Below are 288358 nucleotides of genomic sequence, written 5' to 3'. Positions count from 1 at the left end.
ATCAAGAAGCTGCATGCTTTATTCAGTGTTCGTCTGTTTAAAACGTCGCAGCAGTGCTCCCCATTCACGTATGTTTGAATTTTGAAATATTGCCACTGTACAGATCTATCTTCAAGAGAGTAGTTTGCAAACCATTCTCTTCTTAATGCGGCCTGCTTCTAATAATTACTGCTGTTAATGTCAATAATTATTACTGTTAATGTTAATAATTATTGGTGTTAATGAAAAAGCGTCATCACCACTAAAACCGCACCTTATAGCATGCTGAGTGTTCTCGATTGTAATGCACGTAATGTGATACGTAGATTAGATTAGATTAGTACTTCTTCCATAGATCATGAATACGACATTTCGTAATTATGTGAAACGTGTCAGATTAATTTAAGGTGTCTATACAAGATATTACATTACACAAAATATTACATGACACTTAATTTTTTTTTAATTTGGTGAGAGTTGCGGAAATTACGCACTTACTATATCAAAAAATTCATCTAATGAGTAGAAGGAGTTGCCATTAAGAAATTCTTTTAATTTCCTTTTAAATGCTGTATAGCTATCCATCAGACTTTTGATGCTATTAGGTAAGTGACCAAAGACTTTTGTGGCAGCTTAATTTACCCCCTTCTGAGCTAAAGTTAGATTTAACTTTGAGTAGTGAAGATCATCCTTTCTCCAAATGTTGTAATTTCAGTTTTGGCGACAGTGCTTTATGCGTTACGTATCTTTGTTCCTTATCGCATAATTAACTCTATTTAGATTAGATTAATTATTCATTCCATAGACCCACAAAAGAGGGGATCCTCCTGGGTGTGGAATATGTCAGATAAACACATTACAAAAATGTAATTAGAAAAACTTGAGTTTCATTAATTTTAATGATCCTCAGTCAATAAACAGTAAAATTATGTACATGAATTAAAATTAAACTTATAATATTTACAGGTTTAATACTTACATCCGCTTTCATTAATCCACCAAACACACAGTAGCTAGTTACTTGGCTATTACGACCAAGTATTGTCAAAAATTAAAGTATAATAAATTTTCATTAAAATGGCCTACTGCACTTGTTGATAAATTCATGGATGGAATAGAAGAAATTGCCCACCAAAAATTTTTTTAAAATTATGTTTAAATTGTGCTTTGTCTGAAACTAAACTCTTAATGGTTGCTGGTAACTTATTGAAGATATGCGTTGCTGACTACTGGGCTCCTTTCTGGGCAAGAGTGAGTGATTTTAAATCTTTATGTATATTGTTCTTATTCCTAGTACTGATACTGTGCACTAAGCAGTTAGTTGGAAAAAGAGATGTATTATTTACAACAAACTTCATTAAGGAATAAATATACTGAGGAGCAGTGGTTAGTATGCCCAATTCTTTGAATAGGTTTCGACATGATGTTCTTGGATTTACACTACACATTACTCTTATTATACAATTCTGTACTCAAAAATTTTCTTTCTCAGTTTGTGGAGTTACCCCAAAATATGATACCATACGACATAATGGAGTGAAAGTAAGCAAAATATGCCAGATTTTTTATATTTATACCTCCTATATCTGGCACCATTCGCACTGCAAACACAGACTTGTTTAGGCACTTTAGCAGTTTGTTAGTATGTCGCTCCCAACTGAATTTATTATCAAATTGTAATCCCAAGAATTTTACACTCTCAACTTCTTCTATTTCCATGACATTATATTTTATACACACACTAGAAGCAAATCTCTTGGAAGTTCTGAACTGCATATAGTGGGTTTTTACAAAGTTTAATGACAGTGAATTGGCTATGAACCTCTTATTAATGTCAGCAAAAATTTGATTAGCTGCCCTTTCTAAATTTGTATTTGATTTACTATTTATTGCAATGTTTGCATCATCTGCAAATAAGACAAGCTTGGCATCTGGTAATGTAACAGATGACAGGTCATTAATATACACAAGAAAAAGTAGTCGACCTAGTATGGAACCTTGGGTAACACCACATGTAATTTATTCCCAGTCATATGATGTCCGATTGCCTTCTGCTGAAGTGTTACGTAGTGACACCCTTTGTTTTCTATTAGTAAGATATGACTGAAACCACTTTGTAGCACTACCAGTGATGCCATAATATTTTAATTTACTTAAAAGAATGCTGTGGTTCACATAGTCAAAAGCCTTTGACAAGTCACAGAACATGCCAGTTGCCCCTAATTTGTTCTATAGTGAATTAAGGACATTTTCACTGCAAGTGTAAATAGCCTTCTCAATATCAGAACCCTTAAGAAACCCAAACTGTGACTTTGACAGTATGTTATTTTCAGTAAAGTGCTTAGGTAGATGCTTGAACGTAACCTTTTCAAAGATTTTTGAAAAAACTGTCAAAAGTGAGATCGGTCGATAATTTCACAGCATTTCTTTGTCCCCTTTCTTGTGGAGAGGTATAACTTCAGCATATTTAAGCCAGTATGGGAATGTTCATGTGATAAGTGATTGATTACATAAATAACTTAAGATATGAGTAAGCTCACATGAACACTCTTTTATTAACTTTATGATATCATAAACACTAGAATGCTTTGATTTCAATGACTTTATGATGGATTCTGTTTCTTTGGGTGAGGGTTAGTGTCAATTTCATTTTACTGAGATTGCTTGTGTGCACTGGTCTCAGATACTCCATTGCATTATTTACTGATCCTGACAACCCCATGCTATCATTACCAGAGACAAAATACTTGTTTAAATGGTTTGCAACACAATATGCGTTTGTTACCAGGGTTTCAATTATTTTTAGAGCTATTTGTTCCTCCTCATTTCTGGTCCTATCTGTCTCTGACTTAACTACATCCCATACTGTTTTTATTTTATTGCTGGATGTATTTATCTTCTTCTCATAAAGCAGATGTTTAGATTTCTGGATAACCTTCAATATTTTGCAGTGGTTTTGTAATAATCTATAATGCTAGTATCAAAGGAGACCCTAAATATCAGATAGAGTTTCCGTTTTGTCTCTCATGATATCTTAGAAGAAATGTGAACAGTTCTTGTGACATTCTAAGATAATTAAAATAACATCTTGGGACTTCCATTATAAATTATTTCAGCAAGGATGCTGAGCAACCGGGCTGACGTCTTTTCTTCATCCAGTCACGAATCGAAACAAGTTCCTTATTTTTTTTTCCCTTATGCAGCGATTCCACGCAACAAACCTTAACTCCATCATAACTCGTGCGACGTGCAGTTGCCAAAACTTTCATTTCAGGCACGACTCAGGAACCCACAACCCGACGAAACTGAATTGTATACTGGTTTCGACGTGTCTACCGTCAAATATGAAACCATCTGCTCGCTTCTGTCGTCAAGATATCCTCTTGAATGCCGCAGCCATTCTAGCTGGCGATTTAAAGCAGAAACTATTTATATATTCAGCTGATTCATTCATTGGAAGTCTGGAAAGTATTACTGTGTTTCCTTTTTCTGTAACTGACAACCTGTCCGCTTTATATACATTAGTTATATAGTGGTATACAATTTGAAAAGTACTTAAGAAGCTCCCCCAACGCTACAAAAGTGTGCTGGTTATGTGAAGTTTGTACTAATTTGTGCGAAAAAATACAATTTACAGCCAGGAAAGTAAACATCTTCCTTTTCTCTTGAAAATAACTGAAACAGCAGCAGAAATAGGCCTGTGCCGGTACCTGAATATATTCTGTCTGCATGTGTGCTTAATACGAAGATGTTCTTGTTTGGAGAAGAAGTCTCCTAAAATAACTAGCTTATAAATGTTATATTATACCTCATAGATGGCTGACAATAAGACTAAGTCTTAATACTTTCTCACATGTGTCAGTTTTTTCCACGTTTTTTGTTCTAATGGCGAATGGTAGTTTGTTTCTAACAGATGATCAACATGTTTTGAATATTCACTCACATTTCCATGTTTTTGTTCGAGTCCTGCCGTCTGCAAAAATTTTATGATTCACCTTCACAGTTCTTCTGGGACAGAGCTTCTGGGACTTGTCATTGTCAGCCTGCTTCCCCACGAAAGTGAGCAACTCCAATTCTGTAATTAGTCCTGTGTCATATGAAACCCTTAAACGCCGATAACTCATTGTTTGAGATTTGATACAAAAAACTACCTTTTCAAGAAATTCTCAATGTACTCCTTTTTTGGAATAGCACTTATTTATAGAACATAGGCTGCAATGTGGATATAATATAAAACACACCAAATACGAGCTTGGCGAATTCCAATAAGGCCTAACACATATGCTTCAGGCAAAGTCACAAAGTCATCTTTGAAAGGAGTGCAGTCACAGTAACTCTCAAAACGTATATGCATATAAAGGCATGTCTGCCTGCAACGATTTAACCGCACAATGGTTTGCGCACAACACATTTGCAGAATATGTGACATCTAATCACTGAGCACAACCCTGGAACTTGGAGTTGGCGGTTTAATCCAAACTGCTCAAATCTGTGGGCAACACCACGACAATAACTATGACAAATCGCAGTGTGTGGAAAAGAGATCGCCGCAAATCTGACGCACAAAACGTTTTCCAGACAGCTATTTCATCAGTGTAGTATTTCTCAACTGTCTATGCATAGTGGATTTTAAAATGATATATATATATATATATATATATATATATATATATATACTTACTGTAACGTATAGAAGTCAGATACGTTTGTGGGAAATTAAGAGCTAGTAATACACCAATGAAGCTAAGAAGGCATCTGCTTACTATTCTGTAACAGAGAAAATACGAGCGGTTGAACTTACAGCAAACAGGGAAACGGTTATAAAAAAAAATTCGATGCAGACTATATAAAGCAAAGAGTTAAGCAAAATAACAAAATCTTAAAATAATGTGTGGTTCATAACAATAGTAAAGTAGAGATAAACATGTAGAATTCGCTACCAGTACCCGATCCTCTGCAGAGGGTGCGAAATGTACCAATGTGTGATCGTTAGGATCTACATCTACATCTACATCAATACTCTGCAAGCCACCTGACGGTGTGTGGCGGAGGGTACCTTGAGTACCTCTATAGGTTCTCCCTTCTATTCCAGTCTCGTATTGTTCGTGGAAAGAAGGATTGCCGGTATGCTCTGTGTGGGCTCTAATCTCTCTGATTTTATCCTCATGGTCTTTTCGCGAGCTATATACTGCTTGACTCCTCGGTGAAGCTATGTTCTCAAAACTTCAACAAAAGCCCGTACCGAGCTACTGAGCGTCTCTCCTGCAGAGTCTTCCACTGGAGTTTATCTATCATCTCCATAACACTTTCGCAATAACTAAATGATCCTGTAACGAAGTGCGCTTCTCTCCATTGGATCTTCTCTATCTCTTCTATCAACCCTATCTGGTACAGATCCCACACTGCTGAGCAGTATTCAAGCAGTAGGCGAGGATAAGTATAACATGAAGTGTAGACCTTAGGAAACAGGTTGCCATAGTTACTGACTTACATAAACTCAGTAACATTTAAAATTTCATTTATCTGGTCATTTTAAAAATTAGTTTATTAAATGCTTCATATTTAATCATTAATTTCATTTCAGTTTTATCAAGCGCAAAAACGTCTCTGTGTTCGACTGCGACTAATCGATACTTCATATATCATAAAAAAATTTCATTTTATAATTCTAGAATAATTTCACAAGAACTGAAACTAGTTTTTCGTTTACATTTGTGTAAAGAAGTCATATACTAGTTAGGAATGTTTTCCAGCTGATAATTTTCATTATATAATTGATTTTGTAAAAACGTGTTGTTTGTGAACATATTGTGTAAATTCGGCACCAAAATCAAAAGAAAAGGATTCTACTATCAGTTTGTGAATGTCAACATGATTTTGATCGTAATCGTGAAACTTCCTGTCTGTAATAATGGATGGCATCACCTGTAATTCTAGAAACGATATGTAAGTAGTGACAAATCAGCCATTGGAGAGCCGAGAGCCAGTTTTTTAACAGTTTTTGTACATGAAACTTGTACTAGTCGAGGCAATAATGAGTAATTATAAAATCGAAGCTTAATGTCAATCTGATTACTGAAAGTATGTATTGGCATAAACAGTCTTTAGCTACGCCGTGAAGAGCTCGGGAAGGTGCAGCGAATTTGGTGAAGCAGATATTCTCAATTCTTTTACCGCCACTACAGCATCAGAGTTCACCAAATAATGATTATTTCCTGCTAAAGGTTACACCCACCAATCAGTGGTTTAACTTAAGATAAATCTGGATCGTCCCCCTTTGGCCCTGTTTATTTCAACTGTGGTTGAGGAACTGGGACTACAACTACCTTGTTAATGATGTTATGCTATCAGAATTTTGAGTTTCAGGTTGATTTGTGTAGTAATGGACGCTAGTGTAACGGAAAATTTAAAGGAACACACTGGCATAGAAATCTGAAATGCACGATATACTAATGCAAGAACATGAATAAGGAGACGATAACTAAAAATGTTCACCCTTTGAGCACTGCAGACGTGATATGCCACTGCACTCCACCTTGCCACAGGGCCTGCGGACTTTGTTTGCAGCTGAAGTGGACTTTCCCGTGGACCCTTCAGACAGCATTCGTGGCGCGGCCTGGCCGGTACTTGAGTCCTAATGACGGCTTATACCGCAGCCGGTTCCACTGCCTGTGGACCTGCGGACGTCAATAGCCGCTCACGGCTGCATGCCGGCTCGTCGCAAGTTCTTTTGTCCCGTGCACTCCCTGGGATGGATGTACCCTATTTATTATTCTGTTCCGCTGTCCCTTCTATCTGGGAAACACTCTGCTAGCGATTTCGCAGTTGCTGTTCGACATTCGTGCTAACTGGTTCATGTGATCTTCTGCTTCTGTGGTGTCGTTTAGCTCTCTGCTGTTTCATCAGGATTTTTCGAGTGCTGTCACTTTTGAGTTCCACAGACAAATGTCACATCGGCGTCGTTGCACTGACGAAGAGATACTGGAGATACTGACAAGGAGTGACAGTGAGTGTGGCATCTTCAATGAATGTGGTGATGATGAAGGTTCATCAGAATAATCTCTTAGTAATAGACTTTTGCTCGCCAGGACAGTTCTTCAGATTCTGAAAGTGAAGACGAATCAATCCATAAAAGCCACGCCACAGTGAGAATGAGAAATTTGATTGGTAAAAACGTGATTTCAGTCCAGCACTTCATGCATTTGATGACTCATCTTCAGGACATAATTGCCAATTAGCGCCTGATTCAAACATTCTATCCTTTTTCATGCTATTTCTATCAGAAGATCTGTTGAAATTTATAGCACTTGAAACGAACCGATTTTTCACTTTTAGCTTCGCAAATACGTCGGAATCAGTTCGTTCCCAAGTATCCACCTGGAAAGATTCAGGTTTTGAGGAAATCTATAGCTTCATTGGTATTTGGCTCCTCATGGCTCATGTTAAAAAGTTGAGAATAAAGAAAGATGTACTTCTGAGTACTCCAATTTTTGACGAAGTTATGTCCCGCGACCGATTTATGTTACTTTTGAGAATGTTGCATTTTAGTGACAACTCGGCCAATCCTGGAGATGACAGTTTGTTTAAAATTAGGAAAATAATTGATACAGCTCGTGTGGCGTTCCGCAGTGCATTTAATCCATACAGAAAACTCTGTTGTTGAAAGCCTATTATTGTTCAAACGTCGATTATCTTTTAAACAATACGTTCCTTCGAAATGAAGTAGATTTGGAATCAAAACATTTGTGTTGTGCGACTGTAATACTGGATACGTCTTGGATTTCATTGTATACACAGGCACAACAACAGAAATTGAAGTCCATAATTTGGGGAAATCTGGTGATTTTGTGGCAACACTAATGAAGCCATACCTTGAATGTGGACATACTCAGTATGTCGACAATTGGTATACAAGTCCAGCCTTGTTCCTGTGGCTTCACAACCAGAGAACAGTAGCATGCGGTACTGTACGTAGGAACAGGCGCAACTTTCCGAAGCTACAAAAGAAACTAATTGCAAATGAAAGAAAGTGTTTGATGAGGAGTTACATGTTAGCAGCATAGGCAGTTTCAGTGAACATTAGGTCTGTCGAGCAATTCATCCCCAGATTCAAAGATATGGAATAAGTAACCAGATATCCTGCGTTTATTTGTAACGTCGTCGATCACACTAACTGTGAGACTGTCACGACCGCCGTAGTTCCAGAAATGCTCAGGCCAGGGCGAGGACGGCCGAGCGGAGAGCTCAGGCAAATAGAGTAGAACGCGGAGGTGGCTGCCAGCGCAGGCACACGGATTAGGCGGCCCCAAGAGCAGGCTTGACACGGCCAGCCGTACGCGTCGGTGCAGCACTCAAAGGGTTAACAGAGTGGACAAAAAATTTATGTAGCGGTCATGGAATTACGTCATCTCGCACAATGAGATAAGTATTTTGAAGTTTATTCATTTTCTATGTGGTAGAAATTTCGTGTGAAGACTAGAACTTCAAGTAGTTCCTTGTGAAGACTGAAATTTTCATTCAGATATTTAGAACCGAGTTTGTTTATCAATATGGTAAGAAGTAGTAACCAAGACAGTGTACCAGTAGAAAATCACGAAAAAGTAGTAGAAAATGATGCGAGTTTAAACAGCAGCATTGCTGGTAATGAAGGTGAAACCAACGTAAATAGTGAGATTTGTGTCTAGGGACAGTAAATCTTGGGACTTATCTTGTGAGCCAATCGATTGCGCTCGACTGGTTTCGGGTCTGCAGCTTGTAGTGCTGTCTGGTAGCAGAGAGCAAAAGCTTACAGTAGTTTCCTGTGTTCTGTTCACGTGTTTTGGTTATTGTGCATTCATCTGAAAGTAGAAAAACGTAGTCGCAATTTGTGCTCTGCACATAGGGCAGTAATAAAAGCTTATATGGCCACATTGTCAAAAGCAGGATAATCAAAATTTTCGTAAAAATTAAAAATACTTCCAACTTTTTTCTTTACTTTAGGAGAGAGAAAGTCATTTGAGAAGCTGAGAAATACAGATTTGTCATTAACCCTTATACAAATTACATTTCAAGATCATTCTCCCTGAGTTGTAATCTTGAATGCCTGAAATCTTGCTATCCCAGAAAATTATGGAAAGTACGATACTGAGACATCATTCTTCTTCCCACATACCAAATATTAGGCTTTCAGGTGTGTAATTTATACAAAATTTCATCAAAATCGAAAGTAATGAGAAAAAATACTTATTTGAAGAATCTGATATAGATTGTCTCATTTGCCTTATGTGCAATTTCAATATTTCGTTTCTGAGACCTTTTTAAGTTTGCATGTCGTATCAAAGAAAGATCCTGTCATCTATTTTATCATGATTCTCCCCATTAAAATCGGTTTTGACAATTCACTTTACTTTTTTAACGCACTGTCATCAGCAGTGACAACTTTCATTTGCCATTGATTTATCAGCAATTCATTAATGGCAATCAGACACCATAGACAGTTTTTATTCTAAACCCATATAGTTGTACTAAAGTAGTCTTAATATCAATAATCCTGAATTCCCGCAACAAAGTGCAACTTACAGACGATTCCTTCATGTGGAACATCTTTGTAAAGAAAATTTTCTATGTCACTAGTACTGAGACTATGCACTATAGAAGCAGTTTGCCTAATTTTCTAAATATTTCAAACACTGATAAAAAGTACATAAACACTGGTATTGTGTGGATCTTACTCCAATAATACACTCATTAAGCTAACTACTTGCATATACCACAAAACCTGTCAGCTGTTTCTGATTCTCCATACCAGTTCAGTACATTAACAAATACTTCTCCATCTCCAGGATTGTGAAATAGGATTACAATAGTATTTATCCTATTAGCAAATGTAATGAACCAAAGTGAATGTTATGGTACATAAAAGCATATACCTAATCGTAAATTGCTGTAGTTGGATGCGAACTTCTCTAGAGAAGTACATAAAGCTGCGCTTTTTGAAGATCAAATTCAGCTACAGGTTAATGAAGGAAACTAGTGTCCATAACGTTTGTGCAGACATCAACGATAAACACAGGATTCTGATTAATTTAGCTGCATACTTGTCCACACCCAGAAACGTATAGAATTAATCGGTCAAGATAATAAAAACTGCAACACTCCTCTCATGAAAAATTACTTGTTGTTTTGCTATTATTACGTTTTTAGTTATGGGGTATATTTTTGAGGACTTTCTTTTGTAAACTGTAGGTCCTAAAGACTGGAATTTCGCATGGAATGAATCAAACAGTTCCTTGGCCCAAATGCGAATGTAAGTTTTCGCTGTCTGCCACCAAGAAGGGCTATGGGCTGCAGACCCAAGGCCTGCGGAGCACAGCCGATCGACTCATCCAATCGGCACCGAGACTTGTTGTCCCTTGACACAAGTTAGAGTGAGCTAGCATAGAACCAGATTTATGGTAATAAAACTGTAGGAAGCTTTAATGGTGGTACTCGTTCACCATTTCTTGCTTTTGACATAATTGTAACAGCAGGCTCGAAGAGAGAAATTGTAGAACTATTGTTGAAGTTATTAACAGAAACCAAAAATATAACTGAAACGTTACGTGGCAGAATTACCGAAACAGCTAATACTTTAACTAGTACCTCAGATGGGCGGGGCAGGTTCGGTTAACTACATGCTCCATGGATCGTTTTGCATAATAGATTTTTACTCCCTCATGCTTCCCTCCAGTACTACATTGGTGATCACTTGATGCCTCAGACAGTGTCCTACCAACCGATCCTTTCATCTAGTCAGGTTACAACACAAATTTCTCTTCTCCACAATTACACTCAGTGCTTCCTCATTAATTATGTAATCTACCTGTCTAATCTTCAGCATTCTTGTGTAGCAAAACCTTCTATCCTCTTCTTGTCTAAACTGTTTATCATCCATGTTTCACTTCCATCCATGGCTACACTCCATACAAATACTTACAGAAAGGACTTCTTGTCACTCAATTCTATGCTTGATGTTAACGAATTTCTCTTTTTCAGAAAAGAGGAGGGATTATGAGGAGATACAGGGGAGTCTATCTATCTTTGTTAAAACTGAATAACTGGGTAATGAACTGTTTGGTAGACACTAAGAAATTGAGGGACAATATAAATAAAATAAGAACTTTACTGAATTACCTGTTAGGATGTCAAGATTTAGGGAGCTAACAGAATGCACAGAAAAACAGTAAAGTTTCAAGTAAGGCTAGAGTTTGAAATTCATGATGTACCCTTTACACAATGCTGTCTTACTATTCCTGTGGTTAATGAGGAATTAATTTTGCGAATTGATTGGATTGTTAAAACAAAGGCATGTTTTAATTGGGAAACTGGGAACTGGAAACAGAGCCAAAGAGTGGGATTACTGGAAAAACGTAATTGTTAATGTTTAAAAGAGATTGTTTCTAATGAAGACAAGTGGCTATGTATTTGTTGATTAATACACTAGAGAAGAGTAACAAGAGAAGGAAGAATATATGAATTGGTAAATTCAAATGTAATTAAACTTGATCATGATCAGAAAAAGGAATTGAAAGAATTTTGTTTGAATGTGAAGAGTGAGGAACTATCAGTGTAAATTACACTTGTAACCTCATGAGCCATTTTTTATAAAACTGTACTCTATTCCAGTTTCAAAACGAGGAGCTTTTAAGTGTGAACTCCAAAAAAGGAAGAGCTGAGGGGCCATAGAAAGGTACTGTAATGGATGCAATAATCTGTTACTCATTGTGGCAAAAAGCTATCTGGGGGTGAGGACTGTACTTTATTCTTGGCAGTTAAATAAATATTTGGAAAGAGAGATTAAGAGCATATAGAGAATACAGAGCTTCTAAATTCTTTTGAACACCTTTCCTTTGTGTCAAGTCTTGATCTAACCTTTAGTTTTCAACAAATTTCACTTGAACCTTATTTTAGGAAATAAACAGCTTTTTTGTGTGGTGGAGATGTTTAGAATGTTCTGTAGTACCTTTAATGTTAAATGTGTCTGTGGTTGAATTCTTTAGGGTTTTGGATTATGTGTTGGGGAAGGAATTGTTAACTAAACGGGCTCTATGTGTTGATGACATACTTGTAACTGGGAAAATCTGGAAGCACAGACACCAAAGAAAGGGGGAATGAATTTAAAATTAAAAATCTGTAAGTTAACTGTTACTAAATTGAAACCTCATGCGTCACAGCATAATGGAGAAGGGGGTTCTGCCTGATGAAGAGAAAATCTTTGCCACACCGAAATTTCCTGCCCCTAAAAATACAAAAGGGTTAAAGTCATTTTTGGATTAACAAATTTACAACCATTTAATTACACCATTAGACATATTGAAGGTAAAGAAAATGTCTATGTCGAAGCATTGTCTAAATTACTGTTTTCGAGGACGTGAGAATGAGAATGAGTGGGAATGGGAAAAAATTTCAAAATCATGTTTGTGAGGGGAGTTGAAGATGTGAAGCAGATACCTAAGGTTTGTAAGGACCATAGGAGGAATCAAAATCATGATACAAACTAGAAACTGTTGAAAACCATTAGTGTGAAGGGAACTGAAAAGTGGGACTGTACTTTAAAGTTTTCATAGGGACTCTTTTTTATGAAATCTATTGATGTTGTGGTGGATATGAAAGCTATGACCGTTGTGGTGCACTGAAATGTGTACAGAAATTTCAGGAAAATTGATGTTTTTACAACATGACAAGAATGATTAGAAATCCCTTACCAACTTTTGATAGATAGCACAGAAAAAATGAAATATATAGAGGCTATATGCAAAATGTTCTGTCAAAAACACAAATGGAATTAGTAGGGGTGGATTTTTTGGCCAGTTACAAAAATATTAAGTTGGTTACAGCTACATATTTTTAATGGTTGATCTATTTTCAAAATTCATCAAACATTACCTGTTAAAAAAGCTACAAGCAGAAGGTAGTGGGACCCAAAGCAATAGTGTCATATAATGTTTCATATCATGTTTCATAGAAAACTTTTTGGGGGATGACAGTATAAAACTCATGATGTTAATTTCTGTATATTTTCAGTTCAGTAGTCCAACAGAGAGATTTATGAGGGAGATAGGCAGATTGTTTGTGTAAATCATGAAATTCTGCTAGACAAGCTCAAGTATTGTGGCATGAGTGGGACAGTGCACAAATGGTTTAATTCATACCTAACTGGAAGAGTGCAGAAAGTTGAAATAAGTAGTTCTCATAACATGCAAAGATCAGCTCATTCCTCAAACTGGGGAACAATAAAGAATGGGGTTCCACAAGGGTCAATCTTGGGTCCTTTGTTGTTCTTATTATATATTAATGACTTACCATTCTATATTCATGAAGAGGCAAAGTTAGTTCTCTTTGCTGATGATACAATATGTTCTAAACAGATTAGATTAGATTTAGATTAGATTAGATTAGATTAGATTAATACTAGTTCACCTGACAAACAAGAATTAACTGATGAAATTGTCAATACTGTCTTTCAGAAAATTACTAAGTGGTTCCTTGTAAACAGACTCTCACTGAATTTTGATAAGACACAGTACATACAGTTCCGTACAGTGAATGGTATGACACCATTAATAAATATAGACCTTAATCAGAAGCATAAAGCTAAGGTAGAGTATTCCAAATTTTTAGGTGTGTCCATTGATGAGAGATTAAATTGGAAGAAACACATTGATGATCTGCTAAAACGTTTGAGTTCAGCTACTTATGCAATAAGGGTCATTGCAAATTTTAGTGATAAACATCTTAGTAAAGTAGCTTACTACGCCTATTTTCACTCATTGCTTTCATATGGCATCATATTTTGGGGTAATTCATCACTGAGGAATAAATTATTTATTGCACAAAAGCGTGTAATCAGAATAATAGCTGGAGTCCACCCAAGATCATCCTGCAGACATTTATTTAAGGATCTAGGGATATTCACAGTAGCTTCTCAGTATATATACTCTCTTATGAAATTTGTTATTAACAACCAAACCCAATTCAAAAGTAATAGCAGTGTGCATAACTACAATACTAGGAGAAAGGATGATCTTCACTATTCAAGATTAAATCTAACTTTGGCACAGAAAGGGGTGAATTATACTGGCACTAAAGTCTTTGGTCACTTACCAAATAGTATCAAAAGTCTGACAGATAACCAACAAGTATTTAAGAAGAAATTAAAAGAATTTCTGAATGACAACTCCTTCTACTCCATAGAGGAATTTTTAGATATAAATTAAGAAAAAAAAGAAAAAAGAAACAAAACAAAAATAATTTAAAAAATAAATAAAAAAATAAAAATAAAAATAAAAATAAAGAAAAACAAAAAACACAAAAAAATAAAGTTGTTATATTAACTTAAGTATGTTGTTAAATAAACCTAATTATGTCATGTATTGGAAAATTCGACTCGTTCCACATCATTACGAAATATCGTATTCATGATCCATGGAACTAGTATTAATCTAATCTAATCTAATCTAAATCTAATCTAATCTGTTTAGAACATATTGCAGTAAAAATCATTGTGGATAGACAGACTATGTGTGGGATTTTGTAGACATTTTAAATATTTTACAGCACACTACAAAAAACTGAAAAAATTTTCAACGACCAATAAGGGAACCAAGATTGAATCCTGTGGGACGCCATTCTAGATACCTCCCCAGTTAGAGGACTCTGCTATTTTCACACACTATATGTACTGTTAATTTCAATTTTCTGCATTTGCCCAGTTAAATACGAATTAAACCATTTGTACAATGTTCCAATCATATCACAGTACATAAACTTATCTAGAAGAATTTCATGATTCACACAGTTAAAAGCCTTTGAGAGATCACAAAATATTCCAATGGGTGATGTTCGTTTATTCAAAGCATTTGATATTTGATCAGAGAAAGCATATATAGCATTATCTGTTGGGAAGTCTTTCCGAAAACCAAACTGACATTCTTTTAGTACTTAATTTTTACTAATATGTGAAGCTACTTCTAAATAAATTAATTTTTCAAGAATTTTGGATAAAGCAGTCAGAAGTGAGACTGGGTGGTTTTTATGCAATGGTTTAACAATATCGTATTGCAGTGTTTGTGGACAAATGCCCTGTCTCAGTAAGCTACTACATATGTGGCTGAGAATACCATGTATCTATTGTTTAGTACTCTATTGGAAATGCCATTAATTCCACATGAGACTTTACTTTTGAGTGAATTTATTGTATTCCTAATTTGAGTATGAGAGGTGTGTTGAATTTCAATTTTATCAAATTGTGTAGGTATTACTCCTTCCATACACTGCCTTGTGTTTTATAGCAAATAGCTGCAGCAAATTTTTCTACAATGCTTAAAAAATTATTCCAAATTGCTTTAATTTCATTATAGGATGTGCTAATCTCACACATAATGCACATACTTCTGGACTTTTTAACAACTTTTCTTAATACAGTACAGTCATTTTTATAATGTTTCACAGTTTCTAGATCATTACTCCTTCTAGTTATAAGATACATTTCGCTTTTCTGTTCACAAAATATTTTTGTCCCTTTAGTAAACCATGGCTTTTTAGATGGTTCTTACAATTATATTTCACTGATTTCTTCGGGAAACTGTCTTCAGATACTCACAGAGGTATCACGAAATAGGTTAAATTTTAAATTAGCATAATGTTCTCTGTACACTTCATCCCAGTCTAGCTGTTCCCTAAAATTTCCTATTGTTAAATTGTAAATTGAAGGCACTATTTTGGAGGACTATTTTTAATTACTGTGTGGAGTTGTGTCACATACTGTAGCTAGCTGTGCATTATGATCAAATGTACCATTCTTAACAGGAAAACTTTTTTTATTTGACTAAATTTATCTTGGTCCATAAAAACAATATCTATCAATGTACTGTTTACCTGTACCACCTCACTTGGAAAATCAATAACTGATGTCAAATTGAAAGACTCAAGTAATACTTCAAGTTCAAGCTTTTTATCAGACTCTTTCAGAAAATCTACATTGAAATCCACACAAATAATAGTTTTCTTCTCTCTGTCTGACAGACAGCACAACAAAGAATCCAAGTTTTTTCAAAAATAGCTGAAAATTTTCCAATGGCGACCTATTTATGGCTACAATTATGAAAGTACCATTATATAGTTTAAGCTCACATGCACTTGCTTCCGTATGTTTCTCTGCTCAAAAATTCTTAGTTTCTAAATTTATCACACTATGATAGATTGTAACATACACTCCTGGAAATGGAAAAAAGAACACATTGACACCGGTGTGTCAGACCCACCATACTTGCTCCGGACACTGCGAGAGGGCTGTACAAGCAATGATCACACGCATGGCACAGCGGATACACCAGGAACCGCGGTGTTGGCCGTCGAATGGCGCTAGCTGCGCAGCATTTGTGCACCACCGCCGTCAGTGTCAGCCAGTTTGCCGTGGCATACGGAGCTCCATTGCAGTCTTTAACACTGGTAGCATGCCGCGACAGCGTGGACGTGAACCGTATGTGCAGTTGACGGACTTTGAGCGAGGGCATATAGTGGGCATGCGGGAGGCCGGGTGGACGTACCGCCGAATTGCTCAACACGTGGGGCGTGAGGTCTCCACAGTACATCGATGTTGTCGCCAGTCGTCGGCGGAAGGTGCACGTGCCCGTCGACCTGGGACCGGACCGCAGCGACGCACGGATGCACGCCAAGACCGTAGGATCCTACGCAGTGCCGTAGGGGACCGCACCGCCACTTCCCAGCAAATTAGGGACACTGTTGCTCCTGGGGTATCGGCGAGGACCATTCGCAACCGTCTCCATGAAGCTGGGCTACGGTCCCGCACACCGTTAGGCCGTCTTCCGCTCACGCCCCAACATCGTGCAGCCCGCCTCCAGTGGTGTCGCGACAGGCGTGAATGGAGGGACGAATGGAGACGTGTCGTCTTCAACGATGAGAGTCGCTTCTGCCTTGGTGCCAATGATGGTCGTATGCGTGTTTGGCGCCGTGCAGGTGAGCGCCACAATCAGGACTGCATACGACCGAGGCACACAGGGCCAACACCCGGCATCATGGTGTGGGGAGCGATCTCCTACACTGGCCGTACACCACTGGTGATCGTCGAGGGGACACTGAATAGTGCACGGTACATCCAAACCGTCATCGAACCCATCGTTCTACCATTCCTAGACCGGCAAGGGAACTTGCTGTTCCAACAGGACAATGCACGTCCGCATGTATCCCGTGCCACCCAACGTGCTCTAGAAGGTATCCTGGCCAGCAAGATCTCCGGATCTGTCCCCCATTGAGCATGTTTGGGACTGGATGAAGCGTCGTCTCACGCGGTCTGCACGTCCAGCACGAACGCTGGTCCAACTGAGGCGCCAGGTGGAAATGGCATGGCAAGCCGTTCCACAGGACTACATCCAGCATCTCTACGATCGTCTCCATGGGAGAATAGCAGCCTGCATTGCTGCGAAAGGTGGATATACACTGTACTAGTGCCGACTTTGTGCATGCTCTGTTGCCTGTGTCTATGTGCCTGTGGTTCTGTCAGTGTGATCATGTGATGTATCTGACCCCAGGAATGTGTCAATAAAGTTTCCCCTTCCTGGGACAATGAATTCACGGTGTTCTTATTTCAATTTCCAGGAGTGTATATGGCAATCCTCCTCTCCTCATGGTGTCTCTACTTACATGTGGTGAAAGCTTGTATCAACCTACATTTACCTTTTCCATATCTGTGGCTATATGATGTTCAGACAGTCATAGTCCATCCATTCCATCCTCAGTTTCTAAAACTTGTAAGCAAACAAGACGCTCATCTGCTTTGTTTTTTAATCACCTGATATTCTGATGCAATATACTAACATTATTTTTCACTGTGCTTTTATGAGAATTTTGTGATACTTTAACATCTCTAGTACCAGCCTGTCTGACGTTCTCATTGAGCATAATTTCATTCATGTTGAATCATTGGGCACTTGTCTTAGCTTAAGCAGGTACTCCCATGAGTTTCAGTGCCCCCCTTAAAGATTTTTCTATCCTCCCAGACAATATACCCTTCCCTTTCCTACTGAAATGCAGGCCATGTGTTCTGAAGTCCCACCTACCAATACATCAACAGGAACCAAATGTATGCCTGACATAGTAGCTGTCCAAAGCAGCTGATCTATCTCCATATTTACCCTCCTGACAGACTATTCACATGAGGCTGATCATACCACATGAAAGCAGGAACCAAGCCAACATTTCTATGGTTCGTTGGAGATGCTATTTTTACCAGGTCTCACTGAATATTGTGGTCCTGATCCCTATCAGGTTCTTATGAAGACCAATGAAAAATCTAGAGAAATTAGTAAAGAGCTCAAAAAGTATTTCAACTTATACATTCGGCCATTTGAAGTGATATCAAACTCTCATCTAAATATTTAGAGATTAGTTTATCCTAAAATAAGAAAGATACTTGGGTTAAGGAATGTAGTACAACTAAAAGTGTAAATACAAGAAAAGAGAAAGTAAATTATTGTCATGTGATGTGGAGTGGAAAGGTTAGAAATCTTTTCTGTACCATGTTCCAAATACACAAAGTGTGATATGATTTTTATTTTACAACAGTTTCATTATTTCCTCAGTGATATGTTTTTTCTTTTTTTTTATTTTCACATTAAAAGTGTGGCAACACCCTGGGACTCAACCTGTAACTTTTGCTTATGTAATTTAGCATACTGATTGTACAGTTATTCTCTAACTGTCTTTTGCTCTATCCTTACTTCTGGTGTCTGACTTGTGAATATCAAGTTTCTTTTAATACTTTGGAATTACAATCACTTTTCATACTTAGAATAATAAGACAGAATGATGTAGAAAAGTTACTCAGTTATGAAAGATGAGATGTTAATCTTACAAGGAATCTCAGCCTGTGTACTTAAACTTTATTTTTCTTTTTTGTAGAAATTTAATGTTATTTGTATTGTATGAGTTCCTCAACTACATAACCATATGGTGAAAGTTATGTCACCAGTAACATTAGACATGGGAGACACATTTCGTTTGAAATTAGAAGAGTTTGTTGAAGCAGTGGATTGCACACAGTAAGTAACCCATAGATATCCATATGTGTACATATAGACAGACATATTTCTTCAGTATATTAAGAGATGATGAGAGAGAGCTACTTTATTTGAATATTACTATGTGAGGATTATTTTGAAATAAAGCACTATATTATAATGAGACTATTACTGCAAATTCATGTTACATACTTTATATACTCATTGTGGATAATTTTGTGGTTTGGTTGCAATTAGTGGGCAGGAGATGGATACTGTTTTGAACAGATGCACACATATTTTATTTGAAGCTACTTCATAGATACACATTTTCTTTGTATGCTGTTTCACGTGATTTCAACGTTACTGGAAAGTGAAAATGGAGCTATTGCTACACAATTAGCGTGATAAATATTACTTTGCACTATTGTTCTTTCCATCAAGCTGCTGAGTGTCTTGCAGATCATTAGGAAGAAGTTGTTGTGGCTTATGAATGGAATGTCTCAAACATACATACTGGAAAGAGTTCTATAGTGTGTGTTACACACACTACTAAAAGTGATTTTAACTGAACTGAATGTACATACCCAATATTATTTATAAAAGATGTAAATTATCTGTGTTTTATGGTACAGAAACTACTGTATGTACAAAGGGCATTCAAAACGTTTTGCACAGTCGTCTCTAATTTTTTTATTTTTTGCAGAGGAGAATGAAATGTTATTTGAACATACTTGGAATATTTAGCTATACATCGATCCTACTCAGTGTAGCCTGCATCAGCTGTGACGCATCTGGCCTAACGATCATTCCATGATGTAAATTCACTCTGGTAAAATTCTAGGGATTGATTTTTACACCATCACTTGACACAGGAAATAAGTTCTTTCCCATTTTCAAATGTTTTACCGGTGTTCCTTCAGACGACGAAAGAGGTAAAAATCAGACGGAGCCAAGTCCAGACTGTAGGGAGGATGAGGAACAATTTTCCAACCCATTTTCCTGATTTTCTCCTGCTCATTCTGTAAGCGATAAAAGTCGGACAGTACATCTGGAGATTGTGGCGAAGCCATGACACAATGAAATCAGGGCAGTATAGATAAGAACACTGTTTTGACTCGTCGCCAATGTAGGGTTGGCAGAAGAACCAACACCGTGTTACTAGAGGAGGTCGAAATGCACGCGTTTTAGCTCACGCAGGCTGGCGTGAGGAGGGAAGAACTATACTGACGTGAGGTCTGGAACATGACAAGGAATTAGAATTCAGAAAGCGGACGTACTAGTTTCATACTTAACTTTAATCCATTAATGATGAACGCCGCTCTTGACGGTACATGATTCACAATATTATCTGTAGTAACTGAATATGACGCCTTGCTAGGTCGTAGCAAATGACATAGCTGAAGGCTATGCTAAACTGTCGTCTCTGCAAATGAGAGAGTATGTAGTCATTGAACCATCGCTAGCAAAGTCGGCTGTACTACTGTGGCGAGTGCTAGTGAGTCTCTTTAGACTAGACCTGCCGTGTGGCGGCTCTCGGTCTGCAATCACTGATAGTGGCGACATGCGGGTCCGACGTATACTAACGGACCGCGGCCGATTTAAAGGCTACCACCTAGCAAGTGTGGTGTCTGGCGGTGACACCACAGAGAGGTGTGTAATCGCAAAATTCGTATGAGTGTTGAAATGCAAGTTTATTATTGAGCCATGATGTGCAAATCTTCAGCATATTATCTGAAAAGAATAATTATATTGCAAACACAATGGATGCTATTTATTGAAGGAATCTGAAATGAGGGTTGCTTTGGCTAAGCTATTTCTGAAATTGCTGATAGTAAGTGATGAGGTAGATAGGTGAAGGATGTTTGTTATCTAACTGTAATGTAATTTTGTCAGAGCAGAAAAGGAGTTCATAGAACATAAGTTGCATGTACGTTATCACTTGTAGAGACACATCTCACTAGGTTAATAATAGTAATTCGTGTAATTAGAACACTGAATATAACAATTTGTCATTTATGAAGATTTATTACATATCAATGTGAGGGATACTTGCACGAGAGCCTGTGCCTGCAGAGTGTTACCTACCTTAGGTGATCACAATTCTACAGTACTAAGAAACTGAAGGAAGGAATTTATTAGTTACTAATGTTATAACTTTACAGATATAAGTATCACCTTGCTGACATGACAAGAACAATAGCTCAGAAGGATGTACCTGCACATTGATTTGTGTCACTGAATAATAGATTTTATTTCTTATCATTTTGATGATTCATGAGTTTGCAGAGTGAGCAATTTTAATATGAGAATGAATATACAAACACGAAAGGAACTTGAAAGTATTTTGTGTCAATAAACACACGAAGTAGTGATCATGCCTTCTACACACTATTTTAAATTCTACACTGTCCTGGGAGTGATATTTGTGAATGTACATGTTACCCACAAATGCCATATAGGGATATGTATTCAGCTGTATTGGTAGAAGTGACTAAACGTATCTTACTAGAAAGCTACTGATTATGAAACCAAATATGTGTAATAACAATAAAATTAAAGAGTATTTAACATTAACTCTATGCTTTCATTCTTGTCACTTTGATCATCAACTGCCTGTAATTGTTTCCTGTTCTGTATTTGGAGAAAATATTGAACCCAGAGACTGTGGATCTGGGACCACCACAGGCATATAAAGAGAATGGAAGGAGGTGTTACCACAAATTTACTGGGATCTTCTGAAGCAGTGAGACAAGTGTAAGTTATTCTTTTATTTCTTTCTCAAATAATGTGCAAATGGACCATGTTAAAAATTTAGATTATTTCCTATTTGAATCTATTGTTAAGCTATGCTTTGCACAGGTTCTTAAAATTTTTGCATATTTGATCTGCTACACACACTTTTACCTTTTATCTTCACTGAATACTGATATGAACTTCATGTTGTCCTAAATGATAAGTTTTGGGGAATCATTTATTTATAATATGTTTCTGACAACTGGCTAAATTTTAATTTTGTCAGTGTTTTATCTGATTCTCATCTACAATAATCTGCGAGAGTGTTGAAATGTACCAATATATTATCATTAGGATAAGTATAACATGAAGTGTAGACCTCAGGAGTCAGGCTGCCACATTTAACAACTTACATAAATTTCGTAACATTCGAAACTTCATTTATCTGTTCATTCCAGAGTTTTGTTTTGCTTCATATTTTATCAGTAATTACACATCAATTTTATCAAGTGAAGAAAACAATAAACATAATGTCTCTGTTCTGGTTCGACTTCTTCTAATCGATATTTATAAATAAATCATAAACAATTCTCATTTTGTAATCCTACGAGGGCGTTTGAAGAGTCCATGCAAAGTCCGAGAGATAGCACCACTTCATATCCAGGTAATGTTTAGTAGCATCTTTGGAAAGAACGCACACCAATTTTCAGTCATATTGGTCTATTTCTTTGTGTTTGGCATTCGTGTGAATCAAGGAAGTCAAGTGATTGTCAAAAAATGGACAAAAAAGAATTTCATGTGGTGATTAAACATTTCTTTATGAAAGGCAAAACGCCTCAGGAGACTAAAGAGAGGCTTGATAAACATTACAGTGACTCTGCACCTTCGATTAGAACAGTTTATAAGTGGTTTCAAAATTTTCGGAGTGACCACATGGGCATAAGTTATGCTGAACGTTCTGGACGCCCTTTGGAGGTTAGGACTCCAGAAATCATTGATAAAATCCGTGATATGGTGATGGATGATACAAGAGTTAAAGTGCATGAGATTGCTAGTGCTGTGGGCATCTCGAATGAAAGGGTACATAATATTTTGCATAAACATTTGGAAGTGAGAAAGCTATCCACAAGATGGGTTCCACGATTGCTCACACTTGACCAAAAACGGAATCGTGTGAAGTGTTGCAAGAATGGTTTGCAGCTGTTCAGGAAGAATCAGCAGGACTTCAAGCATCGTTTCGTCACTGTGGATGTAACATGGATACATTACTATACGCCTGAGACAAAAGAACGATCTAAACAATGGGTTACCAATGGAGAATCTGCACCAAAAAGGCGAAGGCCATTCCTTCGGCCAGAAAGGTTATGGCGACTGTCTTTTGGGATTCGCAAGGGATAATCCTCATCGACTATCTGGAAAAGTGTAAAACTATTACAGGTGCATATTATTTGTTACTGGACCGTTTGAAAACCGACCTGCAAGAAAAACGCCGGCGATTGGACCGCAAAAAAGTCCTTTTCCATCATGACAATGCACTAGCACACACCTCAGCAGTAGTGGTCGCAAAAATTAATGGAAATAGGATTCCAACTCGTTTCACAGCCCCCTGTTCTCCAGACTTGGCTCCCTCAGAGTACTAATTGTTCCCCCAATTTGAAGAAATGGCTGGCAGGACAAAGATTTTATTCACACAAGGAGGTGATTGCAGCAACTAATAGCTGTTTTGCAGACTTTGACAATTCCTATTATTTGGTGGGGATCAACAAATTAGAACAGCATTGGACGAAGTGTAAGAGTCTAAATGGAGACTATATTGAAAAATAAAAAAGGTTTACCCCAAACACGTTACCTGTTTTTATTTTTGCATGGACTTTTCCAATGCCCCTTGTAGAATACTATTCACAAGAAGTGTAACTAGCTTTTCGTTTGCAGTTATGTAAAGGAGTTATGTACAAGTTAGGAACATTTTCCAGTCAATAACTTTCATGATAAAATTGATTTTGTAAAACGTATTGTTGCGAAAGTATTGTATAAATTTAGATACTAAAAAACAAAGAACCAGCCAATACTTATTAATCTAACATAAAAGGAACAAACTAATGTTTAATACTCTGCTATCAGTCTGTGGATGCCAACATGATTTTTGATTGTAATCTTCAAATTTTCTGCCTGTAATAACGGATGACATCACCTGTAATTACCGAAACGATATGCAAGCAGTGATGAATCAACCATGGGAGAACCAGTTCTGTAGTAGTTTTTGTGCATCAAATGTGCACCAGTCAAAGCAACAAATATTTAATTGTAAAAGCCAAACTTCATGTCAATCTTATTGCTTAAAATATCTCTTAACAAAACCAATCGTTAGCTATGCTGTGAAGAGCTCAGGAAGTTGCAGATTTTTGTGGGGGAGATACTCTCAATTATTTTACAACCAGTGCAGTGTAGGCGTTCAACAAAAAACGAAGATGAGTATTTTCTATTAACTGTTTGTTGTAACTGCAACCAGGACGGTCGCAGGGTAGCACTGACAGAAGGCACGGCGGGACCCGCGGAGAGGCCCGCAAACAACAACACAACAGAAAAGGAGGGACACGACCAATGTAGGACAGAATGAATACGACAAGACTGAACAACAGAGTCACAAGGAAAAAAACTCGTACATGAACCAGGAAGAAAGCAATCTAGCGCACGCGAGGTGTAAACCGACGTAAGCGAGATTAGACTGAATGGATGAGCGAGTGGCCGGCGCTCAAGTACGCTATCTGGGGCGCCGCTATTTGCCGCTGGGACCACGTGTTCCACTGTGGCGCCCCCACACTAAAAGCGGGCCAAGAGGCGCGCGCCGCCACAGCTTACGGTGCAGAGACCTCTATGGGTCTTCGACGTCCATGACGTCTGGCGCGGATTCAAATTCTGCAGCGCATGGTACCAGATCCCTCCACCCTGAAACTTGCACGTAGGGGCGGAAACGCCCCGGACGGTGGCGAGGTGGGCGGCAGTGGGAAGAGGAACTAGGGGATATCAACCGCTAGCGGCGGGGAGTAAGGGACGCCCGAGGTATCCATGACAGCCAAACCAGAGTCCAGGGCGGGGGAGGGAGCCACCGATCCTCCCGGAGGTGGAGAGGGCCGGCTGCAGGCCCGCGGGGTGACGGCAATTGGGGGCTGGGACGGTGACTCAAGGACCGCGTCTGTACCCGAAGGATGTAGGAAAGGAGGAGTCGGCGCGAGTCCCGTGTCAGCACTAGGGCGGAGGTGATTATGATGGCAGCGCTCTAAACCTTTCGACGTCTGCTCCGAAGTAACACGCCGCCCAAGGGCCGCGACGACCATGGTGGGTGTCCAACCCACCTTGCGCCAGTACTCGCGGGCCCACTCGGCCGTGCCAGGGGCATACCGCTGCAAGGGTCGGGAGTGGGGGGCGGGAGGAAGACGTCATCAGCAAATGGAGCAGGGTCCGCGGCTGTCGCCCATGAAGGAGCTGTGCCGGAGTGCGACTGTCAATTGGCGTAGTGCGATAGGTGCTCAAAAACAGGTTGAGGGCCGACTTGGTTGGAGATGTGGCTACTGCCTTAGTCAGTTGGTGTTTAAAAGTGTGGACAAGCCTCTCCGCCACGCCATTGTACGAAGGGTGGAAAGGGTGTGGGGCTACGGATATGCTTGATACTGTTGGCCTGACAGAAGTTGTGGAAGGAGGATGCTGTGAATTGGGGACCATTATCGGGGACCAACGTGTGGGGACAGGCCCTCAATGGCGAGGACCTGGGCCGTGAGTGTAGCCTCCATGGTGGTGGATGCCATTCGGATAACATATGGGTATTTGGAGTAGGCATCAACGATGAGTAACCACATAGACCCCAAAAACGGGCTCGCAAAATCGACATGGATGCGATCCCAGGGCCGGCGAGGCATAGGCCAGGGTGCAAGCGACTAAGGGGGGCCTTGCCTGGTGATGCACACAGACAGTACAGCCACGGACCAGGCGCTCAATATCGCCATCGATGCCGGACCAATACACATGCGGGCGAGCCAAAACTTTAATACGGGACATACCCCAGTGCCTGTGGTGTAACAAACTGAGCTCCCAAAGCCACAATTCTGGAGGGATGACTACCCGGTGGGCATCTGACTCCATGGCCAACAGAATGACTTCATCAACCACGGAGAGCCTGTGGGACAGGTGGCGCCAGGAGCTGAAATTGGACTGCATCTGACGAGTAACATAGGACGACCATCCATGGACCACGAGATTGAGAACCTGCCACAAGACAGGGTCGCGGAGTGTAGCCGCAGCAACATCAGCAGCCATAAGCGGAAGACCGTCCAGCGCATCCCGGCGGGCGGAATCAATGTGAAAGCAGAGGACTTCCTATTGGTCAAAGGCAGGATCGGGGCCCACTGGGAGACGTGACAAAGCGTCTGCATTAGCATGGTGGGCGGTGGGCTTATACCGGATGGTGTAAGCGTAATTACGTAAAAACACTGCCCAGCGCTGGAGATGTTGATCCGTCCGCTCAGGAAGGTGAGAGTGGGGTCCAAAAAGTGTAACGAAGGGTTTATGGTCCGTCAGGAGGGTGAACTTTGTCCCAAAGAGATAGGAATGAAATTTTTGGACGGCGAACACTATCGCCAGGGCCTCCTTTTCAATCTGGAAGTAGTTCCATTGCGCCGGGGCCAACGCCTTAGACGCATAAGCGATGGGTGTATCCCTACGCATCAGCTGCCACAACCAAGGCGTGGTCCGGCGAGAAGGGAGTAAGGCATGGGGGCGGATTTCAGCATCGCCTTTAAATAGAGAAAAGCGTGGTCAGAGACAGGAGTCCAAACAAATGGTACCCCTTTGCGACGCAAGTGATTGAGGAGTTGAGGAACGGAGGCAGCCTGGGGCAAGAACTTTAAGTAATAAGTAACCTTGCCCAGAAACACCTGCAGTTCCGATAAGTCCTTGGGACGAGGAAGGGCCTCAATGGCCGTGACATTACGACCCGAGGGGCGAATGCCATCTTTAATAAGCCAGTGGCCCAAGTATTCCACTTCTGGTTGAAAAAAAAACACAACACTTTTCCAGGCAACAGCGGAGACCGGCAGACTGCAGAGCGTGAAAAAAGGTGCTGAGGTTTTGCAAATGTTCCTGGTGGGAACGCCCAGTGACCAAGATGTCATCCAGATAATTCACACATGCAGGGATAGGCTGGGTAAGCTGCTCCAGGAATCACTGGAAAATGGCCGGCGCCGAAGAGACACCAAAGGGAAGGCACTTGTACTTATACAATCTGAAAGGCGTGTTGATAACCAAGATGTTCTGGCATTTGGCATCCCAGGGCAACTGGTGGTATGCCTCAACCAGGTTGATCTTGGAAAAATACTCTCCCCTGGCAAGCTTGACAAGAATGTCTTCCTGTCGGGGAATGGGGTAAGTGTCAACGAGGGACTGAGCATTGACTGTAGCGCCGAAGTCCCCACACAGCCGAAGGGACCCATTGGGTTTCCGTATGACCACCAGCGGTGTCGCCCATGCACTACAGGTTACAGGTTCCAGCACGCCAGCGGCCTGGAGCCGATCAAGTTCCTGCTTGACCGCTGGCCATAAGGCCACCGGAAGGGGCTGGGCCCGGAAAAAGCGAGGCTGTGCATCCGGCCGGAGGGTGACGTGCGTCTGAAAGCCGCAAGCACATCCGAGATCCAGTGCAAACAAAGACGCAAAAGCGGAGCACAGATCGTCCAAGTCCTGAAAGGGAACAGCCGTGGAAACGACCTTAACTTCGTCGGAAATTGAAAACCCAAACAGTTGAAACACATCCAGGCCAAAAATACTCAAAGCTGACGGATGGTCGACGACAAGGAGGGTAAGGAGCCGCGGAACATGCTTGTATGTCGCCTGGACGAATAACTGCCCACGAAGGGGAATGGAACCGTCTCCGTAGGCGATCAAATGACGAGAGGGAGGCGACAACACAGGAGAGCTCAGCCATGTATATGTCGCCATAATCAGGGAGACGGTGGCCCCAATGTCGACCTGAAAACTAACATCCTCAGTGAAAATACGGAGCGTGAGAAAAAGCTTCCGCGCTGATGGGTCATCCTGTGGGACGACCGACTGCACAGCGTGGACAGTATCTTGAGGCCCAGGAGGGGCAGGACTGGATTGAGTCAAGCGACTACGACAAACCAATCGGATGTGGCCCTCCTTGTTACACAGAGTGCACGTTTTCCAGCGGTGGGGACAATCAGCCCGCGAATGGGAAGTAGAACACTGTGGGCAAGGCGGAAGTTGGCCACGCGACCGGCGGCGAGGTGCGACCGAAGGCGCCGATGCCATAGAGACGTCGGAACACGAAGAGTCCCGACGGCGCTGGCCCCTGTCGGCCGGGCCACGTCGACGTCGCGAGGGCGGAACCCGCCAGGACACCGTGATCGCTGCCACCTGCGGTCGCGCCATAAGACGCTCGTTAGCCGCTTGAGCAATTTCAAAGGAGTGAGCAATGCAGAGAATGTCTTCCAAGGAGGGGTTGTCGAGTTTCAATGCTGCAGTACAGACCTCAGGGTCAAGAGCCAGCTGAACACCTCATCCCGGATCAGGGAGTCCGCATACGAAGCCTTACACTGCTGATTGGTGCACGTAAAATCGCATCGACGGCTGAGACCCTGCAAGACTGTGACCTAGGAATGATACGATTAACCAGGCTGTTTATGGCACTGGTGGAACTCCAGCCGAGAGGCGGCTACATGGTAGCGTTGGGAATAATAGTTTGTCAACAAAAGGCAGATCTCCTGGAAAGAGAGATCCACAGGATTGGACAACGGTGCCAACTTGTGGAGAAGACAGAATGTGTCCGGAGAGGCCCAAGACAAAAACAACGACCGCTGCAAGGAGTCGTCCGTGACTTGAAAAGCCGTGAAATGTTTCAGTCTATGTAAGTAGGTTTCCCAGTCCTCTTTAGCGTCATTAAAGGGTGGAAACGACGGCGGACGCGGGAAAGTATCGGACACCCGAACCCTGAAGCTGGTGCGGTAACGCGTCACGGGCATCGACATTGTCCGTTAGCAACTGCAGCGACTTTTGTAAGATGTCTAACTGGAGCTGCTGCTGCTGCTGCTGCATGAGCTGCTGCTGTTGCTCCAGCAGACAGACCAACTTCGCCTCCATACCAAGAACGACCACCGTTTACCTCGTCGCCAAAATGATATAACTGCGACCAGGACGGTCGCGGGGTAGCAGTGACGGAAGGCGCGGCGGGACCCGCGGAGATGCCCGCGAACAACAACACAACGGAGAAGGACGGACACGACCAACGAAGGACAGAACGAATACGACAAGACCGAACAACAGTCACAAGGAAACAAACTCGTACACGAACCAGGAAGAAAGCAATCTAGCGCACGCGAGGTGTAAACCGACGTAAGCGAGATTACACTGAATGGATGAGCGAGTGGCCGGCGCTTAAGTACGCTATCGGGGTCGCCGCTATTGGCCGCTGGGACCACGTGTTCCACTGTGGGGCCCCCACACTAAAAGCGGGCCAGGAGGCGCGCGCCGCCACCGCTTACAGTGCAGAGACCTCTATGGGTCTTCGACGTCCATGACGTCTGGCGCGGATTCAAATTCCACGGCACGCGGTACCAGACTGTTAACCTATAAACACAGTGCATTAACTTGAAATAAATCTGGATTGCACTCCATTGGCCTAGTTTATGACAGGTGATGCGAGCTATCTACATGCAAATGTAGGTCAGTGTGCGTATTCTTCCAATACACACCGTGGCCTGGGATGCCATCAGCTCTTCTCCTGATCATGATGTCCAGGAATGGAAGTCTTCCTTCTTCTTTGGTCTCTACAGCGAATTTGATGTTGCGTTGTATGTAGTTAAGATGTACAAGAAAGTCGAGGAGTTTGTCCCCTTCTTGGGGCCAGAGACTACCCTATCATCCACATAATTGGAAAAGCAGGTGGGTTTTCATCTGGATGACGTCAGGGCCTCTTTCTCGAAGTACTCCATATACATGTGGAAAATGGGGTACTGGCATTGTGAATGCAGAATAGTGACATAGCATAGAGATACAATTCCCACACTATTTATTAGGAAGCACATATGCGTAACGTGTTTAAGTGTTACAAGCATACAAAGCATACTAACTCCCACTGCCTCACAGGGAAGCGATCTTCATTTGCCCCCCTCCCTACCTCCCTTAGTGCAGAGCACATGAGGAGGGGTTACAGCAGGGTGTCGTCTGTTTGAAGCGATGTAAGCAGATGTATGATGGTGGATGCGATGACAGACACCTCATAGTTAGTAAGGTATGCCAGGGTCGCAGGTCATGCCCAAAGTGTGACGTCAGCGGATAGACTAACGGGTTGCCGCCATCAGCGTTCACAGATAAGTGAGTTTCTCAGCGACCTCTTTAATTGTTGCTGGCTTGGTGGTAGCATGTTTAAGGCATTACCTTGCATTGTTGCATCCCCAGGAGACGTTGTGGGGTCAGCGGTGGGGTAAGGTGGGATGGTGATGGTGAGTGTACTGTCTGGTAAAAGACGGGTGGTGAGTCCTGATGTGTCAGCTTCTGATGGGACAGGACTGGTGCGCAGGAAACTGTGTGTGACAGTGCTTGCACCTGACCGCCTGTCTGTGTAGATAGCGGTAATTATGTGGTCAATATCACATAACATAACAGATATGTTGTCAGGCAGAAAATTGTGGAGATTCACCTGCACTTGGAAATTGACTAACCGGTACATAGGAGGCAGTGGGGCCAGGAGTGTCTGTGGTGACAGATCCGCTAAAGTCCACGCCAGTTTAAGCCAGTTCAATGACACTGTTGTTTGTTTTCCAGCAATTTTCATATCGAAAGTGTTTGTATCGAGTTTCAACAGTATGTTCCTATAAATGGCGGTTATATGGCGGGTTTCATTGTGTCTCCACTTAGCATCTCATTAGACCACGTGGCCAGGTTTTTATAAATAAACTTTCGTTGTGTTGTGTGATGGGAAGGAGGTGCCAAATGGATGTTTTATATATGTGTGCAATTGCGCGAGACTAAGTCTGGTAAGTCCTATTCTGCGGAGACCATTTCACGTACTATCAATTCAGTGAGTAGAGTGAGGATTTCAGTACATAGTATTTCGGCGAGAGACGTGTGAAGGTCATCTTTAAGTGCCATGCGAATGCCCAGGAGAACCTATAGAAGGGCCTCCACCCACGAATCTGTGTGGTACATGAGAGTAGCTTTAATTGTCTGATGCACTGCTCTATGACGCACTGGACTGGAGGTGGTAGGCGGTTTTGTGGAAGCAGTGACATCTGCATAGGTGGCATCTCTCATTGAAAGTTGGGATTCACACTGAAGACCCTGGTCCGTAGTTAAGGAGGCCAGGCAGCAGAATCTGTCAATCCAACTATTGACGATAGTTTTTGCTACTGTCTCTGCTGATGCATTCAAAATGGGCGTGGATTCCACCCACCATGTCACACTCTCTTTCATTGATAGAATGTACGATGTCAATGTGGATGTGCTGGAACCGACCCTTTGGAATTGGGTGTGAGTGGCGGTCGGATTTTGCCTGCCAGCACGGAATGTAAGACATGGTCATGTGGCACAATCCTTTTTAATGTTAGGACAGACAAATCATTTTGTGGTGAGGCATACGGTAGGGCCCACGCCTGGATACGCAAGGTTGTGGAGAAGGTCAAATATTGACCTGCAATATGGCTCTGGAAGACTGATCGGACCCCTTCGTTCGAAACTTTGCACCAAACTTGTTTGGTCGCGTAGCGTGCGTTGTTGTAATTGGAGTCCTGTGTCTGATATGTTACACAATCGGTGGAGATCAGCATCTTTCACTTGTGCATCTACGATTCTATCGAAGTCCAGCTGGGCAGAGGTAGCTGCGATATTGGAAAGATAGTTCACCACAATATTATCAGTTTTGCATGTCGGTAGTGAACAGTACTACGAAATCTAGATGGCAGAATCCGCTGGGTGCAGAATCATCTGACAGGTTGCGGAACGCGTCTGTCAATGGGTGATGGTCTATACATATGGTAAGGGATCTCCCTTCAGCATCATCTTGAAAGCGACTAATTGTTTCATATATAGCTAGATTTTTCTGGGTGTCGGTCAATTTGAGGGAGAAGAACATGACTGGCTGAGTGATTCCACCATTCTGTTGCTGTAAAGCAGCCCTGATCGCGTGATCACTAGCATCAGACGTGAGAATTAGATGTTCTTCAGGCGATGAGTGGGCGAGGGTCGTGGCGTGTGACAGGTGTTCTTTTATTCTGTCAAAGACTGCCTACATTCGCAGGGTGCAATCAAGGCATCGTTTACCATATGTAATGTTGGCGTGCAATGCTTGGTTGAGTGGTAGCAAAGTTCAGCAGCATGTGGCAGTTCCTGTACAAATTTATGACCCCCAGAAACATTCACAACTCCTGGAGTTGGGAGGTAGGAGGAGGCAAATCTGGACAGTTTTCTCAAGAGTAGGACGCACCCCAGATGCGTCGACGTGGCGTCCAACTAAGTCTGGTAAGTCCTGGTCGGTGGGGACCACTTCACATACTATCAATTCAGTGATTAGAGTGAGGGGCTCAGTACATAGTATTTCGGCCAAAGTTAACACTTTTCGTTGTTTATCACGACCGCATGAGAGGCCAGCTTATCAAGGAAGATATGCAGGTGGTCGTCGAAGTCTTGCTCGTTTTGCGAAAAGTTTATGACGTTATTTAGTTAGGTGTAACAAAAAGGCAAATTGAACAGTACGCTACAAATAAATCCTTGCCGTGTCTGTGCCCCTTATTTTAGTCTGTACAGCATGCAGAGGAGCTCAAAGAGGCCGAATGGCGCGATTATCGCAGTGTTTGGGACGTCTTCGTCTGTCATCGAGTTTGCAGGTATGCTGTTTTGCAATCGACAACGCTGAAAATTTTTACCCTGGCCTAGACGTGGAAAAAATCGTGTAAGTTCGGAATAGGGTAGCTATCAATTACTGTACAGATATTGAGGTAGTAGTAGTCACCTCATAGCTGCCAAGTGCCATTCTTTTTAGGAACTAGTTTAATTGCAGAGGCTCAAGCACTGTCTGAGTGCCTGACTGCTCACCATAGCTTTGGCCACTTCAAGTTTTGGGGAGATGGTCAGCGAGGGTGACGACTGACAGGAGGACCTAGAGTGGTTGTAATGTGGTGGACTGTACTATCCTGTACGGCACAGATTGTGTCTGGTCTAATGGGGCAGCATGGACGAAGTGCAGGAAGTGGGGTGCAACATGTGCGCCATCAGTGTTAACATCACATGGCATTGTCTCAGAAGCACAATCGAGTCGGGGTTGTGACCCTTCACTAACATGAAAAGTGTCTGTAACAGTGGCACCATGGTAGTGATTGTGTTGAGATGACGAAGGTCATTGAGATGCTGTTGAGCTGCATGTAGTGATGTGGTGGCATCCAAGATTCGTCTCTGTAGTTGTTCAGTGGTGAGGCGCATGACCTCATTGTCATGATTAATGATGAGTACTCAGCTGCCTTTTAGCACAGTTGGTTGAAAAGTCCTTCGGTTTGTAGCTTCCAGTCGAATGGTGTGTCGAGCTGTGGCAATATGACTGAGGACGTTCCAGTGGTGGCAGGTAGTGTACCACTGACCACACCAAGGATCGACTGCTGGCCGTCCTGTCATAATAGGAGGGCGCGATTTAAATTTAGCAGTAGTTGGTAGTACCAGAGGAAGTCGTCTCCCAGGACTGCATCAACTGCCTCTATCACTAGGAATGTCCAAGATATTTGCATATCTGTGCCAAGGTCGAGCGTGATGTGTGCAGTTCCAGCAACTAAAATTGTGGTGCCATTGGCCACATACAGTTGCAGCTGTGATGGCGAGATTGTAGCAGGCATGAGAGCAGGCAGAAAGGTGCTCGCATCAGCCCTAGCATCAACAAGGAAATACATATGCAGACACCTATCACGGACGAATAGTTGAGGACCACCTGCCCATTGAAATGCTCATCCAGTGCTGTTTTATTGTGGTGTGCAGAGGCGTCTTGTTAGTGAAGAATGGTCTGGTGCACCTACATCAGGTCGCTGTACTAGTTTGGGTAGGCTCAGGGCGCTTTGCTTCCTACCCAAATCTGTTGTGAACCCAGTAGGAGCGCTGTTGAGTGTTGGGCACGGAAGCAGGTGATGCACTTGGTCGGCACGGCTTTTGTTTATACAGAGTCTGTCAGTAGCCAGCTGGAAACGCGACAACCTCAGCTGTCGCTGGAGGCGACTGTTGTCTGCCGGAGCCGTGAAAGGCGCTCTGGGTTGTAGAGACGGGGGCACAGCCTGGTTCAGGTAGGTGTACTGTCGTCGGGCGGCCTACTGCCGAGCAGAATGTCGGGGCAGCTCAGCTGGGATCGTGCAAAATCAGTTCCGGTGAAGGCGTACTGGGCATCGACTGCAGCGTAGCGCTGTTGGTTGTTGATTAGAATGCAGTGTTGTGATAGTGCCTGTCTTCTGTCAGCGAGTCGAAGTTTTAATCTCCAGCAGTGCCTCTCCAAGTGCTAGCTTCGTTGTTTGGATGTTCTCTAGCAGTTTTAGGAGCCAAAGTGTCCTTAGTGCGCGATCAGGGAGGAGGGTTGACTCAATTAGAACTCGCATTCGGCGCCAGAGCGGAGATGGTGTGCTGTTGCCCAAAATGTCTCGTCGATGACGATATGTAGCTGTTGCTCAGGTGTGCGTGTTAGTCACTGTAACAGTAGCGTCTTGGCAGTTTCGTATTAGTGAGAAGCCGGAAATGTCCAAAAGCAAGTCGCTAATAACGTCAGTGCTGTCTCCGAGGTGGTTAAGAAGAGTAGCAAACTTCTCGTCGTCCCCAGTTATACCACTGGCTGAAATCAAACGCTCGCTGAAGGCAAACCACATCGCGGAAGAATTCGCATGGAACAACGGTAGTTGCGGACGGTGGAGGCGGTGTAATGTCCATCAGTGGTTTGATTGTAAGGCAATATCGCGAGGCGGGCGTGGCACGGCGCGGGAGACGGTGGCGTCGGCGTGCGTGTTGGGGAGGAAGTGCTGCTCGACGCAGGGCGGCGCGTGATGAGGCGGGTAATGTCGAGGCGCAGATGGCGTCGGCGTCACTCGGCGATCTTCGTAGAACTCGGGTGGCTTTCGAAGAACGGTCGCGTGTGTGAATGAATTTCTGAGGCCGACGCGGTAGGTACGTCTTTCCCTGTCAGACGCCTGAGACGGCGGAAAATGCATGTGAGATTGCGCGTGACGTCCTGGTACCGTCTAGAAGAAAGGCGTAGTCCAATTATTATCCAGTTGCACTGTCTGTGTTTCATGAAGTTCATGCGGACGTGCAGTTGTTCGCGGCGTGGCTGACGCGGATGTGACGTCACTCGAACCGGGAGGCAGCAGTAACTGACACTGCCGAGGCGAGGACGTGGGAAACGCGTTCTCAGAATCCATAGGTCCATGGTGCTGGGTGCAGGTGATACAAATGCGTTCTCAGAATCCATAGGTCCATGGTGCTGGGTGCAGGTGATACAAATGCGAAGCACAGTGCTGGACCGGATCGGTTGTGATGCCTAGCGCAGCTGGGATACGAATGACGCCATAGTTTGTCTCGTGGAACTCGCGTTTGGTCGCAACAGTTGGAACAGGATTTGAAAAATCGGAATGCACAGGTACTGAAAGGCGACGTAAACGTCAATCTCGCGGTCCGTTGACAGACGGATGACGAAACGGAGCGAGGAAGTGGTATGGCGAAGGCCATTGTTGTTCAGCTGTTAACGACACTACCGGAGGCGTCCGTATGGTTCACGTCGTCAATGCGAGTGTCACAACGCTCATAATCACTAGCCCTGGAACACGCGTTGTTTTGTCCTGTGTGAAAGTCAAAGGTACTCAAATTAACATTTGTTAGGAGGCGGGCGGCCATTGCTTATTGTGACTCTCTGCTTCACTTTCGTCTGAAATACCGGGAATAGATTCTCTTGCTGTCAACTCTGGAATGTTTATTGTGAAGCCACTCGACAAAATTCGACAGTCGTCGTGCACAGTTTGCTGCTTGGCATCGCTGACGATGTGAAGTTGGTCCGAAGATGTGGCGAATAATGAAGGCATTGTTGCTATGTCGTTCGGCACTGTAGTATCGCCCAAGCCTTGGCGAATGTTTAGCAATTTCGCACACGGGATGTTCGTGGAATTCACGAACACCTATTGAGAGATGTGGTCGAAGTTACTGAAGAAACGGTGAGGTTGTACTGTTTGCAACGGCGTCTTCCTCGATGGCGTAACTGGCGCGGCAGATTTTCGGCTTAACAGCAAAATCGTGGGGCGACGCGGAAATTTGGTGTCACCATTGTGGGAAATGGGATACCGGCTGTGTGATAGCAGAGCAGTGACACAGCAAAGAGATAAGATTTCCACACTATTTATTAGTAAGCACATGTACATAACAAGTGTAAGCATTTCGAGTGTAAAGAGCATACTAACTCCTACTGTCTCCTGGGACAGCACTCCTCATTTACAGAGTCAGAGATGTTACGTCGCCACATACAAATTCGCAGTCACTGGCGAGTGTGGGCTACAAACTGCGACTCCCTCCGTTTGCTTCTGGTATTCTCCATAAAACAGAAAATACAGGGAGGGTAGGGCATGCCTATAAAGGTCGGTGGTCTTCGTGTCAAATTTCCGACCAATGAGTTCTAGTGATGCACTTAGAGGCACCCTGGTGAATAAGGAAATAAAGTCGAAGAAAGCCATGATGTCTGTATCCCTCACCCTGAAGTTGTTGAGGCATTCCACAAAATTCACAGAATTGCGGATGTGACGCAGGCATTTGCCCACATAAAGACTTATTATCTTTGTTAGATATTTTGCCAGCAATTATGTAGGAGAACTTATGTTGTTGACAGTGGGGCATAACGGTACACCATCTTTGTGGTCCTAGGGTCGTCCATAAGGTCTTGGCAATAGGGGAAGGGTGAGCAAAGTGGCCATGCTAAGGATTACTTTTTTATCTTGAAGAAAATACTCATAAATAAGAAATAAACTATACAGGGTGGTCCATTGATTGTGACCGGGCCAAATATCTCACGAAATAAGCGTCAAACGAAAAAACTACAAAGAACGAAACTTGTCTAGCTCGAAGGGGGAAACCAGATGGCGCTATGGTTGGCCCGCTAGATGGCGCTGCCATACGTGAAACGGATATCAACTGCGTTTTTTTAAATAGGAACCCTCATTTTTTATTAATATTCGCGTAGTACGTAAAGAAATATGAATGTTTTAATGGACCACTTTTTTCGCTTTGTGATAGATGGCGCAGTAATAGTCACAAACATATGGCTCACAATTTTAGATGAACAGTTGGTAACAGGTAGGTTTTTTAAATTAAAATAAAGAACGTAGGTACGTTTGAACATTTTATTTCGGTTGTTCCAATGTGATACATGTACCTTTGTGATCTTATCATTTCTGAGAATGTATGTTGTTACAGCGTGATTACCTGTAAATACTACATTAATGTAATAAATGCTCAAAATGATGTCCGTCAACCTCAATGCATTTGGCAATACGTGTAACGACATTCCTCTCAACAGCGAGTAGTTCGCCTTCCGTAATGTTCGCACATGCATTGACAATGCGCTGACGCATGTTGTCAGGCGTTTTCGGTGGATCACGATAGCAAAATATCCTCCAACTTTCCCCACAGAAAGAAATCCGGGCACGTCAGATCCGGTGAACGTGCGGGCCATGGTATGGTGCTTCGACGACCAATCCACCAGTCATGAAATACGCTATTCAATACCGCTTCAACCGCACACGAGCTATGTGCCGGACATCCATCATGTTGGAAGTACATTGCCATTCTGTCATGCAGTGAAACATCTTGTAGTAACATCGGTAGAACAATACTTAGGAAATCAGCATTCACTGCACCATTTAGATTTCCATCGATAAAATGGGGGCCAATTATCCTTCCTCCCATAATGCCGCACCATACATTAACCCGCCAAGGTCGCTGATGTTCCACTTGTCGCAGTCATCGTGGGTTTTCCGTTGCCCAGTAGTGCACATTATGCCGGTTTACGTTACCGTTGTTGGTGAATGACGCTTCGTCGTCAAATAGAAAGCGTGCAAAAAATCTGTCATCATCCTGTAACTTCTCTTGTGCCCAGTGGCAGAACTGTACACGACGTTCAAAGTCGTCGCCATGCAATTCCTGGTGCATAGAAATATGGTACAGGTGCAATCGATGTTGCTGTAGCATTCTCAACACCGACGTTTTTGAGATTCCCGATTCACGCGCAATTTGTCTGCTACTGATGTGCGGATTAGCCGCGATAGCAGCTAAAACACCTACTTGGGCATCATCATTTGTTGCAGGTCGTGACTGACGTTTCTCATGTGGCTGAACACTTCCTGTTTCCTTAAATAACGTAACTATCCGGCGAACGGTCCGGACACTTGGATGACGTCGCCCAGGATACCGAACAGCGGCGGACGCGTCAACTATTCCATTGGTATGCCATCTTAGATGTGTTGAAGGTGGAAGCTGTTCTGATCACTTGTTTAAAAGTTATTGAATATTTTCGTATTTTTCAACGTCCTGATGTAAGGTAAGTGCCCGTTGGGCATTTTGATCACTATAGCAATACATCAACACGATATCGACCTATTCCGCAATTGGTAAACGTTCCATTTTAACACGGGTAATGTATCACGAAGCAAATATCGTCCGCACTGGCGGAATGTTACGTGTTACCACGTACTTATACGTTTGTGACCATTACAGCGCCATCTATCACAAAGCGAAAAAAGTGGTCAAACTAAAACATTCACATATCTTTACGTACTACACGAATATGTAATAAAAATGGGGTTTCCTATTTTAAAAAAACGCAGTTGATATCCGTTTGACCTATGGCAGCGCCATCTAGCGGGCCAACCCTAGCGCCATCTAGCGGGCCAACCCTAGTGCCATCTGGTTTCCCCCTTCAAGCTAAACGAGTTTCGTTCTTTGTAGTTTTTTCGTTAGTTGCTTATTTCGTGAGATATTTGGCCCAGTTACTATCAATGAACCACCCTGTATATTAACATACATATCCTACATAGTTTGCCACATAAGGCAATTTTTATTTTGACTTTATCTCAGTAAATTTTTTATATTTATTTATTTTTTACTCTAACTCTACCAAATGGCCACTTTGCCCTTCGGGGTGGGGCAAAGTGGCCATGAGGTGGCCACTTTGGCCGATACGAAATACAAAATTTAAACTGAATTTGTATACTAAATGAAAGTGTTCTTTCAAAATAAAAATATTATTACCATCGTAGAAAAAGAAAGTTTCACAGTGAGTTTATTTACAAACGTTACAAATAAAGTCATAGTCTTCTTCCTCACAAGCCTCATGTGCCCATCGTAAACAGCCCGAACACCTTATCCATCCTTCATTTTCCCTTGACTTGAATGTAAGTCCCCACAGAAAAGGCAATAAGTATCACTCACGACTCTGTCCCAGTCATTAAACAAAGCATGGTTCGCTTATTTTGATTTCGTTTTCTGCTTTTCTTTAACTTTTTATTTGCTTCCTTCATTCATCTTCTTACTCTGTTTTTCTTTTTTCAGTTCCAGCTTTATTTTCGTAAGTCTTTCCTTTTCTTGTTTTTCTGCTTTTGCGGCTACTAGTTCCATTTTGAAAGGACTTGAGGTCAAAACTGCAGCTGCTCCTTTTTTTTCGTTTATTTTCACGTTTGATAATATTTGCTTTAGGGATTGGAACAATACCCTGTGAGCTTACAGCAAAAGTATGGGGCCTATTGGTCTTGGAGATGCTGGTTAAATCACATAAAGTACTGCAATGTGCAGTGGGCTGGGTGGGCATTTTGAAGTAGTCCCACTTGGCTTTGATGAGTCTTTAGAGATTAAAAAAAAAATGTAGAGTTTGGATCTCCGGATCCTACAGTGACATTTTGTCTGTGGTCATTGGAAAACGTAGGAACTGCAGCGTTGGATGCAGAGGTTGCTGTTCGGAAATCTATCTCTCCAGAAGGCGGGTTCTCTTTACTTACAGGTGGTGTCTCTTGACGTCGAGCAATCTTGTGTTGCGAATCTGCAAACTCTTTTCCTGGCACCACAGTAGAAGTTTCCTGTTGGTCTTCAACCCCTGCTTCTGGATTTTTCACCTTCTTGAAGAGAGATACAAGCTTGCACAGAGGTTTCTGTGGTCATGGCTCCAGCAAAATCCGCGTCAGTAAACTTCTGTCTGTTTATTGGAACTATGCCCCATTTTCCAAACCCCTTTATCGCAATAGTTGGAGTAGCTGCAAGGGGAAATGCCTCTCCAAGAAGTTTAGACACCTGATACTGTGTCACTAGTCTACCAGGATTATTACACAAGAATCTTTCAATCGCTTGGACGAAAGGTTCCATGAAAGAAATGTCGAGTGGCTGCAGCTTATGACTGCAGTGGGGGGGAATGCAAACTACAGTTGTGTGATTTTCTGTAACCTTTTCAATTAAATCTAGATTTTTTGTATGGGTGGAATGTCCATCAAGTATGAGCAAGACTGGGTCGTCTTCGGATGGCTTCGCAAACTTCAAGAAATGGTCAAACTATTGTGTGAAAATCTCAGTTTGCATGCACCCTGAAGGATGACAAACAAAAGCCATTTCAGGTGGAGCGCCATCATGAAGATACACTTTCATCCGCTGCCTATGGAAGACGATAAAAGAAGGAATAAAAACTCCCCCAGCTGACATAGAAATTACAAATGTGGAGAGAACACCTCTCTCTGCAGATGTAAGACAGCCGACATGCAGTCGCCCTTTTAGAGCAAAAACCTTTGAAGACTTTGACTGGACAGTCATAAGTCCAGTTTCATCAACACTGTAAACCCTTTTAGGAGGATACAAGTGATGTTTTTGAACATCCTCCAAAATGTAAAAAGATTTGGTTGCATTTGTTTTGGTTAATTGCTTGCGACTTGCTGCTGAAACCTCAGGTTTTCGTAACACAAGGTCAGGATAGTGCTTTCTGAATCTGGTTAACCAATTTTTGCCTGTTAATTTCGTTTTTCTATTGAAATCGTGCGGGATGTTATTCCGTTCAGCCGGTTGGTAAGCAAGGCTGCGCAAGTCAGCTACAGTAATTCCAAAAAAAGTAGCTCCATATCCAAGAGATAATTTACCAACTGCTGTTCTTGGTCTTCATTGAAAACATCTCGAAAATGGCCTAATACTTTTTTATTGTCTGTGGCGTCTTGATTTTTATTTAGTACACGATGTTTTATGTGTTCCTAGGCACGTTGTAAGTTTTAGCAGCTGTTTGATAAGGCATTCCGTCTTCCTTCACGGCTTCGATTGGTCTTTGCATCGCTGCGGGCTCCCATGACTGCTGCTGACTCTTCCTCTGATATTTTGACACCATCAGTACACATGGGAAAAAACAACGTTTTTAGTATTACATCTTTAATAGCATTAAAATATCAAAGTAACACAGCGTTTGCACCTTCAATAAAGCTGGAATAGTCTTATAAAGTGATGTTAATTTATTGTATAATCTAAATACATAGTACAATAATGGATCTTGGAATATAATTACTAGTCTACATTACTTGCTAAAATAGCTTTGTTGCAGGTGAAAACCGCTACACAAGGATTTAATCCGTATGAATTCAAATAAAACACACGTTATTATGTTGTTTCAAACCCTCAGTAGTTTTGTAAACAACATACAATACTATTATTTTTCAATTAAAATACATTTTACTTTATGTCGGGCAAAGTGGCCAAGGTCGGGCATAGTGGCCACAGACATAGCTACTTTGCCCTCTTCATCGTCATTACATAAATGCCACACTACTGGCTAAACGAATTGAGCAACGCGTTACACGGACACATCATTTTGTAGCTTAAATACATCTCTTTTAAGACGTTACTCTCAGTTTCCTGTATTATGAATGAAAGTTTGGTTACAATAGTTAATTAAATACACTTACCTTACATCAGGATGTTGAAAAATACGAAAATATCAATAACTTTTAAACAAGTGATCAGAACAGCTTCCACCTTCAACACATCTAAGATGGCGTACCAATGGAATAGTTGACGCGTCCACCGCTGTGTAGCAGCACCATACAGTGCAGTAACAGCTAGTGGCCATTAGGCCCACAGTGACCACTATGCCCAACCTTACCCTACAGGTCCTTGTAGTAACAACTTGACCCCCTCCAGTAATATCGATTCCTTGAGAAACATGCTTGAAACTGTTTTAAAATTCTATATAAAAATAAAAAAAATGAATTACAGATTACCTTGATCATTGTACATATTATATGAAAAAGGGAAAATGCGTATGCATTATGTTCTGAGATTATCATTTAGGTGACTGCTGTCATCTGGTGGTGCTCCATAATAGTATACTAATAGTAATAGTAATAGAAATAGTAAAGTAATAGTATATTGCTTGGCAGTGTGTCGTGAGCTGACAACATTGAAAGAGCAAGTAATACCTTACTTACGAAATACACTTTATCAGTAACTTTTGTGAGGGGTTACCACAATTATATTTTTATTATTTGCTGTATGGTGCTACACTACTGGTTGGTGCATTTGATCCAGTGAAGTATGCGCACATCTGATGTGTTATATGAGTGGCGTTCAGTAAACAATGCAACACGTTTTTCTTCTGAGAACAGGTTGGCTTTATTCAAGATTCCAATATGCCATATTAGTTTCCACTCTTTAGGCTACAGAAACCTATTTTTCAACATAATCTCAGTTCAATGTGATGGCCTTACGCCATCTTACTGGGAGAGAATGTGTGCCTGCATGGTACCACTCTACTGGCGGTGCCGGGTTAGACACGTAACTGGAGTTAACAAATACCACTGGCCTGGGGCGTTGGAGGGGGGGGGGGAGGGGAGGGGAGGGGGGGTCTGGGCGCGAAAACGCTTGTCAAGTTAGAGTTTTTTTGACAGTCATTTCAAGTGCAGCATTTATTTGTTGCAAGTAGACTAGTGAAAAAGGTGAATTATATCACCATTTGGTTAAGTTCGCAATATTCTGCCAACTGATTAATAATGTTTCTGGCGTCACGATCAAGAACAGGGTAATCGGGATGTCGTAGCCATCCTCGATGGCCAGCAATAGCTTCTTAGTGACTTTTAGTTCATACAACAAAACCCTTGCATGCAACCAGCGTGACACAGCACTACAATTAGAAATGTAAAAGTGCGGGAGTGTTGACATTGGCAATGGTGATTCAAAAAGGGCAATCGACACAAGTCCCGAGAGGTACAGACATCTAACAATCGGTGCTTGGAGGCCAATCGTCAACTTCTTTTATGAAGTAAAAGATTATTAAGTGGGTGACATCGATTTTATATAATGACTGAAAAGAGGGAACCACTGAAGCATAAGGTAAGGTCCCTGTTTGTTCATAAACGTTTAAACAATAAAAAAATGTACTGTAATCTCGTATGATTTTAGAAAACACGCCTTCTCGCGACATCCGTCAGCATTCCTTATCTATAAAATGACTTGTCTACTAAAATATGATCCCCGTAAAACAAACTTTGTTCATCTCGTGCCTCCAGTTTGCACATCGCTTCTTTTAAAAGTAGCAACAGTGGCGACAGCAAGTGTCGATCTGCAGATACTGTTGGCATGTTGTGTAGCTTTATATAGTATTACTGACGTACAGCTTGCGCGAGTGTGCGTCTTTCGCCCCTTTTTTGATAGGAGGACGACCAGTACGTGATTTATAAAATGAAAATACACCTACACATATTATATACCGAGCGAGGTGGCGCAGTGGTTAGTCACTGGACTCGCATTCGGAAGGACGACGGTTCAATCCCGCGTCCGACCATCCTGATTTAGGTTTTCCGTGATTTCCCTAAATCGCTCCAGGCAAATTCCGTGATGGTTCCTGTCAAAGGGCACGCCCGACTTCCTTCCCCATCCTTCCCTAATCTGATGAGACCGATGACCTCGCTGTCCGGTCTCCTTCCCCAAAACAACCAACCAACCAACATATTATATTATGTCTATCGAACACTCACATAGGCATAGTAGCTAGGGTGTTGTTGAAAAATCCTTCACACACAGTAAATATGATTGTTTCTGATTCTCACAAAAGTAAAGTAAAAAATAATGTTACCGTTTTTCACCAAAATATTCCAGGATTGAAGAATAAAGTAGATGAGCTCCTGGTATGTTTAGATGACATTGAATTGATAATGTAATAGATATACTATGCCTGTCCAAGCATCACATTGTGTCTGATATGGAAAAGGTACATATCAGTGGTTATAAACTAGCTGCACATATAAGTAGAGAGAATATGGTGAGAGGAGGAGTTGCCATATATGTCAAAAGTTATCACTGTGTAAAAAGCTTAGATACAAAAAAGTTTTGTCTAGAGCAACATATAGAAGCGTGTGCCTGTCTACTTAAACTGAAGGAGGGCTCTTTTATAATTGTAACAGTTTATCAGTCCCCTTCAGGAAACTTTCATTCATTCCTGGAAAACTTGGATGTCGTGTTGTGCTATTTGTCAGATAGGGGAAAGCAAATTATTATTTGTGGGGACTTCAATGTTGATTCACTGAAAGAGTGTAATAGGAAGAATGATCTGGAAGTCTTGCTTGGTTCTTTCAATTTGACATCTGTCATTAATTTTCCTACTTGGGTAGTAAAGGACAGCAGCACATTGATAGACAACACTTTTATAGACCAAGATAAGTTTAAAAACATTCATTCTTGTCCTGTTGAGAATGGCCTTTCTGATCATGGTGCTCAGCTAGTTACATTATATGACATAGCTCCATTCAGTAATTCAAAACTACCCTCCAAAGTGGTGTGTTCAGTTAATGATTCAACAATTAGAAATTTCAGAGAAAATCTTCTGCAGTTGGACTGGGATGAAGTGTATAAGGAACCCGAAGCTAATTTAAAATATAACTTATTTCGTGATACACTTGTAAGAGAATTTGAAAACTGTTTCCTCAAGAAAGTAGTTAAATATAATTATAAGAAACCATGCAAAAAACCTTGGCTTACTAAAGGAATAAAAATATCTTGTAACCACAATAGGGAACTGTATCTAACAACAAGAAAGGGTAATGACCCAGAAACAGCCAAATATTATAAAAACTACTGTGCTACATTAAGAAAGGCTATTAAAAAGTCCAGAAGCATGTACATCATGTCTGAGGTTAATACCACTGATAACAAAATCCAAACAATTTGGAATATTATTACAAGGGAGATAGGGCAACCAAGAGTATAGGATGATGGCATTACCATCAAAGCCAATGGAAACTTGACAGACAACAAGCCGGAAGTCGAAAACATTTTGAATAATCATTTTTTAAATGTTGTAGAGAAAATAAGATCTAAATGTTCATTAGAAGAAGGAAGACAGTTAATGGAAGAGGCCTTACCCACACCATTTGATACTATTGAAATTCCACCCACCTCTCCTTCTGAAATTAGGAAGATAATAAACTCTCTCAAGAATAAAAACTCACATGGAATTGATGGTATTTCCAACAGGAAAATAAAAGCTTGATGGAAATACCATCAATTTCTTGTGAGGTTTTATTCTTGATGGTATTTCCAGCAGGATAATGAAAGCTTCCCCCCACCATGAACCATAGACCTTGCCATTGGTGGGGAGGCTTGCGTGCCTCAGCGATACAGATAGCCATACCGTAGGTGCAACCACAACAGAGTGGTATCTGTTGAGAGGCCAGACAAACGTATGGTTCCTGAAAGGGGCAGCAGCCTTTTCAGTAGTTGCAGGGGCAACAGTCTGGATGATTGACTGATCTGGCCTTGTAACACTAACCAAAACGGCCTTGCTGTGCTGGTACTGCGAACAGCTGAAAGCAAGGGGAAACTAAGGCCGTAATTTTTCCCGAGGGCATGCAGCTTTACTGTATGGATAAATGATGATGGCGTCCTCTTGGGTAAAATATTCCGGAGGTAAAATAGTCCCCCATTCGGATATCTGGGCGGGGACTACTCAAGAGGACGTCGTTATCAGGAGAAAGAAAACTGTCGAGAAATTTATCCATCTAATTATTGCATCATCCATACTGAATATTATTTGCGAAATGAAGAGATTCAAATACTATTCAGTCTCACTGGATTCTACTCCTGATATATCTCATGTAGATCAATTGACCCTGCTTGTGCGCTATGTCCTACCACAAAGATGAGTGGAAAGATTTGTGAAGTTTTTGGATATGGAAGGACATATTGCTGAACAACTCTCCCAAAACTTACTATCTTTTTTAACAGAGAATGGCATTAATATCAAAGACTGTCGTGGGCAAAGCTATGAGAATGTCAGTAACATGTGTGACAGGTACACCGGCTTAGAAGCACTAATTAAAGATATTAATAAGTATGCTGAATATATTCCCTGTTTTTCACATTCGCTAAATTTGGTCGCCAAGTGTGCTGCAGAACCTTGTACAGAAGCAACCATTTTCTTTGACTTCCTTGAAAGCCTCTAAACATTTTTTCCGCTCCTGTCTATCGATGGCGCTTTCTTTTGAAAGCACTGAAAAATGATAGCACTAAAATTCCGATTTTAAATAGGATACCGGATACTAAGTGGTCGGTCAGAGCGGATGCTACAAAGGCGCTTTTATTTGGTTTTCATACGATGAAACAAGGTTTGAATGACATATGTACTAATATGCATCAAAAGATAGATGCCACAATCGGGCTTATGGACTGGTTTTGAAAATGGGTAAGTTGGAAACAGGAATAATGTGTGCCGTATGTTACACAATCCTAGAACGCTTGCAAGCGACTAGCGTTTTGCTGCAGTCGTCTGATCAAGATCTGAGCACCGGATATGCATTTTATAAATTCTTACATCTATGTATCCAGGCAATGAGGTTTAAATTTTCATAAATTGAGGCAAAAGCCAAATCCATGACTAGCTGTGAAGAATATCAGCAACAAACTTCGAGACGACACAAGTGAAATACAAAGTACGACCATTTTAGTGGTCAACTACACTCAATGAAGTTGCAGAAAATTAAACACCTGGAGAACATTTTGAATTTCAGGTGTTCATTGTGATAATTGACAATGTACTGGCTGCATTAGCTAAACGCATGGAAAAATAGCATCACCTGACTGATGCTTTTGGATTATTATGGGACTTTGAATCTCTTACAGCAGAAGAGATCTTGAAAAGAACTCCCAATATCACGAATGCTTACCCAGATGATTTAGAAGAGTCGCTAGGCAACGAGCTGCTGAAAATGAATATCGCTGCCATTGACAAAAAATTAGATCGAAGCTTTGGAACCACAAATTTATAAATTTTTCTTGGAAAATTCGTTAAGATAGTGTTTTCCAAATGTAGAAATGGCGTTGCGCATTTACTTATCTTTAACGATCACCAACTGCAGTGGAGAACGATCTTTTTCAACGATAAAGCGCAGTAAAAATGAGTTAAGAAATATGATGGGTCAGGGACGTCTAAATGACCTCAGTATAATGAACACTGAATACAATTTGCTCAGACATTGATCTATCTTGTATTATTTCTAAATTTGTCGAAATTAAATCGAGAAAAGTTTATTTGCCACAATCTCGTTTTATTTTATATTCTAAATAATATAACCTAAACAAACCAGAATGTGCTTCAGACCCCGCATTTGCTTAATCAGCACTGTCTACTGGTCGACATCAGAGCCAGCGTCGTGCTGAATCAATAATCTCTCCATCATCCACATACTGCTTCCTGTACAGTGCATACTTCATTGGGCCAAACAGACAGACAGAAATCCGAAGGCACAAGATCCGGGCTACAGACTGGAGGAGGAGGAGGAATGATCCAATGAAGTTCTGTGAGCTTCTCTCGAGTGTGCAGACTTGTTTGAGGCCTTGAATTGTCATGGAGGAGGAGGAGTTCGTTTGCATTTTTGTGGCAGTGAACATGCTGAAGTCGTTTCTTCAGTTTCCTAAAAGTAGCACAATACACTCAAGAGTTGATAGTTGCGCCATGAGAAAGGACATCAAACAGAATAACCTCTTTGGAGTCCCATAAGACCGTCGCCATGACTTTACCGGCTGAGTGTGCAGCTTTGAACTTTTTCTTCAGAGGAGGGACAGTGTGTCACCATTCCAGATTCACGCCACCTTGTTGCGGTTACGACAGACGGCTCGCCCAACGACTCCCCGTGCTTTTGGTCACTGCCAGGTCTCTGAAGACATTCGGCAAGCGCCTATAAATATCTATGCTTCTCTGGTTTCACGTCAAATGATACTCAATGACAGCTCTCCGCTTGGAAAGCAACTTAGTTATAGACGCTATTTTGAAGGCTACATATAGCGCTGCCACCTATTGAAACTTCACAGAACTATAGAGGCTGAAATGAGAACATTCCATGATGCCTCAGAACAAATTCCTCATTTTTCAACCGAAACTGGACGAGAAAAAAAGTGTTGCATTGATGAAGTAGCTAGAAGCTGAAGCCCACAGGCTTAGGAAATTAGGGAAATATAGGCAAGCAAAATAGAATTTGGTTGAACCAATAGTTGGGCTTATACAGTAACACAGTGAAAATGTCATTTCCCGACAACTTCCAAAGCTTTGCATAAGCGTCAACTTGACACACTTGGAGCTCACAGCACGTCAGCAGGACGTGGCAGTGTGTTTTGTGAGACGTGTCGGCCACTGATCAGAAGTCATACACTTTATTGTTAGATGAGGAGCCATAGGCCAATGTCTTTTTATTCCATTTTATTTTGTGAATGCAATTGTCTTGGTAGACATTTTAGCATTTTAGACTCATAAGTGAAGTTTTACAACCTGATGATACGAACGTTGTCTCTTTAAATCCGTTTTGAGTTGTGCATAGGCCAAAAATTTCGGTTGAGTGCTAACAATTATTACTGTATATGTTTGTCACATACCACATTCCGAGGATTTGCTGTCTAAGTCAGCTGACAGTCAATATTTTTCAAACCAGACCTCAGAGATAGTTATTTGCTGTTGCCATTGGATGTTGAGTCTCGATAGAGTTTGGTATGAAATATTCCTTTTGGGATGTACCAGTTTAGTAGTGTGCTCTTTGAGATAGCTTCAGCTCCAGCAATATTCCATTGTTTCCTTGAGCAACTTATCAAAGACGTTCCGAGCTTCATTAATTATTTGAATGATGTTTGGGCAATTGGTTCCACAACACAACATTTACAAAATTTGTAGGCAGTTTTTCGACGACTGACAGACAATCGGCTACATTGGAACTTTGAGAAAAGCAATTTTTTGCTCCCAGAATGCAGTACTTAGCGTAAGTGTTAAGTAAGGATAGTATCATATGAACAAAAATAGAAAATTTGCTTGTTTCTAAAAACATTAGGGAGTTACAATCGTTTTTGGAGAAGGTAAATTACCATGCTAAATTCATTCCAAGGGCTGCTCATCTTTGTCATCCATTAAATCGTCCTCGCAGGAAAGTAGTGAAGTTTGTGTAGTTGGAGGCATCATACTCCCAGAAACTGAAGCGAGATCTCTGCTCCACTCCATGTTTGGCCGTGTTCACACCCAGTAAGCCTTTGATTCTGGCCATTGAGGTGTCCCAATACAGCACTACCGTCATGCTCTCTCATAGAAATCTGGAAGGCTTGGAACAACCTATTGTGTTCACCTCTAACACCTTGTTAGCAGTACAGACAAGTTACTCGCACAAAGTTACTCTCACATTGAGGAGGCGGCACTCAGGATCATAAATGGAGTAAACAAATTCGTGTTTTCTTTTATGGCACTAATTCTCACGTCCTTATGCAGCATAATCCGCTCATCTCACTGTTTGTTTCCCTGTCAAAGCTCCTGGACAGAACAGCATAGTATTTACAGCACTGTGGCTTCTTTTTGAGTAATTATTTCTGACATTCACTAAAGACCCACCTCACAGCACACGAATGTGGACATCATGTCACAGTTTGATTTCGATAAACAAAAGGAAACCTGTTTTGTGCTGGACTAGAACCTTCAGGATAAACTCAACGAATTTCCTTTGACAGCATGGGAAGTTGACGGAGCTATGAGTGAGGATCTACTCTCATATTAATTATAGTAATTACAGTTTTTCAGTAAGGATGGGCAGAACATTAACCTGAGATGTCAGACCCAGTGCTCCGGACGTATTTCAAACTTCACTATAGGCTGAACAATCTAGAAAATGTCCTACTGCTAGCTACAGAAGATCAAAATTGTCCCGTACTTATTTCCACCATCACTGCGACAATGCATTCTGCAGAATCCATATGCATCCCATTTGTGGATGTCATGCATGAAAGTGTTCTTCCAGTGACACCTCTATTGACAGCAATTAATTGCACCATTGCACCATCAAGTACACAATGCATGCCTGTTTAGTAAGTACTCGTAATCAGGCAGTACTACTGTGAAAAGCTTGTCCATAGCACATGTCACACCACCAACTCGATCAGGTACAAGTGAACTTTGTCAATCTCTTTTTAAGGGTCATGTAGCTATTAGTGAGAGCTGCCTTGTTTAATGCCCGAAATTTTGCTAGCTTCTCCTTCACGACACTGCATGCTAAATTAGAGGCCTTAACTGACACTTCTGCAGTAATGGGTTGGTAGCATGCCCTGGTCTCAGACAATGTTGGCCAGGTTGTGTCTGAGGAATTGGAAGTGTTTTGCCACTGAAATGTAATTCAGCACCTGACCACCACTTCGTTCCATCTGACGTCAAATGCAGAGGTTGAGTGATTAGTCAGGACATGCAAATTACTACTAAAGACAAAGAGTACCAGGTGAGGATGCTCCATCCAGTGTCTTGGCGTTTTACCAAACAACTCTAATCAATAGTTGCAGTCTGGCTGCGATGCTGAAGGGCCATCAGGCATGTGGTCTCTTTGCCCTATTGTATATGGTGTTGTGCACACCTGGCCTGAGGGTTGAGTCACAGTATCGGCAAGGTTCTGGGCATTCTCATTTGGGTTGATACCAGGGTGGATGCAAGACATTGTTGTGGGACGTTAGGGGGCGCCAACATTAAGTAGTTGTAGTAGGTCGGTATACCTAATACGCCACACTAACTAGCCATGTCTGTGACAAATAGAGCAATAGATGCTACAAATCAGACAGACTGGAGACATTTGCAAATGTGTAAGGGATCAATTATCCCTTGCTTCAAGCACTGAATGTCACCTACAGCTGTTCCCACTGTCTGTGCACTGCTCGCCATATAATTTATGCTCTTACTTGGAAAAATCACCATCAAGGAGAAGGGAGGGGGGGGGATCTAATGGAGGTGGTGTTTCTCACTCCATCGTCGCCGCTACAGCCAGCAGAACTCCACCCCGCTAGCTGTTCTTGGTTTTTGATTACCAGAGGTGTAGGCCAACTTCTGCAGGAGGAATTAGGACCAGAATACCAGGTCACAAATTTTTTCAAACCAAGTGCTAGTCTGGATCAGGTGACAGAGGATTTAGGTTCACTCTGTAAAGGATTTACCAGGGAAGACACCGTGGTTATTGTGGGAGGGCCAGGGAACAGCATTGACAGAGATCCTGGGTACAGTATAGAGTGTGACCTGGTAAAGATTGCGTCGGCATCGAGACACACCAATGTTGAATTTGTATCTGTCCTGAGACGTCATGACCGGCCTCATTTGGACTCTTCTGTTGGGAGAGTTAATTTGGAGTTGGAACGGCTGCTTGGGTCGGGTGCGGGGGCTCATATTGGTGTGGTTCCTGTTGATTATCTCAGTAGGTGGGACTATACCAGGCACGGCCTACATCTCAACAGGAAAGGGAAGGGGAAACTGGCTGGGGTAATAGCAGGAAATTTAAGGGGGGGAGGCACTGCCATGAATGGTAAAATACCAGTGGTTACAGGTGTTGGAGCAGCACCTTTTTTAGGATAGGTAAGACAGAAAGATGTCAAGTTCTACGAGAGGTCAGGATTGAAACAAATCTTCAGTTTAGGAAAGAAATTAAACAGCACAATTCTAGCACATTGGATCACCAATCACAGCTATCAATTATAAATTTTCACCAATCACCAGAAATTTTATTTCCACCAAGTTGTAGCTCAGTCCTAGGTAATTGCATTGATGAATTAAAGTCACCCAACCCAGTTGACATAATCTGCCTCTCTGAACACCGTGTGACCACTGGTATAGGAACTAGGCCTAAGCACAATGAGAAACTCAGACAGGAGAGTACTGCAAATGTTAGAATAAGGAAAGGTTCTCATAAAGGTATAATTAAAAATAATGTAAGTATATTTCATCAAAATATTGGGAGTTTAAAGAATAAAGTAGATGAGCTTCTGGTTTGTTTAGAAGATTAGAAGCTGAGAATGAAATAGATATACTATGCCTGTCTGAGCATCACATTGTTACTGATATGGATAAGGTAAATGTAAGTGGATATAAGCTCTCTGCACATGTAATGAGAGAAAATATGGAGAAAGGAGGAGTTGCCATATATGTCAAAAGTTATCATTGTGCAAAAAGTATAGAAACAAAAAAGTTTTGTGTAGAGAAACATATAGAAGCATGTGCCTGTGAGCTTAAATTAAATAAAGGCACATTTATAATTGTAACTGTATATAGGTCCCCATCAGGAAATTTTCATCTATTTCTGAAAAATTTGGACTCCTTGTTGTGCTATCTGTCAGACAGGGGGAAGCAAATTATTATTTGTGGGGACTTCAATGTAGATTCTCTGAAAGAGGGTAATAGGAAAAATGACCTTGAAGTATTACTCGGTTCTTTCAATTTGACACCCGTTATTGATTTTCCTACTCGGGTGGTAAAGGATAGCAGCTCACTGATAGATAACTTCTTTATAGACCAAGATAAGTTTAACCAGATAAATGCTCAGCCTGTTGAGAATGGTCTTTCTGATCATGGTGCACAGCTAGTTACAATATATGACATAGCTCCATTCAGCAATACTAAACAGTCCTCCAAAGTGGTACGTTCAGTCAACGATTTAACAATTGCAAATTTCAGGGAAAGCCTACAGCAGTTAGACTGGGATGAGGTGTACCGTGAACCTGATGCCAATTTAAAATATAATTTATTTCATGACATTTTTGTAAATGCATTTGAAAACTGCTTCCCCAAGAAAATAGTTAAATATACTCGTAAGAAACCTTGTAAGAAACTATGGCTTACTAAGGGTATAAAAATATCTTGTAACCGCAAAAGGGAAATGTATCTGACAGCAAGAAAGAGTAGTGACCCAGAAACTATCAAAAATTATAAAAACTACTGTGTTATATTAAGAAAAGTTATTAAAAAATCCAGGAGTATGTGTATCATGTCTGAAATCAGCAACTCTGATAATAAAATTAAAACAATTTGGAATATTATTAAAAGAGAAACAGGTCAACCAAGAGCAGAGGAAGACAGTATTACCATCAAATTGAATGAAAACTTTACGAACAAAAAGTCAGAAGTTGAAAATATTTTTAATAATCATTTTCTAAATGTTGTGGATATAGTAGGATCCAGGTGTTCATTAGAAGATGCTAGGCTGTTAATGGAAGAGGCCATACCTATGCAATTTGATACAATTGAAATCTCACCCACTTCTCCCTTTGAAATTAGGAAAATAATAAACTTGCTTAAAAGCAAAAACTCACATGGAATTGATGGCATTTCCAGCAAAATACTAAAAGCTTGTTCTCAACAGATAAGTAAGATTCTCAGCCACCTGTGTAATAGCTCTCTGGAACAGGGCATTTTCCCTGATAGACTGAAATATGCTATTGTTATACCTTTGCATAAAAAGGGGGATAGATCTGATGTCAACAATTACCGTCCAATCTCCCTTCTAACAGCTTTATCCAAAATTTTTGAGAAAGTAATGTATTCAAGAGTAGCTTCACATATCTGTAAAAATGAAGTACTAACAAAATGTCAGTTTGGTTTTCAGAAAGGTTTTTCAACAGAAAATGCCATATATGCTTTCACCAGTAAAATTTTGAATGATCTGAATAACCGAACACCACCCATTGGGATTTTTTGTGATCTCTCAAAGGCTTTTGATTGTGTAAATCATGAAATTCTGCTAGACAAGCTCAAGTATTGTGGCATGAGTGGGACAGTGCACAAATGGTTTAATTCGTACCTAACTGGAAGAGTGCAGAAAGTTGAAATAAGTAGTTCTCGTAACATGCAAAGATCAGCACATTCCTCAAACTGGGGAACTATCAAGAATGGGGTTCCACAAGGGTCAGTCTTGGGTCCTTTGTTGTTCTTATTATATATTAATGACTTGCCATTCTATATTCATGAAGAGGCAAAGTTAGTTCTCTTTGCTGATGATACAAGTATAGTAATCACACCCGACAAACAAGAATTAACTGATGAAATTGTCAATACTGTCTTTCAGAAAATTACTAAGTGGTTCCTTGTAAACAGACTCTCACTGAATTTTGATAAGACACAGTACATACAGTTCCGTACAGTGAATGGTATGACGCCATTAATAAATATAGACCTTAATCAGAAGCATATAGCTAAGGTAGAATATTCCAAATTTTTAGGTGTGTCCATTGATGAGAGATTAAATTGGAAGAAACACATTGATGATCTGCTGAAACGTTTGAGTTCAGCTACTTATGCAATAAGGGTCATTGCAAATTTTGGTGATAAACATCTTAGTAAATTAGCTTACTACGCCTATTTTCACTCATTGCTTTCATATGGCATCATATTTTGGGGTAATTCATCACTGAGGAACAAAGTATTTATTGCACAAAAGCGTGTAATCAGAATAATAGCTGGAGTCCACCCAAGATCATCCTGCAGACATTTATTTAAGGATCTAGGGATATTCACAGTAGCTTCTCAGTATATATACTCTCTTATGAAATTTGTTATTAACAACCAAACCCAATTCAAAAGTAATAGCAGTGTGCATAACTACAATACTAGGAGAAAGGATGATCTTCACTATTCAAGATTAAATCTAACTTTGGCACAGAAAGGGGTGAATTATACTGGCACTAAAGTCTTTGATCACTTACCAAATAGTATCAAAAGTCTGACAGATAACCAACAAGTATTTAAGAAGAAATTAAAAGAATTTCTGAATGACAACTCCTTCTACTCCATAGAGGAATTTTTAGATATAAATTGAGAAAAAAAAGAAAAAATATTAAAAAAAACAAAAATAAAAAAATAAAGAAAAACAAAAAACACAAAAAAATAAAGTTGTTATATTACCTTAAGTATGTTGTTAAATTAACCTAATTATGTCATTATTGGAAAATTCGACTCGTTCCACATCATTACGAAATATCGTATTCATGATCCATGGAACTAGTATTAATCTAATCTAATCTAATCTAATCTAATCAGTCTCCGATGGACCATCAGCCTGCGACCACCACACCCGTTGCCCATAATGCCCTGGTGGAGAGTGCCTAGGCAGCGAGATTGCTGTCACCCCTTATCCATTGATCAGTGACTCCAGCACAGATTTGCACAAATTATCAGGCCTATATGTCTCTTAAGGTGGAAGGGATTTGGTACACCTGCCAGACTCAAGTAAGTCACATGAACTGCTATTCATAATCGAGAGTCGGAGCTGTCTGCAATCCACTGTAAGTAACGTGAGTGTTGCGGTGCCTCAGGAGTTATAGATTTCTTTATTCAACCACACAAACTCCGAAATTAGTCACACATTACAGCAAGCCCCTATCTTGCTTACTTGGTATATGCTCGCCTTGTGTACACACTAAATTTTTTGCACTGTCACATGCTTACAGTTTCTGTGCTTGCCCTAACAGTGCCTTCAGACTCTCTGCTAGCTGGTTATGTTGACACCTGGTGTCAGTCATAAGCACCATGCGTCATTGTACTCTACATTCATTCCAACGATTTTTCTGCATCATCTCACTATGCAAGATATAATCAATATTTATATACATAAACCATTTGCATAATTATGTATATGCTGATGATGGAATATATAACACACAGTTGTGTGTAAATCGATTTGAATTTGGAGAATAATGTAGTGAAGTGTCTTCTGGATCCTAAAATGCATTTGAAATGGCAGTATTTGCACAGAACATCGCGGGATCGGAATGGAACGTCGTCATGAAGACTTCTGAGCAGGAAAGAGTAGATGTTGACAAATTAACCTATTCTCGTGACACACATTAATGTTACAGTAACTGATTTTTGTGATTTTGGATCTTTTTAAACTTTATTTTATTGTTCGTATCGTATTCATGATACACAGCAAAGTTTCTAAGAGAACTTTGATAAGTTCCCTATAACTGTTATTCCAGGAAAGAGGGACAAAGAAAGTTCTAGGAAAAGAAAGACCTAAGTCCACTTTTTCATTTTTTTGAGTTTTCGTCCGTATATGAAAGTGTGGAACAGACCCAATATTTCCTACTATAGCAAATGGGTACAAACGCCGAGTCATACTGTAAATGAGCATTGAAAAGAGGCTGTAGAAGGAAAGAAAGAGAGCAGTCCGTATGAAACAGGGAAACAGAAAGCTTAGTCCTTTAAGTGCTGAATTATATTTGCATTCACTTTTGATTTTGTGAGAAAAAGACTTTCAGCATTCTCATTGCATGAACCAGACTAGATTGTAATACCAAGTGATTACCAAGCGACCACTCATGTTCAGAACTGAAGTCTTGTTTGAGAAATTACTTGTAACTTCACTAACCATTAACCCTAGCATTACCAACGGGGGGGGGCCTCGTAGGCCCACTGACTCAGTTTTTCTATGTTGTATCCACACCCTTTGATATATGAACTTGAAAGCAAAGGTAATTGTTCGTTATTGAATGTACTATTGAGTCATTACAGAATTTCGGAATAAAAATGTAATTAAAATTCATTTACTTGATTTAATTCTCTGTGGGCCTTACCCGTTGGTAATAGCAAGGAAAGATTTACGAGGTTGAGTCTCTCGTTTCAAATTCTTACCATGAAACGAATTTTGGCATTGTTGCCTTCAGACATATTATTATGAAGCGGACCATTGTTATTTTCAGTGTTTCTGCTGCTGTTGAACCAGCAACATGAGTAGACATCGTTTACGTGATAGTTCCATTGAAAGAGTGCTAGAAGAAGTTTTGAACGAATCAGATTTAGAGGAAAGTGAAGTGGATGATGATGTGGAAGAAATTAGAACTGATTCATCGTCTGAGAATGAAGATGAGGTTGAAGCCAATCCACCAGATGATAATGATACGGAATGTGATAAATTCATTGCAAAAAGTGGACGAGAGTATATTACGAAGCCATCTCGACAATATCGGCGTTCTGTACAAAATATAGTGCGAGAAAGAATGGGGCTAGGACAACAAGGAAGAATTGCGTCTCCGAAAGAGGCTATAGAGCTCTTTTTTACACCTCAAATTATGAATCTAATAAAACTACACTCAAATGAAGAGGCTTCTCGACTAGGTATTCAGCACACAGATGAAGATGAGTTATTTTGTTATATAGGACTCTTGCTAATCATGGGTTCAAATCATGACAATAAGATACCTGTCCAAGATTTATGGTCTTTGCTTCAGGGCCGACAAGTGTACTATGGATCAATGCGTCGGACCCGATTTTTCGAATTGACTAAAATATTGAGGTTTGATGATAAGAACACAAGAGAAATTCGTCGCCAGACTGACAAGTTTGCTCCAATGAGGGAAATTTTTGAAAGCTTCAATTCTTCACTTCCATTGTATTTCATTCCTGGTCTACATACAACAATGGATGAGATGTTGTCTTTGTTCCGTGGTCGCTGTCCATTCAAGGTGTTTCTAAAAGAAAAACCTGGAAAATACGGCATTCTAATTCGAATGCTGTCTGATTCTGAGACTAGATATGTGATCAGCATGGACATCTATACAGGCAAGTCAGGAAATACACAGCATTCAAATGGACCGATGGAAATTGTAAAGAGACTAATAAAACCTATTGAAAAATCAGGCCGTAATGTTACCACAGATCGGTACTATACTTCAGTGGAGCTTGCTGAGACTCTATGGAATGATTTTCACCTCACACTTGTTGGCACCCTACAGTCTAACAGACGACACATACCTGAAGAGCTGAAGACTACAACTGGCCGCAGTTTACACTCTTCCATCTTTGCTTATACTGACCCTCAGACACAGAGGCCACCAGTTACTCTTGCATCAACGCTAGTCCGCGAGAAGCCAAAACGACTGCTGTTGATGCTATCAACTTATCACTCAGAAGGGGTGTTGAATGAAGACTCAAAAAAGACTAACATAAATCTTTTTTATAATTCTACAAAGGGAGGCGTGGACACCATAGACCAGATGGCAAGACACTACAGCACAAAGAGAGGAACAAGAAGATGGCCTTTGTCCCTCTTCTACACACTCATTGACATAGCAGCAATAAATGCATATTCACTCTTCCTCCTCAACTTTCCGAATTGGAAAAAGAATTTGCTAAACCGCAGAAGAGTTTTTATCACTAACTTAGGTCTCGAACTAATAAGATCTCAAGTAGATAAACGGGCACAAAATTTGTATGGACTTCAGAAGCCAGTAATAATGGCAATGGAAAGCATCACACAACGGAAGCTCAGCTGCTCTGTAGAACCATCATCCTCAACAGCAGAACCAGGAACACGTGGACGGTGCCACCTATGCTGCCAAGAAGCTGCATCTAAAAAGATCAAGTACAACAAGCTGGGAAAGTCAACTGTTACCTGCTCTCAGTGCCACAAACACGTCTGTGGGAAACACTGCAGGAAGACAGTGTTGTGTGAAAAATGCATTGCAGAATGAGACAGTAAATTTTGTTTGCTTCATGTAGTGTATCGAATTAAAAAAGTCGTTTTTATAAGAAAACACTATTTTGAAACATTATTCCAAAAAATATATAAACTGAATCTCGTGATTTGTTCATTTTATTCCTATTATAATAACATCTTTTATTATCCAGTATACAAAAACAATGTCTAAGCATTTTGAATTGTTATTAGAGGTATCAGAAGTAAATAAACTTGATTTATGATCAAATAAATTGTGGTATTCTTTATGGGCCTTTGAGGCCCCCCCGTTGGTATTACATGTAACAAAAAATACGTTGGTAATGCTAGGGTTAAATGAACTGAAATCTGTGGATATACATATTGCATCACTTGGAAAACCAGGAGTCCCACCTTTATACCACTTAACTGTTCTGGGATGTTGTCATGACAGCTCTTCTTTTTTGGCTACAGTGGATACACTCTTAAGCACGAAAATACACTTCATTTATAAAGTTCTTCTTCTGCAAGGTCCTTATCACATGATTCAGATAACTATTTCACTGCTTGAGGCGATTTATTTCTTATTTTGTATGTTTACCTCACACACAGTATACAACTTTCTCCTGCTATGAAGGACTGTCGTGAGGTGATGTGTCTGGACTAAGGGTAATATCTTTTGGCAACAATAGAAAATAAACAGATGTGTTAAATTACGATTACATTTCAAAACTTTTGATGCCCATATATTGTTATCACTTGTACAGCAGCAGTTCCCAAAATAAAGAAAACTCTCAAAATAGCAATTATCTCAGAGCGAAATAATCATATATGCACAAAAGAGGATTAACATGTTCAAAATTTTAATGAATAATTTGCTGCCTATATTTGAGATACTGTAAGCAGATCCCTCACAGTTGCAGTGGAGGGTATGTGGTAGCTTCATGGGCCTACCACTAGCAGCAACATAATGCCATCTTGTAAACATCTCTATGGCAACATCTCATTGTTGTCACAGCTCAATCGACGGCTATTGTTTGCGCCAGCAACGAAGTTTGTTGTTGATGGCTACCAAGAGCGCTACAAGTTGTCAGGGATAGCTGAACACAGTCTCAGCTGTAGTCACAACATTCACTCACTGAATTAACTGAAACGTAAAAATTTAAATAAAATAGACAATGCACAGATAAGTGCTGGGACACTACCTGTCAACAGGAAGGGAAAACAAATGTAGCATCAAATAAATATGTGGATACTCCAGTACTATGTTGCAGAAGAAAGTACTAAAGACACACTTTTCAATTACATACACTTTATTAACAGGTCGTTTACACAAAGCTTGCAGCGAATAATAACAATAACATTCAAAACAAGGCATACAAAAAAAAAAAAAAAACACAGCAAGACAAGTCAAAGTAGTTCATCCTCACATAGGTGGTGATCGATTCGTACTGAGTCGACTGCCACCCCAGAGACCGTCCACCCCCCTGGTAGTGTGGAGTAATGAGCAATTAAGGAAGTATGTCCCTAAAAATTATTGGGAAAGCAAGAACAAATACCATTTATTGTTATGAAATTCTCTTCCTACATTTAATAATGGAAATTGCACTTCAATTACATCCTTTAAGTAAAGTGAAAATATTGTGATGTTAGGAATTATTATTATGAGATCGTGTACGTATTTTACTGCTACAAAAAATTGTCTCTGGAGTGGATATTAAATATTTTTCTTTCTGACTCAAAATAAATTGAAAATTCTTTTAATTCTGAAATATTACTTTGTCAGGTTCAAACCAAAGTTAATGCAAGCTTTGGTTAGTGTGGTTTTACGTAAATATAAAATTTCAGCAATCAAAGATAACTGTGCTCTGTTAACTCAAAACTGGATGTCGTAAATAACTTTGAAATGCAGGTTGTTCAGACTGTAGAGTGTGTGAAATGAAAGAAAACTAATTTTAAGCTACTTTTTGGTATTAAAAAACCACACGAGTTTCCGCCCTTACAAACCAGTGACCGCATTTACGTAAATGGGAAGTAGAGGAAAAAGTTTCTATTTTACAGTAAGAACAAATTTTTAAAATTCAACACTGATAATTATTATTTAATGGTAATAAAACTTACATGAATAGCAACAAGCTTCTATACACAGAAAGGCATACAGAGCCATGAGCGCAAGACAAGACAAGACCTAAGCAACAAGATCAAAAAGACAAGCCATAAGAAAAAGACCACATGTCGTCTTCCCTTTATATAGTAGTGCATGGTATCTTTTTACATGTCACCAAGAAATCTAAAGTTTCAATACACTATTTGTGATAAATATTTTTTGCTAAGCATATATCACTATAATTACTTTTACCACTAATTGGAGGCATCACAGGAGCTTGGCAGAGGTTATATGGTGGAGGTGCTTCCGAAGTGCTGAGAGATGGTGTAACCAGCCATGTCGTAGCTGCCATGAGGGGAATGTGAGGCTGGACTGTTGTCCTGCAAGAGAGAAGGAGGTGAGGAAAACATGTAATCTTGGTGCCAAAAAGGAGGGTGGAGGGGACGAACTGCACAGGGTAAGGGAATGTAAAGGGTGTGAGAGGGGAGTAGGTTGAGGACATGGAGAGAAGAGGGATGTTAATGATAAGGGAATCAGTGGAGGCAGTAATACTGGCCTTGTCTGTGGAAGAAGGCAAAGGGTAATGTTTCAGAAGGGTAATGTTGGCAGTGTTGCGGTCCTCAAAGGAGTGGGGAGGGGTACAGAGAAGGAGAAGGTTTCGTCACAGATCTGAATTGAAAGATCTTTAGGGGTGGATGGTGAGACATCAACAGAGAACGTCGTGACACTCAGTGGTGCTGGTTAGAGTGAATCGTCAGATTGAGCACACAAGGATCACTTGTTCCAAGCACAACACTGCGGTAATCATCGTAGGATGGGAAGGAGAAAGGTCAGAAGAGTGAGAAAAGGTGAGTTATGACCTAACAGTGAGTCGTCACACTGGGTGGGAGGTCATGCATTGTGGTGTCTTCAATTGTGCAAGCTGGTTTTAACCTGTGCAAGGATACAGTTTGCTGTTTACCATTGAGGAGAATAACAAAGGTGTTGTTAGAGCCTGATAGTACCTTGTGAGGGCCTGAATAAGGGGTCTGCAAAGCCGCATGACATGTGGAGTTGAGTATGTGTGAGGAGGGGGTACACGAATGTGTGAGCTGTGTGAGTGAGTGGACACACTCAACTAATATGGGTAGAAAGGAGGGGGAAAGAGGATCAGAGTCCTTGACGAACTCTTGGGGAAGTGCCAAAGGTTCGCCTTACAGTACTTTGGCTAAAGAAGATTGAAGATCCTCTCTGAAGGTGGTATGTATGCCCAAGAGGACACACAGCAAAGCTTCTGCCTAGGCACTGGTGTATGATGCACGAGCGCTGTTTTCAGAGTGCAGTGCCAGCACTCCACAAGTCTATTACTTTGTGGATGGTAGGTGGTGGCACAGAACTTTGCAAACTGCGTAGACTGCAGAACTTAGCGAAAAGGAGCGATTCGAATTGCCAACCTTGATCTGTAGTGACTGATTATGAGCAGCTGGATCAGGCCAGACAGATGTAAATGAAAGCACAGGCTACCAGATCGGCTGAAATATCGGCGAAGGGGACAGCCTCCGCCCACCTATTAGTCTGATCAGTCATAGAAATAATGTATTTGAAACTTTCTGAAGGAGGGAGGTGACGAATCAGGTCGAGATGTACAGGACAAAAACGTCCCTTTGGGATGTCGAAGCGTTCGAGAGGACATAGCACATATCGACCGATCATGCTACGTTGACTATGGTACCGGGCACAGCAATCACTTTCGATGCCCGGTCAAGTAAAATGCTCAGTAAGAAGACGCTTTTTGGCTTTCATGCCCGGGTCAGGTCAGGTCGTGAAAAATGTGCATCACAGAGCAGAAGGAACTATGGGATGCGTTGTGCTGGTAGAAGTGTTACACAATACTGGAGTAGCTGATCTACATAAGAGATAGGATTCCACTATAAGGGACATAGATGAGTTTTGTAACACATTCTATAAATCAGTTGTTGCAGTAAGTGAAAGAACTTGTCCATGTCAAATGGCGAAATAATGGGATTAATTTTCGACATGTAGTCCACGACAATATTGTCAGCACCTTCGTTCTAACAGACATCCATAGTGGACTGAGAAATGAGATCCATATGGCAAAGACAACGAAGGGGAAGGTCAGCATCAGGATAACGTAACGTTTTCATGAGGGGGAGTGGTTCATAAAAGTGGTAACCTCGTGAACTTCAATGTCTTCGCAGAAGTATTTCACTGCTCATAAATACCGTATAGCTCCGTGTCAAAGTCAAACTATTTGCACTAAGAGGAGGACAATTTCTTTGATAAGAAGCGAAGAGGCTGAGAAATGTCGCCTGTTTGTTGCTGAAGCACAGCACAGACAGAGAAATTGCTAGCGTTCGTGGTAATAGAGATACACAAACCGGTGATGGGGTGTGCAGGTGTGGCAGCAGAGGAGGGCGCGACCTTGAGATTTTCAAAAATTTGTAACGTAGTGTCTGATCACTCCTCTGTACGTGATCTGGAAGTGTTCTTGTCTGTTAAAGCGTCTGTAAGAGGAGCTTGAAGTGAGGTGGCATGGGGTATATGGCACCTGAAAAAAATTACCATACCTAGAAACCTGTGAAGATTACAGTAGGTTTCAGGTAGCTGTAGATTGGAGATGAAGGCGTCATGACTGGAAATTGGGTGAATTCCGTCGGCAGTATCTTCACGACCAAGAAAGGTGTTGATGGTGTGACGAAGTTGAGTTTTGTTATGAACAGTTTCGACACCATTGTCCGTGAAAACTCGTAACACAGACGATGTACAATATCGAAAGAGGAAAACATAAAGATGTCGTCCAGATATGCATAGCAGAATGGCAATGCTGCCAGGTTTGGGCAGCATTTTTCAGTCCATAAGGCATGAGACCATATTCGAATAGGCTGGATGGTATAATGATGACCATTTTGGGGATTTCACCAGAAAGCATAGGTATTTGATAGTAAGCCCTGCAGCAGTCTACGATGCTAAATGCATGTGCCATGCAGCTATTGCACGAAATGTTGGATGTGTGGAATGGGATAATTATCAACTATTGTGCGTATGTTCAGTTTGCAGTACCCACTGCACAACCTGTAGAGTCCGTCTTTTTCAGGGACCAGCTGGACAGGCAAAGCACAGTTGCTAAAAGAGGGGCAGGCTATAGTATTGGAACAAGGATGGTTCTAACCTAGAGTACCGTTATGCAAGATGGTGGAGATGACATCATCCAAGATGGCGTCGATGATGTCATTTAAGATGGCGGCAATTTCATCAATCAAGATGGCAGATTTTGGCGGGAAGTTTGAATTTTGATGGAAAAGTGCCACACACCCTTCCCCCAAAAAATGGCGCAAAGTTCAAATTCCAACTGGATAAGGCTCCACACCACTCTTATCTCTTCTAAGCAAAGAAAATGGCGGGAAAAAGTACTTGTCTTTATTATTTTACTAATTTGAAGCACATGTGCTCTCCACTGGGTCTGGACTTCAACTGGCTTAGTTCATATCGTCGCCACCGAGCAGGTCTGTAGGCTATACTATGCGCTATTTGGATAGTTTACGAATACTGAGCAAGTCTTCACATCACTTAGAAGCACTATTTAGGAGCAGTTTGCAGGTCTGTACTGAAATTAGGAGTTGTCTGCGTGTCTACAGACTGCGTATTGTGAACTCAAGCATAATATGGCGTGTGTTTTGCGTCAGTGTGATAAATATACTACATCCCTAATTAAAATGTTCGACAATAAATAGAGTGCACTCCTTCCTTCCTCTCCCCAGCAGCCCAGCGCAGCCTGAGCCATTTTCACGCCATTTCCCCCCTACAGACCACCTTCTGGGATTAGGTCATAGGAGGGATGACAGTACCTTCTGGTGGCAGTAATGTGTACTAGGTCAGTTGGACTCTAGATCTCATGGTGGAGACATTAATTGCAAAATAAAAACTTGTGTTCTGATCTGTTTTCCCGCCATTTCGCTCCACCACCTTTTATTAAGTCATGCACTATGCACATTAGTACACGTTAGTGCACGTTAGCCCAACAACATGAGCTGGTAGGGGGATGTGGCGGTCGGTTGAGGATAGTGGTAGAGAGTTTAACTATTTGATTCCAAGTCCAGGTGGGTGTGGCATTCGCGAAAACTGATTCGTAGTCCTAGGTTCTGTGAAGTGGAATCATGCGACTAATTCAGTAGCCAATAAGAGTGCAGCATTCTAGGGGTGAGGGGGGTGCTAGGTCATGAATGAGCACTGTTCTCAAAGTGCGAAAATGTGGAACTTCTCATTTGATCATTGAATATTGAAATTGTAAATTGAGTTATTGAATATGATTAAAATTGAAATGGAATTTAGTACTTAAGAAATTAATACGTTAGATGAGCGATGTTGGTGTCCCATGTGTTCAGTTAAATTCGTAGCATATTTACAGAAGACTATTTCCAGTGCGAATATAATGGTGTAGGCTGGAGCTGTGACGTCAGCGGCCAGTCGATCGCGGGCTGCTGACGCGGCGCGTGTCCAGTTACAACGCTCAGGATATAGAGAGCAGACGATCTTGTGTCATCACCCGACATCATGGTGGGATTCTCTGGTGGCGACGATATGAACTAAGTCAGTTAGGCTCTGGAGTCAGTGGTGAACACACTGGGTGTGGCCATCTTGAAAACGCTACTTGCGTCATCACCTGACGTCACAGTGGCGTCCTCTGGTGGCGACAATATGAACTAAGCCAGTTGGAGTCCAGACACAGTGGAGAACACATGTGCTTGAAATTGGTTAATTAATAAAGACAAGTACTTTTCTTTGCTTAGTAGAGATAAGAGTGGTGTGGTGCATTATCCTGTTAGAATTTGAACTTCACGCCATTTTTCTGGGGCTGGGGGGTGTGGCACTTTCCCACCACAATACAAACTTCCCGCCAAAATCCGCCATCTTGATTGACGTCATCACCAATTTGGATGACGTTATCTTCGGTATCTTTGATAACACTACTATGGGATCGATTCATCCTTGTTCCAATGCTGACTACAGGGTGGTCCATTGATAGTGACCAGGCCAAATATCTCACGTAATAAGCATCAAACGAATAAGCTACAAAGAACTAAACTCGTCTAGCTTGAAGGGGGAAACCAGATGGCGCTATGGTTGGCCTACTAGATGGCGCTGCCGTAGGTCAAATGGATATCAACTGCGTTTTTTAAAATAGGAACCCCCATTTTTTATTACATATTCATGTAGTATGTAAAGAAATATGAATGTTTTAGTTGGACAACTTTTTATTAAGATGGCGCTGTAATAGTCACAAACGTCTAAGTACGTGGTATCACGTAACATTCCGCCAGTGCGGACTGTATTTGCTTTGTGATATATTACCAGTGTTAAAATGGACCATTTACCAATTGCGGAAAAGGTCGATATCGTGTTGATGTATGATTATTGTGATCAAAATGCGCAACGGGCGTGTGCTATGTATTATGCGCGGTATCCTGGACGAAATCATCCAAGTGTCCGGACCGTTCGCCGGATAGTTACGTTATTTAAGGAAACACGAATTGTTCAGCCACATGTGAAACGTCAATCATGACCTGCAACAAATGATGATGCCCAAGTAGGAGTTTTAGCTGCTGTCGCGGCTAATCCGCACATGAGTAGCAGACAAATTGCGCGAGAATCGGGAATCTCAAGAACGCCGGTGTTGAGAATGTTACATCAGCATCGACTTCACCTGTACCATATTTCTATGCACCAGGAATTGCATGGCGACGACAGTTCTGCCACTGGGCACAAGAGAAATTACAGGATGATGACAGATTTTTTGCGCACATATTATTTAGCGACGAAGCGTCATTCACCAACAGCGGTAACGTAAACCGGCGTAATATGCACTATTGGGCAACGGACAATCCACAATGGCTGCGACAAGTGGAACATCAGCGACCTTGGCGGGTTAATGTATGGTGCGGCATTATGGGAGGAAGGATAATTGGCCCCCATTTTATCGATGGAAATCTAAATGGTGCAATGTATGCTGATTTCCTACGTAATGTTCTACCGATGTTACTACAAGATGTTTCACTGCATGACAAAATGGCGATGTACTTCCAACATGATGGATGTCCGGCACATAGCTCGCGTGCAGTTGAAGTGGTATTGAATAGCATATTTCATGACAGGTGGATTGGTTGTCGAAGCACGTTCACCAGAACTGACGTGCCCGCATTTCTTTCTGTGGTGAAAGTTGAAGGATATTTGCTATCGTGACCCACCGACAATGCCTGACAACATGCGTCAGTGCAATGTCAATGCATGTGCGAACATTACGGAAGGCGAACTACTCGCTGTTGAGAGGAATGTCATTACACGTATTGCCAAATGCATTGAGGTTGACAGACATCATGTTGAGCATTTATTACATTAATGTGGTATTTACATGTAATCACGCTGTAACAGCATGCGTTCTCAGAAATGATAAGTTCACAAAGGTACATGTATCACATTAGAACAACCGAAATAAAATGTTCAAACATACCTACGTTCTGTATTTTAATTTAAAAAACATACCTGTTACCAACTGTTGGTCTAAAATTGTGAGCCATATGTTTGTGACTGTTACAGCGCCATCTATCACAAAGCAAAAAAAGTTGTCCAACTAAAACATTCATATTTCTGTATATGCTACACGAATATTTAATAAAAAATGGAGGTTGCTATTTTAAAAAAAACGCAGTTGATATTCGTTTGACCTATGGCAGCGCCATCTATCGGGCCAACCATAGCACCATCTGGTTTCCCCCTTCAAGATCGACCAGTTTTGTTCTGTGTAGTTTTTTCTTTTGGCGCTTATTTCGTGAGATATTTGGCCCAGTCACGATCAATGGACCACCCTGTATATCTGCCTCTATCAGCTCCCGTACATTGGCCTTAGTTTTTGTGGCATAGTTTGTTAGTTGTCAGGCGCCTTGCCTTGTGACAGATGGGAGGGCGTTCGTTGGTCATTAGCCTATAACAGGAACTGTTTGAAATAGCCATGAGGCGTGAACAGGGGAAGGAGGCATCGCATGCAACACTGATACAGGTAGTGTCACTGACCTGTCGAATCTGAGGAATGGCAGTGTGGATGTTGTCGACCAGTGGTGCAGCAGATGGTATCATGGCAGGAAGAGCGTGGGATGTACGACATGCATGAGTCAGGTTGTCAGAAGCATCCATGACTAACTGATGGAGCAGGTTGTTGCTGTTGCAAAGGGTGTCAATGTCACAACGTTGGAGTAAGAGCTCGGTGAGGGAGTTGGCGAGTTGATCTGTCAGAAATACACAATCGAATAATGATTGGATGAGCGTGTCATAGCGAGAGGTGAGGGCTGTAACCAGTGGAGTGAAGAAACCTCATATGCATGTGCCAGAAGTATGGTTGAAAAGTGCAGCAGACTGGATGGCCAGAGAGAGGTCAAAGTGCTTAAGAAAGTCAATTCCAAGGACAGGACTCTCAACATCTGCCAGATGGAAGGTCCAAAGAACTGCAGATCAGAAGTGAATTGCAAACTGTAGCATGGCTGCACAATGGAGTTTGAGTCTGAATTATTAGGTGCTGGCCAGTGTGGCGGAGTGGTTCTAGATGCTTTAGTCTGGAACCGCGCGACCGCTATGGTCGCAGGTTCGAATCCTACCTTCGGCATGGATGTGTGTGATGTCCTTAAGTTAGTTAGGTTTAAGTAGTTCTAAGTTCTAGGTAACTGATGACCTCAGATGTTAAGTCCCATAGTGCTCAGAGCCATTTGAACCAACCAGTTATTAGCCAGGCAGAGTGTATCAGGTGAGGGTAAGATGTTTATTGGAAAGAGAGATTATGGGATAACGCTTACATCAGCCCCAGTGTCAATCAAGAAATGCATAAGTTCGTGTTGGTTCAACTGTCGAGCATACAGAGGCATCCAGACCCAACGTGATCGATCGATGATGGCTGATTTTGAGGGCAACGCTCTGGAGAAGAGATGTGGGATGTGGTGCCTACTGCGGCCCACGTGGTACACACTGTAGCCCATGTGGTGACTTTTAAATCACACATGGGGGATGGCAATTACAGGCAGCATCACTGAAGTTCACGTTGATCCAACACAGTGGGTAGGTAGGGGGGAGTGCAAACATGAAGTTCTGATGTCTGCCACTAAACTGTGGAGGGAGCCATCGAGTGTAGGAGGTGAGGAGTTGGGTGAGAAAGAAGGGAAGCCATACCTGAAGAAGGACTAACAACGAATGAAGCAGAATCTGTTCTTGCAGAAGTGACGAGCTGGCAGTGTTGCACGACTTGGTATGCACAATCCGCATGCCAAAACCAATGTTTCAGTGGTTCTGTAGACAAATAATAAGAGCTGTAGTCGGATGTCATACAGAAGCTTGACTATGAAAATGGCCCACAAGGCTAGCAGGATGTTAGAATCAAAAAGGGCACGTGAGTGGTGCCAGAGTTGAAGGACATTCTATCATCAATTTTTTCTGCATGAATTACATGATGAAGGGCTTCCTCTGGTGAACTGAGAAATGTGCTTGATGATGATCTGCCTTGTGTTGAAGTATCTCGGGAGCAGGAGGCAGTGTCATTGTTAAATCGCTGAAAAGTTCCAAGACGGTGTGTAAATATCCAGCAAGGCATACAAACCATATGTCATCACTGGTGATGCTGCTAATAACATCCAGAACAAAGCAAAGAACAGGCCAAAGCATGTGAGAGGGCTGTCCGTATTGATGGGAGGCAGCTTATGAAGTGGCCAAGGGGGGGGGGACATGAGCCAGCACTGAAGCACAAAGCCATGTAATAGATGAGGGCAGTATGCTCGACAGAGCGAGGGTGGCATGCAACAGTGGTACAGTGCGTAACATCTTGGTCATAGTTGGGGGGGGGGGGGCGGAGGGGGGCAATTCAGGGGGTAACTCATCACAGCAGATGTGGATGTTGTTTGATAACAAGGGTGCGAATGCAGTGATGTGGAAGACACTACCGGGGTCGTAGCAATGGCTGTAGCTGTTATAACATGAAAGAGTCCAGAATGCTCGATCTGAGTGGATGGGGCGGCACTGCCCAAAGGCCAGAAAAATGACACAAACTGTGATGGGAAGATGCTCACGTGCTGCATAGACTGATGTGGGGACAATTACGCCTGGATCCTGTTTGATCACCATTTGTTCGAGCTGGGCATTCATTGGGCTATAATCTAAAGTGTCCAAGATGGCTGCCATCGACGGTGGAGGGGCGGCATTAGACACCGCTCAAAAGACGTGAAGGGGGCGTGAAACGTGGTATTCGACATACTTTAGACGACACTCTGTACTGCACTGGAATATATTGCTTGGCACACGATGTCTGATGTGTAATACGAAAAGGAGGCACTGGTCCTGGCAAACATTCTTCACAACTAATGGCGGTAACCACTGAGGAAAGTCAGCTTGACACGAAATGCACAGTAAAGGGATCACCACTGTAGTTACTCCAATACTACGTCATAGTAGAAAGTACTAGAGGCACACTTTTCAATTATATACACTTTATTATCAGCGTCTTTACACAAAGATCGTGGCGAATAATAAAAATTACACACAAGACGAGGCAGACAAGAAAACACACAGCAAAACAAGTCAAAGAGTTCATCAAATGGTTCAAATGGCTCTGAGCACTATGGGACTTAACATCTGAGGTCATCAGTCCCCTAGAACTTAGAACTAGTTAAACCTAACTAACCTAAGGACATCACACACATCCATGCCCGAGGCATGATTCGAACCTGCGACCGTAGCAGTCTCGCGGTTCAGGACTGAAGCGCCTAGAACCGCACAGCCACCACGGCCGGCAAAGAGTTCATCTTCACGGAGGTGGCTGTCGACTCATATTGAGTCAACTGCCGCAAAAAAAAAAAAAAAAAAAAAAAAAAAAGTATCATACATCTTGTTTACAGTACCTACAAGCACATTTAAGGAAAGATTACTATGAATTGTGCTTCTGCAAATATCAGTATTTATAGACATAATGAGAATTGTAAAACTACACAACATTAAATTCATACTTTAGGGCTATTAATGTACTATAATTTTAACTTTTAAAATTACTCTATGATCTCAGAACATGAATATTGAGAAGTAAATCATTCAGCACTTCTTGATTATGTGTGATACGTAGACTGAAGTGCCAAAGAAACTGGTATATTTATGTGTATTTAAATACAGAGATATATAAACAGGCAGAATAAGGCGCTGCAATCGGCAATGCCTATATAAGGCAACAAGTGTCTGGCGCAATTGTCAGGTCGGTTACTGCTGCTACAATGGCAGGTTATCTAGAATTAAGGGAGTCTGAACGTGGTGCTCTAGTCGGCGCATGACTGATGGGACACAGAATCTCCGAGGTAACGATGAAGAGGGGATTTTCCCGCACGACCATTTCATGAGTGTACTTGAATATCAGAAATCCGGTAGAACATCATATCTCCGACATCTCTGCGGCCAAAAAAAGATCCTGCAGGAATGGTACCAAAGACGACTGAAGACAACCGTTCAACGTCACAGAAGTGCAGCCCCTTCGCAAACTGCTGCAGATTTCAATGTTGAGCCATCAACAAGCATCATCGATATGTGCTTTCGGAGCTGAAGGTCCACTCTTGCACTCTTGATGACTGAAAGACACAAAGCTTACGCCTCGCCTGGACCTGTCAACACCAACATTAGATGGGTGATGACAGGAGACATGTTGCCTGGTAAGGCGAGTCTCGTTTCAAATCGTATCGAACAGATGGACGTGTTGGGGCGTGGAGACAACCTCATGAATTCATGGACCATGCATGTCAGCAGGGGACTGTTCAAGCTGGTGGAGGCTCTGTAATGGTGTAGGCGTGTGCAGTTGGAGTGATATGGGACGCCAGATACGTCTAGATATGACTCTGACAAGTGACATGCACGTAAGCAGCCTGTCCGATCACCTGCATCCTTTCATATCCATTGTGCATTCCGACGGACTTGGGCAATTCCAGCATGACAATGCGACTCCCCACACGTCCAGAATTGCTATAGAGTGGTTCCAGGAACTCTCTTCTGAGTTTAAATACTTCCGCCGCCCACCAAACTTCCCAGACATGTACATTATTGAGCGTATCTGGGATGCCTTGTCATGTGCTGTTCAGAAGAGATATCCACACCGTCGTACTCTTATGGTTTTATGGACAGCCCTGCAGGATTCATGGTGCAGTTCCCTCCAAAACTACTTCAGACATTAGTCGAGTCCATGCCACATTGTGTTGCGGCACTTCCGTGTGCACACGGGGGCCCTACGTGATATTAGGCAGGTGTACCAGTTTCTTTGTGTCTTCAGTGTATATTTTATACTGTAACATTATCTTGGAATCTATGAATTAACCATTTTGTGGCTGCTGGGTCCGAGTGTCCTGCTTGCCCAGCCAGCTAGAGAGTGAATCTATTGTGCACATTGTCAGCAGGCAGCTGTCTCAGCCCTACGACCCCTCAGGCTACAGCAGCTGTAGACTAATCGAATCAGATGTTCGCAAGTGCACGTTAAACCAGTCTTCAACAATACTCTTTATAACATTGGTATCATACTGTGAGGTCACAGTGGTTGCAATTCTTACAACCACAAAAGAGACTAATCAAGCTTTCTATTATAAGTTTGCTATGTGCTGAGAAAAAGTTATTTTAAAAATATGATATGAATTTCTTATTTGAAATTGAAAAATTGTGTAACCTGAATTATATAATACCAATATATGTGCCTATAACCTATTAAAATCTCATTAACATTGGATAAACAAGTTTCGAGATATTAAGTTTTAAAGTGAACAGTTCCTAGCGAAGATTCCCAAAATCTGGACCATCTTCTGTTCTGTTCATACTATTTCTAATTGAGCATGTTTGTATCATGTGTAGGTATTTTGTCGATTAGAAATTTCGTTTACAGTTACTTGGCCATGCATGTCGTTTTCTGTTCCACGCACTGTGAGTGTTGCTAAGAAAGTGCACATATCTTGTTGCACTATTCGACTTTTACAACATCTGATACATAATTTCTGTAGGATAGCTCATGCCCTTTCACATCATACAGGGTATCTCTCCTAAGAATAGCCAGACTCATCTTCTGTGGTGTTTCAGCAGACATATGCAATTTCCTTTTTGCATTCTGTAGCATGAGTCAGCCCAGACCAATAGTGATCATTACTTCTTTCATGCGATCCCCAATATTGACGGAAACCGCCAGTTTGTTTCCCATTACAAACAAAACAATTTTTGAAACGAAATTTTGCGTCTCCATTCGTTAGAGTGATCCCAGATTAGTCTAGTGCAATGTTTCTTTTATAGATGCGAATTAACAGGGACAGTAAAATATGAAGAAAAACCAGCACTCCATCAGTGACATCAATGCCCTGGCCCTTGCTAGCTGCTGCCTCCAAGCATCGAGTCTTTGCTTGAGTGCTACTAGATTGACTCATAAGCAGAAAGGAACCAGGAGGAAGAGAAAGCTGTAGGGCTTTCCGACATAGGAAAAAGAGCAAATAATGACAGCATTGGCAGGAAAGTTGAAACGCTAGCAACAGCGAGCCGCCATTCTATTGTGCACATTTCACTGCTCCCACAGGTACGTGTATATGAATGTCCTTAAAGCCATTGGCACAGGGACGAGTTAGCTAAGGCGCTCTACGACTTTTGTGACGCCACTTCCTGCTAGTTCACGTTCTGCAGCCACTTCGTCAAGTGAAGCATAAAATAAGTTCTGTGATATTTCGGCGCTGTGTCACGTAAAGTAGAACCTGTATGAAGCAAGAGCGCTTCCTATGTCACAAGCAGAAAGCCTGAGCCCTGCAGAAAGCAAGCCGCCAATATTGTACTTGCCTTGTTAAGTAGAAGCCCATATTCGGTAGGTTTTGTGTTATACCTTACAACCTACGAATATATGCTGATTCTAAGCACCGGCTATTGCATGTCTCGAGAACGAATCGTTATTGTTACGATTTGTTGTAATAAAATTACGAGAAACGTCATAAAGGTTGTTAAAGAATTTTCTTATTTAGTTATTATCGCTTTTTAACACACATGTTATCAGAGTAAGCTGCTTTAGGGCACGGCGCAGAAAAGAATCCTGAAAAAAATGCCGTTATTGTTGGGATTTGTTATAATTGAATATAAATTTATAACATATAGGTGATTAAAGAATACAGAAGATTTCAAGATAAAGTCCGAACCCTCTTATAATATAGCTGCAGTCTAGTGAAGTGTGAAGAGGCACCATGTTACAGTGCAGAGATTAGGCCAGTATAAGGTTCGTGTCATCTAAGTTACTCGAAATTCTCGGGCTCAAAAGTCTCCAAGCATCGGTAGATGTGCCAAACCTAAACTGACGGCTCCAGTATGTAAGAACTTATTTTGTGGAAGTAAGTTACCTCAACAATGAGGTCACTAATTCGCAACAAATAACGGCTAGAGGCATTACACTTCACAGAAAGAAACATGAAGGGAGAAACAAAATTCACTACTAGCCATTAAAATGCTGTACCAAGAAGAAATGCAGATGATAAACGGGTATTCATTGGACAAATATATTATACTAGAACTGACATGTGACTACATTTTCACGCAGTTTGGATGCATAGATCCTGAGAAATCAGTACCCAGAACAACCACCTCTGGCCCTAATAACGGCCTTGATACGCCTGGGCATTGAGTCAAACAGAGCTCGCATGGCGTGTACAAGTACAGCTGCCCATGCACCTTCAACACGATACCACACTTCATGAAGAGTAGTGATGCGTATTGTGACGAATCAGCTGCTCGGCCACCATTGGCTAACCGTTTTCAATTGGTGAGAGATCTGGGGAATGTGCTGGCAGGGCAGCAGTCGAACATTTTCTGTATCCAGAAAGGCCCGTACAGGACCTGCAACATGCGGTCGTGCATTATCCAACTGAAATGTAGGGTTTCGCAGGGATCAAATGAAGGGTGGAGCCACGGGTCATAACACATCTGAAATATAACGTCCACTGTTCAAAGTGCCGTCAATGCGAAGAAGAGGTGACCAAGACGTGTAACCAATGCCACTCCATACCATCACGCTGGGTGATATCCCAGTATGGCGATGATGAAGACACGCTTCCAATGTGCGTTCACCGCGATGTCGCCAAACACAGATATGTCCATCATTATGCTGTAAACAGAACCTGGATTCATCCGAAAAAATGACGTTTTGCCATTGGTGCAACCAGGTTCGTCGTTGAATACACCATCGCAGGCGCTCCTGTCTGTGATGCAGCGTCAAGGGTAACAGCAGCCATGGTCTTCGAGCTGATAGTCCATGCTGCTGCAAATGTCGTCGAACTGTTCGTGCAGATGGTTGTTGTCTTGCAAACGTCCCCATCTGTTGACTCAGGGATCGAGACGTGGCTGCACAATCCGTTAAAGCCATGCGGATAAGATGCCTGTCATCTCGACTACTAGTGATACGAGGCAATTGGGATCCAGCATGGCGTTCCATATTACCCTCCTGGACCCACCGATTCCATAATCTGCTAACAGTCATTGGATCTCGACCAACGCGAGTAGCAATGAAGCGATACGATAAACCGCAATCGCGATAGGCTACAGTCCGACCTTTATCAAAGTCGGCAACGTGATGCTACGCAATTCTCCTCCTTACACGAGGCATCACAACAACGTTCACCAGGCAACGCCGATCAACTGCTGTTTGTGTATGAGAAATCGGTTGGAAATTTTCCTCATGTCAGCACGTTGTAGGTGTCGCCACCGGCGCCAACCTTGTGTGAATGCTCTGAAAAGCTAATCATTTGCATATCAGAGCATCTTCTACCTGTCGGTTAAATTTCGCGTCTGTAGCTAGTCATCTTCGTGGTGTAGCAATTTTAATGGCCAGTAGTGTAGATAGGGACTGTCCAAATATCGAATGAGATGCTGTATGGAAAAATACGTACAGTGATACATACAGCGTTGTATAAAATGGTAAATAATATAATTAGCACAGATGAAAGGCTGAATGAAATAGGGATTAGCCAAACAAACCTGTGTCAGAAATGTTATCTTGAAGACACAGTAGTACATAGATTTACATGTGCTGGCAATATACAAAACTGGAAATGGCTCAGAGATCAACTAGCTTTTCTTATGAGATCTTCAAAAGACCATTTTGTACCAACAGTGCTCTGCAGGCTGCAGGCTCGATATTTTCCGACAAAAAAAAATAGTGGTATTCATTGGTTAATGGAACAGTACATGAGCAATGCCATTAATGATCTGGGAGATGACAATGTAATTGAATCCCACATGAATATGAAGTGCGAATTACATAAAATTTATCAAGTATGCAGACCACGAAAGTAATATGGAAACATGCTTAAAATTGTTTTGAAAAGAATGGGCGCAGGATAACAACAGCGACCTTTAAAAATAAAAAAAATCTTATGTGGTAAGTTATATGGCCTTTTTTAATTTCTGTTCCTTAATTTATGTCTAAAAGTAGTTTAAGCAACACATGCTCTGTAAGAAAATGTTAAAATCGCTTCATTCTGTGGATATGAATATTTTGCGATTTTGCCCTTTATTTTATCATTTGTTTATTTTATTTAAAAAATAATTCTTTCATTAACATACCAATTTGAAGAATGATCTGACAGTGAATGAGTTTTGTATAAACTTTTGTGTAACATTGTAATTCATTGTATTTAAATACAATGCAAGGTTTTTGAAAAAATCCTGCTGTATCTAATTTTTCCCTTCACCTTCATATTTTCCAGAAGTTAGTGGGACTTCCGTACGACATCAATGGAAATAATTTCAGTAAAATTTAATGTTATGAGCATTCTCTGTTATGGGTGAGTTTGCTCATTTTGGTGAACATTTATAAGCTACTGTTCTCACTGACCCTGACATATATCTTTACCTTTTTATTACATGTTCATGGATACTGAATTATCTTATCTGTATATACCACAGCCAGAAGAACACGACTAGCACATGGACAAGGGAGGAAATGGGCATTTTAATAGCATTAACGATGGAATTTTATGCACATCTATTTTAGTGAACAAACTGTATTGTTTGCCAGCCAAAGGAAGCAGACAACTCCACTGGAGAGCGCTGAAAGCCTAAAATCACATTAAATAGTTCCTCCTGTATCCTGACAATGCTGTGTCCCTGACGTTTGACATTCATCTGTGTGCACGTCAACGTTAGCTGCCTTGTCTGGTGTACTGATGCCTTAAAGCCTGTGTTCACTAGCAAGTAAATTCCGCGAGTAACTTCTGCAAATACTTGTTGACACGCTTACATTGGAAGAAAAATTTGTGCAAGTTTTCTTCTGCAAGTCACTTGTGGAAGATACTTGCTGTAAGAAGTTAAGGGAGTGTTTCTGCAAGAGTCACGTTGTGAGAGAGGCAAGTTGAAGTTCACAATGTCGAGCACAGAAACCAGAGCAGCGGCTATGTTATTGCATTATTATTATTGAAGAAAGAAAGGTGATGGATAAAGTTTTAAGAAAACATTAAGTGTTTTGGTTAAGAAGTAGGTGCAGAGACGTACATGTTTAAGTTTTCAAGGAACTTTATGAAATAGACTAAAGTCAGAGAACTCTGGTCAGATTAAAAACTTTCTTGGAATGTCATATGCAAGTTTTGAACGACTTTTGTTTGTTGCAGAATCAAATATTTGGAAACAGGATACAAAAATGCAGCAAACTATTTCACCCAAAGATTGCCTTTTCATCACCCTCCCATTTTTAGTAACAGGTAAGAGAAAAAGCACTTAAATATAAAACATTTGTTTATGGTTACTACACAGCGTACTCATTTATTTATTTTGTATATTTTCAGGAGATTCGTTCCACCCCATCACATATCTTTTTCATGTGCCTTGTGCCTGTGTATATAATTTCACACACTGATCTCAACTGCTGTCAAGCTTTGTATGAATGTTTGAAAAGAGAATATTTAAAAGTTGGTATTTTACTATTTCATAAGCTCACTCAAATAATTCACTTAAGCAAAACATTTGAAAAAATAATTACCTTGTGAATGATCCACTTTGATTAATTCAGATAAAATAACTACTACATCTGATGGAGTGTCCATTGTTGAAACAAAATTATATCATCTGATATCTAAACATTATTTCAAGCATCATTCTCTGCCAAAATTTTTCAGAATTGCTTTTTGAATTCTGCCTTGTAATTTTTTGTGCTTTCTGCATACAACACAACCACCAAACACTTGACTTTCATCAGTGGGTTTCTGCATCATTCCCACGGCATTTTTCTAAATAACATCAGAATCTGACAATGACAATTTCTTCCTTTTGCCAGGAGTCCTTGTGATTTCTGTTTCTGCACAATATTTCTACAAAATAGTAGGCCTATTTGCGTCAAATTCGTTTTCTTTGTTATCTTAGTCTCTTAAGTGAAACAAATACCATAATGTAGTATGTTTCTTACTATTCATTTTCGTAAATTTCAGATATAATTCTAGTTATCTATATTTTTAGGTACCATCAAACTTAGAAGAATGGTTACAGATAGCCAGTGTTTTCAAAACAGATGGGACCGTTCAAGTTGTTGGTGCTATGGGTGGAAAACTTGTAGTCATAAGGGTTCCCAAGGAAGAAAGCGATGTTGTACTTCAATTATAAAGGCATACAAAGTATTGTGCTATTAGCACTGGTTGTATGTGTCTATACAGTTCATTTCTTTGAAATGGGAAGTAATGATGGAATATCTGATGGTGGAATTTTTGATAAGAATGAACTGTTAGACTGTCTTGAGCCTAATAATGGTAATTTACTCGTTCCTCGAATTTTTCCCAACGGAACTGTTCAGACATTATATGTTGTTGATGATACATTTGCTTGAAAAAATTATTATTATGTAGTGTTATATTGTATTATTCTAAAGGTCAACCATAGCAAAAATCGAGTGTTTAATTATCGGCTCTCTAGAGAAAGAAATGTGTCTCAAAACTTTTTTCTTATTTATCTCCATAAACCTCTGATTATTACAAACTCCAGTTCTTCTGAACTCAGAAAAATCAAGGAAAATTGTCAATACAGTTTGTATTCTCCACAACTTTTAAATGATAGGTGAGAGTAGCAATTCTCTTTGTTCAGCACATTTGATGCTCAAGATTCACAAATTCAAGAATAATGGCCTGAAGACAGGTAGATGGAAGCAAATGTACTACTGGATCCCTAAACATGCGAAATGAATTTACAGTTTCACCAGAAAGGAATTTGACTGGCAATAACGACGTCTTTAAATTTTCACTGTGTTTTTCATCTTAGCATATACATGCATTTGTAATGAATGTGGTAAATACTATTTGTAAAATGTAAAATTTGTTTCAGTTACCAAATTGTCCTGTGTATCTTTTGGTGTGTAGGGTTGAAACATAAATTTTATTTTCTCTGCCTCGTGATGACTGGGTGTTGTGTGCTGTCCTTCGGTTAGTTAGGTTTAAGTAGTTCTAAGTTCTAAGGGACTGATGACCATAGATGTTAAGTCCCATAGTGCTCAGAGCCATTTTTGAGCCAAAAATTTTAATGAATCAAAGTGTTCCGACTTGCTTGTGTACAAAACATCTGGACTCCGTCCACTTTTTCATTTGCTCATTTTGATCACTTCTTGGCTATATTCCGCATGCAAATTATGAACTTTTTTTCCTGTTTTGTCGTCTGTTGTACCAAAATCGAGCGCAGTGTTTTCGAGATCTGTTTTTTCATTCTATTTTTGAAGCCCAAGTGATTTGTGTCCCACAGTTTTGGGATGCACTCCGTTTTTGTACTAGTAACTGCGATTTTTCGCAATTCCACACGAATTTTGTCACCGACACTGTTTCCACGTCAAATAGCCTGGATGTAGCTTTTGCAAGCTACTTGCGGAAGTTTACTTACCAGCAGGCACACATTTTTAGCGGTCAGGCCGTCATGCCTGTTGGACGTAAATGAAAATGAATGCCCATAGCCGTCTGAAAGTTTTACCTGTCAGGTGTGCACGTACGCTGTCTGGGCGCTCTAACTGTCTGTCATACATGTATGTTCCTAGCCGCGAAATGGGTAACGTACCTTTTTCAGATGCTTTGAATGAGCAGAAAAATTTGACGACATACCATAAAGTGCGACATTTAGACGCTCGCTGGTTCTTTGTCCTCAGGGTGTTCATTCGCAGAGCTCTCCGATCTTCGTCTTTTGGAAATCTGAAATCGTACAGGAAAAAATATGCTACAGTACAGTAATGAAGTAGCATAGTTATGTTCACAATACAAGTGGCAAGATAACAAGTTAGTGAGACTACTTACACTTGAAATGTTTTTCATTTAGTTTTCTCATCACAATCGGAACTATTTGTGCAACCAAACACTACGCGTGTCACCATTATAGCTCTAAACCTTACCAAAAACTAGAGATAACCCTTTGTACACAAGCTTAGAACAGCGGTATTTTGGTCAGATCAAGAAGCTCACGACTGAATTTCTTGGATTCACAGTTCTGACGTCAGGGCCTCACCTTTTATGTTATACCTCCTGAAACTTTTCTCAATAATTTATTTAATTAAACCGGTCTTGTTATTTGTAAGACATCTCAGTTTCATCCATCGTCCAGTATTACATGGCAAGAGCAGATAATCGGTGACAGCCACGGTTTCTTGAAAGGGAGGCCGCGCCACAGCGCTATATTTGAAAAGACATATCGATTTTCATCGATAGAGCCAGAGGCGACAAAGAATATCAAGCGACGAAACAGAGCTGCCAATAAAACGAAGGGCTTTTGACAAACAGCTGAAACATGAAATTGCTGTGTAGTGCTTGAAGATAACCATTGTTCATATGGTGTTTTGCTGACAGTTGTATTTAATTTAACATACTATTTATTTTCATACGTTTTTGTGATGTCAGTGAACAGAGAAGAAGTTCTAGCCGATTTTCAGGTTAGTTTCGAACAAAATTTGAGTGTCTTACAAATAATACAGTGCCTCTGTTAGTTACTTTGGTTGCTCGTATCCGGATAACAATGAATATGTGTTTAATATGCAATTTTTGTGTTGCAGGCGTGTACAGGAATAGATGATGTTGCAGAAGCAATTCTGCATTTGGAAGAAACTAACTGGGATCTTTTGGTACAATTCTTTACAGGTTAATTGATACGTCATTAGGTATTTTTACTTCATTTATAATTAATCAGTACTGAAATGTGTTTCAGGGTGCTATTAATCGTGTGATGCCCCAAGACACACAGACACTGCCGTCAGAAGTGGATCCTGATGTTCAAATGGTGGAAGAAGTGAAACGTCCACGTTCTGTGTCTACAAGAGTTACTCGTGCAAGCAGTTCTAAACTATCGAGTGGTGCTAACAGTTCTCACCGTTTTCGTATGCCAACGAGTATCAGCGCCGATGTCATATCTCTTCCTTCGACGTCTCATGGTCGTGAAGCCAGATCACTGAATTTTCATGTGTACTTCAGAGAGAGGGATGCTAAACTCACAGTTTCAGATACAGATACTGTTGGTTAGTATGTGACATACACAAAAAGTATGTCAAATGTTGTTTTATGTGTCATGTTATTTATTGGGTGTGTTCTGTTTTCTTAATTAATGTTGGTGCTCATCTGTTCACAAAATGTGGATAATGTCTCAGGTGTGTAGATTCATGGGTTTATTTTTCCTAATCTAATAAGTGTTGGAAACATCAAATGCCTACTTATTGCTTGGTTGCTTCAGGATTTTAATGCACCTTTAACTTTCTTGTCTTTCATGGTACGTATAGTTATCGTTCTATTAAGGATTGTATTATCAGAATATTCGTTGTTCAGAAAGAATTGCAGGTGTGCCTGTATCTCGAGCTTCAGTTTTTTTTATATCTGTTGAGGCATGGAATCATGTCACCAAAATGATTACAGATATTACAATGCCCTCCATCTTAAATACACGGTGACCTTTTTTTTTTCAAATTCGATTTCAGTTCATGATTATGTGTGAACTTCTCAAACTTAAAATTTTACTTGTTTCACTGCTATGAAATGTTTAAGTACGCGTGTTACATACCTCTGCCAATAAGTGGATGTTGTAAAATAGTACACTGTTGTAGAGATGATGCGCAACATGTTCAGTTTGTGTTTGTTTACAATCTCTCTAAACACAAAACCATCCATGAATATAGATGTACACTCTCTCTCCTCTCTCTCTCTCTCTCTCTCTCTCTCTCTCTCTCTAGGGAAGGAACAGTACTTCATTTTGTCCGGGTAAAAAAGATGGCAGACTTGCCCATTTAGGATTCATTGGTGCAGCAAAGCATCTGTGACTTACTGAAGACAATGTCTGACTATTTGTTCGTGGCTTATTTAGGAAAAACTGAATCATAGTTTGAACACTGGTCTTGTGAATGACATATTAAAGACGGGCATTCATGATAAACATTTCAGGCCACTGCCACTGAGCTACAATGATTGTAGATACACAATATGACCAATTTCACACTTATCCTACACACACACATCTATAAGTATGTTTGTGGAATTAATTGTGCCTCTTGGGAATTTCACTGTAACAACAACACTAACCGTACTGTGTTCCATCCTCATGGGATGTGTGTGGTTAACAACACATTTTGACTGTGCTACACAAATGCATTCAAACAGAACTTAGTCTACCATCTGAGTAACACGACGTATATAAGTTTTTGTACACATAGCGAGATGTGTCGTTATACTAAATGAAAATTGCTAGTTTGCATTGTACTACACTATTATTTTTATTGTTAGCTGGTTTTCGGCTTACAAGGCCTTGTAAGCTGAAAATTGTTTAACACAATAAAAGTAATGCTGTAGAACAAAAGCAAACTAGCACTTTTCATTTATAGCGTAATAATGTTGTTCTACCTAGATCTGACGGAAGATTCAGTTAACATGTATCATTACGTTGATTGTTGATGAGAAATAATAGAATTTTGCATATATTCACTCCTTGTTGTCTTACACAAAGCTTAATTAGGGGAAAAAGTGGCATTAGTCAGTGAAACGCGTGCAACAATCTGCCACCAACTGAACATTGCTGTGGTGTATACAAGAATTTTTAAGTTCTTTTACATCTGTACAGTTGTTTACTGTTTTAACATTACTGATGCCTAACAATAATTACAGGTTCTTTCAAATGATAGAGGCAAATCAGATACAAAAATAATCCTTTTTTACACTTCATATTTTTGTAGTGGAAGTAGTCATGCCAGTGATAGTGTATGGACAGTAGCATTGCTAGTTGGGTAAGAAGTGAGGGGTAGGCGTGGTGGTGGTGGTAGCAAAGCTAATAAGACTTAAATTAAGAAAGAATGAATAATCTACTGTCTGGGCTTCACATCGAGCAAGTTGACGGAATGGTTAAGACACCACATAGCAGAATTTGAATTTGAGCATTCTGATTTAGGTTTCACTTCAAAATCATTTGGGACATATGCTAGTTTGATCCTTAAAACAATGCCAAGGCAGAGTCCTTGTACTGTACATTTCAAATTGAGCGTGTATAGGCCCACAATCTGTGAAGATGTTGAACTACAGGGTGTGAACCAAAAACCAATCCTGACCAGGCAACTGCTCATTGTTGCCAGTCTATTGTCACCTACTATTTTGAAGCTGTTGCAATTATGTTTTGCATTGTCAGGATGGTGTGAAAAATCACACTTCATGTGAGTAAATCTCATGAATTTGCCAGACCTAACCACGTGTGCCTTTTGTCCGTGGGACAGTCTAAAAGGGAAAAGTGTGTGAAAATAATCAAATAACTTTAGAGGACTTGAAGGAAATTCGTTGTAATGAAATTTTGGGAATTGATGCATCAGCATTGTGCAGTGCGTGTATTAATGTGTTTGGATGCATGAAAAAGTGTGTTGAAGCACAAGGACCTGATGTATTGTACCCTGGTTTCTTTGTCAGTTGAAGCAAATGCTGGCATGATTGTTTTATGAAAGCCATAGCTTATTTTGTTCTCAGTTCCTGTCCAGTTAAGAAATAGTGTAAAAAACAAATTTTGAGGAATCATTGAATGTGATTTGGAAACTTGTATGGAGAAATGTTAGAGGTAATCTGAAATTGCACGTCCTGTGGTAATAAAGAACAATAAATGCTATTAGCAGATGTCAGAATGAAGATAATTTTTAGTTAAAATTTGTCACTGATTCCTGAAGCAACAGGATAGCTGGCAGGGTAACAGTTTTTGACTAATGTGTTCACTGTGGGTGACAAGGTGAATTACAGAAATAGCTTCTGCCTTTCAGGGCAAAACTGATACTCCGACAGTGTTGTAAGTTAGCTTTTTTCAAGTTCCTTGGATCATTTGCACAATAAATTGTAACTGTGGAATGAGGCATTTTACATTCACATTACAATTAATTTGTAAATATGATTACTGTACATGCTGAACATGTATAATGTTTTATTATTATTATTATTGAATATAAGGATGTGAGTTAGTAATTCTGAACCACCATGTTTTGCACATTACATTAATAGAAATTATTCTGTGTAAAAGGGGCAATTCTCAAGGAGAATTTTTTAGTTTTCAGATTTTACTTTATTGTCTTCAGATATTTTATATCACTGATAAGTTATCAGAAATTTTACTCGCATCATTTTGCACCCATTTTTGTATTAAAGTCAACCTTAGTATGTAGTAATGAATGTCATTTTTCATTCTGGTATTGTAATTGTGTACAGCATCATTCCTTTTGAAAGGCAATGGGTTATTTACAACAAACGTCATGTGGGAATAAATACTGTGAAGCAGCGGTCAGAATGTCCAGCTCTTTAAAAAGATGCCTTCAAGATGATCATGGATGACCACCACATATTATTCTTACAGCACATTTTTGACACTGAAGACTTCCTTTCTTATAGATGAGTTACCCCCGAACATTATGCCGTATGACACTATTGAATGGAAATGTGCAGTATATGTCAACTTACTGATTTGTGTCTTCTCAAGATGGGCAATGATTCTAAATGCAAATGAAGCTGAAATAAGTTGTTTTAGGAGTTCCAAAATGTACTTTTTCTGGTTTAAATCCTCGTCACTATGGACACCTAAGAATTTTGGTTTCAATCCTATTTATTATTTTGTCACCATGTCTTACACTTATCATTGGTGTAGTACCTGTAGATGTGGAGAACTGAATCTGTTGTGTCTTTCTAAAATTGGTGATGAGACCACTCGCAGAAAACCAGTTCATGATGCCTTTAACGACCTTGTTTACTATGTTGCTATACATATGCTTGGATTGATTTAAGAGTGTCATCTGGGAAAAAAAAAAGTAATTCTCCTTGTTGTATATTAGATGGATGGTAAGAACAATAGCAGACCTAAGATTGAGGATTGAGCCTTGGGGAACTCCATACATGACATCTCCCAGGCAGGATGATGACCCCTGATTACATTGGCTGCATTACTAAGTGCAATGTTTTGTCCTTCCATTAGTCCTGATTTAAACCTGATAATCCAATAATTTTAGTGTGTTAACAAAAGCTGTATATACAGCATGTCTTTTGATGTTCTCTGTCAGGCCCAAAATTGAAGGTTTTTTTTTTCCAAATGAGTTTATGGAATGATCTAATAAAAATATCAGATCCATATACTTGTAAATGTCACTTGGGTCGGGAATAGTATTATGGCAGCCATGACGCAAAAATGTGTGAATGTACCATAGTGGGCCACAGCATGCTGAAGTTACCTGGGTGTGATATCCGTTGCTGTGCGTACCTGACGACAGGCAGTATTGCAGCTATGTGTGGTGTGCACGGATGCAGATCAGCAGAAAAAGCAACGGGCAGTGCAGACAGAGTCACTGTACAGTAAAGACGCATTTTTCGAGAGTCTTATGACGTCAATCTACGGACCACTTGAGTCGAACTTGACGCAAGCTCCTCAGAGACTTACGGATGTTCATTTGATGCTCTCTGTTCATTTCAGCTTTTGCTTCATCGCATCTGTGAAATTCACAGCACCCCGCAATAACAAGAAAAAGGTTTTGTTTCATTCCAGACACGCGCCCACTGTTCTCCTGCACTCATGCAATTGGACAATGCACTCCTCACTGCGGCGTGTACACACTCCAGGATTGGTTTTAGAGTTGAACTATTGTGCAAAGACATTTATTGCAATCGACAGTTAATGGACATTACTATCTGATTTCATTTTTGTCACTAGTTCATTTACTCATTTGGCAGAATAAATACATTTTTGGCGAGTGTACTTATCAGTTCCCATTACCCAACTGTCATCATAGCCTGCATCCTGAACAACTGCATAGGTGCTACAGTAAAGTTGGCTCACTGCACGACTGTCATGTATGTGGCCCACATGTTCCTGCTTTGATAGTATATACTACTCGTCAGTTTTAGCCAGTGAAGTAATGTTAATGGCTGCAATGAAATTACCCTTTGGTGCATATTTTCAGTTTGGTTGTTAGTTGACAAAGCCGGTGATTGTGAAAGCACAAAAGACCAGATAGTGGTGATGAACCGAACTGTAGCTTAGTACCCAGCCACGTATGTTTATGACTTCTGTCACATTTCCTGCATCATTCTTCAAAGCCAACGACTAATATTGAATAGTCCTCTTTATTCATGTCACTTTTGTTTGAAGAGGAAGCTTTGTACACAAAAATGTAGTCTTGTCCCAATTTACACAACTCCTGGCTTTGTTTCTAGCTCCAGTAATTAATAAAACTTGTATGTTTATGTATATAATACATAAAATTTTATCAGAGCCCTACTGCTGTTAAATTTAGTTCTGTGGTAATACTTTCTGTATGGTACGTATTTTGTGGTTTCAGTATTGCTTAGCTGGTCTTGTTGAACTTAAAAAAATGTGCTGCAGTAGTTTGTTCATTTTCATTTTTTCAATATACTTTCTTTGGCTCACATTATCGTAACCATCATTGCTGATATTAGCAGTTTCTAAACTAACATGCAACTCGTAATGCTAAGGTGCAGAAAAATTACCTTAGTTTTTTGTTAATCATTTCGCTTCACAACTTAAGTACTGATAACCACCATAGTCTTTTAGCAAGTATACCTTGCTCTTCAAAACAACTGTTAGCAACCAGTGTATGATCACACCATTTCACCTGTAATAAATAACTGTGGAAAGCTTTTATTAATTTTTTTTTAAACATTAGCCTTTTGTATACATACAGTGTTCTTTATTCTTGTCATTGGAAGCTTTATTGTTCTAGTTATGAATTAGTCATGGAAAACATTTTGTGGTGGTAGTGGAAATGTACTAATCTTTGCTTGTTTAATGTTATTACTCTGTGAAAATTGCAGGCGTGAATAAATGAGTAGGCCACCATTTATTTCTGTCATCAATGACAAAACATACGGCCTATGTGTTGCTGACTTTTTAATTTGGTGTGCTGTATAATTGGGTGTTTGTCATGCCTTGCTTCTTCTTAAATAGAGTAAGTGATTACAATAATTATAAGTAATCACTCCCCACAAGCCTGTTAAATGTATTTATTATGATTGCAATTTAAACTTTAGTCATTGTCAACCACTGGAGGGTGTTGAAGTTTATTGTACACCTTTAAGTTGTGACATGCTGGAACACAGTTCAAACTACATAGTTCCTCAAGTGTCACAAGTTGAATTCGCAGAGCGGTCTGGGACATCCCACAGTGCTTGACAGTGACAAAATGTCTAAATTGCAATTGCAGCAATAGTTTTAACAGCCATTTATGGAAAGATAACTATCAATAATTACATTAAAATGGTGGATCCAGTCATCAAAATTCTGGATTACAAAACCCCAGTTGGGTCTTTCCATGTCAAACCATCCAGAAATTTTAGGAAATGACACCTATTGTCATGCAAATCCTTGAAATTTTGGGTAGTGGAAGTTTACCAAGATATATATGCACATTTCCAAAATGTAAATGTTACAGGTCAATTACTGTTTCACTTACGATAAAAAGAAGTTATATAGATTCAGGAATCCAGGCTTTCATAGACGAGCTCCTTTACAATTTAAAAATGCAATAGTTACTACAGTTTTTGCAGTGGAAGCTTGAATTTTGTTAGTTAAAATGGAAGGTTTATATTTTTATAGTCATGCTTCTTGTAGTGAATATTCATCATGTACATCTCAGAAAAAATTTCAAATATTTTGTTTTAAACGAAATCCATAATGGACATCATAATTTTTTAAAGGTATTGCCTCCTCATAGATACCTTTGAAAAATTTACAATATTATTATAAATATTTCATTATGTCACACAAAAAGAATCAGTTTGTAGAAATAATGGGAAGTGTGGAAAACGACAATACTGTAAAAGAAATATTGAAGTTGCTAATTAATGACTACCATGTCACCACTAAATTGCTGAAGTAGTAGTAGTTGTCGTCGTCGTCGTCTTCAGTCTTGAGGCTGGTTTGATGCAGCTTTCCATGCTACTCTATCCTGTGCAAGCTTCTTCATCTCCCAGTACCTACTGCAACCAACATCCTTCTGAATCTGTTCAGTGTATTCATCTCTTGTTCTCCCTCTACAATTTTTACCCTCCACGCTGCCCTCCAATACTAAATTGGTGATTCTTTGACGCCTCAGAATATGCCCTACCAACCGATCCATTCTAGTCAAGTTGTGCCAGAAATTTCTCTTCTCTCCAATTCTATTCAATACCTCCTCATTAGTTATGTGATCTACCCATCTAATGTTCAGCATTATTCTGTAGCACCACATTTCGAAAGCTTCTATTCTTGTCTAAACTATTTATCATCCACATTTCACTTCCATACATGGCTACACTCCATACAAATACTTTCAGAAATGACTTCCTGACACTTAAGTCTATACTCGATGTTAACAAATTTCTCTTCTTCAGAAACGCTTTCCATGCCGTTGCCAGTCTAAATTTTATATCCTCTCTACTTCGACCATCATCAGTTATTTTGCTCCCCAAAACGAAAAACTCCTTTACTACTTTAAGTGTCTCATTTCCTAATCTAATTCCCTCAGCATCACCCGATTTAATTTGACTACATTGCGTTATCCTCGTTTTGCTTTTGTTGATGTTCATCTTATATCCTTCTTTCAAGACACTGTCCATTCTGTTCAGCTGCTCTTCCAGGTCCTTTGCCATCTCTGACAGAATTACGCCATCGGCAAACCTTATTTCCTACTCTGAATTTTTCTTTTGTTTCCTTTTCTGCTTGCTCAATATACAGATTGAATAACATCGGGGATAGGCTATAACCCTGTCTCACTCCTTTCCCAACCACTGCTTCCCTTTCATATCCCTCGACTCTTACAACTGCCATCTGGTTTCTGTAAAAATTGTAAATAGCTTTTCGCTCCCTGTATTTTATCCCTGCCACCTTCAGAATTTCCCCCCTGCGGGTCCGGGGTAAGAATAGGCCCGAGGTATTCCTGCCTGTCGTAAGAGGCGACTAAAAGGAGTTTCAACCGTTTCGGCCTTCCATGTGTTGGTCCCCCTTGGGGTTTGACCCCCATTTTTCAAAATTCTACAGAAGTACGAGCCTTTTGGGGAAGGACGCCTTACGTGGTGTACTACTGGTCCTCAGTGCACTTAAGACCTTGGCACTCAGCATTGTACCGGCGTTGTCACCATACCCACTATTCCTCAGATTGGGCCTAAACGTCTGATGGGTTGTACAAGTTACGCCCATAGTGCGTCCCCATCTGCACCTACGATCATGATGGACTTTCCATGGCACCAGAAATCCAGCATGGTAGCCATCCCGTTGTGGTGGGGTCGTCATGTACCCTCTAGGTTGTAGCCCCCTGACAACACAGGGATCGTACTGCCGATACCTGAGCTGCACCCTCACCAGGTCGGCCAAGGAGTAGATGCCCGTCTCCTTGGGGCATTAGGACTCCCGGCAACGGTCATCCTGCCAGGTGGCCCTTGCTGAGGCTGGGTGGCGCCCGTGGGGAGAGCCCCTGGTCGGAGTGGGTGGTATCGGGGCGGACGTTTCGCAGATGAAACGTGAACACGTATCAGGTCGCTCTGCGGCCGAGTCTTTCAAAAGGAAAGGTACTGTTTCTAGTTCTGGTTCTCCTGCCCTTTCCCCCTTGGCCACTCCCTGGGAGGAGGGACAGGCCCGCCAGCTTGGGGCGAAGTACTTCCCCCGCTATTTGGTCTGTTCTCGAACCGATGGGGGGATGTTCGCCACCTCCAAGCCCATGTTCTTTGTTCAGCACATTGAGGACATCTTCGGGGAAATCAAGGCTCTCAGTAAGATGCGTTCGGGGTCCGTTCTTATAAAGGCCACCTCCGCCACACAGTCAGCGGCGCTCCAAGAAGAAGTCTCTATCCCCCTCTCCACATCCCAGTGTCCATTGTCCCGCATCTGGCACTAAATAGGACGCAGGGGGTTATTTTTCATCGGGACCTGCTGCTGCAATCTGATGAGGAGCTCAGGGCCAACCTGGAGCGCCGAGGCGTGCATTTCGTCCAGCGAGTCCAGCGCGGCCCCAAAGACTGTCGCATCGACACCGGGGCCTTCATCCTCGCCTTCGAGGGGGACGTTCTCCCGTATAAGGTAACGGTGATGTGCTACCAGTGCGACGTGCGACCTTATGTCCCGCCTCCTATGCGCTGTTTTCGGTGTTTGTGCTTTGGGCACATGTCGTCACGGTGTGAGGCTGAGCCCCTTTGTGGCGATTGTGGACGTCCTCTTCGTAAGGAACATACATGCACCCCACCACCTCGGTGCGTTAATTGTCCTGGCATCCACTCGCCTAGATTCTCAGACTGCCCCGCATATCGGAAGGAGAAGAAGATACAAGAACTCAAAACTTTGGATCGTCTCTCTTATCCTGAGGCCAGGAAGAAGTATGACTGCCTCCATCCCGTGCCGTTGACCACTTCGTTTGCCTCAGTTGTGTCCACTCCTTCCGCGGTATCCTCACCCCTATCCTGTCCCCCCTCCGCCTCCTCCCTCTATCCGGGGTCTCTGCCTCCGCCTCCCAAATCCCTCCCTTCCAAATCCTCCTCCCCCATGGCCCCCGCCCCCTCTGCCCCAGGTACCACCCCCCCCTCCCCCGCCGCCTGAGAAGCGATCCTCTTCTCAGGCGTCCATCGGGGAAACGTTCCGGACCCCAGCTTCTGAGGTCCGGCGTTCCAAAACGGACCCTGCGCGTGAGGACCTTCTTCGGGTCCAGCCCACCATCCCTGTGCCTTCTCGGACTTCCAAGAAGGCCTCCAAGAAGAAGTCTCTATCCCCCTCTCCACCCCGGCGCATTTCGTCCCACGCTCCATCCGTGAGTCGCTGCTCCCGGCCATCCTCAGTTTCGCCGGGACGCTCTGCTGCCAGGGGCTCAGCTGGCCTCTTGTCGGCAAATGATGCTGCCCCTCCTACACAACCAGGGACAGCGGCCGCAGCTGGCGACGACTCGATGGAACAGGATCCGCCTCCCGCCAGTTGTAGCGTTGTTCCCTCGAAACCTGGTCCTCCGCGGCCGTCGAGGTGACCAGCTCTTCCCCCGTCTCGTTCCCCCCTTTTTTCTGACTAGCGATGGCCTTGTTACATTGGAACATAAGAGGTATTCGATCTAATTGGGAGGAATTACAACTGCTCCTCCGCCTGCACTGTCCGCTCGTCCTTGGTCTCCAGGAAACCAAGTTGCGCCCGACTGACCATATTGCCTTTACCCACTATACCTCGGAGCGGTATGACCTCACCCCTGTGGATGGTATCCCAGCTCATGGTGGGGTCATGTTGCTCGTTCGGGACGATGTCTATTACCATCCCATCCCATTGACCACCCCACTCCAAGCAATAGCTGTCCGTCTTACTCTTTCTGCTTTTACTTTTTCAGTTTGTACCATCTACACTCCATCGTCATCTGCTGTTAGTCGGGCTGACGTGATGCACCTGATCGTTCAGCTTCCCCCGCCGTTTTTATTGTTTGGCGACTTCAATGCCCATCATCCCCTTTGGGGCTCTCCTGCATCCTGTCAAAGAGGCTCACTCTTGGCGGATGTCTTCAACCATCTCAATCTTGTCTGCCTCAATACTGGCGCCCCGACTTTCCTCTCGGACTCTACTCATACCAACTCTCACTTGGACCTCTCGATCTGTTCTACCACTCTTGCCCGTCGGTTCAAGTGGTATGTCCTTTCTGACACCTATTCGAGCGACCACTTCCCCTGTGTCGTTCGTCTCCTGCACCACACCCCATCCCCACGTCCTTCGAGCTGGAACATACCGAAAGCTGGCTGGGGACTTTACTCCTCCCTGGCGACCTTTCCGGACCACGATTTTCTCAGTTGTGACAGTCAGGTCGAATACCTCACAGCTGTTATCATCAATGCTGCCGAACGTTCCATTCCTCGTACTACCTCTTCTTCACGTCGCATTTCCATCCCCTGGTGGAACGAGGCTTGTAGAGACGCTATCCGTGCTCGACGACATGCTTTACGCACCTTTCGCCGCCATCCTACGTTGGCGAATTGTATTGGATACAAACGACTCCGAGCGCAATGCCTTAGAGTCATCAAAGACAGCAAGAAAGCTTGTTGGGCCTCTTTCACCAGCTCCTTTAACAGTTTTACTCCCTCTTCTGTCGTATGGGGTGGCCTGCGCCGGCTGTCGGGCATTAAGGCCCACTCTTTGGTACCTGGCCTGACCTCAGGTAATGAGGTCCTCGTTGATCCTGTGGCTGTCTCCAACGCCTTCGGCCGGTTTTTCGCGGAGGTTTCAAGCTCCGCCCATTACCACCCTGCCTTCCTTCCCAGGAAAGAGGCAGAAGAGGCTCGGCGACCTTCCTTCCACTCGCTGAATCTGGAAACTTATAATGCCCCCTTTACTATGCGGGAACTCGAACATGCGCTTGCACTGTCCCGGTCCTCTGCTCCGGGGCCAGATGCCATTCACGTTCAGATGCTGGCACACCTTTCTCCGGCGGGCAAAAGCTTCCTTCTTCGTACCTACATTCGCGTCTGGACCGAAGGTCAGGTCCCCATGCGTTGGCGTGATGCCGTCGTTGTTCCTATACCCAAACCCGGGAAGGATAGACACCTTCCTTCTAGTTACCGCCCCATTTCTCTTACAAGCTGTGTCTGTAAGGTGATGGAACGCATGGTTCATGCTCGGTTAGTTTGGATTCTTGAATCTCGACGGCTACTTACCAATGTCCAATGTGGCTTTCGTCGCCGCCGCTCCGCTGTTGACCACCTTGTGACCTTGTCGACATTCATCATGAACAACTTTTTGCGAAGGCGCCAAACGGTAGCCGTGTTCTTCGATTTGGAGAAGGCTTATGATACCTGTTGGAGAGGAGGTATCCTCCGCACTATGCACAGGTGGGGCCTACGCGGTCGCCTGCCCCTTTTTATTGCTTCCTTTTTAACGGATCGAAAGTTTAGGGTACGTGTGGGTTCCGTATTGTCCGACGTCTTCCTCCAGGAGAATGGAGTGCCTCAGGGCTCCGTCTTGAGCGTAGCCCTTTTTGCCATCGCGATCAATCCCATTGTGGATTGCATTCCACCTAATGTCTCAGGCTCTCTCTTTGTCGATGACTTCGCAATCTACTGCAGTGCCCAGAGAACATGCCTCCTGGAGCGCTGCCTTCAGCGTTGTCTAGACAGCCTATACTCATGGAGCGTGGCAAATGGCTTCCGGTTCTCTGAAGAGAAGACGGTTTGTATCAACTTTTGGCGATATAAAGCGTTCCTTCCGCCATCCTTACATCTCAGTCCCGTTGTTCTCCCATTCGTGGAAACAACTAAGTTTCTAGGGCTCACGTTGGACAGGAAACTGTGTTGGTCTCCGCATGTCTCTTATTTGGTGGCCCGTTGTACACGTTCCCTTAATGTCCTCAGAGTTCTTAGTGGTTCATCTTGGGGAGCGGATCGCACTGTCCTGCTTCGCTTGTATCGGTCCATAGTCCAATCGAAGCTGGATTATGGGAGCTTCGTCTACTCGTCTGCTCGGCCATCCCTCTTACGCCGTCTCAACTCCATCCACCATCGGGGGTTACGTCTTGCGACCGGAGCCTTCTACACTAGTCCTGTCGAGAGTCTTTATGCTGAAGCTGCCGAATTACCATTGACCTACCGGCGCGACGTACTGCTGTGTCGGTATGCCTGCCGGCTGTTGTCAGTGCCCGACCACCCCTCTTACCAATCCTTCTTCGCCGATTCTCTCAACCGTCAGTACGGGTTGTATGTGTCTGCCCTGCTGCCCCCCGGAGTCCGCTTCCGTCGCCTGCTTTGACAATTGGATTTTGCCCTCCCTACCACCTTCAGAGAGGGTGAGAGCCCGACACCACCTTGGCTCCGGCTCCGGTTCATATTTATCTCGACCTCAGCTCACTCCCGAAGGAGGGTACTCCGGCTGCAGTGTATTGCTCACAGTTTGTCGAACTTCGTGCTCGACTTGCCGGTCACACCTTTATTTACACCGATGGCTCCAAAACTGCCGATGGTGTCGGCTGTGCCTTTGTCGTCGGGGCCGCCACCTTTAAATACCGGCTCCTCGACCAATGTTCGAGCTTTACGGCCGAGCTTTTTGCTCTCCATCAGGCCGTTCAGTATGCCCGCCGCCACCGCCATTCATCGTATGTACTCTGCTCTGACTCACTCAGTGCTCTTCAGAGCCTTGGAGCTCCCTATCCGGTCCATCCCTTGGTCCAACGGATACAGCAGTCCCTCCATTCTTTCGCTGATAATGGTTCTCCTGTCAGCTTTCTGTGGGTTCCCGGACATGTAGGAGTGCCTGGGAATGAGGCTGCGGATGCTGCAGCCAAGGCTGCAGTCCTCCTGCCTCGGCCAGCCTCCCATTGTGTCCCGTCATCTGACGTTCGTGGGGATGTCTGTAAGAGGCTTGTGTCGTTGTGGTGGGATGCTTGGTCATCCCTTCAAGGAAACAAGCTCCGGGCAGTAAAACCGCTCCCAACTGCTTGGACAACCTCCTCCCGACCATCTCGGCGAGAGGAGGTCCTTCTGACCAGATTGCGGATTGGGCATTGCCAGTTTAGCCACCGCTACCTGCTCTCCGGTGACCCAGCCCCGCAGTGCCCTTGTGGTCAGGCATTAACGGTGCGCCATGTTTTATTGTCGTGTCCCCGCTTTGGTCAATCTCGTGTTGTCCTGTCCCTGCCATCTACTTTACCGGATATTTTAGCTGATGACGCTCGAGCAGCTGCTCGTGTTCTGCGTTTTATAACTTTGACTGGCTTGTCCAAAGACATCTAACCTTTTTACTTATTTTATCTGCATCTTTGTCAGGTCTTTCTGGTGTCACCCCCGCCCCCCATCCTCTTGAGTTTTACTAGATTCCATGTGCTCTAACAACAGTGACTGGGCGCTAATGACCTCAGTAGTTGAGCGCCCTTAAACCCCACAAAAAAAAAAAAAAAAAAAAAAAAAAAAAAAAAAAAAACCTTCAGAATTTGAAAGAGAGTATTCCAGTCAACATTGTCAAAAGCTTTCTCTAAGTCTACAAATGTTAGAAACGTAGGTTTGCCTTTCCTTAATCTAGCTTGTAAGATAAGTCGTAAGGTCAGTATTGCCTCATGTGTTCCAACATTTCTACGGAATTCAAACTGATCTTCACGAGGTTGGCTTCTACCAGTTTTTCCATTTGTCTGTAAAGAATTCGCGTTAGTATTTTGCAGCCGTGGCTTATTAAACTAATAGTTCAGTAATTTTCACATCTGTCAACCCCTGCTTTCTTTGGGATTGGAATTATTATATTCTTTTTGAAGTCTGAGGGTATTTCGCCTGTCTCATACATCTTGTTCACCAGATGGTAGAGTTTTGTCAGGGCTGGCTCTCCCAAGGCTGTCAGTAGTTCTAATGGAATGTTGTCTACTCCCGGGTCCTTGTTTCGACTTTGGTCTTTCAGTGCTCTGTCAAACTCTTCATGCAGTATCATATCTCCCATTTCATCTTCATCTACCTCCTCTTCAATTTCCATAATATTGTCCTCAAGAACATTGCCCTTGTATAGACCCTCTGTATAGACCCTCTGTATACTCCTTCCATCTTTCTGCTTTCCCTTCTTTGCTTAGAACTGGGTTTACATCTGAGCTCTTGATATTCATACAAGTGGTTCTCTTTTCTCCAAAGGTCTCTTTAATTTTCCTGTAGGCAGTATCTATCTTACCCCATGTGGTATGTGCCTCTACATACTTAACATTTGTCCTCTAGCCATCCCTGCTTAGCCATTTTGCGCTTTGTCAATCTCATTTTTGAGACGTTTGTATTCCTTTTTGCCTGCTTCATTTACTGCATTTTTATATTTTCTCCTTTCATCAATTAAATTCAATATTTCTTCTGTTACTGAGGGTTTTCTACTAGCCCTCTTTTTTTTTACCTACTTGATCCTCTGCTGCCCTCACTACTTCATCCCTAAAGCTACCCATTCTTCTTCTACTGTATTTCTTTCCCCTCATTCCTGGCAATTGTTCCTTAATTCTCTCCCTGAAACGCTCTACAACCTCTGGTTCTGTCAGTTTTCCTAGGTCCCATCTCCATAAATTCCCACCTTTTTGCAGTTTCTTCAGTTTTAATCTACAGTTCATAACCAATAGATTGTGGTCAGAGTCCCTATCTGCCCACGGAAATGTCTTACAAATTAGTACCTGGTTCCTGAATCTCTGTCTTACCATTATATAATCTGAGACCTTCCAGTATCTCCAGGCTTCCCCCATGTATACAACCTTCTTTTATTGTTAACTATGATGTATTGTCATCCAATTCCTTTGAGTTGTGTTCACTGAGCATGCAGTTACGAGCTGTTGTACTGAGTTGTACCCATAGTCGGTTATTGGTTAAAAATCAATTGTTGCAGTTTTTAAGTATTCATTCCAAAACAAAAGTAAGTTCCCTAATGTTACAATAATAATGTGAAATACTTTGGTAATGAAACAATGGGATAGAATGACTTTTTATTATTTAGTTACTTTTTAGGTTGCACCAATCATCTTTTGAATTATTTACAACCAATATTGGTTTTATGACTGAAGCAGTATGAAAAGTACAAGAAGGCAGTGTTTTCTTGGACAGTATCTGCAAGATATGTGATGATGCCCTGTCTTGTGTGAATGAACTGACAATTGAAGAACAATAACTTTATTATGGCGAAGTAACAGTCATTCATACTGTGATTTAAGTGTTTCATGCGTGTTTGTTAAACACAAAGACAAGTAGGCCTACCTGTGCAGGTTCTCTCTACATAAGAAAATTTGCTGTGATCCCATTAAGTGCCATAAACGACCTGTTTCATCTGGATTGTGTGAAATTAGTTTAGAAAAGGCGAAGACCTTCAAACTGAGAGGCTTTAGAGTTATTCCTAGGGAGAAAATGTGCCCAACCTGTGTCAAACTTAATGAAAAACAAGCAAGTGATGACTCATCACCAGACTATATAAATGACAGTAATGTGAAGGTGCAGACTCCTGAAAAATCTGTGTCCAATACTAGCTTAGGAGTATCTACGGCAAAGCTGCATTCAGTTGCTCAGCATAGTTGGTATGCAACAGCCAAACGAAAATTGGAATCAGCAGCTGGGGCTCTGAAAACTAAAATTTCGCATACGTATAAAGTTGTGCTGGCTGCTGATGCAAGCACTATCCCTGACAGTGATTTAACAGAACTGGAAGAAAAGGCAAAACATCATGATGAACTCTTGGACAAAATCAAACAGAAAATTGAATATGCAAATAATCGTGAAAAGATTCAGTTATTTACTCTTGTGCCTCCAAATTTAACTCGACAGAAAGTCAGTTCCAATTTTCAGGTTTCTGAATATTTATTATGAGAAGCAAGAGCTCTTTGAATGAAGAAGGGTATTTTATCGATAGCTGAGCAGAAAAGAGGAAAGACGTTGCCACATGATACAGTGCAAAAAGTAAAGAGTTTCTATTTGGATGACGAAAACACGAGAATAATGCTTGGGGAAAAAAGACAAAGTGAGCACTAGCAAAAATACCTGTGAACAAAAGTCTTGTTTTAAGTAATTTAGCTGTATTCTCTCTCTCTCTCTCTCTCTCTCTCTCTAAATAAAAGGGGGGGGGGGAGAGAAAGTAACACAATGAAAAGTAGGAGTCTCAAAATTTGATTCTCTTCAACCAAAAGATTGTATACTTGCAGGATCATCAGGAACACATGCAATATGTGTGTGCATTTACCACCAAAATGTTAAATTGCTTCTAAATTCCATTTCTATTAAAGAAACATACCAAGATTTAATTAAAATAATATGTGATATAAATAACCGAGCCTGTATGCTTTGTCGGTCTGAAAAGTACCCCACCAGTTCACTGCTTCAAACCCACTTGTCCAAAATATATTTTGTAATTCAACAATAAAATTAAATAAAATAATTTACAGAAATTTAATTGAACAATTCTAACATGTTTTCAGAAACTACATGTGTGAAAAGAACTCACGGAAAAACTGTCGGCATACCATTTTTGTTTAAAAACTACAGCCAATTTTCAAATTTTTACAGTTTGCTTTGAAGTAATGCATTGTATCAAACTTTCAGCAATTGCTACCACCAGAATGTGTATGAAGTAATAAAAATTGGCAGAAGTTCATGATATCAGGTGCAAAAGCAGTACACAAAATCTCAGTTCACAACTAGAAATGGGTGTCATGGCCTGGATGACTTGACATGGAATGACCTGTAAGGAGAGCCACTTTTGAAGTTGAAACAAACTATGAAGAAATATCGGTTTTTGATACAAACCATTTTATTCACCCTCGATATTTATACAATTTTGCATGCATCCAAATACTATTGCAAATGAAACTTCCCAGCAGATTAAAACTGTGTGCCGGGCCGAGACTCGAACTTGGAACCTGTGCCATTCGTTGGCTACCCAAGCACAACTTATGACCTGTCCTCACAGCTTCAGTTCTGCCAGTACCTTGTCCCCTACCTTCCAAACTTCACAGAAGCTCTTCTGTGAACCTTTCTTCCAGGAGTGTTAGTTCTGCAAGATTCGCAGAAGAGCTTCTGTGAAGTTTGGAAGGTAGGGGATGAGGTGATGAGGTTCTAGCAGAATTGAAGCTCTGAGGATGGGTGATGAGTTGTGCTTGGGTAGCTTAGTCAGTAGAGGACTTGCCCGCAAAAGGCAAAGGTCCCAAATTTGAGTCTTGGTCTGACACACAATTTTAATCTGCCAGGAAGTTTCATATCAGTGCACACACCTGCTGCAGAGTGAAAATTTCATTCTGTTCTGCAAATATTTTTCCGCTCTGATGTGTCACTCGCCATACAATATTTGCTTGACATTGGAGAACAGAAAGAAGTCATCAGACCATAAATTGGGTGCTGTGTGAGCATTGTCACGGTGACGAATGATACAGTATCTTCGTTTCTTGACACGATTTCATTGATGAATTATCGCAAACAAATTTTGTACCATTCACCATTAACTATTCTGTGATCCTCTAAAGCAGTGGGACAGTGTAAGCAACAAAACAAGCAATCATTTAGTTGGAAGTGCTTCACAGATGAGTCACTTTCACTGGTTTTCAGTTAATTTTTTGACTCTTAATGTTGAAATATCATCTCCTGTTACAGTGTTGTGTACAGATTTTGCATTTCCTTGTCTGAATTTTTTTGAGCATGTCCTTACACAAAAAGACCCACATGTTTTTGAGTTTGTCAAATTGTTCAGAACCAATTAGGTTGTCAGCTAAATGTTCATATAAAATCAAGTGTGCTGCAGTGTTCGATATGTCTGATGATGCTTCCGTCTCATGCTGTCATATGGCAATCCTGATCAATCATCTTGCGCACAGCACAGAATCCATCCATTAATCTCTCCTTCTCTCTCTCTCTCTCTCTCTCTCTCTCTCTCTCTCTCTCTCTCTCTCTGTAACAAACAGCCTTTGTTTATAAATGTTCATCTCACATTATCGGTTTCGGCATACTGCTATCATCAGACCTATTGTGAAATAGAAAATATAAAAAAATGGAAAAAATCAGTAATGTGACAGTAAACCTAGGAATACATAAAAAGATAATGTAATTAGCAGCCATATACACCTGCCAAATGTGCCTTTAAAAGTATTCAGATTCAAATACCATCATCGAATAATGTTACACATGCGAACATGAAGTGCTGATAATGGTCTGGGGGCATGCTATACTTCTCAAACACAGCTAAGTCAGTAGAGGTCACTAGTGGTGTGGTACATGAGTAAATCAGTATCATAAATTTTGTAGTTTAAAATAGAATATGCATGGTAATTAATTAAAATGATTTCATGTTAAAAACTGTGTGTCGAACAATGAAATACAAAATGTAGAAATAAAATGTGTAGTAAAAATATGAATGAAACATTTAAACAGTGAGACTATTGATAGAAACTTACTGGCATGACATTGTGAACAACACAAGATTGTTTGAAAGTTATAATAAAAGGTGTGAAAAGTATTACACAGTAGAACTTTTCAACAGAAAACCTGTCAGGATGACAAGGTGAATAAAACACAACCTTATGAGGAGATGATCAATGAAACAACAATTGTTTAAAAAGTGCTAATAGTTGATATTATATTTGGAGTAGAATCTAGCTAGCACTGCTCATGGTCTCTCTGTGAGATGTTTTGTTTTCCTGTGGAGTCTGGGGCTTCCTTCTGCAAGCAACTTCACAGGGAAACAGAACAGCTTACAGAGAGGCTGTGAGCAGTGCTAGTAGGATTTTTCTCTGTATCTGGACATTTATTAAATAATTTTTGTTTCATTGACCATCTCCATGTAAGGCTGTGTTTTATTCAACTTGCTGCCGGCCGAAGTGGCCGTGCGGTTAAAGGCGCTGCAGTCTGGAACCGCAAGACCGCTACGGTCGCAGGTTCGAATCCTGCCTCGGGCATGGATGTTTGTGATGTCCTTAGGTTAGTTAGGTTTAACTAGTTCTAAGTTCTAGGGGACTAATGACCTCAGCAGTTGAGTCCCATAGTGCTCAGAGCCATTTTTTTTATTCAACTTGCTATCCTGAAAGCTTTTCTGTTGTGTAATACTTTTCACATCTTTTATTTTAACTTTCAAACAATTTTGTACTTTTTATATTGTCCTACTAGTAGGTTTCTGATAACTGCCCTTCACTATCAAGTTTCATTCAAATTTTAAGTATGGATTTTATTTTTATATTTTATGTCTCATTGTTAGAAAGAAAGCTTGCTGTGTTAAATCATTTTAATTAATGACCTTGCATTTTCTATTTTAAATTACTAAATTTATGATAATGACACCTGTGTTCCGCAGTGCTAGTGCATCATACTGGCTTAGTTATGTTTGTTAATGATGACCTCAAACCATTGCCAGCATATTATATGTACCCATGTGTACAGATGATTTGACAATGATATTTGCATGTGAACATTTTCATGGGATGTATAACATGTATATGTGACTGCTAGCTATGTTACTTTTCATGTATTCCCAGGTTTTCTGTCACACTCCTGTTTTTTTTTCAGTTGTTGTATTTGGAACAGATCTGATGATTGCAGTAAGCCAAAACTGATAATGTGAGCTATAGAAAATATGAGATAAAGGTGGACATTTATAAATAAAGTGTCAATCACAATCACAACATAACTTAAATGTCTTAAGCATGTGACAACAACCTATTTCAGCTGATCTTCACAAAATTGATAGCTGGCATGAGCATTATGAAATTCTACAAACGAGTTATAAACAGTCCTTTCTGAAGGTGGTTGATTACCAAAAGGTGAATGGAGACATTTGAGGTATTGTTGATGAGTAAGATCTTTATGGAAATTGTAAAAGTGTCTTACAGCAACCTTCGCATGAAATTCAATTTTTTTGTGACAGCCTTTCTTTAAATGCCCAGTGTAAACAAATTACTTAGACAATTTCTGAGCTGTCATTGTTTTAACAGTAACAAATGGCAAAATTTTAAAACAGTGGTAATGTCACACCTTGGTAATGTCATCTACTGGTGGTTTATAAAATTTTAAGCTTGCTGTTGTAGAATTTCAGTTTGTTTCTGTTTGTGTCTCATGATACTGTTTTGTTACAGGTGAACTAAAAAGCACTATATTTGCACGTTTGGGAGTGCCAGTGTGTCAGCAGACTCTTCAAGGATGGAAGAATAATCCAAAGTCTGATTCAGTAACTTTATCTAGCCTGAATCTACCAAAAGAAAACACACTTTATGTTATTGTTCCAGACCTTGAAGACGGTTGTACTGCTGCAGAAGAGTAAGTGGCGGTCTCTTGGATTGCAGTTAGCCATTAGAACTTTGCTTGTATTATGTTTAATCTTGTAATAATTCACGCATGGGACTTACTTTATGGCTGTTTAACATTGCTCAGCGCTTCATGTTGAGCTCAATAAACTGCAGTATTTGGCTAGTTTTCATTGCATTAAATATAGTTTTATTGGTCGCATACAGTTGTAGCTATTGTTTATAGCTAAACTTTTAAACTTATCGAGAAAAACATTGAGATGTTTTGTTGCACATTTCTTGAGGGCTTAAACATGTGCTTCATGTATCTTCATATCTGAGTCTTCTGTAGCACAGTTTGTTAACACCCTTTCCAGAGATGAGAGAGATAGGTGTGTATATGCTTAAAGAATGAATGGTTTGCTGACTTCATGACAAGCTATACTGTACAACACCCATTCAATTTGTGATCAGCACTTGCTTTGTAACTTGTGTTCAGACTCTTAAACATTGTTCTGTAGCTCCATATTTCAGATATTTCAAGCCTGTTCCATTCAGGTTTTCCCATTGTACAGTTTACTTCAGTGCAATGACATGTCAAAAGTTACAATTACATGATCGTTGTTCCCTGAAATTCCAGAGAGATTCATGATGTAACCTCTGTAATGCGTCTCCAAGGGATGGACAGTCAACATAGGAAAGGTTTCAGGGCTTTTTTCGGTAATTTATTTGATAAGATGTTAATGTGAAGGCCCCACAGGCAGTCAGTTATGATTCATTCCAATACAGTCTCTGCATGTTCAGCAATTTGCTCCTATATCTGTCAGTGGCATAGGTAAGACAAGTTGGTAAAGTCTGTCGAAAGTGATACATTGTTTTTGCTTGTCTTAAGAATACTCGTACCATATTAATTTCCATTATTTTGTATAGATTTGTGTGCAATTCTGATGATATTACTGCCATTGGGGCTTGGGTGAGTGGTAAATACATTCATCTACTCAAGTATCTACAAGGATCCTTCTATGACTATTCTTAAGAATGTATCCCCAGAATAGAGAGACTTGAAAAAATAGTAGTTACATTAATGATCTGCTGTGGGCAGGACAAAGCATGTCATTTCTGCATTACCAGTTCTTTTCATCTGAACCCAAAGGGATATTTTAGCTCAGAAGTGAGAAGAATGCTCTTGAAGAAAACACACTGAAGCATAGTCTGCAGTTTGTTTTTTATGGCATGTAATTTTAGGGATGGTATGATAAATAAGTAGTTTGAACTGAGTTAAAGTAAGCTTTTTCCAGTTGTTCATTCACTTAATTTTTTTGACCCATGTTCTGGTGGAATCAGTTGACCTTCAGTTATATGCTTCTATGAATGAATATGTGGTATACCAATTTTTATGACTTGCATTTTGTGTATTTGCAACGGGATGCTCTTCAGTGTAATGGGAACTTCTGTAGTAGGGACTATTTAATATTAAGAAGGGGACACTTCCCGATATTCTGCAAATATCATCTACTTGGTCACAAATTGGCTTTTTGCTTGTTAGACCACTGTCAGGTTGTAAATGAATGTCAAAACCAAATATGAAATGTCATGCGGGTTACACAAATGTACATTACTAAGCTTGTGTCTTGAAACCCAGTACCAGTTGCAGGTTGTCTGTGTGACAGCTTCCAGGGGCAACAAAATTTTGATTTTCATTATTTCATTTAATTGTTAACTGAATTTGAAAATCTAAAATGCTATCATAATCTAGTCATTAAAGGTATAATTTTATGTCGAAAGTTTACAGTATTACAGTTAGAAACTATGTTTGTCTTGGTGGCCCACAAATACCTCGAGTTTATTCATCCAGTGTTAGAGAATGAGGGCGCTCGGCAACTTCCAACAAGTTTTAAGCACAATTTCAAACACTTTCTAAATTTTTCTCGCTTACACACTTAACGGAAAATATTTAACATGTTAACTCGTTTGTAAAATAATCAGACATATGAAGCTGTTTTATGCATGAATGTCTGATTTTTTTAAAGAATCGAGGATTGACTGGTAGTACTAATAAGAGATACCATTTGTTTACAAAATGAAGAATTACCTTTATTGTTACACAGAAATTATTACGTTTTACCAAAAAAAGCAAATAAAATTGTTAAATTTTAAATAAATATATATTTGACTATAATATTGTAATGGCATTGTTGCTTTGAGTGCCAGAGTTGATAACAATTAAGTGATGAACGATGAGAAACTGAAAATGCCAAATTGGTAGTTGGTTGTCGGTAGCCAGTTAGAATTTTACGACATTGTTGAAATTTTTGGCAGAATCATAAATAATGCATGAATTAGGTTATTGCAATGAAAAACATGTCTCGAACTATGCTACACATCTGTCTATTACGATCGTAATTTCATGTTGAGATTTGAATTGACTTCACTATCAGAAAACAAAACTCATAATTTCCAACCAGACCTAACCCTTGGGCTGTGCTACAGGTCTGTCTATTAGCACATTGGTTATTCTTCCTTTGAAATCGAAGACACATTTAATCAGTTCACATCTTCCACTGAAAGAAGTCATTAGAGTCAACAATTATCTTTGGCTACCATATATCACTACACAATTGGCTATGACCAGTGTCAGTGAACTGCCAACTTCAGCACACTACACAAGAGCTGCAGATACCTTAAGTGCATTGTAATCCAGTGTTTTCTTAACTGATGTTTGGTAACTCATTGTGTTCGTGAGAATCAGTGTTACATGCTATGTAATATCTTGATCTTTTGTGCACTTAAGTTTCCATTAATTTTAACGAGTGATATATTTTGTATTACTTTTCTTTTTTCACGGTGCTTCGCCTGGTACTAACTGTTTCAGTTGGACTTAATAAATGTATCTGACATTTAATTGTGTAGTTGTAGAATTAGTTACCCTAATGGGTGCATGTAGATAATGATGTCATGTTTGTTTTCTTTTCGGTGGTGTGTGGGAAACTCTTCAGTTTTCATGTTGTTATTCTGCATGTTTGGTGTTTCTTTGCATCTGCAATAGACTGTAGTTTGGCAGCTTCATTAGGCACTACTCCTCTATGTTTAAGTTTGAACACACACTTTGAAACCAGCAAACTTGGTTCAGTTTACAATTGTCCAGACTTCCATCAGCTGCATTCAGCTCATACTAATTAAAGATGAACATGAGCAATGTGGTTAGCTGTTGTAGATTTCGTAAATCTGAGAACGACAGAATTCTCGTTACATGCAAAGGTAAAGCACAGAAGTACTGATGATGTAAAATTCTGTTGTGATACTTGGAGCTTCAATAGTAACTCCACATTTTTTACAACGTGAACTGGGAAACTGAATAGGTGATATCAAGTGCCCATTTTGTGGGGAAAACATATTTACCATACTCCCATAAATATGTTGGGTTGAAGGAAACCACTCACTGAAAAGCAGAAGCATTGAACTATTGATAGGCACACACAAAAAAGGGAGAATACTTGCTACCTGCAGAGTACCCTTTTTTATGAGCTAGAGTAACCCCCCCCCCTCCCCCCCCCCCCACACACAGACCTGGCTATGAGTGGTCTCCTTTAATCCCAAAGTATTAATTCTGCCAGAACTCTCTTACAACATTTGTACTTAAATATTAATAAATAAAGAAATGAAGTCACAACTGTTGTGACAGAAACTCAGTTGGACTAGAACAGTGAAATGGATAATTGAAATATTTGAATTCATGTGGTGATGCTCGAGGTAATGAGATTGAAAATAAATATCAACACAGAAATGATAATTGGGACCCTTGGAACAAAAATTTCAAATTGAACTTGAAGACAGTTCATCATACAGAAATGTTGGGTAGTGATAAGATGGACATTTGAGGCTCTAATAAAAAGAAAAGTAAAGAAAGATATTCCACCTGAGAAAGTAACAAATCCCACTGAAGAAACATAGAGTAATGTCATTCACGGGCTTTGAGTGAGTTCAACTGTACAGTTTAAAATAACTTGCTGTGTGATGTAGCTATGGATGTACAGTTGTTTTCATGGGGAAAGATGGAGCCAGCTGATGATGTAGGTATCTGTGAAGCAAAAGAGATTTCTGCTGTAATCTACAAAATTAAGTTTGTGTTCATCATTAAGTTTGTGTTCATAATCATGAATGAAGGACAGTGATAATTGCTTAGGCAGTAGACGGTAAATACTGCTCAGCATCTTCTACACACATATGGTTTTCATGGGTAAATCTACATGGGAGACAAAAAACCGAATAGTAGATGTAGCTATTGATGCAATTGTGACATTTGTGATCAATTTGTATGTATGCCTGAATGTAATATTTTGTAAGGGTATGAAATGGAGCACACTCGAACTCAGTCATAGGTAAGGCATGGGGTAGGCTTTAGTTCATTGGTGGAATATTGGGAAAATGCAGTCATTCCACAAGGGAGACAGCTTATAAAATACTCATGCATCACATCCTTGAGAATTGCTCAATTGTGTGGAACACAAACCAATTAGGACTAACAGGCAGTATTGAATATATGCAAAGAGCACCAGGACAAGTGGTCACAAGTTTGTTAAACTCACTGGAGAGAGTCACGGAAATGCTAAATAATGGCTGATGTGTGAAGACTGATGTCAGCTATCCCCCAAAAGCCTACTTTCACAGTTTCAACAATTAATCTAGAAATATATAGTACCTGGCAACATTATTAGGTGCAGCTTCATTTTTTAACAAAATACAAATTTAGTGGGTGTAGAAAGTTGCAAAGATCATTTTGATCAGTGTAAATGAAATGATTTAACTTCTTTAAACATTACATGTTGTTAATAATAGAAAAATCATGCAGTTTTAATATTAACTGTTGTTAAAAGAAAAGTCCAGTAAGCAGAACTAGACTTAACTTCTTATTACTTCATCATGCCACATTCAGCAGCTATTATTGTTTTGTTTTACCTTGACATACTGTGAATATAGGCTTCTACAGTGTCTTGCATCTGTGGGTGATGATACCAGATTTGATAATCTTTTCAGTGAGACGAATTTTTGTGATGCTTGTTTCCCTTGCCATTTCCCTTGTCACCAGATCTGAGACATTTTCATTGGGTTCATGTCGGGCTAATTTCCTGGCCACAGTAACAAATTGCTGGAAAAAAGTTTTTGTTGATAATGCTGTGTGGCATCTAGCTCTTTACTGTATAAACATAAATGGTTCTCCTCTTCCTTGAAACTTCCTTGTGCTGATCTTGCCTCATTGTTTCCTCAACAGAGTACAGACGTCCAGTGCCCTTGCCACTGATGACAGACCATATCTTGACTTTGGTGGGGTGTTTCACAGTCCGCACAATACAGTTGGAATGGTACTTTTCACCATGGTGCCTTTGTACAAACAGAGATTTATTTTTGTACAAACGGAGATTTATTTACCAAAATTTCAAATGTGGCTTCATCACTAAAGCAAACTTGAAACAAAATGAAAAAGCCATTAAGATTTGCTTTAGGGTTGGTCTAAAACATTTTCCACTACTGTATGAAGGGAAATACTGTCTTAATTTTATGATACCTGCCAATTTCTAGAAGTCTTTAATTTTGATGCTTGTGCTCCTGTGCCCAAGCAAGAACATATTGACAGAATGTCAGCAGTTAATTTTAGCTTTTGGGCAGGCCTACAAGTTGTGAAGTTCATTTGTGAAAATCTTTATTTTTAACAGATTAACTATAGGGTAAAATAATGGTTATGTGGTAAACACCACTATCTTTTACTAATGGTTTGCTAAGTTATTAAATTTGGGAGTGGACTTCATTATTTGCCTTATCATTTGTGAAGAGTGTGTTAATGGTATGAAACGATTCTGTTGCAGGTCGAAATTTGTTGAGAGACTGATTCAGACGTACACTCTTAACATTCATGATCAAACAAATAATAAAACTTACAAGCTAAAGTTCTTGGGCTCTAAAACTATTCTTGAAGTGAAGACTGATGTGTATACTCTCACAGATATACCAGTGAGGCATCAGGTGTGGAAAGGTTGGCCACCAAATGTTGTAAATGACAAAACAACATTAGCATGTTCTGGCATAAATTATCCATCCCATGATTTTGTTTTGGAGCGAGCAGCCTCTACAGCCAACAGTGATAAGAGAGTAAGTCACATTATTCTTGAAAATTGAATATTATTTTCTCTGTTTTAGTTTAAGTGTTTATTCTAGTTGCAGGGGTAGCAGTCTGGACTATTGACAGATCTGGCCTTAAAACATTATCCATCATGGCCGTGCAGTGTTGATACTGTGGCACAGCTGTACGATTTAATGATGATCTATCCTCTTGGCTAAAATATTCCAGAGGTAAAAATAGACCCTCATTTGAATCTTCAGGTGGCGACTAAGCAGAAGAGTGTTGCCATCAGAAAAAAAACAACTTTGACATTGTACATGTTGGGAATTAGATAGCAGAATCCATTAATCAGTTAGTGAGGCTAGGGAATATAAAAACGAAACTGGGTGGTTGATGTTAGATATAGTGGAAATTATTGACGTGTGTTGACAAGGAAAACCAGTATTTTTGGTCAGGTGAGTAGAGGGTTATTAACACACAACCTATAGAGCTAATGCAGGAGGAGGACAAATAATGTGTAAGAAAATGAATTGCTGGTGAACAACACTGTGAGCACATTATCACAACGTGAAGTGAGACATTACATTTTTAGGATGGCATGTCCCACTTCCAAGCTTCCACGACAATGAAAGATGTTCATGACATTTAGTAGTAAGTGTCAGACATTCCACTGTGGGAGTTGTTATTACAGTATATGCAGATGGATGAACTGTTTGAACACATCACTTCTGCAATGTGAGATGGTGAGTGGAATGTCTCCACCTGCTGTGTGGGGTCATGTGTTCCTTGGTGGCAAGCTTTGAGGGTGCTTAGAAGAGAAGGAGAAAAAGAGAGGTCATGGCTACAATGAACACTGTGGTAGAGACTGTCGAATTGGCTTATATAAAAATATACTTCTCAGCTTGGTCTTACACAGGCTACATATGTCAACCCCCTTAGTATAAGAGATTCTGTTGTAAAAGACGGTGATGATGTAAAAAAAGTGGAATACAGAACATTTAAACTTCAATTATTTACATCATTCCAGCAGCTTGGAAGACAATTAATGCTTTCTTACAGCAACCATCCATGCATAAGGGGAGGGGAGGGGGGTGGGGGACTCTGTGAAGGCTGATGTAGCGTGGTTAGGGGGGACTGAATAGCGGATCCACATCAGCAAACATCAAGAAAGGCAACTGAAAGAAATTTTATTAAGTAAATCTACTTATGTCAAACATAAGTAGGTTGCACACAGGTAATGTAACCCAGTGCCATACTGAAAACCATAATGATTCCATTTCAAACCAAAGTACCATTGGTTGCGAAAGCTAGAATTTTGTGTGTATGTATGTGTTTGTTTGTGTTTCTATCGACCTGCCAGCGCTTTCGTATGGTAAGTCACATCATCTTTGTTTTTAAATATATTTTTCCCACGTGGAATGTTTCCCTATTATATTCATATCATTAAAGTAGATACAAAGCCACACAAAGCCAACTTATTCATTGCACTCGTATAAAAACGTTTATGGTTCGTGTATTGACAAGAAGAAAGGCACTACAATTAGATATTTTGTAATTTATATTAATATTTGCATGCAAAATACTTCAAAATAATGCTCGAATAAGTTTTCCATTCACATTCAAGAACGGTATTTTTTTGTCCACTGACAGTATGTTCCGTCTGTTAGTCAAAATTTGACCAGTTTTCAACTGCACACGTTCGACCAGAACAAATATTGCTACAGAACACAACTGCCAGAGAACTAAATAGTAAAGGTTGGGATACTGACACTTTCTTTCCAACCACCATTTTAACGGAAGTTGATGTTCATGTCACAGATCTTTCTATTGTTGCAAACATTTCACAAATTTATTTTAATAGCAGTGTCATGGCGCTGGTTCATTTTAAAACGTGGCACCATGCTGTCTCTGTTACCGGTGTGAAAAGCACGGTTTCCAGTGCCTTCTTTACAGTGCTACTCCACACGAGATGATGAAAAGAGTGAACAAATATATGACGGAATAAAACAACTGGTTGAATTTATTAAAAGGGATAAAAATTTAATTGTGATGAATAACTGGGTAGAATTTTGCATAGAGTATAACATAATCTTTGCAGTCACTTGGTTTAAGAATGAATGTTGTATATGTGAGTGATACCAAGATACACCAGAAGGTTTCATACGGACTATGTAATAGTAAGATCACAGTATAGTCACCAGATTTCAAACTGCAAAAAATTACCAAGAACAGATGTTAACTCTGACCATAAATTATTGTTTATAAACAGCAGATTAAAACAGAGAAAATTACAAAAGGTAGAAAATTAAGGAGATGAGACCTGCATATGTTTAACAAACCAGATGTTGAGAATTTCAGTGGGGGTATTAGGGAATTGCTGATTGCAATAGGGGTAAGAGGTACAGCAGAAGATGAATGGATAGCTTTGAGAAATGAAATAGGGAAGATAGCAAAGGATCAAATGAGCAAAAGGAGAAAGCTTAGTAGAAATCCTTGGATGATACATTAGTATTGAATTTAATTGATCAAAGAAGAAAATATAAAAATGTAGAAAATGAATTGGGCAAAATAGATTACTGATGTCTAAAAATGAGATACAGAGGAGATGGAAATGACAAAATCAGGAGTGGCTAAAGAATAAATACAGAAATGTGGAACCATGCATGACTAAGGGAAATATAGATGTCATTTATAGAAAAATTTGAGAAACGGAAGCGGAAAATGAGAATCATCTGTGTTAGTATTAATAGCTCTAATGGCAAGTCAGTACCAAGCAAAGAAGGGAAGACTGAAAGGTGGAAAAAATATATATAAAGGGAAGAGGAAGTGGGTGCAGATGATCTGGGGAAAACAACACTGAGAATATTTTGACAGAACACTGAAAGACTGAAAGTCCCTAGTTAAAATACAGGCACTTGGAGTAAATGATATCCCCTCAAACTTATTGCGATTCTTGGGAGAGCCATCCATGACAAAACTATTTCACCTCATACACAAAATAAATGATCTGCTGGATGCTCACAACTCATAATTGCATGCATGGCAAGCTTGCGCCCCCCCTCCCCCCCTCTAAGCCATTGTAGTACTTCTTCCTTCACTGCGGTTTTATTCTCTCACTATAACTTTTCTCTGACTTATTCTCTAGGATGGATTTCTTACTGACAACTTGTCACTTTATGGAGTTGATTCTGCCTTCTCCAGCTTTGTTCCTTTAGTTTACACATAATTCTGTTAATATATGTTCTGTTCCCACATCTGGTTGTGACAACCTTTTTCAAAAAAAATTATGAATTTGGTTCAGGGAAGATCACCCACTACCCAGCATGGTAGCCAGTCCTGTATGATGTCCCCTCATCATGTAGGCATCATACTGTCGATGCCTGAGCTGTCACCTCTCGGTGCATTCTGAGGAGTATGTTCCCATCTGTGTGAGAACGCTGGGCACTGTCCATCACATCAGGTGACCTTTGCTCTGGCTGGTACAGTCCATGGTGAGAATCCTCGTTCATGGTAGGCACCATCATGACAGATATTTGGCATCATGAAACAGCCAATGTTATCAGTGAGTGACAACGATGTTCCTGTGTCTTTGCAGACAACCACAATTTAGTGCTGATAGCTACAACATGAAGAACTTTTCCTCCTTGATTAATCATGGGAGGAAACCAAAACCAAGTGACTTGCAGACAGTTATTCCCCTCAGTTCTCGGTTTGCACCAGAATAGATTGCAGGTTCTTTCTCTCTATGCTAGTGTTTCTTTTGAAGAATATTGAAAATGGGTTTGAACTCTCTACTCTTAGCAAATTGCAAAGTGGTTCAACATTAATTAAGGTGGCAAATCCTATCCAGTTGCAGTTGTTACTCCCTTTCAAACAACTTGGTGATAAACCCAAAAGAATATCAACATAGTGTAGGAATTCAGTTTTCAGCTGGATCTTACGTAGTAGACAAAGGACTATATGAATACTTGGAGTGATGGGGGACTCACTGTGTACATTGAGATAGCGTGACAGGAGATGGGGGATTCACTCTGTATGTTGATGCAGCCAGACAGCAAGATAGACACTGGTGCATCCATCTGCTGCAAAGTGAAGCTGTATTTCTCACCACTGATGTGGTGTTTTAAATGCCAGTGCTTTGAGCATGTCTTCCCAGTGTACACACAACCAAATTTGTGGAGACTGTGGCTGGCTACTTCACAAAAATTCACCTTGTGTGCTACCTCTTGTATGTGTCATTTGCTGGAAAACCCAATTTCCCTGATCACCAATGTTTGCTACCTTACTCAAGGAATGCAAAATCCAGGAACTGAAGGTCACAGATCATGTCCCATATTCTCAAGCTCAGAAAAAATATGATTGTTCGTATCCAGTCTCTGTCATACACACCTTTGTCATTGCTGTGGCCAGGTTATCAGTACTACCCAACATATTTACTCACTTGACAGTGACATCCAGTAGTTGCGTAAACAAGCTTGACCGTAGGGGTGATGGACTTCTGCTTTCATGGTTCCTGTGGTGTCATCTGTGGGAACCACTACATGCATCCGGCCAGAGAACCAGTGTACATCTCTGATGTTTAGCAGTGTCAGGGCTTCCTCTTGGCAACCTTTCCCTCAAGAAATCCACAGACAATTGGCCCAACATCAGCCACTGAAGGAACTACAGACTGTGGGTCCCAGGACTGCCCACTCTTCTTCTGTTCGTACACCCACAGTGGATAAGCCCTCAAAGGGATCTCAAGTGCAAAAATTTGTGAAGAAGAAGAAGAAGAAGAAATCTCAGGAGAAGGCGACTCCAGTGGCACCAGAGATGCCAGATCCCCTCCCCCCCAAGGCATTGGACTCAAAACCAATGTTTGTTGATATTCCATCCCACCAGTGACAGACTGTGATCCTGGGGCATGACCTGTCCTCCTGGAATCTTCACACCTAACCAGGACATCGTCAACTTGATAATCCATTGAAATTGCAGTGGCTATTACTGCTGCCTGCTGGAACTACAACAAATAATTTCTTCGTGTTCTGCAGTCTGTTGCTCTCCAAGGAATGAATTTCGGTAATGACATCCCCTAACTCCTTGAGGTTAACATACTTTCTGTTGAAATGGTCCCGAGAAAGCATATGAATGGGTCTGTTCATTGGTTCGTACAGGTGCTGTCAGTGATTGAATTCTACCCCCAGAAATCACCATTTCCCGGCGGGGTCAGGGATTTTCTCTGCCTCGTGATGGCTGGGTGTTGTGTGCTGTCCTTAGGTTAGTTAGGTTTAAGTAGTTCTAAGTTCTAGGGGACTTATGACCACAGCAGTTGAGTCCCATAGTGCTCAGAGCCATCTGAAATCACTATTTCTAATGTTTGTTTGTCTCCAAGCAGGCTGCGTACTTATCTTGAAATGACCACCTTAAACCAACAACTCTCCCCCCTTTTTCTCCTAGTTGGGGATTTCATTGCACACCATCCCTTGTGGGGAGAACATCTTTGGTAGGGGCCTTCTGATTGACCAGCTTCTTTCCAATCTCAGTGTGTGTCCCGTCATTGACAGTACTCGATTCACTTCAGTGTTGCCCATGGCACATTTTCAGCTATTGACCTTACAATCTGTTCTCTCAGTCATGCATCTTTGCTACAGCGGTTATTACATAACGATCTTTGTGGCAGTGACCACTGTGATTGCAACAGCTATTCATGATCCTCAAAGCACCCTACAGTGTCTCAAATGACACTCTTCACGGATCATCCCCCCCCCCCCCCTGCTTTTAAGTGGTTTTGCACAGAGACTCACTACCTAATTAAACACAATAAGAATGAAAGCTGGAAGTACTGGGTATCCTCCTTGGGAATTTGTGCCCTTCCCATGTGTGAGCTAAGCTCCTTCGTCTTCTGGTCCACAAAAGCTCAACTGTTACAGGTCACCTCCTTCAGGCTGGTATTTGTACTGATGTGCAGGTTCTTCCTAAATGTCTTAAAACCCACTATGTGACAGTGTTGATGTTCTCTTCTTACCCAGCTACTTTTTGAATGTATAAACGACAAATTGTAGTCTCATCCTATCTACCCACCCCCTGACATGACAGATTATGTAATGATCCTTTCACTGACTGGGAACTGCTTCAGGCTGTTGACTCATCACACTATATGACGCCAGGCCTTGATTCGATTTATAATCGGTTGATCTATGATCTGAATGTTAATCGAAAACTCCATCTACTCGGATTTTTCAATTGTATTCGTCTAGAAGATGTTTTCCCTTCACAGTGGTAACTGGTATCATTGTCTCAATCCTTAGCCAAGCAAAAGCCTAGTGTCCACCGAAAGCTACTGTCAGATTAGCCTCACCAATGTGCTCTTGAAAGGGTGGTAGCCTGATGATTATGTGTGGTTTCCGGGCGAGACAATTTGTGTGGGTAGGTTCTTTTGGTCAACACTTCATTGCAGTCTTCTTCTTCTCCCCCCCCCCCCCCCCTCCTCCCCCCCTCCCCTACACAAGGCATACAACATTGCTTGTTGCCATTCAATTATATTCAGCCTTCATGACTGGGGCTTTCTAGGCTCCCTACCAATTTTTATTCATCAGTTCTTATTTATCAGGTGTTTCGGGTTGGAGTTGATACATCACTCAGCTTCCCATGGGTCTAAGAAAACAGCTTCTTGCAGGACTCTGTGATAAATTTTACACCCCTTCTCATTGCCATCAGTGGGCTACTTGTCTTCTTGTCAGGCCAGTGAATACCTCGTTGCAGTGGTTATCTCCCGGTCTGTAGATCCAAGGTGCCATTCAATTGACCACCACCCATGGCTTCCAGTTCTCTTATGTGAAAACACGAATCGTACATTTCTGTTGTTGCACTATGGTCCATTCTGACGCAGAACTCTACTTGGGTACCCAGTGTGTGGACATTTTTGCACAGTACTGAATTTTGGGCCTCTTGTTTGATAAAAAGCAGCCACAACAGCCACATATTCATCAATTAATGACTAGCTGAGTGCAAAAAGCTTAACTCTCTCTGCTTCCTTGTCCATACCTCTTCGTGTGCAGATGGCTCTATTCTCCACCATATTTACTATGTCCTGGTTTTATCCCAAGTAGACTGAGGTTGGCTAGTTAATGGCTCAGCAGTACCTTAAGCTTTGAAATTGTTGGATCCTTTCCATTATCATAATGTAAGACTGGCATTTAGCATCTTCCAGGTGAATCCCTATCAATTTTTATTCATCAGTTCTTATCCCACCTTTTTCAGTTCATGTGCTTGTGTTGAGCAGGCATGTTCCCTCTTCAGTTCTGGTGGCACCAACTCCTGCTCTCTTTTGTAGCCAACTTATCAAATTCATTCTGCATACAAGCGTCATCAACCCCCTGATACCTGCCCTCAGGTGGAATTATCACTTGAATGTGCCTCAAGGTCCTCTGCTGGGACCTCCACCTAACTTCGTTATAAGGTGTTTTCGTGCACACCCCCCTTTGGTTAGTACCTGGACATGAATTAGGACCAAAATATTTTGAGCCCATAAAGTGGTTTGGGTTCTGGACAAATGTAGGCACATGCAAGGCTGTACTGACCCTATGACTCACTTTGGAGTAATACATTGTAGGAAAGTTCTTGTAGAATATAAATATTTTTGGATTAAAGTAGATCACTCACCAAAAAGCAGAAGCATTGAGTTGTTGTTAGGTAGATGTAAAAGAAAGAAAATGTGATTGCTTTCAGAGTTATCCTTTCATGAGATAAAGTAAAAAACACACTCACACACAATCTATGCCCTTACGTTTTGCCAGCTGTTAGTCCAGCCTGCAACTTGGAGAGGCAGAGGTGTGTGTGTGTTTGTGTGTGTGTGTGTGTGGGGGGGGGGGTATTTTACTCAGTTCATTTAAGGATAACTCTGAAAGCTAGCAACTTTTCTTTCTTTTGTGTGTGACTATCAACAACTCAATGCTTCTGCTTTTCTGTGAGTGGTCTCCTAATGCAAAAGAATTTACTTAGACTGAAGAAGCGAACATACATTTATGGCATTCGTGTATTTACAGAAAGCTTCTGACAATGCCAATTGGAATACTCTCTTTGGAATTTTAGAGGTAGCAGGGATATAATACTGAGAGTGAAGGTAATCTACTACCCGTACAGAAACAGGCTGCAGCTATAAGAGTAAAAAAGTGTGGAAGGGAAGCAGTAGTTAAGAAGGGAGTGAGACATGATTGCAGCCAATCCCTGCTGTTATACTATATGTACATTGTGCATACAGTAAATAAAACAAAAAGAAATTTGGAAATAGAATTAAACTTCAGGATTAAGAAATAAAAGCTTATTTCAATTACTTTGTAACTCTGTTATGGTGCCAAAGGAGTTGGCAAAAGATCACTTCTATGGAATGGATATTGTCTTGGTTAGGCAGTTAAATTAGATAGTGAGAGAAACTTTTCTAAAAAGAAGCAAAATATTCGACAAGAAACAGTAAAGACAAGTAGATAATAGAAGTGTTTGCAGAGTGGTGCTACAGGAGGATGCTGAAGGGTAGCTCGTATAACTAGCATAGAGGCACTGAAGTTAAGTGTGAGAATATAGCATTACTGATAGAATTAAGTCATAAGTAGCCTACTTTTGATGCTGAAACGGATATCAGTGTAGCAACAGTGATTACTAAAGTATAAAAGACAGAGAAAACAATTAGGGAAATTTAAAGTTCAGTAAGGTAGATAAAGAAGCAATCATGTTGTATCTTCAAAGGGAACTCGAAATATTTACATGTGGGTAGAAGCATGTTGAAGAACTGTGGCAATAGTTTAGAAAAATAGCACACAATGTACTGGATAGATAGATACGTAGTAGAACAGTTTGTGATTGGAGGGACTTGACATCGAAACCAAAGCCCAATCATCCCAATGGAAGCATCCCGGAGAGCCAAGACTAGAAAAAGTGTGCCAAGTTCGATCAAATGTCAAAGTTTTGCTCACTGTTTTATTTTTCCCAATTATAGTGGCGTAGAAGGAGTATTACCTTTCGTTATGTGTCGTTTGCGAGAAGCAATATGCAAAAAGCATCTGGAGTTGTGGAAAAACAATTCATGGCTTTTGCATCACGACAGTGCACCTGCTCATTCATCGTTGCTTGTGAGAGTTTTTTTTTGGCCAAAAACAACAAAACAATCATGCCTCAGCCACCATGTTCACTGGATTTGGCCTTCTCCTGCATTTTTCTGTTTCCAAAACTAAAGAGACCTATAAAAGGACAAAGATTTTTAATGATTGAGGAAATAAAAACTGGAAGTACTCAAGGCTGTACCAAAAAGTGCTTATGAGAATTGCTTCGAGGGTTGGAAAAAGCATTGCCACAAGTGTATTGTATCTGACACCTGTCTACAAAAAGAGTAGCACAAACGATCCTCAAAACTACTACCCAATCACATTGACATCCATCTGTTGTAGAATCCTAGAATGTATTATTAGCTAAAACATAGTGAGGTCTCTCAGACAGAATGATCTCCCCTTGCCAAGCAGCATTTATTCAAAAAACGTCAGTCATGGTAAACCCAATTGCGTTTTTCTCACATAACATCTTCAAAGCAACGGATTGAAGCAGTCAGGTTGCTACAGTATTTGACTTCCGAGAAGCATTTTATTTGCTACCACACTGATTATTAACAGATATACTGTTGCATTGATATTAAATAAAATTTTGACTGAACTGATGGTTTTTTGGTAGGAATGGAGTGTCATTGACAGAAGTGGAAGAAACCTTGGATGTGCCCCAAAAAAGTGTTTTGGGATCCTTGTTGTTGTATGTTAATGAGCACGGTAGGCTTTTTGCAGATGATACAGTTATCTATGACAAAAATAGATATCCAGTCTGGTCATGGTAAGATTTCAAAATAGTCTACCCACAAAACACAGAAAAATAGTATCCTATGACTACGTCAACACATAATGTGGTTTTTATTAAGATGTTGGTACAGCTTTAATTTTGTGTAATGTAAGTATTTTTTCTATTTAATCTTTATTTAAGTATATCAGCTGGCTATGATGATATTTTCAGATTGTTGTTGATCTGGTGGAGAGTGACAATAGCTCAGCAGAAGAGTTTGAAGATGCATCAGAGACATTTGCTGTCGAAGACGATATCTTCGTTGATGTTGAAACTAAAAGAATGCAGCCCTTAAGTATGTCACCAATATTTACTAAGTATTTGTAATATTTACCTGTTTCATTACTTTCACATCCAGATTATTCTTTTTTCTGCAGTTCCAGATAACGTAGAGGATGAAACTGCTGCCTGCATTCACTTTTGTGACCAGTTTACGAGTCGTTATGGTTCGTCACATCCAGACTTTTTCCCAGGATCTTTGGAAGATGCAATTAAAGAAGCTTGTATGAAACCTGCAAAAGATGTGAGCATTTTACTCCATACTGCAGCACTGGTTTTGTTTGTTTTTTGATTTCTGATATTTAGGAAAATAGTTATTTTTCTTTTTTCTTGTTATAATGGCTTTCTTTCGTAGTGTCATAAGACCGCTGGTCCCAAAAGTGTATGATCATGTTGTGTACTCTTGGAACATTTTTTTCCATCACTGGAGAGCCCACAAACCATTTTTTCTCCAATTGTTTTTATTTGGAACCAAGTTACAAGGTTTGTTGCGAATCTCACCACTAGATTTTACAAGCTGCAGCAAAATGAATGTGAATGTTTGAACACTTTGGATCTGCTTGCCATTGTTCAGAGATTTGGGCTCTGCATATTCTATCCTCTTATACATTGAGAGTTGCTCATAAATTATATGCCGAACACTTTGTCTCAATATCTGCACTGTCACTGGGTAGTAAAATTTTAATCATGTTTAGACCAGTTTCAATAGTGGTTGTTGTTGTTGTTGTGAAACACCTGTCAGGCATTGGTGGATCTTCAGACCCAATTCTCAACACCAATAATTGTTATACTATTTCTTTGTGTTGTATGGCAGTATGGTAGTGTATGCTGTACACTGATAAGTTTTCTACAGCAACACAGAAAGTTCCTGACATATTCAATGTTTTTCATGGATATAGTCTTTCCAAGATCTTCAAATACTCAAATTAGTACTAGAAATAGCACTTCAGTTACATAATGGACTGCCCTACAAATTGTCATAGAGAATAACATTTTAAAACTATTTTTATCTTAACATTTGCATATAATTCCAGGCATACTCCTATCTGTTCTGATAATTAACATGTTTTGGGTAAGTCAGCATAAAGAATGTGTGTTTTTTATATACACACACTGGAACTTGGTAGTGTGTATGGATTACAGAGTGTGGATGTCAGTGATCCTGCCTTGCCTGTAGACTACTTACAGGTCACGCAGCGTACAATACACATATGGCTACATTAATAGCATTGGGAGCAATCGAATGAAAACAATAGACTCATTCGGTTGTAGCTTTATGTATCAATTGAACTATCCATTCTTTTGAGTGAAACTGTCTATGGGAGTAAGCGAATGGAAACAAATGAATTAGTTGGTTGTAGCTTTATGTCTCAGGTGATTATTATACATTCATTTCTTTAGAGTGAAACCAGTCCATGGGAGCAACCGAATGCAAACAGTCGACACAATCCTGTGGTGTTTTGCGTACCGACTGACTTATTCATTCTTTATTTTCAGGTGAAAACAGTCTGTAGTTTTTCTTTTGGTTGAAGCATGTATTCAGTTGTATGTTCAACTGAATCCACTGTTTAGCAGTTTAGTAGACTGAATTATCCAATTACTGTTCTGAGTGAGACTAGTCTGTAGTGCTTTCATTAGGTGAAGTAAAGCAGTGATGTACAATACAATCTGGGGTACATGTGCACCCAGACGGTAGTCCCACTCTAGGTTTATTTGAAGACACCTCAATGGGTACGCCAAAGTTAAAATATGCAGTATGAATACTCATTTAATTATGTACTGAAACACAAATTCTTCTTTTCACTATTTAAGACTGATATATACACTGCTGTGCATTAAATTGCTCCAGGTGCAGTTAATGCCATGTAAAAATGAAACTTCGTTGGGAGTAAAAAGTTGAGAAAGCGTAAAAGTTCTCGTAGGGGTATGTGAATGAGAAAGAATACATGACAGATTTTTGTGACTGTTTCCATTCCGTTTTGCTGAAAAGATGTGATGATGTCTATGTATTACAAAAAATCTAGCCTCAAAGACTCCTGCAGGCTCCATGTCAGGGCAGCAGACAGCAGGAGGAGGACATGACCAGTAGCCACTAACGCAGGTCCTGACAGTATTGCTCTCATGCTGGCCACTGCGCTACCTCTTCGCACTGCATCCCTGGTGCTGGCAGCGGCAGCAGCAGCAGCAGCAGGAGGAGGTTACAGCAGTGGGCGCAGTGCACCTGCCATAATGACCGTGTCCCCCCCCCCCGCCCCAATGGCAAAGGGTGAAAAAGTATGGGAGTGAAATCACTCAAACCCAGACACTGAGTGAAAACATTCATATAACTGGTGTCACTAACAGTTAATTGTGTCAGTCGTGTGTCTCACATTGAATGAAACCACTCAAACCAGGAAAGTGTGTGAAAACATATGTATAATGGCCACAGTCGACAGAGACTTCTTTCAGTTGGTTGTCTCACATTGAGTGAAACCACTTAAAACTGGCGCGTGAGTGATAACATTCGTATAGCTGACGTGGCCACAGAGACTAGTTTCATTCAGTTTTTGTTTGACTGAAAAAAAAAACAACTAAAGGAAAAAACAATTGACTGGTCAGTTTATTGTTGAAAAGCAGTTGTCTGTCCCATCACTATATTTAAATATTTATATACAAGTAGAGTTAATGATCACTTAAATTATTTTGTATAATTGAATCTGAACTAGTTTCCTAAAAAATACAAAATAATACTATAAATATACTACAGAAAGTTCTGGCAGAATTAAATAATTTAGGAGTAAATGTAAAACCTCAAAAAACATTAAAGCTGTTGAGTCATTGACAGGCACATAAAAAAGGCTGAAAACTTCTCTGCCTTTCAGGCAAATTCTTCTTCCAATGTGCCCCTCCCCTCCCCCTCCCCCCCCCTCTCTCTCTCTCTCACACACACACACACACACACACACACACACACACACACACACACACACACACACTTACACCTGCCTTTGAGTTGTTACCTTTACTCTTAAATTATTTACAAAATACTAATATACTGTGTTACCATGAATAGTATTGTGTACTAAGAGTAGTTAGCACTGACCAGTAACAAGTCAGTCACAGAATTCTGAAGTGCCAAGTTACAGTATGTTGATGTTAAGTTTGTAGTCATAAAAGTATTTGTCATCTTCTGTGTACTTGTACACTAGTTAAATCATAAAAGGACATGTTAAGGGAAAAGTCTGATGGAAAAGCAATGCAGATGGACATATTTGATTAAAACAGAACAGTGAAACTAATCATTGGGGTGATGTACTTCCATACATGAAAGGCCATTGTCCATCACATCATCTCCCATTAGTTATCATTCATTAAGGTGAAAGTGTCGTGTGGAGTTTGAAAGAGTCAGAGGTACTTCGGAAGAATTGCCTGCAGAAGACACAAGTCATAATTATAGATCTGTCTCAACACAGTTTTAATCTTTTGAAACTTCATTAATAATGATAGTAAATTTACATAGTTTCAAACTAAAATAAAATATTATTCTCTTTTCAGCGGAGGCTGTTGGCTATTTATCTCCATCACGATGCAAGTGTCTTGACAAATGTGTTCTGCACACAGCTTCTAGGATATGAATCAGTTCTGCAGTGCCTGAGTAATCACTTTGTTGTGTGGGGCTGGGACCTCACACACGAATCCAACAAACAAAAGTAAGTGCAAATTTGCTTCATTATTTTACTTATGTAATTAACAGGTGGAAAAGTCTGAAGGAAGCTTTTGTCCAATTGTGGATGTGGATGTGTTGGTGATGGTGACGATGACGCTGACGATGACATCCCTGCTGTTCGTATCACAATTAAAACGCTGTCATCGTGTAACAAAACTTTGAAGAATGGTTTTTTGGTGAGGATACTTTAGAAGACCCCTGGAGTGCATCGTTTGTGAAAACTGTCGTAGTGTTAACAATCTCCTACTTTCTAAAAATTGAATAAAATCATTCTGATTTGTTGTGAATGGGCATGGGCTCAGCACACTGTATCTCAGTCATTGTTGGCTCTCCCGACCTTGTACATGTTGTTTCTCATTCAAGTAGCTCCTCAGTTGGAATCATGAGGCTGAGTGGACTCCATTCAAGTCCTCCCACCAAGGAAAAATCACTGTCAGTACTGGGAATAGAAACTGGGTTCAGCACAACAGCCAGATGTGCTGACCACGTAGCTACAGAGCTGGGCTAATAATTTGCTACTACCTGAAATTTTGTTTCTCATTATAGAAATTGTCAACATTTATGTTGCACTGTAACTCTTAGAGGTTAGAAAATTTTGTAAACATATGTCTCTGCAAAACATTCTCAAAATTAAAATAAAAGATTTACATTAGTGATTCAGCACAGAGAAAGTGTCACACTTATAAATACCAAATGAAGTAGGCCGTCTCGACATTTCCTAAAAGAAGACATTTACCTGTGTACTGTTCTTTTAGCACTTGGCATCATTGTTAGCAATTAGCTGATTTTGTCCCATGTGGCATTATGAAGCTATATTGTAAGAACAGTAACAAAAGTTAAGAGCAGCTTCAAGTATTTAGTGAAGGCGAGTCACACACAAAGCTGCCAATGACAGCTAAGTCTGGATTGTAAACACCATAAACCAAACTAATATGCCATTCAGCATGCACCGCACTGATCAGATTATAACTGACACAGATCAAGTGTGGGCCATCTTATGTGTAGGATTTGTAGAGGACACTTCTGGTGACTTAAGCCCTCTTGGTAATGACTCCAAAGTGGTTGAAGAAATTTTACACCAAGTAATCAGTGTCCATAGTGATGTCATGTGGTACCACTATATCCCCTCCCCCATTTTAGTGGCTGCTGAGGAGAGGGGGCAGGGGGAAGCAGGTGTTGCATGGCCTGGCTGAGACAGGATGACAAAATGATGTCCACAGGTGTCACTGCGGAAGGCTGAGGCAGAATGAGGCTCAACGGAAGTTGCACGAACCGCTATGGAATCGGGAGGATCTACTGCCGGATGGGGAAGAATGTGGCTACTGACCAAGATGGCAGAGACGAAGTTCATTTGTATAAAATCTCGGGAGAGTTGTAGATGGACAACATGGTATACATCATGGATCTATGGTGGTCAGAGGTCGTGCCACAGATCTATGTTGGTGTTGTCTGAACCTGCAGGCCCACAATGGAGTGTCCACCCAGAAGGGAGATACATCGGCAGTGATTTTTACCAGTGGTGGAGGCATCATGTCCAAGAGGGTGCAGCGAGAGGAGTCAAGAAGCCACTCTGCTAGGTTGTGGTATTCAATCAGGGTAGCCCTCTGAGTTGTTGAAAACTACAGAGGCAGCAGATGCTGTGTTGGGCATCATTTTCATACAGAGTTGAATCTTGAATGTGCAGATGAAGTGTTTCCCACAATTGTTGGAGAACAGGTGAAAGGGTGTGATGTGTGGGTGTTCAGATCTGTTAAAGACACGAAATAGTTCAAAGTCATTAGAGGTGAAAGCCATCTTGTTATCTGAACAAAATTGAAAGGGTTGCCTTCAAGCACAAGTTTTTTTTTCTTCCAATGCCACAGTAGTATTGACAGAAGTGACCTGGGACATGCAGATCATTAAAGGGGACTTTGTGTTTGCGGGTGGCTGCATGTTGTTGACCACTACACCATTATTTGCTGTTTGTTCAAATTCATTGAACAAGAGTTGAAACCACAAATATACACTCCTGGAAATGGAAAAAAGAACACATTGACACCGGTGTGTCAGACCCACCATACTTGCTCCGGACACTGCGAGAGGGCTGTACAAGCAATGATCACACGCACGGCACAGCGGACACACCAGGAACCGCGGTGTTGGCCGTCGAATGGCGCTAGCTGCGCAGCATTTGTGCACCGCCGCCGTCAGTGTCAGCCAGTTTGCCATGGCATACGGAGCTCCATCGCAGTCTTTAACACTGGTAGCATGCCGCGACAGCGTGGACGTGAACCGTATGTGCAGTTGACGGACTTTGAGCGAGGGCGTATAGTGGGCATGCGGGAGGCCGGGTGGACGTACCGCCGAATTGCTCAACACGTGGGGCGTGAGGTCTCCACAGTACATCGATGTTGTCGCCAGTGGTCGGCAGAAGGTGCACGTGCCCGTCGACCTGGGACCGGACCGCAGCGACGCACGGATGCACGCCAAGACCGTAGGATCCTACGCAGTGCTGTAGGGGATCGCACCGCCACTTCCCAGCAAATTAGGGACACTGTTGCTCCTGGGGTATCGGCGAGGACCATTCGCAACCGTCTCCATGAAGCTGGGCTACGGTCCCGCACACCGTTAGGCCGTCTTCCGCTCACGCCCCAACATCGTGCAGCCCGCCTCCAGTGGTGTCGCGACAGGCGTGAATGGGGGGACGAATGGAGACGTGTCGTCTTCAGCGATGAGAGTCGCTTCTGCCTTGGTGCCAATGATGGTCGTATGCGTGTTTGGCGCCGTGCAGGTGAGCGCCACAATCAGGACTGCATACGACCGAGGCACACAGGGCCAACACCCTGCATCATGGTGTGGGGAGCGATCTCCTACACTGGCCGTACACCACTGGTGATCGTCGAGGGGACACTGAATAGTGCACGGTACATCCAAATCGTCATCGAACCCATCGTTCTACCATTCCTAGACTGGCAAGGGAAGTTGCTGTTCCAACAGGACAATGCACGTCCGCATGTATCCCGTGCCACCCAATGTGCTCTAGAAGGTGTAAGTCAACTACCCTGGCCAGCAAGATCTCCGGATCTGTCCCCCATTGAGCATGTTTGGGACTGGATGAAGCGTCGTCTCACGCGGTCTGCACGTCCAGCACGAACGCTGGTCCAACTGAGGCGCCAGGTGGAAATGGCATGGCAAGCCGTTCCACAGGACTACATCCAGCATCTCTACGATCGTCTCCATGGGAGAATAGCAGCCTGCATTGCTGCGAAAGGTGGATATACACTGTACTAGTGCCGACATTGTGCATGCTCTGTTGCCTGTGTCTATGTGCCTGTGGTTCTGTCAGTGTGATCATGTGATGTATCTGACCCCAGGAATGTGTCAATAAAGTTTCCCCTTCCTGGGACAATGAATTCACGGTGTTCTTATTTCAATTTCCAGGAGTGTATAAGAATGATTTCATAAAGGAAAAGTTAGCGCAGATTGTATTTTAGTCCATTTGTTGCGAGCCTCTGGAACAAGAGCTTAAACAGAAGCCTTATTGCATATTTACAGATAAGCTTGTGTTACTGCATCCAAAATGGTTTGAAAATATGCCGCTGCGAGCTCAGTTTTACTTAGTAAGGTGCGATCATCTAATTTTGCAAATAGTTCATTTGGGATCGGTAGGAGATAATTTTCTTCTGTGTTTATTGATACTTTAAAATCACCACAAAGCCTCAAAGTGGTGGTAGCTGGAATATTATTACCAGTGGAGTTGCCCATTGACTATGAGGAATAGGTGTTAACATAGCTTCATGAGTGATTAAGTCTAATTCTGTTTTGTGGACATCCTTTAGAGCTAGGAACACTGGACAATTGCACATCGCCTTAAAAGTGTCATGCACTTCGAAATCAGTTGCCTTCCATAACCCAGGCTAGAAAATTCTAGTCTATCTATCACAGAGACTCTTGTATCTCAATGTAAGGCCCTTTGCATTGAATTGAATTGCATGTGCTGTTTCACGAACCATAAATCCAAAAGCATGGAATCTATCCTAAAAACATTTTCTGCTGTGCGGTCAGCTACCATGAGAAAATTTACTTGATGAGCGACTTGGTCGTGAGTGAGTAAAACTGAAAATGTCCATAAGTCCAAAGATTTGTCTCAACTCCCTGTGAAAGTAGTGACCCTAAACTTAAGATTGGTTTAGTATGGACACAGAAGCACCAGTGTCCAGGAGTAATGTTACTGTGTTTGGCCTAAGAAAGCATCTAAGAACATTTTCTGGGTTACATTCTGAGAATTCTGCGCTTCGGTAGATTATTCAGTCGCTCTGCTCTCTTCTGCAGATTGAGGTGTATTTGCAGCAGAACTGCTGAAACGTGTTTCTGCAAGTGTATCTGTTTGCAGCTCCTGTGCTCCAATGAGGGCATACCCTGTGTGTATGATGATGTAAGAAATGTTACGCCTGGGCAACAATGTTGCCACTAATGTTGCCTGTCGCCATTGGTGTAGTTTATGGGGTTGTCCAAGTCCTGCTGAAGTTGACATAATGTCTTGCCCCACTGGTGCCAGAGAGCTGACTGTTGCAACATCTTCTGTCATAAGCAAACTTTGGCTTGCGTGGACACATGGGCTGGAGTTACTCACATTTACTTTCATCAGAAAAAATATTCAGTTTCTTCAATGTGTGGTTTCTCACTCCTGACTCTGGGATGAGATGTACAGTATTGCTCCTGATTAGAGAATCTGCCCACACAAAAATTTTAAGTTGAAATTTCTTCTTAATTCCTGTAGGTGGGCAGCCCAGTCTGCAGAAGATTGAGTGGTGGCAATAATGTGTTTCTTATTGAAAAATGTTGTTGCAGTATAGAAAAAATTCTAGAACTCAAATTCTGCCAAATTCATTAATAGCTTTAGTTTCTGGAGTAGATGATACAGTTAGGAATTTTGTGACAAGAACATGACCTTTTGTTTTTCTGTGTCAGAGTTTTGGCAAGCCTTAAAATATAACCTCAGTTGTTGATGGTAAGAGTCCTGCTTCTCAATTTGTTCGTTAAACAGTGGGCAAGGAAGATTAACCTGTTACACTCACTAACAATTACAGTGTGTGTAATGCTGCTGCTGTTAGCTCGTGATAACCCTCCACGGCTTGTGTTAGTAGTTGTTTAGTTCCTCCACGGTTGGAAAAACTACACTCCCACCTAATTACAAAAATGTTACAATGTCCAGTTTGCATGCATCACAGGTTACGAGTCATAGCCACAGACATAAAGACAACTTGCACACAAATCTATCAAAGACTTGCCCCAGTTTATTTCCCAAAATGATATTTGTTTCAGAACACTTCTGGAGCAATGCAAACCATTTAATTAAGCATTTCAATCAAGGTCCAGACCTCACAGTATCAGAGTTCCACCAATAGTAACCAGACCAGTAAAAAACTGAGTATCCAAAGTAAACACCATAAACCAAACCAGTATGCCAATTAGGACGCACTTTACTGATCATATTACAACTAATTCAGATTGGCCCTGAGCCATCATACATGCAGGATTTGTAAAGGACACCGCTTGTGACAAGCACCACTTGGGTAGCAGCATCTCGGCGGTTGACAGAAATGTTGTACTAGCTGATTGGTGTTGACAGTGACATCAGTTGGTGCCACTACAGATTAAAAAAAGAATATATAAAATTAAGGAATTACAGAAAAACATAAACACATTTCTTATTTACTTACACAACACCAGTGATCATATTATGCTTTCAATGTGTCATCCATGCCGCACCGTGACAAGAGTAACATGCAGTGGTGCACCCAATTAAGAATTCAGTATAGCTATAGTAACTAAGGGCTAGGCCTGTAAGTATGCCAACATTTAATGTAATTTGCACAAAAAAGAAAAAAAGGAAAAGCTATAAATGTCATTTGGTAATGGATTACTATCAAAAATGTGTCCTATGTGCAGACTGAAAAAATTGCAATGTGTATGCAAAATGCAACAAATATATATGTTGTATCATCTTACCAGCATACATAACACTGAAATAGCACGGCTTAAAAAGACTAGGTTTTAACAGTCAGGAGGTGCTCTGTACGAACCACAATTGAATTCTTATAGTTGCATATGAGGACCTTCTTTTAATAGTGGTACCACTCCAATTTTTTAAAAATTAGCGATAGTTAGGCTTAAACATAATTGTGTGATAACAATTATCTGGCTGAGATACCCGATATATTGCACTACATCACATGTTCTGCAGGATTACTGTTTCAGTAATGCTGGAATAATTGGTAGATAATGGTCTGTTTTGGCAAATACTGGAGAAACGCAAAGTGCATTACCATATTTTGCACATTTTTGTGTTATAAGAAGTCATTGCCCTCTAACAGCTCCACTTTCTTAACTACTATCAGTAAAAGACTTACAGAATATAAAGACCTTTCCCTATGACTTAAAACAAGAACCAGTACTGAGCTTACAAAAATATAAAAATTATGTACAAATGGTAGTTCTTGTGTGACACACTTGGTGTGTTTCCATTTCTCCACTGCATCTTTTGATCTTCTCTACACCACATAGCCCTTTGGTTCAACCCCTTCCTTGGTGCCCAAAGAGTTTTTACTATCCTCAACGTGGACAATTATGTTTGTACATCATTCCCCTTCATTAGATCTGCTTCCAGGGCTTTTTCTTCCTGTCAGCTTAGACAAATACAGTGCTATAAATATCAGTCCCCAAAATAAATCAGCTCCAATCATTCCTCTTTGGCGTATAAAGTGGTAATTAGGGGCTATTATTTCCAAAACATTACTTTTCTTGATTCTTTGTTTCTGTTTAGTTAAAGTTGGAAACCATTTTTTCCATTTCTGGGAAAAAGTGTTAAAAATTAAGACCACTCAACAGATGGGTCCCAGTCATCACACAGTCTGTGTGATTTGCTGCTCCTATCTAACATTCCCCAATCTATCCGTGTTGCCTTTTTGTGGGAGGAATTACTAGTTCCGAATCCTAGGATTAGTTTCTTCTCTTCTTAAATGTGCCAGTTGGCAGTACTGAAATTGCACCTCAAAAATGATAGAACTGGCCAGCCATTCTGTCTGTAATTTTGTTCTTCATTAACAAGAAGATTAAAATGTGTACCATATTTTACAGACTATAAGATGCACATTTTTCATCCAAAAATTGCTTCCAAAGTTCAGGTGTGTTTTATGCACGAAATTAATATAAAGTGTTTCATTTAAAATTCCCACCAGTCGTAAAAATGGCCATATATTCAATGCCGCAATAAAGCTCTCTCTATCTGGCAACATCGGATTCAGCTGGTTGCAGTGGCAGTGCATCAATGGGATGAACATAAGTTGTAGGGAGTCACAAGCTTGCTAACACTGTCTTCCTCCCACCCCGTCATCACAAACCCAAATCATTGTCTAGCCTTTGATGCATCATTACAGTCTACGGTGCCAGTGAACTTCAGTTGAAAGTGATTTGTGTTACTAGTAACAGTACAATATTTTTGTTAGTAGCTAGTTATGTAATGGAAAGAAAGGTAATCATATGATGCAAACTATTAATTGAAAGTAAAAGTATATGCACAACAACATGGAAACAGAGCACCTGAGCAGTATTTTGGCCCTTCACCAACAGAAAAAAAACAGTTCACCATTGGAAGGGGGGGGGGGGGGGGGCTAGTAGGAAGACTAAACATGGCGAAGACTAGAAAGTGACATACTGAAATGGATTCAAGGACACCATCAAAATGGCATTGGAATTAATACAAAAACGATTCAAATACATGCACATAAGCTAGCGCTACCCTGGAACTTAACAGACTTTAAGGGTGGAGTTGGTTCGTGCTACAAGTTTTTGAAGCGTCATGGACTTAGCATGCAAACCAAAACCAGAATATCGCAGAAAGTGCACAAGAGCATGATGAGAAAATATTATCTTTCCATCACTTTATTATTTTACATCAAAAGAAAACCAAATATCGAGCATGGATGAAACTCCTCTGACATTTGATGTGCATAGTAACAAACTATTGCTATAAAAGGTGCTAAAACTGTAACTATAAAGACAAGTGGACTTGAAAAAATGCACTACACTGTTGTCCTTTCATGTTGTGCTGACAGTGATGAATTTCAAGTGTAAAACAATGCCAAAATCTTCTGAAATACTGCCAGCTGGTGTTGCTCACATACATGACAAGGGTTGGATGAATGAGGCTGGTATGACATTACGCTTTTAACAGTGTGTGGAGAGAAGGAAAGATGATTTATTGAAAAAGAGTTCTCTTCTTATGTTAGATCAGTTTAATAGTCATTTGAAAAATTCTGTGAAAGAGAAATTGAGACAGGGAAATACAGAGCTTGCTGGGTCATTCCATGTCAGTTTAACCAGGAGTTCCAGCTCATAGTCTCAGATTTGACTGAAATTCAGTACACTAATTCTACCATGTGTGGAGCACTCGTGTACATAGTATTAGTTTCCCCTGCCAATTAGTTCCAGGATTATGACTTGCGAAAGAAGGTGGCATGACCCGGAAATTGCAACTCGCATCTGGCAATCTATCTTCAGACCCAACTTCAGGTCTTAATAACTTTGGAACTATTCCACACAGTCCAGTGAAATTTTTACATTCCAGTAACATCCATTTAGAGAACACATTCCACGGATCAAAACACCAACAACATATTTCTGAGGGGAAAAAAAAATTCCAAAATGTGATTTAAAAAATGTAATATGTTCAAAGGTACATATTGTAGGTGCCATCCATGCCAAATATAAATCACTCAAAAAGGGTATAATTTTTTTGCGGTAAGCTTAATGTGGCCTAAACACACCCAGAACTCATCTTGCCCATATCAATCACACAAACAGGTTACATGCACACGAAAATACAAAACTTGGAAAAATTACCTGAAAAATGTGGATTTTCGAAGTGTGGTAGCACAAAAGAGACAAGCGATATCCAAGCCAAATTTCAAACACTGTGAAAGTAGACCATAGTGATATATATCTCAAAATTTCAGCATGTTATTGCAAGACAATCGTGTACAATGAAGTTGACAGATGCATTTGGTGATGTGGCCATTGTTCCACAACACAATTTTGTAAAAACATATCGTAAACTGTTCTGCCTCTTCTTATCCTCTCCCACAACTGTTTAATCACTAAGCAACAACATATAGATAGATTAACACAACATATCATTAATGTTTACTGCACCTTAACTGCTAAAAAACCAGTCGATTGTGCTTCGAACAGAAGTTCTCCCACACTTTAGCTACTGTGCTTCGTACATTGACTGGCAAATTGTAGTGTCTTCCTGACACTGTGGTAGGAACTGGAACTATCATAAGAGTATGTTCAAAAGGAATCCAACACCTGTCTGCCAAACATGACCAATGAAATGATCTTGCTGGTCCTGCTGGTGCCATGAAGTTCACAAATACATCACCTTCTGCTTCACAGCACTCTGCAACACTTCCTAAGTACCATTTGTCATCATAAACAGCAATAACATAGCAACCTGGTTGTATGTTGCTGCTTTTGCTTCTGAATCCTGAGTCAGACACACTGTGAAGACACATGTTGTGCATGAACCTATAGCTATAACCGGACAGTGTGCTCTTCTGCACATTGTCAGAGTCCGCTGGAGAGAAGTGATGATGGCTCCTTGTGCCTGCAACAGTTTTAACGTGTTCTAGTCTGCTTTTTAGCAACTCTTCGACTGATTTCACTTCATCTTTCGAAACATAGAATGATTGTATGCCAGAGATATTTTTCTGTACCCAGGTAAATAATTGAAGAGGTGTTAGAATGTGACCTTCTGTAGGGTGCTGCAGGCTAGCTCGTGATGCCATGTGCTTAATGGTAGCACCAATAACATCACATACATTTTTACCATGACTTGCGAAAAAATTCCATTCTGCGTGAATCTGAAAATCGTGGTAGGGCATGCATAAGTTTTTGAGATTTTTACAGTTTTTGTACTGACTAGCTGCCCCATCACTTAAGTATTTCGCAAAATGTATGTGAGACAGCTTGTTTTTCACATATGCCATGACAGTGTGAATGTGGGCATGAACTGCAGTGGCATCATAATTAAACAGTCACTAAAAACTCATAGGTTCATGACACACACATCACCTGATTCACCTCTATAGTAAATAGCAAATGGCTGGAGAGTTGCTTGACTATTGTCCCAATGATATCCTTGGATGGCATCTTGAACTATAAATGCATAATTTTCAGAAAAGTCTGGTGTTACTATAATTTCATCTTGTTTCAAATTATCCTTGCAAAGTTGGAGATAAGCCGATTGTGCTGTTGCTGTGAAGCTGTGTGTGGTCAGTTTGTCCATTTTTTGACAACATTGTGTGTGCCCTTTGCACTTACAGGCGCAACCCATTTTGGCCAAAGATTGAAAAAAGATGATAAACCTACTTTGGTATTGGAATACTTTTCCTTGAATTCTACATTTAGTTCTGATATGTTGCATAGCAACAGTCTTTTTTGCATCTGTACATGTACATTTCCCATTTTCACCGTTACATAGTCTTTTTTTCCAGGCATTATTCAGCTGTAGTCATTATTTTCATAAAACTCCGACACTAGCACTTTTATTTCTGAACTCAATTGCTTACCCTGGGCCTGCTGAAGTTGTGGAAGCACTCCTTGGGTTGCTTTTATTTTCCTAGCTTGGTTTACCATATATGTAGAAACATTGAATTCCTTTGCAGTGTAGTCAATAGACCAACTGGAAGGTGCAAGGATAAGAATGGCTACTTTTTTCTCGCGTGTGGATATGGCACATTTTCCTTTCAAATCATGCACAATTTTGTCCAAATCAGAGCATTTCTGGCATGATTTCTGTTCCTTTGGAGCAGATAGGTCTTCCTCTTCCACCATTAGGGTATCAGCTATTTTGTGTTTTAATTCCATTTGAGCTTCTTGTAGTTTTCTTCTACCATAGCTGGGCCTGTCTCTTTTCCCAACTTTGTGTGTCTTCATGGGAGACAAACCAAGAGCAGTCACTGAAGTATTTAATTGCTTATCTGCTGTGGTTGTAGGTGGCTGATACTCTTCGTCACTGTCATGTAAATTATCAGAATATTCTTCATTTTTTACCAGTGTTACACACCTGGAACATAACTTTTGTCCTGGTTTCATGTTAAGTCCCATGCACTGATTCACTTTCAATACTGATTTTATATCAATTTCTCCGAGGCTACACTTCACTGTCTTCTTATGAATCCAAAATGGATCAAAACAACTTCTTTGTAGGAAAGAATACTTATTCAGAAACACTTTCATATGATGATAACAAACACTAAAGTTTCGTGGAACTGTACTTCTTGTGCCCACAGGGTGTATCCCAGATCTCCATTGCAACAAATCTTGGTCCGATTCATCCAGATCATACATGCCACATTTTGTACCATATGTTGTTTTATGACATTCAGATGCTTGTGCTCTACCAATACTGCAACTTGTTTGAACAAAAGCATCACTAGTACACTCTTCTGCCTCCATACTGACTTTCCACAACAGTACTGACCAGTCTGAACTAGATTCTTAAAAACATGAGTAACCTGTAATTCTTGCTTGTTCCCTTTGTTGTTCCTGCCTAACAATGACTCATTCTGTCCCTGAAATCTACTATTGTTTAACTTTCTGTTGCTTAATGGTTCCCAACAATTGCTGAAGCTTTATCTGAAACAAGCTGTCTGCATCATCACTATTACTTGATAAATCGTGTTAAAAGAAACATAACCAAATACATTTCTGTCAACTTTTATTGTACACAAATGCCTTGCAATAAGTTGAAATTTTGCCACATATTATGTTATGGTCTACTTATGCAGTGTTTGAAATTTGGCTTGGATATCACTTGTCCCTTTTGTGCTACCACACTTCGAAAATCCATGTTATTCAGGTAATTTTTCAAATTTTTGTATTTTCGTGTGCATGTAACCTGTTTGTGTGACTGATATGGGCAAGATGAGTTCTGTGTGTGTTTAGGCCACATTAAGCTCACCACAAAAATATTATACCCTTTTTGAGTGAATTATATTTGGCATAGAGGGCACCTACAATATGTACCTTTTAACGTATTACATTTTTTAATCACATTTTAGAATTTTTTATTTTCCCTCAGAAACATGTCATTGGTGTTTTGATTCAATGAGTGTGTTCTCTAAGTGGATGTTACTGGGTTGTAAAAATTTCTCTGGAATGTGCGGAATAGTTCCAAAGTTATTAGGACCTGAAGTTGGGTCTGAAGATAGATTGCCAGATGCGGGTTGCAATTTCTGGGTCACGCCACCTTTCACAAGCCATAATTCTGGAACTAATTGGCAAGGGAACTTAAAATTTTGTACATGGGTGTTCCACACTTGGTAGCATTGGTGTGCCAAATTTCAGCCAAATCTGAGACTATCAGCTGGAACATTTTCTCAAATTGGTTGAATTGACATGGAATGACTCTGCTGTTATTCCGGGAGAAATTACTTCACAGTTGCAACTTCTTGATGTCTCGATAAATAAACCATTTAAAGTGTGTATGAGAGAGAGATGGAACAAATGGATAATGGATGAAACCCAATATGAATTTACGTCGAAGGGAGCTTTAAAAGTACTTACAATCAAACAAGTGTGCCAGTGGAAAGAGAGAGGGAGAACATTATTGTTAAATCTTTTCAAGAAGTGCAGCCTAAGTGATGTCCTTGATGGCAGTAAGACCATCTTGTATATAAAGAGGACGATAGCGACGAAGAGGAAGAAGCAGGAGGAGGAGGAGGAGGAGGTTCATATGATGATTTTCAGGGATTTGAAAAGTCGGTTCAATTTTATAAATTAAGAATTTTTTTGTCTGGCTTTGCAATCTAATAATAACAATGGTAAAAATGTTATTCGTTTTTTTTTTTTTTTTTTTTTTTTTTAATGTTTAAAAATTAAGGTGTGTCTTGTAGTCTGTAACATCTTATAGTCCATAAAATATGGTATTGTGTAGGTATGCCAATTTTTCAAGTAATATTGGTTATATACTGTCTCCCCGCCCCCCTCTCATGAACCATGGACCTTGCCATTGGTGGGGAGGTTTGCGTGCCTCAGCAATACAGATAGCTGTACCGTAGGTGCAACTGCAACGGAGGGGTATCTGTTGAGAGGCCAGACAAACATGTGGTTCCTGAAGAGGGGCAGCAGCCTTTTCAGTAGCTGCAGGGGCAACAGTCTGATTGACTGATCTGGCCTTGTAACACTAAACAAAACGACCATGCTGGACTGGTACTGTGAATGGCTGAAAGCAAGGGGAAACTACAGCCATAATTTTTCCCGAGGATATGCAGCTTTACTGTATCGTTAAATGGTGATGGCGTCCTCTTGGATAAAATATTCTGGATGTAAAATAGACCTCCATTCGGATCTCTGGGCAGGGAATACTCAGGAGAACATTGTTATCAGGAGAAAGAAAACTGGCGTTTTACGGTTTGGAGCGTGGAATGTCAGATCCCGTGATTGGACAGGTGGGTTAGAAAATTTAGAAAGGGAAATGGATAGGCTAAAGTTAGATATAGTGGGAATTTGTGAAGTTTGGTGGCAGGAAGAACAAGACCTCTGGTCAGGTGAGTACAGGGTTAAAAATACAAAATCAAATATGGGTAATGCAGGAGTACGTTTAATACTAAATAGGAATGCAGATAAGCTACTACAAACAGCATAGTGCATGCATTATTGTGGCCAAGACAGATACGAAGCCCACGCTTACCACAGTAGTAGAAGTTTATATGCCAACTAGCTCCGCAGATCACTAAGAGATTGATGAAATGTATGATGAGATAAAAGAAATTACTCAGATAGTGAAGGGAGATGAAAATTTAATAGTCATGGGTGACTGGAACTCGATAGTAGGAAAAAGAAGAGAAGAAGATGTAGTGGGTGAATATGGAATGGGAGTAAGGAATGAAAGAGGAAGCCGCCTGGTAGAATTTTGCACAGAGCATAATTTAATCATAGCTAACACTTGGTTCAAGAATCATAAAAGAAGGTTGTATGCATGGAAGAAGCCTGGAGATACAAGAAGGTATCAGATAGATTATATAATGGTAAGACAGAGATTCAGGAATCGGGTTTTAAATTGTAAGACATTTCCAGGGGGAGATGTGGACTCCGACCACAATCTATTGGTTATAAACTGTAAATTAAAACTGAAGAAACTGCAAAAAGGTGGGAATTTGAGGAGATGGGACCTGGATAAGGTGAAAGAACCAGAGGTTGTAAAGAGCTTCAGGGAGAGCATTAGGGAACGACTGACAAGAATGGGGGAAAGAAATACAGTAGAAGAAGAATGGGTAGCTTTGAGAGATGAAACAGTGAAGGCAGCAGAGGATCAAGTAGGTAAAAAGACGAGGGCTAATAGAAATCCTTGGGTAACAGAAGAGAAATTGAATTTAATTGATGAAAGGAGAAAATATAAAAACGCAAAAAGGAATACAAACGTCTCAAAAATGAGATCAAGTAGGAAGAGCAAAATGGCTAAGTGGGGGTGGCTAGAGGACAAATGTAAGGATGTAGAGGCGCATATCACTAGGGGTAAGAAAGATACTGCCTACAGGAAAATTCAAGAGACCTTTGGAGAAAAGAGAACCACTTGCATGAATATCAAGAGCTCATATGCAAATTCAGTTCTAAGCAAAGAAGGGAGAGCAGAAAGGTGGAAGGAGTATATAGAGGGTCTATACAAGGGCGATGTACTTGAGGACAATATTATGGAAATGGAAGATGATGTAGATGAAGATGAAATGGGAGATATGGTACTGCGTGAAGAGTTTGACAGAGCACTGAAAGACCAAAGTCGAAACAAGGCCACCAGGAGTAGACAGCATTCCATTAGAACTACTGACAGCCTTGGGAGAGCCAGGCTTAACGAAACTCTACCATCTAGTGAGCAAGATGTATGAGACAGGCTAAATACCCTCACACTTCAAGAAGAATATAATAATTCCAATCCCAAAGAAAGCAGGTGTTGCCAGATGTGAAAATTATCGAACTATCAGTTTAATAAGTTACGGCTGCAAAATACTAACCCGAATTCTTTACAGATGAATGGTAAAACTGGTAGAAGCTGACCTTGGGGAAGATCAGTTTGGATTCCGTAGAAATTTTTGAACACTTGAGGCAATACTGACCCTACGACTTATCTTAGAAAATAGAATAAGGATAGGCAAACCTACGTTTATAGCATTTGTAGACTTAGAGAAAGCTTTTGACAATGTTGACTAAAATACTCTCTTTCAAATTCTGAAGGTGGCAGGGGTAAAATACAGGGAGCGAAAGGCTATTTACAATTTGTACAGAAACCAGATGGCAGTTATAATAGTTGAGGGTCATGAAAGGGAAGCAGTGGTTGGGAAGGGATTGAGACAGGGTTATAGCCTATCCCCGATGTTATTCAATCTGTATATTGAGCAAGCAGTAAAGGAAACAAAAGAAAATTCGTGGAGAAGAAATAAAAACTTTGAGCTTCACCGATGACATTGTAATTCTGTCAGAGACAGCGAAGGCCCTGTAAGAGCAGTTGAATGGAATGGACAGCGTCTTGAAAGGAGGATAAGATGAACATCAACAAAAGCAAAATGAGGATAATGAAATGTAGTCGAATTAAGTCGGGTGATGCTGAGGAAATTAGATTAGGAAATGAGACACTTAAAGTAGTAAATGAGTTTTGGTATTTGGGGAGCAAAATAACTGATGATGGTCGAAGTGGAGAGGATATAAAATGTAGACTGGCAATGGCAAGGAAATCGTTTCTGAAGAGGAGAAATTTGTTAACATCGAGTATAGATTTAAGTGTCAGGAAGTCTTTTTCTGAAAGTATTTGTATGGAGTGTAGCCATGTATGGAAGTGAAACATGGACGATAAATAGTTTAGATAAGAAGAGAATAGAAGCTTTCAAAATGTTGTGTTACAGAAGAATGCTGAAGATTAGATGGGTAGACCACATAACTAATGAGGAGGTATTGAATAGAATTGGGGAGAAGAGGAGTTTGTGGCACAACTTGACTAGAAGGAGGGATTGGTTGGTAGGACATGTTCTGAGGCATTAAAGGATCACCAATTTAGTATTGGAGAGTAGTAGGGTAAAAATCATAGAGGTAGACGAAGAGATGAATACACTAAGCAAGTTCAGGAAGGATGTAGGTTGCAGTAGGTACTGGGAGATGAAGAAGCTTGCACAGGATAGAGTAGCACGGGAGCTGCATCAAACCAGTCTCTGGACTGAAGACCACAACAACAACAATTCCATAAGTCGTGAAGGAGCTTCACGACCTTTTTTTTGGACGAACTTCTTACTTCACAGCCTTTTCAGGCATGCGTTGTCACCCACATCGCTGCTTCAGTCTGTCAGTACCTATCTCAACTTTCCAAATTCAGTTGGAATTTTGTGCAAGGTCTTGTGTCCTAACACAACAGACACTTCTAATCTGTCAGGAGGGTGTATGACAAATGATAATACTCTGTGGAAAGAAAGATGTGTTATGAAGAATAGTTTTTGATGTTATCTCTGCTGCAATATTTGTCTTCAGCACATCATTTGAAAAATGATTTACATGGTTTGATACAAAACTTAAAAATGAGATAATAAGAAGTCAATATTGTTAATGCACAGGTGAAATGCCATTTCCAGCAATGTGTTAAAAGGATATGTACTGTAGTTATGGTTTGAATTATTGTCAAAAATTCTTATTTTTTTCTGTACCAACTTTTCAGGTTCATTGTGTATGATGTTGAGTGGGTAAACATTCGGTATTTGCCAAAAGTTAACTTCAAGTACAAATTTTAAATTTCCTATTCCTGCATCTAATAAAATAAGTGATGACCCTTATATACAAAAGATGAAGTAACATAATGTTACTATTTTTATATGTATGACTTGTCATATTACTTTAGCACTTAATGTAGATGTTCCGTTTGCCTAGTCCTCCAGTCCCAGATAGTAATTTTTGGGACTGCAGCTATGTAAAAATACACACTCTTATCATTTAAGACTGAATATAATGCCCGAATCCTTTGACTGCTCATTTTATACATCAATGTTTTTTTTTTTCTCTCACACAGCTTAAAATTTGTTTGAATTTTACATGAAAGGGCTGAAAGTGTCACCTAATTTGCTGAAAATTACTGAATTTTCACATATTGTAAAACCTAATGAAAAGGCAATAATTCTGTTTCATTTTCATTTAATTGTAAGATTGTCAGCACTTTAAGATATAAAAGCAGTTTTGACAAACTTCAAATTTGTTATTAATTTTAATCTGATGAACAGTTTTCTGTTCATATTAAATTCTTGCACTGTGATTCAATTTGTATGATGATTTGATGCCATCATGTATGTTTAAAAGGTGTAATTGCACGGAAAATACAAGGTGTACAACTTTTCTTTCCGCTGTTTGCTGACAGGTGGCAACAACGGTAAGTGGCGGTCGAAAGAAGCAGATCGCAGGCGTCAGGCAGTTAGCTTGGACCTGGGTCAACATAACCTCATTCAAACATTAGTTGATTTGTGTCTGCATCATAAAGTTGCTCTTGATTGAAAATGTCAGTTTACGAGTGTATTTCTTCGTCATTTGCGGGAGATGTTACTGTTTTGTTTCAATATTAAGAAAACAGCGGCTATGTCTCATCAAATGCTCTGAGGTACGTATGGTAAGGATGCTATTAGTGAAAGTATGTGTCGTGAGTGGTTTCAATGCTTCAAGAATGGTGATTTTAACGTCATAGACCGGCATAGTGGTGGAAGAGAGAATGTTTTTGAAGATTCAGAATTGGTGACATTGCTGAGTGAAGACTCGCGTCAAACTCAAGAAGAATTGGCATGATTAGTGGGAGTGACACAGCAAGCCATTTCAAAATGTCTCAAGGCTATGGGAATGATTCAGAAAGAAGGAACTTGGGTCCCGTGTGAGCTGAAACCGAGATCCGTTGAACAGCGTTTGTGTGTTTGTGAACAGTTGCTTCAGAGGCAAAAACAGAAGGTATTTCTGCATCGCATTCTGACCGGGGACGAAAAATAGGTTCATTACGATAACCCTAAACGCAAAAAATCATGGGGATATCCCAGCCATGATTCTATGTCGACAGCCAAACCGAATATTAACGGCTCCAATGTCATGCTCTGCATTTGGTGGGACCAGCTTGGCATCCTGTACTATGAGGTATTCAACCAAGTGAAACCACAACAGATGCTCATTATCGAATGCAATTAATGTGTTTGAACAGAGCATTAAAAGACAAACGGCCGCAATACAGCGAGAAACACGATAAAGTGATTTTGCAGCAAGACAACGCTCGACCCTACGTTGCAAAAGAGGTCAAAACGTACTCGGAAATCTTAAAATGGGAAGTTCTACCCCACCCGTCATATTCTCCAGATATTGCTCCCTCTGACTATCACCTGTTTGATCAATGGCGCATGGCCTGGCTGACCAACACTTCCGATCTCGTGAAGAAGTCACAAATTGGATCGATTCATGGATTGCTTCAAAAGGTGAACAATTTTTTTGACACAGGATTCGTACACTGCTCGAAAGATGGGAGAAAGTAGTGTCCAGCGATGGAAAATACTTTGAATGGTAAATGTGTAACCAATTTGTTTCATTAAAGCCTCAAATGTTGTGGAAAAAACGGCAGAAGCAAAGTTGTACACCTTGTATGTTTTATCTTTAAAAGCATTGATGGAAGCTATCATGTGTTCTTAATATAAATGCCTTAAAACTGAAGTATTCAACATGATGTATGAAGTTTTGGAGTGATAAATTGTAATTACAGGGTGTATACACTCCGGGACAACTGGGAAATCTGGGAAAATCGTGGGAATTTTTTTATCTGGGAGAAAACCAGGAAAAACCCGGGAATTTTTGTTTAAGTGTTCAGTTAAATTTTTGTAGTTTTGAGTGGTAAGAACTGGTAGAATTTATTTTTAGCCCACTTCTGCAAAATAATACTGCAGCAATAAATCATAAACGAGGAAAAAAAATAAAACTTAAGTTGCAAAGGAAATGTACCATTTACTACAATAAAACACAGTGCACACACAAACATCTACCAACAGCAAAATGTGTCATGGGTTTGATAACGAAGACTATGCAATACTTCATATCAACGAACTGCTGCCAATGGGCGTGATGTCACAACGTTTTATATTAGCTTCATGTGAGTAGTTTCCAGCAGGCTTATGCACATTTGCAGTGGAGTCGTGTATGAGCCGTAGCTTCTAGCGCTTCTGGCTGCTTGAAGTGCGGCTGTTAGCTCTGTCAGCAGTAGCAACAAGCAGCCCAAGCTGCCAGATTTGTGCATGCACAGAGCAGTCAGAGTTGTAGTGGGATTAGGGGCAGTCTGCATGTGAACCGCATTTACGTTTAGCAATTTTGCTGTTCCCTCTTGGTTTACAGCTCTCACATCAAATAAAAATGAAGCGGATTTCTGTGGCTGGGAGCTACAAAGTGAATTAAAATACATTCACATAATTATGGAAGGCTAAAATATGTTATTAGTTTCAGTTTTCTGATTTGATTTTATTTCCAGGTTTGTGGCAGTCGTGCATTAATTGCCTTGCAGAACAATGAATTTATTTTTGTCAATTTGCTAAGAAAATTTAATTAATATTTTCCGCAGAGGTGGTCAGTTTATTTGAAACACTATTACTAGTGTCAACTGTCTGCGGAATTTCAAGTGCATTTTGTTATCTTCTGGGACGTATGGCATAGTGCCATAATAAAGAACTGAACATGAGATAATACAGTACAGGTACTCCAAGAAAATTTGCATCCCGAAAACCACACTGAAAAGTTTCATATCAGAATGGGGCCCACTTCTGTGTGAATCTGGAAATATGAATGTGCCCTTTAAGTCAAATTATGCCTTTTCGTATGGTTTATGAAATTCCGATGCTCTTGAAGTATTCTCTGATGTCCTGTTTCATTGGTGACTTAATGTATGGTCTCTTAATGCTATATATGTACGAATATATGGGCTACCTATGTCATCGTAGCTGCACAGGCACAGTAACGCCATTTTCTTGCTATCTGACAACTGGTGAAACGAATTGTAACAGGTCATGGGAAAATATTGCGGTTGGTGGTTTGAAAAGCGTTATTGGTGGTTTGTAAAGCATTACTTTCAAAGTACATTTCATTTTACGCAATACGTGTTATGTTACATGTGCGAATGTGCTTTGAATTTCTTAAATCAAAGAGCGATTGATTCTCATTTGAAGCTTAACAGTTTGAGGGCCAGTCACTTAGAAGAATTTCAAGCCCAGAAGACAGGACATTTACGACATTACTTAAAATTTTACTGGCACATTTGTGTAACATATCGAAATGCAACACACACAAAATGACATATGAAAGCTTAGATTTTCTTGTAGCTACACTATGTACATTAATTTAAATCATTAACTTTTCCTATTTGTGTGTTCGCACTACTTAACAGTGAAGTTGCTATAGGCTGACTAGGCCTACATCACGTGTCCTACGCTCTGAATCACTACATTTACATGCGACACATCTTCTGAAAGATGAAAACTAAATTTCGGAAACCGTTTTTTGCCGTCGTGTTCACATGTTATTAAAGTCTGAAGCAGGTTTGCTAACCCAGTTAACTACGGTGCCTGGAAAACAGCTGATATAGTTTGTGATTTAGCCAGCACAATCACTATTTATCTTCAATTAGACAAGGTGTAAACAGCTTCAGTCTAATATTCTACTTATCATTCACTGTACAAATAGCCACTCCATTAATAGTAGCCAAAATTTTTAGAAAGCAAGACAAAACCTGACAGCCCAAGCATTTTTTTTCTGGGGTTCACTTCCTAAAGTGGCGGGAGGTTCTACGCCAGTTTATAAAACCTTAACCATTCGAAGGATTGATAAATTTTACGATTCCGAGGGAAAGTATACTGGCACTTAACATGGAAAAAGTGTATTTTCATCCGGAAGAAAGTGTATTTTCATCCGAGAGAAGGTGTATTTTTTAACCGGGAAATCTGGGAATTTTGTTTCCTTGTCCACGTATACCCTGAATTAAATATTGGTTTTTCCATAAAAACTTCTTTTGAATTATGATTTCGTAATATGTCACTGTCATAGCTATTAGATGAAAAAAAATTTTAGACAAGTAAAATTTTCTGTACACACTTTAATTCTTTGCTTCGGTAAGTTTGTGTTCTTAAGGCGACATCATAAACATGCAGATGTGTGTCAACATTTGTTCGGCATTTGAAAGAGCACTGATATTTTTGTAGCATTTTAACTTGAATGTTTAACAATGTAATGTTTGCCCTGTGTATTTAAACATTGAATAAAGCTACTGAAAAAGTAAGCTACCAGTAACAAAGAAAAGTTCTTGAACAAAATGTTTGTGTCACAGTTTTTCTGATTTAGTGTCAGCAGTTATGGGATTGCTGATAATTGGAAGTTAGTTAACTCGTTAATAAAAACAGAAATTTTTCATCTAAAAATGGCTTTCATTTACACATCACGCCTGTTTACTTACCGTTCAGATAATAAATCCTGTAAAGGAGACAACTTGGTGTTCATTCAAAACTGGAGGGTAGTAACATGTCTAGAAATGCAGACGTCCTAATGTTTTTTGTCAACTTATGTTTTTTCACTTGGGGAAAAGGGTGGCAGGGACAAAGAATCCAGTGAAATTTTTTTAAAGTGCTTTATCTGAAAACTACCTTGAGCAGTTAAACAGAGATCCGACTCGTGGCGATAACATATTAGACCTAGTGTGTTGCAACCACCAGTTGTCACGCAGTCTACTCCTGCATACCGCTTCTGTTGTTCCACTTGTTGTTATGTCCTGGGTGATTCTGTGGCTTGCCACCATTTCCCCTATATCTTACTGTATTGTATCTTTATTGGTGTCTAGTTCTGTCTTCGTGCCTTAGTCCTCATCCTTCAGTCTACAGTAATATTCTGTACACCTGGTCTGCCAGTTTGATGACTGTTATCTGTTAATCAGCTTAAGTTTTGAAAGGGAAGTATCTGCACTACCTTTTCTTTCTTTGAATGGATTTCCTAATTACTGGTTTAGCTTCCTTTTCTTGAAAATGTATGAAATTACCATTTTCCTGGTGAGTAATATTGTGTCTTCCTGTTTGCTCTGCAACCATTTTGTAAGAAAAGTGCCTCTGAATGCCTACCAAGTGAGGTGGCACATTGTTGGCACACTAATTTCACGTTCAGGAGGAGGAAGGTTCAAATCCGTGTCTGCCCATCGAGATTGAAGTTTTCTGTGAATTCCCTATTATCACTCCAGGCAAATGCTGGGATAGTTCCTGTGAAAGGACACAGTTGATTTCCTTCCCCATCCTCAAAACATTCTGAGCTCGTGCACCACCTCTGATGACCTTGATGTTAACGGGATATTAAACTCTAACATTTCTGCCTTCTTTCCTTTTTTCCAAACTCCTCATAATGCATCTTGTCCTTTCATAGCCCTTTCGACAGCTCAAGATTTCCTTTTCTAGTTATTTGATAATAGAGCATGTCTTGTGCACTTCAGGCCACAAATCATGCTTGATATTTTTGAAGCATCTAAAAAATACAACTAGGTGTAGCTGACCCATTGGATTGTATTTGTTAAATGAAATGTGTTTTATAAATCCACTTGGAGATTTTATGTCTCTACAACCCATGAACTGTGGACCTTGCTGTTGGTGGGGAGGCCTGCATACCGTACGTGCAACCACAACAGAGCGGTATCTGTTGAGAGGTCAGACAAACGTGTGGTTCCTGAAGACATGCAGCAGCCTTTTCAGTAGTTGCAGGGGCTACAGTCTGGATAATTGATTGATCTGGCCTCGTAACATTAACCAAAGCAGCATTACTATGCTGGTACTGTGAACAGCAGTAATTTTTCCCGAGGGCGTGCAGCTTTACTGTATGGTTAAATGATGACGGCGTCCTCTTGGAATTCCCCATTCAGATCTCTGAGTGGGGCTACTTAGGAGGATGTCATTATCAGGAGAAAGAAAACTGGCATTCTATGAATCAGAGCATGGAATAAGTGGGCATGTAGGTTAGAAAATTTAAAAAGGGAAAGTAATAGGTTAAAGTTAGATAGTGGGAATTAGTGAAGTTTGGTGGCAGGAGGAACAGGACTTCTCGTCAGATGAATACAGGGTTATAAATACAAAATCAAATAGGGGTAATGCAGGAATAGGTTTAATAAGGAATGAAAAAATAGGGAGTGTGAGTAAGCTACTACGAACAGCATAGTGAACCACGTTACTGTAGCCAAGATAGACACGAAGTCCATGCCTGTCACAGTAATAAAAGTTTATATGGTAACTAGCTCCGCAGCTGATGAAGAGATTGAAGAAATCTATGGTGCAATGAAAGAAATTATTCAGATAGTGAAGAGAGACGAAAACTTAATAGTGATGGGGGGACTGGAATTTAACACTAGGAAAAGGAAGAGAAGTAAAAGTAGTAGGTGAACATGGGATGGGGGTAAGGAGTGAAAGAGGAAGCCACCAGATAGAATTTTGCACAGAGCATAACTTAATCATAGCTAAAACTTAGTTTAAGAATCATGATACAAGGTTGTATACATGGAAGTGGCCTGGAGATACTGGAAGTTTTCAGATAGACAGAGATTTAGGAACCAGGTTTTAAATTATAAGACTTTTCAGGGGCAGACATGGACTCTGACCACAATTTATTGGTTATGAACTGTAGATTAAAACTGAAGAAACTGCAAAAAGGTGGGAATTTGAGGAGATGGGACCTGGATAAGGTGAAAGAACCAGAGGTTGTAGAGAGTTTCAGGGAGAGCATTAGGGCTCAATTGACAGGAATGGGGGAAAGAAATACAGTAGAAGAAGAATGGATAGCTTTGAGGGACGAAATATTAAAGGCAGCAGAAGATCAAGTAGGTCAAAAGACGAGGGCTAGTCGAAATCCTTGGGTGACAGAAGATACATTAAATTTAATTGATGAAAGGAGAAAATATAAAAATGCAGTAAATGAAGCAGGCAAAAAGGAATACAAACGTCTCAAAAATGAGATTGACAGGAAGTGGAAAATGGCTAAGCAGGAATGGCTAGAGGATAAATGTAAGTATGTAGAGGCATATCTCACTAGGGGTAAGATAGATACTGCCTACAGGAAAATTCGAGAGACCTTTGGAAACAAAATAATCACCTCTATGAATACCAAGAAGTCAGATGGAAAACCAGTTCTAAGCAAAGAAGGGAAAGCAGAAAGGTGGAAAGAGTACATAGGGGGTCTGTACAAAGGTGATGTTCTTGAGGGCAGTATTACGGAAATGGAAGAGGACGTAGATGAAGATGAAATAGGAGATATGATACTGCATGAAGAATTGGAGAGAGCACTGAAAGACCTAAGTCGAAACAAGGCCCCGGGAGTAGACAACATTCCATTGGAACTACTGATAGCCTTGGGAGAGTCAGCCATGTCAAAACTCTACATCTACATCCATACTCCGCTAGTCACCTGACGGTGTGTGGCGGAGGGTACCTTGAGTACCTTTATCGGTTCTCCCTTCTATTCCAGTCTCGTATTGTTCGACGAAGGAAGGATTGTCGGTATGCTTCTGTGTGGGCTCTAATCTCTCTGATTTTATTCTCATGGTCTCTTCGCGAGATATACGTAGGAGGGAGCTATATACTGCTTGACTCTTCGGTGAAGGTATGTTCTCGAAACTTTAACAAAAGCTCGTACCAAGCTACTGAGCGTCTATCCTGCAGAGTCTGCCACTGGAGTTTATCTATCATCTCCGTATCGCTTTTGCGATTACTAAATGATCCTGTAACAAAGCGCGCTGCTCTCCGTTGGATCTTCTCTATCTCCTCTATCAACCCTTTCTGGTACGGATCCCACACTGCTGAGCAGTATTCAAGCAATGGTCGAGCAAGCGTGCTGTAACCTACTTCCTTTGTTTTCGGATTGCATTTCCTTAGGATTCTCCCAGTGAATCTCAGTCTGGCATCTGCTTTACCAACGATCAACTTCATATGATCATTCCATTTTAAATCACTCTTAATGCGTACTCCCAGATAATTTATGGAATTAACTGCTTCCAGTTGCTGACCTGCTATATTGTAGCTAAATGATAAGGGATCTATCTTTCTATGTATTCGCAACACATTACACTTGTCTACATTGAGATTCAATTGCCATTCCCTGCACCATGCGTCAATTCGCTGCAGGTCCTCCTGCATTTCAGTACAATTTTCCATTGTTACAACCTCTCGATATACCACAGCATCATCCGCAAAAAGCCTCAGTGAACTTCCGATGTCATCCACAAGGTCATTTATGTATATTGTGAATAGCAACGGTCCTACGACACTCCCCTGCGGCACACCTGAAATCGCTCTTACTTCGGAAGACTTGTCTCCATTGAGAATGACATGCTGCATTCTGTTATCTAGGAACTCTTCAATCCAATCACACAATTGGTCTGATAGTCCATATGCTCTTACTTTGTTCATTAAACGACTGTGAGGAACTGTATCGAACACCTTGCGGAAGTCAAGAAATACGGCATCTACCTGGGAACCCGTGTCTATCGCCCTTTGAGTCTCGTGGACGAATAGCGCGAGCTGGGTTTCACACAACCGTCTTTCTCGAAACCCATGCTGATTCCTACAGAGTAGATTTCTAGTCTCCAGAAAAGTCATTATACTCAAACATAATACGTGTTCTAAAATTCTACAACTGATCAATGTTAGAGATATAGGTCTATAGTTCTGCACATCTGTTCGACGTCCGTTTTTGAAAATGGGTATGATCTGTGCCCTTTTCCAATCCTTTGGAACACTACGCTCTTCTAGAGACCTACGGTACACCGCTGCAAGAAGGGGGGCAAGTTCCTTCGCGTACTCTGTGTAAAATCGAACTGGTATCCCATCAGGTCCAGTGGCATTTCCTCTTTTGAGCGATTTTAATTATTTCTCTATCCCTCTGTTGTCTGTTTCGATATCTACCATTTTGTCATCTGTGCAACAATCTAGAGAAGGAACTACAGTGCAGTCTTCCTCTGTGAAACAGCTTTGGAAGAAGACATTTAGTATTTCGGCCTTTAGTCTGTCATCCTCTGTTTCAGTACTATTTTGGTCACAGAGTGTCTGGACATTTTGTTTTGATCCACCTACCGCTTTGACATAAGACCAAAATTTCTTAGGATTTTCTGCCAAATCAGTACATAGAATTTTACTTTCAAATTCATTGAACGCCTCTCGCATAGCCCTCCTCACACTACATTTCGCTTCGGGTAATTTTTGTTTGTCTGCAAGGCTTTGGCTATGTTTATGTTTGCTGTGAAGTTCCCTTTGCTTCCGCAGCAGTTTTCTAACTCGGTTGTTGCTTGGCACATACTCATCTAACGCATATTGTACGATGGTTTTGAACTTTGTCCACTGATCCTCAACACTATCTGAATTTGAGCCATCAGGTACTCTGTAATCTGCTTTTTGTCACTGCTAAACAGAAAAATCTTCCTACCTTTCTTAATATCTCTATTTACGACTGAAATCATCGATGCAGTAACCGCTTTATGATCGCTGATTCCCTGTTCTGCGTTAACTGTTTCAAATAGTTCAATTCTGTTTGTCACCAGGAGGTCTAATATGTTATCGCCACGAGTCGGATCTCTGTTTAACTGCTCAAGGTAGTTTTCAGATAAAGCACTTGAAAAAATTTCACTGGATTCTTTGTCCCTGCCACCTGTTATGAACGTTTGAGTCTCCCAGTCTATATCCGGCAAATTAAAATCTCCACCCAGAACTATAACATGGTGGGGAAATCTGCTCGAAATATTTTTCAAATTATCCTTCAGGTGCTCAGCCAGAACAGCTGCTGAGCCGGGGGGCCTATAGAGACATCCAATTACCATGTCTGAGCCTGCTTTAACCGTGACCTTCACCCAAATTATTTCACATTTCGGATCTCCGTCAATTTCCTTCGATACTATTGCACTTATTATCGCTATAAATACGCCTCCCCCTTCACTGTCCAGCCTGTGTGTGCGGTATACATTCCATTCTGAGTTTAGGCTTTCATTACTGTTTACGTCTGGTTTCAGCCAACTTTCTGTCCCTATGGGCATTATGACCGTTTATTAATGAGAGCAGTTCTAGGAGCTTTCTATAGACACTCCTGCAGTTTACTATTAGCACATTAATATTGTTATTCCCTGTTGCATTTTGCCTACTCCTACCTTGGCGCGTCTCAGGAGTCGTCTTGTTGAGCCTAGGGAGGGAATTCTCTAACCTAAAAAACCCACATGTGCACTCCACACGTACTCCGCTACCCTTGTAGCCGCTTCCGGCGTGTAGTGCACACCTGACCTATTCAGGGGGACCCTACATTTCTCCACCCGATAGCGGAGGTCGAGAAATTTGCACCCAGATCTCTGCAGAATCGTCTGAGCCTCTGGTTTAAGCCTTCTACTCGGCTCCAAACCAGAGGACCACGATCGGTTCTGGGAACAATACTACAAATAGTTAGCTCTGATTTCCGCCTTCACCAATTCCGCCAACCACCTGTACGAACTGAGGATGACCTCTGAACCCAGACGGCAGGAGTCATTGGTGCCGACATGAGCAACAATTTGCAGTCGGGTGCACCCAGTGCTCTCTATCGCCACCTGCAGGGCCTCCTCCACATCTCGGATGAGACCCCCGGCAAGCAGACAGAGTGAACACTGGCCTTCTTCCCCGACCTTTCCGCTATTTCCCTTAGGGGCTCCATCACCCGTCTAACGTTGGAGCTCCCAATAACTAATAAACCCCTCCCCCCGTGTGCCTGCTCGGACCTTGCTGAAGGAGCAGCCACATGTCCACTCACCGGCAGAGCGGGTGATTCCACACGGCCAGCGTCCACATTGACCCTCCGCCTCATGCGCCGTGAACGTCGCTGAACCTGCCACTAACCTTGGGGAGAGGGTGGCCCAACCGCGCCCAGTACCTGCGAAGATGTCTCGACAGCAGGGACAGTGGGTGAAGCATGTAACACCTGGGGTGTATCATGCGACGCACCAGACTCCCCACTGCCGCTACACTCCGAGACAGCAGCCTGAAGATGGCTGACCGCGGCCATCAACACGTTCAGCTGTCCGCGAACAGTGGGCAGCTCTTCCTGCGTCGTACACAGCAGTGACACATCCTATCCATTCTAAGAAATCAGTTTACTGTAGAGAGTTAATCAACTCTACCATCCAGGTGTTGACAGATGTGTAAATTACTGAACTATCAGTTTAATAAGTCGTGGCTGCAAAATACCAAAATGTATTCTTTTCAGATGAATGGTAAAACTGGTAGAAGCTGACCTTGGGGAAGATCAGTTTGGATTCCGTAGAAATGTTGGAACACATGAGGCAATACTGACCCTACGACTTATCTTAGAAGAAAGATTAAGGAAAGGCAAACCTACGTTTCTAGCATTTGTAGACTTAGAGAAAGGTTTTGACAATGTTGACTGGAATACTCTCTTTCAAATTCTGAAGGTGGCAGGGGTAAAGTACAGGGAGGGAAAGGCTATTTACAATTTGTACAGAAACCAGGTGGCAGTTGTAAGAGGCAAGGGGCATGAGAGGGAAGCAGTGGTTGGGAAGGGAGTGAGACAGGGTTGTAGCCTATCCCCAGTGTTATTCGTTTTGTATATTGAGCAAGCAGTAAAGGAAACAAAAGAAAAATTCGGAGTAGGAATTGAAATCCATGGAGAAGAAATAAAAACTTTGAGGTTTGCTGATGACATTGTAATTCTGGCAGTGACAGCAAAGGACCTGTAAGAGCAGTTGAATGGAATGGACAGTGTCTTGAAAGGAGGATATAAGATGAACATCAACAAAAGTGAAATGAGGATAAGGTATTGTAGTTGAATGAAGTAGATGATATTGAGGGAATTAGATTAGGAAATGGGACACTTAAAGTAGTAGCTGACTTTTGCTATTTAGGGAACAAAATAACTGATGATAGTCGAAGTAGAGAGGATATAAAATGTAGACTGGCAATGCCAAGAAAAGCGTTTCTGAAGAAGAGAAATTTGATAACATCGAGTATAGATTTAAGTTTCAGGAGGTCTTTTCTGTGAAAGTATTAGTTTGGAGTGTAGCCATGTACGGAAGTGAAACATGGACAATAAACAGTGTAGACAAGAAGAGAATAGAAGCTTTCAAAATGTGGTCCTAGAGAAGAATACTGAAGATTAGATGGGTAGATCATGTAACTAATAAGGAGGTACTGAATAGAATTGGGAAGAAGAGGAAATTGTGACACAATCTGAGTAGAAGAAGGGACAGGTTAGTAGGACACATTTTTTTAGGCACCGAGGGATCACCAATTTAATATTGGAGGGAATCAAGGACGGTAAAAATTATAGAGGTAGACCAAGAGATGAATACACTAAGCAAATTCAGAAGGATGTAGGTTGCAGTAGTTACTCAGAGATGAAACAGCTTGCACTCGTTAGAGGAGCATGGAGAGCTTCATCAAGCCAGTCTCTGGACTGAAGACCACAGCAACAACACAACCCATGTTACTTAGTTCAGGCTTCTCTTTATGGATACATTCACACACAGTGATTACAATATTTTCTTCAGTCGTGCTCTGTATAGTTTCAAGTGAAATTACCTGCACAGATGACCCATTTCTATTGTCATAAATTTGATTTCATTCTTCCTTCTAATCTCAATTCTGTTACCACAACCTGTTTTCCCACGTTGTTTATATAGGCAGTTAATTTTGCTTGCTCCGTACGTCCGCTGTTACCGACACATCTACATGTGAAATAGTTTGTCTTGCTTTTGAGCTTAATCTGCCTTATTCTTCTATAAGGTTGCTTCCTACCAATCCCTCGAATACAATATCTAAATTTTTTGTTAATGTATTTGCCATATCATCTTGAGATAAAGTTAATTTTTCTAGAATTCACATCTCTTCTTATCTTGTCCCTTTGAGTTTAGTGCATCTTCAACACTGCGAGTATCATTTCTGATCCTAATGACATTCTTTTGTTAGTGCTTTCTGTTCCTTTACTTGTCCCCTTCCTTCTGTACTTATCAGTGTTCTCAAATGTGTCGTCCCCTGTTTGACTAACGTTTGACACCCAGAGTCTTTAGATTTCATTTTCATTCCTACATCCATCTTATATGACTAATTGTCTTCATCATGAAGAACTGTGCCCTTTAGCTTTGCATTGTCAGCCATATTATTGTTTCACAAAAAAGAAAAAAATGACATGCTTAATACACACCCAAAAATTAAAGACACTGAAGCACATATACTAGATGTTCTTAAACTGGTTGCCATCAAAATGGGTTATTTGTAATGCAAGTGTGCCAGATATTCTTCGTTTTAGTGACACAAATTAGAAGGTAGCTTATTGCTCTGTCTCCTTCATTTTGAGCTTCTTTGTTGCTGTACTAAGACTTTTTTTTAGATATACCGTATGCTTCCTGCTGTGCATCTTTTCACAATTTGCTTATTAACTTCACAAGGAGTGTTCTCTATTCCATGACCATTCACCTTTGTTCATGTAACAAGTTACACATTGTGGCCTGACATCTGCCACACACTGTTTTTGGCTAAATGATTTGAGTCAGATACACAATTTATTTCTATTTTTACTGTTCTTCACCAAAGTACTGATTCTTAGTCACAGTAAGCTATGAGTAAACTACCAACCCCAGTATGCTCTATATGTCATGGACATTAACAGACACAAATTTAATTAAAGTTACCCAGAATGACTTATTTGGGGATAAACTTACATATACTAAAGGAAAAGGGAAGTCAAAGTGCTGTGATAGCATGCCTAGTATCCATCCCATGTCCCTGTTTTTGTTAAAGAAGGCTGATTATTATTCATTTCAATTAAAACAGATAATATTACATACAAGGTTGTAAATATAGTTCCTGTTTGTTTGACACACATTTCAAACCTAACCGTTCCAGTTTGCATTTGCTATGCTCTGTGTCATGTGTCGTGTGTGTGTGTGCGCGAGTGTATACCCGTCCTTTTTTCCCCCTAAGGTAAGTCTTTCCGCTCCCGGGATTGGAATGACTCCTTACCCTCTCCCTTAAAACCCACATCCTTTCGTCTTTCCCTCTCCTTCCCTCTTTCCTGATGAGGCAACAGTTTGTTGCGAAAGCTTGAATTTTGTGTGTATGTTCGTGTTTGTTTGTGTGTCTGTCGACCTGCCAGCACTTTCGTTTGGTAAGTCACATCATCTTTGTTTTTAGATATATTTTTTCTACGTGGAATGTTTCCCTCTATTATAACAAAAATTTGTTAGAAACATGACTATTATGTATGCGATTGCAGTCTTTCTCAGCGTATTCCACTGATAAATTCTTCTCTGGTTATCAGCCGAGTGGTGGCGTTGTCTTGTCGCAACGTTTAGATGAGTTTTGTACCTATCTTCTGGCGAAGTGATGCCACCACTCGGCTGATAACCTGAGAAGAATTCATCAATGACTATTATGGTTTCTTATCTCTCATACGCATTTGTTAACTTTAACCACATTAGCCCTTTAAAATTTAAACACCACTTCTTTAAAAACTCGTATCACCATCTTCTCCTCGGCATTACTAATTAATATTCTTCTTACTATCATGCTTCCCTCCTTTGCGTATTGTCTACATTAATGCCACATTTTTATATTCATCACTATTCCTCTTAACACTGTCCCTCAAACTTCTGACTGCCTCAATTTGACTCAAACAAGTCACTATTTGTATATGAAAATGTGTGCTCTAATCAGAAACCTCTTTGTGAGCACTAAGGAACCCCACTGATTGTCTTCCAAGGTACCAAAGACTTTGTCTCAGTAGATATGCTACAGTTACTCTCTCTGTGTGTGTGTGTGTGTGTGTGTGTGTGTTGTGTGTGGTCCTATGGACTCTGTCTGAAAGCTTAGCAACATTTTCAGTGTGCTTCTTCAGTCTTGTTTATGTGATTATAAATCACTCATTGTCTCAATGACAAATTATTATGTTTATGCCTTCCATTGTTTATATTCCTTGCACCAAGAACTATCCCTAGCTTTCCTCATGATCTGATAAACAACTTTTCCCACTCTATCTATAGCAAGTCCTTTTTGCAGAAACCAACTTAATTTTTATGATCTCACTATTATAACTGTTGGTTTGTTGAACAGCAAATACTAACAATAGGGAGAATTTTATGCCACTTTTTCCATTTTGGTGGCTTTTCTGTTGTCTTCATTGGTACCTATTATTGCTGTTTTCCCTCTCTTTTTATCTGTAGTTCCTTTACACTTATGAATTTTTCATCCTGTCCTTCATTCTTAATGTCTGTTACCACTTTAATGTCTGTTACCACTTTCAGTGGTGTGCTGTTGTGGTCTTCAGTTAACAGACTGATTTGATGCAACTCTCCACAGCAATCTGTTCTGTGCAAAATACTTCATCTTTGCATATCTATTCCAATCTGCGACCATTGAAACCTGTTCACAGTACTCTCACCATGGTCTCCATCTACAATTGTTATGCCTCCTCACTTAACGTTTATTACTCAAGTGACGTTTCCTAGATGTCTAAGAACATGTCTTGTTAATCTATCCTTCTTTTAGGCAAAATATTTCATAGATTTGTTTTCTTTCCAGTTAATTATTTATTCAATCCTTTATTTTAGTCAACAATCCCTTCTTTTAGTTAGATTTTGCCACAAGATCTTTTTTCCCTAGATCATTTCATTACCTCTCCATCAGTCATTGGTGTACCCGTCTAATCTTCAGCATTCTGCTGTAGCACCACATTTCAAAAGCTTCTATTCTCTTCTTGTCTGTAATGTTTATTTTCACACATTTCACTCCCATGCAAAGCGACTCCAAACAAATACTTCAGATGTTGCTTCTTAAGCCCTACATTTATATGTGATGTTAACAAATTTCTTGTTTTCAGAAATGCTTTTCTTACTGTAGCCTGCCTACACTTTGCATTCTCTCTACTTTGGCTGCCTTCATTTTATTGTGCTGCCCACATAGAAAAATTTGTGTACTATTAGGTGCTTATTTCCTAGTCTGAATACGTCAGTATTACTTGGTTTAATTCAAATTCATTCCACCATACACTTGTTTTTCATTTGATGTTCTTTATCTTATAACTTCATTTTAAGAAACTATCGATCTGCTCATTTCTTTCATCTGATCTTCCAAGTCCTTTGCTGTCCCTGACAGAATTACAATGTAACTGTCAGAATTTTTAATTCTTCTCACTCCCCAAATGTGCTCTTGGTATCTATGACTGTTTGCTCTATGTGGAAGTTGAATAACATAGGGGATAGGCTAAATCCCTGTGTCACAGGTTAGTTAGGTTTAAGTAGTTCTAAGTTCTAGGGGACTGATGACCTCAGATGTTAAGTCCCATAGTGCTCAGAGCCATTTGGATCATGTCCCAGTCTGGCTTCTATCAGTCTTTCTGTTTTTCTGTTATTTCATTATTTGTTTCTTGTATTGCTTGATTGGTAGTGTTAACTTTATTTTCTGTCATTGGTGTCTGCTTTCAACCACTTCACTGGTTTCCTCCCCCCCCCCCCCCCCCCCCCTACATTTTGGTCTCTGAAATTTAGTGACACTTTAGGTTTTTGTAAATTCCAGTGCCAAGAAGAATATTTTCACTATTTGACCAAAAGTATCCAGACATCCCCAAAACATACGTTTTTCATATTAGATGCATTGTGCTGCCACCTACTGCCGGGTACTCCATATCTGCGACCTCAGTAGTCATTAGACATCATGAGAAAGCAGAATGGGGCACTCCGCGGAACTCACGGACTTCGAACGTGGTCAGGTGATTGGGTGTCACTTGTGTCATACATCTGCACGAGAGATTTCCACACTCCTAAACATCCCTAGGTCCACTGTTTCCGATGTGATACTGTAGTGGAACACATAAGCGTGCAGGTCAACCTCATGTGTGGTCTGACAGAGACCACCGACAGTTGAAGAGGGTTGTAATGTGTAACAGGCAGATGTTTATCCAGACCATCGCACAGGAATTCCAAACTGTATCAGGATCCACTGCAAGTACTATGGCAGTTAGGCAGAAGGTGAGAAAACTTAGATTTCATGGTCGAGCGGCTGCTCATAAGCCACACATCACGCAGATAAATGCCAAATGATGCCTCGCTTTATGTAAGAAGTGTGAACATCGGACGACTGAACAGTGGAAAAAGGTTGTGTGGAGTGACGAATCATGGTACACAATGTGGCGATCCGATTGCAGGGTGTGGGTATGGCGAATGTCCGGTGAACGTCATCTGCCAGTGTGTATAGTGCCAACAGTAAAATTCGGAGGCGGTGGCGTTATGGTGTGGTCGTGTTTTTCATGGAGGGTCTTGCACCTTTTGTTGTTTTGCATGGCACTATCACAGCACAGGCCTACATTGATGTTTTAAGCATCTTCTTGCTTCCCACTGTTGAAGAACAATTTGGGGATGGTGAGTGCACCTTTCAACATGATCAAGCACCTGTCCATAATGCATGGCTTGTGGCGGAGTGGTTACTTGACAGTAACATCCCTGTAATGGACTGGCTTGCACAGAGTCCTGACCTGAATCCTGTAGAACACCTTTGGGATGTTTTGGAACGCTGACTTCATGCCAGGCCTCACCGACCTACATCGTTACCTCTCCTCAGTGCAGCACTCTGTGAAGAATGGGCTGCCATTCCCCAAGGAACCTTGCAGTACCTGATTTGATTGAATGTATGCCTGCGAGAGCGGAAGCTGTCATCTAGGCTGAGGGTGGACCAACACCATACTGAATTCCAGCATTACCGATGGAGGGTGCCTCGAACTTGTTAGTCATTTTTACTTTTGATCACATAGTTTATGACTTAAAAGGAACACTATACCACAGATTAGATTCAGGAAGAAAGAAGTAAGTGGAATCAGGAATTGATGTTGAAGTCCCCATGTGCAGCAGTTAGAGCCACTAAATGGCATACATTCAAAGAAATCCTTTTTATGCTCTCTGGGAACCTCCCTCCATCCTTTATCAATCTGTAAGGCCTCAAGATAAAGTTTTTGATGAACTACATCTAAGATATTATTGTATTGTGTCTTCAAATATACACAGAAGAGCCAAAGAAACTGGTACACCTGCCTAATATCGTGTAGGCCCCCCCACGAGCAAGTAGAAGTGCTGCAACACGACGTGGCATGGACGTGACTAATGTGTGAAATAGTGCTGGAGGGAAGTGCCACCAGGAATTCTGCAGAGCTATCCATAGCAGTACGAGGGGGTGGAGATCTCTTCTGTACTGCAGTTGCAAGGCATCCCAGATATGCTCAATAATGTTTATGTCTGAGGAGTTTGGTGGTCAGTGGAAGTGTTTAAACTAAGAACAGTGTTCCTGGAGCTACTCTGTAACAATTCTGGATGTTCGGGGTGTCGCATTGTCCTGCTGAAATTGCCCACGTCTGTCGAAATGCCCAATGGACATGAATGGATCCAGGTGATCAGACAGGATGCTTAAGTAAGTGTCACCTTTCAGAGTCACATGTAGACGTATCAAGGATCCCATATAACTTCAGCTGCACACGCCCCACACCACTACAGAGCCTCCACCAGCTTGAACAGTCGCCTGCTGACATGCAGGGACCATGGATTCACAAGGTTGTCTTCATACCCATACACATCCATCCGCTTGATTCAATTTTAAACGAGACTCGTTTGACCAGGCAACACGTTTACAGTCATCAACAGTCCAATGTTGGTGTTGGTGGGCCCAGGCGAGGTGTAAAGCTCTGTGTTGTGCAGTCGTGAAGCGTACGAGTGGGCCTTCAGCTCCGAAAGCCCATATTGATGATGATGCATGGAATGGTTCACACGCTGACACTTGTTGATGGCCCAGCATTGAAATCTGCAGCAATTTGCAGAAGGGTTGCACTTCAGTCATTGAATGATTCTCTTCAGTCGTCGTTGGTGCTGTTCTTGCAGGATCTTTTTCCGGCTGCAGCAATGTTGGAGATTTGATGTTTTATCAGATTCCTGATATTCACAGTACGCTTATGAAATGGTGGTACGGGAAAATCACCACTTCATCGGAGATGATGTGTCCCATCGCTCATGCATCGACTATAACTCCACGTTCAAACTCACTTAAATCTTGATAACCTGCCGTTGTAGCAGCAGTAACCAATCTAACAAACTGTGCCAGACACTTGTTGTCTTCTATAGGTGTTGCCAACTGCAGCATCGTATTCTGTCTTTTTACATATGTCTGTATTTGAATACCCATACCTATACCACTTTTTTTTGGTGCTTCAGTGTAATAGCTTACTATCTTGAATTGTGATTCTCAAGTTTATGGCTGTATGCTGGCAGGTTTCACTCCTTTATCCTGTTAACATTAATGAGAAAGTTTTTCAAATGATTAGTAGTGCACTTAAAATTATGTAATGTTAATTCACTTTTAACATCATAAATTATTTCTAATCATTATCACACCTGTTAGTTTTACTGTATTGTACTTCTATCCTGTGAAAGCCACTTTGTTTCCTTTAACTCTTTTTCCCAGTTTAAGTTTTGCTATTCCCTTGCCATACTAATTTTAATTAGTAATTCTTACATTATTGCTTCCTGTTTGAACAGTCCTTCACACACTTCTGTCTGTCTGTCCGTCTTTGTAGTGAATATTTGAGACTTAGAACAAAGCTGGGATCTTCAGTTAGTCATGCCAATCCACATTACAAGAACACATACTAAATTGCTGTTTTCAAAAGTTTTCTTTTTCCTTCCAGATCTGCCATATAACTGGAAGTTCCTCTATGAAATTCCAAAAGAGGAAGAAAATACGTGACAGTACTATCTACAAAAACATGCACAGCAAAACAAACAAACTGTCATATATTGCAATATTTAAGCCAATTTGGTTTTAAGCTGTCTCCTGTTTTAGGAGGAACTTGATAAATCTGATCTCCTCAGTGTTACAATATTTGTTTATGTTCAATATTTCAGGTTTTTGGCATCAGTTTCTAAGGCACTTGGGTCAGTTGCCGCAATGACAATCCGCAGCATAGATGTGGACACACTTCCTGTTTTGATAATTATAATGCGGATGAGATCTACAACAGACATATATACAGTAGTGCATGGTATGTTGAAGGTTTTATACTTTTATGTATTATAATTTCATTATACTTAGTTTTTTGGAATTCATTTTGGAAGTTAGTTTAAAGTTTAGAATTGGTCAAATTTAATAACCAAATAAAAGAAAATGAATTAATGACTGTAAAGCATAGAAAAACGTGAAATTTGTTTTAATGTTGCATAGATCTTAACACACCTCACAAATGCTTTGTTAAGATTCCATCTGCCACTTGTAACGTGGTTAATTTTTTTGTAGCAAATGGTAATTCAATTGATGTATCTTACAAGAAATCTTCCTTAATTAGAAACCATTCCACCAGTGCTGATTTTGGCATTCAGATAGATGGTCAGGAATATACATCATATGTAAAATGTAAAACCATTAAGTTCTAGTGAATTCATCGTTTGGATTGTTCTAAAACCACATTAAAGTTGTATTTTTCTTTTAAAATAATAAAAAAAACCTATGCCGTAATTTTTGAGGTTTTTTTGTCATTATTGATGTAGGTGTATTTCGGGTGCTTTGGCAGTTGCTTTTTTTTAATTACAACAGGGTCCATAGCAGAAATAAATTTTCTGAATGACAATAATCTGTCATCCTGATTGACCTAAATTACATTAGAATATCCTTTTGTGTTTTGTTTTTCACTGCTGCACAGTTTTGGCTATGTAAGCATTTTCAAGTGTCTGAAATACATACCAGATTTAACATTGTTAAAATATAAATATAAAACAACCATTAATTGTTTGGTTGGTGGAATAAAAACTACAATAAGATAAAAGAAAACAGAACTTACACTGTATGCATATACACTATGTGATCAAAAGTATCCAGAGGCCACCAAAAACATACATTTTCAATATTAGGTGCATTGTGCTGCCAGGTACTCCATATCAGCGACAACAGTGGTCATTAGACATTGTGAGAGAGCAGAATGGGGCACTCCGTGAAACTCACGGACTTCGAACGTGGTCAGTTGATTGAGTGTCACTTGTGTCATATGTATATACATGAGATTTCCACACCTCTAAACATCCCTAGGTCCACTGTTTCCGAAGTGATACTGAAGTGGAACACACAAGCGTGCAGGTCAACCTCATGTGTTGACTGACAGAGACCACCAACACTTAAAGAAGGTCGTAATGTGTAACAGGCAGATGTCTGTCCAGACCATCACACAGGAATTCCAAATTGCATCAGGATCCACTGCAAGAACTACGACAGTTAGGCAGGATGTGAGAAAACTTAGATTTCATGGTCGAGCAGCTGCTCATAAGCCACACATCACGCAGGTAAATGCCAAATGATGCCTCACTTGATGTAAGAAGTGTGAACATCGGACGACTGAACAGTGGAAAAAGGTTGTGTGGAGTGACGAATCATGGTACACAATGTGGCAATCCGATGGCAGGGTGTGGGTAAGGCGAATGCCTGGTGAACATCATCTGTCAGCATGTACAGTGCCAACAGTAAAATTCGGAGGCGGTGGCGTTATGGTGTGGTCGTGTTTTTCATGGAGGGTCTTGCACCCTTTGTTGTTTTGCATGGCACTATCACAGCATAGGCCTACATTGATGTTTTAAGCATCTTCTTGCTTCCCATTGTTGAAGAACAATTTGGGGATGGTGATTGCACCTTTCAACATGATCAAGCACCTGTCCATAATGCATGGCCTGTGGCGGAGTGGTTACTCGACAATAACATCCCTATAATGGACTGGCTTGCACAGAGTCCTGACCTGAATCCTATAGAACACCTTTGGGATGTTTTGGAACGCCGGCTTCACGCCAGGCCTCACCGACTGACATCGATACTTCTCCTCAGTGCAGCAGTCCATGAAGAATGGGCTGCCATTCCCCTAGAAACCTTCCAGTACCTGATTGAATGTTTACCTGCGAGAGTGGAAGCTGTCATCAAGACTAAGGATTGGCCAATACCATACTGAATTCCAGCATTACTGATGAAGGGCCCACAAACTTGTAAGTCATTTTCAGCCAAATGTCTGGATACTTTTGATCACATAGTGTAGCTTATCAAAAGGACGTATTTGCATTTCATTCGAAAACTAGATTGGCCATGCATTGTTAAAATGCAGTTAAGTGGCACGGTATGTGATAAAATGAAAGCAGAAAGAGTGACGATATAATAATGGATAACATTATGTACTAATATATTTCAGTATTTTGCCAGACTTTAAAATAACAGTGTGTCACCAAGTGTGCCTTGAATATAACATTTGATTAGATTTTAATTAACTAAGGAGGTGAGACAACAGTGGACTTCAACCCCTATTGCCTCAACAAAACTCAGTTTATTGTGTGGTATCTCTCCCTTCCATTGTAGTAAAGGCAGTCATTACCGTTGAAAAGTAGTAGAGAGAAAAGAACCCTCTACAAGGTCTTTGTTAGATACAATTTGTTCAGGAATTAGTGACACTAACATTTTGTATCTTTTGGCCTCCAACTCTTCACATTGGAAGGTTAAATGAAGTCTACACTTACGGGTTTCTTTCTTTATTCCCATCGTGTACAGATGTTTCTTGAAGTTCCTATAGTCAGTAATTGAACTTACCATGTGTTTAATCTGACTCCTGTTCAAGCCGAGGATTGCAGAATTCTGCTTTCAACATGGTTTTGGCATCATTAACTTGCCATATTTCTATTTTGGGTATTAATCCAAAGTCCTGATCCAGACACGTATTTTAGATTTTATCATCACAGAAGTGATAGGACAAGTTGTGGTCCGACAAATGGGGTAATAGCCCTTGTCTTGGGTAGCCTATCAGCTCCTTTGTTCCTTTACTACCTGAGTTATCAGGGATCCACAGCAGGCTTATCCTATTGCTGTCCCATAGCATCACAAGGAATTCATGGCATTCTTTGATGATCTTTGATCTCCTTTGCAGGAGCTGACAGATTTCAAAGCTGGTTGACTGTGTGAATGAATGTAGATTCTATGATCCTTATAGCATCTACATAGCTTCTACTCCACACATGCCGTGATCTTTGGCTGAAATACCGTAGCCCAATTTCTAGTCTAAGCTGTACCCTGTATACCATGGCCCCAGCACCTTTGTCTGATTTCAGCCTCTCAAGAAACCTGTCACCTGAACAGTACCATGGTTCATTCTTGCACTGCTACCTGCTTTCATAGCAGGAAGGTCTATTGAAGCCATTGGAAGCAACTGCATAGTCAACCTGTAATTCCAGGACCATTTCTATGTTAACTCAACATTAACTAACTTTCTGTAATTAACACATTCATTATATTTATGTAGGATTCTAGGATTCTGATTGTTCTAAGGATTCCAGTTCTTCTCCTCCTCCTCTCTCTCTCTCTCTCTCTCTCTCTCTCTCTCTCTCTTTCTTTCTTTCTTTTATGACCCTGCCACTGCCTCTATTGTACCTGAAACATGTAATGAGGGCATACCCAGCAGTGTGTGTGCTGCAAATTCTTGGTTAAGCAGGTCCTTCTGGAGTTCCTTAGCAGCCACCTTCCATTCTACTTAATTCCACCATACTGCTGTAGCCACACGAGTTCAAGTTAATGTAGGTCTAATTACAGAAGTGCGTATGAAGTACATGCACAGACTTCAATCCTAGTTTTTTCCACAAACCCTTCTAGAACACATGAAAACATCTTTTATCCTGCAACTTATATTTTTTATATGATGGATCCGTGTTAGTTTTACATCCAGGGTTATCCATAGACACTTCAATATTCCCTCTATTGGCAGAATTTGATTAAAAATTTTATGCTTCCTGTCCATGTCCTGGATATGCTTCCTCATGAGTAGTACAACAACAGCTTTTTTTTACACTGACCGTTCTTACTGTTCCTTAACCAGTTTTGCACATTGTTAAGAATGTATTGTGCTATTGTTCTGATAGTATTTGCTAATTTTCCAAATATTACTATGACTAAATCGTCTATTTATTCTTGGCAAAAGTAACCTCTAGCATTTAACTTTTTAATGTGTTCATTCACCACTAGTTTCCACAATAGTGGGCACAAAGCCCCATATTGGGAACTCTCTCTCTTGTGATATTGATTACTGTTTTTACATCCATTATGGTGCTTCTACCGTTTGCGTACTCTGCATAATCTTAATGCACCTATGTATAGTGATCTTATTGCCATGCTCTTATGCAGCTCTAACCATGGTTTTGAAGGTCTTATTGCTGAAGGCCCCTTTCCTGGAAGTATACAGCTTTTTTTATCTTCCCAACAAGTTGGTAAAGTGCTGTTTCCCATGATGCATCTGGTTGATATGCTTGTTGGTTTTCATGTAGAGGTACCTCAGCTAATATTTTCTCCATAACATACACATTAACCAGTTTTTGTACGGTCTTTAAAAGAAAGGACAGAGGCATCTGTCTAATGTCCTTCACCTTGGTGTGATCAGTTCTCTCTTGCTTCAGAATGAAAACAACCCTCACTGTCTGTCAAGCACCAGGAATAATCCTGCTGCTAGACTAACTCCAAACAGTCTGCATAGGAATCTTGTTAATCTCTCTCTTGTTTTTTTGCAGTAGCCAGAAAAAATACCATTTGGGCCCAGTGACTTGAAAGGTTGAAATGTTCCTGCTGCCTAATGGATTTTCTTGAAGTCGGCACATTCTTTTCCAGATTCCCAGTTCTTCCATTGGTTATCTGTAAACCATTATCTCACTGGGATTGGGTCATTGACTGTCTTATCTGCCAGGAAGCGAGTCTAGAGAGGCATATCTAGTGTCTTATATGCTGTCCTCGTATACCCACCATCTTCCCTCCTTTGTGTCACTCCTGGATCTTGTCATTCTATGAGGATTTTGTGAAGTATGGCACTGACAGCTTTACCTTCCACCTCCTTGCAGAATACCTCTCAGAATGATTTGTTTTTCATGTTTAATAGCAAGATTGTATTTGGTAAGGGCCTTTGTATATTTAACCCGTTGCTCTCACCTGAATGCAAAATTAAACACTATTTTTATGTTTATCGCTATGAAGTTTTTCGTGACAGAGTCTTCACGTAAAAAGTTCTCAGTTTAGTGGCCAAGTCAAATTTGGATAAATTTCCAGGCTTTTGATAACTTCCTCCATCATCATCATCATCATCATCATCATCATCATCATCATCATCGGCTAAAGGCTAATTGTAGTGAACTGGCAAGGTTCCCACTTTTATACCCACAGGACGGTATCTGGTTGACTATATAATTTCATGATGACAACATGGAAATGGCATGTATCGAGGTGGTGCCTTCTATGTCCATAGATATTGTTTGGCGTTCGCTATCCTCCACTGCTTGCAGCGCCTTCTCTCACAAGCAGTTAACTGCGAGAATTCTTCCTCCACACCTTTTCTATATCAAGTGCACGCTTCCATGCAGTGCTAAGTGCATAGCCTGTTTGTCTGTTAAAATTGTTCCAGGTTATTGTCCCACCAAGATACATTCATGTTTGTGAATTTCATGGTGAGTGCACAGCTTTCTAAGTCCAAGGTAATGATGACAGACATTACTTCATCTGCCATTTCCTCCAAATCTACTAGGTTTCTTAACAAAGTATTAACTTCAGATGAGTATGAGTTTAGGTATTTCCTATATGTGTCACATTAGTTTTACTAGGGTCCCTGTAGGCCACAGTCTCACACCCATTTCAACATCAAGCTTTATATACACGTGGCCAGATAAGGCTGGCTCCATCAGCACATACTAACAGTATGTGTGTTAGTCACACTGTCCATTGAGAAGGACCAGATGTTAAGTCAGTTACTTCTTCCCTTCTTGTATTCCTGAAGTTGTCCCCCTTACCCTTACTCAATATCTCTAGACTGCTCTTGAAATGTTGTTGTTGTGGTCGTCAGTCCTGAGACTGGTTTGATGCAACTCTCCCTGCCACTCTATCCTGTGCAAGCCTCTTCATCTCCCAGTACCTACTGCAACCTACATCCTTCTGAATCTGCTTAATGTATTGATCTCTTGGTCTCCCTCTGCGATTTTTACCCTCCACGCTGCCCTCCAATGCTAAATTTGTGATCCCTTGATGCCTCAAAACATGTCCTACCAACCGATCCCTTCTTCTAGTCAAGTTGTGCCACAAACTCCTCTTCTCCCCAATTCTATTCAATACCTTCTCATTAGTTATGTGATCTACCCATCTAATGTTCAGCATTCTTCTGTAGCACCACATTTTGAAAGCTTCTATTCTCTTCTTGTCCAAACTATTTATCGTCCATGTTTCACTTCCATACATGGCTACACTCCATACAAATACTTTCAGAAACGTCTTCCTGATACTTAAATCTTTACTCGATGTTAACAAATTTCTCTTCTTCAGAAACTATTTCCTTGCAATTGCCAGTCTACATTTTATATCCTCTCTACTTCGACCATCATCAGTTATTTTACTCCCTAAATAGCAAAACTCCTTTACTACTTTAAGTGTCTCATTTCCTAATCTAATCCCCTCAGCATCACCCGATTTAATTTGACTACATTCCATTATCCTCGTTTTGCTTTTGTTGATGTTCATCTTACATCCTCCTTTCAAGACACTGTCCATTCCGTTCAACTGCTCTTCCAAGTCCTTTGCTGTCTGACAGAATTACAATGTCATCGGCGAACCTCAAAGTTTTTACTTCTTCTCCATGAATTTTAATACCTACTCCTAATTTTTCTTTTGTTTCCTTTACTGCTTGCTCAATATACAGATTGAATAACATCGGGGAGAGGCTACAACCCTGTCTCACTCCTTTCCCAACCACTGCTTCCCTTTCATGCCCCTCGACTCTTATAACTGCCATCTGGTTTCTGTACAAATTGTAAATAGCCTTTCGCTCCTTGTATTTTACCCCTGCCACCTTCAGAATTTGAAAGAGGGTATTCCAGTTAACGTTGTCAAAAGCTTTCTCTAAGTCTACAAATGCTAGAAATGTAGGTTTGCCTTTTCTTAATTTTTCTTCTAAGATAAGTCGTAAGGTTAGTATTGCCTCACGTGTTCCAACATTTCTACGGAATCCAAACTGATCTTCCCCGAGGTCCGCTTCTACCAGTTTTTCCATTCGTCTGTAAAGAATTCGCGTTAGTATTTTGCAGCTGTGACTTATTAAACTGATAGTTCGGTAATTTTCACATCTGTCAACACCTGCTTTCTTTGGGATTGGAATTATTATATTCTTCTTGAAGTCTGTGGGTATTTCGCCTGTCTCATACATCTTGCTCACCAGATGGTAGAGTTTTGTCATGACTGGCTCTCCCAAGGCCATCAGTAGTTCTAATGGAATGTTGTCTACTCCCGGGGCCTTGTTTCGACTCAGGTCTTTCAGTGCTCTGTCAAACTCTTCACGCAGTATCTTATCTCCCATTTCATCTTCATCTACATCCTCTTCCATTTCCATAATATTGTCCTCAAGTGCATCGCCCTTGTATAAACCCTCTATATACTCCTTCCACCTTTCTGCCTTCCCTTCTTTGCTTAGAACTGGGTTGCCATCTGAGCTCTTGATATTCATACAAGTGGTTCTCTTCTCTCCAAAGGTCTCTTTAATTTTCCTGTAGGCAGTATCTATCTTACCCCTAGTGAGACAAGCCTCTACATCCTTACATTTGTCCTCTAGCCATCCCTGCTTAGCCATTTTGCACTTCCTGTCGATCTCATTTTTGAGACGTATGTATTCTTTTTTGCCTGCTTCATTTACTGCATTTTTATATTTTCTCCTTTCATCAATTAAATTCAATATTTCTTCTGTTACCCAAGGATTTCTATTAGCCCTAGTCTTTTTACCTACTTGATCCTCTGCTGCCTTCACTACTTCATCCCTCAGAGCTACCCATTCTTCTTGTACTGTATTTCTTTCCCCCATTCCTGTCAATTCTTCCCTTATGCTCTCCCTGAAACTCTCTACAACCTCTGGTTCTTTCAGTTTATCCAGGTCCCATCTCCTTAAATTCCCACATTTTTGCAGTTTCTTCAGTTTCAATCTGCAGTTCATAACCAATAGATTGTGGTCAGAATCCACATCTGCCCCTGGAAATGTCTTACAATTTAAAACCTGGTTCCTAAATCTCTGTCTTACCATTATATAATCTATCTGATACCTTTTAGTATCTCCAGGATTCTTCCAGTTATACAACCTTCTTTTATGATTCTTGAAGCAAGTGTTAGCTATGATTAAGTTATTCTCTTGAAATATGCTCACTATTTGTGTTAGCTATGATTAAGTTATGCTCTTGAAATATGCTCACTATTTTTATATACTGTATTTAGCATATTTTGTGACAGTATCTTTTCCGTAAAATGTTTACAAGACGATATTTGTCTTGGCTTCAGTCGTCTAGTGGAAGTATGATTCCACAATGCAGTTTCGTCGGCTGCAGAAATGACCTGGTTCAATGTGTTTGCCTCATTTTTGGTGCTTCAAATACCATTTCTTCGAATGTGGTTTCTTCTTAAAGTTTATATAAGAAAAGTAGTAACATAATTCATTTTTCCTGTTCACTAGCAAATTATTATGACGGCGATCTGCACATTGTTCCACTGTCAACACACAACAAGAATTCACTGCCGACTGACTACGGTCAAAGACGACTCCAGCGTCAAAGACATTTTACGCAACACACAACCTTCCACTTGTAACCAGTCTCTTTGATATTCTTCGTCACATCTACTAATAGTAATCAATATGCTGTCACTCTCAAATATATAAGTAAATTAGCATAAAATAAGGCAAATTACAATTCACAAAAAACATATTCTGACAAAAATATAAGAAAACATTTACAACTTCCCTCATTAGATTTGGTATCGACAAATCCAGTAGAAGATAACACATCTCCCAGATCCATTACACTCTCCAATAGGCATTCAAGTAGGTACTCACCTCTGCGTGGGTGCTGCTGCTTCCTCATACCAGGGTGTGTGAATTGGTAACAGTTGTTCGTTCAGCTGCAAGCAGCTGTCTATCAGTCTTCGTACTTCTTGTGAAAGAAGAGCACTGTCTTCATAAAACCGAGGGCATTAAAAATTCCCTCATGCTCCCTTCCTCACACTGTTTCATGCTGATGATCATAAGGTCATTGGAACAGAAGTCTGCCATCAGCATGAGTGAAATTCTATTTTTAACATTAATACATATTGTGGTGCTTTTTAGATTTCTAGGTAAATCAGGGCTATGTTCACCTGCTGTCTTCCCAGAAAGTGACTCAGGTTTCAGTTTCCTCATACTGTGTTGCAGATTTATCTGAAACAATTCCAACCACTAGCTTGCCATCATTGTCACTTCTGATATCCTTATTCTCCCTGACAATAATCTGTAAGAACCCTAAATACAGGCATTGCCCTTAGGGATTTGTCACAGACTTCCACTACAAGGGTTTGGCCATCAGATGCAACCTCCTAGTTAATTATCTTTATGTCATCTTCAAGAATTTCTGAATCTGCACCCATACTTTCTTGAACAGGGTCTTTGCGGTAACATCCTTAAGTAGCGTAGGTTCTCAGATTTATATCATCATGACCTTGTAGAGTCTCTCTTATGTTGTGACCAGAAACTTCACAATGGAGATGTCATGAGCACCATCTCCCTCAGCCAATCTATTGTTCCCATCCCCTCACAAGCAAAGATTAGAGCACTTTGTCCAGACAGACCTCTTAAATTTATGGCATTGACTTACATCTCCCCCAATCTTTACAAAGAGAGCCAGCTGAACTAACTCTTCCTGTTGCTAGATGATGATAACAAGTGGATAATCTTGTTGGATTACTGCCATCCTAAAAACGAAGACTGAAGTATTATAAATCTGTTGCCCTGTTGTCCAGCTATCACAGGAAGAAGTATTAACCCTTAGACTGCTGTTGGTGCTTCCCAGGTGCTGTGGACATATTCAAACATGGCCTCTGCTTTTTCCTTAAGCGCTGTTGATGTGTTTATTCGCCCCATTCTGCCGGCCCTCTCACTGCTGTGGACAGATTTAAGCACACTGAGTGTCAGATGCCTGTGTGTTCCAGACATGTCAACCTGCAGAGCTGAATTTCAGCACTGTTCTTCCAGAGATTTTCAGAGGTCCAGCTGCATAGTTTGAGTGTGCATCTATGTTTGCTGCTTTGATCCTTCACTACAGAGTTTGACTTCGCTTTGCATCTTTATTTTATTTTTTATTTTTTTTTTATTAGTAACATCATGTTCTTATGTTCTACAAGAGAAATGTAATGTCTCCATGGTTGCACAGATAGAGTGACCCTGGAGGACTGACAGTGAGTGAATTCTTTAATGCCAGTACCAGTGAGGAGCCCTCACCGGAATCTCGAAGTAGTAGTCCTTGTCCTTGTCCTTGTACTTCAGCTGGTACACTAGTTTGTTGATGTTTTTACAAGACATACAGTTGGCAGATATTCAGAATCCAAATAATCAGAAAATTGTAGTGAAATATATCAGAAACATGCAGCCTTAGTGGCACTTTTAATTGGGAGGGGGGGGGGGGGGAGTGGGAGAGGATTTCCAGCCATTAAAGCATACCACTTCAGGGCACAAATGTTAGTTGGTTTCATAACATTCCTGTCAGAAGACCTGTTGCATTTTATAACAGAGGAAGCTAATTGATTTTATGAGGATATGCTGAAAAATAATGCCTCCAAATTTTTTGCGTGAAAACTCTTTAAAGATTTTTAAATAACAACAAATGTTACTAACATTCTACATCTTCATTTTTCTTGTGTATATCCTATTTCTCAACAATGTAGGAAAAGACAGATTGCCAAATAGCTGCTTACCGTAAAGAAGACACATTGAGTTGCAGACAGGCACAATTAAAATACACTTACATAAAGGTTTCGGCCAAAGCGTTCATCAACAAAAGAGAAACTCGCACACCATTCATACACACAACGCACACCATTCATACACACAAGCAAGTACACCTCACTCACACATGACTGCCACCCCTAGCATCTAGGGCTGGACTGCAACTATCACGTGGTATGCAAGCGGCAATCTGGAGGGGTTGGGGAAGTGTACAGGTGGGGAGATAGATGAACGCTGTATGGTGGGGCAGGAAGGTGGGGGAAAAGGAGCAAAACAAGAGAGGAGCAAGGAAAGATGGGCACATGCATTGGCAGAGGGCAGCAAATAAACAGGGTGAGAGATGAGAATGGGGAGGAGATGAGATGGTAGGATTGTGGGGGGGGGGGGGGGGGTGGAAACTATTGGGGCACCTGGGTCTTCCACAGGGAAATGATACTTGTGGCAAGGGGTTGGGTTGGGAGTGACATGGGGATGGATGAGGATGTTGTGAAGGTTGGGCGGGTGACGGAACACCACTTTAGGAGGTGTGGGAAGTTTCTTGGGTAGGATGACCTTCATTTCAGGGCATGATGACAGGTAATCAAACCCCTGGCAAAGGGTGTGGTTCAGTTGTTCCAGTCTGGGATGGTACTGGGTTGAAGGGAGCACTCCTTATGGCTGGGTCTTGGGATGGTGGGCGGCCCGGGAGGGGGGGGGGGATTTGGGGTTTGAGTGGGATAAGGCACAGGAGCTCAGTTTGTGTACTATATCTGGGGGTAGTGCCTGTTTATGAAGGCCTCTGTGAGACCCTCAGCTTGCTGAGCACGGGAGTTCTTGTCACTGCAGCACACCACCACTGGGTGGCCAGGCTGTATGGGAGGGATTTTTTGGTGCGAAAGGGATGACATCTGTCGAATGTTGGTACTGTTGGTGTTTGGTGGGTTTTATGTGGACAGAGGTGTGGATGGAGTCATTAGAGAGGAGGAGGTCAACATGTAGGAAGGTGACATATCGGGTTGAGGTGGACCACCTGAAGTAGGTGGGAGAGGAGGTTTCGAGGGTGTGAAGGAACAAAGATAAGGTATCTTGGCCCTGAGTCCAAATTATGAAGATATCATCAGTGAAACTGGACCAGAGTGAGGGGTTGGGCTTGGAAGGTGTCCTCTAGATGGACCATAAAAAGGTTTGTGTAGGAAGGTCCCATGTGGATACCCATGGCTGTGCTGTATATTTGTTTTTTATACCTTCCCTTCAAAGGAGAAGTAGTTGTGGTTTAGTATGAAGTTAGTAATGTGTGTGAGGAATGAGGTAGTGGGTTTGGAGCTGAAGGACAAGGGAAAGGTAGTGTTCAATAGAGGTAAGCGGACATGAGGGATGTTGGTGTATTTGGGAGGTGGCATCAACAGTGACGTGCAGGAATCCAGGGGACAAAGGGTTGGGGATTGTGGAGAGTTGATGAAGGAAGTGGTGGGTGTCTTTGACGTGGGAGACTAGATTACGGGCAGTTGGTTCGAGGTGTTGTTCAATGAGGGACAAAATTCTTTCAGTGGGGGCACAATAACCATCCACACTGTGGCGTCCAGGATTGTTGGGTTTGTGAGTGTTAGGAAGCATGTAGAAGGTGGGTGTGCCGGGTGTTACAGGAGTAAGGAGGGAAATGGATTCAGGGGAGAGGTTCTGGGAAGGGCCCTATTTCCCAACATAGTCACCCTGGCAGAGAGAGACCAGCTTGTTGAGAAAATTCTTGTTGAATGTTTGACTTTGTTGATGGAGCCACAACGTCACTCTGCTTACACCACTTCATCATTATCAAAGAGAAGTCCTCGGAGATGTTATTCAAGTTTTGGAAACAGATAAAAATCGACCAAGTTGGGACTGTGTGGGGGGATGAGTGATGGCAGCAAACCCGAGGTGTCTGTTTGGTTTGTTGAAGTTATTGCAGCACTCATATGGTCCAGCACTGCCGTGCTGAAGGAGAGGGTGTTCCATGTGTGGATGAACTTTTTTATATTTTGAAATTCAATTACAGCACAGTGTTTCTCACATACTGGCATAGTTACATTACACACCACCAGGTTACACCGCACATTTTTGAAGCCTCTCGAGGCAGAGGGCAGGAAATATGTAGCTGTGAAAAATAAAGATATAGATGTTAATAACTTTTATTTTACTTAAAAACTTTTTAGAGTTTTCACATAAAACATTGAGAGGAATTACTTTTCAGCAGGCTGTCATATGTATATACCAAGCCAAATCCTCCAGAATCTGTGCATTCTTGACTGTCAAAATGGAAAGATAGTGGATTCACAATTTGGGGAAAAGTTGCATCATAGTGTTAACACTTGAGAGACCATATTTGGAAGAGGGGCATACTCTGTATGTCGACAACTGCTATTTCAGCACAGACCTGTTTCCCTGGATTCACAACCATGGAACAACTGCATGTGGCACATGCCAAAACTACAAAAAAAAAAAATTTAAATTGAGAAAAAACTGAGTTTAAATCAACTGACAAGAAGCTTGCTATCAAGTGGTGCGGTAAGAGGAGTGTGTATGTTAACCACATGTAACACAACGTAAATGATTGAAACAGAGAAGACTGATAGAAACACAGGTGAAAAAAATCAAGAAACCCCAATGTATTGTAGATTACAATTAGAGTGTGAGTGAGCACCATCTCCTTAAGCCAATCTATTTTTCCTGTACCCTCGCAGGCAACAATGAGATCACCTTGTCCAGACAGACCCTCTTAAGTTTATGGCCTTGGCTTACATCTTACCCGATCTTTTCAAAAACTGTCGATATGCTGATGAGTTCAGTAGGATTAGTGCGTAAGACTGAAATGGTACAAGAAATATTTTTTACGTTCTGGATTTGTTAATTTTAAATGCTCATGATATCCACAGGTCGGTTACAGGGGGAAAATGGCACTTAGAAAGTTTCACCTATATCTTATTAGGGAATTGTAGAAAGACTTGCAAAAGAAGGGAAATGAGCTGGAAGGGGAAGGCAATATAATGACAAGAATCATGTAAGATTTATGGGAAGGCATTAACCGGATGTTACTGTGAGCATTCAAAAATAAGTACACTCATGCACAGATGTGCAGCTGGCATGAAACAGAAAGTGCACCAAGAAACCAGATACCAACGCAAAACTAGCAGCATACTATTGTGTGTTGTACCATTTTTATAAACTTGTTACACAGAGAACCGTTACTAATCTTCAGGAACTAAACCTGATAGCTTAAATTGACACATCTAAGTACATTAATAATTAAAACAGGAAAAGGAGGAGTGTAAAACAATGTACAAAACTAGAAAATTTATATTTAACTTTACAAGTGCCGGTCCAAAGTTTGGATCAAGACTGCGGATGGAAAATAGAGGCGGTGAGTGTAAAAAGTATCCAAACAGTTCCTGACTTCATTTGTTGTTGTTGTTGTTGTTGTTGTTGTGGTCTTCAGTCCAGAGACTGGTTTGATGCAGCTCTCCATGCTACTCTATCCTGTGAAAACTTCTTCATCTCCCAGTACCTACTGCAGCCTACAGCCTTCTGAATCTGCTTAGTGTATTCATCTCTTGGTCTCCCTCTACGATTTTTACCCTCCACGCTGCCCTCCAATGCTAAATTTGTGATCCCTTGATGCCTCAGAACATGTCCTACCAACCGGTCCCTTCTTCTTGTCAAGTTGTGCCACAAACTCCTCTTCTCCCCAATTCTATTCAATACCTCCTCATTAGTTATGTGATCTACCCATCTAATGTTCAGCATTCTTCTGTAGCACCACATTACGAAAGCTTCTATTCTCTTCTTGTCCAAACTATTTATCGTCCATGTTTCACTTCCATACATGGCTACACTCCATATAAATACCTTCAGAAACGACTTCCTGACACTTAAATCATTACTCGATGTTAACAAATTTCTCTTCTTCAGAAACGCTTTCCTTGCCATTGCCAATCTACATTTTATATCCTCTCTACTTCGACCATCATCAGTTATTTTGCTCCCCAAAACGAAAAACTCCTTTACTACTTTAAGTGTCTCATTTCCTAATCTAATTCCCTCAGCCTCACCCGACTTAGTTCGACTACATTCCGTTTTGCTTTTGTTGATGTTCATCCTGTATCCTCCTTTAAAGACACTGTCCATTCCATTCAACTGCTCTTCCAAGTCCTTTGCTGTCTCTGACAGAATTACAATGATATTGTGACTTCATTTGTTCATCTGAAATAGTTTGCTGGCATACGAACAAAGTTGGTGTTTCAGAGGTTACAATATCTATTCTGTACATAATGTAATTGCAAAGCATACATATACACCAAAATTATCCACAGGTAATGTAGACAATTTAATTCGTGTATCATGACTTTTGGCTGTTAATGTCATGTAGGAATGTGCAAAGGATTGGAAAATACATACTGTATTTTGTAAAAAGTATTCAGTTGCATAAAAGACACGAAGATGGAAGCATCTTTCTAGATGCTGGCAACAGACTGACCTGATTCTTCACATGAATCAAATAAATACACAACCTACATAGTGTCAGTCTGTTAATAAAAAAAAAAGTACAGATTCATATATGGTGCTGTGATCAAATGGCACAATGTACATTGATTTCTGGCTTTGGAGTTTGCCTCAAAATAATTTTCTTGTTATACTCCCGAGGTATTTGGATGGTAAACAGGCCCGTCCCACTTCCAAAGCAGAGAATAAGAGAACATGGGAGGAGTCCTTTAACCCTTTTGCTGTTACAGATATGCTTGTCGCCGGCCGTGCCGAGTGCAGTATCACTTCATTTCCTTTGTGAATTCTCTAAAAATGGCTGACTGTGCTAGCATGCAGCAAGAGCACAAACTGGAGAGAGTGGGTGTGCAGGTTGTACAGTGGTTAGCTCACATGATATGGCTAAAATATTCAACACAAGGCCAGGAGACTCGCACAAGCTATTCAGCAGGCAGGGAGCAGTCCCCCACAGAAGGGGGTAATTTGGCTTAAGCCAAGAGTGATACTGCACTGGGCACGGCCTGTGACAAGCATATCTGTAACAGCAAAAGGATTAAAGGACTCCTCCCACGTTCTCTTATTCCCTGCTTTGGAAGTGGGAGGGGCCTATTTACCATTTTCACTCTGACACACTCTTTTTCTTGGAGGTCATAGGTTTAAGACCTCATAATTCCATCCATTAGTTCCTAAGAAGCCATTCTTTGCCTTACTTTTCTCTTTGTTATCTTAGCAGTTTCCTCCTCATGTACCCCAGCTAAGGCTTTTATCTTGATCTGTTCCAACTTCTCAGTGACATTTTCCACTTTTCGGACTGCTCTGACCCCCAATCCAGTTGCAGAAACAACTTCCTTCAGCCCATCACCAGATTTTTGTGTATTTGTGATATCTTCAAGTACCTCAGTTTTTATATTAGATTCTGTATTCTCTATTCTGGTTCCATGGAATTGTGGATGTATCAAGTTGACAACAGCATAACCGTACTCTGGTGTAAGGCTAATTACTCGGAGAGGTTGACCAATGTCCATGAGGATCCATTTGTGACACTTCTTCCCAAGTGCCACACACTTCTTGACACAGATTGCATCACACCTTGGATTTAGCAAATGCTTTGGTTTCATCCTGCTTGTTCCATCCGACACACATTTTCATGTGAATTGGTTGGCCTAAGAATGGATATGATGTTTATCCCCTCCTCTAAAAGAATCAACTTTAACATGGTGTCAGACTCCTCAGAAATACACACATGAATATAACATACTAGTTGCAAGTACAGTAGCATACTGTGCTAAGCAACACCCCATGACCAGCAAGTCGGAGACAAAATTGAGTGACAAGATATACTATGTGTTGTACAAATTTACATAATCTTTGTTCGTCTAAAAAACTGATAAAGTGCATGAATGAACAACAAGAGGGGAAAGAAGGATTAATATTTCTTTATTCTGTGTACAGGGTTAATAGGGAAATCATAATTATATTTATATTACTGGCATAGTAATGTCTGTCTTGTATTTACAATTTGATGTAATAGCAATGAAATGTGACAATTTTGTTTCACCAAATAAGCTATGATACAAGCCCCTGCACATTTTTCTATCTTCCATATTAAGATTGACTACAGTGAATATGTATATTAAATGGTGTATTATAATAATTAGATGTAACATTTTTCATAACACATTATTGTTTTGTGTGTTATACTGTGATAGATACAAGGCAAGTTGACCTGCAGGGTTCTGTATGAAGCCAAATTGAAGCTCTCTCATGACTAGGCCAGAAGTGTCTACCAAACACTTTGGAGTCTGATAATGCTTTCTTCTTTGTAATTTGGGTTCATGCTTTATGCATTGCTAATAGATCTGACAAGCAAGCTGTTAGACTTCATTTTTTCTTTAAATATGTTTGTCAGTATAGATGATGATGATATTTCAGTGTTCAATAAATTGAACATTACAGCTCAGTTCCTTTTCGGAGCACATAAGTGTAATGTAACCAACATCACATCCTCCCCCTTGGGCACATGCACGCGCGCGCACACACACCAAGTGTGTGTTTTATTTGTAACATTGTGTGACTTTTTTTTATGAATATTGAACATATGAGTTTCATGTAGTAATATCTGCAATATGTGAACTAAGCTTTTGTTGTTCATTTCCCCACACTCATCGTATCTGCAGCTAGTAGCATGGGTATAATTGATATGACATGCTTGCCGTCTCTCACAGAATGCTAATAGCACAGTGTCCCCTATACCATGACAGCCAGAGATCGGTGGCCCTTGAATTTTTTTCTCAGTCACTATATGTCATTAATTCAGTTTGGTGAATTTTTGTGTGCGCACCAGTATCCATTGCTTGCTTGTGAAGGTTTAGTCACTAAAATGTATAAAAATAAGTAGTGCTTCAATATCTTCATTTCTCTCGAACTTTAAAGCAAACAGAAATTTTTAAGGAGTCAGTGCAATATGTATATAACAAGAATTTAGAAAAAAATTCCTTTGCTCCAGGAAAAGGCGTCCGTGCATTTTTTCCCATTTTTGCGACTGCATCCTTCTTTTCTTTTGCCCCTTAATAGTTTTTTTTAAATAAACACATCAGCAGTGAAGGGTCAGTGATCTGTTGACTTAAACAGTTTCTGTTGCTTGAAAGCACATCTTGCCCTTCCAATCCCATGCTTTTCCTGTATTTCACCTTCTAATACTTAGTTCAATTCTCTGTATGCATATAATGAAGTGCCATGTTTAGTGTTTTGTGGTGAAGGAATACATAATATATCCTGAGAAATATTTTCCTGAACTTCATTTCTTTGTGGCATTACTTGGTACACAGTAATCTTGTTCTCAAGCAGGTTATAAATTATGTTTTTGGGTAATGTGGCATAAACATAAATTGCCTAAACCCATTTGATATAACCACAGAGTATAGTAGTGGTTCATTGCCTGACATCTTTTCCTGTTTATGTACAAGGTGTGTTCAGAAAGTATCTGTTGGCCTACAATAGTTTTCATGAGAACATCCAGTTGTTTTGATCACTATATATGAACTGCCTGTAGTCAGGGAGTTTCCCTTGCCAAAAATAGCAGTATACTAAATATTTGTCAAACAGTATTTTTACTTCACCACTATCACAGAAGGGTGCACAAAATTGTACAAAAGCTCACAGAATCTAAAATTAAATCAACCACAATATCTGTTGAGAATTTTAAATGCAGAAATGACTGTCAATTAGAAGACAGTACTTGTCTAGATTCATAGCATTTTTTGAATACTATCACCATTGATCATAAGTACTTGGAAGTACAAGAGAGAAACCCACAAACAGTCATCTCAGTTAAAGCCTGCCAAGAACAACAAAGAATTAGTTGCAAAGATTAGCAGCTTAAATTTCTGGTATGTAATCGCTCTGAAGGGTACTTTGTTACTCATAATTACCCAAAGTGTGTGTGTGTGTGTGTGTGTGTGTGTGTGTGTGTGTGTGTGTGTGTAGTATTTATGTTCCGATATGCCAAATTATCACTGTGTCAACAGTTCCTCAGCTAAGTTTTTGACATGATCCACGACTTTATCCAGGACAAGCAGCACAAATGGAAAGGGTGCCAGAGGCACCTAAGTACAAAATTTTTGTTTGGAGATGTTTCACAATTAATAGTGAAAACTAAAGGGAGTGGAGATGTATGTGGGAGGGGGAGGACACCAAATGAAACATCACTTGTGTGGAGAAATGTTCTTGAGCCAGCCCTGGCTGTATCAAGTGTGATTTTCATTCATCAAATACGACTAATTTACTTCTGATTTTCAGTAGGTTGTAGAATTAAACATTGTATCAAAGCTTTTCTCTGAATGGCGAATGACAGATTCAAACCATTCTGAAAATATTTCTTGAGCCATTCTGTGACTGTTATATTAGTTGTGTCGTTGAGACTGTGGTAATGCTTTATCAGGAACTGGATAAAGTATGCATGGGAAATAACCTTTTTATGCTAGCCTGTGTGTGGATACTTTTCGAATGCACTTTGTACACTTTGCATTCCTCGTAGTGCTTGTGTTAGAGTAGTCTGGAACTTTGATTACTCTTGTAGATGGAGCTAGTCCTATAATCTTGGTCATGCAGAATGTTTTTTCTCTTTTCAATGAGCTGCATCGATGCTTTCACCAGTTGCCTACGTTGGTAAGTAATAGCTTCTTTTAACATTTTCTGATTTGTTACACATTTCCTTAGTTTGCAAAAATAAGCTTATTGTTTCAAGTATTGGCATATATCTACATAAGCTCATAGACAAGTTATCTCCATTTTATATTTTAATTCTGTATAGTCCCTTGACTAAAAATAAATATTTGCAAGTAAAAGCAGTTGAGAAATAAATTCGATGACAGTGTAGTTGTATAATTAAAGGGAATGTATAATATAGTTTACCAATAATGTGAATAAGTATTGAATGACAAATATCATTAAACTGTCCATATCTTGTGAAAAATGACATATTTTCCAAACTGGTAACATCTGTATGTATTGATATATGTATGTGTGTGTGTATATATATATATATATATATATATATATATATATATATATATATATATATATATATTTTGAATGCTCTACTTACAGGCAATATTGGAGTAAATGAACTACTTACAAGTTTAGTTCAAGCTGTAGAGGTATTTACGGAGCAACAGCGAATAGATGTGAAGGAGGAAGAAGACCGAGCAGCTAGGGAACGTGTTAAAATGGAGCAGGATGCAGCTTACCAAGAATCGTTAGCAGCTGATAGGTAAGTACCTAATTCTTAGTTGGTACAGTAAACTACACACCAACTGATTTTTGTTGTTATACAAGTGACATGAAACTCTTTTGACATCTTAATATAAAAGAAAGAATAGGGTTATTTTACCAAAATACATATAGTTGGTAACGTATTTCATGTGGTTTTTCATAAGACCTGCAATATACTTTGCATCACTATAATTTATTTCTCTCTTAACAGAAACAATTCAGAAAGATGAGGAGTATAGTTTTCATGGTAATGCACAAAAAAGACTGGCATGGTATTAATACTTGTTTTCTTATTCATTGATGGTAGCTGCCTGGCAGTTTTAAAAGTGGTGTTTAAGCACTTTTGGAAGCTGTTAAAAAAATAAAAATAATTATGAATGACGGTTAGATACTCCTTAACAAACTAGGTACACTCTAGATTTAATGAAAGTGTAAATTCACTTAGATATAGAACACCACCAAATTATGGAGAGTTGAAGTGTCATCTGTCAGTAACAACGTAACTACCCAGGAAGAACATTTTATCAGTGTCTTAAGAGTTGTTTGATTCAGCTCTCCACACTAATCTATCCCATGCAAGCCTTACCATCTCTGTGTAACTACTGCAACGTACAGCCACTTGACGCTGCATATGATAGACAGGACTAGATATCTCTTTACAGTTTTCACCTGCACCCTTTCCGGCATCATCAAGTTCAGCATTCCTTGATGTTTCAGGATGTGTCGTATCAACCTGTACCTCCTCCTATTCAAATTGTGCCATAAACATTTCTCCCTTATTTGATTCAGAATCTCATCATTAGTTATTCAGTGTACCTGTATAATCTTCAGCATTCTTCAGTATCACCACCTTTCAAAAGCTTTTCTCTTCTTGTCGGTACTCTTTATTGTCCATGTTTCATTTCTGTATAAGACTGCACATGAGACAGATATTTCAAAAATGATTTCCTAACACAATTTTTTACACGATGTTAACAAATGTCCCTTCTTCAAAAATGCTGGTCTGCGCCTTACATCGTCTTACTTTGGCCATTATTAGCTAATTTGCTGCTCTAATAGCAAAACTCATATACTACAATTAGTAACTCATTTGTACGTGGATGTACACGTACATTCTCCAATAGCCACTGTACACTGCGTAGCGGCGGCCACCACTCATTTCCTTTCCTGTTCCATTTTCAAATAGAGAGAGGGAGAAATGACTGTCTGAATGCCTTCATATGAGCCCTAATTTCACTTGTTTTGTCTTCGTGGGCCTTACGAGAATTGTACATTGATGGCAATAGAATCGTTCTGCAGTCAGCTTCAAATGTCAGTTCCCCAAATTTTCTCAGTAATATTCCTCAAAAAGAATCTTACCTTCCCACCAGTGATTCCCTTTTTAGTTCCTGAAGCATTTCCGTAATACTTGTGTGTTGCTCGAGCCTGTCGGTAACAAAACTTGCATGCTGCCTCCGAATTGCTTCGAAGGCTTCCTTCAGTCTGAACTGGTGGGAACCGAAACACTTGAGCAGGTCAAAAATGCTTTTCTAAAATTCTCCTAATAAACCTTCCCTACTATAATCTTTACTCGCTTGTTCAATTTCATATCACTTTGCTTCCTGGATATTTAACCTTCATGACTCTGTCGAGCGTCATGCTACTAATGCTGTATTCAAACATTACAGGTTTGTTTTTCCTACTCATTTGCATTAAAAGTACATTTTTATATATTTTCATCACACCAACAAGAAATTTTGTCTAAGTCATCTTGTTTCTTCCTACAGTCACTCAATGACACCACCTTCCTATACTCTGCAGCATCGTCAGGAAACAGCTGAAGACTGCTGGTCACCATGTCCTTTAGGTCATTTATATATATAGAGAATAACAATGGTCCTATCACACTTCCCTGGGACACCTTGATGATACCCTTGTCTCTGATGAACACTCACCGTCGAGGACAATATACTGGGTTCTAGCCACTCTCATATCTCGGAACCTCTTCTGTATGCTTGTACCTTGGTTAAGTCTTCAGTGGGGCACTGCATCAAATGCTTTTCGGAAATCTAGGAGTATGGAATTTGCCTGTTGCCTTATGAGTGGTTCACAGGTTATCACATGAGAAACGGGCAAGCAGAGTTTCATACGAGTGTCCTTTCTGAAACCATGCCGATTTGCAGACAGAAGCTTTTCTCTCTCAAGGAAATTTATTGTATTTGAACTGAGAATATGTCAGTGAATTCAGCAGATTGATGTTAAGGATTTTGGTCTGTAATTTTTCAGATCCGTTCTTTTACCTTCCTCATAAACAGGAGTCACCAGCACTTTTTTACAGTCACTTGGGACTTGGCAATGGCAGAGAGATTCACGATAAATGCAAGCTAGGTAAGGGGTCCATGCTGTAGAGTACTCTTTTGAAAACCGAATTGGGATTCCATTCTGTCCTGGAGACTTACCTGCTTTCAGCTCTTTCAGTTGTTTCTCTGCACCAGGGTGCTTATTACTGTGTTCTCCGTATGGAAGTCTATGCGATGGTCAAACGATGGTATGTTAGTATGATTTCCTAGTTAAATTCCCTCAGAATACCCAGATTTAAGTTTTATTTCACTGTAATTGATGTTATTCACACAACTTCTTTTTAAGACAGCACTCATTCCATTCAGCTGATAGTAAATCTCATAATAGTCTGGCAGAATTAGTGTGTCATTATCAAAACATAAAGCTTTCTTTCTTCTCTTGACTTTAATTTCTTTTTAGTGTTCCATGCCTCAGTCTGTAAAAACGGAAACCTTATAGGATTGCTTTGTTGACCATCCTTCTGTCTGTCTGTCTGTCTGTCCATCCAGCTGTTAAGAACCCTTTTTCTGAGTCATGGGTTGATATATTAAATTCAAATTTATGTCATGTATTAAGGTCTGTGGTCCCTTGACAGTATAAAATTTTTACTACTAAGTCAATTCAGTCAAAAGATACAGCCATTTATGTCACATATTTTAATAATCAAAAACTCAGCAAAACTTACAGGGTACTTTCCATTGATATAGAATTATTAAATTTGGCGAGAATCAAGGTTTTGTGTAGAAGTAAAGGGAAAATTCCGAAATTGTTAATTGTAATTACTTCACACGAAAAAATATTTCTTTTGTCATTTATTATCTGACTTCAAACGTGAAATTAAAACATTTTCGAAAGTCTTGGAATCCCTAGGACCAATATCTTACCAGTATCATGTCGATAATGATCAATATCCTTGATTTGCGGAATGGATGAATCGTCTGTATACATAGTTAAGTGTGTATGAAGTACTCGGTGCATGAGTCCTACTCACACTTGGTCAGTCTTTTATTCCCAGATTACTTGTTGATTTTCTTTACTGCTTGCTCTAAGCACACATTAAATTAAAGAGTGGTGGTGGGGATGGGGGCACTAGATTACAAGCCTGTCTCACTCCCTTCTCAACTACAGCCTCCCTTTTGTGTCCTTCAACTGTTAAGACTACAACCTTCAACTATTATGATTGTACTCTGGTTTCCGTAAAAGTTGTAGATAATCTTTTGCCCTGCATATTTTATATCTGATAATACTGAATTTCCAAATGTGTATTCCAGTCAACACAATCAAAAGGTTTTTCTAGGCGAGCAGATGCCATAAGCTTAGGTTTTTCTTTCTTCAGTCTGTCTTCTAAGACAAGTCATATAGTAAGTACTACTCCACATATTTTTACATTCATCCGGAATTTTCCCTCGTTTTGGCTTCTTTCGGTCGTTCCATTCTTATGTAGATAATTCATGTTAGTAATTTGCAACCATTTATGTGCTAAACTGATTGCTGTGTAGTATCCATACCTTTCAGCACTTGCCTTCTTCGGTACTTGCCCTCTTTGGTACTGGGATTATTACTTTCTTCTTGAAATCTGAGTGTATTTCGCCTGTCTCATGCAATATAATACGTACCAGGTGCAGTAGTTTTGCCTTGAGTAGCTCTCCAAAGGATTGTAATTATTCTGAAGAAATGTCCTCTTAATTCAGGAGCCTTGTTTTGACTAAGGTCTTCCTATGCTCTGTCACACTGTCTGCTGCCGCTTTCTTTAGATATGTATGTTCCCTTTTGCCTGCTTCGTTTTCTGCATGTTGATATTTACTCCTTTCATTAGTTGAACGTAATATCTCTGGTTATGGGAAGCCACAGTGCAATAAACACAATTGAAGGATAAAAGTAACAATTCACTGGGTAGATGAGGTACTGAGTAGTCCAAAGGCACCTACCGGTAACAAATCTAGCAGCCTGCCTCTGAATTGCTTCAGTATCTTCCTTTGATCCGACCTGGTACAGATCCCAGACACTCTAGCAGTACTCAATAAAAGGTCGCACCAGAGTCCTATATGCAGTCTCCTTTACAGGTGAACCACTCTTTCCTAAAATTCTCCCAGTAAACTGAAGTCGACCATTCGCCTTACCTATCACAGTTCTAACATGCTTGTTCCATTTCACAACACTTAGCAACATTAGCCCAGATATTTCAGTGGCTTAACTGTGTCAAGCAGGACACTAGTAATACTGTATCCGAACATTACAGGTTTGTTCTTCATACTTGTACGCATTAACTTAAATTTTGCGTATTTAGTGCTGGCTGCTATTCATCATATGTACTGGAAATTTTGCCTAAGTCATCTTGCATCTTCCTACAGTCACTCAACATCGACATCTTACCATACACCACAACATGATCAGCAGACAACTGCAGATTACTGCCCATCCTGTCTGCCAAATCATGTATGTCCATAGAGAATATCAGTAGTTTGTTCATGCTTCCTGATGATACCCTTGTCTCTGATGAACATTCGCCGCCGAAGGCAATATACTGGGTTCTATTACTTAAGAAGTCTTCGATCCACTTGCGTATCTGTGAACTTATTCCGTATGCTCATATCTTTGTTAACAGCCTGCAATGGGGCACCATGTCAAATGCTTTCCAGAAATCTGGAAATGTGGAATCTGACGCTTGCCCTTTATCCATCATTCACAGTACGTCATGCGAGAAAAGGGCAAGCTGAGTTTCATACAAGCAATGCTTTCTAAAACTATGCTGATTTGTGGACATAAGCTTCTCAGTCTCATGAAAGTTTATTATATTCCAACTAAGAATATGTTCAAGGATCCTGCAGGAAACCGAACTTAGGGAATTTTACGGGTCTGTTCTTTTGCACTTCTTATATACTGGAGTCACCTGTGGTTGCTGTAAATTCCCCCCCACCCCCAGTCACTTGGGACTTTGTGCTGGGCGAGAGATTCATGATAAATGCTGGCTAGATAATGGGCCAATGCCATAGGGTACTCTTTGTAAAACCAAATTGGGCATCCATTTGGACCTGGTGATTTGCTTGTTTTCAAATCTTCCAGTTGTGTGTCTACACCAGGGATGCTTATTACTATGTCATTCATATGAGAGTGTCTTCGATGATGAAATGATAGTATGTTTGTGTGGTTCTGTGTGAACAATTTCTTGAACGTATGATTTAAAACTTCCATCTTTTGCTCTTGTCAACTGCGACACCAGACTACAATCTGCTTACACTTTGCCCATAATTCCTCTACATCCATCTTACTGGGAAAAAGTGATGTCAATTCTCTGCCTTAAGTGTGATGCTAAGAGCTGCTTATCTGTTGTATCTGGCAGCAACACTCTCCTAACCTTCTTGCCTGATTTATTAACTTCCATAACCATGGTTGCTATAATGACGACCTTTTCGCTAATCCTTGTTTTCAGAAAATGTGTTCAAAGCTATTTCATATTTTGTGTGACTGTTTATCTGTAACGCCCCCCCCCCCTCCCCGCCCCTTCCACAATGAATCCATAGACATCCCAGTGTGCATACCGAGTAGGTTAAAGTCGCCTCCGACTAGCAGTACATGATCTAGATTTTTACGTGCTACTACTGACCAGAGACTTCCTTTGAATGACTCTAGAACTGTCACAGCAGACTCTGGTAACCAGTAAAAAATCCGACAATTAACGTGGTTTCACCTACAGCTGTTATATGCAACCATGTAACTTCACTGTCACACTCAACTTCGACCTCAATAGAAACAATATTTTTGTCAACTGCAATGAACACTTCCCATCCTATGACCTCTAATCTCTCTTTCTGATATACGTTACAAACGACCTGCTAAATGACTCAGAGCTTTCCAGTTTGGATTTCAGAAAGCTCTTGGTCCCAAGGATAATCTGAGCTGAGAACTTTCCTGGAGGGCAGTAAATTCTAAAACTTTATTACAAATACTTCAAAATTTTACTGATAAAATTATGACAATCAAAGTGTCTTTATTCTGAATGCCGTTTGACGTCCCTTGTTGCTTATCAACTAGTGAGTGTTTATGAGAGCACCTCAAACTACCTCCTAGCTTAAAAACCACCTTGTGTGCACTCCACAAGTACTCTGCTACCTGAGCAGCTGCTTCCTTTGTGTAGTACACTCCTGACCTATCAAGGGGAGTTCTGTAAATCCCCACTCGATAATGCAGGTTGACGAAGCATTTGGTAGAGACCATCTACTTGGCTCCAAATCAAAGTACCCCAATAAACTCTGGAAACAATGCTGCAAATTGCGAACTCTGCTTGCACCCTGTGCATTAAGGCAGCAGTCTTCACCACCTTCACCAGCCACCCATATGAACTGAGGATGGCCTCAGAACCTGTGTGTCAGGTGCCGTTGGTGCTGACGTGAGCTACAACTGCACCCTGCATGCTTGATAGCAGCAAGCAAGGTTGCCTCCACATTTCGGATGAGCCCCCTGGCAGAAATACAAAGTAGACATTGGCCTTCTTTCCAGCCCTGAATGCTGTCTGCTTAAGAGGTTCCATAATGTGCCTAACATTAGGGCTGCCAATAACTAGTAAACCTCGCTCGTCCCCACTCCACCCCACTCCACTCCACTCCACTCCACCACACCACACCACACCTCGCCAGATTCTCCATCTACGGTACACCCCAAGGCAGCAGCTTGAAGGTGACTGATGATATCTAGAAGTGCACTCAGCTGTTCGCAGTGAGGCTACAATGTCCTGGTGGACTTCAATGTACTGGCACTTTAGGTTGTCTAGGGTGAGGGGTTTTGTCAGTCATAGTGGGAGAATGGTGACAATAGGAAAGGAGGATTGAGGAAACTCTGGGTGACATTGTGAAGGAAGAGGCAGAAAGGTTGCAAGACAGAAGTGAGGTGCAGTCCACAGAAATATTCATTAATCACCTTTAGAATAAACTTCTGAACAACAAAGGCAACACCCAGAAAATTGTGCACTACAGCATACAGCATGTAGATGGCTCATTTGTGGTAGACAATGGAACTGAAAAGGAAATACAAACTTCGTTAAGTAGCTTCAATAACTTACATACGAGGGCAGTTCAATAAGTAATGCAACACATTTTTTTTCTCGGCCAATTTTGGTTGAAAAAACCGGAAATTTCTTGTGGAATATTTTCAAACATTCCCGCTTCGTCTCGTATAGTTTCATTGACTTCCGACAGGTGGCAGCGCTGTACGGAGCTGTTAAAATGGCGTCTGTAACGGATGTGCGTTGCAAACAACGGGCAGTGATCGAGTTTCTTTTGGCGGAAAATCAGGGCATCTCAGATATTCATAGGCGCTTGCAGAATGTCTACGGTGATCGGGCAGTGGACAAAAGCACGGTGAGTCGTTGGGCAAAGCGTGTGTCATCATCGCTGCAAGCTCAAGCAAGACTGTCTGATCTCCCGCGTGCGGGCCGGCCGTCCACAGCTGTGACTCCTGCAATGGCGGAGTGTGCGAACACACTCGTTCGAGATGATCGACGGATCACCATCAAACAACTCAGTGCTCAACTTGACATCTCTGTTGGTAGTGCTGTCACAATTGTTCACCAGTTGGGATATTCAAAGGTTTGTTCCCGCTGGGTCCCTCGTTGTCTAACCGAACACCATAAAGAACAAAGGAGAACCATCTGTGCGGAATTGCTTGCTCGTCATGTGGCTGAGGGTGACAATTTCTTGTCAAAGATTGTTACAGGCGATGAAACATGGGTTCATCACTTCGAACCTGAAACAAAACGGCAATCAATGGAGTGGCGCCACACCCACTCCCCTACCAAGAAAAAGTTTAAAGCCATACCCTCAGCCGGTAAAGTCATGGTTACAGTCTTCTGGGACACTGAAGGGGTTATTCTGTTCTATGTCCTTCCCCATGGTCAAACGATCAACTCTGAAGTGTATTGTGCTACTCTTCAGAAATTGAAGAAACGACTTCAGCGTGTTCGTAGGCACAAAAATCTGAACGAACTTCTCCTTCTTCATGACAACGCAAGACCTCACACAAGTCTTCGCACCCGAGAGGAGCTCACAAAACTTCAGTGGACTGTTCTTCCTCATGCACCCTACAGCCCCGATCTCACACCATCGGATTTCCATATGTTTGGCCCAATGAAGGACTCAATCCATGGGAGGCACTACGCGGATGATGAAGAAGTTATTGATGCAGTACGACGTTGGCTCCGACATCGACCAGTGGAATGGTACCGTGCAGGCATACTGGCCCTCATTTCAAGGTGGCGTAAGGCCGTAGCATTGAATGGAGATTACGTTGAAAAATAGTGTTGTGTAGCTAAAAGATTGGGGAATAACCTGGTGTATTTCAATGCTGAATAAAACAACCCCTGTTTCAGAAAAAAATGTGTTGCATTACTTATTAAACTGCCCTCGTAAAACACCAACTCCACCATTGAATATCACAAGGTTAACAAAATAAATTTCTTAGACATGACAATAACTAATAGAAACCAGACCCTTAACATCAGTGTGCACTGAAAACCAGCAGACACTGACACTCATTAATAAATCCTCCACACATCCCAAATCACACGAACAAACTACATTCAGACCCTTCGTAAGCAGAGCACAGAAATTTGTGCTTAATGCTGCTGACTAAGAGACAGAAATAACACACAGAAAATACACATAACAATGGCTGTCATGAACATGAAGTAGAGGCGCTTTCACAATAAATAACAAAAAACAAAATCAAACAAACTGGCATGACCAACAGCCATAACATACTAAAACCCAAGTATATAACTACACCCTATTTAGGACATGACCATCAGACACAACATGCTAAAACCAGAGTATATAAGTACACTGTATTTACAAGTCTGTTTCAGACATAATAGCCGAGCTGTTTAAAAACACAGGTATCAGAATCACTTTTGCCACCAACCACCACTTGAGGAAGAGAAAGGTTCATGACATCTCACAAAAAAAAAGAAAAAAACTGAGCAAACAGAAATCTTTTATTACATGAGGTCATTGCAAAAAATACCACATTGGCCAAATGGGAAGAAACTTTAAAACCTGGTTCATAGAACATATTGACTGTCTCAGACTTGAAAAAGTTAACAAGTCAGCCATAATGAAACTTACAGGCAACACAGGACACAGTGTTTATAGTGACTGGAACCGGACAAAACTGGGAATGACTGTAGAACCAGCAGAGGCTGGCCGACTGGTTCAGAGCTTTGACAGTGAGATGCAAAAGAGTTGCAGGTGGGTAGCACGAGAGAGAGACAGAGACAGATAGCAGAAACGGCATGACAGAACAAGAAGTCCAGTGAGTGACCCAAGATCAAAAACTAAGATGTAGCAAATTCAGAACCAAGACAACAATGTGTAGCAAGGTCAGTACTGTAGCACAGAAAAATCTCAACTGTTGTGGAGCTGCTGCATTGCTGACTTTAAAGGGAAGCCACAGACACCGATAGGTCTTTTTAGTGGGTATGTCTAGGCAGCAGTGACAGGAGCACCTGTGGAGGCAGCCACATTGCCTAGCGGCTGTCTTTGATTTCCATAGCGTCTGGCAGGCCTTCAAACATGCCAGGCCAGGATACCATATCCCTCCCTCATGAAATGGGCACATGGGGCCAGGAGTGACCCCAACAGGTGAAGAGGTGGCACAGATTGAGGTCTGGCATAGAAGCCCGCCAGCAGGGGGAAAAAAATGGGGCACCTGGCAATGTGCTGGGATGCAGTAGCATAGGCAGTGATGTCTTGGGCGATAAAGGCCAAGAGGGTGGAGGTTGCACTCGGACCTCTGCTTCCGTGCTCACATCCTTGGGAACTGCTACAGGGGCCCGATAATGGAAATTGTTCCTTTCTGGGCAAGGGAGCAACAAGGGCAGGCGTCCCGGAACCAATTAAGTTATTGTTGGTGGAACTGTCTACAGGAGCGGATGGAGCTGGTTGGTATTGTCATACTCCAAACCTCTCAAAGTGTCCACTGTCAGAAGATATTGCTCGTGGGTGACAACAACTGTAATCAGCATTCATAAGGGTTTCTCCCCCCCCCCCCCAACGAGCTTGCTTACAAAGCTGAGCCCAGAAGGAAGCACCCAGCATGCTGGGTTCATTTCCATAGGCTGTGGGGCCAGGAGGCGGAGGACAGTTTGTGGCTGCTGCCTGTGGATGAGCTCCACCTGGCTGCCACCATGGACAGGGGTGGCCCTTTAGGTGCTCAGAAACAGTCTGAGTGCAGCTGTGGTGATGAAAGTATCCACTGCTTCCGACATTTGTTGCTCAAATATATGCTACAGACACTCTGCTTCACCATTAGCAAATGGGTGAAACGGCTTGCTGCCATTGAAGGCAGAATTGTTCGAAAGTTGCTGCCATATATTACAGTCCATTGTTCTGACATGATAGTGTGAGGAAGCCACTTGATGGCTAGAATCTGGTTGAGAGCAGTGTGGGTGGTGGCGATGGCCATTGCCATGCTGACCACATATGGGTTGTTGGAATAAGTGTCCATGACAATCATCCGTCTAGATCCCAAAAAGGACCAGTAAATTCCAGATGAATGTGGTCCCAGTGATGACAGTGGTTGGGCCAGGGGGCAAAAGTCTGGGGTGGAGCAGCCTCGTGCCGAGCACAAGCAGAACTGCTGCACATCATGCCACTACACTTTTTTCCAGTCCCGGCCAGTACACACATCACCTTGAAAGGGCTTTCATCCACGACATATCCAATGCCTACAATTTACCTCCATGTCAAGGAGGAACGACTGACAAACAGTGGGAGAGGCAAGCTCCACCCCGGAGCTGTGAATTGACAGACTTGGAACGAGAAGTGGCCCACCCGCGAAGCACATAGTGTTTGACACGCCACAAGATGGGGTCACGACCTGTCTGTAGCTATGTGAGAAGTTTAATGGGAAGCTCATGTAAGGCATGCCCTTGTTCATAATGAATGTGGAAACAGATTATTTCCTACTGGGCAAGTGCCAGATCAGGCACTAAGGGTAAATGAGAAAGGGCATCCACATTTGTGTTTTGTGCCATGGGCTTGTATTTAATGTCATAAATGTAGGATCTGAGGAAGAGTATCCAATGCTGTAGTTGTCATGCAGTCCAGTGTGGAAGCCAAGAGCAGAGCCTAAAGAAAGCTGGTAGTGGGTGGTCCAATAGGAGGGCAAACTGGGTTCCGAATAGGTAAAAGTGGAATTTCTTAATCGCAAAGATGATCATCAAAGCTTCTTTTTCTGTCTGCAAATAGTTTCTCTGAGCTGGTGTCAGTGCCTCTGATGCATAGGCAATCGGTTGCTATGTTGCATCATTGTTCCTAAGTACCAGTACTGCGCCAGTACCATAGGGAGAAACATCCGCGACCAAAACCAGTGGACGTGATGGAGTAAAGGGGCATAAAGCAGGGTGCTGTGTGCAACACACACTTCAGATGCATGAAAGCTTGCTCACAGGCAACTGTCCACCTGTAATGAGTGCCCTTCTTTTGCAACTGGTTGAGCAGATGCATGATGTGGGCTACTTGTTGTAGGAACTTGGAATAAAGAGTTACCTTTCCCAAAAAAGCCTACAGCTCCTATAAGTTTTGGGGATGGTGTGGAGAGTTCATGGTAGAAATGTTGTGGTCAGTGGGGTGGATCCCATTGTTGTTGAGCAACTGCCCAGGATATTCCACTTGCTCCTGAAAAAACCTGACATTTATGTAAGTGGCACTTGAGCCCTGAATCTTGTAACTTAGTAGAGAGTGTGTGAAGTTTGTGCTGTTGTTCCTGACGTGAAGTGCTCACGGCAATTAAGTTGTCAATTGTACAAGCAGGAATGGACATGGTCAACTGTTCCAGGTACCTCTGAAAAATCGCTGGAGCGGAAGGGATCCCAAAAGAGCAAACACCTGTAAAATGAACCAAAGGTGTTGTTGATGACCATAATGTATCGTGATTCCTCATCCAGGGCAATCTTCAAATACATGTCAGCAAGATCCATCTTGGAAATATTTACCTCCATCAAGCTTTGTGAGCTGATCCTCAGACTGCAGGTTAGGGTAGATTTCCACTTGTACTTGGTACTCGGGCATTGGCTGGTGCTTCAAAATCTACACAGCCGGAGAGACCCACTGTTTCTTGACTACCATGGGTGTGGCTCAAGCACTAGTTTTGACAGATTCAATTATCCCTGCTTTGTGGAGACAATAGAGATCTTGCCAACAGCAGCCCATAAAGAGACAGAAAGAGGCCGTCCTCGGCAGAAACGGGGTGCAGCACATGTACATAAGGAGATGTATAGTGCTCTCCAGGCCTGATTCAAATAGAGGCATGACGGTAGTACAGAGGTCGTCAAGCTCCTGGAAGGAAACCGTGCCTGAGACTACCAAAACCTCATCAGTGATGGAGAATCTAAACAGTGAGAAGGTATCATAGAGACAAAAAGTCTCGCCTGCTGATTGACTGTTGACAATAGAGTTACCACCTGTATGATGTGCTTGTATGTAGCATTGACTGCGAATTGACCCCAGGGAGTAATGGAACTGTCACCATAGGTGACAGTCATATGGGAGGAGGGCCAAGTAAGGGGAATGAAGACAAGCATATGTTTGGAGGTTAATCAAAGAAACAGTAGCTCTTGTGTCCACCTGGAAGCAGACGCTCTTATTTTGAATTATGAGGTCGATAAACAACTTTAGTGGTGTAAGGATCACCCTGAAGAACAACTGCCTGGCATTCATGGTCCGATCTGTGATGCATGTTGGGGGTGATATCTGACTGTCCCAACAGTTGATGACAGACAGTGCAAAGATGGCCACCTTTCCCATAGTGGATGTAGTGCACCCAATGATCCAGGCAGTCAGCCTGCAGGTGCACTGTGAAGCAGTCAGGACACAGTGGGAAACCCCATTGCTTATTTCAACGGCATGTGATAGGCTGGTCAGAGGCCACAGAGACATCCAAAATCGATGAATCACGACGACACCAACGGGAGAAAGACTTGGGAGAATTCCACACCAAGGTGGCAGCAGGAGCACCACTACCTGGGATCAAGCCATGAGACATTAGTTTGCTGCCTGGTCAATCTCAGAAGAATGCACGATTTTCAAAATATCATCTAAGTGAGGATTGTCCAGTTTGAGGGCTGCATTGTGAATTTTCGGGCTGAAAGCCAATTGAACCATGAAATCTCGGATCAGAGGATGTGCATATGAATTTTTATAAGCTGGGTTTGTACAAGTGAAATCGCAGTGTCGACTCAACCCATGCAAATCCATCTCCCATGGTCAATATGACTGACCTGGCAGCTTGTGGTACTGATAGAACTAAAGGCATGATGTGATCGCATGGAATTATTCTGAATAATAATTGGACAGCAATGAACACACCTACCCAAATGTGAGCTCAACCAGATTTGAAAGTGGAGACAATTTCTTGAGCAAGAAGAATGTTTCCGGGGAAGCCCAAGAAACAGAGCAACTAATGGAGAACGTCTTCCAAAAGCTGAAAAGTTGCGAAGTGCTGTTTCAGCCACTGCAAATACATGTACCAAATACTGTCTGCGTTGTTAAATGGTGGAAATGCGGAGAAGTGACCACAGCCTGCCGTGGTTGGGAACTGCAAACCTGTAAGTGATCTGACAACAGTTGAAATTGCTGTTGGAACTGCTGTAACATTTGCTGATGCAGGAGCCGTTGTTGCAGTTGCCGTTCTACAAGTTGCACGAACGTGGCATCCATGAAACACCACTGACCTTTTTACCTTGACACCAGTTACAGTGACTGGAATCAGACAAAACAAGTAATAACTCGAGAGCTAGCAGAGACTGACCAAGAAAATTGACAGTGAGCTCCAGAGTTACAGGTGGACAGCATGAGAGGGAGCCGTACAACGAAGACAGCATGACAGAATAACAATTCCAGTCAGCGAGCCAAGATTGGAAACTAAGAGGTAGCAAATTCAGAACCAAGACGACAATGTGTAGTGAGATCAGTACAGTAGCACAGAAAAATCAAAACTGATTGCAGAGCCGTGTGCTGCTTGTTTTAAAGGGAAGCCACGAAAGATAATAGGCTGGTGGAGTGAATGTGTCTAGGTGGTAGCGACAGCTGTGCCCACAGATGTAGCTCCACTGCCTAGCGGCTGTCATCAATTTCCATACTATCCGGTGGGCCTTCAAACATGCTAGGCTGAAACACCGGAATGTTGGTGTAGACAGTGATCTTAAAATACTGCATACTTTATAAAAGAGCTGAGGGGCGTGTACTTTGCTGTTAGATCAGAGGATAGAGGTGATCGTTAGCCCAACAAAACAGAAACCATCAGCTTCATATGCACAGACCCGTAAAATTGTCCTCAAGAGTTGTCTTTCAACATTTATGTTAACATCAGCATATGTCCCAAGTCTCGTCATTCGCTGCTATCTGTTAATGATGCTACAATTACATCAAGTTTGAAGGTAAACAAAGAATGTCACATTCAAACACAGTGTGCGTTGTTAATCAAAAATATTCATTTGATGATATCATACTAAGAGAATGATGTAGCATGTGGGATATCAAATAACCATCTTAAGATTATAACAACTATATAAAATCACGGAAGACAAAATACAGTTGAGAGTGCCGAAGTAGATGCACCTATACTCTTCTGTCTCATTGAAGGGCCAGTTTAAGGGCCATTATGTTTGAAGAACTGCAGGATGATCTCCCCAGGTGTGATGTGTACATGACTAATTTTGAGAGATTTTTGCTAATGTCCAGCGATCTTGGTAAAAGGAACAGTAACTATGGAGGAACCTGAAAACTCTCGAGTAGCCTGGGAACTGTTAAGCAGTATCCCAATTTGGTTGTTACTTGAACAGGCCACTAATGATTTGCAAAACTGATAAAAAGAGTAACAGTCACAATCAAGTAATCTGGAAACACTCAGTCACTATGTAAAGAGTCTCTCAGTTGGGTTGATACTATAACACACCACTGTCATAGAACATAGTAATTCCTAGAGCAACAAGTAACATATGATGAAGTACAGGTTGTGCCTAGCACGGAACACATTGACTGAACGACAGTAATACAGGTTACATAATAGACTGAGCACTCTTTTGCGATCATTTAAATAATACCATTTCTTTGGCAGTTCACCAGAGCACGCCAGGGGGCTGATAGAGGTGGACGTAGCCTCTATAAGTGTGCCTGTGAACTGTATGGACACAAGATCTTTGAAATCGCATGAATGAGTGAAGATACTTCAGCCTGTGAGAACAGTTGATAGAGTAATGGTCACAAAAGACTTGTCAGCAATCGAGGAGGATCCCAATCGGGTTGCTACTAGAACAACATATTAATGACCTGCAAAACCGAAGTATGAAAAATGATCACAATAAAGTAATACGGAAACACTCGGTGAGTGTGTAAACATGAAGGAAGATCCCAGTTTGGTTGTTACTGGAACAATCCACCAATAATGTGTGTAAATATAGATAGAAAGGAAGGAAGATTAGGGCTGTTAGATAGACACAGATAGTGAAAGAAATTACTAACGGATGTAACAAACAGTAAGAGGGTGGGATTGTTTGCAAAGCAAAATACAATGACCAACTCAGTTTCTTGTAAGTGTCTACTACAAATTCACAAAGAATGTGGACTCCCTGAGGGTTCTTTGTCAGATATTAATATTTTTATTATGTCAGTGTTATACAGTCCTTTATCTTTCCTAGTTGACGTATCTATTAGAAATACTGCCCTTTGGTGTGGAATGTTTGTCAGACTTTCATACCTATTAAAAGAATTTATTCTTATTATGTCAGTGTTATACAGTCCTTTATCTTTCCTAGTTGACGTATCTATTAGAAATACTGCCCTTTGGTGTGGAATGTTTGTCAGACTTTCATACCTATTAAAAGAATTGCTGGTCTCAGTCTTTATATTAGAACTTGGGTGTTAAGCCTTAATCAACACCTGTGGGATGCCTTTTTACTTAGTTCATCTTCTATACGTTCATGAGTATTACCTATTTGATGAATTACATTATCTGGCTATTTGAACATTTTTAATAAAGGTTTTCCTATAAAGTTCCTTTTAATGCTTCTACTGAAGAAAGACCAATAGTTAAATGAAGTAATTCATTTAAAATAACTTGGGATTCAGTTGTGCTCAGGTAATTTGCCTACTTTTGCAAAAGTGTGTGACAAATGCATCCGATTTCCTTTATAACTTTTTCAGAAGGATGTAATGGCAGTTAGCATTTAGATATGGTAATGTGATGTACCCCTTCCAAAACAAAAAATTCCTTTAAACTGTTGCTTACAAATTGCACACCATTACAAGCAAGTAATCTTCTAAGTTTACCAACATCTGCAAATAATATTTTAAAGAATTAATTATTATGGCAGTATTTGCTGACTTAAAAGTATATAATTTTGTGTGTTTAGACCATCATTCAATAGCTACTAAAATGCACACAACTTCTCTTCTATCTTTTGGCAAAGGCCCAAATAGATCTTATGCTGTCATCATGTACTCCATTAGGTAATATTGGATAAATCTTGTAACTCAAATTTTTATTCCCTTCATTTACATCATGACATAATTTACAGGTACGTAAAATCTCTTTCACTTTTCTTCTAAAAATTTTAAAATAATAGAACTTAATTATATGTCTAATACATTTCCTTATTCCAAAATGCCCAATACCTGTCTGTAAATACCATACAAGGTCATTAACAGCTATTGTAGATATAGAGAGACTACTCCTTTTGTAATGAAATGTTTTGTCGTTCTGGAATATGTTCCCTATTCCCCAGATATAATTATAGTGCCATAATGTTAATATGAGGATCCTTCTTTTATTTTCATAGCTAACAACCTTACTTCATAATAACAACTGCTTATTGATCTAAAAGTAACTCTAAATATTGCTCCAGGTTCCTTGGTTCTACATTCATTAGTCCTACCTAACAGTAATGTGATTTTGCATAGAGCACTACATCTAGCACTAGGCTTCGGTATAAATAATCTCTTTAATTTAAATTCTTGTAAAAATTATATCCATCTCATTAATTAACTTTGTAATAATCTATAATTTCCATCAAGAATGCCAAACTGTGAAGTGTGTATTATTATTTTAGTGACCTATACAAAAGATTTAAAGTTTTGCCATCACCACATAATGGATAGAAGTTTGGCTGAAATCGATCCAGGGGCTTAGGAGGAGTTTTCTGTCTGCGGCTTTGTCCACATGTGCATGTCACATGTATTTAACATTAGTGAAATTCATCCTGCATTTTCGCTTTCACTCAGATCAGTGTTTGACATCATATCTCCTGAACTATGTATCGTACAATGATAGAATTTTGCAGATACATTCAGCGGCATATGTGGATAGCGTCTGCAAAATGCATTGTTAATACAGTTACTAGTAAATAAGTAATAAATTCAAACATCACCTATGATGCGGCAGTTTTACTGCATGAACACCGAGTATTAGTAAGCAATAAAATTCTTTCATTTCATCATTTTGTGGGGGTTGTCAACAAGAAAAAGTTTCGTAAAGGTTTGAAATGAAGTATAAAGTTGCAAGTCACTACATGTCCTCTTTCTCAAATATTGGATGAATAAAGTCTGAGTATTCACACATCATGGGGTACATTTCTTTTTCATCCTCCTCCCATTGATATAATGGGTCTTACTCCCACAATGATTCTTTTCAGACAGTAAAGGACTTATATATAAAGTTTGGTTGAAATTGGTCCAGTGGTTTAGGAGAGATGTAGAACATACATACTTACATACATACATACATACATACATTGCTTAAATGTGTATGGATAAGATCTTGTTGGAAAGATGTTAGTTGAACCTTTTGCTCTTCAGTCAAAATATTTTATTCTCATGATTTCAGTTTGTTAGTTTTCATTAATTCTTGTTCAACCTGTTTTCGCTTCCAGAATGAGATTTTCACTCTGCAGCGGAGTGTGCGCTGATATGAAACTTCCTGGCAAATGAAAACTGTGTGCCAGACCGAGACTCGAACTCGGGACCTTTGCCTTTCGTGGGCAATTGGTAGAGCACTTGCCCGCAAAAGACAAAGGTCCCAAGTTCAAGTCTCGGTCCGGTGCACAGTTTTAATCTGCCAGGAAGTTTTATGTTTTCGCTTACCTACTACAACATCCTCATCAAATGTTGCCAGATGAACATACTTCACTACTTGTACTTCCTTAAACTCAAATAGATTGTTGTGGAATGGTATACTTTCGCACTCCTCAATGAACTTCCCATGTAAACCATCTTTTTAATTGAAATTTATTCTACTTTAATCAGTCTAAGCCCAATAGTGTGTCAAAGTTTAAATTAGGAACTACATGCATTGTTTGGTAGAAAGTTTTGTGGTGTTCCACTGCTTCTTTACTAGGATATTCGGTGGCAAAGTGAAGTCTGATCAAGAGCTAAGGGTTCCAGTTAAGAAGTTCAAATCCAACATCCAGTTCTCCAAATTAATATGATGCTTCTCATAAACAATATACCATATATTGCACTCTTATTTACAATGACCGTGAATTACAAAATTGCGTTGTTGCTCAGAAAGTTACAGGTACATTGATAAAGACTATGTCCAAAAAATAGTCTGTTTTAACAGGTTCCGATTAAGTATGCAACAAGTTTTCTCTCATCCTCGTGATGTCATAGGCATTGTCATGAATGCTCTTCCTCCGTGCCTCACACTATATGTGCAAGGCAGAACCTGAAAGTGCAGTATGAACTGCCAAACCAGTGGGTACTATGAATCTGGTTACATATTTGTCATCCCAACTAGCAGTTACATTGTGTCCATCCATTTCATATCCCATACACTAAATAAAATGTGCGTCCAAACAGTAGGTGGTGATCATGATTTGTTGGTTCGGAAAATGCTTGTGCAACACATCACTTCACCAAAGTGATATGTTACACTACAGATTCTTCCCTTTAGGCAAATGATGTCATTACTACTGTGAGACCCCAATCAAACAGTAAATATTCCAAGTTCAAAACTACTTTTAACCGTCTCAACTTCAACTGTCTCAATGTAATAAATATACTTACTCATATTTATTATGTGTGGAATGCCTCATAATAATTATAAACCATTAGTCATAGGAATGTATTTGCCTCAACTCCAGTTTAAGTTTCTTGGTATTTCTACCGGATAGTCATTCTTTTGCTGTGGATATAGGACCTTGAATGACAAATATTTATTCCAATATGGATCTTTAAACTGTTTTACACTGTTCTTTTGTTTCGTGAACTGTTCATCAACACAACCTACAGACCAGTACCCATTTAATCTAATTGTCTGTATTTCACCTAATCAAATATCTTTCTTCCAGAACTAAGGCTTTTCCAGCCATGCTCATCACATTTTTCGAAACCATTATACTTAATGCTACACCTTGGGTAAGACAACTTTTAGCAAACTTAATTCACACTATGTTTTGGGTAGAGCAGTACTGGGATATTGCTGTGTGTAGTTGTTACAGAGAACACAGTGTTCGTTGTTACCAGGCCAGTTTCCTCATTAGACACTTTCAGCATTCACAAAACTGCCATGAACCAGAGGAGTTATGTGCTTTGAAAGTTAAACATTTGTTGTCGGGCATTCTATAGTCAGTGACCTACTTTCCAAAGCTGAAGAATAGCACACAAAACTAAAAATTGCTTCATTATTTTGTCTTTAAATTAGCATATGGAATGGGTTAACAAACTCGGGTAAATTAGTCTACTTTGCTACTTTGGAGGAACCTCAACTAATGGCATCGGCTTATGGAGTTACTGTGAAGTTGCATGTCTTTCCACAGAAAGATTATATCTACACAATCATTTAATTATCCACAGCGATATTGTCCCCATTTATGTATCCTCTCCACCTACCCTTTCCGTCACACCATATACACACACAGATTAGGGTACAATATCCAGTTAACACTAGAATGGTGGAAGTGGTCAAAATGACCCGTCATACTTTGCCTTCATTGTCATAACCAATTTATTTACATTGTTAATGAAGTCATATGACTTTTCCTATAATTTTTTCTCTTGTTTACAGTGTGTATTAGGATTTACAGAATATTTTATATTTTCTTCAGCATTTCATTCCACATACTTAGAACTGTGGAAATGGTCAGTTTGGCCCCACTGTGATTTCTTTCCTGAATATATGTAAATTATCCAACAATGAAGGGGCAATGGTCAGCAGTCATTGTTGCAACTGGGCTCGTGTAAATTCCAATCTACCACAGTTTACATTGTGTCATTCTGGTAATAGTCTTTGCAAAACTGGATTTTGTACATGTATCATCAGTGTGGACTTCCTGATGAAGAAGAAGTGTTAAACCTCTTAGAGAATTCTGAAGTTGAATTGGAAATTGACTTCACTGATGAAGACGTTGTGAACGAGGAGTGGTTAGTGGAAGAGAATTCGTAGGCTGATATACATCAGTCATCACCTTTTTCAACACAACAGGCACAGTTTGAATCATCTACAATGATGGTTTCTATGGATGGAATCTTATGGGAGATAGCCAATTTTTCATCTTCTGGAAGGAGGTCATCTGTGAAGTGTAGGATGTCTCACTGCTTATGCTTGCCAACAGGTAGATGATTCTGTCACCAGTGCCTTCCGACTTATTTTTGATGAAGTAATACTACATCTCAGGAAAAAATACACAGAGTCAGATACTCGAAAAATACTAACAAACAATGACTAAACTGTGTCACTGGAGGAACTGGAGAAACATGATAGCTATCATGTATGCTCGGTGTGTCATTTGTACAAAAGGAGGTCTGTGGATGATCTCTGATTGCACTCTTGGGGACCTACTTTCATCAAGGACATTACGCCAAGGTACAGATTTCAGGAGCTTCTCAAATTTCTCTATTTCAATGAAAAGTCAATCTGAATGCCTGGCAGCCAACAAATTCACTCTTGTATCAGAAATTTGGGGAAAGTTAATTGAAAACAGTATTCATTCTTACTACCCTGGAGAAAATATAACCACTGATGAGCAACTATGTATTACCAAGCAAAAAAAGATGCAGGATCACTCAATTTATGTCCAACAAACCATCCAATTATGGTATCAAATTCTGGTTGGCTGTTGATGTAATGGCAAACTATCTATGTAATGCTTCACCGTACCACAACAAAGAGGACATGGGTAGAGAGAAGCAATCACTTGGAGAGTACATCATTCTGCATTTCATGGAGCCATTTGTAAATCAAGGAAGAAATGTAATGACAGAAAGCTTCTTTACATCTTTTCAGCTTGCTAAGAAACTCAAAGGAAACAAAACTTCATTTGTTCGTACAATGAAGGAGATCCACTCTGAAATCCCCAATAAACTAAAGAAGCCCAGTACTGAAATACGCTGCACCCCCGTCCTGCACCATAGTGGCAACACAGACTGCACCATGGCTGTATACCAAGGAAAGAATAATAAAATGTCATTCTTGTGAGTACACTGCATGCTGAAGTAGCAATAAGCAAGGAAGGAAAGAAGAAACCTGAAAGAATAACATTTGACAGTGCAGCAAAGTATGGGGTGGTTGATCAAATGACCCATAAATATACTCCTGTGTGCTGGCGAATGAGCTTAAGGAAATGAGAGCGCGAGAAATCGGGCAAAGGTAGAGGATAGCGGCAGAAATCACCTAGAAAGTGGAGGGAGTGCCAAATCAGTCTTTTCAAAGGCAATAAGACCAGCGAACACTGTGTAAAGTGCCACAAAGCTCTGTACGGAAAACGTTTGCGTAAAACAGAAATCACAATGATTTGCATCTAGCAGATTTCAATGGCTTGACTGCAAAGTAATACAAAGCTGTGTGTAAAACACATGCAAAAGCAATATTGATCGAATATACTATAATGTATCTAGAAGGTTGTACAAATAGTTCTTAAATGAAAATCTACAGTTTAGGAAACTTAGCATTAGCAACAATAAATGTTTAATATATTTTGTTGTTGAAATAAATAAATAATTATTAATTTTCCTGTTAAATAATTATTGTGATTACTAGAAAAAAGGTACGGATTAACAAGCACTAAACTAAAGTGTTTAAGTCAAATATGAAAATATTTTATGTGGGGTCAAAATGACCCTTTTGTGCCATGTTAGGAATGTCAGAAACTCAGCCATTCTTGTGTTAATAGTATTTGTTACAACTCTACCTTCTCCTTTCACATAATAGTGAACCTTGAAATAATGCTTTGCAATTGCTAAATATGTATGGGAATTGGCTATACAGCCTGATCCCCTTTCTCCTCTCTCTATGTCCATCTCCTGCTCTCTCTCTCTCTCTCTCTCTCTCTCTCTCTCTCTCTCTCTCTCTGTGTGTGTGTGTGGGGGGGGGGGGGGGCATGTGGGCGCACGCGGTCAATCCACTAAATTCACGCAAAATGTGAATGAATGTATCTGAGGCATGTTTTTAGGACACACATCTCTTGACCATGTCTATGTTTGTTCCATTGTCGTGTCATGTCCTGGACCCTGGCCCCGATTCCAGAACATCCATGGTTTACTCTGTCAGAAATGTAATTCAGACTTTTGTGAACTATCGCTATAATATCGTTGGTCAAGAATGTCAAGTATCAACTTTCTTGAGTACTAGGCGACCAGTGCTGAGTAATTATGCAAAATCAATCCTCTTCATATCTTGCCTTTGCTTGGGTAAAAATTTTGTAAAAACTCTTTTAAAAAAATACTGGGGCGAACCTCCTCATCTGGCTTAAACTTAAGGAATTGTTTAGATATACAGCTTCCATTTCCCAGCTACAATTCTTCTGTTAGCTCGGTTCATAGTCCACTATTTCCACTAAACTTTCTTTTATTTAATTCCATCTTAGTTAATTTGCCCCTATTTTCTGTAGTTAATTCTCCATTCTATACATGATATGATCGTATGGCATTGTTGGCCGGGAGGCCCCATTCGGGGGAGTTTGGCCACGGTATTGCAAGTCCTTTTTAGTTGACGCCACTTTGGTGACTTGTGAGTTAATGATGATGAAGAACACACAACACCCAATCCCCTGCCGGAAATCGAACCCAGGCCCCCTGTGTGACAGGCGGTAACGTTACCGCTACGCTACAGAGGCAGACACTGCATTCTATTTGTTTCTGTATGAGACTGAAATGTATCTACAAATGTTTCAGTCTCCCACACTTTTTTATCGACTACATCGACTGCACGTTCCTCTGTTAATGTTGAAAGTAGTCTGCAATTGTGATATACATGTATTTTTTTTTTAATTTCAATTTTTAAATTTTGATTTAGTATCCTCTGTGCAAACATTTAACTTCCTTATATCATCATTTAACTGCACACTCATTGTAACCATACTGGCATAACCACATCGGTTCTTTTCACATACTTTGTCTGCAAAACACGTGTTCAATCAATCTCAGCTGAATATTTTAACAAGGCTAGCTACACCTCTGTAGTAAACCCACAAACTCTGGTTCCTAACCACTTGCCATTTACCCCACAAAAATACCAAAACTAGTCATTTCGGATTTTATGCAGCTCACCAAAATCTTGCCATGACTAGATGCTTAAGGGAAGCTCAATTCGTGTGTTACCGAAAATGAGTGCATTGTTGACACTGCTGCCACGATAGGTTGACGTTCTGCTGCTGTGATCCACAATGGCTGTTCTGCAGCTGTGATCCACAACGGCTGTTGTAGACTAGTTGTGGGATTAATGCTGTTGAAGACTTCATAATACAACTGCATGAATAAAACATACATCCAAACAATAGAGTATACTAATTCATTAAAAAAATAATCTCTTTGTGGTGGCGATCATTATTTGTCAGTTCACAAAATGCTTGTGCAACACAGCACTTTACCAAAGGTTACACTACTGCGTGTGTGTAAATGATGAAAGCTATTTGTGTTTCCTCTTTAATTTGTTTTCCCTTGTTTCAAGTAATTCCAGTAACATACATGAAAATGTTTTGCTTGCTTCTATTGCGAATTCTTGCTATAGCAAAAAATATTTTACTTCCACAATTAAATGAATGTCCACTTTTATTCCAATCTTTTCACCCGCGATACTAGATCTTATTGTTATGTTTCTAGTTCAATCTTCTCTTCTTCAAGTAACTGTGCAAGTAGTAGCGTTTTGGACATTTGAGTGCCACTACTTTTTCTGTGCACGGGCCTGCATTTCCTTTGACACGTCCTGGATTGTGGCCCTGGGTGCAGAATGTTCGTTGTTTTCTATGACTTGTTGGGAAAGGGCCTGTAGTTAATTGATTTGCATTTTCATTAGTTAATTTGCTGAATTAAGTGTTTGATTCCTGTTATTACATTGTTTATTTACTTTATTACTATATTGTTTTGTTTCTTAATATTAATATTTAGTCTCACTTGTGGAAGATGCCTACTGCAATTATTAATATCTGATCTGTGGTTTCTTGTAATATTTAGTAATATTTGTAATATTTAAGTTAGCAATTCATTAACATTTGTCCTTCCATGATTCCTTATTGTCTTCTGCGCCTGGTAAGTTAAATGACCAAGTAATCCTTTCACAAATTGGCCTTCCTATATGGGGTCATCTTAAATACACTGATCTTGTCAAATGCATTAAACTTTTCTTGAAAGTCATTCCTTGAAGTTAATTCTCCTCACTCATTAATATCTCCTTGTAAATAACTGAGAACAAAATCTACCTCTCTCATGCCAAGCAAACATTTTAATAGTGATTTTAAAAGTGTTCTTACAATAATAGGTATCCACTTCACCAATAATTCTGCTGGAAGCCTACAACCTTCATTATATTTCTTTGTCTTAACCTTTTCCTTAGTCTTTGCTAGTTCCTCCCGAAGTTTTTGAAATTCTGCTTCTGCTTTCCCTAGTTCAACAGGGCACCGCAAATGAGATGTAATGTTACTATAATTTACCTATTCTTTACCTTTTATTCTTGCCTATTGTGCCTTCTTGTCCTTGTCAGACTTCTGTTCTTGCATTGCTATTAAGAATGGTTACACCACACTTCTAAATCTTTACCATATAACTCGAGAACCCAATAACATTAATAACGCGTGTATCCTCTTCACAAAACATTTATTAACTCATTTACATTTACACCTTCTTGGTTTTATATGTCATGCCAAACTGAGAATCAGAATCAGAATATAACAAAGATTATTTTAATTTCTCTTTTCTTACCAAGGTTCAGTTGTTTATCTCTATGCTATTGAACTAAGCACATCTCCAAGGCAGGCCAGCGATCCATAGAACTTCTGTTCCTGCATCCGAGCAAGTGTTGTCACTCACAAAGTTGCCACTGTCACCATCTTGTGTTGAAGACGCTTGTCATCTCCAGATAGAGTATGCCAAATACTGTTATAAATAACAGTCCCACACAGCATCTGCACTTCCACACTCAACAATTCATTTTATAACTTGTGGTTATGAGTATCATTCATTGGTAAGAAGACATAAGGCTACAGATCACAACTTTGGAGTGGTATGTATCATATCATTGCATTGCAAATAAGCCATGTATTTTCATTGTTAGATCACTTTCCATTTCAAGGATGCTCTATCTTATTCATTTTGCATGTTTGATCATTGTAACACATTTTCCCATTTCTGGTTATTTTTGAAACACAATGTATTTTCTACATCTCAAAGTGACATATATCTTTTCCATGGCTGGCCACATTTGATGTGAATTTTCTGTAATGTTTAATGAGTAAAGCTTGATTATTAAGTGAACTACCTGAAAAGTACTATGTTGGGAGCACCAGACAGAAGCCGCCTAATTAGCCCATTTACATTTACACCTTCTTGGTTTTATATGTCATGCCAAACTGAGAGTCAGAACCAGAATGAATAACAAAGATTATTTTAATGTCTCTTTCCTTACCTCTTCATTGGTAAGAAGACATAGGGATACAGATCACAACTTTGGAGTGGTATGCATCACAACATTGCATTGCAAATAAGCCATGTATTGTCATTGTTAGATCACTTTCCATTTTGGATACAGATCACAACTTTGGAGTGGTATGCATCACAACATTGCATTGCAAATAAGCCATGTATTGTCATTGTTAGATCACTTTCCATTTCAAGGATGCCATATTGTATTTATTTTGCAGGTTTGCCCATTATAACACATTTTCCCGTTCTGGTTATTTCTAAGTCACAACGTATTTGCTACATTTCAAAGTAACGTAAAACAGTCACATAAAAAAGAGTTTTCATGATACAGTTACCAAATAGCACACAGTATGCAGATTTTTATGTTGTAAAGTAGTTTCTCATACTTATTTTGATTTTGCGTCACCATTATCCTCGATGAATTGTCGCAGATAAAAATTGTATGAATACCTATCTGGTGAATTGGGAAGTCACTTAATGTGATTTCAGCAGAACAGGAAAGCATTTTAAAAATGCTGAAACACGCTTTTGTCTTTACAGTCACATGAAGAAGAGTTTTCAGGATACAGTTACCAAACAGCACACAATACCCAGATTTTTATATTGTAAAATAGTTTCTCATACTTTTTTTGGCTGACCTGTGGGTCCATATCCCACTTTTAGGGAACTGATTTTCATTCACAAATGAAATCACACAATGTCTCTTGCAAAAGAAAAATTTTGGCTTAGTTGTGAAGTTTTAAACATAACCTGTTGTGTAAATGCTTCAGTATTGTTTAGGTGTTAGGTGATAATGTCTTATTACATAAATGGTATTTCTTTCACCACATTTTATGTGTACAACTAATTTATTTGGTATATTGAATTCCACTCTAAGATTTCAGCAACAACTTCTGGAGTTCTCTTGGTGGGTAGCCTTTTGAACTTTACATTTAACACAGACCATATAGAACTCCATTTTCTAACTTAAGTTATGAATTCTGCAGATTTAGAAATACCTGCCAGAAATTCTCAGCAAATGCTTATGTTACTTCTGTGAATGATACTGTGTATGAACAAAAAGTCTGCAATCCCTACTTCAGAAATGATGAGATTCTGAAATATAACTTTGTTGTACAACTTACACATTATTTAAGCACTACCATTAATAACAGGAATGTTTAATTTACTGTCAAGCACCTAGAACAAATACATACAAAGTTCAATGGACCTGCACCCACTAAATACCCTGGAATTGTTGTTGGCTAGTTTTAAGGGCTCAGTCAGTGTAATATTATTGCAGTGTTTGGGATAAATTAATGTGTTAATAAACATTATTCAGTGTGAGTCTTCCTGTTTATTTACTGATGAAAATTTAAGATTGGAGAAGTAAAAGTATATGAAATATATTTATTCATTAACAGTGTATGAAAAATTTGATAGAAATTATAGTATTGCTAACAGCTGCAGCAAAACATGACTGATATAATGAAAGTCACTTTTAATTTCTTGTTTTTATCTATAACAGAGCAAAAGAAGAAGCAAAACGCCGCCAGGAATTAATGGAGTCGAAAGAGAAAGAGAGAAAACAGATATTACGGCAAGAGATAGAACTTATTCGAGAAGTAAGTGTCCTAATTACTATTGAAAAATTGTACAGGACAAAATAATTCAAGTGACTCCCATACTATGTACTGAAACTACTTCATCACTCTGTTTTCTGTGCACTGTTCTAGCTCTTGAGAACTTCTTTTAATTTTACACCAGCTGTTTCAGCCTCTAATCATAAAGTCTTTCTGGCACCATGGAATATTGAGTGTTTGTCTATAACAATCCTGTTGTGGCTTTAGGTATCCACATTTGGACAAAATTTTGACTGAGACTGAAAAAATTGGAGTAACACAAGAGTTTCTTCTGTGACATTTCTCTTGTTTATAGTGGTATCTTTCATGTTGATGAACTTTTTTTTTTTTCTATAGGGTCACACAATTACTTGTTAGTTTACACTTAATGCCTTGTAACAGATATCCTCCAATTGAGGCTCCCAAAAACTGTCTGCCATTTCTAATGTGCCACAGCGAAGAAGCGTGAAGTATGTTGTGTTTACACCGGCCACACTCATTCCTTGGTAGTCCAGACAACAGAGGAAAATTTGTGTCACCACATTTTTGCACAGGATAGGGCAGAGTGCAGTGACCAACATACTAAAACTTGTGGCCAGTGGGTTGTGAGCATGGGGCTTGGGTGTGTTTGCAGGTCACCATTTTTAATGTGGGTTGTTGTTTGTTTGTTTGTTTGTTTTTTTTACTCAAATTTTAACTTTTAGCAAAAATGTTTCTCAGTACAAAGTTAAACTACACTCAAGTTTCAACAAAAAAAGGCCCCATTCATTTTTTTTCTCTAGGAGTAATAGCTTTCACGTTTCAGGGATTGGAAAAATTGCAGATTATTAAAAATATTGTATAAGTAACGTAAAATTATTGTTAAATGAGGTGAGATAAAAACAATTAGCAAGTGTGTGTACCACATCTAGGAGCAATACACCCATATTAAGGGATAAATTGTGTTCTGGGGTTATAACAGGGTGGAGGAATTGGGGAAGATAGGTCACTGGATTTGGGTCATATAGTTCCCTCCTACATAGGTATGTAAACTGAAAGAGTCCCTACTCACTATGTCACAAAAAAGTAACGACGGGATGTTTCACTAAGCTTTAATGACCCCTGAGTAGCTTACTTGATGAATCACCAACAATGAAATGGACAGACACGCCTGGGGGAAGGAGGGGTGGGAGGGGAGTTCCATGAAGTACACTAACACTACATAGAATACAAGAAACATGTATAGTCAGAATCTGTGTGAAACTCTGTGCACTTCTCTACACTGCAAGAGGTATAATTGATTGTTAGTCATCCTATATTACAGCTGTAGCATTCTTCCAGAAAAGGCGACTGCCCACTTCACGAGTGCTGCTTGCTTTTCAGTTTACATACAGACTGTGTGTCCCCAGTACTTACTGTCCAGTTCACTGAGTTCGTGTTTATACAGTGGGTTTAGATGTCCTTGTCTCCGCTGTCAGTTGCTGGAATATTTTTCACAAGAGGGGCATCAAGTGCATCACCCCAGTCTCAGCTCTACCACTATCTGAAGTGGCTCAGAGGCTTAAATAGTCTCTCTCTGCAACAGCAGTTAAGCAATTCATTGCAGCAGACTACTATTGTTGAACAAAATCTTAAGCCCTTTTCATCTCTCACATTCATACCCACCTAGGAAGACATAGTGTGCGTGTATGGTATGTGACTCCACACAGAGGAGCACACTCTATAAGTGCCAAAAATTCCTGAATGGAATAAATCTATGCAGTCTCTTAATAACACAATTAATGGTGAGAGAAGTGCAGTAACTTTCTGGTCAATTATTATTCAACACCAAGTGACTACATCACTATCACGTGGCTTTACTGTACACTGTCAATGATGGACAGTAACAAGATGCCACATTTACCAGTCCAGTCCCTTTCCCACCAATGCTACATAGGTCACTGGCAACATGAGGCATACAAGTTAAAGACTTCTCAGCCACTGTTTATGGGAAAGTATTTGACATAGCTCACTTCCAACAACTGCAAATAAATACTCATTTAATGAACTGAAAAGAACTTCACTATATAAACATTAGCTCAGTGAAGTTATAAGGAGTTTTCAAATGGAACTGTATGAAATTTTGTACCAACCGAATTAATTGAAGTTTGCATATGCTGCTTCGGTATAATATAGTGAGACATCTAGGCAATGGAAGCATTCTGTGTTATCACCTCCCCCAAAGAATTCAAATCTATGCCCTCAGCAGGCAAGGTGATGCACACTGCCTTTTTCGACGTCCAAGGTCTTACACTAATTGAATTCCTCAAGCATGGAAAATCCATTAAATGATATCTACTGTCAGACACTCCACAGCCTACACAAGTCCATAAGGAGCAAATGACCTGGATTGCTCTCAGAAGTAGTGATTCTGTTCCATAATAATGCACATCTCCAAGGTCACAAATGAAAATGAAATGATCATATGGCATATGTTGGCTGGGGTAGACTCTTCAGGGTTCTGCCGCCGTATTGCAAATCTTTTTAGTTGATGCCACTTCAGCGACATGTGTGTCAATGATGATGAAAATGATGATGAAGCACACACCACACTCAGTCCCCTGCCAGGAATCGAACCCGGACCCCCTTGCGTGGTAGCCGGTAACGCTACTGCTGCGCTACGGAGGCGGACTCCAAGGTCACACACAAAGTGTAATGGCCAAGGTCAAGTGGGAGAATGCATTGTCCCTATATCCCGGACAAGTCGCCCTGCGACTTCATGGATTTGGCCCACTAAAAGGTGGGGGGACCTCAAAGGGAAAGGGAATTGCTTCAGCATGGACGATGAACTGAAGGACACAGTGGAGGACTGGTTTCAGTCACATCCACAGGAATTCTGGGAACAAGGAACCTTCAGATTGTGAAACCGTGGGATAGTTGTGCTCAGGTCTCTGGTGATCACTTTTTTTGTTTCGCACCTTTTCTTTTGAACACTTTTCATGTTTGTTTACTAATGTAAGAGAACTAGATTGGAAATGCTGGGGAGGTGTAGCCTGTAAACTGAAAAACAATCAGCACTCATGATGGGGGAAGTCACCTTTCCCGGAAGAACAATTCAGTTGCCTTGCAGGATGATTATGAATCAATTTTTCCTCTAGCAGTGTAGAACAGTGTGCAGAGATTTACATAGAATTCGTCCACAGGAGTTTCTTGCATTAATTTTATAAGTAACTCTCGTATACATTCCATTTAGTGTTAACACATGTTGTGGAAAGTAAACATCCCCTAGGAGTGTCTGCACACTGTGTCGCCGGTGATTCATAAGGCACGTTATGGAAGAGTCAGTATAATTTTGTGAAACATCCTGCTGTTACTTCTTGTGATGTAATGGGGTAGAGAGAGGCGGGTATCACGCATTCGCTCTTCTGTTTATAGACGTGTATAGGAAGGAACTGCATGACCACAATCCAGTGACCTACCCACTGTACCCATCCCCTGCCCAGAACACCTAGACACGGTACACTTAATATATTATTTTTATGTTTATTTTAATATTTGTTTTTAACTCACTTCATTTAACCATAAGCATTAATTTTCTACCATTGAAACACTATTTTTAATAATCTGGAATTTTTCCAGTCTCTGAAACATGGGAACTATTAGCCCTAGAGAAAAAAAATGAATAGGAACTATTTTGTAGGAAATTTTGATGTAATTTAATTTTGTAAAGGGAAACATTTTTGAGCTAAGAAAAACATAAAAAGTGCTCTTTAACGCTAACATCTCACTGGTCAGGATTTTTAGTATGTACAAAATTTTGTGACTACACAAATTTTTGCCCCAGTCAACCTCTTCTGTTCTTCATGGACTGGGCAATGTTGGGATTTTAACTGAAGCAACTGACAATTATTGTGGCAAACCTGTAAGGGCTCATGACAAACCAGAGTCAAATAGTTTTAAATAGTGGAAGGAGTAAAAGTAATAATTCACTTTATAGCCCAGGCATTAAATGGTTTACAGGTAACAAAAGCTGAAAACATTGCTAACTTTTTGGATAACGTCCTCCTTCAGAGCTAACTACTGCAGAATACATACACATCGACCTGGACAGCTGTGTGTTCCAGCTGACATCATTCCTCCAGAGTTGTAGCTTGATTGGGATAGTACAGTGTAGTCGGGTGGGGCAGTGTAGCCATACAGGTTATCTGAGTGTATTGTATACTGGTTATCCTCTGAATGAGATCATCATCCTAAAGCTTAGCATTTTTTCAGACTTGTTTATGTGCATATCAACCACTCAGCTCCTCAGCTGTAATGTGTGTTGTTATCTTCACTCCCCTCCTTATTTATATTCCACCCTGGACTTTTATATTATCATCTTTTATATCACAGTACATAAAGTTAGTGGTGGCAGAATATCAGGATGAGTGCAGGAAACTGATAATATTTCAAGAAGACAGTGTACTGGCAGAGCAGCCACTTACCTTGAGGACGAAGATTAGAGGGGTGACATGCCAACATGAATAGAGGGGTGGGTAGAGACTTCCAGCATCTTGGCTGCCAACAGTAACAGCACAAAGGGGTGATGGGTTTCACGGAACAACCCACCCAGATGCACAGGAGACCGCACCTACCTTAAGTACACAGAGTACTAGCTTATTTCCACCATTGTCAGGAAATAACGCAAACACCAATGAAGGATGTCTAGCACCCCTTCTCATACTCTGTATCCTATCAGACCATGAACACAGTTTTTTCCCCTGGTATATAAGAACTTAAGTTTTTCCCATTTAGCAGTTGGCACAACACACAAAGGAAAGCCATTTGCAACATTGGCCATACCATTGGAGAATTTATGTATTGACAATGTGGTCCCATACACTGAAGAATTTGACTGACAAGACATGTTGGTCGAAATAAGCCTTTTACTACAATTGCAAAGGCTCTTATGTTAATTGTAGGCATATTTGTTTTGATAGTTGCAGTTTCGTTTTTGCAATATGTAGTTGGATTCAGCTCAGACAAATACTGCTCATCACATCTTCCGTGTAATGCCCAGTGCAGATGGAGAGTGTCAGTTTGTTTCCTGTCATGAACAGAATTTTTTTTAAAGTGGAATTTTACATGCCCATTTGGTGTAGCAGTCCCTATTAGTCTCGTCATTTTATCAGTATGTATTTACAGGAACATTAAAACACGAAGAATAACCAGTACTCCAATAGTGACTGACAGAGATATCCCCAGTGATGATGGGATTTACTTTCTTAAACCATCTACACAGTGATATAGGCTAAGATCCCTGGTAACACGTCCTGCAACCGTTCACCTTGGTGGACCCTCATTTGTGAGTAATCGATGAAAGAAAAATTATGTATTTCACATGATGCTCTTCAACTTTAATAAAAGAATGTTATTTAGGCTGGTTGCATAGCATAATGGTTAAGGTAGGGTTCTCACATGCAGAAGGTTGTGGTTTCCAGTCTCCTCAGGTGCTTTGAATTTTTTTTTTTATTTTTAAATGATTTTATCATTATTTTTATTCAGTTTATTTGGTTTAAATCTAGTTTTTTTTTAATCCTTATTTCTTCGTCACATTGTTTTAATCGTCGCATTAACTTTTCAGTTGCTCTCATTTTTTCTTCCTATCATTCTTCTTGAATCTTTGGGCCTGTGAATTAACTATTTTTATTTATCTGTCATAAAATTTAAATTTTTCAAAATGCTGATCTGTTGGTTAAGGTAACAAAAGATGAGATAACCTATTTATATTGACTGTACAGTGGTGTCAAAAATGTATGTTTCATTACAAGATGTACATTTGTTTGGGTGGTAATTGTTACACAAACATTTGCAGCATAAACTGATATAGCACTATGACCGAAATAATGCAGATGAAGATTTAAATGAAAGAAGGGATTACAAGCATAATGAAATTCAAGCGAAATTAGGAATAGAGATAATGAACGCAACAAAAAACTCTGTCTGAACAGACCTTGAAGGCCCAGCAGTACTGACCAACTGCTGTGTCATCCTCAACCCATAGGTGTCACTGGATGCAGATATAGAGTGGAATGTGCTCAGCATACCACTTTTGGTCGTCGTCAGTTGAGGCCATAATGAATGCAGTAACATGGATGAGTATGTAGGACAATAAGACAGAACAACTTACATTGAAGTTACAGTAATAAATAAAAATAAATAAAATCACATGAACAAAGATTCTAAGTGAAAAAAGGATGATAGGGAAAAAAAATGAGAGCAAATGGAAAAGGTACTTCGATGATTAAAATGATTTGACAGAGGAACAGAAATAAAAAAAGTTATATTCAGACCAATTAATTGAATAAAATTTAAAGATTAGAGTCATTTAGATACATAATTACAAATTGAACCCACAAACTTTTGAATCTGAGAACTTAACCACTACACTACACAATCAGTGTACGCAACATTCCTCTTTTAAAGTTGTAGAGCATCATGCAAAATATTGACTTTTTTTTCTGGTGGTTACTCACAAAGGAGGGTCCACCAAAGTGAATGCCTGCAAGGTGTGTATCTGGAGCATTAACCTAAATCACTACATAGACTATTCCAAAAAGTTAATCCCACCACATAGGACCTCTCCTCATCAGTTGCTACTGGAATACTGGTTATTCTTTGTGTTTAACTGTGTGTTAATGCATATCAATAAAAAAATGTCGCACCAGATTAATTTGTGATTGCTCTATCGAATGAGCATGCAAAATTCACTGTAAAAAAAAAATTAAAAAAAAATCGTTTTGCTCATAATAGAAAACAAACTAACACTTTGTCAACACTGGCTGTCACATGGAAGACGTGATAAGCAGTTTTTGATTGGGGAGACTCCAGCTACACACTGCACAAACGAAACTGCATTTTGCTGAACACCAAAGAAAATGTGCCCGATGATTCTTAGGAGAGAGAAATTGTGTGCATGTGTATGAGTGAGAGGATGGTTCCTATATTGGGGTTACATAAAAATATCAAGGGATTTGAGCACACACAGGTCCTCGCTCCCCCATTTTTTGGCATGTTTTTATAATGTAACAAATTTCATTATAATTAGTTAATACTAACCCTTGCTGCAACTTATTTGAATGCCTAAATAAAATTTAAATACTGAAAAAGGTGTGATATTTTTCTATTGGCATAAACCATTGAAATCAACCTATATATGTTTGGCAAAGATGATTAAATGTATTTAAATTGTAGAAATTTAAGTATTACTATGCAGCAGAACATACTGAATGTCTGAATGCAGGATGAATCGATACTAGTTTTAGCACAGTTTTCTTTTCAGTTTCTTCTTCTCTCTCTCTCTCTCTCTCTCTCTCTCTCTCTCTCCATCTCTCTCCCCCCTCCCCCCTTAAAAAATCGGATGCTTCAGTGATCTCTCACATCTTGCAAAATGAGTTCTGTTTGTTCTTAATCAGCCACTAGTACTCCATTGAAATTGTACATTAACTTCACTCCTCTGTCACCTTAAGATTTTTCTTAGTCTCTTTGGAAATGAAACAGGAACTCTTTGAATCCCAAGAAATACGACCTTCGTTTAAGAAATCTAAATCTATGCTTAATTAATATAATAGAGGGAAACATTCCACGTGGGAAAAATATATCTAAAAACAAAGATGATGTGACTTACCAAACGAAAGCGCTGGCAGGTCGATAGACACACAAACAAACACAAACATACACACAAAATTCGAGCTTTCGCAACCCCCGGTTGCTTCGTCAGGAAAGAGAGAAGGAGAGGGAAAGATGAAAGGATGTGGGTTTTAAGGGAGATGGTAAGGAGTCATTCCAATTCCGGGAGCGGAAAGACTTACCTTAGGGGGAAAAAAGGACAGGTATACAATCGCGCACACACACACCTATCCATCCACACATATACAGACACAAGCAGACATATTTAAAGACAAAGAGTTTGGGCAGAGATGTCAGTCGAGGCGGAAGTGCAGAGGCAAAGATGTTGTTGAATGACAGGTGAGGTATGAGTGGCGGCAACTTGAAATTAGCAGAGATTGAGGCCTGGTGGGTAACGGGAAGAGAGGATATATTGAAGAGCAAGTTCCCATCTCCGGAGTTCGGATAGGTTGGTGTTGATGGGAAGTATCCAGATAACCCGGACGGTGTAACACTATGCCAAGATGTGCTGGCCGTGCACCAAGGCATGTTTAGCCACAGGGTGATCCTCATTACCAACAAATACTGTCTGCCTGTGTCCATTCGTGCGAACGGACAGTTTGTTGCTGGTCATTCCCACATCGAATGCATCACAGTGTAGGCAGGTCAGTTGGTAAATCACGTGGGTGCTTTCACACGTGGCTCTGCCTTTGATCGTGTACACCTTCCGGGTTACAGGACTGGAGAAGGTGGTGTTGGGAGGGTGCATGGGACAGGTTATACACCGGGGGCGGTTGCAAGGGTAGGAGCCAGAGGGTAGGGAAGGTGGTTTGGGGATTTCATAGGGATGAACTAACAGGTTACGAAGGTTAGGTGGACGGCGGAAAGACACTCGTGGTGGAGTGGGGAGGATTTCATGAAGGATGGATCTCATTTCAGGGCAGGATTTGAGGAAGTCGTATCCCTGCTGGAGAGCCACATTCAGAGTCTGATCCAGTCCCGGAAAGTATCCTGTCACAAGTGGGGCACTTTTGTGGTTCTTCTGTGGGAGGTTCTGGGTTTGAGGGGATGAGGAAGTGGCTCTGGTTATTTGCTTCTGTACCAGGTCGGGAGGGTAGTTACGGGATGCGAAAGCTGTTTTCAGGTTGTTGGTGTAATGGTTCAGGGATTCCGGACTGGAGCAGATTCGTTTGCCACGAAGACCTAGGCTGTAGGGAAGGGACCGTTTGATGTGGAATGGGTGGCAGCTGTCATAATGGAGGTGCTGTTGCTTGTTGGTGGATGTGCGGAATATTTGTGTATAAGGAAGTGGCATCCAGGGCCTCACTGCGATGGAGCATTTCCTTTCATACCGATCACCTGCCACCCTACCTAAAACCTCTTTCCTCATTACCTTAGCCAGCTTCATCCTGACCCACAACTTCTTCACTTTTGAAGGCCAGACATACCAACAATTAAAGGGAACAGCCATGGGTACCAGGATGGCCCCCTCGTACGCCAACCTATTCATGGGTCGCTTAGAGGAAGCCTTCTTGGTTACCCAGGCCTGCCAACCCAAAGTTTGGTACAGATTTATTGATGACATCTTCATGATCTGGACTCACAGTGAAGAACAACTCCAGAATTTCCTCTCCAACCTCAACTCCTTTGGTTCCATCAGATTCACCTGGTCCTACTCCAAATCCCACGCCACTTTCCTTGACATTGACCTCCATCTGTCCAATGGCCAGCTTCACACGTCCGTCCACATCAGACCTGTGGTGTCACCGCTAGACAGCACACTTGCTAGGTGGTAACTTAAATCGGCCGCGGTCCTGTAGTACATGTCGGACCCGCGTGTCGCCACTGTGTGATCGCAAACCTAGCGCCACCACATGGCAGGTCACAAGACACGGACTAGACCTCGCCCCAGTTGTACGGACAACATAGCTTGCGACTAGACCTACCAAGTCTTCCTCTCATTTGCCGAGAGATAGATTGAATAGCCTTCAGCTTAGTCCATAGCTACTACCTAGCAAGGCGCCATTTGTATCAGTGCTTATAGCTTACGACTATTCAAGAGAGATGTATTCCAACAAGAGAATAAAAGTTAAGTAACAAGCATCTACGTACTTTTCTTCTTATTCATTAATAAGTCTCATGTTCCAGAACTTCCAGCCCGTCTGCGTTAGTTTAGCGTGCACCTAGCTACCTCATTGTGTCTATGCTGTATGAACTAGACACAACAAGACCCACCAACAAGCAACAGTACCTCCATTATGACAGCTGCCACCCATTCCACATCAAACGGTCCCTTCCTACAGCTTAGGTCTTCGTGGCAAACGAATCTGCTCCAGTCCGGAATCCCTGAACCATTACACCAACAACCTGACAACAGCTTTCGCATCCCGTAACTACCCTCCCGACCTGGTACAGAAGCAAATAACTAGAGCCACTTCCTCATCCCCTCAAACCCAGAACCTCCCACAGAAGAACCACAAAAGTGCCCCACTTGTGACAGGATACTTTCCGGGACTGGACCAGACTCTGAATGTGGCTCTCCAGCAGGGATAAGACTTCCTCAAATCCTGCCCTGAAATGAGATCCATCCTTCATGAAATCCTCCCCACTCACCAAGAGTGTCTTTCCGCCGTCCACCTAACCTTCGTAACCTGTTAGTTCATCCCTATGAAATCCCCAAACCACCTTCCCTACCCTCTGGCTCCTATCCTTGTAACCGCCCCCGGTGTAAAACCTGTCCCACGCACCCTCCCACCACCACCTACTCCAGTCCTGTAACCCGGAAGGTGTACACGATCAAAGGCAGAGCCACGTGTGAAAGCACCCACGTGATTTACCAACTGACCTGCCTACACTGTGATGCATTCTATGTGGGAATGACTAGCAACAAACTGTCCATTCGCATGAATGGACACAGGCAGACAGTATTTGTTGGTAATGAGGATCACCCTGTGGCTAAACATGCCTTGGTGCATGGCCAGCACATCTTGGAATAGTGTTACACCGTCCGGGTTATCTGGATACTTCCCACCAACACCAACCTATCCGAACTCCGGAGATGGGAACTTGCTCTTCAATATATCCTCTCTTCCCGTTACCCACCAGGCCTCAATCTCTGCTAATTTCAAGTTGCCGCCACTCATACCCCACCTGTCATTCAACAACATCTTTGCCTCTGCACTTCCGCCTCGACTGACATCTCTGCCCAAACTCTTTAAATATGTCTGCTTGTGTCTGTTATGTGCGGATGGATATGTGTGTGTGCGAGTGTATACCTGTCCCTTTTTCCCCCCAAAGTAAGTCTTTCCACTCTCGGGACTGGAAATCTCCCTTAAAACCCACATCCTTTTGTCTTTCCCTCTCCATCCCTCTTTCCTGATGAAGCAACCGGGGGTTGCGAAAGCTCGAATTTTGTGTGTATGTTTGTGTTTGTTTGTGTGTCTATCGACCTGCCAGCACTTTCTATGCTTAATTACTTCAACATGTCCAAACTCGTCAGTTTCCTCATCCGAAATATAAGAGGTGATCAAAAAGCCATCCCACAGATACACCAGGTTGAAGGTACCCATTTGATAAAACAGGGACAGATCAGAACTATGGGTTGGGTGCTCATGTGTCTCTCCCTTTAGTTGGAATAGCTTGTGTGTTGTGAAATTTTCAATATGGCGATGTGTGTAGTCATGAAGCAGCAGCACAGAACTCCACAGTGGTGGTTCTCAACACACAAGCTGCCCCATACACATTCTCCATTCTCCGATAGATGTCTACCAGTGTTTGTTCTTCAGCAGCCAAGAAAGGAATAACAGAAAGTTAATAGTGCTTGCATGCATGTGGTAATAACAGTGCCATAGTTCGTGTTTATGCTTTTACCACACGAACATCAGAAAGAAGCAAATGTGACACTGACCTCTTTGCCTACATGTCAGTAATTATTTACCCACATCAGAATCGTGCTACGTTGCATATACGCTGCAGCAATGCCCGTAAATGGAAACTTTATCATTGCCCCATATAATAGAGAGAGACAAAACCCAAGTTAGTAAATATTTTTAAAACATGTGAATAGCCTATGCAAAAGTTCTAAAATTCAATTTATAAAATTACATTTGGTCAGAAAGCGAATTTAATTCAAAGTTTCATAACTGCAACATGTGGCACTGTGTATCTACTTTCAGTCCTCAAAGTTTCCCACAGCAGTTTTCTATACAAGGTTTATTCTCATTGTTAACCTAGTCATCAAATAGTGATAACACACAAATCTCTTCTCTTAAATGTCATAAGTGCTGACAACCTGTTTAGAGCACTCAAAGAAACCCAACCATTTGCTTTTTCATACTGGTTCAACTATTTCAAAAAGAATGTCATTGTAAGATGCGCTGATTGCTGATGAGCTCAGAAACAAACATTTTGTGTATAATTTTATCACAAACAAAACAAGTGTTTCCTGAGGCCACCCATTCCAGTAGCACTCAGGGTGAGCTGAGAGCGAAAAAGGAACATCTTCAATGAAAATATTCCTTTGGCCATCTACATGCATAGTACAAAGCTCCAGGTGGTCTTGTAGATTCAAGTCCACAGTTGTCCCCAGAAACATGGTGCACAATTTATTGAGTTTACAGTAATGATTCTCAAGTTTTCTTCTTTTAGTACTTTTCAGAAGAAGGTAAGTGCCTTGTCAGTTTCGATATCATTCACAATTTGCTTTTTCCATGCCATTCCACTTTTTTCTGAGTTTTTAAAAAAAATTTACTTCAAAGCTAACTGACACTAGGAGTAACTCATTTTCTAACACACTACATAACAATAGCTGGTTCGTGTGATGACACCAAGAGAAGAACAGCAGCTCTCTTTCCTGCTAACTATTCCAGCAATGTAGCAGCACCACAGTGTTGGATGTGTTGGTTTCGGAACAGTTTGAACTATCTCAACCAGTCTGCAAACTTTTATGGCATTTCCAAACTGTCCCTGATCGTTCTTTCCCAATAGAATTCAGTAGTGCAAGCACACCAGTTAATTGTTCCTGATTTCCATAAGTTACAGCTGGAATCTCTCTGATGTAATAAAGAGAGTTTATCCTCCTCTGTTTTTATCATATCCATTGCAGTGGCAAGTGCAACATTGAAGAGATTATTTAGATCTGCAGAACACTTAAGCTCTCATTCTTTGTGAGTGAGTGTCTTTCTGTCAGCACTTCTTTGCAGATTGTGCCGCTTTGAATCCAGGTCTGTTAGTTTCTTTGTACAATGAGGTAGAGCTGTTGCAGGAATCCCAGCCTTTCCCCAAAATATTACACATCCATGCGTGACTAAATTAGCTGTTCTCACTGAGGGTCAGTTTCACTTTCCATATATTGTAAAACAAGACTGACAAAACATGTCATTTAGATGCTAATTTATGTCACTGATCTGTTGCTTAACTTCACAGACTACAAAAATAACTTCTTAAATTGTAGTGACATGACAACTTTTTGGCTAATATGACATGGGTTCCCCATGTTCTGTTTCAACAAAATAGGTCTCAAAATTCTTCTTAAAACAAAAGGAAAAAGCAGGGAGATTTGCACAAAGCAATATGAAACAAAAAAAATTGAGACCAGTTAATGTATATATAATTTTTAATTGGGGAATATTGTAGTCTGTGTATGGATTAAAGACTACAATATTCTAAGGATGAAAGTGATTGTTGAGATGCCTTCCCCCACCCCCACTCTGTACAGGTGGATCTGCATGTTCAACAGTATCAGTGTGCTAGTGTGCTTAAATGGTGAAGTGCCAGCAGTGTGGGAAGAATTGAACAAAAGTTATATCATAATATGATGTAAGGTTAGTTTCCATATGCTAAAATACGCTGATCAGTTTGTGTATAAGCAAATTGCTTTGATCATGTTAGCACATCTTAACCAGAATTATGCATTTCCAATGTCTGAGAAAAGTATTCCCCTTACAAGTGCTAGTAATTTGAATTGGAATCTGCTGTGTCAAGTATAACTTTCTCAAGGCATGTATTAGAAGACTGTGACTACAAAAAATTTTATCTCACACTCATTCCAACAACACTGTTATCCACTGATGAACAAAGATATATTTTTTAAGCTCTTAAACTCTCGATCATTCAGTGGTAAAGTATCAGTCTATAGATACCCTATTAGTCCTGGGATTTTTATCTGTCACTTGTCACTTCTTTCACCTATGACAATGTTTGTTTCTATGGAAAATGCAGAGTTAGCTCTGTGATTCAGAGTCCACGGTAAACTCTAGGCCCCCTTATAACTGGCTGGGAAAGTCAGTTCAAAGGTCTGAGGAAGGCAACAGTATACCTCCTCATATAGGACTGTGCCTAGTAATACACTGTGGTATTCAGACAACCTTAGAGTAGATGATGGCTTTACCTTCTTTCTTTGTAACCTGTGAGGAAAAAAAAAAAAAATTATTTATATGAGTACTTGTGCCCTAGTGGGCTTCAGTGTATTTCCTTTGCTAATGCATGTGAACGTGTTGTTGTTGATACAGGCCTACCGTCTTGAAATAGAATCTCAGCTGCCGGAGGAACCAGAGGAAGATTCTGGGGAAGATATAACAAAAATAAGATTCAGATTGCCTAAAGGAGAAACTGCTGTTCGTCGATTTCGAGTACGAGCACCTTTAAAGGTAAGTATTATGAAGCATATCATGTTGTTTTATAATTTTCAGCTTCCAATCCCATTGATTTACAAGGTTACACCCAGAAACAACTTTCAAGTGTAAGGTGTGTTCAAAAAACTCCAGAACATTTGTAATTTCACGCCAGTTGTGTGTTGGAGCGAAATGCTGTTGGCGTCCCTGTGTGTCTAATCTGTAACTGTCAGAAGTTTCGTTGTTGTATCTCTGTTAGTTATTGCTCAGTGCTGTGTTGAGTAGAACATTGTGTCGCACAGTTTGCGAATTTTGAGACGGGGAAGTTAGAGGAACAAAGTGTCAGCTTTAAATTTTGGGTGAAATTCAAGAAAACCTTTACTGAGGCACACCAAATGATTCAGGAAGCCTTCAGTGATGAGTGCTTAAGCCATACTTGGTGTTATGAATGGTTCACACGGTTTAAAAATAGCCAGATGGAAGTTAAAAATGCCCTTTGTTCCGGATGCCCTTCGACGTCTACCGACGACGCTCACATCAGGAATGTCAACGAAACTGTGCTTGCCAATCAAAGACTGACTGTCCAAGTGATTGCAGAAGAATGTAACATTTCAGTTGGATCTTGTCGTGAAATCCTGTCACAGCATCTTGGAATGCATTGTGTTACTGCCAAGTTCGTCCCATGGCTCGTGAGTCAAATCAAGAAGACCTCTGCCTCACAATCTGTGAAGGCACAATCTGTAAAGAGCTTTGGATCGCGCAAATGACAACAAGATGTTCCTTAAGAGAATCATAAATGATGATGAGGCTGGGTCTATGGTTATTATGGTTATGACGAGACCAAGGTTCAATCGTCACAATGGGTATGGAAAGGTTCTACAAGACCAGAAAAAGCTCATCAGGTTGGGTCAAATGTCAAAACCGTGTTTATAGTTTTCTTTGACTTTGAACGATTAGGTCATCATGAATTCGTGCCACAAGGATAAACTGTAAATCGATGGTGCTATTGGGATGTATTGGGACATCTGTGAGAAAACGTGAGAAGGAAACCGCCTGAAATGTTGTGAGACAATTCATGGGTCTTGCATCATGATAATGCATCCACACATTCATCCCTGTTGGTGTGTGACTATTGCACAACAAACAAAATCAATGTGCTGCCTCATCCCTTGTACTCTCCAGACCTGATCCCAGCAGACTTTTTTTATTTCCAGTGTTGAAAACCCCTTTATAAAGACAAATATTTGCAATGATAGTATAAAAGAAAATTTGCAGATGGCGCTTTATGCGATCCAGCAAGAGGTGTATCAAGAATGCTTCCGGAAGTGGAAATGGCATATCAATTGTGGAGGAGAATATTTTGAAGGAGACCATTTACAATAAGTAAAACATAAAAGTTTTGTGGACAAAGTTCCAGAATCTTTTGAACAGACCTCATAGTTAATATTTCTAATCATGTAATTCTTTTTCCACCTTCAAAAATTTTAAATATGACTGACTATACATTGAATTATTCAGCTGCATCAAGTTGTACTGTGGTTTCATTGTATGCAGTGAACAAATATCTAGCTTTGTATTTGTGTCTTATATTAAATATAGTTACTGTGAATATGAACAGATTTCTTGCCGATTGGCAATAACATGTCCCTACTGCAGGAAGTTGATAGGCACTTCCACTGTATTCCACTCTCCCCTCATGATTACACATTCTTACAGTCTGTTACTCATGCATTAAAGGTGGAATTTTCTATAAAACACTTTTTCCCTTATTGACTACATTAATCCAACCTAGCTAATCTCCTTATTGCATACAAATAAGCATAATTTTTCTCTTCCATATCTTCAGCTCTTTTTATCCGCCTCATTATTCTGTCAACACTGTTTTTACCCCATTCCTTTCCCATTTCACTTTTGTCCTCCACAACCACATAAAACTAACTCTATATCCCTCCTCCAGTAAACACTGCCCCTGGTTTTATGTTTGTGCTGGCTGGTGCCTTCTTTGACCACCTATAGCTCTGACTTTCTCTTGATTTACCTTTCATATTTTCTCTTCTGTAGAAGCTTCTTATCCTCACCATCATTTTATTTATCTTTCTTCAAATATCAACTTATTTAGCACTTTTTTCCTATTATTATTTTTTCTCAGTTTAACACCTTTCTTGTCACGTTAGTCAGTCTAGTATCAATCATATTACATTTATCATTTTTATTTTTGTTTTGATCTATTTTTATTTCTGATTATGCATAATTGACATCCACAATAATGATGATTTAGCAATCAATATGACTGGAACACGTTCTAAAAGTGTTCAAATTTGAATCCAATAATGCTCTCAGTATGTTCTTTTATGCTTGGATGAAGATTTAAGCTATGATTAGATTAGATTAATTATTCATTCCATAGACCCATAAAAGAAGGAATCCTCCTGGGTGTGGAACATGTCAGATAAACACATTACAAAAATGTAATTAGAAAAACTTGAGTTTCATTAATTTTAATGATCTTCAGTCAATAAACAGTAAAATTATGTACATGAATTAAACTTCTAATATTTACAGGTTTAATACTTACATCTGCTTTCATTAAGTCCATCATTCAGACATTTGCTAGTTTCTTGACTATTACAACCAAGTATTGTCAAAAATTAAAGTAAATTATTCATTTTAGCGATCCTCAGTTAAGAACAGTCAGATTATGTACAACATTTAAAATTAAACTTCCACTATTTACAGGCTATTGATGAATTCTTCAACTACTGCGTGGTAGAATGATTTCTACTTGTCAGTAATACACAAACTGTGACTGTTACAAAGTATTGTAAGGGACCCAGTGTTTGAATTTTCATTGGTTATTTTTAATCTCAGATATTTATTTATTTATTTCAGTTTTTGGAGTTGTCTGCTGAAACGTGCGGAACTAATTTATATTTATTTTCTGCATTGTCTAGTTTGTTACATGGGCTTGATCTTTTACTATACACACTGTTGATCTTACTGTGCTGGAACATGCATTTTGCTGAGTTGTGAACCAACAACGTAACAAAAAACCACCCCACAATTTTATTAATGTGGTGTGAGATTTTTGATCAGAAACAGGACAGTATCAGAGAAGATACAATTTGCTGTTTGAAAGGGGGGGGGGGACATTAATTGTAATGGGGCTTCAACATATTGCATTGAGTCTATGATGATAATGGAATAATATGAGGATATTTTTGTTTTTCCACTTACTTATGAGCAGTGTATGATACTTAAAGATTTTATTTGGCTGTCTTTCAGGTGTTACTCGATTATTTAGTGGTGCTAGGTTACCCTCCAGATGAATACAAAGTATTATCCAGCTGGCCACGAAGGGATGTAAGTTTTATTAAATACTTTCTATCATTATGTTTCAGAAGTTTTATGCTGTTAAATTGTAAAAATGATTTTTTTACCTTCCAGCTTACTGCATTGGATCCAAAAAATACATTACAAGAACTAAAACTTTATCCTCAAGAAACTGTGATTTTAGAAGAACGATGAAATTTTTCACTGAATATGCCTTACAATCTTTTTTGTGAAGAATTTTAAGTGGCTGAAAGGAAAGTACCACGAATACTTGTTATGAGGCCAAATGTCAATACTGTACATATTTAAGCTGGGAACACTCTGTTGCCCAATAATTTTTTGTTTGGGCTAACTTTCATAAGTACATAAAATTATACTTAGCTATAAAATCATGTATATCTGCTCCACCACTTTTTTATGTAATGTTATTTATGAAACAATTAGTTATTTTTTGCCAAGAAATTTTTGCCATTTGAATTTTCTATAATTTCAAAAGAACCAACCCCGTAAACTACACAGATTGGTTATATTTATTCTTGGTATACATTGATTGAAATGCAGAATACTGCATATGAAAATAATAGAAAACTTGACTAAAATTTCTGTGTCTGTCTGTAACTGTGACAGGATTCTCTTCTTTGTTCTGTACTAGTGTGCTGCCACCTCCCACTCCCACCACTCCCACCTCTCCCACTCCCACCTCTCCCACTCCCACCTCTCCCACTCCCACCTCTCCCACTCCCACCTCTCCCACTCCCACCTCTCCCACTCCCACCTCTCCCACTCCCACCTCTCCCACTCCCACTCCCACCTCTCCCACTCCCACCTCTCCCACTCCCACCTCTCCCACTCCCACTCCCACCTCTCCCACTCCCACTCCCACCTCTCCCACTCCCACCTCTCCCACTCCCACTCCCACCTCTCCCACTCCCACCTCTCCCACTCCCACCTCTCCCACTCCCACCTCTCCCACTCCCACCCCCACCTCTCCCACTCCCACCCCCACCTCTCCCACTCCCACCTCTCCCACTCCCACCTCTCCCACTCCCACCTCTCCCACTCCCTCGTGCACACGCGCACGCCCACACTCGCACACAAAATTGCCACTTGAGAACAGCTTACATGGCATTTCCAACAATAAGCACAGTATTGACAGAATGACTACTTTGATTGTATCAATCATTTTTGTATGCAAACTTGATAATTCTGATGTAAGTTTTTCTGCTAATGTGTGGTGAAACTACATGTAAAGTAATTCCCGTGTATGCTTGAGAGAGTTTGTGTTCAGATGGTGGAGATTTTGTTTCACACACGTTGATCACTGAAAGCGAATGTAATGTTATGCAACATATTTTATCACCTTTGTGCCTAGCATTATGCAAGAAAAACAACATAAGGTTGGGACTTATTTCTTTGGCGTTACTGAAAAACTTAATTTATGAGACAAAAGTGTGCAAGAATGAAACTACACCTAAATGAAATCAGAATAAAACTTCTGCATGTGAACTTCTCTGCTATTAGAGGAGGACTTTCGTTTATGAGACAAAAAAGTGCAAGAATGAAACAACTACTAGATAAAAACAGGAAAGACATACAGAATGTCAGAAAAGCAACACAGACAAATAGTTGTTGGCGGAAACACTAGCTATCGGGAGAAGAGCTTCCATCGTCCAGCAAAAAGAGGCAAAGCATTTGCATCTATAGCGTAGATTTAAAAATGAAAGTTGCCCACGAATTTCATAGTTTCATTAACAAATATTTCATTTACATATAGGAAACCTTGTACTTGTACTTTGCTTAAACTATGTGGGAAAAAGTACAAGAGCAGTTTAATTATGAAGGGAAAACTTGTTTCATGAAGTCAGTATAAGTCCAGTCTTTACTAGCAGAAAAGAAACTAGGTGGTTTGAAGTATAAGATAATGGATTGTTGAGACCAGTCACCAGGTAATGGGCTATTCAAACTGTTATCTGTTCCAATTTGGTGATAGAACTTTTTTTTCCACCATATTTCTGAAGTGATAATAAGTGTAACCAGTTGCATGGACATCCCTCCCAGAAAGCCATTGTACTTATGGCATGATGTCTTTGGTGTGTTACAAGATTAAATTATAGAAATTAGACTTCTGTGCTGGAAAGTTAGACATCAATCAATTTTAAAAATAAAATCTTTAATTTTTTAGCACAGTGTGGTCTTTACTGGTCTTGAGCACCTGTTGTTAACTGTTATGGAATGTATGTTATTAACATATCTGAAATAAGTAAGAATTGTGGGTAAATTGTGAGAAAAAAAATAGCACATGTAAGCTACTCTCATGTCAGTTGTGTTCTAAAATGCACAATAGAATGAAATAATTGAAATATTATAGCAGGTATTTGTGGCTGACTGATCTCTTAACCAAAAGTACTGGAGACCACCACTCTACAAAACACTGAAACTGACACACTAAACATGTTAGAAATAAATCACTCAGTCTTAATGTGGGACAGTATCCTATAGATGAAAAATAAATAACACTCCATTAAAACATACTGAAATCCTGATGCCAGACCACTTTAAATTGTGCAGTCCACTGGCTGTTTTAAACAACCATGTGTGAGGCAACAGTGCACATACATGGCAACAGGTTAAGGACTGGAAGAAGATATGCCAGTCAGATAGTTGTTTTCACCAACCACAACTTGCTGGTCCACAAATTCAGCCACTTTTCTTTCGATTGGTGTATAAACTTTTGGTTAGACAGGAGGTTGCAAAGGAATGGCACATTTCAATACTGCACCCCTTGCAGCCATCTTATGCTGTTGTAATTGTTACCTCTGCTACCCAGCATGATGACACATCATGTTGCTGCTACTGTTTCTGTAGCAAAATAAGGGGGTCCTGTGTCTTTCACGCAGTTTGCTTTGAGGTCACTTAGGGAAATTCTGAGGAAAACAACCAATAATGTTTGATCCAACAGTGTGTACTGTATTAAAAACATGATACTTAGCTAATGTATTATAACACAAAATTAGAGACTATGGTAATGGAAAGTCCTTAGTGGAGAACAAGTAATGGAAGGAGCAAAGTTAACAACTCATTGTATACTTCAGTTAAAACTCAGCTGAAAGGTCATGGTGTTGATGTATAAAACTATTTCCTTACTTTTCTCTCCAGCTGTAGAAGGCATCTTCAGAGTTAAAGTGGCAACTGCACCGAGGGCTTAGTGGGCCCTAGAATTTATTTCTCTTGGCACTGTGTCAACATCCTTATTTAAATCTTGGCATCATCTTCTTTTCTCTTATAATTATTATGGTGCTTGTAAATCTCAATGGCTTCTCTATGCCTGCATGCATGATACGATGTTGTCTTTGTTAAATGCTTGTCTCACTGAACTTTGGTTTACATTTCCAAAAACATGTTCTACTATGGCCAATTTGTCAGTGAGATTAGGTGAAGTTTCTTTTGTATTCAGCTAAGCAAGTGCTGACATTTAATTTCATGGTTCTAATGTATTAGAACTATATGGAATATGGCAATGTCATATGGGATTAGTGTGAAACAGTAGCGTATAGGCTAAGATGTACTTGGCATAAGTGTCCTATCTCAGGGTTACAGTAAACTCCTCACCAATTATTACAAAAACCCTGAGCACAAGAAGTCTCATACTTCAAATCACATATTTAGAACAAAATTTTATGAGATTTAAAATGAAAACAATGATTTTTAAGTTACCTTCTACTGGGCTTAAGTAGGGGGTAATCTAGGCTGTTCAGTCATTTCTTGGAGACAGTGGAGCAAGTGAAACTTGAAAAAGGTGTGAAGGCCTTCATATGCTAGAAATCTTTAAGTGCTGTACAATCCATTCAACACTTGTCTTCATATATAAAGCTGTCTAATCCAGGATGTTGTTTCCCAGTTACAGCAGCAAGGTAAGTTAGCTGTGTTCTTGTGGATACACTGTGTGATCAAAAGTATCCGAACATTTGGCTGAAAATGACCTACAAATTCATGGCGCCCTCCATCGCTAACGCTGGAATTCAATGTGGTGTTGCCCATCCTTAGCCTTGATGACAGCTTCCACTCCCGCAGGTATACATTCAATTGTTCAGTCACGTGCTGGAAGGTTTCTTGGGGAATGGCAGCCCATTCTTCACAGAGTGCTGCACTGAGGAGAGGTACCGATGTCAGTCAGTGAGGTCTGGCATGAAGTCGGCATTCCAAAATGTCCTAAATGTGTTCTGTAGTATTCAGGTCATTATAAGGATGTTATTATCATAGAACCACTCTGCCACAGGCCATGCATTATGAACAGGTGCTCGATCATGTTGGAAGGTGCAATCGCCATCCCCAAGTTGCTTTTTAACAGTGGTAAGCAAGATGGTGCTTAAAACATCAATTTAGGCCTTTGCTGTGATAGAGCCACGCAAAACAACAAGGGGTGCAAGACCCCTCCATGAAAAACATGACCACACCATAACGCCACCACCTCTGAATTTTACTGTTGGCGCTATACACGTTGGCAGATGACGTTAACTGGGCATTCGCCATACCCACACCCTGCCATCAGATCGCCACATTGTGTACCGTGATTCGTCACTCCACACAGTGTTTTCCATTGTTCAATTGTCCAATGTTTACGCTTCTTACACAAAACAAGGTATCATTTGGCATTTACTGGCGTGATGTGTGGCTTATGAGGAGCCGCTCAACCATGAAATCTAAGTTTTCTCACCTCCTGCCTAACTGTCATAGTACTTGCAGTTTATCCTGATGCAGTTTGGAATTCTTGTGTGATGGATTGAGTAGATGTCTGCCTGTTACACATTACGACCCTCTTCAACTGTCAGCGGTCTCTGTCAGTCAGCAGATGAGGTCGGCCTGTATTTCGTGCTGTACGTGTCCCTTCACATTTCCACTTCATGATCACATCAAAAACAGTGGACTTAGGGGTGTTTAGGAGTGTGGAAACCTCGCATACAGATGTATGACACAAGTGACACCCAATCACCTGACCACGTTCGAAGTCAGAGAGTTCCGTGGAGTGCCCCATTCTGCTCTCTCATGTCTAATGACTACTGACAAGGGAACATCCCCATCGCACCCCCCTCAGATTTAGTTATAAGTTGGCACAGTGGATAGGCCTTGAAACACTGAACACAGATCAATCGAGAAAACAGGAAGAAGTTGTGTGGAACTATGAAAAAAATAAGCAAAATATACAAACTGAGTAGTCCATGTGCAACATAGGCAACATCAAGGAGAGGGTGAGCTCAGGAGCACCGTGGTCGCGTGGTTAGCGTGAGCAGCTGCGGAACGAGAGGTCCTTGGTTCAAGTCTTCGCTCGAGTGAAAATTTTAATTTTTTATTTTCAGACAATTATTATCTGTCCGTGCGTCGGTTCGATGCGAGGTAACTGCGCCGTAGTGTGATGACGCTACACCTAAACAAACATCGAAACACATGACGTCAGTCGACTACAGCGCACGGAAGAGAGAGTATTCCTGCTAACGAGGCTCCCTGGCTGGCAGTTGACTGTTCACTACTTTGGACGAGAGTGCATTAAATACGTGAGATGCATTCCATGGGCAATATGAATCCAGAAAATATATCTCGCGACTTCAATAACAATGTCAATGAATATTTTCCGAACTGTAAGGCATCGGAAAGTTCCTTAAGGGATCGAACAATTGTCGAACATTTGTATGATTATTTCCTACATTTGTTGATAAACAGTACGTGTGGTGATGTTTGTCTGAAAATAAAAAAATTAAACTACTCACTCGAGGGAGAACTATAACCAAGGACCTCTCGTTCCGCAGCTGCTCACGCTAACCACGCGACCACGGCGCTCCCGAGCTCACTATCATTGATGTTGCTTATCTTGTACATGGACTACTCAGTTTGTATATTTTGCTTATTTTTTCATAGTTCCACACAACTTCTTCCTGTTTTCTCGATTGATCTGTGTTCAGTTTTTCAAGGCCTATCCACTGTGCCAACTTGTAACTAAATCTGAGGAGGGTGCGATGGGGAGGTTCCCTTGTGAGGTCACTGATATGGAGTACCTAGCAGCACAATGCACCTAATATGAAAAATGTATGTTTTGTTTTGGGTTTTTTTTTGGGGGGGGGGGGGGGGGGGCTGAATACTTTTGATCACATAGTGTACCTGACTACGTGGGAATTCATGGAAATAAAATTCTTAATAGAGTGTCAAAGGAGACCAATGAGGAGCCAACCACAGAGCAATGTGCCGACAAGACCCTGTATGCCATTATCACATTGTTGAGCCATAAAGTGACTTGCCAGAGGAAATATACATGGTTATGTGAGGAGTTAAATAAGCTGCAACATATCCACACAAGGCTATAGGCTATCCCCATTCAGCAGTGGAAGAAGAGATGTTCTTACATGCTTGCATAGTGGTCATACTATTTCTCATAGCTTCCTGCTTCAACACAAGGCCCTGCCTGTTTGTGATGCTTGTAACTTACTGCTTTCAGTGAAACATATTTTGACGGATTGAATTTTATAAGCTGCAGAAGGGCAGCCATTGATTTAAATGAGGACTTGCCTTCAATAATGGGTAATGGTAGAATGTGTGTAGTGAGTATTTTAACTTTTGTGGATTGTCAGAACCCATCTCTAAAATGTTAGGTAGATCTGGAACTAACACAACTTTATTCGGGCTATGTTCTATTGGAAGATGCGTAAGAAGTAAAGATTACGTCTAAAACAGGCAACTAATACAGGGTGTCTCACAAAAGACGCCCGGGTGTCTCACAAAAGACGCCCGGGAGGGGCCCACGGGTCACGCAACATAGCCACCGGCTGCCACTACTTCATCCAGAGGCCACCGCCGCACCTGACTCTCGGACCCTAATCTGCCGGTTGTTGGCTGTGCACGTGCTTTCCCCTGAGTTAAGCATAAACAATGTTGCATCTGATTAACTTAAGCTTACCTTTATTTACAGTAGGTGCTCAAAATACACTCCTGGAAATTGAAAAAAGAACACATTGACACCGGTGTGTCAGACCCACCATACTTGCTCCGGACACTGCGAGAGGGCTGTACAAGCAATGATCACACGCACGGCACAGCGGACACACTAGGAACCGCGGTGTTGGCCGTCGAATGGCGCTAGCTGCGCAGCATTTGTGCACCGCCGCCGTCAGTGTCAGCCAGTTTGCCGTGGCATACGGAGCTCCATTGCAGTCTTTAACACTGGTAGCATGCCGCGACAGCGTGGACGTGAACCATATGTGCAGTTGACGGACTTTGAGCGAGGGCGTATAGTGGGCATGCGGGAGGCCGGGTGGACGTACCGCCGAATTGCTCAACACGTGGGGCGTGAGGTCTCCACAGTACATCGATGTTGTCGCCAGTGGTCGGCGGAAGGTGCACGTGCCCGTCGACCTGGGACCGGACCGCAGCGACGCACGGATGCACGCCAAGACCGTAGGATCCTACGCAGTGCCGTAGGGGACCGCACCGCCACTTCCCAGCAAATTAGGGACACTGTTGCTCCTGGGGTATCGGCGAGGACCATTCGCAACCATCTCCATGAAGCTGGGCTACGGTCCCGCACACCGTTAGGCCGTCTTCCGCTCACGCTCCAACATCGTGCAGCCCGCCTCCAGTGGTGTCGCGACAGGCGTGAATGGAGGGACTAATGGAGACGTGTCGTCTTCAGCGATGAGAGTCGCTTCTGCCTTGGTGCCAATGATGGTCGTATGCGTGTTTGGCGCCGTGCAGGTGAGCGCCACAATCAGGACTGCATACGACCGAGGCACACAGGGCCAACACCCGGCATCATGGTGTGGGGAGCGATCTCCTACACTGGCCGTACACCACTGGTGATCGTCGAGGGGACACTGAATAGTGCACGGTACATCCAAACCGTCATCGAACCCATCGTTCTACCATTCCTAGACCGGCAAGGGAACTTGCTGTTCCAACAGGACAATGCACGTCCGCATGTATCCCGTGCCACCCAACGTGCTCTAGAAGGTGTGAGTCAACTACCCTGGCCAGCAAGATCTCCGGATCTGTCCCCCATTGAGCATGTTTGGGACTGGATGAAGCGTCGTCTCACGCGGTCTGCACGTCCAGCACGAACGCTGGTCCAACTGAGGCGCCAGGTGGAAATGGCATGGCAAGCCGTTCCACAGGACTACATCCAGCATCTCTACGATCGTCTCCATGGGAGAATAGCAGCCCGCATTGCTGCGAAAGGTGGATATACACTGTACTAGTGCCGACATTGTGCATGCTCTGTTGCCTGTGTCTATGTGCCTGTGGTTCTGTCAGTGTGATCATGTGATGTATTTGACCCCAGGAATGTGTCAATAAAGTTTCCCCTTCCTGGGACAATGAATTCACGGTGTTCTTATTTCAATTTCCAGGAGTGTAGTTTCCCTCAGTGGTAAGAGCAGCCTGACATCTCCTCAACATATTAACAGACAAGCAACGAACTTCAGCTGTCAAAATCTGGGAAATGACCCAGCCGAACCGTGTCTTCCAGCTCTTCGAGCTTGTGGGGATTGGTTGCATACGCCCTACCTTTTAACACTCCCCAAAGATAAAAATCACAAGGATTTAGATTTGGAAATACCAGGAGGCCAGTCAGCTATCCGATCGTCAAAAACACTTTATATTGCTGTGATTGTCACTTGGACTGTCCTGCATGAAATAACTGTACATCTTTTTGTTAGGTGTTGCATCTTGAAAAAAAAAGTGTGCAGTATATTATTCACATATGTGTCAGAACGTATTGTTTCATGGAAAATGATTGGTCCAATAATTTGCCTTGCACTAGTTTCAGACCACACTCCTGTTTTCACAACATGCAGATATTGTCAGTGTAATTTGTGAGGATTTTCAGAGCTCCAACGTCGGTTGTTCTGAGAATTTACACATGCTGACAAGTGCCGCCATGTATCATCAAAGAAAGAGACATCTCAGGATCAACTTCCCCATCATACACGACTGTAACAGCCAGTTGCAATAACAGCGTCAAGCAACATCATCGGAGTTCCCCAGTTGATGCATTACTGTTGTTTTGTATGGTTTCAGTTTCACTTCGTGCACAGCTCTGTGAGCAGATGCTCTTGACACACCAGTCTGAAGTGCCAAATAGTGCAGAGATTTTCTTGGACTTCTTTCCAAGGCCTCCCCTATCTCGTCTAATTAATATTTGGTTAAAACACTAGGTTGTCTTGATCTCTGTTTCTGTGCCACAGATCCAATCTCTTGAAATTTCTTCACTAATCTGCATATCATCAAATCGCTAGGTACATGCACACTGGGAAATTTTTGTATGAATTCAGGCCGATATTCCACATACAATTCTGTTTTTGCATAGTTCAACACAAGAAACATTCATTGATCCTTCAAGTATACCATACCAAATGGAAACTCGACAGGAAACTCAAAACAGAACACCTGAACACTCAGTCGCACAGTATAGAAGACACGTGCACAGTGTTTCTGTCAGAACTGGGCCCAGCAACATACGGGCAGGGAAAGCCCCGGGCTAGGTGCAGTTGCAGTAATGACATATAGTAACAATGTTTGAAGTGATTAAACTTGACAACAAAACTATAAAAAAAAAACCACACTAGTACTCAGTCACACAGTATATGAGGCACGCACAGAGTATTGGTGTCCAAGAATTATGCACAGCGACAACCGGCAGACGCAGCGGCAACAGCTGGCAAATGTGCCGCATGACTTGCGAACCCCTCCCAGGAACCTTTCTTGATACTCTCTGTACTTAGGACTTGGTGAAGAATTTTTTAACTGGAACAACACAACTGCATATTGTTATTCTTCAAAACATTGAAGAAAAATAAAATAAATGCTGGTGATGCAACTTAGTGAAAAATCAAGTGGAATCTAACAATTCGGTTACAACATGTGAATGCAAATTCAACTCCTACCTTCTCAACAACTGTTGTAACCAACACTTATTTCAGGTAGGTAGTAATGTCATGTAACTTCGTTTACATTTTTTGCATGAGTTCATCAAATGGATGAGGTATTACTGTATCTTAACAGTGGGAATGATTGCAGCAAAAAGGGAAATTTGTGCAGATCTTGTGTCGTGCAAGAAATTAAGAAATCACCAAAAATTTTGATCTAAATTGTCTGCAAGCATTGACAAAGCAACCAAGAATGGCTTTACTAGTATTTTCAGACAACTATCGTGACAGTCATTTTGCCTTATTTAGGACGAAAAAACCGGGACAGCCAAACCATTGTCTAATGTGCAATGCCACTTCTCATGGAATGAACTGATTCAAATTCTGATAGTGAGAAATTTCCTTTGTCAGTATTTGGCTGGCAAGGGAGGAGAAGAGGTGGTATAAAATTCTGATTAGCAGAATTTGTGCAAATATACTGAGTTGAATTTCAAGTCTCCCTGCAGTGTCTCATGTAATGAAACCATGTGACATTGTTAATAGCGATTGGATGCTCAGCAGCCCTCTAGGTGCTGTTCAAGAAAAGTAGACTGTGTGTTTGTGTTAGGATTCCCCTTTTATCTGTTATTAACAACATCAGTAGTATCAATGAAGATGTGACATTGCACTATGCACAAACTTATTGCAGTCGTATCTACAACACCTGAACAGTTAAAACACCTGATATGAAAGCCACCTACGTGATGTCAGTTAGAAAGGTTTGTATCCTGCTGTGGGCCACAACAGAAAACTATTTAAATACCTGAAGCAGCCTACCCTCTTTCAGCCTGTGCAGCACAGAATGTTTTATACAGTGTTATTTTTGGTCTTTCTTTGTGGTTATGGAGTGTTTTATACCTTGCCTGAAAAATGTCTTTATCAGTAAAGAATTTGGGCACCTAAGTTCAGTGCCAGATTTCCAATATAGTGTCCTACCTGCTTAAGGGTGCATACTTGTCCATTCACAGCTGAATCACCATTATCAACATGTTTCTGGAGGAGGAGGAGAAAGTTAAAGTTCTCATCTTAAAGCTGCAAAAAGCTTCAATATTAATTATTTTCATTTAGATTTGGTTTTGTGGCTTACAATCTGTTGTGTGATATGATGGTGATTTAACAATGAACCTAGGCAAAAATAATAAAAATAAATAATATAAACACCTTTTGACAGTTTTAATAGGTCTTTTCTTATTTAAGAACTGAATAGCAGCCTACATTTTATGTATTTCATATCACAATCTGTTCTCATAAGCCCAGTTTCTGTCTCTCTCAACACATTAATGATGATTAGATACTAGTTGAATGGCAAGTCTGCTATTTAGGTCAAATATAATTATTGTGAGTGTCCAGAATACAGCATCTATGCTGCTTGCCAAAGGCAAGGATCTCCAACATCATGTGATCTTCCAGCCATGTGTCTAGCCCAGACCAGCCTAAGGCACATTTGCAACAAGCAAATCCTATTTATGAATTTCATCAAATTTAAAGTACCCATGAAGAGTTGCCAATGAGATCGCCTGGTTTGAAAAGTGTTTTTAAGGGAATGGAACAGCTAGTTATAAAACTTTGGAAACATTTTATAGAGAGCATTGTACATTGCCACTGGCGTGCAGCTGTAAATCACATTAACTACCTAGTTTTGTTGAGAATTTTTACACAATTTCAGAACATATGTCTGATGTACAGGAGACATGTCAAGGTTACAATTTCCTTATTTGAAATTTTGTCACACTTAAAATAATACTGTGTGAAGAATTTACTTATTTAAAATTTGTCAAACTTACAGTATTTACATCACTGTGTGAAGAATTTATTTATTTAAAATTTGTCAAACTTACAGTATTTACATCTACTATATCATAAATTTTTATTCCATTTTAGGAATCCCCAGCTCAAAGTATCACTTCATCCTTGATGAAATCTTCCATAGTAGTAGCATCCGTTTAATTAGAAAATCACATAACTCGTTTTTTAAAATATTTATCATCTTATTCATTATGTCACACCGGTTTATTTTGTTGTGAAGTTTCATGGCTATGTACTGAGGAGTCTGAGCAGGCAGTTTTTAGCGATGTGAGATGAGCATAAAGTTTTCTTTATGTCTTGTGTTGTACGAGTGTTCAAAATGATTTTTTTTAACAGATCATCTCTGCTGCATAGGAAAACAACCACCTCAAAGATATATAAAGAGGGGACAGTTAATATTTTTTAGGTCTTTAAATAATGGCCAACACGATGCCCTCAGCTGTGCAGTGCACATCTTTAAAATTTGTGTAATGTTTCCCGAGTTTCCCCAAAAAATTATGCCTTATTGAATAACAGATAGAAGATAGCTATAGTATGTTATTTTCATGGTGCCCATATCGGTGGCACAGGCTAAAATTTCCTTTGCAGATGCAAGGCTGTTTAATTTATTTGCTAGATATTTGATATGAGAATTCTAACTCAAAGTTCTGTTTAAGTTTATGCCCAGGAATCTGATTGAGCCAAGTTCTTCCATTTTTTGATTGTTGTGAGTGATACAGATTTCTTCAGCATTGGACTGTTTGGTTTTAAAACTCATCATGTGGGATTTTTGAAATTTTTATCCTCAAGCCATTTAGATCGAACCATGTTTCTAAGCTACTTCACGTATTCGTGACACACTGTGGTATATTATCGGAATTTTCATTTTCAATTAGGGCAGAAGTATCATCTGCAAACAGTGTTAAATAAGTATTCATTTACATAGAACAGGAATAAAATTGGTCTAAGAATTGAGCCCTGAGGAACACATTGTGACAGGGTTTTTCCATTCTAAGAAGTAATCTGCTCCATTTAATGTGATTACTACACATTGTTTCCTGTCCATGAGCCAGCGATTCAAACCATTTCAAAGCCATATCCCTTATTCCGTACCTGTTGAGTCTGAAAAGCATTATGGCATGGTTTAGAGTCCACTGCTTTTGTAAGATCATAGGATATTCCTGTGACCTTAGCTTTCCTATCTAATGAAGAAGTAATTTTTTCAGTAAATTCATTTATCACATCTATGTGTTTTTGCCGTGTTGGAAGCCAAATTGGTTATGTGAAATGATATCACTCTGTGTGATGAAGCTTTGTATCTGTAAAGCAGCAATTTTTTCAAATATTTTTTATATGACATGGAGTATAGAAATGGGGTGATAATTTCCCATATCTTTTGAATCTTTTTTTAAACAATGATTTTACTTCCACATATTTCAAGAGATCAGGGACGTAACCTTCCTCAAAGTATTTGTTTATTGAGAGAGGGGGGTGGGGGGGTGGGGGGAGCTATTATGTTATAAACTTTAATTACTTCGGAGTGTATCCAATCGCAGCCTGCAGAGTTGTTGTCTTTTAAGGAGAGTATGACATTTTCGACAAATTTTGTTGAGACTGTGTTGAATTTTTTAAGACATTCACTGTTATTGCCTTTTAACCCAAAACTGTTTACTTTCTGCTCATAATTTGCTACATCTAAATCAAATTTTACTACATTTATGAAGTACTCATTGAAGCACTCAGATGTTTGAGCTGGATTTACAAGAGATTTTTCCTTGAGTTGGATTTTTGAAATGTCTTGTTTGTTATTTCGGACACCTAATTCAGACTTAACTACAGACTAAACTGCCCTTGTTTTATTTTTCTGCCCTAGGATGAATTTGTTATTTGTGTTGAAGCTTTCACAACTTTTTTAAAAATAGTTTTATAGTTCCTAACATATGTTACAAAATCAGGATCTTTGTTGTACTTCAGCTGATTATGTAACTTCCTTTTCCTCTCACTGGAAATTTTTATTCCTGGTGTGATCCATCTTATCTTACTTGCTGTTTTATTGGAATATGATCTTGCCGGGGAACTTTCATTAAATAGTTAAAAATATATATATAACAATGTGCTAAAGTTTTCATTTGTTGAATCACCGTCCCCTAAACACCACTTAACTTTAGTTTCTCATAGAATATTTCAATATTTGTTTTATTGAAACTTCTTTTGATATAAGTTTTTCTTATATTATGTTCATCAGTTTTTGGCAGGGCGACATTATGCTCAGAGGTCGTGTCATAATTACATGTGGCATTTGGTTACTAATGTTATTGCTGTTGACCACAGATGTGGCACGTGTCTAATCATAGAATAAATCAAATCCTGATCATAATTAGTTGATATCAATACAGTAATTCATCAAGTTACCTTCCACTAGGGAAGTGGGTGCACTCAGCGGCTGTGATATAATTTATAAAGCAGCAATAAGTTGTTTTTTTTTTTTTCAAATCCAGATTTCAGCTAGTGCCTAGCCATTATCAATGCGCTATTTTCTAGTCTCAAGGCATGTCAGTTCCCTGTTGCTCGGGCGTCAGTTACAGTTCTTTGAATATTGATGCCCAAACAACAGGTAACTGAGATGCATTGAGATTAGAAAATAGCGCATTAATAATGGATAGGCACTAGTCAAAATCTGGATTTGCCAAATAAAACCTGAAAAGAAAAATTACAGAAACTGCTTTGTAAGATGCAGAACATAAAAAATGGAGTACTAAGTAATTAGTACCATTAACGTAGTCACCACTGGTCAAACAACATACAAGAACATTTTTGTGACCCACTGATTGAACATGGGCCATTGTAGTTACAGCTTACCTTTTGATAATGTATACAGCTTTGCTACAAGGAAAAATAAAGATAAATGGTTTATCGTCCAGGAAAGTCTTTGTAATCCTATATTCAGAGTTCTGTATAATCTCAACATGTGGCACTAAGGACCAGTTGTCAACTGCACAAAGCCCATCCTGTCATTGCGTGTCAATGTATCTGATCACTATCAGTCTCTGCCAATATTTACATTGATCAATGAAACTAATCTGTATGTCACTTCTTTTCACCTCTGGCAGAGGACCAGAGTAAGATATTTATTTCTCCATATTGTAGTATCATCATAACTAGTTACACATTGGTGGTGCGATCATGTGACAAAAATTATGCTAAACTTCCTTCATATGACTGTATCTTCACTACATTCAACTGGTAAAGATTTATGTGACACTTCGAATGCTTTTAAGTAGTAAAGGCATTGCTGCAGACACTGACCTGGTCCTTTAAAGGGGCGAGGCAACAGATGTGTAAAGTGACTGATGCTGAGTGTAATAAAGATAATGATCTAAATTTTATTTTTGATTAACTTTACTAAATCTGTCCCCAGTATGAAGATTTGATTGAACACCCTTAGACTGTACTACTTGTATTGGAGACAGTATGCCCTTGCCATCCTATGTCCATTGAACTGACTGGGAAACTACAGTGGAGGTTTTCATAAATACAAATGGTTGCCAGAGGTGAAAGAAGCAAAATCTCAGATAAAGCTCTTGGGGCAACTGTGGCTTGAACCCTGAATATTTGCAGACCTTTAGAGCAGGGCTTTGCAGTCAGCAAGTTCAGACCAGCGAGCACTGTATCCCCTCCCCTCCATTGTCACACCGCAGGGTAGGGAGAGAAACTAAAAGCTTTACAGTGCCACATAATTTGACTGTCACGTAAGTTCATATTTATTATTTTACATTCACATTACATATGTAATGATTTTTAATCAATTCTCTCATTCTTTATCTTCTCGCTCTTTACTCCTCTTTTACAAGAACATCTGTATTTGGTGGAATCATTGTTGTGCATTTAGATGTACTGTGCAGTATAGATTATGACCTGAAAATTTCTCAAAGCTGCTTTATTGTTTCTCATTATTGGAAACACTTGGTCACAGACATACATGGAACTGAACATTGATATTATGTCTGCAGCCATCTTGTGTAAACAAGGAAATCGATCCTGTGGGAAATGCTTATAGAAATCTAGAATGTTTCTCTTATTAAATTTGACGCTACAGGCCAATTACTTTGAAGCTGCTTACCAGCTCAAATGTCATAAGTATTCACTAAATATGGAGATGAGAATCACACTCAAGTACTGTAGCATCCTTAGAGTAAAAAATGGAATTCTTCCTTGACGTTACATAGAATGAGTGGATAGTTCATGGCCTATATTAATATCAGAGTCCTTCAGTGAAGTTAATTTTAAAAAATGAACTGCATTTCCCATGTCCAACTGATTCTTCCAAAATGGCAATGTCATTTTGAATTCCTATATACAATGGATGAAATGCGTTATCAGCTGATCCTTGCCCAGAAGTGAAGTGTTCAAGTAGTTTAAATTGTATTGGCAAGAAAAGCATTGTCACTTTTGTACTAGTGGTGTTTCAGTTCAGAAACTCACATTAGTCATTTCCACAAACATTTAACTTTCATCTAAAAAATAAAAAATCAGTTTAACAATTGGCCCTGACTAAGATAGTGCATCTCACTATGATATGACAGAGTTCATTGCTGGCTCTCAATATCTTTAAGAAAGTTCTGAAATTGGCACTGTTGAAGTCCATCCTTCCGTATATTATCAGTCACGACAACACTCATTACGGTTATCAATGTGACAACCTTTGCACATAAACTCTCCTGGAGAGTCGGCACATCAATTTTACTGGGTACTGAATTTTTCATTTTCACATTCATTTGCATTTTCTCCGACATGGCTGGCACTCTGTCTGTTGACACAGAAACTAATACCTTCCATGATAAACCTGTATATTCTACACTTTATTCAGCACTGCTAAGAAATCGCTTTTAAGTCCAGGAACATTTCTCTGACAAATTCTTAGATCTCTCATACAAGTGCTACTCTGATATGAAAAGGTTGGCACAATATAGATGAATTCATGGGGGTTACATCAATCCAATCAGAAGACTAATGACTCTGATGACAGCACCATCTTATACCTGAAGGTATCTTTCATTGTGATTGAAATACAAAGACATATTTGGTGTTATACAATATTGACTTACCATTCCTGCTACTAGGTGGCACTACTATCAAAACTGCCACCCTCTATTTGAAGATGGCACTTTTCCTGTGTTGTCACAACCTTACTATGCGTGTGAATTTCCCCTATTCTCCATCAGGCTGCAGCTGTGTTCACAACCAGAAGCCTGAGTGGGTGCTAGAGCTCACGTTCAAAATTGGCAAGTTTTTACATCCTGTCTTAGTACCACACTGTGACACAGTTATAAGAGATTTAAAAAAAACTATCAAGGTGTGCAGTATTCTGCTGTTTTGAATGGGTGTTGCATCAAACTTCTCGTTAGTTTAGAGGTTTTCAGGTACCTGCAGAATCTCCATTGTATTAGAATTATATAAACATCCACTTCTCCGGCTATGCATGGGATCAAATTATTTATCAACACAAAAAAAGTTGTAGATCTTCATCAAAATACGCAAGTTTGTGCAAGGAAACAAAAGATCAGCCAAGAAACCAGTAAATAGCAATTGAATGGTGTCAGAATACTTTCACAATATTGTGATATGAAAAGAGGACATAATGAGTCTGATTGTTTTTCATCTAAGGAACATGTGGAGAGACTTAGAAATTGAATTATCATTTAAACAACATTGGGAAAAGGAGAGATAGGTACCCACTGTAAAGATGACCCGTTGAGCTGCAACTCGGTGGGTTCTTTTTGCAGTGAGTAGCAATCTTCCTTTTCCTAATATTGTTGATACGCCATTCTGGAGTTTCAATTGCCATTTAAAGAATAACTTCCCAGCAAAAAGGTAAAAACAAAAAAGTGTGGTGAATACCTCCTTACGGTTGGACTGAACAATATTATGTAATATGGTAAGTAAGTTGTTGCTTACAGAAGTATAATGAATATAGGAACTGTGGGATTAAAGCTGAAGAAGGAAAATGACAGCAAAACGTGTTAGTGGTGAGTATAAACAGCTGTTGTTTAGTCATCTTGTGCTGTCTGAGCAGATTATGTTATTTATATTTGATTCTGCTATAACTTTAAATCGCTATAACTTTAAATCATGATTAATTGTTATGGGCAACTGTTTCACAATCTTTCATAGTCTACTGTAGCTATAATACTACTGTGCACATAGACAATAATTGTTAAATGTTATTAAGTTTTAGTACATGTCTTATTAGTTGTTTCACAACATTGTTACATTGAGTTTTGATGAGTTATGTCTACACAGTTATAGTAAATGTAAGCTACACATGTTGTTGTTGTTGTTGTTGTTGTTGTTGTGGTCTTCAGTCCTGAGACTGGTTTGATGCAGCTCTCTATGCTACTTTATCCTGTGCAAGCTTCTTCATCTCCCAGTATTTACTGCAACCTACATCCTTCTGAATCTGCTTAGTGTATTCATCTCTTGGTCTCCCTCTACGATTTTTACCCTCCACACTGCCCTCCAATGCTAAATTTGTGATCCCCTGATGACTCAGAACATGTCCTACCAACCGATCCCTTCTTCTAGTCAAGTTGTGCCACAAACTCCTCTTCTCCCCAATTCTATTCAATACCTCCTCATTAGTTATGTCATCTACCCATCTAATCTTCAGCATTCTTCTGTAGCATCTCATTTCGAAAGCTTCTATTCTCTTCTTGTCCAAACTATTTATCGACCATGTTTCACTTCCATACATGGCTACACTCCATACAAATACTTTCACAAACGTCTTCCTGATACTTAAATCGTAACTCGATGTTAACAAATTTCTCTTCTTCAGAAACGCTTTCCTTGCCATTGCCAGTCTACATTTTATATCCTCTCTACTTCGACCATCATCAGTTATTTTGCTCCCCAAAACGAAAAACTCCTTTACTACTTTAAGTGTCTCATTTCCTAATCTAATTCCCTCAGCATCACCAGACTTCATTCGACTACATTCCATTATCCTCGTTTTGCTTTTGTTGATGTTCATCTTATATCCTCCTTTCAAGACACTGTCCATTCCGTTCAACTGCTCTTCCAAGTCCTTTGCTGTCTCTGACAGAATTACAATGTCATCGGTGAACCTCAAAGTTTTTATTTCTTCTCCATGAACTTTAATTCCTACTCCGAACTTTTCTTTTGTTTCCTTTACTGCTTGCTCAATATACAGATTGAATAACATTGGGGAGAGGCTACAACCCTGTCTCACTCCCTTCCCAACCACTGCTTCCCTTTCATGCCCCTCGAGTCTTATAACTGCCATCTGGTTTCTGTACAAATTGTAAATAGCCTTTCGCTCCTTGTATTTTACCCCTGCCACCTTCAGAATTTGAAAGAGGGTATTCCAGTTAACGTTGTCAAAAGCTTTCTCTAAGTCTACAAATGCTAGAAATGTAGGTTTGCCTTTTCTTAATTTTCTACGGAATCCAAACTGATCTTCCCCGAGGTCCGCTTCTACCAGTTTTTCCATTCGTCTGTAAAGAATTCGCGTTAGTATTTTGCAGCTGTGACTTATTAAACTGATAGTTCGGTAATTTTCACATCTGTCAACACCTGCTTTCTTTGGGATTGGAATTATTATATTCTTCTTGAAGTCTGTGGGTATTTCGCCTGTCTCATACATCTTGCTCACCAGATGGTAGAGTTTTGTCATGACTGGCTCTCCCAAGGCCATCAGTAGTTCTAATGGAATGTTGTCTACTCCCGGGGCCTTGTTTCGACTCAGGTCTTTCAGTGCTCTGTCAAACTCTTCACGCAGTATCTTATCTCCCATTTCATCTTCATCTACATCCTCTTCCATTTCCATAATATTGTCCTCAAGTGCATCGCCCTTGTATAAACCCTCTATATACTCCTTCCACCTTTCTGCCTTCCCTTCTTTGCTTAGAACTGGGTTGCCATCTGAGCTCTTGATATTCGTACAAGTGGTTCTCTTCTCTCCAAAGGTCTCTTTAATTTTCCTGTAGGCAGTATCTATCTTACCCCTAGTGAGATAAGCCTCTACATCCTAACATTTGTCCTCTAGCCATCCCTGCTTAGCCATTTTGCACTTCCTGTCGATCTCATTTTTGAGACGTTTGTATTCCTTTTTGCCTGCTTCATTTACTGCATTTTTATATTTTCTCCTTTCATCAATTGAATTCAATATTTCTTCTGTTACAAGAGGGTTTCTACTAGCCCTCGTCTTTTTACCTATTTGATCCTCTGCTGCCTTAACTATTTCATTCCTCAAAGCTACCCATTCTTCTTCTACTGTATTTCTTTCCCCCATTACTGTCAATTGTTCCCTTATGCTCTCCCTGAAACTCTGTACAACCTCTGGTTTAGTCAGTTTATCCAGGTCCCATTCCCTTAAATTCCCACCTTTTTGCAGTTTCTTCAGTTTTAATCTACAGTTCATAACCAATAGATTGTGGTCAGAGTCCACATCTGCCCCTGGAAATGTCTTACAATTTAAAACCTGGTTCCTAAATCTCTGTCTTACCATTATGTAATCTATCTGATACCTACTAGTATCTCCATGATTCTTCCATGTATACAACCTTCTTTTATGTTTCTTGAACCAAGTGTTAGCTATGATTAAGTTATGCTCTGTGCAAAATTCTACCAGACGGCTTCCTCTTTCATTTCTTAACCCCAATCCATATTCACCTACTATGTTTCCTTCTCTCCCTTTTCCTACTCTCGAATTCCAGTCACCCATGACTATTAAATTTTCGTCTCACTTCACTATCTGAATAATTTCTTTTATTTCATCATACATTTCTTCAATTTCTTCATCCTCTGCAGAGCTAGTTGGCATATAAACTTGTACTACTGTATCAGGCATGGGCTTCGTGTCTATCTTAGCCACAATAATGTGTTCACTATGCTGTTTGTAGTAGCTTACTCACACTCATATTTTTTTCATTAATTATTAAACCTACTCCTGCATAACCTCTATTTGATTTTGTATTTACAACCCTGTATTCACCTGACCAAAAGTCTTGTTCCTCCTGCCACCGAACTTCACTATATCTAACTTTAACCTATCCATTTCCCTTTTTAAATTTTCTAACCTACCTGCCCGATTAAGGGATCTGACATTCCACACTCCGATCCGTAGAACACCAGTTTTCTTTCTCCTGATAACGACGTCATTTTGAGTAGTCCCCGCCCGGAGATCCAAATGGGGGACTATTTTACCTCCGGAATATTTTACCCAAGAGGACGCAATCATCATTTAACCATACAGTAAAGCTGCATGCCCTTGGGAAAAATTACGGCTGTAGTTTCCCCTTGCTTTCAGTCGTTCGCAGTACCAGCACAGCAAGGCCGTTTTGGTTAGTGTTACAAGGCCTGATCAGTCAATCATCCAGACTGTTGCCCTGCAACTACTGAAAAGGCTGCTGCCCCTCTTCAGGAACCACACGTTTGTCTAGCCTCTCAACAGATACCCCTCCGTTGTGGTTGCACCTACACATATGTATTTTATAATCACTGGCATTGCAGTGCTCATGGATGTACACTTATCAGAATACATTTTGCCTTCTTGTAGTTTCCAGTTCTGTACTACCATCACTTATCTATGTCCATGCAGCAACAGAATTCCACAATGAAATAACAGTTAACCATTTAAGTGTTCCTAGACATAAGTGTGTGAATTAATTATGATCCTGTCAGAGCTTTGTCAGAATTTTAAAAATATCAAAGTGAGATAAATAAAGCACCCCAGATTATGCAAAGCAAACAATTAATTGAAATTTTCATGTTCTGAAGCTCTGCATTATTTCATAATTCTCACTGTTGAATACACCTTTGCTAGAGTGAAACAGTATGCTTACAGATTGAACTAAAACAGTGGTTTTTATCTACAATGAACTGAAACATCAGAGAAGTAGTTGGAACTGTCAAGCAATCGGCATTTTTCAATATTGGAGCATTTGCCTTTCGGGGACCATGCTCTTAGCAAGGATTGCTATCTCTATACTGCTGCAGTAGAGCATCCTATGAAAAATGACAAGAGGGCAGCCATCTTGCTCATTAACTGTTCACTGAAACTCTGTACATGGGTTCTCACTTTAATAACCTACCAAGTGATGGGCTCAGTGGACTCAAATACCCCTGTGGGCTTCCAGATTTTCACTGTTCATCAAAAATAATAAGGCAACTGCCAGAAAGATTCCTTTTGAAGAAAATAATCTGACTGATTTTCTTTCCTATTCTTCCGCAATCCGACGTGATCAGACACTATTGACCTCATTCTGAATGGGACATTACATTCTAATCTCCCTTCCTCTCTCTTTCAGTAACTTGGTATTGTTGGCAGTCCATTACTGTTAATATCTTTCATCTGTCATTTGCACGCTGAATCCCATTGAACCTTCTGAGGAGTTTCTGAAAATAATTCTCATATGAGGTGTGTGACCTATTCATTAGTTTTCATCAATGAAGATGAATAATTGCTGCATGCAGTTAACACTCTTGTATAATTTCCTAAATTTGGATAAAGTTTCTGAAAAAAGAGGAGACGCTCAAGATAAACAGTGTCTAGATTTCCTTCTTTGCCCAAAACCTCTGATGCAATTACCAGTAGACACCCACTCTAATAATGGCCAGGGAAAGTCTTTAAAGAAAGTGTGAGCCACTAAATATAAAATTATGATGTGGGCCCTGTCTTGTGCGTAATCAGTTATGGAACATGATCATTTTCTGAAATGCTACTTATATTGGTAAAACAGTAGAAAATCGCCCAGACAGCCATCAGTCATTGGATAAGAAAGATAAAACAATAAACTGCATGACAAATACAATTCTCAGTTAGTACACTAAATATTCAACAGAAGTAATTGTTGTTGACATGATATAATGACACATGTTCTGCTTGTTTGAAGATTATGCAACATTACAGCTGCCAAGATTCCCAGGCAATATGCTGGATGGTGATGTAGAAATGGCACAATATTTCTACAAGACAGTTTCTCTTCATCTTCAGGCAAAACTGGGCTAGCTATTGAAGCAAGCTATAACATCATTGCAAGGGCTATACATCCAGCAGAGAGGGCTCTGGATGTCAACACACCCTGTGATGACATTACATCCCTGCTCCAGGTGTCAGCACTTTTGTAACAAACTAAAATATAAATTGGTGAGCCATAACAAGTTGCCACAGTCGCACCCAAATGAAACGAGCAGCTGGCTCATAGAGATATTGTGCAGTTTCCACACCATCATCCGACACAATGCCTAAGAACTTATGAAGCATGTTATGCCTGAAAATGTCATTTTAATCTCCACCCCAATTTGTAAAAGTCATTTAACAGACAAGCTCATGGAAATGTTTGACAAATGGCCAAGTAACAATGGAAGGGGGTGTTTCCTCATGACGTGATGTAAAAATCTGGTGAAGAAGTAATGAAAGTAAAAATATGTGAACTGAATGGAGAGCCTGAGATGATGACCTATTTCATAGCAACATTGTAAGAACGTAGTTTCCCTGAGTACACATACTGAACCCTTTGCACTGTGTGTGTCACTACCCAGTTTTTTGTTGGAACTTTAAGGAATTTTCTAAGGACACCACCAGGAAGGCTGGTAAGGGCAGCATGGCAACACATGGAACAGAGCAACATATTTGCAAAAGTACTGACAAGCTAGCCGAGCTTGGTGAAAACTTCACTGCGCAGCAGTAACAGCCAAATTGGCCCAGGAAGATGTCAACCCACCATAACAAGACCCTTATTGTGAACTATGTGACTGGAACCCTGGTATTTGTGTAACAAATGTGCCTCAGTGCCATATAAATAGTTTCAATTTTTGAGGCAAATTCATTCAAAATCTAGCAGCCCACCACAACACCAGTGCCACACTAAATGATGAGGACAGTGCTGCCAGCTGCAGCCAAGGGCCAAGATTGGGTCGGGCCAGCTGCTCCCTGCACAGTCTCCTTGTGGGACTTGGTGCCACAGTGCCACCGACCTGCCATCACCAGACTCCTGCCAGAGGACAGCGGGTCAAATCCTGTGCGGACACAAGCGGGGCCTGATCGCCAGGTGCAATCTTTTTGCATCAGAATTCGACACAGCAGAAGCAAGAGAGCGCCACTAACATCAAGGCCATAGCCTACTGTCACGCCACCTGCCATTGCTTGTCCCCCGACATCAGCAATACAGGATGCCTTTGCATGCATCTCTTCGCCATGGCAGAAGCCAGTGTCGCCAGCCGGAGTGTGCCATCTCTGCCTCACATTGCTAACAACATGATGTGAAGTTGAGAATTTCTCACACCCACCAGTGTGTCACTGGATTCCATCAGCCCATCACTCCACCATTCACCCTACCGAGTGCTGCCTGTACTTTCCAACTGATTTAAGTGTCAACAATATGGCCACACTACACATGCACATAGCTGGACAATTTAAGAGAAGGCAGCTCATGAATGTGTTGCATGGATGTGCTCATGGATGTGTTGCTGCCCTGAGTTCCTGAAAGAAACAAATATGCAGGAGATGAGTTACTATTGGCAGCACTGTGGCACTGGGTTTGAGATGGGTCTAGCCAACTGCCCCTGGAGTCTCCTTGTGGGTCTAGACTCAACAGTGACGCTGAGCTGTTGTCTGCACCTACCTTCAACAGACACTTGCAGAGGGCAGCTGTTTGTGTCCCGTGCATGACAGTCTTCACCCACCTCCACAGTGGACATGAGTGGGCCTGAGTCTTTGGGTGCAACCATTCCACAGAGGAATGCCATTGGAGCAGAAGTAGAAGAGCATGGCTGACACCATAACCTTGGCCTATCTGTTTCTCAGCTGAAGTTCAGCAACAAAGGGCACCTACGCATGCATCTCTTGGCCAAGGTGGAAGCCAGCCTCAGTCGCTGGAGGTGGCATACCTACCGCCATTGCTAATGACGTGATGTGTATTTGAAGTTTAATAACCATCACCAGCCCTCCAGTCCAACACTAACCCTACCTAGTGCTGTCTGCAATCTGTAGAGTGAGTCGGAAGGGGATCTTCGATCCGGTGACAGCAGACAGCCTCCAGCTGTGGACAAAGATGATAACTACCGTAGGGTGCAATTTTGTTGACACATTGTGGGGTGAGTGCAGTTCCCCCCCACCCCACCCCCCCAAGCTGCAAGTGTTATGGCAAGTCAGTTGGTTTTGCCAGTGGTTGAGTGGTGCTTTTAAGTTCAGTATGTGGATGTGGCAGGTGAACACAAACGATATTTTTAGGAGGTGTAAATTTAACTGTTAGTGATTCAGGAACTGAAGCTATGTTCAGTCATTGTTTTGATGTATAGGAGTAATTCTGAGCAGCCTCGCAGGTGATGGTAGTTAAGTTGTAATAAGAAGTGATACAGGGGTGTTACGGTTAAGTGTTCTCATAATTTGATTTTGTTTTTTTGTAAAGCAAAGGAAATGCCTCAGTAATGAAGCAAATAAATTAGTGAGAAGTGGAGGACTGTGACATGTTAAGGTATTTCTGCACATTTGTGTTGATGTAATTGCTATGAGATAATCGCGTTATGGTTAGTACCACAGGTAGTAGGGTTTTCAATACTGCATGGGATTATCATGGAGGAGGTATTGAGAATTTTTAGGAGACCAAGTAGATAAGAAGCACTTGAGGCTGAGGTGAAGAAAAGAATTTACCACAGAATTCTGGGAGTGTAGAGAGACATAGATGGATCATAATGACTGACTGATCATAAACAGACATTGGAATATGAAGAGAATGTAGAAAAGGAGGAAGCTGAAAGAGAAAGCAGCAAGCTTGTGTATAGCTTCACTGTTCCTGCAGGACTGCAGATACTTAATGTAGTTGAACCCATCAATCCTGTGAAGAGTTTGGAAGAATATCACGGAGGGGTGGATGATCTTTTGAGTAGACGAAATAAATGTTCCTGACAATTTACACAAGGCACAGAATAATGATGTTGTTCAAATTAAGAAGAGTAATGTAGAAGTACTAGCTCTGATATCAAGTAGAATTGTCAAGTCTGAGGTAGCAGGAATGAGTGTAGGCTGTACCGAAGTGATAAAATGTGGGGGGTAGCAACATGAGTGATTGAAATGCAATAGTATTTGCCCCACTAGGTGGCAGTGGGTGTTGTGTTGAGGTTGTAGAGCCAGGTTACATGCACAGTGAAGTACATGTGTGGGTGATTTTTGTGTTGTGCAGAGCAGAATTGCAGATGATGATATTTTAGGTACTGCAGGTAATGCACAAGAAGTTGTTGATCGTTGTGTTGCAGATGGTGTGACACAAACAGTACAGGCACTTGTATTTTCTCAGGAGGAGGATGAACTTAGGAAAAGGAAGAGGAGATGAGGTCATAGAGTGTATGATGAAGTCACCAAGTCTGAACCCTTTTTGAAGAGTGTACACCAGAGATTCAGAAAGTATTGCAGGCACAAATACTGGGTCACAACCTTGCAGGACAAGCAGTTGATGTGCACAGTGGGCTTTCTACAGTGCAGCCACAGTCTGATGTATGCAATGAGCATGAAGTGGGTGAAGGGTACAGTACAAACCTGAAAATAACCGTCTTGACTGAACATCATGCCAATGTTAACCTTCACCAACAGAAAGTTGTTGCCAGTGCAGAGCTAGCACGAGGAGCATCTGATTGTACGAGACCCATTTAAACCATGTACAAATACGCTAAGGTGTAATTCACATGGTGTAGTGCCACCAGGCACCAGGAAGTTGTTTTATGTGAGCAGGAGTACCAGAAAACCAAGCATTTCAAAGGGAATTCAGTCTGCAATGAGTGCTACAGTGAGAGGAATAAGTGAGACTACTTATTGAAGTATTTTTAATGGTAATGGTGTATGCAGTTTCCTCGTGAGAAAAGTTCTGGGAGTATTTTTGTTGAGAAAGCATAGGGGGAACAACTGTGGTTGCAAGGACAAAGTTCCACAATGAGTTCCAAAACAAAGGATTAAAAAGCCATTGGATAGACAGACGAGACGCCAAGTATAATAATTTAATGGAGCCAGACCACGTACTGTTAGAGCTGATACGTTATGGATAATTTATTAAGAAATAGAGTGTGTCATTTTTGGTTTGTAAGTGTGGAATGGATGGTTAAACGTTGTTTCTGCGTATGCGTGGCAAGAGGCCTAGCAGTGAAATATGGTCTGTAGTAGGATTACTGGATTAGTAAGATGGCGGACAGTGCAGTGCATCATATTGAGAACGCTCTTGTGATGATCGGAAAAGTGGCAGAAGAAGGAGGATATATGAAGAAGGAAATGAAGAACGACTTACTAGAGGCGGTGAGTGAAATAAGAAAATGCTTAGAATCTTTGAAAAACGAACAAAAACAAAGAAGGTGGAGAATAGGAATCCTACAAGAGAGGTTAGGAACATCCAACAAGAGGAGACGAGCAGGAGAGAAGACAGCTGCACTGGTGGACAACTAGCGACATCTATTGGAGAAGCGCAGGAAACAGCACATAGCGGACAGTGGCCTGCTGGGCACCTAGCGACATCTATTGGCGAAACACAGGAAACAGCACATGGCGGACAGTGGACTGCTGGTCACCTAGCGACATCCATTGGCGAAACGCAGGAAACAGCACATAGCGGACAGAAGACACACCTACAGGATCTGAGAAGAACTTCAGCGGAGACATCGGTGTGGGTAGCTTTCTGGAAGGGGGCAAAAAAAAAAAAAAAAAAAACGGAAATGGGTGAACTGAGGCATAAAGTGGAGGAGATAACTGATTTCCTAAAAAACCAACTAGGGATATTAATACAGGAGCAAATAAAGAAAACTCTAGAAAAGGAAAGCCACCTAGACAGAGAGAAAACCAAAACTGATGAAAACAACATAGAAACTAAATACAACAAAGTTAAACCAGAGGGAACGTCAATATACAGAAATCCTCTGCTCCAGCAACAAAATCAGCTACAAGTCCAAATCAATGCATATGAGCAACATAATAAAACCTGAAATCAGGTTAATGAACTAGAGGAAGAGACTTGGAGTACTGTGGTAGGGAGGAGCTGGTACAGAAGAAACCAGAGTAGTAATAAAACCATAATGGGTACAAAAAAAAAAAAAAAAAGACGAAGAAATGCAAGCAGCAGAAACAACAGCGTGGCTATACATCGGTAACTTAAAGAGAACCACCACAACTGCTACAATAGTGAAATACCTTAACAAGAACCGAATACTGGGACAACTAGAATGTGAAGAACTGCGCACACTGGGCGACAAAAAAGCTTTCAAAGTAGGCATTCCATTTGAAAAGCTACAAATCACAAAAGAACTAGAATTCTGGCCAGGAAACATAAAAATACATCGATTTCGTTTCCCAAGACGATCAATGGAAGAGGGAGCAGAGCTCAACTAATCTAAGAAGAAAACCAGAAGAGCAAGAAATAAGAGCAGTCTTGTGGAATACAGAGGGAGTAAAAAGTGCTCTTAACCTAACACCAACAGACATTGTGCAAAACTCGGATCTTGCAATTCTAACAGAAACCTTCCTGATAGACAGCTGGCAACATAAAGATTTCTATAATTATCACCTAATGGCAAAGAAGGGAGAAAGAGGACGACCCATGGGAGGAATATCTATCCTATTGAAACACTGGTGATGCCCACCAAAAAAAATCATAAAACAAGAAAATATTATGCTAGTAGAAGCAGCAAACATAAATATAATTGCAGCCTATTTTAAACCACACACAAATGCTGTAGAAATAATTGACGAAATAGTCACACTCATCAAACAATTATTATCATCAAACAATTATTATTGCAGGCGATCTCAACTGCAGAATAGACACAGAAAACTATAAAACAAAACTAGTATTTGAAACCCTAGAAGAAGATGGTTTCACCCTACTTAACAATAGACAGATACCTACATACATATGCCACAATGGGAAAAGCACCATTGATATCGCATTAACAAGAGGAAGTATCAACCAATATGGCATGACTCCATTACTCCTATACGAAACCACATTCCAATGAAGATAAAAATAAATATCGTCACGTCACCGCCAGCAAGAAAGACCCACCAAATCACACAAAGAAAAACTCATATAGAAAAATTAACAAACCAGCAAGAACAATTAACCCAAATAGAAACTTTCATAGAGGAATGAGACCTTGAAATAGCAACAGACCAAATAGAAGACCTCCTAAAAAATTCAGTGATCAAACAATCCCAAAAACGAGGACGGCAAAAAGATGGTTTGATGCTGAATGCAACAGCAAAGGAACACTGTTCTAAGAACGCTCCACAGATTAAGAACCAGCATGACGAGGAAACATACAAACTGTACGCAGAAGAGAGGAGAATCTACAAAAAAACTAGTAGAAGAGAAGAAAAAAGAATACATAGAAAGAGATGCAAAAAGAGAAGCGGATGAAGCAGAGAAAGACCCATGCATAGCATCAAGACCAAGAAAAATGGTTCATACACCAAATATAGACCTGAAGGAATGGGGAGACCACTTCAGTAAGATATTGAACAAACGAGGAATCAAAACTCCCCCAAAGAAAGAGAAATAACATCAAACTAAGGAAAAAGACAATATATGGGAACCTCTACATGAAGAAGATGTGAAAGAAGTAATAAAAGCACTGAAGAACAAGAAAGCAGCAGGACCCAATTTTATATATATATATATATATATATATAAAAGATGCAAAAGAGGCCCTCCAACACGTATGGACCAAACTATTTAACAAATGCCTGGAACTTGGAAGACTTCCGACACAATGGAGACACTCGACAATAAAAGTTCTCTACAAAGGTAGAGGAGACCTAATGGACCCAAACAAGGACAGAGGCATAGCCCTAGAAAATACTCAATTCAAGATGTTTTCAAAGATAATAACACAAAAAATCCAAGCCTCTGTGGACAGTCATCTCCCAGAACGACAAATGGGTTTCATATCTGGAAATTCAACACTTACACCAGTCAGGCTTCTTCTAAACAACATTGACGAAGCACTACAAAAGAAACAAATGTTCTGCACAGTGTTCATAGACTTTACCAAAGCCTTTGACCTACTCTAAAGAGATCTCTTAGTCCGAAAACTGGAAAACACAATGGGAGAAGATAGCGTATGGGCAAGAATAATCAAGTCAATCCTTGAATACAACTTAATCACAATATCAGACAACCTCTCTTTTTCGAACCCCATTCTGCAATTGAACGGAGTCTTACATGGTGACCCAATGAGCCCTTTGCTGTACATTCTTGCCACTGAAGAAGTACTCCCAATTGGAGAAAATGAAGAAGATGTGTGTGTATATGCATTCGCTGACAACGTAGCCGTAGGTTCAACAGATATACAGAAGCTGCAGAGAATCATTGAGAAAATAGACAGATGGTGCAGTGAACACAAACTACACATAAACATAACAAAGACAGAAATGGTAATTTTCAGAAAAGGCAGCAAAACACCCAAGAATGCGGAAATCAGCATCAGAGGACAAAAAATAAAAATCTCATCAGACTTTAAATACCTAGGAGTGACATTGCAACCAACAGCCAAATGCTTCACAAAACATACAACAGAACGTGCAGCCCAAGCAATAATAGCAATACAGGACATCAAAAACATCCGCCTACTCAGTCTAGAAACAGCCATGAAATTATTCAACGCAAAAATCTTGCCAATTCTGGCCTATGGGATGGAGGTTATATGGGACCACCTGACAGAAAAAAATCTAGAAACACTAGAAAAGGTAAAATTGACCTATCTAAAAAGAGCACTAGGTCTCTCAAAGACAACAAGATCTAGACTAGTGTACCTGCTAGCGAGAGACATTCCTAGTTGAAGACATCAGACTTTGATATATGATGCCACACACAAGGGCTTCCAGAAAGCAACTGAGGATCATGGAGGACAAACAAGAAAAAATATGGCCGGAGTTCTATGGCACCGAAGCAATGACGAACCGCTCATGGACAGCACCAACATTCAAACAGCGACATGTTGTAACTAGACTTTCTATTCACGGCTTTCATCATCTAATCTGCAAAAACAATACTTATCATGACCCAACCACAACATGTGTATGTGAACTGTGTAACGAAGCCTGTGAATGATATCACATAGAACTGTGCAGTAAAAGAGTGAAATTGATAAATGAATATGCAAAAATGTAAAATGTAAATGTAAAATATTAAGCAAAGTAACTGTATATGGCTGTTTGGCTGCAATTTTATTAAATAAGTGATATGACGAGCAGAGCAAGAAACAGTTGAAGATGTTGAAATTAAGTAATACAAGGAGAGATCCCAAGGTGACGACAGCCATTTGAGTGTGAAGGAATGTTGCAGTGTAAGTATTGGAGATAAATGAATTTGCAGAGCTTAAAGAAGAGAGAAATCAGCCATAAAATTTCATGTAGGAAGTATATACTATTTGAGGTCATCAGTCTGTTAGAATCTTGGGATTGTGAACTTATTTCATAAATCGAGGTTGGAAGAACTAACGGGGAACCAATCCTGAGAAAGACCTGAGGGGGCCGTCTTCCCTGTGGGTGGGGGATAGTGTAGTGTTGCTACCCAGTTTTTAGTGGAACTTGTAAGAAAGACGGTGAGGTGTTACAGCAGCAACCATGGGCTGATAAATGCACTGAGGTGGCATGTGGATCAGAATAACACACCCAAAAGAAATGACGGAACAGTCATGGCAAAACCTGCACTGTACAGTGGTAATAGCTGAAGTTCCCATGATGATGTCACCACACCATGGCAAGTCCCATGTTGTGAACTATGTGACCAGGGGTGGGGTAACAGTGCACCTCAGAGCAATATAAATAGTTCTGAGATGACTGGACACTGCCAGCTGCAGCCACTGGCTCGAGACCAGGTCAATCTCCTTGTGGAGCTTGGTACCACAGTGCCATCAACCTGCCACAGGGCAGTGAGTCTTGTCCCTTTGTGGACACGAGTGGGGCCTGATTGCCAATTGCCTTTCACCACAGAAGTCTTTCACAGCAGAAGTAGAAGAGTTCTGCTGGTATAAAGGCCATAATCTACTGTCAGGCCACCAGCTATTGCCTGGCACAATGTTAGCAACATGGGGCACCTACACATACATCCCTTTGCCAGGGCAGAAGCCAGCCACCATCTAGCTGTCGCCAGCCTGACTTGCCAGAGTGGAGTGTCTATATCTCACATTGCTAACGATGTGATGTGTATTTGAAGTTTAATAAAGCATTTCTGTCAATCGCCAGTGTTGTCACTGGGTCCACTAGCCCATCACTCACCCTACCGAGTGCTGTCTGCACTCTACTATTAAGTGCCAATAATATGGCCACACTACAAATGCATATAGACAAACAACATAGGAGAATGAAGCATGTATATCATACACAGACCCATAGCATGGATCTGTTACTGCCCTGTGTTCTGAAAGAAATGAAGGTGCAGGAGTTTAGTCACTGTAAGTCGTGTTGTAGCACTGAGTTTGAGACCAAGAGCCAGCCATCCCCTGCACTGAGTCTCCTTCACATGGGACTAGGTGCTGCAGTACTACCATGGTGCTGTCCATGCCTGCCATTGCCAGATTCCTGCCAGGTGGAAGCAGGTTGTGTTCGGCGTGTAGCAGTCTTCACCCAGCACATGCGGACCTGAGACCAAATCGGATCAGCTGCCCATTGCCCTGCTGCAGCTGGCAATGCCCAGACACCTCGTCATCTAGCATGACCCTGACATTGTAGTGGCAGTGCTGGGCAATGCACACAATATTCCTTTTCATTTTCTGTGTGTGTAGTAAAAGAACTGGCAATAACTGTTAGAGACAACAGACAGAAGCATGTATACATGTTACTATCTGTGCTGCTGCAAGCATTTACAGAAAAAGAAATTAATAATAATCCAGCTATATATGTTCCATTGCATACAATTCCACTCTAACAGTGGCAACTACCGAAAAGCCAAAAATACTCCTTGTGTCAGAAAAGTTCCAGGACTTTTTTTAAAAAATATAAAACTTTACATACCAAATAATGATCCTAGTTCCTATCTAAGTAGTCCCCTAAGCTACACTGTGATAAAAAATCTCCGGACATCCCCAAAAACATACATTTTTCACATTAGATGTATTGTACTGCCAGGTACTCCATATCAACGACCTCAGTAGCCATTAGACATCGTGAGAGAGCAGAATGGGGCACTCTGCGGAACTCAAGGACTTCGAACGTGGTCAGGTGATTGGGTATCACTTGTGTCATAGGTCTGTATGCTAGATTTCCACATCCCTAGGTTCACTATTTCCAATGTGATAGTAAAATGGAAACTTGAGAGGACATAGGAAGCACAAAAGCGTACAGGCCGACCTCTTCTGTTGACTGGCAGAGACTGCCGACAGTTGAAGAGGGTCGTAAGGTGTAATAGGTAGACATCTACCTAGACCATCACACAGAAATTCCAAACTGCATCAGGATCCACTGCAAGTACTATGACAGGTAGGCGGGAGGTGAGAAAACTTGGATTTCATGGTCGAGCGGCAGCTCATAAGCCAAACAATGCCTTGCTTGCTGTAAGGAACTTAAACATTGTACAATTGAACAGTGGACAAACATTGTGTGGAGTGACGAATAACGGTACACAATGTGGTGATCTGATGGCAGGTTGTGGGTATGGCGAATGCCCGGTAAACGTCATCTGCCAACGTGTATAGTGCCAACAGTAAATTTCAGAGATGGTGAAGTTATGGTGTGGTTGTGTTTTTCATGGAGGGGGCTTGCCCTCCTTGGTGTTTTGCGTGGCACTATTACAGCACAGGCCTACATTGATGTTTTTAAGTACCTTCTTGATTCCGACTGTTGAAGAGCAATTCGGGGATGGTGATTGCATCTTTCAACACGATTGAGCACCTGTTCATAATGTACAGCCTGTGGTGGAGTGGTTACATGACAATAACATCCCTATAATAGACTATCCTGCAGAGTCCTGATCTGAATCCCGTAGAACACCTTTGGGATGTTTTGGAACACCGACTTAATGCCAGGCCTCAACGACCGACATCTATACCTCTCCTCAGTGCAGCACTCCGTGAAGAATGGGCTGCCATTCCCCAAGAAACCTTCCAGTGCCTGTGAGAGTGGAAGCTGTCATCGAGGCTAAGAGTGAGCCAACACCATATTGAATTCCAGCATTATTGATGGAGGGCTCCATGAACTTGTAAGTCATTTTCAGCTAGGTGTCTGGATACTTTTGATTACGTAGTGTATCTATACAAAGTTTCTGGAAGTCTTGGAAACAAGAAGGGAAATTTTCAACTGTAATGCTTATAAGCTCATTTGTCACAGCCTGTTAAGATGTGTGTGACATTGTGATGAAGCTTTCCTTTTAATCACAGTAACAAGAAAAAATCACAAGACGGGACATCAGGCAAATATGACGGATGTGTGATTGCAATAATAGAATGTCCGGCGAGCTATATGGTAGCAGGTAAATAGTATGAGGTCATGCAGGAAGAAACAGTCCCGCGAATGCCACAAATCAGGGCGGTGATGTCAAATTCCTTGTCACAAACGTTTCAAGACTTTGATGTAAAGAGTTTGGTTCACTGTTTGACCTGGAGGAAGTGAACTAATCCTTTACTATCAAAGAATGCGACCAACATAGTCTTTGTTCTCAAAACTTGTCATTTGACTTTTTTCAAGGTTGCTGATCCAGGACTCTGCCATTCTGCACTTTGTGAGGGTCATTAGCACCAACTTTTATCCCCATTAATAATCTTTGACAGAAATGTGGGACCATGTCTGGCTGTATTCAGTAGTTAAGCAGAATTGTTTTGTCTTTCCTCTTTCTGTTCACCTGTTAGTGTGAGGGACAAGTTCTGCATTAAGTTTTCATTTCTCTAAATCTTCACGTAAAATCTTATGATTCACATCACAATTCAAATTAAGTTCTTCTGCATGCGTAGTTACAATACAGTCTTTTTGCAATAACTGCCTTACACACTCCATGTTTGCATCAGTATGTACTTTAGATGAGCAACCCACTCTGGGATCGTCTTGCACTGAATCTCTGTGTTCATGAAACCTGTTGTGCCACTCAAAACCGCGACTTCTTGAAAGTGCCTCGCCTGCGTATGCTTGATAAATCATTGTCCACATTTCACTAGGGATTTCCCAAGCTTAATACAGAACTCTTTCCTCGCACTCAGCATCCATTGTGTAATTGTAACTAATGTGCTACAAATCCAAATAGTGTGTTGCTAATAAGGACAGCCCTGCCACCTAGTGGAAACATGGCCAAGATTATTTCAAGAATGCACACATACCTTCTTCTTCTTCTTCTTCTTCTTGGTTGGCTCTACAGTCCTTGAAGAACCTTGGCCTCCTGTGTCACCTGCCTCCATTCTTCTCTGTCCATCGCCTTCCTTCTCCAGTTTCTTATTCCCATCACCTTTAGATCTTCTTCCATATTGTCCAGCCACCTTTTCCTGGGTCTACCTCTTCTCCTTCTCCTGTCAGGTTTTCCCAGGAAAACTTTCTTGAGTTGCTGTCATTCTCTGTATGTGTCCTGCCCATCTTATTCTTCCCTGCTTAATTTTAACAACTATATCCATCTCAAAAAGTGTTTGTAGTTCTACATTTGTCCTTACCATCCAGCCATCCTCCTCTCTCACTGCTCCAAAAATCCTTCTCAGTGTCTTTCTTTCCCATCTCAATAACCAGTTCTCCTCTTTTAATGCCAATACCCAGCCTTCTGATCCATATATTACTATATGTCTTAATAGAGTTGTGTATATTTTGATTTTTGTATTCCTACTATCATTCCTGGAATTAAATACATTCTGAAAGGCAAAATAGCAACGATTTCCACTTGCCATCCCTTCTTGAATTTCTGCTGCTACTTTATTGTCCTGCTTTATTACAGAACCTAAATATTTAAATGTTTTCACTCTTTCATATTCTTTCCCATTCATCATTATTGAATTCTTTTGTCCATTTATATTGGGCTCCCCCATCACCATATACTTTTTGTTTATGTTTACTTCTAAACCTACTTCTCTTGCTGCTTCCTCTAATGCATCATAGTTCCTGTTTAGTGCCCTTACATTCCTTTCCATTAATGCTACGTCATCCGCATATGCTACAACTCGATTAAGTATTGTTTCTCCTGGGTTTATCGGCATTTGCCGCATCAGCTTTTCTAAAACTAAGTTAAATAGGATTGTAGAGACCACATCTCCCTGTTGTAGCCTCCTCTGTACTTGGAATTCACCAGACTGTTCTTGCTCTATTCTTACTTTACCCACTGTGCTTTCATTGTAATTTCTGTTAAATTGACCAGTTTTAGTCACTCACTCCATCTTCAGGCCATGAGTGGGCTACCGGGACCATCTGACTGCCGTGTCATCCTCAGTGGAGGATGTGGATAGAAGGGGCGTGGGGTCAGTACACCACTCTCCCAGTCGTAAGATGGTATTCTTGACCAAAGCCGCTACTATTCGGTCTAGTAGCTCCACAATTGGCATCATGAGGCTGAGTGCACCCCGAAAAATGGCAACAGCACATGGCGGCCTGGATGGTCAGCCATCCAAGTGCCTACCACGCCCGACAGCGCTTAACTACGGTGATCTCACGGGAACCAGTGTATCCACTGCAAGAAGGCCATTTTAGTGGGATTAATTCTTTCATGATGTGTATAATTTTCTTCCTGTATAGGCTGTTGTATGATTGCTTAAAATCAATGTACAGCTGATGTAGTTGCTTGTCATACTCATAAAACTTCACTAGCACTTGTCTTAATAAAAATATCTGATCCATTGTGGATCTGTTCCTCCTAAATTCAGCCTGATAGTCCCCCAATATCCTTTCTATCATCCCTTCAAGTATGGAGGCTAAAATTTTACCAAATATCTTATATGTTATGTCCAAGAGAGTGACTTGTCGCCTTTTTTATGTAACGGGCAGATAATTCCCATGTTCCAATCCTTAGACATTACCTTCTTTATCCATATTTCTTTTATCAATTCATGGACTGCCTCCTCCATTTTCTTTCCCCCATATTTTAATAATTCAGCCTCTATGCTGTCTTCTCCTGCTGCTTTATTATTTTTTAGGCTCTTGATAGCATTCTTCACTTCCTTTAGCTCTGGTACTAATTCCTCTCTTCCCAATCATCTACATCTAACTCTCCAATTCTGAGTCCTGTTCCCTTTCATTCTCAATCATGGTTCCTTCTTCATTATCCCCTTCTTTCCCGTCAAGCAGTTCGGTAAAACACTTGTGCCACCTTCTAGGCCTTTGCTTTATCTCCAATTAGATTTCTGTCCTTATCCTTATAGAAAACTGCTCGAGGTTGGAAACCTTCCTTCAGATCTCTTGTTCTTTCATAAAACCTTCTGATCTCTTTATTGTCTCCCATTTCGTCCTGCTGCTCTATCCTTCTCCATTCATGCTGCCTTTTCTTTATCCTACTAAGCTTATCCACTCTTTTCCTCTTTTTTTCTGTATTATTCTGTCGCTAACCTTGTGTTCCTTTGCAACATTCTCCATCTCACTTCATTTCTCTAGTGTATTACCGTTAAGCATTCCCCGAACCACTTAACCACCCTTTTGCATTGTTCTCTCTCCAGTATCTCTTCTGCAACTACGCTGATGGCAGTTTTCAAAGACTCCCATTTAGTTTCCACATTATCTTCATTCCCTGTGTTTGTCCCTGCTTCCAATATCTCTTCTAGTTTCTTCCTATATTCTTCCTGTGTTTCCTTTGTTTAGAGTCTTTGTATATTGTTTCATTTTTATCTTATTCCTTTGGTTTCTTACCAAATCTGTCTTCTGCCTGCATCTAATTCATACGAAGTAGTGGCCTGTGTCTCCATCTGCCCCTCTGCAGCTGCTAACTTCCATAATAACTGATGCATGCCTTTTGTCTATGAGTACATGATCTATTTGGTTTCTTGTGTTTCCATCTGGTGATACCCATGTACATTACTTAATATCTTTCCTTGGGTGGTAGGCGCTTTTTATCATCATGTCCTTCCCACTGGCAAAGTCTATCAGTCTGAGCCCATTATCATCACTGACATTGTATAGGCTTTCCTTTCCTATTATACTTCGATATATCTCTTCTTTCCCTATTTTTACATTTAGGTCTCCAAGTATTATTTTCACATCGTGCCTTTCAATTTTATCAATTTCTTCTTCCAATTTGGCACAAAAAATATCCTTTGCATCTTCACCTGCCTCCTCCATAGGGGCGTAGACATTCACTATTGTAACGTTAAAAAAATTTTGCCCTTGTTCTCAGAGAACACATTCTGTCACTTATTGCAATAAAACCAATTACATTATCCTTCATAGACCTATGTAGAAGGAAACCAGTGACATAAAGGCTTGTATGTCCACTGCTATACATCATTGAATGTTCCCCTGACACTATCATTCCTCACCCTTTCCATCTATTTTCTTGTATTGCTGCTATTTTCACTTGATACTTATCTAGTTCATTCCCAATTTCTTGTAGCTTGCCAGGCCTTTTGAGTGTCCTCACATTCCAGGTGGCTATCCGAATATCAGTGTTCCTTCTCTGTAACCATTTTTCTGACTAGGTCGTCAACAGGCAATTCTTTCCGTTCCGAGGCTTGTGTATGATCCGCAACAGCAAAGGAGGGTTGGCTTCCCTATGCCTATAGAGCCTCCCCTGCCCGACTTTGTGGGACACACTTTGTCTGGCTCCTTCGTCGACACCAGTCCGGCTTGGGTGACCCTCCTAGTAGCTATGCTACCGCCAGCACAGCTCTCGACTTCGACAGAGCATGCAAACCCTCCCGAACAGCACTGAAGGTGCCTACGATAAGGCGGTGTCCCCTGGGAGGGTGCACACATACCAGGTAACATATGATTTCTTCCTTTTCAGTATTCCAAACTCAGGAATAAAAAAGCCTGCACTTGAACTTTTCTGACAAAGGGAGTATAGTATGTTCCTCAAGGCTATGAAATTAAGTTTCATTGATAGTGCCATATGAAACCACTGAGGCCCCATTTTTAGAAGTTTGTTGAAAGAATTTGAATTGTCATTTTGTAAATCATTAATAATCTTATGATTACAGTCTTGGCACCAAGAAAATGGTGCAAATGTAGAAAAATGTCACTAATAAAATGGTTGTCACACTTCAGTGGGATGTAAATGCTTTTAGGATTAACTTGTAGACACTAACTTTCTGTACACTCTTGGTCTTGCACACCTTGCTCAGTGGAAAGCAGTCTATGATTTGTCCTCCAGTGACTACTTTCCCATCTAGAAACACCTATCAGACTAATCAGTGCTTGAAAATAAGGAACCAGGATCAACAAGGGGAACTGAATGCTGGACAGCCAGTTGACTCCTACGAATGTGCCCATGAAGCCATAGATACAACTATTCCAAAGTCTTCAAGCCATCTATGAAGACAGCCAGTCCACTGGTGGAACTTGGGAGTACCATCATAGGCAAGCATCTCTCTGCAGGTTCAGCTACTGGATGGCCGAAAGGCTATGAGATTTTCAGCAAGGGGCGAATGCAACAAAATTGTAAAGGAGCGAGCAGAGTTTTTGAAATGAATTCCTGAAAACTTTGTATGTGAGGCAACACAAAGATTTCTGACCAATGTTGGAGGTACACAGTTACTGGTTTAATGGGGAACAGAGGTCTCCAAACCTGCCCAGATGATACAGCACAGACAGTAGTAGAATATTTGCAGAAGTCACTGCTACTGCCAGGAAGGATCCAACCACTTCTGATACAACTATTACGGAGAGTGATGAGAGAGACTTAATTTCACCTACTGCCCCTTCTTCATACAGCAGGAATATTCAGTATTCTCTGTGGCTTAGGACAGTACTTGCTATCATAAAAAGCATTATGTTACATTGAGGCACTTCACTGGGGATTTGAAGAAAATGCTTTTCATCTTGTTCAGTCAAATATTTTAAGCAAGGCATTGCCCTGACTCATGAAGGAAGGTGGAGTTAATTTTATTTATAAAACCAGGAAAATACTCTGCTTGCCAAAGACAATAACTTAAAAGCTACCCATAAGAGTTTTGTAGGTGAGACATGCTGAACCATTATCTTGTCTGGGTTCCTGATTCCAGTGTGGGTTTTGGAGATGTAATAATGTTACCTGTGTCCTGCCTCAGTTAATTGTAGTTAGATTAAAATTGATAGCTGAGAGGGTACAGGAACCATAGTACCTTCATCTGAGATCCTGTTTACTTTCCTGTGCTTTTGTACCAGGCTCATTCTTCTCGTAGACTTTGCCACCGTGGACTTAAATCTTGGATTCTTTCAAATCCAAAAATAAGAAATATAGCTTCTTCATGAAACATTACATTTTAATTGAAGAAGACAGCAGGAAATACTTCTTTTAAAAATTTTGTGTTGATAAACATTAAGAGCCTTTTTTCTACTTCATGGGGTAGAGACAGAATGAATTTTCCATTGTCATTGTGATGTAATCCTTTTATTTGTCATGAGCGTCAGCATTCTGTGAAGTGTGTTATGTTCGCCTGCTTTATTTCTTCGTTTGTTGTCCCCAGTGTGTCGACGTATTGTGTTGCTGTACTATCTGAAAAAATTGAGGGTGGAAATCAAACACGGACTACTTTAAATGATGTAGCCGACAGGTGCACATTTGCGTTTCACAATTGTTTACTTTCACCCCCCCCTCATATACACATTTAATATGGCCAGTGCACTATTGTTTAACTTTGGATAAGCCTCAATAATAGTTTGCAGGTGAACAACCATATACTACTACAATAGTTTACTACTGAACATCTACAAGCAACCTAACCACATAGTTCACAGTTCTTTTAGAATAATAAGGTATGTATGGAACAGACACTGTCATTGTTTTAATACACGGCCTAATTGTTTTACACTTATTTCACGGATGCATTGTTGATGATCTAATCAATATAGGTTCCTCGTCTGAAACCCAACTGTGGACTGACTGTCTCTGTACCAAAAATCGGGTCCTTATATATCCTCACAATAACAGGTGCTGAAACTACACATTGTTTGAAGTTTAATTTACACAAATTACAATTCAAACTTAACTCAATAAATTAACTGAATACATCGAAAAATTGGTTCTTTCTAACAGTTTCTTCTGCTATAAGGGTTAAGCTGAATTACTTGTTTAAATCATGAAAGTAACACATATGGTTATGCAAACAATACTTTGGGCAAAACTGTTAATTACTTTGGAATTAATTAAGGGCTGGCTTTTCTAACATGTTTTTGAATAGAGCCAAGTAGATCCTTTAGGAATACAATTAGTTGTTCCTCCAAATGTTTATAATTAGTACAGAATTTATATTTGTTTATAAGTAAACAATAAAATTTAAGTTACGAAACAATTACTGATTTCGCCCTATAATGAAAGATTCTAACTAGACAAAATGAATTAGAAAATCAATTACATACATAGAACTAAGCCCAAAATTATGTCTCGTGTTATATTCTTTTTAAAACTGACTGCCAACCTTTCTCTTTTATGAAAAAGGAGATTATACTCACATATGTTAATGGTAATTCATCAGACATGAAAAAATGAATTTTAAGGAGGCAAATAGCAAAACAAGAGGGGAAGTAAAATATCCCAGCTTTCTTCGTCACAAGTGCTGCATGTCTCCAAGTAGGGGTGCCCTCCATGGAGCAACCGCCAACCCAGCAAGTGACATGATGGTAAACAGCTGTCAGAGCCCCTGTCTTGTAGAATTTGTGGACAAAATGCATATTTTTACTTATTACACATTTAACACAATTTCTTTGTGCAAATGACAATCATCATTCGTTGGTAACAGGTACAGGTAGTAACTTATCACTTTTATTACTGAGACAAATAAGGCCATATTCAGGAAGAAAAATTTAATCAAGCAAACAACATTAACATTAATGGATATTTCACCAAGTCAATCTTTTTTTAAACCCAGTTTATCTGTAAAATATTTTCTTTTCTTTAAACTGCAAAAGTAAAATGAAGCCACCAAGGCATGGCATATATTATCTTGGATACAATTACACAAGCTTTCGGCAACAGTGGCTCCTTCTTCTGGCAGAAGGGTTGAAGGGAAAGGAAGAGGGGTGAAGGAAAAGAACTGAAGAGATCTTGGAAAAGGGGTAGATTTTGCAAAAGTCACACGGAACCATGGGTGCCACTGCTGCCGCGTGGTGAGTACATTTTTTTATCTATCCATTTACAAATGGTTCAAATGGCTCTGAGCACTATGGGACTTAACATCTGAGGCCATCAGTCCCCTAGACCTTAGAACTAGTTAAACCTAACTAACCTAAGGACATCACACACAACCATGCCTGAGGTGAGATTCAAACCTGCGACCGTAGCAGTTGCGCGGTTCCAAACTGAAGCACCTATAACCGCTTGGCCACAGTGGCCAGCTATCCAATTACATTATATTGTCAAACACACTTTCCAAATTATCTTATGTTAGTTACATATCATTTCAGGTTGAATATCACCATTAATATAAGTAATAGCCCTACATTTTCAACAGGTTCACTTATTATCTTGATTTGGCTCTTTTATCTACTTTTGTAATTCATTGAGTTCAGGTTCAATCACATTTTGATATAGAACTTTTCTTAAAGTAATCAGGCTATCAATTGATTTGCCTTGTCAGTTTTATACAGCAGTCAGCAAACTTGAATTTTTATTGTCTGCTTGTAAGTTGGTAGTACGTTGGAGGTTTACTCTCTCACTACTCTACTTGATACAGAGGCTACATTATACAAATTATTATTTTTGTGTCATAACGCCAAACTACAAAAGTTGTACTGAGCTCCTGCTTCTGCTATCCTACAAGTAGGACAGGTAAGAAGGGATTGGTTATCTATCTACATCTACATCCATACTCCGCAAGCCACCTGACGGTGTGTGGCGGAGGGTACCTTGAGTTCCTCTATCGGTTCTCGCTTCTATTCCAGTCTCGTATTGTTCATGGAAAGAAAGATTGTCGGTATGCCTCTGTGTAGGCTCTAATCTCTCTGATTTTATCCTCATGGTCTCTTTGCAAGATATACATGGGAGGGAGCAATATACTGCTTGACTCCTCAGTGAAGGTATGTTCTCGAAAATTCAACAAAAGCCCATACCGAGCTACTGAGCATCTCTCCTGCAGAGTCTTCCACTGGAGTTTATCTATCATCTCCGTAACACTTTCGTGATTACTAAATTATCCTGTAACGAAGCACGCTGCTCTCCGTTGGATCTTCTCTATCTCTTCTAGCAACCCTATCTGGTACGGATCCCACACTGGTGAGCAATATTCAAGCAGTGGCCGAACAAGTGTACTGTAACCTACTTCCTTTGTTTTCGGATTGCATTTCCTTAGGATTCTTCTGGCATCGGCTTTACCAACGATCAAATTTATATGATCATTCCATTTTAAATCACTCCTAATACCTACTCCCAGATAATTTATGGTATTAACTGCTTCCAGTTGCTGACCTGCTATATTGTAGCTAAATGATAAAGGATCTTTCTTTCTATGTATTCGCAGCACATTACACTTGTCTACATTGAGATTCAATTGCCATTCCCTGCACCATGTGTCAATTCACTGCAGATCCTCCTTGATTTCAGTACAATTTTCCATTGTTACAACCTCTCGATATACCACAGCATCATCCGCAAAAAGCCTCAGTGAATTTCTGATGTTATCCACAAGGTCATTTATGTATTGTGAATAGCAACAGTCCTACGACACTCCCCTGCGGCACACCTGAAATCACTCTTACTTCGGAAGACTTCTCTCCATTGAGAATGACATGCTGCGTTCTGTTATCTAGGAAATCTTCAATCCAATCACACAATTGGTCTGATAGTCCATATGCTCTTACTTGTTCATCAAACGACTGTGGGGAACTGTATCAAACGCCTTGTGGAAGTCAAGAAACATGGCATCTACCTGTGAACCCATGTCTATGGCCCTCAGAGTCTCGTAGACGAATAGTGCGAGCTGGATTTTACACGATCATCTTTTTCGAAACCCATGCTGATTCCTACAGAGTAGATTTCTAGTCTCCAGAAAAGTCATTATACTAGAACATAATACATGTTCCGAAATTCTACAACTGATCGACGTTAGAGATACAGGTCTATAGTTCTGCACATCTGTTCCATGTCCCTTCTTGAAAACGGGGATGACCTGTGTCCTTTTCCAATCCTTTGGAACGCTTTGCTCTTCTAGAGACCTACAGTACACCACTGCAAGAATGGGGCAAGTTCCTTCGCATACTCTGTGTAAAATCGAACTGGTATCCCATCAGGTCCAGCGGCCTTTCCTCTTTTGAGCAATTTTAACTGTTTCTCTATCCCTCTATCGTTATTTCAATATCCACCATTTTGTCATCTGTGCAACAATCTACAGAGGGTACAATTATAATACATTACAGGTTACACTAACCAACCTTAAAAATTATATACCAACCCAACCATAATGTTTAATTGGTCATTACTTCAAAGTATAAATATCCCTTTGTAAAGGCAAAACTGTTCATTATCATTCATTAAAAAATTTAAAAAACCTCTGTGCAAGTTCTAATACTTTGGACGACTTAGAGTGGCGAAGTATGAGTGTAAACTCCCACTCTTTTAACGATGAGACTTACTTGAGATGCTCAGCCAACTTCCCTTGCTGGATAGCTTGCTGCTGCAACCTCCTTTTCTCTTCTTCTTCGAAGTATATTTGCTAGTAACAGGAATTTCTCAAGACTCTTTCTACTTATAAAAATAAGCAGACATTCACAGTTTCTTTTGCTTCACTTCACAGTGTATATTTGAATATCAAACTTTTACAAATCTCGTTCTCCACATGAACAGACACTATCAAGTAAGTCTCTTCGCATCTCTAAAGATTAGAAACCAAATCCATTCTCATCCTGAATCTGAATACATGTCTTATCCTCTCCAAGGCCAAGATGAGCATTAATTAACAATATCTCAACTGTTCTTTTTTTCCCCGCTACAATTGTCAAAGTTATAAAACAGCACAGAATACATAAACCCCTTTCACTACAGCTTTCATGGCGCTACCAGCAAACACTTTCTGGCAACTAGAGGAAGCAATGTGGTGCTGTTGTGCAAGACTCACACATCCCCTTCATCATTGGACTTACTTGGAAGAGCTTTGCTGATCTTCTTCTCAGGATAGCCGGCTGCGACGAACTGCCCAACTTCTTCCGCGAAGATATGATGCTTTTTGGAGGAATTATCTCTACTCTTAAAATGATTGTGTACACTCAGGATACTTTTAAATCAACCTTACTATATTTCACTTCCACATACAGAACACCACATAACAGTTTCACATCAATGAATCTTATTTCGTAAATCCAATAACTCCCGGTCCGTCAGAAGCTATTGATTACTTTTACAATAAATACAGTTCCAAAAAATCTTTCAAGGTTCTCCCAAGTCCACCAACCACAACTGTAGAGAGTCAGTAAGTAAGTAAAAGTAAGTGTCTCTTCTTTTCTTTTACACAATTCAACTGTTCACAATAATGACTGATGTAGCACCCTCACGGAGTAAGGCGAGCTTGCTCCTAGTGCTGTGATGAGCGAGGCAACCACTTGCCTGCGCCGATTGACCATCACTATTGCCTTATTCTCCCGATACACGTCCATCCTGCACACATAGAAACCAGTGGTGAGGTAGATGCATCTCCACTCTCTCACGCTCATACTTAAAATATCGGGTGTTCGATACAGTGGAAAGCCGAGTTTGTCTGGAATTTACACCGAAATTCTCGAGGCACTACATATCTCTCCCCTTAGCTTGAACATGTGATATTTTATACATATTCATTATGTATAATTACACAGGATAATAATTCTTTATCTTTTAACAGTACCATGCATATTTTACCAAAATTACAAACTCTGAACCTTTCAATCCATGTTGGAGTTATCTCAGTTTTCTGTTCCTCTTCCAATTGTAAATTCCAGGTACACATAACTCATGAATATTCTGCTGAATTGTTCTTAGTTCCTGTACTACTTTTTTTAAGTATGTACTTAATCATTACTTATTGTAATCTGGAGGAACTCTGGGTAGAATAAAAGTGTTCCCTTCTTGGACATTTGTAAACCTGAAACTTAATGAGGCTATTTATGCATGGAATTCAAACTTACCAGACTCAGCCCTTTAAACGTGTGACTTCTGCCATGATACTGCCCTTTTTCCCTTTAAGAACAGTACTTATATCTTACATGGGTTGATTCTAGGAGTACCCTTTCTCCTTCCATTTAGGTAGGTACGCCCCTTTTAACTTCCTAATCTATGGTACAGGTTGATCCCCCTCTTGGTGCCAAATTCTGCACAGTATAGGTCAGCCTCTCTTGGGTCTGCCTATCTGCCCTTCTCATCCAATAAGTGCTGGGTGCGCCCTCCTTCTCCTTCCTGAGTAGGCCTCCTGGTTCATTGCCCGAGCATACATCTTTTTGAATATTATTCTTAAATACTCTCTGGTAAAATAAAAAAATCCACTTTCTAATGCATCATCTGATACACTAGTCGTCGTCTTTCACTCCTCAATTTTACTATATAAATAGATATCATGCACACACGTAGTAGATGCTATGTCTACCTGTATTTACCAACTTTCCTCCAAGGACTAGCATGGCACGTGTAAATATATATTTTAGAGCAACAAAATAATGATGCAGAACCGTCACACATCAACAATGTAATATGTGCATCAATTCAGATATACATATATCTATATTCTACTACATCCCTTGGCAGTTCCGACATCGCTTTAGGTTTCTAGCCCGTAATTTTCATGTTTGTGTCTAATTGCAATTTTGTGTGTATGTCGATGTGTGTTCATGCAGCCTGATTCTTTGGCCTACTTATGTGAAATAAGTTGAAGGTTATAGGAAACCGCAGAAAATGAGAAGGACTCCAGCGATATAAGTGTATGGATATGTAAAGAGGAAAAGGTAGACCGGTACTCAATAGAGAAGTAAGAAACGATAAAAAAGAGAAGATAGCCCCAGAGACAGGAAAACCCTTCCCCAGGATCCCCACTTCGCCAGGCAGAACGGACATTCTCACCTTCGGCTTTGAAGTCCCCGAAGAAAGAATCTTAGCAACCTGTATGGAACGGCAAATGGTGAAGAATCAGTCACATTTGTCTGTGAGGGTTGTCTGAAAGGTTTGGGGTGTGTGTGTGTGTGTGTGTGTGTGTGTGTGTGTGTGTGTGTGTGTGTGTGTGGTGGTAGTATTAGTACCTACACTACCCACCCTTTCCAAAAGCGATACAAACCCTCCCATTTACCTCACATCTCACAAAGGTTATAAAATTATTTATTTACTTATTGATTTATTTAACCTGGCAAGATTAGGGCCATCAGGCCCTCTCTTACATCTAACCACGCATTCTACTTATTTTACATTCATATGTTTTCGTAGGCATGTTGAACTACATCTAGTACAAAAGTGAAGGGAGGAGAAGAATAGAGACATGGTGAAACATAGTTAAGGAAATATAAAGGAAAAGAAGATTGTGTGGCTAATAGAGATAGATGAAGAGGAAGAAGAGAAAGGAGCAAGATAGGAGACACTACCTTTGCTGTTTGACAGAGGAGAGGATTGGCCTTGTACATTAACTTTGTGGAAAACTTTATGAGGATGATAGTAGGAAATGCTTCAGCTTCTTCTTAGAAGCAGCAGGAGATTGAATTTTGTGCAAGGTAAGGGGCAGTTTGTTCCAGAGGTGGACAGCGGCAACTGAGAAGGAGTTTGCAAAAGTTTTTGTTTTGTGAGTGGGCACAGTTAGGATACCAAAGAAGAATGTCCTCGTGTTTCAATTATGATGGCAAGAAAGGTGTTTAATCTTTGAAGCAAGGTACTGGGGTGCTTGCGCGACGAGGAGTCTGTGAAATAGACATAAAGTGTGGTAGTCGCGCAATTTGTCCGGCCGCAGCACCCTAGCTTGGAGTATGAAGCACTAACATGATTATATTGGCGAATGTTGCAGATGTAACGTACACAGGCATTCATGGTTAGTTCTAACTGTCTTTTGTTTTCACTACTCATGCCTTGTTGAATTACATCACAATGGTGGAGGTTCGGTAGAATGAGTGCTTGCATGAGCTGGCATTTCAAGTCCTGTGGAAATATGTTTCGAAACTTTTGGAGAGCATAGAGACAAGCGGACGTCTTCTGGCGCACAGCGACTGTATTCTCCGCCCAGTTGAGGTGCTCATCCAAAAGTACACCCAAGTTCTTAACTGTTTTCTGATATGGTATTGGAATACCATCGAGCAGTATAGGAGGTAGTCGTTCGCGGAAATCTGAACTTATTAATTTCTGATGGGCTATTAATGTTACTTGTGTCTTTTTTGTATTTAGTTTAAGCCCCAGGTTTTTTGCCCATGTCACTACTGAAGACAGATCATCATTCATCTGAGCGACTGCAGTGTTTACATCTTCAGGTCTGATGCTCAGGTAGAGCTGGAGGTCGTCGGCATAGAAATGATATTTACAGGACAGAACCGACGAAATATCGTTGACATATAAAGAAAACAAAACTGGTCCTAAGACTGATCCTTGTGGCACTCCCGAGGAGACATGTTTCCAGGAAGATTTTTATTTGCGCAGACAACTCATTGCTGTCTGTCTTTTAAGTAGCTTTCAAACCATCTCATTGCACTATCTGAGAAATTAAGCTATTGCATTTTTCTGAGCAATATGTCAAAGTTAACAGTGTCAAAAGCCTTGCTGAAATCTAGTAGCGTCAATATTGTTGCCTTTCGGCTGTCGATGGCATATTTCAGGTTATCAGTTACTTTAATTAGAGCAGTGTTTGTGCTGTGATGTTTACGGAAACCGGATTGAAATTTGTCATATAAGCTGAGTTCATGCAGGTGTTCAGTGATTTGATCATGAACAATATATTCAAGTGCTTTGGAAACAGCAGGCAGTATGCTAATTGGTCGGTAATCACTAGGCAGTTGCGGGTTTTTGATCTTAGGGATGGGTCGAATTATGCTTCTTTTCCATGCAGTGGGGTATATTCCGTTCATGAGAGAAAAATTAAATATGTCAGTAAAGACATTCTTAATCATGGTTATACTGATACTGTCATTACCTATCACATCAGAAGAGATTCTCATTATTGCTTTTCTTGCCATATTTATTGTTATGTGTTTTAGATGGAAGGTATCATTGTTAGTTATATAGGTGGGGGATTCTTGTGGATGGTAATTATCAGCCGTGTGGGTATTCAGAGGTGCAGAGAAGAATTCATTTAATTCGTTAGCTGAGACATGAAAATCAGTTTCCCATTTTGCCTTTCCAACCCCCAAGCTACAGGGATTCTTCCATAGAGTCGTGAGCATCAGATCGCTGCATACAAGGGAGCAAGCATGCCTGATTTTAGCATTTCGAATGCATTGTTTCACTCTGTTCCGTAGCTTTCTATATTCTTTGAAACATTTGGGTTTCGGTTCTGCCTTGAAACACCTGTGGGCAGTATCTCTATCATTTATCATTTGATGTAATTCAGCTGTCAGCCATGGAGCAGGAGATTTTCTTACACGGATTGTGCGTACAGGTGCATGTTTGTCATAGAGGGCAGTGAGTTTATCACCAAGTTCATTAATTTTGCCATCGATTATAGGTTCTCTGATTATTTGATGCCATGAGATTTCTGAGTAGTCGGCTGTTAGAGCGTCAAGATCAATACGTTTCATGTTCCTACAAGTTATGTAATGCGATTTGATCTTTGGGAGCTGCACAGAGTAGGCCAGGAATATTACATCATGTGCTGAGAGGCCTGGGGCCGAAGTTTGACCAACATCTCTTACTTTGTCAGTCTGTTTCGTTGTGATTACCTCTATAAGAGTATGACCGTGCGCCGTATGGTGTGTAGGTTGTAATGGAAGAATGTTCATGCTATTGCAACTAAACAGTCTTCTTAGGTTTATTGCGGAGGGAGTGTCTCTTAGCAGGTCTATGTTCAAGTTACCCATTACGATGACATGTTCGTATTAACACTGAAGCTCGTGTAATTCTGACTGGAAGGAACTCATTGAGATTATTTTTGGTGGCTTGTACACGACACCAGTCAAGAACTTCCGACTTTGTATATTTATTTCAGTGAACATGAATTCAGCCTCTTTTTCTTCGGCAGGGTTTGACGTACATAAGACTTTCGCTTTGAGATCTGTTCTTATATACGTGCCGACCCAGCCACCTCGCTTTTTTAATCTGTCTGCCCTAAGAAATGTGTACCCTGGGAGACGAATAGATGCAGAGGATATCTGTGGTTTTAGCCATGTTTCGGATAAGAGTATTACGTGGTAGTTTAGTTGGTTGAAGAGGAGGCTAAGTTCTTCGTAATACGCAGGTAAAGACTGAATGTTGCAGTGCGCTACTAAAAGCTCTGACGCGTTCCGCTGGGCAGCCTGGAGCAGGGTGGCAGACTGGTTTGTCCCTTTGCTAGGCACTACCTGCTGTGAGGGGCACTGGCTGCTGCTTCCGCGAAGTGACATAACACAGGGGTGTCCGAGATTTTGCGCACCCTGTTTGTGACTCCGCGATTGCCGAAAGAAAGGCGATCGCAAGAGAGGTTGCAGGGGTAGAGGAAATGGAGTAGTGGTATTAGGTGCAAGGAGAATATGACCAAAACAGTGACGGCTGTGTGTCACTGTGTATCCTCTGTCGTAAGAGGTGAAATGTAATAAGTGTATTTGAAACAGCTTAGGGTGGAATTAAGGAAAAGGGGAGTGGTTTAAAAGGCTGATGCTGCCAGCAGAGAGAAGTAAGCTTAATAACTAATAGATTATCGCAGGAAGCTAGAATTAAATTGAAATTTACTAAAGTGATACTGATAGTAATTATCGTAGGAGGCTACAATCAGATTGAAATTTACTAAAGTGATACTGATAGTAATTTTTGTTATGAACAATTTGAACTGAAGAGATGGGTGATTAATTATCTAAAGGAGAGACTAATAATTGCAATGGTACTATTACAGGACAGAAGAGAATGAAACCGAGCAAATAAAAATAGTATTAGCAGTAACTAAAATTAAGTAAACGTTAGAGCTACAGGAAAAAAAATACAAAGTTAATACAATTGCAAAACAATTAATTGAAGGTACAAATATGGGGATAATTAAAAAGTTAATACAATTACAAGACAGTATATCTGAGTATAGGGATGTTACAATTTGCAGATGGTGTTAAGTTTGCACTTTTGGCTCTAGTAATTTCACTTAATACTATTCAGTTCTGTCATGTTTGTGACTGTCTTCTTTCCAGCTGCTGTCTTAATGATTACTCTGCCATCCTGAGTCCACACATTCTGAAGACCGAAATGGGATATGGCACTGTTTAAAATCTTTAGCCATTCGTGTGTCAGATCTTCCCTTATTGTAAGCCCTGTCCTTGCTAACCTCTTCTGGGTAAAGATCTCTGCCCTTTTTCGGTATGACACGAATTCAACTATTATTGGACGAGGTTTGGCAGCACCTGGTAGTTTTTGTCCCACCCAATGGCTCCTGTCAATGTCTGCTTTAGTCACTTCAACACCTAATTTTTCACATGCAACCTGTATAAGCAGTTTGTCTGTGTCTTCTTCCTTATTTTCTGCTACTCCAAACAGTCGTAGACTATTACGCCTTTGGTACTGTTCTAGCTCGTCTGTTGCGGCAGATAGTTTTACTTCCAACTCTCGAGCCTTTTTCTCGAATTCAGACACAGACTTTTTTAATGCTGTAATTTCGGCAGTATTGGCCTCAACAGTTTCACGCATTTTGGCCAATACTGCTGCCGTTACAGTATCTGATATAGTGCCTGCTATCAGATCGAGATTGTCTTTATCGCGAAGCGCAGCGTTTACCTCAGAGCGGACCAGCTCCGCTATGCCGGGAGCCACGGCCACACCTTCCGCCAAGAGCGGGCCCGCCGCACCTGCTGCTTCCCTGCTGCTGGACGTGCTGCTGTTGACTCTCCTGTTTACCATTTTCTTCAGCATAGATATTGGTGGAGCACAGAAAAAATAGCACTACTGCACAGAACACTGTTGATTACACAATTTCCACTGGTACTAGACAACACCACCTGCGAGAGCACCTTCGAATTCAACTAAATTTCGCGAGCCAAACTTAGCACGTGTTACACTGCAGCCGCCATCTTACACTTATTCTATAAAAATTGAAAAGTATACGGTATGGTAACATAATTGTTTAGTCATTCAGTTTATACTATTTTTCATACACACATAAAGTACTTCGTTCAGTTTTTGACATCTAGATATTACTTTGCTTGAATAGTACCATGATATTACTTTACACTAGTACTATTTTCTACTTGTTTCATTCCATGTTTAGAGATCACTGTTCATTTGCGATTCTCTTAAATTAGTCACTATCTTGTAGTCATATTTGGTCACTTAAATACTTACATGATAGAATAGTTTAAGAGGTTATGAATAGATTACAGAATAGTTGAAGATTTGAAGGGAATTTAGAGAAGAAAACTAATGTGGAAGTAACACCGAAAACAACTCGGGAACCGACAGTCATCACTCTGTTAACACAGAATGTTAACATCCCTGGGGAATAGATGTAACTCCGCCCGGATCCCATGGATCTGATATTAACCTCATTTGAGCAAGTGCATACCAGTACTTCTCGTTAAATTTTGTGTGAAAGTCTCCCCACAGCAAAAAAATTACCCTTTTACTAAGAAGCACGACATTATGTAAAGTTATTCTATGTTCTAATCTGTCCTCGACAAGTTTGAATTCTTTCCATGAGTCGTCGCTAACATCGCTATTATCATTAAGTTTGGAAAAAGCAACAGTCGAAACGTTTACGGATATTATGCTCTCTGTAACTTCTCGATCTATTATCAGTTCAAAAGCTTCTGGCAGACTACTAACATTTATAATGTCAAAGTTGACTATTTTTTCCCTGACATTCCATCCTTCATTATTTACACACGGACTGACAACGCGTGTACTAGCAATTTAGTGATCTCTAGTATGGAGATCACTGTAACAACTCATGTATTAACCTCTGGCATTTACGATTGAATAATCGACCGTGGGGTAACACCGGGAATTTTCGACTGAATAATTGACATTACTTTCTTAGTTTGATCTGTGCTCTCTTTCAAGATATTCATTTCCTGTCTTACAGCATTACGTTTAACATTACATATATTTTCACAAGATTCTAATTTTTTATTATTAATTTCTGGGTCAACTTCTGAAACTGATCATCCTGCTTATGGCTAAAATCCATAAACATTTGATTCATTTGTACAGTTAGTGAATTACTTAATTCACTCTTTAAATCTAATCCTAAATTTTCCACTTTATCATTTAATACATCAAACCTAGAATTTAGAGCTTCACCCTGTGCTTCTAACTTTTCACTTAAAGTAGTACTTATTTCATTTCTCAAAGAGGCAATTTGAGCAGTTGAAGTTACACTCTGTGCTTCTAACTTTTGACTTAAAGTGGCTGTGTCGGCCTTCTGGTTATCCAACTTAGCACTTTGGTCATCTAATCTAGTATTCAGTTCTTGTCTCTGGTTATCTAATCTAGCATTCACTTCTTGTCTTTGGTTATCTAATTTAAGGCTTAGTGCTTTAGTTAAATTTGCTACCTCAGTCCAGTCTGGCATTTCCTTTGTTACAGTCATTGCTGGCTGGCTCTGATGTTTCCCCAACTTTCTGAATATTATCCATTCTCTACTTTTCTTTGACCTCATAATCATCTAACCTAAAATACAAATACGGGAAAAGAAAAGAAGTACTTTGAGTACGTGAGTCTTTATTGACAAGATAAAGGTAAGTGATCAATTAAATATGCCAAAGTCTAACAATATACCAAAGTCTAAGAAATATTTTAATTTCATGCTGATTCATCAAAATGTCCAATCATTGTTAAACAAATTAAGTGAACTTGAAATTTTATGTACTGATGAGCTAAAAAACTCTTCTGTAATGTGTATAACTGAACACTGGCTGCCTAAAGATGCATGTCAGTCACAAAACTTGCAGACTTTAATCTTTCATCATCATTCTGTAGAATTACATCCAGTCATGGAGGGTCATGTATATTTGTTAAAATTGGTATTGATTATTGTAACATAATACCCACTGAACTCTTAGCTGAAGAAAAAATTTTTGAAGTACCTGCAGTTGAACTCTCTGCATTAAAATTAATAACCATCTGTGTATATAGGAGCCCTGGTGGGAACTTAAATGATTTCTGTCATCAACTAGAAGCAGCTTTAAATACTATAAAAACTTCAACAAAACAGTGATCATATGTGGAGATTTTAATATTGTTTTTCAAGAAATCACAAAAGCTTTCTGCAAGTCCACAAGTGCTAGAAACGTAGGTTTGTCTTTATGTAATCTATCTTCTAACATATGTCGTAGGGTCACGGGTTCCTACATTTCTACGGAATCCAATCTGATCTTCCCCGAGGTCTGCTGCTACCAGTTTTTCCATTTGTCTGTGAAGAATTCATGTTAGTATTTTGCAGCCGTGACTTATTAACCTGATAGTTAGGTAATTTTCACACCTGTCAACACCTGCTTTCTTTGGGACTGGAATCATTATATTCTTCTCGAAGTCTGAGGGTATTTTGCCTGTGTCATACATCTTGCTCATACATGTTGTTTTGACTTAGGTCTTTCAGTGTTCTGTCAAATTCTTCATGCAGTATCACATCTCCCATTTCATCTTCATCTACCTCCTCTTCCATTTCCCTAATATTGGCCTCAAGTCTTACCCCTAGTGATACATGCCTCTACATCCTTACATTTGTCCTCTAGCCATCCCTGCTTAGCCATTTTGCACTTCCTGTCAATCTCATTTTTGAGACGTTTGTATTCCTTGTTGTCTGCTTCATTTTCTGCATTTTTGTATTTTCTTCTTTCATCAATTAAATTCAGTATCTCCTCTGTTACCCAAGGATTTCTACCAGCCCTCAGCCCTCATACATTTACCTACTTGATCCTCTGCTGCCTTCACTATTTCATCTCTCAGAGTCACCCATTCTTCCTTCACTATGTTTCCTTCCCCCATTCTTACCAATTGTTCCCTAATGTTCTCCCTGAAACTCTCTACAACCTTTGGTTCTTTCAGTTTATCCAGGTCCCATCTCCTCAAATTCCCACCTTTTTGCAGTTTCTTCAGTTTTAATCTACAGTTCATAACCAATAGATTGTGGTCAGAGTCCACATCTGTCCCTGGAAATGTCTCACAATTAAAAATCTGGTTCCTAAATCTCTGTCTTACCATTATATAATCTATCTGAGACTGTCCAGTATCTCCAGGCTTCTTCCATGTATACAACCTTCTTTCATGATTCTTGAACCAAGTGTTAGCTATGATTAAGTTATGCTCTGTGCAAAATTCTACCAGGCGGCTTCCTCTTTCATTTCTTACCCCCAATCCATATTCACCTACTAAGTTTCCTTCTCTCCCTTTTCCTACTACCGAATTCCAGTCACCCATGACTATTAAATTTTCATCACCCTTCACTACCTGAATAATTTCTTTTATCTCATCATACATTTCTTCAATTTCTTCGTCATCTGCAGAGCTAGTTGGCATATAAACTTGTACTACTGTAGTAGGTGTGGGCTTCGTATCTATCTTGGCCACAATAATGCATTCACTATGCTGTTTGTAGTAGCTTACCCACATTCCTATTTTCCTATTCATTATTAAACCTACTCCTGCATTACCCCTATTTGATTTTGTGTTTATAACCCTGTAGTCACCTGACCAGAAGTCTTGTTCCTCCTGCCACCGAACTTCACTAATTCCCACTATATCTAACTTTAACCTATCCATTTCTCTTTTTAAATTTTCTAACCTACCTGCCCGATTAAGTGATCTGACATTCCACGCTCCGATCCGTAGAACGCCAGTTTTCTTTCTCCTGATAACGACATCCTCTTGAGTAGTCCCCGCCTGGAGATCCGAATGGGGGACCATTTTACCTCCAGAACATTTTACCCAAGAAGTCACCATCATCATTTAACCATACAGTAAAGCTGCATGTCCTCAGGGAAAATTACAGCTGTAGTTTCCCCTTACTTTCAGACGTTTGCAGTACCAGCACAACAAGGCCATTTTGATTAATGTTACAAGGCCATATCAGTCAATCATCCAGACCATCGCCCCTGCAACTACTGAAAAGGCTGCTGCCCCTCTTCAGGAACCACACATTTTTCTGGCCTCTCAACAGATACCCCTCCGTTGTGGTTGCACCTACGGTATGGCTATCTGTATCACTAAGGTACGCAACCTTCCCCCACCAACAGCAAGGTCCATGGTTCATGGGGGGGGGGGGGGGGGGCTCAGTCTTATAAATAATATATTTTCAAATGTACAATCTACGGAAGTAGAAGTAACAAGTACTGATTTGAGATTATCAGACCATAATGCTCCTGTCCTCAAAATTCCTTCAATGCCACTGCAAGAAAAAAAGGGTGCTTTAAGTATAAAAGAAAATTTGCCACTGAAAAGTGTAGAATTTACAAATATTATTCCAACTAGTGCGTCCTGGGCAGAAGTGCTGCCCCTATCAAATACAGATGATGCATATAACACTTTTTCTTCAATTTTCATCCGATATTTTGAAATGTGCTTTCCAAAGAAACTGTCAAGAACCACATCACATCACAATACAATGCCAAGTTCTTGGATCACAGTTGGCCACAAAACTTCTTGTGGAACTCTAAAGAGACTAAATTCAAAATTTAGGGCATCTACTGATCCACAGTTCATAGAATATGTTAAGAATATATCGAAAAGTAATTGCCATCGCAAAATTAATGAGTAATGACAAGTTAATAAGACAGTTTGATAACAAATCAAAAGCCATATGGGGTATGTGAAGATTGAAACAGGAAAGAGATGCAAAGAACAGGATATCATTCTCAAAAACACAGAAAATGTCAATATTAAGAAACAAGATTTGGAAAATTACATCAACAATTATTTCATAAATACAACTACTTCATTAAGCTCGAAATTTACAAACCAAGCAAATCCTGAATTGCCAAAAGCTGCTTGTAGCATGAGGATAGATCCAACAGACGAACATGAGGTGTTCAAAGTATTAAAAAGTTTGAAACCTAAAATGTCAGCAGGTGTAGAAGAGGTACCTGTTTATATCATAACAATGACAGCTGCACAAATCGCAAGGCCGTTGGCATACATAGCCAACTTATCATTTAGTGAAGAAGTGTTTCCTGAAAGGATGAAAATGTCAAAAGTGAAGTCATTATTAAAAAATGGCGACAAGGTAGAAAACTATCAGCCAATATCCCTCCTTCCAGCGTTTTCCAAAATAATAGAAAAATTAATGAAGCATTGAATCAACAAACATCTAAATGACTGTAAGTTACTAAATAGAAATCAGAATGGCTTCCAGGCAGTAAAAATACAGAAACAGCACTAATGTGCTACGCTAAACAAATAATCAAAAACCTGTAAAAAGACATCAGCGTAATAGGAATAAATTTAGATCTCTCCAAAGAATTTGACACCGTCAATCATGGCATTCTTTTAGAAAAACTGGAAGCATTAGGTATTCATGGGACAAGGAAAAAGTGGTTTGAATCATACTTACAAGACAAAACACAGATTGTAGGAGTGATGTCAGAATACTGCAACCACAAAATAAATTTAGTATCAGACGCAAAAAAAAAGTGGAAATAGGAGTGCTGCACGACCCTGCTAGGTCCCTTATTGTTCCTTGTATACATAAATGACTTTCACACTTCAGATGGAGCAGCAAAGGCCATAGTAGTCGCAGATGACACTAGTCATGCTGCATACAACTGCTGATAAAGTAATACTGAATGACCACACTTGGTTCAGTGCAAACCGGTCGAAATTAAATGCAAATAAGAATCTGCAGTTTGGGAAAGTATGTCAAAATGTAGATCTTTATCTGTTGTTCGGTGATAAGGCCATAGACAGTGTGGCATCAACAAAATTGCTGGGGATTCATGTAGATGAAAATCTTAATTTTAATGACCATGTAATGAAACTTGTGCAGAAACTTAACTCAGCCTGTTTTGCACTTAGAATTATTGCAAATGTTTGTGCTGCAGAGGGTACCAGGATGGAATATTTTGACTATTTTCAGTCTCTTGCAACGTAAGGAATAATTTTTTTGGGGTTCCACCACTTGTCATCTAAAACAAATCTTTGTTACAGACAAGAGCTATCTGAATAATAACACACAGTCATCCACAGACATGTTAGGGTCCACCTTGCAGATTTTCAGACAAATGTCGACTGCAGTACTTGAAATAGCACAGCAGCAATCCATACTCAGCGAACAAAAAGAACACACACGCAAAGGCATGTGAGTCATATTGGTACAAAACTCTACAACATACTGCCAGCCAACATCAGAAAGTTAGGAGATGAAAACAGATTTAAATAGAATTTAAAGAATTTGTACTTGAACAATGTTTTTATTCAGTAAATGACTATTTAGGCCAATAAATAATTCTGATAATGTTTATATTAAGGCAAAACTGAAAACACTGTCTTTCGTCCCCTAAAGTTTCTGTTAATTTTGTATATCTGATGGACAGCTGTTGTTACAGTGAATATAAGGGCTTCCTGTTTAGGAAGACAAAAGTACAGCCTTAGGGCAAACAGACTATGCAGTTACAATACTGTTAGTATACATGTATGCAAAGTTGTATTACTTTGTCTTGTATGAACAAGTATTATTCTTTAGACATTTTTTGTACAATTTTGTATGTATTATTCTTTGTACTACTTAATGTAATTTTGTATGTTCCTTTTGCACAAATTGTTTCCCATAAAATTACATGTACTTTTGGACAACATCCATACAATATGTATTGTCTATGGATGGATAAATAAATAAAATAAAAAACCACCACTCCAATAGGACTAAAATGTTAGTTATTCCTTTGGTAAAGGGAGGTAGTAGTCAGCCCCTAAGAGCTCATGTAATGCTTTAGGTATTACAGGGTATAGCTTATATGGTGCTCTACTGCTGTTTTCTTTTACCTTTTGAGACAAGCCACAGGTGCGCAAAATTTTCTTAACCGTTCAATTTATGTTTTTATTATAATAAAATTTAGTCACATGTTCAATACATTTATTAATTCCAAAGTGCCCATGTCCTTTATGTAAGAATGAAATCACATCCTCTACTACATTCTGAGGAACACAGTTTCCAAAAAGCTGAATCTATGTTGATTTTCCAAAACAAAGAACCTTGATACACTACTGATTTATCAATTTTTCTGTCAGAATACCTAGTTAACTAGCCACAGATATCTCCCCAAAATGTGTTTCTTCTTTTTTGTGCTACGTAACATATTTCACTGATAGTGTAACTAATTGACAGAAAATTTATGGCAAATATCACTTCCGGGCCTCCTGTTCCTGTCATGTCATTCATACTCATGGGTAATCTGGATAGAACATCGATGGTGGCACCTGTCTGTGCTGAAAATTATTGCCTCTCTCTGTCATTTCTAAAAAGGGACCATAAAATTGGGTGACTGATAACTTTTTTTTTGGTCTTTCCTAAATGATTTTTTAATGGATGAAGGAATGTAAGACCTAAAATATGCATTCCATTTCTTGATGCCTACTGATTGCTTTACGTTAACTGAAAATTTTAAAATCATCATCTTATTGCTCTCCCCCCCACCCCCCACCCCCCACCCAAAAAAAAAGTCAAAGAGCCTATCAAACTCATACATACTTTGGAGTGAGATTGATACTACTCCTGAAAGTGAGTAGAAACATAGGCTATAACACTCAATGTATCAATCTAAACCCATTCTGTAATCTACTTGTTACTTTAGGAGCAACACTGTTATAAATTTCACATTTTAATGGGTGAGAATGATAACAGACAACATTTTCACAGTAAAATGTAGAATATGTATTTCTTTACAAAAGCAGGTTTTATTAAGAAAAAATTAGGCATATAATGCAGAAGATCTCAATTAATTTTAGATTAAGTACAAAATTAAATTACACATGTACCAAATTAATCACATTTACATTACGTATACAAATCGTATGATTCTTTTACATCAACTTTATCTTTGAACTGACACCATATCCTATTTCTTGAGCTTTCAAGTTTTGGTTCTGGTAAAACTGCTAATATATCTGAAAAATCAATGTGATACATATATCATCATCTACACCTTTAAATTCAGTCATAGAAGGGTCTACAGACTTTAATCGCAACACTTCATATTCACCTCCCTTCTTTTCTTGAATAATTGCTGCATATCTGAAGTTTACAGACTTCCTCACACCAGATAGAACTTTAACAAGACATATTTCCCTACATTCAATTCCTTAGCAGCTGCCTGACAGTCTTCCTCCACTTCTTCTTCTTCAACAACTTCAATCTACACATCTGAATTCACATCTACAGGCAGGTCTTCATCATCTGTCGAAGTAGCTGACTTGCTTGGGGCTGCGACACTTACTCCAGGTAGAACATTCTTTTCCCTTTGCACTTTGTGTGTTTGACCACAATGCTGCAGCTTTAAGAAATCTACAAGTGAATCATTCACATTATTTACACCAGGGGAAAACCCAGGCAGCTTGTGTAGAACCTTATCAGGGCAAAACAGAAATGTTCCAGTTGCGTTGAAGCCTCTTACAATATCCTTCTAGAGTAATTTCATATCACTGTCCATCATTTTCAGAGTTGAATACAGCAAAGATGGAAATTCAGGCATGGGATACCACAAAGTTTCATGTGCTTTGCCTTCCATGATCTTAAAACTTTCCTCCAGGCAACCTTTATTGGATGAAAGACTTACATGTCCAGTGGCTAGGACAAATGTGTTGAATTTGGTGGCAAACCTACAAAAGCAGTATTATTTTCCTCACACTGTTTGATCACTTCGTCAGTAAAATGACTGGCCAAATTGTCTCCTATAAGAACTTTCTTGCCATTCAGCCTTTTTGCATGTTGTTGTTGTTGTTGTTGTTGTTGTTGTTGTCTTCAGTCCTGAGACTGGTTTGATGCAGCTCTCCATGCTACTCTATCCTGTGCAAGCTGCTTCATCTCCCAGTACTTACTGCAACCTACATCCTTCTGAATCTGCTTAGTGTATTCATCTCTTGGTCTCCCTCTACGATTTTTACCCTTCACGCTGCCTTCCAATGCTAAATTTGTGATCCTTTGATGCCTCTGAACATGTCCTACCAACCGATCCCTTCTTCTAGTCAAGTTGTGGCACAAACTCCTCTTCTCCCCAATCTTCTGTAGCACCATATTTCGAAAGCTTCTATTCTCTTCTTGTCCAAACTCTTTATCGTCCATGTTTTACTTCCATACATGGCTACACTCCATACAAATACTTTCAAAAACGACTTCCTCAAACTTAAATCTATATTCAACGTTAACAAATTTTTCTTCTTCAGAAATGCTTTCCTTGCCATTGCCAGTCTACATTTGATATCCTCTCTACTTCGACCATCATCAGTTATTTTGTTCCCTAAATAACAAAACTCCTTTACTACTTAAAGTGTCTCATTTCCTAATCTAACAAGCCAGCAATTTAAATAATTGAAGTAGGTAATCAGTTTTCTTTTAAGATTTCTATATGTTTACATTTCAATTTTAATTTTTCATGGGGAGTTAAGCTGTACTCTTGCTTCCCCTTTTGTAATTAATTTTTTTTCTTCTCTTTCCCATTTACATTAAAAAAAAATAAGTAGAGGGTGATGTAGGGAAGCAGCCTACTCACGCCATATAAAATTCTCATCAGTCTTTCCATTGTGTGCCAGCCTAGTCCGCTGTAACTAGCTCTGATGTCATAAATGTTGCGCAATACTTTAAAAATCAAGTAAATAACCTGAAACGGTTCTAGCATGTCAGGAGTAATACTAAATCAATATGTGTTGAATATCAGTTCAATAACTTTAACCATTTTCGAAATTTGGACGTTTTTCTGTAAAAATCATTGCCGCAACAGAAAAGAGCTAGAAACTTAAAAATTTATATTTAGATTCCTTTTTCATAATAATTTAGTAGAAACAGTATTCTGGATCTCACAAATTAAAATTTTTGTTGAAATTCATGATTTTCTGGTTTTTGTCTTAGAAATTAAGGAAGCAAGATAGATTAAGTAGGAAAATAAATAAGGCTAGGATGTTTAAATTTAAGTAGAAGGGAGATCCGCTATAATCATAAAGATGTGAGAAGTTTCAATTGATTAACTATAAAACTATAGCGATAGCGTATCTCCAACGGGCAAGTTCAGAGCTCGTCTACTGCGTGTAGTGTAATTAAATTAATGCTATCGCCCAAAATATTTGACTTAGCCACGTCAGACTTTTATTATGATTACTTACCTGTGTCCTGATTGCACATTTAAATTGAGAGCTTCATCGGACCTCAGCAAAGGAAGCAATGATTTATTCGATAACTTAAAGTGGTGCATTACTAGCCCAGCGGCTAGTCGGGAGAGCCGATTTAATCAGGCATTCCTTTAGCCGTCCGCACCACGGCTTTATATATAAGAACGCTGTGCGAGGAAGAAAGGCCCCAGTTCTCTCCAGACGCTGATTAGCGCACCATCTGTGCCGGGAGTCGCGTCGCGTCGGTATCATTGCTATAAACAGCCTTGGATGCCGTAATAAGTTACTCGTGATACGCGTAACCATGAAATTGCTTTCGAGTGAAGTGTTAATTCTGGGATGACTTTAATGATCCATCTTCAGTTTGCGTATGTCGTATTTTCACGTGCCGCCGCGGGACAAACATTCTACCATTATTTAGCGTGGCATTTGATGAACATTATCATCAAATTATGGCGAGCATTCAATTAAACATTTAATTTGAACAGTAATAGTTGCATGAGCGCATTAGACTCTGAACTGCTCTGGTAGTTGGATTGTGTGGATGCTTTTTGGTCTGTGACTTTCAGAATATAGTGAACATTTTAGAGAGAATCGCTTTTGATTATGAATCCCAGACAATCTCCTAATTCCTCAGAGCTATAAGCTGTAGCTATAAGTGTATTTCTCAGATGAAGTGGGCACTAGGAATTCTAATTACAGGCTTCACGTTTTGCTAATCAATTTCTGGTTGCCAATATTGTAGTTAGAGAGCCAGTGTTGAGAACGGCAAACAACAGCATTAAATAAATAAATAAATAAATAATAGGAACATTTATAATAACAATTATTCCACCTGCCGCCCCACATATGTTGCTAATCGGCCGGGAAATGCATCTTTTCTACATTACAAACCAAACATTATATAACAACATTCATTCCACCCGCCGCACCACAATTGGTGCATCGGCCAGGAAACACTGAGTAAAAGTGAAAGTGATTTTTAAATATTTGGATTCGGGAGTGAAATGCGACACGCAACTGAGTAATAGAACAGTGATAATGTTACGTGTGCATGTGGACGACGCAATTGGATTATCAATGCATCTGGATTGACGGAGCTGGCACTGAGTCTAGCGGCGCTGCCGGCATCGCGAGAAGCATTTCGCCTCACCGCAGTCGTCCGCCGGAGCAACCAGAGCCGCGCCTGCAGTTGCGGGCCACACAAACACACAGCAGCCGTCAAAGTGCCGTCTGCAGTTCAACGCGCCGCGTCGCATCAGTAATCCTGGTACGCCGCGCCGGCAACGCCATACGTCGTGCAGAAGGAACTAAGGTAAGTGAAAAGATGTTAAAAATTTTACTAACCTGCACTAAAAGACTGTCGGCGACAGAACTGCCAGAAGAAACTGAGGTTAAACTTAAATCAGAACCCATGTCTGTTGAGGGAACTGTAAATCCAGACAACGGTTCAAGTGTAAATATGCATGAAAATAGTAATATATATATATATATATATATATATAAAAATAAAGATGATGTGACTTACCAAACGAAAGTGCTGGCACGTCGATAGACACACAAACATACACACAAAATTCAAGCTTTCGCAACAAACTGTTGCCTCATCAGGAAAGAGGGAAGGAGAGGGAAAGACGAAAGGATGTGGGTTTTAAGGGAGAGGGTAAGGAGTCATTCCAATCCCGGGAGCGGAAAGACTTACCTTAGGGGGAAAAAAGGACGGGTATACACTCGCGCACACACACACATATCCATCCACACATATACAGACACAAGCAGACATATGGAAGTGAGATGAGTGCGATATCTCAGTCCTTCTTTGATGCATTACCTGGTAAACACAAGCTTACAGTAATGAGGGTATCAGGACTAAGAATAATTGGTGCTACTGGCAAGGTGTCAAAAACAGTAAAACAAGAAGCATTGC

The 288358-nt window shown here is 40.3% G+C and overlaps 1 protein-coding gene across 1 annotated transcript; it reads left to right on the top strand.

Moving 5' to 3' along the window:
- Positions 1-80362: 80362 nt before the first annotated feature.
- Positions 80363-224747, top strand: LOC126253124 (FAS-associated factor 1). The gene is made up of 14 exons (XM_049954253.1): positions 80363-80562; positions 80683-80751; positions 80835-81141; positions 101650-101830; positions 107658-107940; positions 117938-118061; positions 118144-118289; positions 121580-121734; positions 158746-158882; positions 178758-178920; positions 206646-206742; positions 220854-220991; positions 224238-224315; positions 224400-224747. Exons 1-14 carry the CDS (start codon positions 80524-80526, stop codon positions 224478-224480), a joined length of 1998 nt encoding a protein of 665 aa, XP_049810210.1. The 5' UTR covers positions 80363-80523; the 3' UTR covers positions 224481-224747.
- The last annotated feature ends 63611 nt before the right edge of the window (positions 224748-288358 follow it).

The sequence above is a fragment of the Schistocerca nitens genome, chromosome 4 (assembly GCF_023898315.1).
Source record: "Schistocerca nitens isolate TAMUIC-IGC-003100 chromosome 4, iqSchNite1.1, whole genome shotgun sequence".
Classification (NCBI taxonomy): domain Eukaryota; kingdom Metazoa; phylum Arthropoda; class Insecta; order Orthoptera; family Acrididae; genus Schistocerca; species Schistocerca nitens.
The sequence above is the reverse complement of the archived record's forward strand: the minus strand, read 5'-3'. Positions and strand labels throughout refer to the sequence as shown.

Excerpts from the sequence above, each read along its gene's own strand:
- LOC126253124 (XM_049954253.1), top strand. The coding sequence starts at position 80,524 with ATGTCAGTGAACAGAGAAGAAGTTCTAGCCGATTTTCAG. Across the intron at positions 101,831-107,657 it reads GGTTGTACTGCTGCAGAAGA|GTCGAAATTTGTTGAGAGAC; the intron begins GTAAGTGGCGGT and ends ATTCTGTTGCAG. Across the intron at positions 121,735-158,745 it reads CACGAATCCAACAAACAAAA|GTTTTTGGCATCAGTTTCTA; the intron begins GTAAGTGCAAAT and ends TCAATATTTCAG.